This window comes from Taurulus bubalis (genome assembly GCF_910589615.1).
Source record: "Taurulus bubalis genome assembly, chromosome: 7".
Lineage (NCBI taxonomy): Eukaryota > Metazoa > Chordata > Actinopteri > Perciformes > Cottidae > Taurulus > Taurulus bubalis.
The window spans coordinates 12,435,094-12,675,589 of NC_136595.1; the positions used below are offsets into that span (position 1 = coordinate 12,435,094).

General features: G+C 41.1%; 4 protein-coding genes across 4 annotated transcripts; all 4 read left to right on the forward strand.

Moving 5' to 3' along the window:
• Window positions 1–8,060: 8,060 nt before the first annotated feature.
• On the forward strand, window positions 8,061–18,942 carry efcab7 (EF-hand calcium binding domain 7; the record flags this gene model as incomplete). The annotated part of the gene is made up of 13 exons (XM_079221360.1): window positions 8,061–8,190; window positions 8,713–8,924; window positions 9,186–9,272; window positions 9,727–9,973; window positions 12,319–12,440; window positions 14,840–14,981; window positions 15,561–15,670; window positions 15,961–16,127; window positions 16,423–16,556; window positions 16,674–16,822; window positions 17,098–17,307; window positions 17,982–18,089; window positions 18,325–18,942. 13 exons carry the CDS (start codon window positions 8,061–8,063, stop codon window positions 18,403–18,405), a joined length of 1,899 nt encoding a protein of 632 aa, XP_079077486.1. The 3' UTR covers window positions 18,406–18,942.
• A 3,147-nt stretch (window positions 18,943–22,089) lies between these two features.
• pgm1 (phosphoglucomutase 1) lies at window positions 22,090–29,868 on the forward strand. The gene is made up of 11 exons (XM_079220584.1): window positions 22,090–22,353; window positions 24,128–24,290; window positions 24,491–24,634; window positions 24,932–25,057; window positions 25,296–25,486; window positions 26,136–26,290; window positions 26,421–26,536; window positions 26,645–26,780; window positions 27,282–27,465; window positions 27,675–27,809; window positions 29,168–29,868. The coding sequence occupies exons 1-11, from the start codon at window positions 22,108–22,110 to the stop codon at window positions 29,255–29,257; spliced, it is 1,686 nt and encodes a 561-aa protein (XP_079076710.1). The 5' UTR covers window positions 22,090–22,107; the 3' UTR covers window positions 29,258–29,868.
• A 7,242-nt stretch (window positions 29,869–37,110) lies between these two features.
• On the forward strand, window positions 37,111–143,495 carry ror1 (receptor tyrosine kinase-like orphan receptor 1; the record flags this gene model as incomplete). Its single annotated transcript, XM_079221279.1, has 12 exons — window positions 37,111–37,216; window positions 110,090–110,152; window positions 115,427–115,717; window positions 116,002–116,035; window positions 133,234–133,361; window positions 135,791–136,108; window positions 137,110–137,355; window positions 137,814–138,028; window positions 141,027–141,206; window positions 141,861–142,088; window positions 142,261–142,625; window positions 142,793–143,495. The coding sequence occupies 12 exons, from the start codon at window positions 37,111–37,113 to the stop codon at window positions 143,493–143,495; spliced, it is 2,877 nt and encodes a 958-aa protein (XP_079077405.1).
• Window positions 143,496–166,393: 22,898 nt separating this feature from the next.
• Window positions 166,394–237,047, forward strand: cachd1 (cache domain containing 1; the record flags this gene model as incomplete). The annotated part of the gene is made up of 27 exons (XM_079221196.1): window positions 166,394–166,642; window positions 195,954–196,016; window positions 200,287–200,435; window positions 207,119–207,225; window positions 212,427–212,553; window positions 213,623–213,767; window positions 213,908–214,124; window positions 214,276–214,425; window positions 217,593–217,877; window positions 218,246–218,395; window positions 220,433–220,556; window positions 220,681–220,798; window positions 222,269–222,437; window positions 222,571–222,713; window positions 223,507–223,688; window positions 224,428–224,538; window positions 225,538–225,660; window positions 226,360–226,459; window positions 226,586–226,702; window positions 227,217–227,377; window positions 227,675–227,761; window positions 228,432–228,548; window positions 228,838–228,989; window positions 230,042–230,203; window positions 231,570–231,647; window positions 231,820–231,921; window positions 236,797–237,047. 27 exons carry the CDS (start codon window positions 166,394–166,396, stop codon window positions 237,045–237,047), a joined length of 3,939 nt encoding a protein of 1,312 aa, XP_079077322.1.
• Window positions 237,048–240,496: the final 3,449 nt, after the last annotated feature.

The window sequence follows — 240,496 nt, forward strand, 5'->3', positions numbered from 1 at the left end:
GTTGCTTTTAGGTCGACACGGGCAGTGAGAGGCCTCGGCCTTCCCAGGCACTGCCAAATAAAGAGACTACTGTCTTGTGCAAGACAGTTCCTCCCCCCCCACACCTTTACTTTTCAAAGGTGTTAAACCGCACAGGTGGGAAGGATTGCATAGTTTTAGCCATAAAGGGGATGAGGGTTGCCATCTGAAAGAACATTATTTGCACAGCGTTGCAGCATTGTGGTTAATGTAGAATCAACATTTGTCAGCTGCCATGCTGAGGCTCCGGTGGGTAGACGGGGTCTGGCATGTCAGAGGATTCGCTCCCACCGTTTCAGACACTTCTCTCGCAGATGAATGACGGCTTCCCAGGCATCTCAGCCTCGCAACTGACAGCACAGATTCCTCATTCATTTCCTGCCTTATCTCCGCGGGATCATACGCAAAAGCGGTGAAGAGCAATTCCATTAGCTGTCAACAGCTGAAATGCCTTGCTAACAAAAACCTGGGGAATATGGGAGAGGAAAACATGATTGTAACCCCACTGGCACTCAGTGATATTACACGCACACACACACACGCACGCACGCACACACGCACACACGCACACACACACACACACACACACACACACACACACACACACACACACACACACACACACACACACACACACCAGTCCCTGTCAAGACTGAATGTTCATAGAGATGAGAGTAAACACGAGGCATATTGTTCCATATGCCAAGATGTATGGAAATGTATTTTATGTCAGTCTTTAAACTCAAATTTGTAATTCATTTCAAGTTTAAAAAAAAAATTAGAGTTGAAGGTTATTATTAACTCAGTCCATAATGGATTTTAGAAACAAATTTTTTTCATAGGAAGAAGGAGAAAACCTAAAGTCAAGCATTGATAGATAAGAGATAAGACAAGGTGTTTATTAAATAGCTGGCATTTCTTTTTTAAATTATCTATGTGATACTTACACAAGTGGCAGGAAAATCCCGAAAAGCAGCTGCTCCTTCAACCCTCAGCTATATTTGGTTATGAAACAAACCATGTATTTGCTTGCTCTGTTAATATTTCAAAGAAACATGGAAGTATATTTTTTGCACCCAAAGATGAAATGCAATGACATTCACTAAATCAGAAATCATGCCTGGAAAGATTGCATACTCTGCAACCCACGTAGTCGATCGAAGGCCAGCGGCTTCACTTGGACCAAAACCGTCTAATATACAACTCCCCCCTTTAATTGTAGCCCTGTGTTCAATCAGAAAGCATAAAACCCCCGGTGGGTAGGTGGCATCTGTCCGTGAGGCCTGCCAGGATTGATGTGCCGGAGTCTGGGAGCCGCCTGGGCCGGTGGCCCACAACCTGCGACACGGCCCCATCACTTTTATGACTTCTTAAGGAATCTTCTTTTTAATACAGCCCATTACTGCCGACATACAAATCTTCCCCAACGTGGCCCGATCTGTGGCCTGATCAATTTTTACACTGCTCAGCCGCCCCATTTCTCCTCATTTTGTCATATCAAAATTCATATTATATTGGATTTTCTTATGGGAAAACTGCAATAAAAATATGTTAGCACCCTGAAGATGTGCACAAGTCAGGACTTGGCTATTATTAAAAAGCTTTGGAGAAAATAAAATTTGTTTCTGCAGTAAGCAGAACTGTTTAAATGTTATTTATTTTTATGTTCCTAAGAAAATATATTGTGAAGTGCAGAATTGATTCAGAACATAACCATGTCTCGATACGGGTCGGAGAGGCTGAATTTATGAATCCTTTGCACAACTCCTTTAATTGAATTTTCCAAATCTCTCACCACACACAAATAATCAATACCCACTGCTGAGGGAAACTTGCCTCAGAATTATTAGGGCCTTTCTTTTTCAATTTTGTAGTTATCAGCACATACAGGCGCTGCGGGGATTTGTAATGCCGCGACTATACCTGGAGGATTTATGCTCGCCCCGAGCCTGATTGCTCACCAAGAGTGACTTCTTTAGAATGCTTACTGAAACTTTTGTTAACCTTAAAGGACGGTCGTAAGCGCTTCTTAACACTGCGCTCTCACTCTGAGGGAAGAAGAAGGCTAGTTTAAACTACTGTATCACAGCGTAAGATGGAAAAGGGGATGACAAGGCAGGGGGAGGGGGGGAGAAAAAAAGGGTAGCAGGATTGGAGGATTGACCTTCAAGGTTTAAATGTCCTAGTGGATTTACTCAGCTGCCTCGGCAGGGTGGAGGTGCTGTGGGGGAAAGGCTTGGCACCTAAGAGAGGGGAGAGCCTGAACATGCAGAAAGGGCTCTTCCTGGTGGGTAATGGCTGCCATGGAACATTTGTTTTTACCACTGAGTTCAGACAATATATAAGGATCCAACGTGTGCAGTGTTTACGGTAAGACTATGTAATGAAAGATGAAATAACACATGTTTCTGTAATAAAACACACACTCACTACACACAGGGGCTTGTCTAGTATGACCAGCAGCCTGTTGGCAAACTTTAGACAGATGTTGCCATGTAACTGACACGATGGAGTCAGTTGGCTGACCTAAGGACTCTTGTCATCTTGTGCTACTGTTACACAGTGTTTTATCATTCACCGTTTCACTATTATACAAGTCTGTATATTTGCCATAGTCATGTGCCACTAATGTCTGCACGTTGGCCTCATCAGTCCAGATGTCCCAGAGTAAAAAGGGGACAACTAGCAACATCTTTTTTTCGAATAAAGATTTGTAAATGTTTCTTAAATTAACTGTTACGTCAAAGTCTCTTAGCTTTTAGTTTCTTTTAACTTGTCTTGTTCTGTGTTTTCTGTCTGTAACTATGTGTTTTTTATGCTGCTGCCTGTCTTGGCCAGGTCTCCCTCGAAAAAGAGATTCTTAATCTCAATGGGACTCTCCTGCTTAAATAAAGGTTTAAATAAAAATTTAAAAAAATTAAAATTGTGGTCTTTATTTGAAGGGAGACAAGGTCCTGCAAACCAGTGCAGTCTTTACATCTTTTTAAATGCCATGATCTAAGCCAATGCAATATCTGCCTGGCTCAAGGAATGGTCAATTTAAATCACACTGTAGTCTCTAAAACATGCGTCAATGTAGCTCTGGAAAGGCGTCAGGGTGATAGATAGAGTTGTGCTCCAACACAAAATGCATGCAAGTATATGGATTCCATCGATGTCAAGATAAGAGAACAAGCAGCACATAATATTCTTCTGTCCTCATCAAGCACTTCCCAAAGAGCCCCTTACACATCCCTCCCTTGTATTCAGCACATGGACCTAAAGCCCAAAGGCCAGAGCAGTGAATCTAAACAAACATTTTACACTGGAGCAGGATCATGCTTCAAGATACGATCAACATCATCTGTCTGGATTTCACGCTCCCAGAGGATATAGGCCAGCACTCTTCAGCAAATTTGAATAACAGTTTGTTTACTTAAAATGTGTGTCTCAATGCACATAGAGGGCCAATTCTCTCCCACATCTATCTGCCCTGACATTGTGAAGTCTGTTGTTGGAAGGAGGCTGATGCAAAACTGATAAATTTCATAGATCCACCATGTGACAAAAATGTGACATTCCTGGGGTGTGGATCCACAATGCATCATGTATGTTCAGCTCCCTCACTGGAACTAATTAAAATAATTTCTGACAACCTTATCGGAAAACAAGCTCGCCTCTGGACAATAGCCCCTATTCATTTTCCACAAGTCACCATTGTATGATTGGATCACAAGAATTGCTCTGCTGCAGGCATAATATGTGCCTAAAATAATCAAATTAATTCAATCCGTAGAAAATCCACTCATTGACTTGTTTGTGTAACCATAACAAAATGTTGTTTTTCTGCAAAGGTCGCGGAGCACACGATTGTCCACACAACAAACAGGCATTCATTGATGCTGTTAACATTAAATAGCAAAGAAGATGCAGGGGGAAGAAAATCAAATAGTGAGGGTTTAGCAGATGGGGATGTCCTTGGGAATGAAACAGCCTCGTGACTACATTTGCTTTCCTGCTTATCTTGAAATCAACCAAACAATTGGGAACAAAATGTTTTCGATATTATCAACCCATAGCACTACTTAGCACGTGGCCGTAAAGCCTTTCAGTGAAGAGTGTGATAGAATTCCAGTAATGTGAAGTAGGCGTGTTTACCTTGATGATGTAGAAGCGTAATAGCACATAAATATTAAACAATAAAAGAGTGTTTACTCTAACAATGTTAGGTATATTACCAGATTCATTACCTTGACTGTGATGCTCGGGGTGTTCATCTTCTTTCAAAGATGACTCTGCTATGGGTGCTGAAAAGACACAAATGCCAACACAAACATTTTAAAAGTGTGAACAAATAGAGAGCCGCACGCAAAATGCATGCTTTCTATTTGATCCCGTAAATGAATGCAAACAGAACATAAATCACAACTAGTTTCATGCGTCTTTACATCCAGTTGAGTGAGTAAAAAATGCAGCAAATATCTCATTCAAGCTCAGTTTTTAAACATTGTACTAACTCAGCTCTCTGTGTCTCTTCAGCTCAGTCTTCAAATCAGTAGACGATCCAGTGAAGAAACGTCCTTGTTCACTGCTGCCATCTGCTGCCTAATTAAAAATACAGGCTCAGTGATAAAAGGAAAACCACACAACCCCCAAGCATTACAGAGAGGAGATGGTGGGGAAAGGAAAAGGATAGCTGGAAATGAATGAGCAAATAATAAAAAAAACACAGCTGTATTCTGAAAGGAAAAGCCATGTCAGAAGTGAATATTCAGTATGTAATAAAAACCATAATTTCTCAATCTGGAGATATGATGGAGACAGAGACATTTCCGCCTATTGTAAAGATTTAAGACCAAAGAAAAAGTCTTACTCATGAATATTTCCTCCAGCTCTTTCCTGGCCTTGATGAATATCTCCACTGACTGCTCCAGTTTGGATCACAGGGAGTACAACACAGAAGAGAGTGTTGTTACATTGGCACAATGAGTCAGAATTATTTGTATTATGATTCTGACAGTGTGATCGATTAAATAAATAAGTGGCTGTAATATTACAAAACTAAAACATATCTCTAAAAAGACTACACACAATTACTAAGGTTGGAGCCTGAATGAGCCTAAAGGAGAAATAACCCAGGATTTACAAAACAATAAAAAACATTTCATGTATCCTGGATTTGGGCTACTTTGTTTTCATAGTGGTTATGATCTGAACAATTGTCTATAACTAGCATTGCATTGTTCATCTAAAATACTCTGTCATAAAGCAGGCATTTTCTTATTAGTTAATTACTGTATGTATCTCCATTTTTGTTGTGTTTTCTTGTATTCTTGTATTCCATTGGTGTGGAAGTGTATCTGTTTTTATTCTGCCTGTTTGGGGTTCCACTTTTTATCTAAAAAAACAATTAAACTTATTTAAAAATGTACAATAAATTACAACACTACTTTTCCCCAAATGACCCTAATATGACATAACCAAGTGAGTGTTATGAATGTACTGAAAATCAAGCTCATGTAACTTATTAGTGACAGCACTATAAAATTAAAAACTAATGCTTGTCTTGATGGATGGGCCAGACACCAACTGTCTGCCTTGAGTAAGGAAATGGTTCTTGTGTTAAGTGACTCTTATACAACTATTTTTAGTGCTATGTAAATCACTGATAATTTGGCCAGTGATGGATCTCCGTCATTCCGTGTCTCCTGTCATTAAATTCTGATATGTCACTATGACCATCAGGAAAGTGTGGCAATTGAAATATAGCAACTCGTAAAAGGAGTTCTCTGTAACCCTTTAACTCTATGCTCTACGTTGTATCTCAGTGTTTTGACAGTATAAAACAAGCCGCCTACAATATAACAAGCAGCCTACAATATAACTCATTGATGAAATAATGTTCTAACATATGGGAACTACAAATGCTTTAACTTGAGTACTTGCTTATCCTATTGATTAAGCACCACATTCCTAATAACACAATCTACAGTGGCAGAAATACAAGTTTCTGTTGCTTGGTGGACTATTTATTTATGGCTTTAATGAAAAGCAATTGTCCAAATAGTCAGAAAGAATGCCCTTTTCAGGAATGACAACAACCCCAGCGTTATAATCTAAAATGCAGAATACTCCCATTTCCAAAGGTGGACAGAGAATGGAGCGTGTGGATTTAGGTAATTTGCCTGGCAGCTGGCAATACAATCATTTTAACAGCAAAAGTTCACTAGAGGAAAACCACAGGACAATCAAATCTAATATGTTAAGTCAATCGTTATTTTTTTTTAAACACAAGCTGTGAAATTAAAGCACACAGAACCATGTTTAGAGTTTGAGATGTAAAGCATGCTTAAGTTAAGATATAATACAGCTGTTCATTTTAAGCCATCTGAACAGACTGGATAGACTATTTAGCATGAGACATAGCCCTGACAAGGACCAATATGTCAGTTCTGTTCTTAGCACACGTTTGCACTGGCATGAACATGGCCTAAATCAATTTGTCCTACTTCTATGCGGAGCTCATGCTTCTGCAGGTTTGGGACATCCTCTGTTACATGTGTAGAGCACGGTACACTGGTATGTCTGCAGGAGACCTGCGATGCCATTGTCAACACACCTGCTTGACACTTGCCATTTCAGTCGAAGGTCTTTAGTTTCATGCAGATCCTGGTATTTTGGAAGAGAGAGAAGACACAATTTGATTGAAACATGCTGTGGCAACTAACCTTTTAAACAAAGAAAGCTGAAAGGTTTCACTTTGAACTAAATACTATTTTTCACAGAAATGAGAAAGCAGTATAGCTACACGTGATCCGTAAATTGATTACATTGCCATTGTCGTCAAGTCAAATTTATTTACAAAGCCAATATTACATATCACAAATTTGGCTCAAGCAGCTTAAGCACACTTGGTTTATGGACCGATAAGTTACGTAAATGATGGGCATTGTTTATGTGCAGAGCTCTTCTCACTCTGTTAAAAAAAAAATCATATTAGGTGTCAATGAATTGCGTTATTTCATATGACCCGAAGCCATTCTTGGTTATTTGAATCTGAATCTGAACTGTACTTCAGTAGTTTTCCAATGTCAATAAAATTACCTCATAAAAGGACCTAATGTATCATACAATTACAATACCAAAGTCAAGGAATATTGTATGTGAACCTGCAGCAGCAACATTTAACATCATGCAGCAAGTTGCCCTTTTCTCGACCAATTTTGTTTCTCTTAGATATTTTCATGATAATACATGACGCTCACATCAACGACATCAATAACAGCAAAATACAGTCATGTTAATTTTATGAGACTATTGCAGTCAGAGGAAATTCAAAACAAAAGTATGAGACCACAACACTAATATGTAAAAACACACTATTCGGTATTCGTTTAGTAGTTAATACTGTGTATTGATTATTTTAGACTGTGATGTAAGTCTTTGTCAGAGGAGTCTCTATTGGTGCCACGCAGAAAGTCTTATTAGTTACAATTTATGCGACATGATAATAGAAAAAAGAGACACTTTTAAGGTTGTCTTTGCAGAGGTTTGCTTGTCACAAAGTTATGAATCTGGCGCCTGTGCTACACGCAAACAGTTAGAGTAAAACATACACGCTCTTATATATATTTCTGCATGTCACGGTAACGCAAAGACGACTCGGACAACGAAACAAACTGTCTGAGTCAAAAAAATAAAATCTTATATATAATCAAAAGACTGCGTTTATTCATTTAACCTCAAATGGTCTAGCAGGAACGGAAAACAATAGACGTTGTTTCTTCCGTGCTGTTTTTGGTGAACACCGAGGAGTTTTTTGTTTACCTAGCAACAGACGGCAAGGTAGCAACGGTGTTTTGGTGTCTCTGCTCACGCGAATCTGGCTCAATAAAATGCATTTCGCATGCTTTCAGACGATTGTTACAGTGGGATAAAAAAAGTAAAAATAATAGCAGTTAGCCGCCGTGTTTGGCTGTTGTCTGGTTGGATGCGCTGAAGAGGGCTAAATTAGCTCGCTGTCAATTAGCGACCGATAACCAAGTCGATCCCTCGTTACTAAGATGTCTTTGCAAGAGTCTCCTCGTCCTTCTGATGAAGAGGAGGCTTTCTACGTGCAGTGTAGAGCCGCGTACCTGGCTGTGTTCAAGTCTAGTTTGACAAATATTGCTTCGAAACAGCAGCTGTGTCGTGGTAAGCTCATGTTAAACTATTACGCTAGCTAACTAGCGTTAATAAATACAAATAGCTTGCTTGCTATACAACTGTTAGCATACAACGTGTATGTGCCAAGAAAACTTCATACCCGATAGATTTCATCCCCGTTCTTTCTATAACATATATGGTCCACATGTTAACATGCGAGAGATAATGATGTCATCTGAACTAGCATCGGCTGATGCCATCTCGTATTGATGCTCTAATTTCCAGCTTGTCTGTTCGCAAATATTGACTTAATTGTCATGTTCAAAAGGTTTTTAGAGTATATGTCCCCTTTACACTCTTATCCTGTATAGTTGTGATGAAGAGTGATGGCGTGCATATTAAGGGGTTACATTTTATAATACGAAAATCAACTCATTGTGGGAGATTTTACATGTTTTAATAATGTACACCCTAAGCACAGAACAAAACGGTCCTTGTGCTACAGTTGTTGGTTGTCATCCGCCATTGCTACGTGTAGTTTCAATGTTCTTTCCCATTTATCCTATTAAGCTCTACAGCAGGCTGGTAGAAATCCAACCCATGCAACTCTCAATAAATACTGGACCCCGAGAACATCCAAACTGAACTTTGATGACTTCTGTGAGATTCTTAAAAATGAGAAGAAAACTGAGGAAACTGAGCTAATGAGAGCCTTCAAAAAAATGGATTTGAACAGTGATGGCTTCGTCTCACACAGTGAACTGGAGAAGGCCCTTACTACTGTGAGTAACCTAAAACAGTTTGTGTATGAGATATCTGTAACAAATTGTCTGCTTATTTTTAAGATTCATCTTCTTTGGTTAAACTTGTTAATTTTGATTAAATAGAGTGACGCTGTACATCTAAAACACCAGGGGACCCACTAATGTTGTATTATAGATGTAGACTGCCGAAACATAAATTGATTAAAATCACTGATTGTCTCATGTCTTTTTTGTTGTTGTTGTGTTCTACTACTCAAAAAAATATGTTGGATCTTTTAGAGAGGCGAGAAAATGACCGCTGAAGAGGTGAATGCGATTTGGTCATTGGCTGACATCAACAAAGACGGCAAACTGGACTATGCAGAGGTAAATGAGTATGAAGTGACGTCTGATGCTATTATCACTTTGCTGTATGCCCCACACTTGTCAGGTTTACTTATGTGTCCAAGTCAATACAAGTGTATTTTAAATACACATTATCCTTCCTTGTATTGGTTATTTAAATGTCTCATCTGATTGATCAGTTTAAGATAATCAATGCACAACGTAGTCTCACAACAAAGCCTACAATACCAAGCAGCAAAAACTTTTTTTTTAAAGTTGAATTTAATTCACATAAACTACAGAAGAGTCAGTGATACGAAGTTAAATAGTGCAAAAGCAAACAACCCTATGACTCCCTATGATTTGCTCCAATATTCTCTTTATTTATTGCCATATGTTCACCTCCATCTAAGATGTAAGCATCTCTGACCCTCTCTCTTGCCTCACAACATCCTCATGTATCATGCTCTCACTGCTGGTTTTCTCTCACTGCCAGTTCTGCAGATTGCTTGTGTCTACAGTAGAACAGTGTCAGGTGGCTGCTTTGGAGAGGCTCGAGGCAAATGCCAAGCTGAAGAGACAGAACTTTGGCAGTCAGTCATACAGCCCTCCAAAGAGCTCAGTGTCATCAGCATCATCGTCATCAGCAGCAGCAGCAGCAGAAGCAGCAGCACAAGTGGCAGCGACTCTTCCTCAACCTCCAGAAACACCCCGGGCAGAATCAGACACTACACTCAAGAAAGGTAAAACATGTAGTGATAGAATAATCTATCTTAAAAGTGACTGCCGTAATTTTAGCAGTCAAGTAGGAAATATATCGGATTTTTTGAAAGTCTAAAGACATGAGTGATTTCACGGAAAAAAATGTTGACCCTTTTCTCTGTCATTTCTCTCCCTCAAAAGTACTCTTCTCCACACACAAAGCATAATCTTCTGACTATATATTATAGAATCCCCTTTCTGATCAAATATGAATAACAAACTTTAAAAAGAAAAAGAGTCAAAACAGAAAAGCAAAGATTATAACCGTCAATGACTTCTCGTAGTTACTCTGTCCCAGAATTTTCTGCACTGTACTGTTTGCATCACCAGTCACTATACTCTACTCACTGTCCAGCTATGGTGAAAATATATTGAGCAGTCTTTACTTTAATTATTTTAAATGCTAATATCTTATTTGTGTATACTCCAGAACATAATGACAATTTGTGCGGCACAACCTACAGGTACAAAGGAGCATCCATCGCCGACCACATCATGTATACTTCAGATTCCAATATATTGTTGCACACCCGTACACACTGCTTGCCCCAATACGCCTCGCCGATTACTTTTGATGAATAAATAATAGCTCTGTTATTGATCGATTTTTCACTCCCCTGTGACAAATCACCTCATTAGGACAGTCCATTCATCATAATAGCCGCACAATTAGGGCAGCTTGTTTGGAGGGAGGAGACTGTAAAGCGTTGTGATTTGGGTAATCACTTCTGCCATTAAGAGATTGACAAAAGCTCCATCTACGCTGATGAAAAATGCTGCCGTTCAACTATGGCTTTGGAGTTGGCGCTCTTGCCAAAAAATATGTTTTCATTGCTTAAACAAACAAGTACTGGCATCACGTCCAGCTTCAGCCTTCCGCAACCGTAGATGATGAATCAACAGAGTGTTTCTGGGCAAAAATACACCACCTTCAGCCGGTTTACGGTGGATGTAAAAATCCACTTTTTGCACTTTAGTGCCAGCATTCCGAGGAAAGAGAAGAACAGAGATCCTGGATGAGCGAGCCACGGACAGGCCCTCAGTGGGAAGATAGATGGGGTTGATTTAGGTGGTCAGTCCATGTTCATGTTATTGATTTGGAGGATTCCACCACTTCTCACTGGGGAGATGATGAGGGATTAGACGGTGGTCGAGAGGAGGGCCCAGTCGACCACCACTGCAAAAACAAATGAGCTCCCACATAGTTGTCGGGATTATCACATTATTGTGCCTCTCCCTCCTATTGATTTATACCTGCTACATTTTAACAAGGCTCCAACACAAGATGCAACGTGATTGCACATGTTCAATCGGTTATTCTTGAAGCTCAACACCAGTTTTGACTTCTCATTTGCGCCTAACTTTGTCAGTATATAGCAGTGCTACAATGAGAAGTATGTGTTAACTGTATGGGAGATGGGCCATTTTGGCTAATTGTTGCACACATAATTGATGAGATACAGACCAATTATCAGGCATCAGTTGTTGTGTGTCTATCATTTTTTGGCAAACAGTCAGACCGATTGATGAACTGTCATGGTGTTTCTCTGATAATTGGTCTGTTTTAGTTCAATTCTTGCAGTTTTCCACCACCAGTGCTTAAACAATACTGATTATAAACTCACACAGAAGCTTTTGTTTGGCCATGTTTCAGTGCATCTTTGTCCACATTCACACAACAGCTCCAATTTGATCCTTGAGATTAAAATACCCCCATCAATACAAAATTGATCCATCACAAATACCATGACAGTGGGTCTATTTATTTCTCCACTACGGTAATTTGCTTGTAACCCTATCACATTACTTCGCTTCTGGGTTTCCTGGGCTTGGAAACAATCAGACCCCTCATTAGTGAATTGATATTTTCTGGCTTCAATTAGAGTTAAGGGGAAAAAGTTGTGCAAGATAATGGATTTGAGAGGGTGCTGTTATGCCATTTGTGTTTTAAAAGGCCTCCATAATTAATTAAAAGGTAGTTGAGCTAGAGATCACACTTTCTCGGAACCCAAATGCAAAGTAACCATCTTTCGCTTGAACTTGGGAACGGACTTCTGTGAAGACGGATTACAGTGTCAATTATGTTGTGCACCTCATCTCTCTCTCTCTCAAGCGTGTGTTTACTGTTCGGAGAGAGGAGGGCTGTACTTCATTTGTCACTCAGTCAGTTGAGCGTTCTGTTGCAGCAACTTGATTTATTTATCATAACTTTGGATGGATTTTCAGCATATGTGCTTTTGTGTTCGCGAATAGCGATGTGAGTTTTTATGTTTGTGTGTGTGTGTGTGTGTGTGTGTGTGTGTGTGTGTGTGTGTGTGTGTGTCAGACAGCAGATCATCCTCCCGTCCTTCTTCTGCTCGCAGCAGACGCTCGTCACTGTCGAACTCAATCACGATGACATCCAGCAGCACTAAGGCCAGCAAAATATCAGAGCCTTCAGGCTTACAGGTAAACCCCCCACCCCGCCTCCCGTAGTCATAAAGACCCTAGAGCTGCAATTTATCTCATCTTCATTATCAATTCATCTGTCAATTATTTTCCATATTAATCTATGAAATTATATGTCAAGAATGTAGCTTGAGATTGTGTTTGTCAGTCACCCATGAAAGTCCATGTTTGAAGACTTTCTTATACTAAACAAAGTATTAACTGTAAAAGAGCTGTAAAGTCATAACTCAACTTTTAGTCCTAGTTTAGCTCCTGTCTACTATTGTTTATAAATGTCTTTTAATGACATTCAATGTAAGTTAATACAGTAATGTATAGTAATAACTCATCCATTTTATTGCCGTATATTCTTTTTATATTCTTATTTTATTTTTTATTTTGTATTGGTAGTAGGCATCAATTATACATTTACATATGTTTTTCAGACAATTAAATTAACATTGCATGTGCACATTTAGATCATGCTCATTTTAGTTATAATACTTTTTATATTCTATATGCAACATGCAAGCTATGTTATGAGTCTAAAAGATGAATTGTTTGTCCCATCACTGGCTAAACCTGGAAATATTGTAAGTATGTGGGCTCCAATGATACTCCGTGATAGCAAAGGACTTCGCATCCCCACTGCTCTCCCAGTGTCACTGGTACCCATTGTTTTTATGATGGGCGAATTTAGCCCGGGGTGGATAGATATACACTGTATTGATCCCACACTCTTTGTTTTCACACTTTTTGGCTTAACCTCATCTGGTTTGCTTTACAGCAAGAAAATTAAATAAATAAATAGAAATAACAGCCCTGGGCTCCATCTCTCAGGTCCAGGCACTGTGTTGAGATTGGAAAGGGCCAGACATCATCGTGGTTAAAGAATGTGTGTCCAGAGATTACCTCTGAGGGAAGTTCTGCCTGCTGTATTGGCTGCTATATTGTCATGGGCCGGAGGTGGTAATTGGGAGGTGGTGGATGGAGGGAGGTAGGCTGTGTTTTTGTAGTGGTGTGTATGTGCGTGTGCATGCATGCGTCTTGTGGGATGCAAATGTTGTTGTGATGAATACAAACATAACAAGTAAAGGATATTCTATCATTTCAGGATTTGTTTTTATGAATAGGTTACAGTTATATGTAACGGTTGCAGTTTAAATTTGTCTGTTTGTATGCGTGTGGCTGGTTTGGTATCCTTCGACCCTCTGTGCCGCAGTTAATCAGACCTGTGGCCGGAGATCGTGACAGCGCCTTTATTAGTCTGCAGGCTGACCCTCTCTCTGTGGGGGCATTAATTCTGATGTCTTTAAGCAGTTGATGGGTGCCCATGGCAGTTTACCTCATTTCATATTGTCCGGACAAGCCACTGAAGTGTTATGGTTTGATCTTTTATGCCTCTCACAGCCCAAGATAAATACTTTGAGAAAATGGCTTTTCTCTAAATGAGTGACGTGCTCCGTCTTTATGGTACTTTCTTTGTTTAACTTGATGATTTATTTGTCCACTAAAAGGATATATAGCCTATTCTAGACTTGCACAGCCCTCAGTGTCCTCTTACTGTGTATCCACACCAACTGTGTTTTCATTTAATGTGTCTCCAATGAGTGGACGAAAAACGTCCTTGTTTTTGATGTTCCAGTTCAATTTCAAAATATTACCTAATTTCAGTTGTGCTGTCATACAAAGGAACAACAGTATTGCAAAAGGAGAGAAATATAAGGATTCATAAATATTGCCTAAGTAGCCTCTTGGTAGTTCTGAATGGCCGCTGGCCCAAGATTGAAAAGGGTGTATTTATCAAAGTTAAATGGACTCCAATTTGCCATATCAGGTCCGAAAGGGAGATTTACTTCAGCCTTTTGCAGAAAACACAGTGTGACACTTCTGCCCTCCTCTGGAACAGCAGGAGTATAACAAGTGTTTACATGCTGTTGAGCTGACGCCAAACTGTGTAATAATGAATATGCCCCCTGAAGGTTGGAGTGGTGATTATCACAATGGCAGTTTCTGTTTATCAAGTGAGCAACCTCACTGTTATGATTGACTACTTAATTCACATTTTCATGCCGAAATATACTTTCCACGTCACAAGATCAATCCCCCTTTTAATAGAAACTGCAAATTAGCTTTGTTTTCTGTTGAATGAATAAATGCATTTTGTTGTCAAGCCGTGAAACAGTTTGTCTGGATTGTGTCAGGATCTAATGAGAGACCACACATAACAAAGTATATTAGGCTACACATAACATAATATACTGTTTATATGATGCATCAAATGGCTTGAAATAGCAAACAACTGGATCTAGGTTTGATAAAGCTCCAAGTATTATCTTTCTGCTTTATTAGCCAAACTACATCCATTTGTATGGATGTGTTGGGACTGTCGTTAAGCAGAAATGTTATCCATTTTCCAGGAGTGGCATCACAGTTATGTGAAGGGCTGTTTCTTCTTGGAGGATGATGGGAGTATCGGCTCTCTGCAGTACCAGCTCCACGTTCCCCAGACGACCAATGTCTACATAACCATCCAACCACTCAGCCTCAGCCACGGACCCGGTACTGGCACTGTCTTGTGTTACACATAAACAAAGATCATACAAACAGTTAAAATGGGATTACCCCATTGGTTATATGGTTGCTGCCCTGATTAGGGAAGTCCAAAATTAGGGTCAGCACAGCACCTCGAGAGCTAGTGGGAATTCAAGTATTCTGGATTTGGACCTCGGCCCCTCATATTCATTACTTGGAAGTCCCATATTATAATTTTTTGCTGGACAGCTTCCTGCAGCATGGATTCCCACCTGTCTTTGGCGGCAGGCACAATGTAGATGAACACGATGAGAAGATGCTTTTTGAGACCTTTTGGCATAAAAGAAATGGTTGTCCCATTACATTTTAGATTATTCACTTCAGTTTAGAAAATTAGAGCATGCAGATGGTGAATTGATGTAGGTTGTGGAAAGTTACTCCTGTATCTGCAATGGCATTCCCTAATTTTACATGGTTGTATATGGCACTTTTGTATTAAAAAATAGGTTTTGTTTTTTGTTTGTTTTGTCCACAAAGTGAACATCCTGTTATTTAATAATCTATACCGAAGCCTTGTATCTTGTGTTATCTTGTGTTATTTTTCAGACAAGCCTTCTTCATGGATGACAGTGGACACGGCTCTCTTTGCAATGGCAGCTGGTGAAACCAAAGAAGACTCAACTTTAGTGGGTTTCACTGAGTCAAAGGACAAAGAAGTATGTGTTGTTTATATTGAGAGATATACATATACTTAAACATGATCTCATATTCAATGTTAGATTGTTGTATCATCCCCGATGATGCTTAATAAGTTAGGTGTTTGTGTGTTGATAGAATAATACTTTCAAATTTTAACCCCGGATGGCTGAAAGTATGTGTTCATACACATATTCTACCAGGTAGCAGCATGTCTGGAACTATGAAGTTGAAACTTGATTGTCCTACATTCCAGGATGCACTCTGTGTTTTAACTTACTTTGCTGCTACTCCTCTTTTGTTCCCACAGAAATATGTTTGGAAAGGAGAATTGCATGCTGGGACTTATTACCTGCTTCCCTTCACTAGTGGATGCAAACTAAAGAAAAGGAGTAAAAAGAGCCCGTCTAATAAACCTGTAGAGCTCGTCTACAGGACTGACACCGGAGAACTAGACCTCACCAGAGAGCTCAGTGTGTGTGTGTGTGTGTGTGTGTGTGTGTGTGTGTGTGTGTGTGTGTGTGTGTGTGTGTGTGTGTGTGTGTGTGTGTGTGTGCGCACATCATGAAGTTTGTATGTATAAAGTAGTAATGTCAGCATAGAAAAAGACAGTCTGGTCTGTGATTTGAAACACTTAAGTCTGGACTGCTTTTCTTTCTCTGTTGCCACCACAGCAGTCTAACTGATGGATACAGTAGTGGAAAGATGGACAAGTGAATTAATTGATGCTGTCCATATGACGCGTCTCTGTGTTGCTCCCTCTGTGCCACAGGGAGGTGCTGTCTGACATCTTTGAGGTGATAGACCTGGACGGCAATGGTTTGCTCAGTCTGGAGGAGTACAATTTCTTTGAACTGAGGACCAGTGGAGAGAAATGTGACAAAGATTCCTGGGCTGTCTGCAAAGGTACTCATTCTCATTATGGCACTAATACACAGTGTTACATTTATGTGACTTTTATTTTTAATAATGTAAGTGGGAGAGGTCCATTATGTATCTCATCATTTTTGTTTGGGTGTGTAGAGAACTTTGATATGAGGAAAAACCAGCTGACACAGCAGGGCTTCATGGAGCTCAACCTGATGGAGGCCACAGAGAAAAATGGAGACCCTGCAGACTTGTGGGTCACCCTGGAAGCCATGGGCTTCAACCGCATGCTGGAGCTAGTAGATGTAAGTTTACACATCTGCTCTCCCTGAAAACACACGGCATGACATTTTATTTTATTTTATTTTTGATAAGAAAATACATTTTAACCTTCAATAAGCCATTCTGCACAACCAGCTACTGAATTGACTCTCAATTCCATGTTTCTTTCACTCTATTTCCATGACCTGAGCCTCAGAGTGCAAAAGCACTGGCTGTAATGTACACACATACAGAGAGAAACACGCCCATCCTACTAATTATTTTAATTAATTAACTCCTCTACCTTCCACTCTGTCAGGCTTGTCCATTCCAGATAGATGTACACTGTGAAGGCACTCAGCCATCCATCCAGCCACTCAGTATGGACTCAGGGCCCAAGCTTCAGAACCAGGCTCTCCAGAAGTCCATCACAGCCAGGACAGGGGCCAAAGCACTGAGAGGACAAGACAACGTCTTCATCTACACCTACCGTGGGGAACACAGGATCTCTTCCCTCATAGCCAACAAGGTAGACAACAAACCTTATGTGGGAGTGATGATCTGAAGAGTAATCTGGTTCAGTGTGATTTTCAAATTGCCATGTGTCCTGGTGGCCACTAGGGGGATAATAGTCCAACCTTGAATGAGAGAATGAGTGAAGACTGGAAGTGAATAAGCTATTTCATACATTTATGAGGTGCTAATTATCAAGGGGGGGGGAAACTAAAAAGAATGACATAAATAATAATGATTATTTACCTAATTCTAATCAGTGTTACTCAAAGTACAGATAATCAGGGTGTTTGTATATTGTATAAAAAGTAAGTTGTTTATATTAACAACACTTTCCAGGACACTGTTTGTGTGTAATTGCTATGCAGCTATCGTATTGATTCTCATAGCAACAGGAGCTACTCAGAAAGAATGACCGGATGATACAAAGGAACTACTTACGACTTTAGAGTGCTAGAGTAATTATATGTCTACAGCATGTGTCTGTTGAATGAGCTGTTGTAGCCGATATCTGCATGGTGACTTTGTGTTAAGAAAGCTGATTAGTGAAGTGACCAGTCAAGTCAAGTCAATTTTGTTTATGTAGCCCATAATCACGAATTGCTCATTTTCCTGAGCAGGCTTCACAATCTGTACTGCATTTTGACCCTCATTCGCTTTCAATGAGCCAATATACCGTTTGTGTTGCAGACCAACCAGAAAGTGACTGTCCATGTAAACAATGAGCAGAGCAGGAACTGCTGCAGCAGCAGAGGCATGAGCGTGTTCGCAGTCGAGGTACCAGCCAGGACTAAGATGGTACGAAGTGAAAGCCCTGTCTTGGTTTTTATTATTGCAATAAATGAACCGTGTAATCTCATCATAACAAGAACAAATCATGACTTTGAAAACGTTTCATTCTACAACATTCAAATGTGCAATAAGTGTTCATTCTGAATACGAAAATACTTTTGTAATCATTAACATGGTGATAACATGTAATGAAATTACTATATGGTGTTTTGGATACTAACGCAAATATCTTGTGTTCTAGGTGTGCCAACACATTCTGCCCATCAATGAGAGACAGGATTGGACCTACAACTGTGTAGAGACCATACTGCCCTGCACGTAAAGCTGCACTGTCATCACTCAACTACGCCAGTGATGTGCCCAGATAGAGATATGTAGGGTCCATAACACATAGAAAAGTGTCGTCGGACCAAATGTGTGTTGTAGGTCCAGAAAGAACACGGCTTGATCCTTTCAGCTTTTAGAAGCTCCACATTCAAAGCTTATCTGTGAGTTGTATAGAGCCTTGTATGTTGGACAACAGGAGCTGAGACCCTCTGGCTGCTTGTAGCCAGCAGCTTGATCAGGCCCGGCAGCAAGAACGCTGTTTCAGAAGCTCAGAGCCTCGAGGCATCAGAGGTGTGAACCATTGATGGCAGCTAAGGATGGTCACTCTAGTCATAAAGTGCAGCTGATAATGGTTTTTACTGCTTTTGTTCTGCCTTTGACATGCACAACAAAAAGCAGTAACAGTAACATATTGAAGAGGATTTCAAAATTCTGTTTACAAATATTAACACTTTAAATGTATGGAGTGCATAGATCAAGGACTAAATTGCCAACACCACATTTTAATTCATAATTCATCCTTTAAATTATGGCTATCGTCAATTGTCAGTTTTTTTTTTTTTTTTTAGAAACAACATTTCTAAATACGTTTACTATTGTCTGATGCTGTACTGTTACTATATTATGAAACATCAATATACATTTTGTTGTAGCCATTGCAATTGTTTTTAATATAGATTGCTATTTACCATACTTATTTATGTAAATGTTTGGCTTCTGCATCACCACACTCTTCAATCATGATGATTTTCACCTTTTTAGCTGCATACAGTCATGTAATATGGGCCAAAACAAACTCGCCAATATTTACTTTAATTTTGTTTCTATATATTTTACTTAACATTTGATCCCATTTGTCATGTAGATGTAAATATTATTAAAATATTCCTATCACAGATCATTCGCTGATATGTCTTTGGTTGCAACCCTTGATTATGCCGAACACCAACATTTTGTTTCAACAGGAAATACAAAAGAAATACAGGCAGATGCTCTGCAGATGACATTTCACTGTGTCCCTGTAATCAGGCAGGTTTACACTGTTTAGATGGCCGTCCCAGTAGATTTGTATCCATTGGAAACCTGGATTTCTTTCAGCTCTCCTCCAACACTGCAACATTTTTGGCTAACAGAAACAATGGTGGATTGAACATCTAGTTGGTATCGTTTTCTACAACGATGGCGGATAATCAGTGTTTCTTAGGCATGTAGGTGACACATATAATAGATGTTTTAATGGTATTACATGTGTGTGATATTTGAGGAAGAGCCCAGAGCTGGTCCTTACATGAAGTGACTGCACATTGACATATTATTGTTTAAATGCTGTTGAAACAATGTGAGATGTAATCTGGACATCTAAAGAAGCGTTTAACAAAATGTAGCCTGGTTGTAACCAGACATCTTTTGACCTGCTGATAACCAAATCAATTCTTCCTGAATGTTCTTTTTACATTTAAATGAAGGATTGTATCTTAGTTATTGTGATTGCAGTCTGTTTATATCTGCCTGTTACTGTGCAGACATTTGTCACCACTCTCCATATTCTTAATACAGTACGAGGCTGAGGGGATTTGGGTTGGCAATGAAATGCATTCTTTTGCATTGCGCTCAGGTCAAAACTTTATTTGCCCTTGGCCTTTAGTTGAGAGTAGTCTTGACCTCCTATTTATAACTCTTGGGCCGTTATTTGCCCTTTGACTTTCTCTTCTGAAACCGTAGAGCCAGCTACGTAAATGTCATATGGCATGTGAGATGTATTTAATGTCCTGAGCCCCTGTCTGCTCTTCCTTTCCCAACACAGAGGTCTAGTAACACTTCACTGCTCAGGACAGTCTGGGTTTAGGGGTTGTGAGTCAATTTGTCATTCTGCAATTAAAATTATTATTAATGTTTTTATATTCTTACTATTTCACTTTATATTTGTATTATTTCACTCTCTCTTCATGCTGTAATTTTGTTGCAGAACTTTTATTTCATTAAAATGTAATTTCCATGATGATTCCAAGATTAATGCCAATAAATCCACTGTGGCAAAACTAAAAACCAGGGAATTGGTCAACTGGCAATAAGATGTAGATTTAGCTATTGCTATAGATTGATAGAACTGAGAGTAAGTTGACTCTGCATATATGTTTGTATATACAGCTAGATATCTTGGTTAATAAACAACCTACACACACACACACACACACACACACACACACACACACACACACACACACACACACACACACACACACACACACACATTTTCATCATGGCAGGTCTGACGTTAAACTTTGTTCTGCTTATGATAATCAGACACACACTGATGCAACAGGCAAACAACAGTGGCCTTAAGTGGACTATTTCACAATATTCTCCATGTGTCATTCACCCTTTTACGCAAATATAGCATGGTATGCCAATATCTTTCTCTCTGAGTAAGGGTAGCTTTGTGATATTTAAATTGCATTATTAGAGAATTCATAATGTATTTACTTTCTATTCAGATGTTCAAGCGTGTGTCACATTTTGGACAACAAGCCATGCAGTCATTGCCCCTACTGTTCATGGGACTTGACCTTAAGGTTGCAAAATCCCACTCAAGCATGAATAAATGTGAAGCTTCATAGCTCCTTAACCAGGAAACTGCTGTTTTTTTTCATCTGCATTTCTATGTGGAGATTAAGACTACAATGTCACGTAGCATGGGAGGTTGCTCAGTAAGCTGTGAAAATGTTTCCACAATTTGAGTAATGCATTTGTGATTTTGAGGACATCAGTCACACTACACAGCAGTTTATAACACTGATACAATATTTTACAGCTGTGGAAAATTACTGTGGCAATTATTTGTATCTTCTGCTTGACCACTGCAAGCTGAAGGGTAGAAATAGATGTTGCATGTTACAAATGTATTTACCAAGAACGTACATGTATGCAATTGGCCATAGCAGTGTGTTGCGGGGATGAAGTTCTATCGAGGTTCAGCAAAAATGGTTTGCCTTGCCGCTACACTTTAGCCTATCTATGAGGATGTAAAAGAGTCTGTGATGTTGTGTGTGCATGAATGTATAAATGTGTAGATGCATGTGTGTATGTGTTTGCAGCTATTGTGAACGTTCACTTTCTTTCTATATATATATATATATATATATATATATATATATGCCCAGGGGGACGTCTCTGTGGATGGAGTAAAACACTGGCCTTAACACTGGCCATATATATATATATATATATATATATATATTTGCAGTAGGCCTATGTAGTGGCACCCCTGCAACGTTGACTGACTGGCCTTATTCAAATGAATGAGAGGGCTTCTCTACCGTCTCTCATAAATTATAGACCAAATAAATGGTTGAAAAAAATACATCTGAAGGTGGTAGGGTGTCATTCATTTTTGACCTTAGTAAACCTGGTTTCGGCCTTGAGCTCCATTAGTCCATTAGGTTACCACACTGCAAAATTATTATTTACGTTATATATCCATATAAAGCATGTGTGATGCACTACCCACACATTTATTAAAAAAACTACCACAAACTACAATTATCTGTGAAACATTCATGTTAGTTGAGAGAGCCTCTATACTTGCCCTTTAAATCGAGGAGGCGGGTCTTTGAAGTCGTGCACGCGCGGCTGCTACGCCGCAGTCCCAGTCCCATTTTCACCGGTCCAGATTGCGGATCACTGGTGGGGGTCAAACATGGTGAAAGTAACGACAGTGAAGACCAAGCCGTACACGGACCAGAAGCCGGGGACGAGCGGCCTGAGGAAGAGGGTGACGGTGTTTCAACAGAACCAGCACTATGCGGAGAACTTCATCCAGAGCACTCTCGCTGTCATCGAGCCCGCGGAGCGCCAGGCTGCCACCGTGGTGGTGGGAGGAGATGGCCGGTTCTTCATGAAAGAAGCCATTCAGTTGATCGTTCAGATCGCCGCCGCCAACGGGGTCAGTTACGTTAGCTGGCTACGTTAGCTGAGAAAACACCACGTTAACGTCGAGCTAGCTGACAGGTCTGTTCACGGTAGTCCTCAGTGACGTGTGCAATCAACGGTTACAACGACGTTAGTTGACCTCCTGTAACTTAGCGTTACTTAGATACACTGTTGTACTCTGGAGCTACCAAACTAACGGTTACGATAGTTTGATAGCTAACATAGCTAACGTTAGACAAATTACATTATTTGTTTGTGTTGCTCCGGGTTAAAATGTATTCAGCCAACTTTGAAGGGGTGCACTGTTAAAATGAATAAAAAGCTGGCCTTCAGTTAACGCTAACTAACAGGCGACAACTCTCAAGCTTCACTTCAATTCATTTGGCACGACAAGGACAACTGCTGGAGCACTGCTGCTATTCCTGTCACTAATGCCAGCCACTTGCTATTCTTTGACATTAAACTACTACTCATTCAGTCAGTGGACCATTCACGTTGTGTCAAACGGTGCCATTAACATCCGGGTATCTGAGTTTCCCTCCACTGTCTGCGATGAGCCTGCCGGCCCGCCTCCACTGAGGGCACCGAAACGTTGTGTGCCAAGAGGGGGCGTGGCATGCTACGTGCAGCCAGTCACGTTGCCCTGCAAATGTCTGGAGCATACGTGGGAAAACAGTACATTGCCTTTTTATTTAATATGTTAAGCATTTTACCATTGTAAGCCTGTATCCCAAGTATAGTACATATATCTGCAGGCATAAGGGAGTCTTGCCATGTTTGCACAGGACATTATGGTTGCTATCTGGGCTGAACCTGTGACCTTCTCTCTCAGGAGATCTCTTGTGCAGCTAGTGCAGACTGCAGAGCAAGGATTAGTAAATGCAGGGTTTGTCAGTGATGCCAGCAAGTTGAAGTTGCACAAAGTTTGATCTTTTTCCTTTTTTCTCCACAAGTGGTTGATGTTGAAATGAAGCAGTGGAGAAATGGGCATTGCCAAAGGTGCACAGACAGGGGCACTTGTGTTAATATGTTGACACAAAGCAAAGCGTTGTATGTTTTAAAAGGGAAGACCTGGAAGGAGATGGTGACACCATTTTAAAAATGGTTATCTACAAGATATACATATTCTATTATGTAACCTCTTGACATTTGTGCCATAACCTTTAGTAGTTTTGCACTTTAACCTAACTAATATAGGCCAATCAATCAATTGTATTTGTCACATGTATTCGCTATTTATGCTACAATACCAGTGAAATGTAATCCTGCTAGTTTCTTTTGTGTATTAAAAAGAGTTTTAAATAGAAAAGTAATAAATGTGTAGTTATTAGGCAGTGGCCCATTTAGGATCCATTTAGGATCATAGTGGCCTGAGGGTGCTGGCCTGCTGCATCCGGTACCTTCTTCTCAACCTCAACTGGGAGAAAAGCCTGTTAGCCGGGTGGTTTTGATCTTTAATAATTCTCCTGGCCTTATTATTGCAGCGCCTTGTATACATATCCTTTAGTCAGAGCCAAGTATTACTTAAATACTTTTCTACTTTGTGATTTTTGGGTTGGCACCTATTAAACTCTAAATACATGTGGGTTGAGCACACTAGTTCTTTTGTTTACCCTTGTATACGTGGCTGAAATCAAAGAATGGAACGAGAGAGTATCAGCTCACTGACGCTAAGTAATTTCATACTTTTAGCATCTAGCCAGCATTTTCCTGCACTTCTCTCCTTACCTTTGTGCACATGTTTGCATTTATTTATGCATCCCTGTGCATTGTTTTCCCTCCTGCAGATTGGTCATCTGGTGATCGGTCAGAATGGCATCATGTCTACCCCAGCAGTCTCCTGTGTGATCCGCAAGGTAAAGGCAGTGGGAGGCATTATCCTCACAGCCAGCCACAACCCCGGAGGCCCCAATGGAGACTTCGGCATTAAGTACAACATCTCCAGTGGAGGTGAGTGGAGACTGCATTGTGTGCATTCTAGTAAACTTCAGTTGTCACATGAGTTTACAGACCCAATAATGTGTTGCACTGCAATCAATGAGGAGAAATAAGCATGTTATTTTGTAGTGTTTTTTTGCCACAGCATCATCTGTATTTTCCACAGTATATCTTTCAGCTCATAATCTAACAGCCTTTGACTTTGTCCCCAGGACCTGCACCAGAGGGCGTCACAAACAAAATATTTGAGATCAGCAAAACCCTGCAGGAGTATCAGATCTGCCCAGAGCTGAAAGCAGATCTTTCCAAGATCGGAAAGCAGATCTTTGAAGTGGACACTTTCAAGCCCTTCACAGGTGTAGTGGCATAGATAGCAAAGTTCTGAGGTCACCTGAAAGATAATTGGTTTATTAACAGCGACCTGCAATGTTGTGAGAAATGTTGGTTTGGCTTGTTAACAGACCGCTTCTTCACTGTTAAACATGAGCTTGTCATCTGAAATAATGAATGAATGCAGTTGGTGACTTGTGAAATCCATCAAAAGTCCATTAAACTAGTTTGACCAGTTTGTGATGAAAATTAGCCGCCCAGCGTCTTTATCTTTACATCTGCTAACATTTTATTGTGCTCCGTTTCCTCTTTGTTTGTCTCAGTGGAGATTGTGGACTCTGTGGAGGCTTATGCTGAGATGCTAAGGGAAATCTTTAACTTTGCTGCACTGAAGGAGCTTCTCTCCGGAGCCAATCACATCAACGTCCGCCTGGATGCGATGCACGGAGGTAGGAAACAGCACAGCTTCAGACTTTTGTGAGACAAAATAGATTGCAAAGGCAAGTATTGCTCCTAAATATTTGACTGCAGAACCTGGGTAACTTAGGGGTTCCTTTCTACATATAGCAAAACTCAATAAACAGCTTATCACAGATAGTAAGTTATGTGATTTATTCTTTAGTACTCCATATACACTTTTAGCACAGTGTATTAGTCCCTTTTTAAAGATTCTCTCTCTTGTTCCAGTGGTTGGTCCTTATGTGAAGAAGATAGTCTGTGAAGAGCTGGGTTCTCCTGCCAACTCAGCAGTCAACTGTGTTCCCCAGGAGGACTTTGGGGGCCACCACCCTGACCCCAACTTGACCTACGCTGCCGACCTAGTCAACACCATGAAAGAAGGAGAATATGATTTTGGCGCGGCCTTTGATGGTGATGGTGTAAGTCAGGGAAGATTATTTTGCAGCAGTTTAATCATACAGTATATTGGGGAGAGGTGACGGCAGAGTTAGGAAATTGTTGAACTGGATTAAAATCTATGATGTCAGCTCACATAAAGTTAATATAATAAACTCTGATCTATTAAGTTTTTATTACATTTTTTTTCTTTTTAATAGACCATAGTTAATGGGCTGAGGTAAATAAACTTAATGAAAACAGTGAATGTTTCTATTTAGCTGTTTTTTTTATGTCTAGCTTCCCCCACTTGCACTTTTCTCATGTTTCATGAAAGGAACAGACTACATTTTAATATATAACAGGATTGCTAATAGAAGAAAAAAATGAAGGAATCCTGAAGCCATACCACGTAGTCAATTTGTCATCCTTCAACTATCTTCAGAAATCATAAAGACGCAATAAATATTTGTTGAAAATAAATTTACTTCATACTGTTTTGAGGAAAGTTTCACACTGTGTAGTCTGGTGTAAAACACCATCCATAGGGAAACCTCAGAAGGCTCTTCACTCAACTTTCCTTTTGCTAATTAACAACTATGTACTTCAGCTCAGGAAGAAACTACTTCATAAATGTCACAAATGTTGTCTGCTGTTTGTTTCTATTGACCCCTGTTTGTGTCCCTCTTTCAGGACCGTAACATGGTGCTGGGTAAACACGGCTTTTTCGTGAACCCCTCGGACTCTGTGGCTGTCATTGCTGCCAACATTACCACCATCCCATACTTCCAGAAGACTGGTGTCAAAGGACTGGCCCGCAGCATGCCCACCAGTGGAGCCTTGGACAAGTAATAACCCCACGACATAACAGCTAATCTAAAGTTTTCTTTATTTGATCAACTGAAAAAGTGCAGAACTCACATCAGTTACAGACAACTTTGTATTATGTGTTTTATTGTGTGTGCTAATCTGTTCCAGTGTGGCTAAAGCTCTGAAGATGCCTCTGTACGAGACTCCAACTGGCTGGAAATTCTTTGGTAATCTGATGGATGCTGGAAAACTTTCATTGTGTGGGGAGGAGAGCTTCGGCACAGGTGATTGAATGTCATATTTATGGGGCCAGAACTCCAGTAAATGAAAGCAGCACCCTCTTACTCACTCAATCTCTCATCCTCTCTTTTCTCCCTCTGCTAACCCACCAGGCTCAGATCATATCCGTGAGAAAGATGGCTTGTGGGCAGTGCTTGCATGGTTGTCAATTTTAGCTGCCAGGAAACAGAGTGTGGAAGAGATCATGAAGGACCACTGGCAGAAGTTTGGCAGGAACTTCTTCACCAGGTCAGAAATGATCCCTGGAGAGTGGTTTAGGAAATGTGAGCTTCAGTCCCAAATAGGAATATTTCACGTTTTAATTAAAAAAAAATTAATCAATCATTGTTGGTTCCGGGACTTTGTTTGGTTGAAAGGGTTATAATAACATACTGGGAGGATGCAGAGATATTGGTTGCTCAAATGATAGTCTGGCACTCTCTTGTGGTGAATATGAGAACGGCAGCATACAAAAGACCAGAGACGGTCAATTTATAGAAGTATTTTAAGACACTGTTTGTTTCATGTATTTCTGTGATTATTGTCACCAAATTATATTCCCCCACCTAAATTTTACAATTAAGGATAATCTTAAAAAAATAAAAACTTGCAGGGACCCTCACTCCTACCCCTTCAAAAAAAAAAAAGTCAAAGTGATTATTGTTTCACTTAAAATCACCAATTGTCTGATGCCAGTTAGACCCAAGATTATATTTTATATATATCAACATTGTCCAACTTCACATCCAGGTACGACTATGAGGAGGTGGACTCAGACGCTGCCAACAAGATGATTAAGGATCTGGAGACGGCAATGTTCGACCCATCCTTTGTAGGAAAGAAGTTCTCATCGGGAGATAAGACTTATGAGGTGGCTCTCTCTGACAACTTTGCCTACACAGACCCTGTGGACGGAAGTGTGTCCAAAAACCAGGTGAGAGACAGAGCGCAATAACATTTTATTCTGTGTTCGGACAGTTTTCCATCAATCTGCAGATGTAGTCCACTACATCAATGGAAGTCCGTAAGCAGTATGGAGCACTGTTATTGCACCCCATAATTCTACCTACATATGTTTTTCCAGTTGCTGTGCATGTTCATTAATCACAATCTCTCCCCTGTCTTTCTCCGTTTCTCTCTCAGGGTCTCAGGATTATCTTCTCTGATGGTTCTAGGATCATTTTCCGTCTCAGCGGTACGGGCAGCGCTGGAGCAACCATCAGGCTCTACATAGACAGCTATGAGAAGGACCCCCTGAAGATTTACCAAGATCCACAGGTCAGGACAATAAGGAATAATCCCAGCCAGCTAGATCCAGTGAGAGAGAGACTAGACAATGAAGTCATCAGATCGGAAAATAAACATTCATGGAAACAGCATAAGTTTTTTTTTTTTCTCTTGAGTAATTTTGTATCAGAGAATTCACAGAAAACGAAAAGAGGCAATGAGGATATTAATATAGTTTGACACCTCAGCTATGGCGGTCATAGGTTAACTCACATTGGCCCCAGAACCCTTCAGACGGGCCAAAATGATCTGTAAACTGCTGGACAGCCAGCTTGCTTTGGGTGGAGCTCACCAAAAACAAGTTCCAGAGCGTGTATTCAGCATGATGATGGAGGTGTTTGGCCAAGTCTTGAGTTATGGCACCTTATCAGGACCAGTCCTCAAGGGAAAAATAAACTGAGTTCCAACGAGACACCTCATTGAAGTCGTTTTGACTAGTGAGGACAGGGACGTGATGTAGAACAAGAAAGCAAGACCAACCCAAAAACAAGTGAGTGAAAGTTTGACGCGAGCCCTTTATCCTCTTCGGTGCTCACTCACCATGAACGAACAGATAAGCAGAAACATACTGCCTCAGAATCTTAGCTTGACAGATACATGGCCAGTGGGTTCGTGGTTCAGTTGGCTGACTTTGGGTAGGTGTGATTTACAAACCAACAGCGTTCACTTAAGATATGAGCAGGTTTTGAAGGAAAGAGGAAGCACTTCACAGCATTTCACATTTCTTCCAACAGCAGTTGTTTTGTGAATCCAGAATATTTCACTCTCTTGGTTTGGTGTGTGAAATATGGTCATTATAGTGTGTAACGTCATAAGGTTTAAGTCAGGGCTGCATGAGAGTGTGGTTGCTAGCACTGTCGCCTCGCAACGGGACCTGGGTTTGAATCCCAGGCTGCAAATCCCTTCTGTGTGGGGTTTGCATGTTCTCCCAGTGGCAGCGTGGGTTCTCTCCGGGTTCTCCAGGTCCCTCCCACAGTCTAAAGAAATGCAGCTTAGGTTAATTGATGACCCTAAATTGTCCGTAGATGTAAGCGTAAATCTTCTTAAATTTGTTATTTCTTGGCCAAGTGCAGTTACTTTGCAGTTTCTACTGTAAATGTGTCTGGTCAAGAAATTGTTTATTAGATGGGAATAAATATGTATGTGTTAATCAGTGAGTTTAGATGTGTTGTTGGTTGTGTTTGACAGAGTTTAAATAGTGATTTCTGCCGTTATCTAGTCGTTGTGTTAATTTTTATATATATATTTCATTAAGCGCATAAATGTCTGTGTGACAAAAAGCAGCACATTGAGTGGACTTTTTAATGCTAATTGTATGTTCTGTGTGGTTTTCTTGTCTCTTTGTGCAGGTGATGCTGGCTCCCCTGGTAGACATCGCCCTCAAGGTCTCTCAGCTCCAAGAGAAGACTGGACGCACTGCTCCCACTGTGATCACATGATTCCTCTGCCACACTGCCTCCACTCGCCCTCAGAAACAGGATACCTCCGCTCTCTCGTGGTGAAGCTGCCCCTGAATGCTGTCTTAGCTTCAGTTCCTGGTCCTCTTAGAAACAGAGCTGGACGAAAAAGTGAAACACGACATGCAGGTTGAACACATGAAAATACCTGAGGAGCTCTTGATTTATCTTCCACTGCCATCTAATGTTGGACTAGAATCTGTGTTAATATGCAGTTAACTTAAAATAAAGTAAAACATTGGCCTGAGACGTCAGGTAATGTATCTGCAAGGCAGTGAGGCATTGTAATAATGTGATTTTAAAAAATCAAAATTTTAAGATTCAAAGTGTGCCTCATGTAATTTCTGCAACCATGTAATTGTCCAGATCTGTTCCTGAACCATATCATTAAATGGAGAAACTGACCATAAATCATCAATTTGGGGCAACCTCACCCCACATCTCCCTGACCGACCGGGTGCCTTCCCCTCCCCCTGTTCTCCAAAACCGCTTCTCAACCTGAATCATGATCCATAGCTGAAGCCTTGAAAACTAACACATCCACCATGAATAAAATAACCTCACATAAAAGAAGTACTGTGCTGTGTGTTTGAAATCTTTTCTTTTTTTTCTAGTTGCCCTATTTTAATGTATTTAATTCATATGTGAATGTCTGTCATAGGTGCTCAAAAGTATTTATAGATCCTGAATCTTTCCTTCAAGAAACCAGCTGGTGCTTGACAAAGTGTCCGGGCCAGCTGTAATGGCCTAAGCAGACCTGGGCTTAGAAATGTGAGCATTCACAAGAGGGACTGAAACAAGAGTGTGTGGGGTGGTATTAATGATACTTTTTTTTTGTACGTGAAATTATTTTAGATAAACGCAAAGATCCTGTCCTGTGAGCCAAGTTGTAGGTCAAGCCTCCAGGAGAATACAGGGCTTTGAAAAAGTCAATGCCTCTCCAAAGACATTCCTGAGGCGAGCAGAGAAGCATCAAGTGATGAATTCTCTCCCTCCCTCACCAGTCTTCTTGTGTAATGAGATAGTCACTGTAATCCTGATTAACGATTAGAGTTATAAAGTGTCAGGAGGTTGGGGGATCTCACAGGCTATATCTAAAGACAAACATTCAAGAGATGAAATATATTTTGACTTCTTTTGAAATGCTTTGGAATGTATGTTTTTCACATGAAATAAGAGAATAATGTTTGGGACTTGTATTGAGGTACTTGATTGGTGTTAACTTTTTCCTCACATAACGCTCATATCTGGACAGAATATGGCTACAATTTAGTTAATAGTGAGGCTGGTGTCCATGCACACTTGGTGTTTCTCTCTGAACACGAAAGGCGAAATTGGCCTCAATCATAGATCGCACATTTTCCGCCAATTTCTGTCATGCGTGTCTGTCATTCATACTGACCAACACAATCAGCTCTACCTGTTTGCACTCCCCACCCCAAAACACATGGTACCTAGTAAAGTTTCTGAGCTGGAACTAATTGACCATTCAAGTTGTATTTTTTCACAGATATTTGAAAGGTTTGATGTATGACAAAGTTACATTACTGCTATTTAACTTTTCTCGTAATTTTTGACACAAGCTTTCAGACGCATTCAACAGCATTGTCGACCATGAAGAGCTAAATCCGAATAAATGTTTCCAATCTTTTATCTGTGTTTACATTAAGATTGAGGATAAGGCTTTTAAGGCCTGTTGCCGGCCTTCAAAGGCACAATCTGTGGCATTTGGGATGTATAACTGCCCCACAGTTCCTCTCTAGTCCCTCCGGAGTCACATTAACAGGGTGGAAACTTTTTCATGCTGCATTGTTCAGACGCTGTCAGGCTGACATAGTGCAATACATAATGTGTTCCTCTTGTTCGTCCCGTAATGGCTTACAGGCTGTATTTGGATTGGCTGTCATTACATCTGGTATTCACAATAAGGCTTACATTAAGCTGGCCTGGTCCACAGCTATTAGATGTCCAAATGGCTTTCTCTGGAGCTGGCACGGAGCCTTGTGTTTTTAGAACGGTGTGTTCGTTGCTCTCCTGCAAGACGGCAACGCGGTGGACAAAGACATCATTCTTAGAGTAGTCAAATAAGGACTCAGGAAAAGGCCGTGGCTATGCTTCTTGTGGTTCTTTCTGAAAGTCTGAAACGGTTTTAGAGATTGGAAAAGAGAAGCTTCTGTCTAAATTAAGTATGCTTCTTCCAAACTCAATTCCCATTTAATGTCATTGCTGGAGAACTTAAATGGCCATCAGGAGGAGGCCGATGAGTATCGCATAATTGGTCGAGAACGCCACACACAGCACTCATCTAGTCGCCAGATCACAAAAGTGTGTAACAACGGTGTTGTAAATGAACAATACAATTATCTTTAAACCGATTGCAATTGATCCCTAGAAGATTCACAGGTCTCTCGTATATTCTTACAAAAAGATGATTTCTCCCACCAACACGGTGCCTCAACATCTCTAAAGTGACAACAGAAATTTACACAATTGAGCAGAAGGAGATTTGTCATTATAGCCCTTAAAGCTAACATTACAAGCAATATAATTGTTTATTTGTGTACCTTTAAATAATCCATTATACTTTATAGTAGGCATAAGAGTGAACTGAAGAGAGAACAGTTGTTTCAATGACTTTACATCTGGTACTGCACCCTCTACTGATTAATCTGTTATCCATCAATATTGTAGGCTAAGGGCATTTAATAGGTGCATTTTATTTCATAAAATCCTGAAGCTAAAACTATTGTTTCACACAGATTATGTTAATATTGTGCTTTAGTATATTACTAAACAAAGTTACAAATTATCAAATTACTTTGAATCAATCAGACAGCCGGAGGACAACCACTCTGAGCAATTAACCTACTCTACTTTGATCAAATGTGTCCCATGTTGTTATCCTGCGGAGTTATACACCTATGTTTTCTTTATTAATCATTGATAAGTTCACCATACTTTTTAATCAACAGTGGGAGTAGTTAGTTAGTTTAACTAGCCCAACTCGTTCCTCTAACAACAAACCTAATTGCAATCCGACGTTGCTCTGCCTGCCACTAGCGCGCTCAACTCTATAAAAACATTCCTGGATGTACTGGTGGCTAAGGTCACGTTAACCAACTAAGAAGACATGTGGCGAAATACGACAACTTTAGGTTTACTGGAAGGCATATTCCTACTCTTTTGTGGTTGCCGACCACCTCGGATTTCCCCTTCACCACCACCAGCCAACACATTCTGGACCAGTTTGTCCTCTGAATGAACAGCCAACTCAAATTAAGAACACAAACAAGCTAACCACTCAGCACTTCACTATAGGAGGCTATTAGTAACTGTCATGTAAAGTTAACACAAATTACTGCACTTGAATTAGCAAGTACTCTTTAATGTCAATTTTCTCTTTTACCGCCCTGTCTAAATATTCCTTATGTGCTGCACTACACATACAAATAAAAGAGGGAGATGTAGCGCACAATCAAACCAGTGAATTGTGTATTGCATGTGTTCCTTGCAAGCCATTATTATTCTGCTGCCTGAAACTTCACATATGTTGAGGCCCCTGTAGAGAAGAATGGGAGAATATAAAGTTGCCTTAGCTTCCAAATGTCCAAACCTATTTTCTTGAAAAGGTTTCTGAAAGGTTTTGAAATAAATCTTAGGAAATTGGATGCTTTTGCAGTGTTCCATGTTTGTTCTGTAAAAACGTATCAGTAACATGTTGCCTACACAATTTCCCATTGTTTTAATGCATGGAGACGAGACTATTGACCTGGAACAGTTCCCCTTATCCTGCATTTGTTGTATATTAGCACTGGGGCAGTATGCTCAAAGAGACATCCTGTGGGAATAGAGTACAACAGGCATTTGAAAGGTAAGCCTGTATAGATGCAATATGTGGCACAGACTTAAACTCTGATTTTGACGGAGATGGTGGTTGGACAGGCGGATGCAAAGGATGCAGTGAGGCCAATGTTATCTGTCAGCCATTTAATGATGTCTTAACTGGGACGTAAAATGTCTTCAGTTATCTGCTGATTGAAGAATGCGCAAAATGCTTGCACATTTTCGGACGATGGCAAGGAAAATCTGATTGAAACCCAAATTATGAAAGTCATCTGAGGATGTTTATGAGACAAAGGGAAAGTTTTGGAGAAACATACAAAAAAAGAATACTGAGTAAATGTGGCAGAAAGGCCATCATCACCCTCATCCTTTCATTCTCTTTTATTGACTCAGACATTTTTGCCAACTTTGAAACAAAGGGCCTCCCTGTCCATGTGCTGTGGCCGCTGGAGAAAGCCTCAGGGATCGGCTCTTCAAAGAGGCCTTCAGAACCCTAATCCACTCCACCATGAAAGTTAAATGACTTTCACCATTCATGGTTGCAATTTTAATAATCATATCCTACTTTAGGCAAAATGAAGTTGATAGACATCAAGGAGGAAAAATAGGCCAATGTCAGAAATAATCTCGCTACTTGATCAGCCCAGTGGTGAGATCTTCCCCCTCCAACACCCCTTGCACTTCTCTGATGGTGTTTATTACAAAGAAAACCACCAAACACAGCTTTGTTTAAATTAATTTGGCTGCTTAAACAGGAAATGTAAAGGGCGCCGTAGTAAAAAAACACAGCTGACATGTGATGTACAATCACCTCACACGTTTCTCCAAACTGCAATCAGTCATGCCCAATTTCATATGATTTAACAGTTATTTAGAGTTTATTTAGAATTTGCTCTCCACATGATATCACTAGACCACAAAAGCCCTTTGTTGTGTTGATTGAAATGTTATGTGCAGTCGTATACATACCACATCTGCGCATGCAATCTCACACATTTTTGGTGTGACTCTTTCTTGCTGTGGTCCAAAAGAAGCTCAGATACCCGAGCAATAAGCACTCAAACCGCTAAATGTCTTTGAAGTTCTACACCGCAGTCTTCAGTCGTTACTTAAGAGTGCACAGTGTTAGGGCCATTTTACTCACAATTAAATTAAATTAAGAAGAAATGTATTCTTCAAAACGTTTTTTCAAAATCACAACCTCCGGCATGAAGGAATTGTTATGTCCAACCCTTTAAGTGAGACTGAAACCTCAATCATTATTAGCAAATGAACTGCAGTCTCTATTTACATGTTGAATATGCTTGAATTGACCGCAGCCCTGGTTTTGATCAGACCTTTGGCAGCTATCGAACTGCTGCTTTGCATCCCTCAACTCTTATAATCGCCATTTTCTTAAATTTCCTCAACCACTCAAGTAACAGTGGGCCAGGGACACTGCAAATATGTGTTCACGTAAATTATAGAGGAAAACAGTAATTCTTGGACCAACACAGAAGCCTGCTGACATTTATTTAGCAGGAAGTTTAAGGTTTTAATCCCCCACACCCAACACACACGAGGACACACCCGTATCCTATCTAATGGTTTGCAGGAACCTTGTTCAGTGTTATCTCTAAACTCCGGTTAGCGGCATCTCTCCAGGGATGACTGAGTATGCAGGGAGAGGAGGGGAAGGAAGGTTTTGATTAGGAGTCCTCAGTAGCGGGCATAGACCATGTCCGGGACCCCTGGGCCTGACAAGGAGCAGGGATAACAGAGGTGAAGCCCTGAAACCTGTGAGCAGCCCGCTACTCCCTCCCTCAGATCTTTATTTGAAAAATAATCCAGTCTAAGGCATTATTCATTCATGCTATCTCTGTTCTCTGTAACAGTTAAATCAAAACATACTCCAGAGAAGATGATAGTTCCCTCTAATGAGCAGGGGGGTAGGTCACAATATGGGAGAACCGGAGATGCTAAATTGCAACCATTCTTTTCCTGTGCCGGTATTAGTCTGTCAAAGTGCTCTGTGTGTGCAGACACACATGCAGAGACAAAGTATGTGTCAAAATCCAGAAGTGAGTGGAGTAAAATGAAACAAGGTGTGTAGTTATAGAGGAGAAGGTGAGTTGGGTTAATAATACTGTAAGGCTCTGGAATTAATAATTGTATAAAGGTGTGTGTGTGTGTGTGTGTGTGTGTGTGTTTGTGTGTGTGTTTGTGTGTGTGTGTGTGTGTGTGTGTGTGTGTGTGTATGTGTAGTTTGTCTGCAGACACTATTGTTCACAACAAAGAAACCTTATTCTCCTTTCTTTACATTCCCTCTTTCTTTTCCTTCATTGATCTGTCTCGTCGTACATGTGATGCTTGGATGGAAATTAAATGAAGTTCGCTGAGTTAAACATTTGGATATGGTTTTAATATGGCGGGTGTTTCGTCTAGTTATTATAAAACAGTTGGCCTACTTGTGATCATCTGATACGGTCCAAATGAATCATTTTCAGATAATCTAGGGCCATAAATTCATCTCCATTTAATTCCCATAACTTTGGTCTGTGTTTGAGTCAAATGAGAATGTGTGTCGTTGAAGACAGGCCTATGTTTATATCCTTGGGTCACAGGTAACAGAACAGTAGTACAACCCAATGACGCGGCACTGTTTCAATATTATTCAACAAACTAGATACGAGGTGGCAAAATGTACAATGATCCTTTATTGACAGTACATTCAAAAACGTGTAGTTTTATGACTGTAAATGATGAAGTAGATGCTTTACAATTATTGCAGAAGCTGAGCCTGGAAAGGAATAGTCTTGGAAATATCATGGGCGTAATAAAGTTCATGTATAAGGCCATGCTGAATTCACTATTCATGTTCCCAGATTTTTTTTATTGGAGAATATTTTCGTCCTTGTAAATACTGGACCTCGTAAATCATGTGTTCCAGAGGCGGCCCAAACAAAGTGGCTGCTCAGTGCCACTCAGCCAGCAGCAGACTGAGAAGCTTTCACTCAGTTACTTCATTCATTTCAGGCATTTAAAGATACATTCTCATATTTTGTTATAGTGTCAGTAGCATATCCTCAAATCCATCTTATACTAAAGTTAAACAAATATTTTTCACACTTTATTGTACATATGTATCATGCCTTTTGCAGTCACTTTATCGGGTTGTATTCCTTTTTTTCTTTGAGTCATTTAGTTGTCTTAATCTTTAGTTAATCATTAATATGAATAGTTGCAGATGCTACATTTACTTTTACATTTAACCAGAAAGAAAGTGATTACAAATGAATTATTGACCTGAGACACAGTAGTTGACAAAAAAATCTCACAATAACATTAATTCAGTTGCTGTTCTGAAGCTTTTAACTGTATCACAAGACATTCTCTGCAAATGGAGTTTTCCCAGTTGGAATTGTAGATTTCCATATTTCCATTTTTTCCCAGGACTTTTCCTCCATCTTGGCTCTGAAGTCAAGATTGAAAGTTCCTTCTTGACTTTGGAAACAGGACAGTACTTGACAAAGTCACCCGATTAGTATCTGTTCTGCAGCTTTGGGAAAAAAATAATCTTTCTTGTGGCCCCAAAAGGCTCTTGAGGTCCTGAGCACTTCCATGTCACGTCTCTTGCCTGCCGCTGCAACAGTTCCTGCTGTGAACACAGGGGGGCGACACGTGGCTAACCAGAGCCATGTGGCTCCTGTGGGCACTGGAAGTCATTCCAGTGAAGTTTGCAGGAAGGATTGCGCTCAGTTGAAGTGAGAGGCAGAGGAGGGGAAAGTGTGCTGGGCTCCAGCGAGGAGGACAGAGACAGAAACCAGGGGAGACGGAGACAACTTTTCATCCAGACTCACATTTTTTTTACAGGGGTTTAGTGCGCTTTGAATAAGCGGGCTGAAAACAAGAGCACAATTTATCAAGGCACTTTTTGAGTCGTGCATTATTTTTTGGGGGAAATTAAGTCTTGAGTGAACAGCGGACGAAGGTTTTAACACAGAGCCGGAGGAATGTATGCAACCCGGGCAGCGTCGAGCCAGCGTCTCTGGAGATGTCCAGCCTGCGCGCTGTGGATCGCCCTGCTGCTCCTCAGTGTCCTGGACCTGAGCGCGTCTGGTGAGTCTCAACACACTTTTTTTTTCTTTCTCCTCCTTCGCTCGGTAATCATTCCCGTCTTTCCCTCTGCTTCCCTGCTGGCCTCACTTAATCTGCGGTTCATCACAAGCACGCGTGAATTCAACGATGCAATATATCAACCGTGCCAAACTTTTAGTGGCGACTGTTTTGCATGTGCCTGTTTTTTGTGTGTGCATTATATTGACTTTATCGCACTTTAAACGCAGTTTAAGTCATCCGTCATTGTGTTCACGTCGGGTCGTATATTTTAAGGGAACTCTATTTGTCTTTCGCTGCTGAAATAATCTCATACATGTCCTCAAACTGTTTTATATAGCAGAGCTGTTTGCCATCATTCAGCCGCCCCTCTCATGTAAATGATCGTTGGTTTTTAGATTATCGTCCTATTGTCATTGAGAAGGGTCTGCACGGGGAAAGACTCCTCTCTATTGTCAGACAATAGGGGGTCTTAACTAGTCAGCTGGAGAGCTATTGTGCCACAATCCACCCCGTCAGTGCTTTAGGTCGATTTAAGGATAAGAGATGCATAACGTGTTAAGGGAAAACAATTATTAAGCATTTAGGTTTGATTGACTGCTGTTTCAGGCATTAGGGTGCATGGGCAGTGTTTCGAAACATAGGCAACTGTACTTCAATGTGTCTTTGAAAACACTAAAATACATAATTGTATGTGTCTGTCCCATGGGATTGAAAGCAAATAGTTAAATAATAATAATGTCTCCACTGCCTTTTACTGTGAGTGGTATTTACATCTTAGAGACAGGATGATGGCCTGATGGTATATGTAACTGGCTTTTGGTTGACTAATTTAAGTATGATTGAATTCTGTTCTAATTGTTTATGAAGCCGATTGTGGGAAGCACTTTAATATTTTCTGTTCTCTGGCTTTCGAGTGTATTGCGAGTATAAAACAATCCTCCCCTCCCTGATGGGGAGTGATGAATTATCTCCGGATGGTTTTTTGGGGGGGTTGTTTGGATTATCTCTGTCCTCCTTAAATGCCTTTGGCTTTTATTTACAATGGAGGTATATATAATATGCTACTTTGGGAGTAAAGCTTTCTGCTATGGCCCTTCTCTTGCCATCCTTTCCTCTCTATATCTTTTTTCCTCTCTTTCTTGCTCTGAGGCAGTAAGGAATGTTAATCCACATTACTTAACTGGATGAGTTAGCGATAACCTCCTCCAATGCAGTTTCACGATCGAATGGTGGCCCCTACTTTATATGTGAAAATGACTCAAAATCTACTCTGAAAATTACATTTCATATGCTAATACTGTTTTTCATGAAGCAAAACTGATTCACTTTTGCTCTCCCTCCCACTGCTTGAAACCAGAAAACTAGTGAAAAGCTTCAACCGCTGTCTCTCCAAGGTCATCTACAGCTGCACTGGGCAATGATTATGATACTGACTTTTTCTGTACATCTAAATAATTGTAGCTCCACACATGTTGTAGCCTTAATGGGTGTGGACAAGAAAACAATGACCATTGACTGCTTTGTTCTTCCATTGCATCCACAAACGTGACTTTCTATTTACCGCCAAGGAAAAGGCTCCAGGATATGTTAGTACATGATAACACTGGGAGACTTGTCTCTCCCTGGGCATGCTGTAATGGTATTGGTCGGAAAGGAGCAAAGCAACAGTTTGGTTCCACTGGACTTTTTGTGAAGAGAAGGGTGCAGTGCCATGTGATCAGTGCGTATACAAAAAGTCTGTATTGTAGAAGCAACTTAGCAAACATTACAAGGAGGAAACAGAAGGGTTGGCTGTCTGTCTTTATTTGCTGCTGTCTGTTATACTGGTCAGTCTACCAGCTTCCAGTCAGAGGTCAGAGGTCACTGGTCTGTCTCTGTGGTTCAAATGTCAGCATTTCCAGGAACAATTGAGACTTCCCCTGGTCACAGGAAGGGAATTTGTTGACATGGAATTTGTTGACATGACTTGACAAAGGATGTATAAACCAACAATATATTCATGTTATAGTTTTTGAGAAACCATATGTACTCTCAGCTGCTTGACATACCTGAAACTTACATCAACTGGCTCACAAAATGTAATCCAAATCACATCCATGCACTGCCATTCATTATCTTCGAAAAGTGCAACACTCTTTCTACATTTACATTTTTATTCTGATTTAATGTCAGTGATCATGTCGAGGCCGGACAATGTGAGTTTATGTGAACTTTAACCGGCCCTCAGATTCTTCCCTGGCCTGACCAGAAACAGCTTAAGCATCACTATCAACCCTGTAGGCGTTGTTCTAAACAACGCAGAACGTAGAACAGATCAGGAGATTTCATTCTTGTTCATTCATACTGCTTCACTTGCAAATCACACCCGTCCTCCTCTGAAAATCTTTCCCATGCATTTGCGCACAATAGGAAAAACTTAAAAACCCACATGAATGTTGATATTTTTTTAAATTTCCAGCATGAATCTATTCGTGCCAACTGGATTTATTCTTAATCATATAATCTGAAATTGAACCCAGGCTTTGCGGCATGGAAATCAGATTTCTTCCGAAAGCCGGGGACAATCGGATTACCGCAGTACAAGTAAAAGCACCTTTTGTTTAAACATAAAATAGGTGCAGCATTTTTTTTCAAAATACTCACTATCATTATATCTGACCGCCCCTGACCCTTTAGCTCCAAAGTAATAATCTGTGCCATGTTCATAAAAATAAATTGACGGCAATGTTTTACTACTATATAAACTGTGTATATGTTTCTGAACATGGGACATTCACCTCTAAACATAAAAGGTCCTGTGCAGGGCAGCGGCTATGTGAAATCTGTTTACAGTTGCATTTAGCCTTTTAATAACACTCAGGGAGGCCATAAATCATGTTGGCTGGAACTGCCTCAGTGCCGTTTTCAACGGGACACACTGTTGACACTAAAGGCACTTCACCCCTGGAAAAAACATCCTTGGTCCTGCAGACTGAGTGTATAGGAGCTTGTCCTACTCCTGCTACTGGGGTGTCTATCTGTACTGTCATATTTCTTCTGGTATTTTCCTCGACTCATATTTATGGTTTTACAGTTTACAAGCATCCTTGTAAAATGAATGTAAATCAGCCACTCCCTGTCGTGATTTATAGTCTGCACAGTGCTTTTCATCATTGCAATATTGCTGTAATTTCTCTTATAAATGTTGAGTTTATCAATACTTTATCCAGATGCTCTGGGACATGCTGGGCCCCATCGTGGTCTGAGTGGTACGTCTCTTTCAGATAGATGATTATTCTGTCTAAAACTCAACTCCCACTCTGCACAGTGCACACTACATTAACTCAGGCATCAAGTGGTGCGCATCCCTAAAAGCTTTTGGCAGACACAGAAGAATGTGGCAGGAACTCTATGTGTGAAACAGATGTATGGTCTTTTTTTGGCCAGTTCAACTCCATTTTGAGCGTGTGAAATGGGCGAAGTCGTGGACATTAACTTAATCAGGACATAGCCATAAATCATGCGCTCGGACTCTGTTTTATGTCACTGATTTAAAACATTGGTGTGTAAACTGAGTCGTGCACTGGCAATTACCTCCTTCCCACTCGTTATTAAGCACATGTGTTTGCCAAGGCTCCGTGTGCCTCAGTGTTGCCATAGGGCAAACTGTGTGGAGAATATTGTGCGCTAATTGTTTAACTGACGTACAGCCAGCGGGTGATTTGCTTTAAGTGATATAAAAAGCATCAGGATATCAAATTACTTGTTCAGTGCTTTTTTTGTGTGTAGATTTTCTCATCACTGTCTCATTGTGGTTGTTGTTTCCTAAGCAGGACTACCTCATTGATTAGTTTTACAAGATATGAAGTTTCCATATGATGTGTGATGCCAGTGACTGGTACAGTTTTTTCCCATTGAGCGGCCGGTTGGAATGTCCTGATAACATGACGTCAAGACTTGGTTGACAGAGGAATTTTGGAAGGAGCCTGATTTAGGTTTTCCATTTTTGTCTCTGTCTGCTCTCTGCAAAGCCAGCAAAATCCTTTCTGTGAATGATAAGAATTGTAAATGTCCCGCATTTGAGTAACTTTGGCAGAAAAAAGTTCTTATTTCCACAACTCGTACTCTGTGGAGCGTGCTTGTTTTTTTGTGGTAAGAGTCCCTCTGAGAGGCAGGATTCAATCAAAGGCTAAACACAGTTCACTTAGATCTTCTTTGGAGGCGTTTGATAAAGTTTCTGCCACTACAACCTGTAGCCAAGCGTGAAACCCTTTTTCCTGCAATTTACTGTCTGCACAGGAGGTCAGTGTGTCGGAGAGAGAAAAAACCTCTGCAGGGTTCAAGGAAATGCAGCGCCGTATTAACAAAAGGAACAGAAAACATTGGAACGGGTTTTAGCGCTGCAGTGGAGAAGCTAGTGTGTCGAGGACAGTGTGGCACCTCAATGATTTTAACAGAGGTGGAGTTAGGGAATACGCTGCAGAAAGGTAGCATTAAGGGTTGTCAAAAGTACATTAATAGACTAAAATATATATTTGCCCCTTTTCTGTATGTCAGACTACACATTATATAGCTTTCTATAGCTTCTATTCAATACTTTTTTATGTTGATGTCTATCGACTGCTGTCTGGAAGACAAATTACACCCGCCACGTAAAAATATGTCCTCTGCTGTACTTTGCACACGCAATACAATGAGTCCTTTACTGCACTTGTAAGGCAAGCTGTAAGTGCGAGAGTGTGCTGATGACAAAGTGACACTTTAATGAGTCTAATGGAATAAGCCACACATACTGCATATCAATTTCCCATATGGACTCTGCAAGGTTTAATGTTGAGGACTGTGGGGAATTGCCCTGGCTTAAAGAGCTCTAAATTTCATTGAGACCACTCTTCATTGCAGTTTTATCAAATTACTACTGCGCTAGCGTCCTCCGAGTGAGCTTAGTCTGGGATTAATATGTGGAGATCATGCTGCATTTAATTTAATAGGGGGTAGGATGAAACATGGCTTTTTAAACTCCCCTATATGTGTCAGAGTAAATCTTTTTAAACCTTGTTTGCATTGCATTAAGGACTTCAGAAACCCCCACTGCAAGCAGACGGGCAGATCTCCGTCCAGCCACAATTAGGTCTTTGTACAACACCATGCTCCTTCCAAGGTATTGAATCAAAAAACTTTCTCGGCCTCTGCGCCAAAGATATTATAACTAATTTTCCTCCCCAAAAAGTAGCTTTCCAATGGATAATATTTAACTTTATCAGCTTTATCCCCAAACTGTGTGTTGTTGTCACATTTCTAAGGAAGTCAGCTTTTTACTGGATGGTCATTTTTTACACAACATCTCCAAAGTAAGAACAAAGACATTAACTGTTGCCTGCACCTATTCTCCTGTACACTTTATAAATAACTTTAACGTCAATTAAAGGTCAGAAACACTAATCAAGTATGCGCCGTTCGTAGATTCAGATAATCGTGGTTCTTTAGAAAAGTTGTTTCTAAAATCCTTCCGTAAAGCACGTTTTCAGTACACAGACCTTCTGTCTCCCTGCAAGAGGATGAGAGAATAGTCAACCCCTCCGTCACCCCACCACCATCAGCATGACTTCAAAACTCCTTGGCACTCCTCTTATCTAACTGCCATGAGACAAATGTTGGCTTTCTCTCCTCGCTCACTCTCTTTCTAACTGTCTTGGCTTGGCCTTGGTATTCTGCCTTACACACACACACACACACACACACACACACACACACAGACACACACACTTTGTCCCCTTCCCGCTCTGTCTGTACAGTTCATTCTGGCCGTCGTGTGGCTCCTCCACTTGGCCCTTCTTGCCTGGCTGACTGACATGCTGCTCTTGGCTCCACTGTGTGTGTTTACTCAACAATAACTGGGAGCGGGGTGGCTCCACACCAGCCTAACGACTCACACAGACCTTTGGTAAGCAGTTTGCATCTTCGATTTAAGCAAAAGACTTCTTTTGTGATGTCGGCTGGTGCAGAAACACTTAAGTTCATTCAGTTATGTGCTGATTATGAGACGGATGTTTAGTCATAACTTGGCTTCCTCACTATCAGTCTTGATGTGTCGTTATGGCTCCACGTCGACTCTTTTGTCCATGTGGTACTGTGGTTACGCTGCGAAACCATTGGACCATCACCTCCACTGGGACATTTGTATAAACTTATCACTCTGCAGTTATTAATCCAACATCATCACATGCATTTCTTTCACAGCTGTGTGCTTCCAACATGATTCTTTGGAGCTCTATCATTCAAATCCTTCTTTTCTTTGTTTTTTCTGTCTTTCTTTGTTTTTTCATGCCTCTAACGTACACACAGAAATAATGAAAATAGCACATTTCTCTTGTAGTGCTGTGTAACGTGGAAAATACTTTGAATACAAACTTCAGTCTGCTTGTGGAATTATTAAACCAGAGATGTTTGGACTGCAGGAAATTGAATTTTACGGGGCATCTAATGATTTGTGTTCAGTTTGAATGAACTGAGCCCTGGTGTGTGTGTGTGTGTGTGTGTGTGTGTGTGTGTGTGTGTGTGTGTGTTTATATAGTGTTGGATTTGCTTTTCAAGACTCAGGATGGATTTGTGGTTCACCCTCTCATTTAGTCATTCGGAAGTTTTTATATTTGTGGAACATACAGAGAGAAGTGTGTTTGGCCGTTTTTGGTCTTTTATTGCTTTGGAATTACAATTGGTAGCAATAGAAACTATAATCCAGTTGTAGCCTGACATTGAGGAATTCTGTCTTTTGAAGATTAATTCATGTTTTAGTTCAAAGCTGCCAGTTTAACAAGTTTACTTTGGCCACCAAATGTATTTGGGGATCTTCTGAAGTAATAACAACAAGGGCCTTTTTCCCCTTCATCTTTTTTTAGTGAAAGATTCAATGTTGAGATGCTTCATGAGCACTTTTTGAACCTCCACACTGACCTATCATTTGATTTGATCTTATTTGATGAGATCCAAATATGTGTTCTAATGTACTGTATGTAGATGATGATGCTGTTTGATACTTCAGTGATCCAGCTGAGGGATATCTGTCTTTAACACTCAGTCAATCTATCTGTGTAAGTTTACATTTTTCTTCCCATTTAATTTCTCCATATATTTATTTACAATATCCTCAAAGCAAGAAAACCCCAAAGTTTTGCTTGTTATTCTTGCGTTAAGTGGTACTCCATAATAACCATAATTTTTTTTAAATAAGGGTATGATTTAATTTACAATTTGTTTCACTACATTATGCTTGTAAAGCTGACTAGGTGGTTACAACATGAACAAAAACAACTATAAGGGTATACAGGAATTTAAAGAAAACAAAAGCGGGAAAAAATGTGTATGTGAAAAACCTGTGTAGACAAAAGGCCAAAAATGGAAGGAACACAATGCATTTTGGGATTAAGTTGGTTTAGCGTTGACATGGTCTCAAACAGTGTCTTGAAATGCATCTGCATGAGTGGGGACATTGCCTTAGCGTGTTTGTTTAACCAAAGGATTTGTCGCATTGTTCTCTAAGCAAGCTCCCTATTAACCAGCAGCTCGTCTTTACCCGGCCACTTCATTCACACACAAAAGACTTACGAGGGTCGGCCGTGGACTGGTGGCTCCGTCCTGTTGTCCAGGGGCTCTCCCACTTTCACACAAGGCAGATAAGTACTGCCTTTAATCCTTTTGACAGAACTAGTCAGCGTAGAAGCAACTCTGCTGTAATTTGCCAGGCTGCCCGTTGAAAACAATGTCTATTTGAACGTCCAGCATGGTTGTAAATTGTGACTATAATGTTCAGGTAGAACAACTTTGACAGGAACCAGCAACCATAAATACAATAGTGACTTAGCACAAATAGAAAAGGCACAGAAGACCATGAGAAATTTGACTTAAATGGAAATTCCCTTTTCTATCCATTCTAATCCTGGTGACCACAGTAACCAAGGAATCTGGAGTTAGAGGTCTCACTGGCTGTAATTCTGAAGTACCGTGAGTTCAATGCCCCACTAGCAAACCACTGCTGGCTAAAGATCTGCCTAATGCAGCACCAACTGGGAAATCAATGTCCCTGAGTCGCATTAGACGTGGTCGCAGAGTGTGTCTTTAATCAGCCTCTGTGATAGGAAAAAGTTTCAATGATGAGGTCAGTCTCTTGGTGAAAGTTGGTACTAACGCAATTTGCATTTCTCAAAATTCTAGTTTAAGATGTATTTTAAAAATAATTGTGTTTTTTGTTTGATAGCTAACACTGATATAAGAGTCTTGACTCCCCGCGTTTCTCCCAAAGCTTTCTTCACAGTCTTGGGGAACATCCGTGACTCTACCCACACAGTCACTGCTAGCCTCTTAAATTCATTTTGGCCTGATGGCCTCACCATACGGCAGCTTCTTTAAGAGGCAAAGTTATTGACTTCTGTACAGTTTAGCTCTCCAGATTGTGGGTCTGTTTTAAAAGGAAATAAGTGAGTGAAAAGAACAGCAGGAAGGAAGAAAGCAGTCCTACGTTTTGCACTACTGACTGTCAGATGCGTTACCCAGAAGGTCGTAGAATCACTCAGGGACTCCTGTGTTTGATGTCGGAGCGACTGCTGGTTTCTGTGGTGAAATGGGCAGGAATGGTAATAAAATGGGATAGTTATAGGGCAGGAATCTGTCTTTGAGTGACTGTATCTTCTTCATCAGCCTCTTGTTCACTCAGAGACTTTAGCTCATGTAGGGGAACTCTTTATTTAACCCGGGGCAGGCAGAAAGGAATCTTGTCAACTGGGACGCTCCCGTCCAGGAATTCATACATTTATCCTGTGGGATGCAGAATGCCACTCCTGCCCTCCGCAGAATAAGAATTTAAAAAAATGATCATGAGTGTTTAGGGGAAAATTGAATTTCCCCGTTAAAGCAGCTCCCCTGTTTTTCATATTTCCACTTTAAACAGTTATTTAATTTCCCGATGGGTGTTTATCAAAGCTGACACAGACTTGGGAGCAAGTCAAGTTTAAGTTGACTTACTAGTGTGGTTGTGTCCTGCATGCCAACAGTCCTCTCACACTTCACTCTTGTTTCCCTGTCTCTCTACATATCTGTCTTCGCCCTGCTCCCCTCCTTCTCTCAGAAAGCATTGATTTCAGCAGGCCAGGAAATGAAACAGCATTGCACCGCGACTCCCAGCAGGAGAGCGGGACCAGGGCAGGGACAGAGGAAGAGGTTCATCAAGTGAAAAGAAGTCCAATACTGTTTTTTATAGAAAGGGACGAGAAGATTGACGGTGTGAGGATGTGAGTGAGGACTGGGATGGGCCCGGCTCAGCTGAGAGAAAGCTGAGAGGGCCATGAGCGATATTGAGACGAGAAAATATTTTCATAGAGGTGTTTGACTGACAGCAGGCTTAAATGAACTCTCAGCAACTCGTATCAATCAAAAAGATGAAACATTTTATGAAAACTTGACAGAAATAAACAGCCACCGAGAGACGAAGAAGAAAGGAAGCTCTCTCACTTGTTGAGGAGTTGCGATCCCTCTCTCTCTTTGGTAACTCCTGACCTTCATCCCCCTATCAGAAGTCAATGATCTTCTCCTCAGAGGGGCCTGTATAAGAGGCTTAGGCCCGCGTGATCCCGCTGCCTGTTTGCTTAACCTCTGCGTGGCTGCCTCCGCCATGCTAAGCTTTGCCCACAAGAGCTCAGTACCTCTCTGTCTCTCTCACTATTTGTTGCCGTTGTAGCAACTGGAACATGGGTTTAATAAACCCTGATTATGTACATTGTTAAACCCTTCATACTAAAATAGCCCTACTTTACATTACACGTTATGTTATATCATGTCAACACCAAATAGCAACACATGTATCATTATATTTGGAAATGTGGAGCAATGCTCGCAGGGTATGTTATTTTGTAACATCAGCATTTCACTGTCCCACAGTAATCTTTCATGGAACATAAAACCTGTCATGTCATTACAGCCATGATTGGAGTAAAGGGGAGATGGCACAGCTTCAGCATCTTTCCACGTGTAGCCACAGATCCGCTGCACTTAAATATAATATTTATTGAGCTTTTCATTGAGATGAACAACTGTTTATACTGTTGCATGCATCGTGCAATGATGTTTTGCAACAAGGCTGGGGCCCGTCCCTGTAGATGTAAAGGCCCCGCTGCAGTGAAATTGAAGGAAGAAGAAAAAAAAACTCCCCGCTCTGGGCATTGTGGCTTATTATTCTTGACATGCTCTGTTGAAGCGCTGATTTTAAATAGGCCGGTGCTGATAATTCGGAGCGAGACAGATCGCCGTGATTCATGACTGTTTGAGTGGGAGTTCAAACAATAGTGGAGTCGGTCCGAAGTTTCCCCTGCTGGTCCTGTTCAACAGTTTGGACTCCTGTCAGCTCGCATAAGGGACTTGCGGTAGAGTTTTTCAGGGTGAGGGTTTGACTGAGCTTTCCTTCTTTAACGCTGCATTTTGGACCTCACTGTCTTTATTTACTGGCTCCTCCTCTGTCTTCTCATCCTCGGAAACTTTGTCCAAAGAAGTGGGATTTTTATGAAAAGGCTTTGTATTCCACTTATTCTAGTTGTATCCTGGAGCATGTTCTGTTCTGGCTCTCTGTTATTGTTACTTCTTAAATTGTCTGTGTGTCCACGACCAGATAGCAGTGACCCATTGTCCCCCGCTGCCCTCGCTTTGTAACCCAGGCTGTGGTTAGTCCATTTACTCTTTAATTTAAAACTGATTTATACCATGTTTAATTTATATTGGTTAGATTTTGTGGTTCATACTGTTTGATTCAGCACTGCGGGAAATAAAGCTCATTCTGTAAAAAAAATTAAATGTATACATCCTGTTTGGAACACAAAACCAGTTCTATAAATTCCCTTTTTTAAAGGCTTTGGTTTCTTTTTTTGTGTGGCAGTTGTTCAGAACAGTTTTTTGTGCCCTTAAATGCAGAATGGGAGAAAAATGCTATGCTACCATTGTCCTATTTTTAGAAACTGCCTCCATGTTAGCTGTAGATGACCTGTGCGAGTATAATTGGCACAAATAACCCGTTGCTAATGAGTATACTGCATGCTTGTTAAATGTGTTTCGGAAGTCACACAAGCACTCTGCTGCTTGCTGACTGAGTTACATCACTCAGTGGTTTACACAAGGTGTAGTGAAGCCTCTTTACTTTTATTGTGAAAACCATGCATTTTTTTTATCACATCCCTGTGACTCGACGATCATAAAAATTAAAACATAAAAACAGTAGTTCAAATGGTTACGTAGCAGATAGCAGCCTTCATGTTTGGCCCTATTGTTTTTGCTTCCACAGTCATGCAGTCAGTGATTGGTGGTATGCATTTGCAAAAGTGCACACCCCATGTCCCAGTGTTGGTGGTCTTGGAAAGCCACCAAGATCACCCGGCAGCTCTGTAATGTGAAAGCAATTAGCAGCCAGCGGTTTTACGCAGTGCCGATATGTGTGTAATAACAAAAGGGAATGTAGGTCAGCGGTGAGCCAAAGGTACGCAGTGTGACCATGGCACTTCTTTGGGCAATTTGTCATGATTTCAAACATTGGAGAGGTTGTACATGTTTCTTATTTTAAGATAATTTAGTTCTAATTTAGCTTTTTCAGCAACACAACTGTGTGTCTTATTGGTCCATAGCAATAAGCAATAAAATCCAGAAAGAAATTAAATAGATCATGTTTCAAAATTATAAAGAATGTAACCGTGCGATTGATTTTTGGATTCTTGGTCTGGTTTATATCCCAATTCCTGACATAAATGGGTTTGTAGTGATTTTAAACCCAGCTTTATTTAGCTCCCTGCAGATCTCTTTGATGTCTTCACCCTCCGTTTACTTCCTCTGACATTCATTTTAATGAGACGGACATTCCCCTGATAGAAATCTGCCTCTGACTTATGCTGGAATACTGTAAATCAATTCACATTGGGTTAGACTGAGTTTCCTCTCGCTGTGTGATATTTTTGTGTGTTTTTTTTCTTGTGTGTGTGTGTGTTTACAGTGTGTGAGCAGGGTGCGTGCCCTCTGTCACATCTGGCAGCCTGTGGTTATTTCATGAACTGCTAAATGAGGGGAAAAATACTTCCAGCTGCCCTCAGGAGAACTCACCTGGTGTAGAGCTGTCTAAGTTCCTTGCTTTCTCTCTTAAACCTCTGTTTCCCCAAACTCCCTCTCTTCTACATTGTTATCCTACTGGTTTTACATTTTCCCCATCTCTCTTACAACCCCTATCAGAATATGCACGCCTTTTTTTTTTTTCAAACCAGGCTCAACCAAGCACAAGCATGAAAACATGCATATGACGTGGCCTGAAACATGACCATACTCTAAAATAAGATATTCTGTACTTGCGCCCTAGCATAACCTCAGCAGTCAGATTGAGACAAGACACAAAGGACAGTTTGGCAGGGCTACATACGTAGCGGGAGCGACCACAACCTGTTCACGTGGTAAAGTCATTTTCACCTCGGCCGCTGTGGGAAGAGGAGGCCAGGAGCAACATCCTCCCACCACTCGCCTCAAACCCCTAGCCAGCATATTTAGCTATCTGAAGGGAGCAGGGCTGGGAGGTTTCAACCCTGAGAGCTGAAAAACAGCTTTTTGTCTCAGGCGGCCTTCGAGACCTCCGCGCACCGTTTCTATCAGCAAATCATAAACTATACTGTACAACTAGAAACACAGGAGAGCAACACAAAACTAGTGGAAGTAAAGGGAGGCAAAAATCATCACGATGAAAGACTTAAACGCAAAGTAATCAAAGCAGAACTGTTGCCAGCTATAGCTCAAACACTAACAGTCATATAAATCTGTGCACTTTTTACATTGTAGAATACGATGACCTTGACTAATATGACATGTCGTCAGGGATTTGGTTGCATGTACATGATATTAGAGAGGGGGAGGCGGAACAAAAGAGAGGTTTACAAGTGGTTTTACCTATTTTGTTGAATTTAACATTTCAACATTATAAACTGTATAAAATAAGCATACCTGCTGCACAATTTATATTCTGATGCAAGATGCACAATCAGCTCTGCCAGCACTCCCCTCCCCCCTTAAAAAAAAAAAAAAAAAAGGCATGATACGTTATCGGTTTTCTGTCTTCTGCCTGGACCAAACCATTCAGCACTGACGTACAGAACTGGGAGCCTCCATCAGCAGCTATCTGCACCCTTCAGTCTCTCTGCCTGCTTGCTAAAAACAGCTTTCAGCCACAGTCTCGCCTCTCTCTTCTGGTCTATTCCCTGTGTTCAATCTACACAGTTTTCCCTGCTTACATGTCATATAGTTGCATTCCTTCCCTGCTCAACTCATTCGTCATTTGCTTCCTCATCCTCATCCTCTACCTACTCTTTCTTGCCCAGACAGGAAGAAAGCTACCGCAGCCGGGGAGTAATTTCAGGCACCATGTCTATCAAAGCATGGCTCACAACTGAGATTTAGTAGGCTTACCGCCTTATGCTCTTAACCCGTCATTTCAGGATTTCCAGGTTTCACACCAGTTGGGCATTGGATAAACAAGGAAACAGAGTTGCAGCTGACACACTGCAGCTACTGTTACGAGGAGACTTGTCAAACTGCTATCTCATTATCAGACCCAAATAAGACATCAATGATTTATTGGCTCCTTATTGAACTTACTTTACTGTTTGCAAAAAGTCAGTTTCCATCATTCTGGCAATATTTTTTGTTTTCAAGAGCACAGTAATGTTTGTGTAATGCAACAAAGAATCTTGAGTCCCGAGGCTGAGCTCACCAGTGTTTCTATTTCAACTCTACTATGGCAGGACAAAGCAGTTCCTTCCAGGTTTTTGGCTCAGCAGACCATCACAATTGAGGTTGTTATAGGTTGTTTGGCTTTATAACATATAACATGCCCAAAGCTTGACCCTCATAGCTGCTTTTGTCCAGATGTCCATTTACACAAAGGCCACACATTTGCTGTGGTCTTCTGCTCTGTATTATGTGGTTTGCCATTGCACCGCCTGTTGGGAGTTCAAATGTAATCGTATACAAGTAGCATAGATCATAAGTCATCAGGGGGCTGTACTGCAGTTAGTGAGGAAAGCCCCTGTTTAACCACAGAGCCCAAGTTCAAGAGCCTGCATTGGTGAACACCCACACCCTTCAAGTGTCCCTAAACAAGACAGTGAAAGCTTACTGGCCCTTGGAGAGCTCTTCATTAACTGACTGTGCACAAAGAGGGGGAAAATGAAAAGAAAAATGTCCCTACTGGGATCTATAAAGTAGCCCATGCAAATCGGTACACTTCCTCAGCATCTGACTTGGCCCAGTGGTCCCACCAGTGCCACTGGACCACCAAGCTTTCAGTTGGACCCGTCTTCTGACTAGCCTTCACAAACAAGAGCGGTTTAGGATCAATGGCTTTTGAACAGAAATCCTGAGAATAGTTCTTATTAACTTTGCACAACAATTCTTGTGGCAGTAGTATAGCTTTGACCTAAGTTTCACTGTAAAATTCAATTAACTTGTTCCCTCAGTTTGGCTTACAATTAGAAAGCTTTTGCAGGAAAGGTGAACTCTGGCAGGAGTCAAAAGGCCAAGAAACACAGGCAACTATTGTGTCATATAAACAAATTACCAAACACCAGTTGTTTCTTAAATGCTTGTCAGCGTGATGCTGTTTGGTGTGAGACTTTAATGAGCCCTCAGGTGACCATGTGGGCTCACTGATTCAGGGTTTGCAGCTAAAAAGAGCTATGATTTGACTTGACTTGGCATTTATGTTTCGAGCCGTTATTAAGCCATGTCCCCATGGCTGCTATTTTGGCTGTTTTTTTAAGAAGTGTTGTAGAGGAAGGAAGTGAGAGATTCACAGAACATTAAAAGCTGTTGGACCGCCAGTCAGGCAATGATGCGTTTTACCAGGGGAAGAGACTTACTGCATCTTTGCGTCTCTCATTCGAAAGCTGTTGAGTAAAAGACCTTTGGGAGAGCTACTGTATAACACTGTTGACGGCCAGTGAACCTTCCAGTGTGTGTTTTATGTGTGTGTCTAGCAGAGGCTCATGTACAGCACATCCAGCTGAAATAGGAACAGAAGCACAGGGATACGACTTGCAGGCCAGCTCTACAGATATAGGGCTAATGGTGGCGCTACCAGCCCTATCTTTAGTTACCATCCATGAATGGAAAGAAAAGAGAGGCCAGCAGAGGGTAAAAGGGGAGAAGCAGCCAGACAAGAAAGGGAACGAGGAGAAGAGGGAGAGATAGTTATTGGTGATCATTTAAACATTGTATTGTAACATCTGATCTGACTGAAGATGAAGTACACGAGGGAATAAGGGTTGATGAGAGGTAGTTAGTTGAAGAGGCGAAGAGAATAAGTGAGAGGAAAATAATGAGTGAGTGAAGGAGGGAGAAGGAGCAAACAAGAGGGTGAAAGGGAGAGGGGAGGGTAAGTGGGGAGGCGAAGGGCAAATCTTTTATGAGGCATAGAAAACGGGGTGAAAAGAGTCGAGAGGTGGAGTTAATGCCTGCGGTGGGTCTGAATAGGGGGACCCCATGTCCTCTTTAATGTCAAATGAATAACTCCTGACCTAACACAGCTCTTTAATTGGTATAACCAGCAGCACACACAATCTATCATCAATGTAAAGGTCTAAGAAGTCTGAGGTTAAGTGTCGGGGAATTTGTGGATCGTGTGTAAATGCAGGTGCACATTTTTGTTTATATCAGAAAGTACACAGTCTATGTCCATATGGACTAAAATAGCAGTAATTAGTCAATGTCTGGCTTGCTGCCTAACTAATTGGTTTTACAATTTACTGACTCGTACTGATATTTTCTACGCGTTTGTTAGGATTACATGAGGATATAGTTTGACACGATGTGGTACAGCATAGTATGTTGGCCATTTTTGACAATGTTTGAGCGTGTAAATACCCACTTGCAAATCCAGCAGAAAAGAGCAACTTGAACACCCCATTCAAATCTAAGTTTGCTCTGTTTCCAATTTATTTGACTCCGCTCTTGGTGACAGTCCATTGCACAGGTTGAGTTCACTAGCCCATCTGAGCTTCCGCCCATTGTGAGAGGAGGAAGACGAGCAGACCTACGCAAACCAATGAACCAAAAATGATGACCTGAAAGCTTCTTAGGTCTGTTCGGAGTTGGATGTGACTTCTCAGTAATAGCAATGATTTCACATTACAAGACGTCAATTGAATCCTAGTTAATATCGATAATAATGCTTACAGCAGCTTTAAGAACAGCTTTGCTAGCTGTGGCTAGTGAGGCCCCGGCTCAGGCTATAGGGGCTCAGCCATGTTTGGGAAAAGAAGAGGCATTGGGCCTGTGAGCTTGTAGGATACTCCGTGCATGAATGACGGGGCAGAAGGGGGGTGACAGGGTTGGAGGAGAGGAGATGGCTGAAAGAGGCAGCTCAAGCAGAAAGAGAGGGAGAGGGGTTAAGTGGAGGCAGGTGTTCCATGACAAACCTTACAACCCCCACCTCTCCCACCGACACTGGTCCACTGAGAGTACAGCTAACCGGCCTAAGAACAGACACTTGTTAGTCATTTCCCTCTTTCTCTGTTGCCTTTTTTTGTTCGCCTTTATCCCACCACCTTATCCCCTCTGATCTAATCTATCCCACCAAATTGCGCCCTTCCCTTTAATCCCAGGTTTCTTTTCACCGTCTCCGCTGTGTGCTTCCTCCATTGCTGCAGGACCACCTGGCTTTGTGGTTTGAAATCGTATATAAAACTTCTGTTGCTTTAAACAGATGGACAGCTTTCCCACTGCTCCACTCTGCCTGACCCAGCTGGCAAATTAATTTAGATTGGATTGACGTGAAAAACGTGTTCTCTCATCGTGTTCCAGAGGTTGTTAAACTTCAGCTCGGGACTAGTGCAGAATAGTACACAGATCCAGTTTTGATTGTTGGAAAAACAGGCAGCGGCTGATTGATGTTATTTTGTAATTTTGTAGAACAAAATGTAATCTGTCTGTGATTATACATTTTGCCCTTTTTAAAAGTAATGTAGTTAGCATCTTTTCCAATGGCTTTTATTTTTGGCACATTTGCATAGGTTAATATACTGAGTCTATTCAATGATTCTTGATGAAAATGCCCTTTTCTGTTGTTTTTTTATGAAATTATGTATATGTGCCATTGCTTCTTTTCATAAGTTAAACTGGTTGACTTAAATGGACTCTAAAAAGTTTTAGTTATTCTCCTTATCTTAAAGCATTTGTTTATATTAATTGTCTTGATTGGTCCATCCAGAACATTTTATTCATGCAGACTCAGTCATTTTTATAGCCTTTTAATATTATTGGATTGTGACACAATGACACAAAAATGAATCTGAGCATGGACTTTTAAATGCGTATGTTGAAGCTTATGGAATGAAACTATTTGAGTTTAGCATTGTTATTGTAAAGTGTCTCTGTGCAGATGAGTCAAAGGGATTATTAATAGCAGACACCATAGCTTTCATTTGACCCCTCTTCTTTGAATATGACTCACAGAGCCTTTATTGTGTGAATGATGTGTGTGCACGATGAGAACAACTGGAATGCTTGGAAGTTGTTGTGACTGACAAGTGTGTAACTTAAAGTGCGTGTCTGTCTGTGTGGACGGAGACAATCATGTTGTAGTCTTTGAGAAGCTGTTGGTTCTAGTCCCACAGTGACTGGTTCTTGTGTTCTTGAGCAACTTCAGACAGCTCTCAGCCTCCGTGAAACATCTGGAAGAAAGACGTGCGGCTGTTTCTTTGGTCTGAATGTCTGAATCACCGTTTATCACACACTCTCATACTTAGATCATCAAGCACCAGCAGCAACCCACACCCACAACAACTTCTGGTATGCTTTCACTGACAACTTCTTTTTGCTAAGATGAATGGATTTGAGAGTCCTTCTGTCTGTTCTGTTTCAGCTCTGCAGTACATTTGTCTTTCTCTCAGTGCCATTTAAGACAATGCACATGTATTTCAATACTATATGGTTTCTTTTTCCACATATTTTTCCAAACACACACATTGAGTAAATCATTTGTATAATGAATGAACAACTAGCTATCAGAGGCTCCAGTCCCTCCAGAAGAGAGCAGCACTGGTAGACACACAGGGATAAGAGGCAGACCTAGAATAACAACCATAACAAATTACAGCACTGGTCCTGATTAAAGACATACAAATAATGGAAAGTTGCACCATCTGCTGCTGGCACTTATTGTTGTTTTTGTATTATTGAATTCCAGTAAGTGGTTAAATGTCATTAGTAACAGCTGATCAGCTATTGATTAATGTTCCTTATTTTCTACCAGAAAGAAGTCTCAATTATCTTTATCTCTGTAATAAATCTAAACAATGAATCTGCTGTGGTTATAATATGAATCTTATTTAACCCTTTCTGCTCTGTATCAAAGAGGTCAGCTTTTGAGCTGCAGTCTTTTTTTCCACTACTCTTTTTTTGTCACACACAAGGCTAAATGTCTACCTACTTAAACTCAAATCAGACGGCGATAACAAGGTCGCCACTTCATGGCGGCCTCACTACCTTAACGGGTGTGCTGTGTGATACCTTATCGATATGTTATCTTCCACAGGAAGAGAGGCAGCATGCCAGACAGCAGTAGCTCCAGAAGAGTGGGAGCGGTAGAGAGGCTTCGTTAGTGTGCAATACAAAATAGTCAACGGTAATTCAGTTATTGTCCTTCTTGGTTGTAATTTGTTTTCTCTCTGGTGTCCTGAAGGTTATTACAGCACTAATTTGAGGTATTTTCCCCTCAAATGACATTCCTCTCTTTTAAAAACAGTTTGTTGTATTTCTCTGAGCAACTTGTTGTGTTCCTATTTTCAGGTTGTTTTTCAGCTTTTGATAAGAGCTGTCAAACCTAATTACGGGCCGAGCTGTCTACTAATGTCCAGGCCCTAAATCCACCCAAATTCCCTTAGGGTCAAGACCCCAATGTTTGACCAGATGCCAGAATGTTTAACTAAAGCTGGGCAATATATCAAAATAGTATATACCATAAAGTTTCATAAAATTACCCTCAACCTGTAGAGGTACGTGGAAACAAAGTGTAAAATTATAAGAGAGAAAAAGAGTGGCGGATGGAGACATAGAGACCAACAGTGACCCTTCGCCTACTAACATGTATTTGGGCATGTTTGTTGTTGGGAACTTGATAACAAGTTGGGGTGAAAAATGAGGCAGCATTTGGTCTTACATTCCCAACAAAGTGGAGACCCCATGAAGCAAACCGACTGAAATCAGAGAATGTGGTCATCTGTGGTGTATTTTTTAGGTGCGCTTGTGTGTGACCTTGCATGTAATTTCTGCATTACCAAGGTTATAGATTGCTTATTTCCGTACATGTATAAAAGCGGTTGTGTTTCATTTCTGTCCATTTTTGTAAATTCGACACTGTGGTCTTGTGGGTCAGTCAGTAAGCCATTAGAATAATGTTACCCAAAGCAGGGGAATAGCAAGAATAAGAAAGAGGGGGTGGAAGTTGATATGGAGTACAAGAGGGAGACACGAGAGCGAGAGCTTGCACCCGAGGTGAGTGTGATACAGAGCTGGAGCGAGAGAAAGGGACCAGGATGGCAGGTCGGTTATTGGATTGCTCCGGTCAGCTCCAGAAATGACTTTTCCATGACTCCAGGTATGTGATCACGGCTGAGCCCGGGGATATCCTCTGTTTATACTCAGGCAAAGACCCGCAGATTAGGCGGCCTGGTATTCACCTGATTAAAATGACCTTCTTGTGTAAACTAAGCTGGCGGGTTGAGAGCGTTGCACACATACACGGGACCTTTTGGGACCTCTACGATGTATGAACAATTCTGTCTGTGTAATTAACACACACACTCACACACTCTTGAGTGCTATGTGTGCTCATACAACGACAAGGATTAAAGAAGTATAGCCCTCCTCGAAGAATCAGTGGTACTAATAAAACTATTACCCACTCTATTATCAAACTCAAAGGGCTGGTGTACCTTTATGTGGAACACCGTTGCACCAGTTAGTGTGTGTGTGTGTGTGTGTGTGTGTGTGTGTGTGTGTGTGTGTGTGTAGGTGTGTGTGTGTGTGTGTGTGTGTGTGTGTGTGTGTGTGTGTGTGTGTGTGTGTGTGCAGACAGTTGTTAAGGCCAGGTGAAAGGACTAAGCAGAGAAAGGTCAAGGCCCAAAGCCAGTACACTCATTTGTTTGGGGTGCCCCATCAGTCATCTCTGTCTCCTTGTCATCTCTGCTTGCTCTCATGTTCCCGTTTGTCTTCATTATTCTTGAACACTCCCACCTAGCTGCAGTATATATGCCTCTTTTATCGTATCCATTCCTTTTCTCTCTCTCTTTTTCCCTGTTGTCCTCCTTAAGTCTGTTTTCATGTGATTAGGTCAAGTAGCGTGAATGCACAGATTCCAGCCTCGATTCGAACATGAAACTCAAACGCACCCTCTCAGTGCAACATGTGCCTCTCAGGTTTGTGTGTATTTGCATGCAGAAACGAGCTCCATCCTATGGTTGGTAAATCATTTCTGACAGCTGTCATATATTGTTATAATGCAGCCTCTTCCTTGAGAGCAGCTGTTTTTTATACCTGTGCTCTCCTTATCCCCTTTGCTGCTGTAAATCCTTGCTAGTCTGAAGTTCGCCAGCTGTTAACAGCTTGTACCATGATACAATCGCTGCATAGTGTATTAAATATACAGGCCAAATTGACCTAATGATCTTTGACTTTCATTAATCGGCAGAAGAAACTACTTTCAAAGACACTAGACTCAACAGTGCTTTCAAGCAACTAGTGTTTCCAATAGTTGAACAGTGTACAAGATGCAGTCTGCATTTACAATATAAGTCAAGGAAGGTGAACTAATGGTTGCAGTAGCTCCAGCATGCAAAAATCCTCTGGAAAATATCACCATGTTATGCATGTTAAAAACCAGATGCCCCTGAAAAATGGTTTTCTTGTTCACAAATCTGCCTCTGACTTACAGAGACCTTAAACAGTTTGGCTAAATCAGACGAGCCTTTTTCCAGTGAAAAAAGAAAACATTTGACAATTAGACGAGCAGCCAAACTGCAGAGAGCTTAATTGTGGGATGGAAATATGCAGCAATGAAATATTTTTCTCCCATTGATATGAATGCTTTTAATGGTGATCAGTGGTTATTTCTGAGGTTAGAGAGGGGGAATTCTTTGTGGATCACAAAAACTATTAAATTAGTTCAGTATTAAAATACTGATATTGATCTCTAAAAATAGGCTCAACTTTACCTGAACTGTTTGAGAGAAGCACAAGTTTGAAATGCTACATTTAGCTGATGGGTTTCAAAGGCCGACTGTGAGTTGTAAACTTGCAATAGAAGGAACTTGTAGCTGAAACTTTAATTCCAAGGTCAACACAACACTAAAATTGGACTAATAGGATTAGCACATGGCTGCAGTAGTATGCGGTCCTTCCCTGGTGGGGCACACTAGCATAGAGTACAGCTCCCCTCCATCTCTGACCGTGTATCAGTTATCTTACCCTCATACAAAACCTCACAACAGGTAGTCGACGGTGCAAAACTGACTCCAGATCAAAGTCTCTGCAAGGGCACCCCCAACCTCGAGTGTGAATTGAGCCCGGCTGCTGCTCTGTAGGCCGGACCCTTTGAAACTGCTGTCCACTTTGGGCAGTTTACATTTACCAAGCGCTTAGACCAACAAACCAACTCCTTATAAAATCAATATTCTTTAATTATTGTATTTAAATCAAAGATTTTCACACAAAAAACAAGTGGAGAAAAAAAAAACCTGTTGCCAGTGTATGGAACAGTTGGTTTTCTTGGTTGGACGCAGGACGCTGCAGAGGACACTGGGAGGAGTGGGAATGCCAAGACAAAGACTACCAGTAGAGAAGGAATGCTGGTGTCCTGCTGAGCTAATCCGAGCTGGAAGAAAGGAGAAAATGTGGAGAGCGAGGGAGAGAGGGAGGAGACGATAAGATGGCAAAAGAAGGTCCCAGGGTTTGGGCAGAAATAGAAAGAATTGCTTGAGAAAAAATACTCTTTCCATTCACAAGTTTCTATCTAACTTTCACCTGCATTCTCTCTATGGCTTTAGGGTGTTCTCTTTTTCGCTGGTGGTCCAACTGGTCTCTGTTCAGTTATCGAGGCATTTGGAGTTAATGAGACAGCTCCACTATTTGCGAGGTGAAGACCTTTTAGATCAGCTTTTCTCAGTATGTATGGCCCAGCGCTCACTTGTCTTTTTAGTCCCGAGGGGACTGAGTAATGCCATTTTCACCCTCAACTCAAGGGCCATTTATATTGAAACAAACGCCCACCTCAGACTGTTTTGTTTTATGACTAGATGGAGGATTTCAGATTAGATCAGACCTATTCAATACATTAAATCAATAGGAATTCCATGCATAATGTAGTAGATTGTGCTGAGAATCTTAAATGATGTCCATGTCTCAGAGGCATCTGTGACTTTTTCTGCACATGGGCACATACAGATTTTAAGAACCTGTGTGTGCAGACTGTTATGCTGCTGTGAGTGTCAGCGTGCATGAGCAGTTGTGTTTTCAATCCAAGCATGAGAAGAGACAGAGCGAGTCTGACCCTCTGGATTTAAAACAGATCTTCAAAGCATCCTTGTGAATGCTAGAGAGGGCTGCGGCATCAGATTGACCCCCAGATAGGAACCAGACCACTTGGAGCTAAGGCAACATGGACTTAACCAGACTTAAAAGGACTAGAAAACACATTTTTAAGGCACTGAACCTGTTGAAAAGGTCATTTGTATATAGGAAGCATGTCTCTTGCTCTGTGTGTTCCCTGTTTATTAATAGTTGATGTGTTGTCTGTTCAGGTTTGCACTAAAATATATATTAATTGATCAGCACCATCTTATAGATACAATCAAAGATAGCAATGTCATGATGTATCTACCCACTCCACTTCTAGGAGAAGCCAGCATGTTGCCTCGCTGGCTGAATCTGAACAATTTCCTGTCCAACTTCCTGCGCCAGGCCTCCTGGTTTCGTCCTGTCTGGTCCAAGCTTGAAGCAATTACAAGCGGCTCGGGGGAAATCACCTCCCTCCGCTGTACGCTCTGGCTCATTTTTCACAACACCGCCAACTCTTTTAAAGTGTTGACAGAGACATTAAACACGAAGGCCTCTGTCACTGACGAGAGGTTCTGGGGCGAAGGCGAGTTTGAAATTAGCTGAAAAGACGATTCTATTAAAGAGGAGAAGATGGATAAATTAAATTAAGGGGGAAGTGGCATTGAGCATGTAGCTGTTTGTCATTAACGCAATTAAAGGCATCTTTGACCTGCGTTTGAAGGGAAACACTGGACAATAAATGGTAATTTTGTGACAGGAAATGTTATTTTTAGTGTTTAGTGTTTGTCATCATCTAAAAATGTTTGAACAATTACTGACATGAACCTCAGTATTTATTATTTTGTTATAAGCTGTCAGCATGCTTTTTGGGAAAATCTTGACTGTATGTTTTGAAATGAACTACGTCCAGTCTATTCCTATAGAATGAATAATCCACTTAACTATCCACTGATTTATTGCACACTTTTGACTGCAAGTTGAGAAGTTTAAAAGGATAAACTGAGAGGGAAAAGTAGATGTGATTCATGGACAGTCGACTGTTTGTTGTGGTGACTGGTCCAGACGGATTTCCACAGCGGATGGAAACTGAAGACAGGATTTTAATGCTCCCGCCACTTTTCACTCCTCAAAAGCCATCTCACTCAAAACAGAGGTCAGCATTTCCTTCGCCCTGCTGTCTCTGCTTTTCTTCTTTCTCTTTTCTGGCTGTCTTTTTTAATCTCTGCTTTTCTTACCACTTCTTTCTCAACATTTTGGCTCAGGAAATTTGTCTTACTCAGATCCAGAAGGCCAGATGATTTAAAGCCTTTTCCCCGCGTTGGGCCAAAAGATTGTTTAATGTCTTGCTCTCGATTACCCGTAGGCAGGAAAAGGAGAGTGAATTTATCATTATTTCCAGGATTGGAAAAGAGAGTGCAGTTAGTTATTGGCAATATCACACTGTTTGGTTTAGCCTATTCTTTGAGTGTGAAGAGCCCCGGCTACAGCAGTGGAAGTTATGTTTTCAGAAAACTATGAATTTCTTGAAGAAGTAAGGAGGAAATGTAATATCAGGAGAGAAGGTGAAGCAACTATGAGCAAGAGGAGGGGGATTGTTAGAGGTTGGGAAAGGCTGGTGAGACACGGCTTTCATTAGAGGTCCCAGTGTGAACGGTCCTCCTCCAGTAGAGAAGTATTGTTCTGTTCTCTGCCCCCAGCTCACAGCTCCTGCCATGGGCAAGACTTGTCATGGAGACAGCCTCCTGTAGAGGAGGCTGGACAAGGGTTATCAAAGGACAAAGGAACCTTTTGGTGTGCTGACAGGCTTCGGTGCGTGCGTGCGTGCGTGCGTGCGTGTGTGTGTGTGTGTGTGTGTGTGTGTGTGTGTGTGTGTGTGTGTGTGTGTGTGTGTGTGTGTGTGTGTGTGTGTGTGTGTGTGTGTGTGTGTGTGTGTGTGTGTGTGTGTGTGTGTGTGTTTGGGTGGAGGAATCCTTCTCTTGCGTATTTTTACATGTTGGTTCACAGCAGTTGGGTCAATGTGAATAGAAGACTGTTGATGGATAGAAGGCTGATTAGCTCCCAGGAGACAGACATCCTGTGTGTGTGTGTGTGTGTGTGTGTGTGTGTGTGTGTGTGTGTGTGTGTGTGTGTGTGTGTGTGTCTGATCAGAGCCGTGATGTGATAAGGGTGACAGTAGGAAATGTTAGAGCAGACTTTGTTTATCCCATTCGCAGCCTGAATAAGCCGACTGATCCACCAAACAGCTACAACAAGTTAAATTGCCACGTCTGCAGTTCTGACATGTTTATTGTAAGATTTAGCTTTGTTTTCCTTTTACAGAGAACGCATGAGCAACTGTAGGCTGTCAATGTCAATTTTAATGTGTAGTAGTAAGAGAGGATTATGCTGAATAGAATATTCCTTTTTGAAGGACCAGCAAACCCAATATGGGACTTATTGGGATGCTTGGGCTTTCAAATGACCTTTTAGGATCCAGTAGTGTGTCATTAGTACACCTGACCCCTAACTGCACTGCAGTTTGCTCATCAGTTTGCTCAGTTTGCTCATCAAATAGAGGCATTTAGTTATGAATGTCCAGTAAATCCCAAAATATACCTTATTTTCAAGCCACATTGACCTAAAGATTATATAATCTATATCTCAGTTGATTTGACATTGGGTCACAATTTTGTCAAATCTGAGTTGAAATTTAGGTCCCCATAGCAGATATGTATGTATGTATGTGTATATATATATATATATATATATATATATATATATATATATATATATATATATATATATATATATATATATATATATATATATATATATGATCATATACAGGCTTCAGTCTTGAGGTTGGTTAATAAAACCAACAGGGAACATTCCTGGTTCACAGGTTTCTCCACACACACACACACACACACACACACACACACACACACACACACACACACACACACACACACACACACACACACACACACACACACACCTATCCCCTTATCTTTCACAGCATTGCAATTCCCAATTTCCATCTGCATCTAAATACTTGCTCATATGTGAATCTGTCTTCTCGCGGTCCGTGTCCCTCTGCTGTTTGGACCCCACTGCTCTGGAGATCTACGTCCAGTGGCCTGCCCCGGCCGAGCTCCGCTATATTCCAGGAAGGGAACTGACCTTTAGTAATCTCATTTGTTTTTAATTATATGAGAGCTGTGTTTTTTGTAATTGATTTGCGGGTTATGTAAACACTGAGAGCATTTATTTCCTGCCCGTGTGCAGCTCATTTTAGAGTCCACTCTTTGCCAGCTGCTGTGCGGTGTGGCGTGTGGAGTAAGTGTTTCTGTGTATTTATGTAAAGTTTATGGGATGTTTGGGAAAGAACATCAAAAACGGCAGAGATTACGTAACCAGACAATCTAGATTATTGGCAGATACTTGTCTTCGTATCACCTCACCGCTCCTTTGTTTTAACTCTTTCTCCTGATGTAGCATGTTGTAACAGTCAGCGTATTTCAAAATATTATATTTAACAGACTAAACCATTCCAGTGTCATTTTGGAAACATTTATAAACATAAAAGGTTTTTCCAACATAAGATAAGATCTTAGCTCATACAACTTCATGTGTTTCCCTTTTAGATAGCGTTTGTGATATTTATGGGAAGTGATATGATAATTATGGGTCAAACCCACGATTTCACTGTCACACTATGAGCCATAATCCACAAAGCCTTCATTTGCTGTGTTGCTGTTTGTTAGACTCTCTGTGCTTCAGACGGTGGACGCCTTCAGCACTGGATGCTGGGGCACCTTGATGGATTTGGTATGTTATTGGGGGAGACACGGGGTGCCCCTCCTGCCTTGGCCCGTGTGTGTGTGTGTGTGTGTGTGTGTGTGTGTGTGTGTGTGTGTGTGTGTGTGTGTGTGTGTGTGCACATGCACATGTTTTGAAGGCCATAAGTCACAGGTTTTCCCTGCTTTATTTCAGGCTCATTGCTGTGAAATGACGCCATTGGGTGTCTCCTCTAGAATTAACCTGCAGCTTTGAGGAAGTTTGATGCATTTAATCTGTTGCTTAATATTTTGTATATACATTAATTCACTTTCTTACAGTCACCAACAGGTTTTTTTCTTTCCGATTCAGAATAGGAAATCCATTTGGTTCAGCTCTCCAGACATTCTTTCACAACATTTTCCCTCAATGTGTGACACATTATTAAATCATATTTTATAAGTAATTGATTATGAATGTAAATTAAGAATGTTTAAGCAAATTACTGGAACCTGCTTGATGTAGATTAGATTGTGTCCTTTTCGGAATATAAGCATAATAAAAAATGTTGTTTATAAAACATGAAGGACCATAACACCTGCTGAAAATCTTTAAAGGCACTCAATACAAAATTCAGTGTATATCCTTTGCCGGCGACCCGCAGCGATTGTGCTAACATCAGCTAACAGTGTATGTGCAACAGGTTACTCCAATATGAATGCTTTGAATAACATAATAATAACAATAATAACCTTTAAGTTACCCAGACGTCTGAGGCCATCTGGCACTGAACTCACTGCTGTCTGATTGTCTGATTTCAAAGTCTCGTGAAGCTGTCTGTAGTTTTTCAACCAGTAGTTGCTGGATGTAACCTTCCTGATGACTTATAATGTGTCATTAAATCACTTCTCTTCAAAGCAGCTTCAAAAGCATGCTTATTTCGAGCAAGTGGGTGCATGAAACGTGCCATGCCTTAATACCCGCATGATGGATTACCCTCTGGGGTACCCACAATGCAATATGCTTTGGCGCTAAATCCGATGCCCTATTGGTTGCATTGACAGTGATTCTGATTAATCGTGGCGCTGAGATGTCGACATGGCCGCTGTTTGGCTCCTTACGCAGCTTTTTTTCAATGGTGGAATGAAAAAACAAATCAAAGCCAGCCACGAGTGTATTTGGAGGTTGCGGGTTTGGTTAAGAGTGCTGTATGTTTGCAGATGTTTAGTTCCAGGGTGAACGCCTGTCATGATGTGTGCTGAGCTTAAAGAAGAGATTAAATCTTTCCTGTAGTGCATTTAATGGATGTTGTTTTCCCAACCCTGAGGAATTAATATTGAGTCCTACGGAGATACATGATCATTTTTCTATATATAAACAAATGACACATCTAATGAACATCAGTTTTAGTAAGTATATATATATATATATATATATATATATATATATATATATATATATATATATATATATATATATATATATATATATATATATATATATATATATATATATATATATACCTCCAGTGACAGTACGATGCTCTAATATTATGATTGTCCTCAACACACGGTTCAGGTGTTTTTTCTGAGAGTGAATGAAACTAAAAGGACCACCCATCGTCTTCTAATAAACACACACTCTGTTTGTTTCAGCTACTGATACGGGACCATGCAAAGGATTTTCTCCTTTGGCACGATTACACGCACGCACGCACACGCACACACACACACACACACACACACACACACACACACACACACACACACACACTTCCACTGTGGCATTGCTTTAGACAAGCCTGCACGCTCTGATCAGGGAGGCAGTGTCCCATGTGTACAGAGCGACATATGCATTATATCTGTTCACACATACACTTTATGTGAGTTCCAAATACAACATCATATACTCAGACATTCACTCCCAAGTAAACATTTAGTTCTTCATTTTTTTTGTTTGATCAGCTGACTGCTGATGCTCAGTCACTGCCTGGCTCACCTACTGTTGGCAGACTAACTGCCAAATGCAGCATGACCCTACATGCAGACGTACGACATGTGGTTTGCAGTGTTCTGTTTTTTATCAGCTAAGCGTTCAACCATCAATACATTTAAAAAAAAAATATTATCATACATGAGAGAGATAAACCACAAATCCTTCCACTGAAGAATGTAAAACCACAGAATTATTGCCATTTTTCCTTTCAAAATGACTGAAACAATGTATTATCAAAAGTGCTTCCAAGTAAGTTAGATGACTAACCCATTCCAGCTCTAGTCTTGATTTTCTTTCAGCTGCAAATGTCTCCATTAATTTAAAGTGCTTTCACAAATTGTCTAAAAATTGTCTGATACTTCCAACACTACTTGTCAATTTGATGCCACAAGGGTTCACTAATGACCCTGTGATGTAGAGGGAGATGGGCAGGAGGAAGTTCTTTGCATTTTTATCTTCCTTAAAAACAGTCAAAACTGTACTTGATCCCTCACTGTCAGTGTTAAGAAATGCGCCAGAATAACCACAACTCCAGTGGAAAAAAGTCAAAACAACTTGTTCTTCTGTCCATAGAGCACTTTATTTAAAAACTGAAATGTTTAAAACCCCATACTGTACACTTCTTAATTAATCATTGATATCCCTCCGTGCTCACCGGCATTTTGTTCCGCTTTATTTCCTCCGTCTCCTCGTTTCCACGACAAAGGTCATCGCGATTTGTGTTTTCAGCAGTAAAAGAGTAGCTGTCATATCACGCTGAGGGGCAAAAACACAATACAAAAACATGTGGACTGTACGTGAAAGTCATAATACCTTATTGTGTTTGTTCTTGCCCTCATACTTCTCTCTTTCTCTTTCCCTCTCACCCACTTGCCCTCTTCTTCATCTTTGTTCCAGGGCCTTTTGAGTTTTTCAAAACAGGCATTATTGACATTGAAGCCCTAATCAAATGCAGGCATCTCTGGCTAACTGAAACCATGAAGGCCGGGGAGGCGAAAAAGATGAGGGTCTTAGCTTCAACATTAAAAGGCCCGAAACAATTTTCAACACAAGCGGGTCAAGTGTATTCCAAATCTGTCACTGTTTTCAATTGTAGAGGCATCATAGTTGTGTTTTAGAAGGAGGTTATTCTCTCCATTATGCAGCACAAATGTTGAGACCCGCAGGGAGGGAAATGACTGTCTAGACTAGAAAGGGCAGCAAAAGATATTCTTACACTTCACAATATTTAGTTGATTTTCAAGTATTTCACACATTGCTAAATGAAACATATGATCAAAAAGAAATCATTGACTTTGACTGCATGTTGTGACATTCTTGTCTTTTTTTTAAATGCCTTTGCCCCTTTTGAGGACTTGTTTAAAACGTTGGAATTGGAACTTTTTAAGCAGAATTCAACATCTCATAAATCCTCACATACTCTTTATGTGTTGGGTGAGATGGAGAGAGATTCGCCAAAACAAGTATGCTTTTCATATACAAACAGCATCATGTTTCCTTTTCCACTGTTCCTCCTACTGTTCTGGCATCACAGTGCAATTTAATTACATTACAACATTTGCCTTCGATGAACACAAATGTAATAGTGGGTGTTTTGCTTAAGTCTTGACACTGTGGAGATGCTCAATCCTGAAACATTTTTCAGAGGGTGGTAGACACACTGAACTGGAGATTCAATCAAGCTCTCTCCGTTTGGTTTGGTATCGTCTCAATGTTTATTGACATTGCTGTGCATGTTTTACACAGCACAGTGTACTGCTGCATACACACACACACACACATATACATATATATATATATATATATATACACACACACACACACACACACACACACTGCTGTTTTTGTTGGACTCAGGAGTCTGAGACCTGCAGTGTGTCACTGTGACCGCGGCGGGAGAGAGAGAGAGACCAGGTGCATTGTGTCCCTGTATGTGTGTGTGGGAGAACGAGAGAGATAGGCCTGACCTTGTGTATGTATGTGTGTGTGATGTCCCATATTCCCAGTCCTGTCTCGGCCAGAGAGCATACTCCCATACAGACCGGTCATTCTTCAACTCAATTATTGGCCAGAGTTGTAGAGAAAATACCAGCATTAATTTACTGTCACACTATTCTGTTTTATGTCACTCTTTCAACTTAGACACACACACACACACACACGCACGCACACGCACATGCGCACACGCACATGCGCACACAAATGGGTACTGCAGGACATTAGTCAGTGAATGTTTTTTGCGTTTCATCAGATTGAGTACGATGGAGAATAACCAATGGGAGGGAGGAATGTGATACAGGTCATAAGAGAGATTTGAAATCAGCATAGCATGAACACATCGGGGAGCTCAACTTAAACAAAGCCTCAACCTTTCCAGGAGAAAGCCACCTCACTCACATAAACCACACATGACCACATTTACAAGCCACTTGAATATTTTGACATTGCACTCTTCACTCGCAGTTGTTTTTAAGCAATCTGTTTTTTTTTTCACTTCTAAGATTATAGTTGCAACTGTACATAATGGAAGTGAATGTATGCTTTGGAAACCGCATGTACGCAAATTGCACGTGAAATACATTCCCAAACTGGGACAAAAAAAAAAAAAAACATGAGCCCCATCCAAAAATGCATTTTTTACTCTTGAGTGCTAGTGTGTTGGAGCTCTTCTGTGAGCTAAATGACAGGGTGGCAGCGCAGCATGACAGCAGGCCGCTTGATTGATGGGATGGTAATGAGAGGAGAGCAGGACTATCGCTGGGGAATGAACCTCTAATACCATGCTCACGTCAGACCAGCGCTTCAAGAGGCCACTCTTGCTTTTGGAAACTGTACAGCACAATGTACACCGCACAGCATACTCTATCTGGATAAATATACTTCTACAATGGACAAACTGTTGATGCCCTTTTCTGATTGTTGTGTATTGTGATCCATTATTAAACATGTACTGAAATAATTACCCAAATGAAGAGAATCAGAAGTTTTAAACTGTGAGACATTTTATGCAAAGGCAGCTACAGTAATATATTAGACAAATGTTTAGTGTTTGTTATGCATTCAACTTGTATCCATTGGCTACTAAACACAGGATTTAATATAACTATCTAAATAGTTTATGAAAAGTGACACGATTCATTACAGACTCTTGGATAAATGCATAATTCACAAAAAAATAATTATTGGTCACACAAGACTTTTTGGCTCATTCCAGCTGTTAGAAGGTTCTTTACTTATTAAAAAAAAGTTTATACCAATATCCTGAAGTTGTGTGTAGTTGCATGTTTGTTTTGTGTGAATCGAGTTAACACTGAGGTATCCTGGTGGCCTCTGACTCTGACCACGTAATTGCAACATATCCGGTTTGAGTCCTTCGTTGCATTTTATCCACACTATCGCTCCTCCTTTTTGTCAGTAAAGTAAAATAAAAGTTAACACCAAGGTACATAACTTGCACATCTGCATCTACAGTGTTTACTAAGAGATAGAAGAGTCCTAACTGAAACACACATTTTATCATAAAGAAAAGCAGGAATATTCTAAATACATGTGGCCACATTTGGTAATATGAATTAGTTAGCGCCTCAACCGATTCCCTCTCTGGGGATAGCGTCAGCTGTTGTTTCTGCAACTACAGAGAACCTCAGTTGCTTCGGGTCGCTTTCCTCACATGACAAATACAGAAATATGCTTTCATGGTTTTGGACTGAAAGAAAGAGACTAAGTGTCTCCTCTTGCACTCAGGCTGAGCATAATTAACAGCTCTCATATTAAAGGTTAAAAACTGTGTTCTTGCATGGTGAGAGCATAGCTTTGACTCCACAGTGCTAACCACATTTCAATAGAACTGCTTATTCTCCCTCTTATATATGTAAAAACACTGATTTTACCATACTTGGTGTGAGATTAACTTTGTTGTGTTTTTTTGAAGATGTAACTTGATAATGTGTTTTGAGTCTGATTTCAGTTTCTAAAGAATTGCAGTCTTATGAGTCACAGTGTGTCCGTCATCTCACCACCACAGTACTCAAAATCTGATGTTTACAGAAATTATCTGGATATTTCTTAGTCGTCAGCTCCAGTTCCATAGATACTCTGCTCCACTACACTGGACACATACCAATTCTTTTACCGTACGTACTTGTCCCATCTGTCTCATACTGTGTCTCTTATGGAACCACAGAGGCCCCTTGGTGGCCCAGTGGACCAGTTCATCTCTCCTCTCACCTTTCCAGTCCCCCAATAAATGGCATAAAAAGAACTTTGGCGACGGTTTCTGGAACCAGTTCCTCTTGTTGTACTCGTCAAAAATCGTAAAATGTAGAGCCGTGATCAGTTTTGTGTTTTTCGTGTGCAATGGAAAATAATACAGCTCCAAAATACAGTCTCAAAGGTCTTAATAGGTTCCACATCTCTGTTTTTATGGGAGCTGCTCTGCGCAGCACAGATCAACACAGATGTTGAACGTATAGAGAAGTCAATGGGAGTACGGGATGGCCGTCTGTGTGTTTTCATGGTGTTTGTGGTGGCGGCGCTGACAGGGGTGTCATCTGTCCTCCCGCCCCTCGGAGGCCTCCTGACTGGCGGTCACAAACGTGTTCGTTGTCCAACAGAAGCCCCATAAAGAGCACACAACTGCTATCTGTCAGCGAAAAGCTCCATTAACGGCGAATCCACATTGTTGGTGTGCAAAAAAAATGTAAGGATTGAAAAGATTACAAAATAATTGTGTGTTTTGAGTTATCGTTTCTGGATAAAATCATGGAAAGATAGAATGGAGTAGTGCAAAAAGGGAAAACATCAGCGTGCTGTGTTTTTTTTTTTTTAGGTAGGTCACGATAAAGCTATATCAATATTAGAGCCTTTTAATGAAGCGCATCCTGTACTTTTTAAAACGTAAGATATCAACCTTTACATCGATCAGATGCCTGCATTCATCTCCTGTGATGGATTTAAGGAACAGGACAGACTTGCATTGACAGACAGCTAAAGTAGGGGCCGGGCAAATGGAGGATATTTGTCTTCTCATTTTGTGGCCTGGACCTTGTATTTGCATGTCATTACTGGCCGTGCACTCCACAAAGTGTTCTTTCATGCTCCGTCTCTGCGCTGCACTGTTGCTTTCCTCCACTGCTACCTTCCTTTACACCTTGACTCCTAAAACCGCCAGGCCCAAAGGCAATTATCTTTTTAACATGGGAAGAGATTTCCGGACTTAAATCACTGGAGGCAAGTTATGAAATTTGATTTTTATCAAATATAGAAGGTTATTTTGAATCGGCACAAGAAGCAACTACTGCACAGGACTGATTGCTATGGTGTTGACGGATTCCGTTGTAGATGTCCTGTTTTTTTTGTCCTCTTCCACACATTTGATGTCCTTTTAGCTGACTCCTGTCTCCATCCTTCCTTCCCTCTGTTGACTCTGTATGTGACAGCTGTCATTAATGAATCTAAATCTGGCAGCAGGCGAGGCTTTCTCAGCAATGTTGGCGGGGAGTGTAAAAGAGTATCTAGTTAGCATGTCAGATTTAACGTGCTGAAAACAGGATGGCTTAGAAATAGGGCCAAAATGAAACTACACACACACCACAAACAACCACTTTGTGTGTGTGTGTGTGTGTGTGTGTGTGTGTGTGTGTGTGTGTGTGTGTGTGTGTGTGTGTGTGTGTGTGTGTGTGTGTGTGTGTGTGTGTGTGTGTGTGCTATCAGGCTTGCATGCTGACTTGCATCATGTGTGACCCACATTCCTCACTGGTTGGCTCATTCACAAACGTTGCCATTAAGTAGTCGGCATCGCTTCAGCACTTTATGATGCATACGGCTCAAACCGGCATCCGAAGAACTACGCGAGTATATTAAGATACCGGTGGGTTGTAATGTATTTGGCATCTGCTTCCAAGGTTTTGTCTGCTAAAGGCCCACCAATGGGACACCAAGCACACTTAGGGATTTTATAGAGTCCCATAACGTGAGACTATGAAGTCAGAAGCTGTGGTCGCCATGCATTACATTAACTATTCTCAGTGCTGGAATGGTACAACGGGAGGTATGTCTGCACTTTATCAGTGGTAATGAGGCAAGTGAGCCTCGAAGAAAAAAATATGGGAATAAGTAGCCTAGTTGTTCACCATGACGTCAGCAGGTTAATGGGGCCTCTGGGTGCTGAATGATGAGAGAAAAAATAAAAGCAGCATAATGATCCTTGAATTAAAAATGTTTTAAACTAAATAGTTGAATTTATATTGGTTTCCGAACAATTAAAAGTATAATTAATATCCTAATCCTTGATATTGAAAGTGGTAGTGAGGTTTAAAAAAAAATAATTCAAAATTGACCAGATATTGTTTTGAACAGCTGTTCCTACCTCTTTTTATAATTTGATTTCACAGTTGAATCTGATTATCAAATCTAAATCCCTTTGTTTTAAATTTGTTTTGTTGGATTTTGTTGGAAAACATAATATTTAATTACTAAAATAATAAACCCGGAGAGAGGTAAAATATTTGTCCTGCTAGATAAATGTAAAATGTCCATGCATAAATGTGTTGTTAAAGTCATGAAATACACAATAATGCTTTGTGTAATGCTTGGATACAGAGTTACACAACATGGTGATGTGCACAGGACCTCACATGAAACAGGAAGAAGAACAGTGTGGTGCAAAACAGGATGAAATAAAGTAATACACTTAAGAGGAATAAACAATGCATTCATTTAGTCTTTGTCTTGTCTTTGACTTTGTTTTTTTTATCGTCAGTATCTCATAACCTGCTTGACCCTACCAGGTCATGGGCCAGTAGTGCTCAGGGACTAATGAACTTTCATTCACCCACCTCAGGGTCAGGACAGCAGCCAATTAAAGTTCTCAACAAGTCAACTTGAGCTGATGCTGGCCAATTAGAGCGCCTCATACATACACAGCTGCACACATGGAACATTCCACAGGCAGGTGGCAAGAGGAGGACTGTGTGCCGGACGTGCCGTGTCCCGGTCAAGGCTAGCTGGGGTGGGTGGGAGTCACTGGGTGGGTGTGTTGGGGCTCAGCCGCCGTGTCTCAACCCCCATCAGCTACGATGTCCTAAGCTTTTTGCCTATGTCAGCAAAACTAGGAAGCTGTTTTAGAACCCACTGAGTGAAACACACCAAGCTAAAATGGGCACGTGTGTCCTGTGTGAGGTTGCTGGGGTAAAGCTGCAGAGCAACACTTTCTCGTTGTCTAAAGGGGCCTCCAGTATTTTCACAGTAACCTTTAGCATAATCCCAAACCAAACTTGTGGTTTGTCGGAGAGGCTCATCTGACTCTTGTAATGCTTCCACCTGTAAGTCTTATGTATTTTCTTGATGTGGGCTCTCTTGTGTTGTGTTTGCCATTTGTAATCGCAGTAATACAGATTCTAAGCTGCTGGCTGGATGGTTAGTTGAACTTCTGATTCGATGTCATCTGTGTTGAACTTTTTGTCAGTGACATGTTATAATAATACGAGTAACTTTAGGTCAGTAAGAGGTTCCAAATGTCGGTAATTTGATACACTTTGTCTGTCCAGTCTTACTGTGGCTCCAGTTGGGTGAAAGGAACAGAATCATCCCAAGAAGTTGTGATTTATAGACAACTTGTTTTTTCCCAACTCTGCCCATATTTAATCTTTGCAGATTTTCAAAATATTTTTAAAAAATGTGTGATTTAAAGGCTCACAATTTGTCTTTTTACAGTGGGACTGCCCTGAGCTCGTAGAGACATAACTTGCCATTATTTTAAGATTTGATTTATTGCTCTGCTGGAAAGTGAATTGTAACCGTTAAAAATGTCTTTATTGGAGCGGGGGAGGGGGGCTCAACCCTTTTTCCAAGTCCATATCTTTGAAAACTAAGCTCCTATAGGTGGGTATGGTGAATTGTAAATGTTTATTAAAGATTTGGGATTGTGTGAAGTGTGACGTAATGCAATGTAAAACTGAAGAAGTCAGTAGTAAGTTGAGCCAGCAGAGAAAATCCCAAAGAAAAGAAGCTCAGGTTGAATATTGAGCCATACTCAAAGAAAGATGTCTGGAAAAATAGACAGTGATTGTGGAATGAATTGAATGACAGGAAAGATAAATGAAGTGGAGCGTACTAAATCAACACACACACACACACACACGCACATTTTAGTACATCCAGGCCTGCGCTGTTATCCAAGAACTATCCATGACAGGCGGGCAGGTTTGAGTCAGGCACTCTACACCTCCTATGGCATCTTTTTACCTGCTTATCTGGATGTGATGTCAAATCACCATTCATCAACATGAACTTAAGACGGTGGCTGAACGCAGCCCACACATCATCTGCAGGGCGGAAGGGAATGGGGTGGATTATGGGTAATCAGTGCGACCCTCAAGACGGAGACATGAGGATGAGCGGGAAAGGAATGCAAGAGGGAGGGATGAAAGGAAAAAGAGAGGGAGAAAGGGGCTGTCAGGGATAATGGAGGAGCAGCATGTATCAGTCTCTGGATCTACACATGGGAAGGAGGGGCAGAGAGAGAGAGAGAGGGAGGGAGGAAAGGACGGAGAGATGGATTTAGGGGAGAGAGGGCGGTCACCTAATATGATGGGTGAGTGTCAACACAGAGGTCAGGAAGTATCCCAGTGAGGTTTTTCTCAGCCTTCGATCAAAATGAGTATAAAGGAAGCACTAATATGGCTTCTCGCAGGACAAAACAAAAGGAATGAGTGCAGACGAGAACAGTGAGAGATCGAGAGAGTGAGAGCACACAGACAAGATGATGATAGATCCAGTGGTTTGGGAGAAGAGAGACAGACGCACTGAGAGATAGCGTGGGGATGTGGATGAGTGAATGAGCGAGCAGAGGAGGGAGTTAGGCGGTGGGTGAGGGTGTGTTTTCCCAGACCTCTCGCCCGGTGTCCCCTCGGTTTGACCCTGTTTTATTGCTCTTTTACAACCTTTGCATATTGTAGCGGTCCAGATTCTCATCTCCAGGGCTCTGCTCCACTCGTCAACCCCAGCTCCAAAGCCTCAAGCAGGGTCAGCTGTGGTCCCCCTCCTCCTGATTCTCTTCTAATTCACAACAGATGAAATATAAACTGCCCACTTTTCCTCCATTGCTTTAAGCAAACGGCTGTCTGACAAACACGTTCTCACACAATCATTCATCAAGGATCTGGCCAGTAAACAACAATAAAAGGCAAGCAGGTGTTTCTCATGTTGTATGCCTTTTTATAAGATGATTGTTCAGGAAGAGCTTTTTGTATTTAAAAAACATGTTACCTCTTTTGTGCGGTTGGATTTACATACTCATCTATTATTCAAGATGTTTTTTGGGTCGCGCTGAAAAGCAACTAAGTTTATTTATCCAAGTCCAATTGTGAGGGAGAATATTGTACTTTTTAATCCACTGCAATTATTTGAGAGCGGTAGTTACTCTGCAGATATAAAATATGTGATCATCTCATACATTTTTACTTCACATTATAGAATTAGAATATAAAGTCAACATGAGCTCCATCATTAAAAGTCCTTCAGAAACACAAATCCCATTGTATAATGTATTTTATTATGACATATTACTTAGAAAGTTGTGCAAAATGAGTACTTTTATTTTTGTTCTACTTAATATGCGGATAATAAATCAACTTTTACTGGCATCAAATGTGAAATGCAGGATCGTTACAGTCCATGTGCACTGCAGAGTTACTTTAATCTAACAGCACTAGGAGTTCCTTTTTAAATACGTACCACTTTTCTACAATTAACAAACTACACATTTTGAGTGCATTTTGGGACAGTGCATCAGTATTCTCTGCTATAAACCAGGTTGAGTATATTATAATGTAGTTCCTCAGCCTTATCTCTGCACTCACTCACTCACTGGACATAATCTATAATCTTTTTTCCATAATGAAAACTCCTCAGCTCGCACTCGAAGAGTCGATGTATACACGCCTCTCAGAGTTTTCTTTCAAATGTCTTTAGGTGCATATATTGATAAATCTAGGTGCTCAAGGCCTAATTTGATCAAGCACAGTCAGCCGTGTGTGCGTGTGCGTGTGCGTGTGCGTGCGTGTGTGTGTGTGTGTGTGTGTGTGTGTCAGACTTCGAAAAGGCTCCACTCATATTTATCCCTGCCATTTTTCAGACTGTACGGAGAATTCCCACCGCTCTACTCTAACTTACAGCACACTCATTTTGGCCTCACAGAGTCTGCTATGGTCACTGATCCAGGAACAGTCACACTCCCAGGGGAGGATTACTACAGCACAGTTGCCTGAAACATACTCATTTCATTGCATACAAAGTTTCAAACATTGTCCAGATATAGGAGGGGGTTCTCTCTATGAAATCTTTGTGCACTGTACGGTATAAAAGGAAAAAGCTGCACCAAATAACCTCCACTGCTGATACTGTATATACTTTTCCCTCACAAGTATAACTTATCCCCAGCGACCTTCGTTGTGCAGAAACAAGTAAAGCCAGGCTGCTCTGCTCTGAGGTTTAACAAGGTGAAAAGTAGTGTGGAGGGAAAACTTTGTTCTCTCTAAAATTAGTCTCTGGAAAATGAGGAAAATGCATGTAGTAAATTACGCTAAAAAGGAGACGCCATCCTCTTATCCTGCCTTAAATCACAACAGCCGGCTGTGTGAGTAGATCCTCAGTCCTGCTCTGTGAGCTGCATGCAAGCTCTCTCTCTCTCTCTCTCTCTCTCTCTCTCTCGCTCTCTCTCCCTCTCTCTCTCTCTCTCTCTCTCAGAGGCAGAGTTGTACAAGCCTTTAAAGGATAGTGATGTTGAAGATTTAGGTTTACTTATTTCATTAGATTTGTGTAATTGGACTTTTTAGGAGACTAAAATCAGCTCACACTCCCTGCCCTGCCAAGTTAATGTTGTTATTTTCTGTATTTATCGTTCTCTTTGCTGCTCCCTCATAAGCAGTCAGCCACTATTCCACTCCGCGTCACGCTCACTCTCTATGTCTTTCCTTATCTCTTAACTTTCTGCCTCAATCTCCTCTACCCAGTGAACTGCTGCTGACCTCTGTGCTCGCGTCAGTGATTAATGTCTCCCTCCTGTACAACTCCTCATCCCATTCAGAAAAAAAGTCTTAATGGATCGCAGACTGAGTTTGCTCATCTCTGCTGATAGATATGAGAAGTTAAGAGGAATGTTACAGTTAGAATGCCGCAGTTAAAACCGTCCAACAATGGCGCTAACTCATTTGTTTGGTACCATTTACTACAAGTTTAACAGTAATGTAATTTAACCATATGATCAGATTTGATTAATGGAGGAGACCTAAGCAGAGAACCCTTTTTTCAGATTTTAATTCATGTGTCGCTCACCTCTGATTGGTGCACAGAAATCTGTGCGACCACTTTTTTTTTCTTCAAATTAGGCTTCTCTCACTGTCGAAAAGAGAAAAACACAAATACAGAAATCTCTAATGTGAAGTAACAAAAAACTGTTCTAACCTTGAACGAAATCATATGTGACTCCCGCTTTCATAGTAAAAAGCTTCTTGAGGAAACAGTACACACATGTGCAAGTACACACTTTACAGGTCCCAGTCTGCTTTTTCTCACTCTATGGTTGAAGTTAAAGAATACCAGAACACCTGTTGGCTATATTTCAGACATAGAGACACATACAGTAGACCACATAGCCAATGTGTAGACATAAACACAAATAAACACAGACACACAGATGGAGTATCAGTGTGTCTGCAATGATCCTGTTACCTCTCAACCTGAGACGGTAAAATACAGATTTAAGGAAGAGTCCCTCTCCAAAGACCAGAAATGCTCTGCATGGGATGAATACTTTTGATTATGTTAATTTCAACAAGGACCAGCGTATTCAAAATAAGTGCCCAGTATTTCGACTATCAGTGTTTTTGAGAACTGTTTAGTATACTACAGCTGATGTTGTAGGGCAGTATGTAAACTATCTAGCTAAAGTGTTGGGAGGTAAAGCTCCCTATTTTGTATTATTGTTCTTCAACTCTCGGTGGATGGACGAGATGCCTCCGGTCCCCACAGCAGACACTGAGAGCAGCACGTCTTTGACAATTTGTCCCCCTGACCCCAGCTAACCTGCAGTGGCAGACTTCACAGGGCTGCAGGGCTCCGCTCCCCTCCCCCTCAGACTCCAGGTCCCTGCTAGTGAAGGGGAGCTTGCTAGTTTTGTGACTTGCCAAATTTGTGAACAGACGCACTGAATACGGCCTCCAGTCCTGAGGCTAATGGATTGGCTGTTGTGTGGGAATGACTTGTCCTGATGGAGAAGACAAGAGATAAAGACTAAATGGATCGGGGCAGAATTGGAGGAAATGTGTGAGGCAGAGGGGTCACCTAAAAGGTGACAAGGCACAGGCAAATGAGAGTCTTTGCTGTTGTGTGAGGAATCAGTTAATATAGTATTTTAATGTTTATCCAGGTTTTAGAGCACTTTGAACTCTGGTAAGCCATAATGGCCATTTTTATTTTATTTTTTACATCTCTTACAATGTGATTTATCAATTAATCTGACACAAAATCAAGAATGATACAAGAAAATGCCATTACAGAATCAAACGCACCATGAGACTAAATGCAATTCATGTTAATGAGCACTTCATATCTACCGTTTGTTTAAACTGACTTGACTCGCTCTCTCATCAGGCCATGAACTGCATCTGCTTGTGTGCCAGAACAAAAAGCTACAGTTAACCGTCTTGGAAATGCATCTCAATGTAATAGTCGTGTCTGTCCGGCCAGGATATCCCTTGGTGTACGAGACTCCAAAAACCACTTAATCAGCTTATGGTCACAAGTGATTTAAATTGAGTATTTCTGCAGCTGCACAACTTGAAGTTGAACCAGAGGGTTTTACAGTGGAGAGTGAGTGTAAAGGGGTCTTACAGTGTAATGGAGGGAGCGCAGGACTGTGAAGGTGAACAAGACTTATTTGCTCTCAGAGGGGCGATAAATGGCTTGTCAAATCATACACACACTCTCACACACACACACACACACACACACACACACACTGTATCCACATACAGTAGGCACACAGGGACAAATGAACACTATTGCAAGCATGTGGACTCTCACGCACAACCACACTCGCCTGCGCCTCCATCCCTCACTCCCTCCATCTTTCTGTGTCTGTCACCACCAGAGGATTATACAGCGAGATACCTTACACCGCTGTTGCAAAAAAATGTAGCCTGGAAAAGCTCTACTCTAAAGCGAAAACACAACCATTCATCTCCCTCCATCTCTCCGTTCCCTCGTTGCTCGCTCGCTCACTCATTCTTTTTCACCTTCTTTTTGTGTCGCTACAGTTTTTCCCGTCTCAGGTTTTCTGTCGAGAGCCGCAGATGGAGTACTGCAGTGGGAAAAAAGCTATCCTTTTGTTTTGTGCTTACCTATTCAGTTACACGGGCGTGTGGGAATTCTGAAGTTTAAAATTAATGTAGTTTCACTGTGCTAATTATGACAATGGCAGGCTGTGGTTCAGTGATAACAGAGCACTGAAAATAAGCACATTAGGGCTCATATGTAACCGACTGAAAATTAATCCGGGTATTTTGTGCTGAAAGTGCTACAGCAGACTGCGGTGCTAAGTCTTTAATATAAGTCGTGGGTGAGAGCTAAACAGTAACTTCCCTTCATACCTTGCTCAAATTGTAATTTTCACTGTTACAAAGGTACATATTAGGTGAGAGGGCTGGTATAACTGTCTTGTAGAAACAGAAAAAATATGGAATCAAATTTGGAAAAAAAGACCAATAACTGGTTTCTTAAAGTTATAAGTATTTTACTACAGAAAGTAATCTGAATACTGCCATGTGTTACTACAGACACCAGAGCTGAGTGTCTTCTGTTTAAGCCGAGAGGGAACTTTTCCTTTCAACTTTCATCTGCAAAATCTAAAATCTCAAAAACCATAACTGAGTTCCTCGCCCAAGGCGTCTGAGGAGCTTCCAGTTTCCTTATGAGTTCTGTGACATGGTCTTCACTTTGCGCTCACTGAACTCTGTCTCTGTAAAACCTGGAAAGGAAGATTTGTATATTGCCTGCGTAATTTGTGAAATATGTCTCAAGGCTGTAAATCAAAGGTGTGTGTGTGGGTGGGTGTAAAATCATATCCGAGCCTCAGGTGCCATCTGAGAGGTGTAACAGACAAGTCTCTGCATATATCTCCCTCTGGCTTCCACGCAAACATAAGCCCCTTTTCCACTGGATAACAAAAACCTACTCACATCTGGCTTTTGTCTTCAGTGGGAAAGATTACAATCGGCATTTATTCCCGGGACAAACCCTGTTTCTTGCCTGTCACATCAAACGTGACACAACAGGAAAAATAATACAAAAAGGTCAGTGTAACGGCATGACCTTTTCGCAGTCTTATCGCTATCAATATTAAGCAGGTTTTCCCATGTTTAAAAAAACATGAATATACACGCTAATTTCAGTCTGAAACAAACACACTGTGTTCTTTTGCATCTCCCATTGGATGTCAGTCCTCTGTGATTGTGCAGACGCATACAGGACCGTGGCAAAGTGCGCTAGCTATTGAAAGTGTGAAAGATCACCTTCCTACATGTGTTTACTCAAAGCATCTTCTTGGTATCTAGTTTTTCTCTCATGTTGAAATGATAAATCAAGTAATCAATCATCAACAAAGAATGAATAGGGATGCTCTTTTTTTCTCCCAATATATGAGGCCAGGGATAACTGTGGCTCCAAAAATTGAGAACACGATACCGATCTGGTATGGGGTCCAAAAATCCTTTACCAAATAAAAATCCCTTAAAGGTGCAACCTTCAGCCTCGAAAATAAGACAATAAGCTAATCAGAGTTGCCACTTTGAGAAATCATAATACGATATATTATAGAATAATTGATTCAGTAAACTAAAACATCTTATTGATTCAATAATAAAAATAATCTGTTGCCGCTCAAGTTTCCTCTTTCAGTTCTTTAAAGGGACCCTTTTCCTCATCTCCCCTTTTCCTGGTTTCTTCTCTTTCTGACACACACACACACACACACACACACACACACACACACACACACACACACACAGAGAGAGAGAGGAATCCCAGGTATGCCGTGACCATGCCGGCCAGAGAAGAAGAGCTCTGTATGTGATTGAAGCCGTCCTGCTGCTCTGGGCTGTGATATGATGAGCAGATAGCAGCACTCCGAGATGAAAGCTTTGAAATGTCATTATCTCTCCTGCTTGTTCTTAGCCTGCGTGTCTTTGTTCCTGCTTTCCACATGGCATGTGATGAAAATTGTTGACTTAAATATAAAAGTAATGTTTTTTATGTATGTTTTAGTGTCCATTATTTTTCAGTATAACAATCATGATTAGCATTTTCTTTGTTGCACAAAACTGACCATTCTTTCTATTTGTTAATGCATTTGTGGCACTGTTTAAACATATATTATTACATAATATTTTCTCTTTCCAAAATAATACGCAAAACTGTTGTATTCTCAGGTATGTCAGGGTGTAGTGTAGATGGGAGTATAGTATTCCGCATGCAGTTCTTTTTCACTTATGTCATCTTTGTATACATTTCTGTCAATTATATTTTGTATGCAAAAAACTAAAGAGTAACCTCATCCACCTTTTTAAGTAGCTTTTTGTGTGGTGCAAATATAGTTTAACAACTCAAATATACGTTTTCTTTTCACGAGGTCTTTAAGTGAAACGATTGACCTCGGCTTTAAACCCGTGACCCAGACTGCAACAGGCTGACACGAGAGGCTCTACCGCGGTCGTTGGCCTTGGTCTTTTATGGAGTTGTTTAGATCTCAGACACATCCAACCAACTGCATTCATAACTAAACACTATGCACGTGTACTTTTAAAGGCATATTGAAACTGTCCAGTGAGGATTTTAAGAAGGTCCTCCTTCATCTGTTCTATTCTCATGTCATTCAGCAGCAATCTGTTGTGCTACTTTCTCTTTATTCTTCCCTTAACTGCTGCCTCCTCCTTTCACCACTTTCACTCTTCCCCCGCAGCCAACTCACATCCTCCTGCGTCTCCTCAACCCTCACAGGTTGGCTAGAGAGAGATCCGGCAACGATTAACCTTTAATGAATTGAACCTCATTGCTGCCTTCAAATGCTCGGAGGGCTTGTTTTTCTGCCGGCTTGCAACCAGATGCTTGCAGCAGTGAAGAAATGCCTCATTGCCCCATCTGTTTGCTAAAACCATGTCGAGCCAAATGATAGTGTAAGTGGCTCATGCTTGGACCTGAGAAAGGCTTTAATAGATCTGTCCATTATGTGTCCATGATTGCTGTTTTCTTTAAGCTCGTTTAAGGTGCTGGAAACTGGTAATATAATTGTGTTGACGTGGTATTTTGGCATCCATCAGGGCTTGTTAGTGGGGTTGTATCCTTTGTACTGGTACAGTGACTCAACAGTCGCTAATTGGATTTTTCACCATGTGTTTGTTCTTTGTGAGCTTTGGCTTGCGGACAAGTGAAATTAATTGTGTGGCAATGTTCAATATGAGGACATTGCATCTTTTTGTCATCTCAGTGTATCAACATATGGCAACTGTTCTTCGTTTTTTTCATGGTTTTGTGTGTGTGGGAGGGTTAGAGAGGGAGGAGGATATCAGCAAGGACCTGTGTCAACATACGTGGAGCTGGAGAACTACTCTCAAACCACACTAATTGTCTTTATTGAGATGAAAGGGATATGTTCAAGCCTCGTTTTATTGGTTTCCCTCGAATCTCTTTCAGACTTAAATACCTCTCAGGTATCATGCAAGGTATTGTTGGACGGGTCAAGCCGAAGATGCAATAGCTGCGATTAATGCGTTTAATGCGTTTCTTTCTCGATCTTTGCTCAGGATGATAAGACATCATTTGTTGCCCGCTGAAATTATGCACCTGTAGTTAGGTTCTTGTTAAATGGGGGAGTGGACAAGGAGAAACACTTAAATCCTATCTTATCTCTGTTTAGGATGCCATTTAGGATTTGTTCCCTAACTGCTTTTAGGTAAAACAAAGAGTTATCTTTGGCAAAAATGTCAAACTGAGATTTTGTTTTACCATTACTTAATTAGTTTCCCTTTAGTTGTATTGGGCTATTATTATAAATTCATATGCAGGGCTGCTTTATCAATTTGTTTTGTATTTTAAAGACATTTTCTTCTTCTATAGAATAGTATTTGTCTAAATACACTTTAGCAAAATCTTCATATAAAAAGACAAAAATACCATGATCGAGGAACGTAGCCATACCATCTACACCGACATGCAGAAATTCCTAAATGATTCTTCTGAAAACACTCACATTCAAGAGAGAAACTCAGAAAGAAGTAGAATAGCGACTGCAGAGCATGAGGTTGAATTTGTCTGAATGTAGCCTCAGTCTTTTTCATTGAGAAAAACTCAGTCTCAAGAGTCTCTCAATATGTCTGTTCTCTGGCTTTATTTCAGAGAAGTATCTCCCCTGTCAAAATGAGCAGAGGAACAGTCCTCTGTGGAAAACTCTCTTCCTCTCTGTCTTTCCTCCTTTTTCCTTCTTCTGTTTCTTTCTCTCCCTCCTCTCTATTTACCTCAGGTATGCCTAGTTTCTCTGGGTGTGTAATTTTCTGTTGCTATCTTCACTCCAGCTGAATGATTCACCTGAACCAAGTCTTGCTATGAACTCCCCTGCTTCCACCAGAGCATCATTCATCCATGCTCCACTAGGACGAAGAGGGGAAATGGGAGGAAACGAAGAGATGGAGGGCACCGTGTGGTGTGGCGAGCCAAAGCAAAAAACACGTATCATGTGTGTTTAGATTTCGCCTTTGACCCGTGTTGCAAGATAACCTCACTCTCCGACCTTTTCTGTTATTCTCTCATTACTCCTGTTGGACAAAACTGTCTGTGTACATTCTCATTTTTATTCTATGAAGTTGGGATTCATAGCTACTTTCAAGTGCAGAAGTCAATTCTTCTTCTTCCGGTATTTCCTTGAAAATTGTTTGTTAGAACATAATTTCTTCCTTGACATATGTAAAAGAAATGACAGGCCATGCAATGCAAGTTGTGCATGTCTTATGGTAAAGGAAGATTAAGCATTTTGGACTTCTCCTTTAGAAAAATACGTGTTTCAAACCAACATATAATCTCATTTTTCAAAGAAAGTAGTCCATGGAGAGACTTAATAGTTATATATCTCCTGTCAGAACTTGGCAAGCGGACATAGATGAGCATAACACACCCTGTCCAATCTCTCTCTCTCTCTCTCTCTCTCTCTCTCTCTCTCTCTCTCTCTCTCTCTCTCTCTCTCTCTCTCTCTCTCTCTCTCTCTCTCTCTCTCTTTCTCTCTCTGTGTGTGTGTAGAGAGACTTATCCCAAATCTGGGAGTAATTTAACAAAGTTCTAGGAACAGGAGCAGACCAGAAAAGATGGTAAACGCAGCATTGCTTAAAATGACCCACCTACTACACATATGATGTACGTAGTCGCACCTACACACACCTCTGCCACGTATATACAGTGCCACGCAGGCACTAACCCTATAGACAAACCCGTCACACTCCCAATTTGTCAACTACTGACACTTGGTTACATACCCTTTAGCGTCTGTATGCTACGCACCTGGCTGGGACTGTTGCTGTAGACTGCTGGTCCTCCAATCATCATTGTTGTTACCAGGTTTTTCCATAGTAATCAGAGATGACTGTGGTCTCCTAAATGAGGTGTGTGTAGGTATTTATTGCGTCCTCTCTCCGCTACGTTAATATCAGTGTGTATTAATGGAGTAAGATTGGGAGGAGTGTGGTGCCTGCGAAGCCTAATAGTTCTCTGGAAATAAACCCCCAAACACACACACACACACACACTGACATGCCCATCTGTCCGAGGTTGACCTATTAGGAGTGACCTTTCGACTGGTTGGATGCATGGATGCAGTCGGCTGTTTTATTAGAAGGTATCAGTGTCACGATCTCACACAAACAGCCCCGCAAGCAGCTATCGAATGTCCAGTTTCATGAAGACTTTGGACCTCGCTGTGTGCTCCGTCTTTCAGTCAGCTCCAGCCTGCCTTATTATGAAGCGCTGTTACCTCACTGCATTCAATAGTCCCTTTGTCTAGTGTGTGTGTGATAGAATGAAGCATTGTCATCAATACTGCAGTGTTTTGTGACCCTGAAGATACACAGTCTCTTCTTTACCTGTCTTAATGATATATGAGATAAATGTGATTTATAGTGAATGTGAAAACAGAGGAGTCATGTAACACTGATCATGTTTTGAAGTTGTGCGTTTGTGTTCTACTTTTTTTGGTCGAATTTGTTTTTCACAAGAAATCAACAGGTTTGTTAAACTAGAGCACATAGGATGTGCAACGGGGAAGTCCTTGACCTCCACCGCAGAGACTCTGGGTGTGCTGTACGTTCTGGGGCTGCAACTAACGACTACTTACATTATTGATAAGTCTGATATTTAATTTCTTACTGTTTTCGAATAATAGACTAATTGAGAAAATAACTTGCAGATTAATCTACATTAAATAAGATGGTATTGTTACTTGTATTCATGCAAAGTATCTGAATGCTTCCTCCATCAGTGTTTAATGCAAGCAGGAATCATTTGTGAGAATAATGCTGAGACTAAAGACCAGGTTGTCCTGAGACATCGAGTCAGTCCATCAACCGGGATGTTTGGAATCTGATGATTCATTAGCTGGATGTCAGCTTAACTTAATTACATCTGACTTGACGTCACAAAAGTGAGTTTGTAATCTTTGGGCTGCTGTCACCAGTCTGTGTGTATGTGCTGGCTAAGAAGGATTCCTGTTTTCTTCTATTATGGATTACCTTCTACCTCCCAGATGTGAAACACCATCTTGTTTTTGCAGATTTTTTCTGTCCAGAAGAAACAGAAAACCCTGATTAACAATTAATAATAATATGCTTTGCCAAGAAAAAGCTGGAAGAAGAATTTCAGACAGATAATAAAAGGGTGTGTAATTTCTCTTTTTCGTGTGTGTGTGTGTGTGTGTGTGTGTGTGTGTGTGTGCACTTTTATCCCCAAGACAGCGGCAGACGGTGAAAATGACAGAGGCTTTATTTGATGGCAGCTGGATACTGAGCCATTAGTAAGAAGACGGTTGTAAAACAAGCAGGAATGTTGCTGCTGGGTCCTGTGAGGTTTTCATCAGGGTGGGAGGTGTGATGACAGCAACAAGGGTTCCCCTAAAGGAAAACAGAGGGGGAAACTTGAAGAGCAGTGGAAACATGAGCAATGGCTGAATTGTTAGAACATTTGCAGAGCTTAGACATAACCGCTAAAGGGTGAATTTTGCAATGAAGATCATTGCATCGCCACGTTGTCAGTCACAGGTTTGAGTTGTTGAATGAGTGGGCCGCCCACATGTCCTTGATCTAAAGTCTTTAACTCGAGTCGAGATAAAGGAGTGGAGAGATGCAGCTTGCCCTGTAGTTTGTGAAGACAGTGAGATGAACAGAGATAGTGAAGATAAAAGAGGAATCCAGTGATACTTCTACTTTACTTATCAACAGCAGCAGCTTGGAGTGGTTAGGAAGAGCCCAAACAAGGCAATAAATAACTGTCAGACTCTTTGGTCACCCAAAAGTTCGCTGGAGATGTCTAGGCTTTGTAGGTTTAGAGACATTTTTTGAAAGAGGCTTATTGAAAGCACAAACAACACATGGAGGGTAATAGAGATGTCCAAAGTTAACTCTTGTAGAAGAGTTAAGTATCTTGTTAATGATGTCCGACCTGCCCTAACACACAACATGTATTTGCATGGACCAGAGCCTGGTGAAGGGATAAGGCTGCCAACCCCATAAAAGCTCATTTTAAATAATTCTGACTATTAATTAGAGAAAAGTGTACATTGATGTTGGATGAACTGAGATAACAAAGTCAAAGATTTGCACACACGTGCAACAAGCACACCCCGAAAAGTAGACGGGCGGCAGAACTTTGCCAAATTAGCCGCATGCCAACCAGAACAACTGCCCTGAGGGGAGGGGATGGGAGGGGAGTGGGGTGTGAGAGAGAGAGAGAGCATGCAGAGGGCGGAGGTAGAGTGAACTTTCCAGCTGTTACCGTATCATGTTTGACATCTGTGTCTTGTCCAAAGAGCCCTCAGATTCGCACACCACCAACAAAGAGACACACACACACACACACACACACACACACACACACACACACACACACACACACACACACACACACACACACATACACACACACACATGTTTTATTGGCCCCAAATTGCCTGAAGGCTTTTTTTTTTACTAAAGTGGTTCTTATCGCATACACACACAAAGGTAGTCATACACAACTACATGCAGTCCTGTGCACACACTCCATCTGTTCTACACACACACACACACACACACACACACACACACACACACACACATTGATCCATAATGTTCCTCCTTAGGAGCATGAAATTACAGGTTAGTCCTCTGAGTCAGCATCTTTTAAAACTGAATATCATCAACACACCTGAGAACAATTTTCTACACACGTCTGGATACAAATGGCCTTCTTTTTTTCTCACACACCTGTAAACACAGCAAATCACGCTGCCAAACCCCAAATGGGCTCACACACACCCTCCCTTAAATACCACACAACTCGCCACTCACAAAATATACTTACCTTGACACGCCTCCCAAAAGACCCACACACACGCAGCTACAAGCAGCAGCACACTCAGCTCAGGGATGCCTGCTTATTGTCAAAGCGTGTCCCGTTTGTAGATAAGGGCAGATCATGTGAAGCTTTGGAGATGAGTTCAATCTTCAGGTGCGCGCCCTTTCCACATATTCAGCTGTTGTTCTGAACACAAGCTTGCTTGTTGACATCTTTGCCACCAAACACCCTTTTGCAGAAGTGTAAAAAACGACACATGCTTTTACACAGTGCTGCTTTTTGATCATTTCTGCTCAGGAATGGATGTTCTCCACCTTTTGATAGCATCATAGCCCGAGCAGGGCCGTGTGCTGGACGACAAGGTGGGCGCCTGGGGCCTCGCTCCTGCCCCGTTTACTCACCTGTTTCCCAGCTCTGCCACAGCAGCTTGTAAATGTCACGGCAAGTGTGAAAATTAAAGAGATGCATGCTGCTTTTTATTAGCTCTCTTTTGGGTCTCTTTCCTCCCTTCCTCGCTTCTGTCTCTCCTTTGCTTTCTCCGTCTCCCACTGTGCACATGAAAGTTCTTTGTGACACATCGTTTGGTTTGATTGGTCATTACAACCCTCTCTTTGCTCTGTCCTTGTTTCTCTCTTTTACCTTCTCTCACCACTCCTCTGGCCTCCCCAGATATAGTTTACAGTTTAGAGACCTCTCTGTCACAATTCTCTGATCTCATTTTCAACGGGCCATTAAACCAAGATGATTCACTCTACAGTACAAAACCTGAGGGGAAAACTGACCTTTGGGCTAGCTGCTATAAATGATGTGAGAGCTCTCATCAAAGGGCTTCACAAAGTTAGATTTTACCCCAGAGATCGAGAGAGATACAGATGGCCAACGTAATGGTCAGCCAGGAAAATACAGTCATGAATACGAATATACAATCGCTCTCAGATGACACACACTGTCAACCACCATTCATAAATCATCGTAGGAATGACCAGCCGTCTCAGTTATTCCTTATTATTTGCAGTTATTCCAGGGCACAGCATTTCCGAAGGCCTCCCGAAGGGATAATGACAATGTTGGTAACGTGCGTAAACCCTGCAATCGGATCTGGCTTCATACTGCCCGGCATTGCCAGGCTGTGTCTCTGAGTAGACGGATGGAGAGCAATGCCAAATCTGTTAGACAGCGGCCTGAAAGACGGTTCTTTTCCACAAGCCAGACTGGCGATTACGTCTCTGCTTTTTATAGCAGTTCTACCAGTGACACATTCTCAATCATTACAACCACTCAGCAGGGGCTCAAGTGTAAAGTAGCCTCTAGTGCGGTGGCATCTGAGCTCATGTGTATGGTGTTTTTATTTTTTTTACGTGTTTTACTGTTGAACTCCAGTAGGTGCTGCGCAAGCCTGGTTTCACTTAGCGCTTTAGTTGCGTCAATAAGAGTGCTGCTAGTTCAGTTTATCGTTCAAGTTTGAATCTGTCCTATGGATCCCTAACTTGCTTCCTATGAATACCTATTGTAGAAATAATATAGACCCGACGGTGACTATTTAGGCTTATAGTGGAAGCCAGGCTGTTGTCAGCTGTAAACGTTTAGGAGATCTCTCTTTATGGGACTGGACTGAGAACTGGGATAGTCGTTGTTGGACACACCAGTCAGAGCTTGTTGTTGTCGCACCTCTACATGAAGCAAAATGGAAAATAAGAACGCTCTTAATGTTGCAAAAGAACGTTATGATGTTTACACTCGCATATAGCAATGAATACAGTTTATTTTCACATAAAATAAAATACATACACAGACCCAGACAAATGTGCATGAATTATAATGTGTCTGCCTGCAACACCAAAAAATATCCAGGGCACCATCTGAGGGGGCAAAAGGGTAGACCATTCCTTTGAGCGACATTAACAGCCTACAATATGCTCTACGGGCCCATACTCTGGTGTTTGGACTATTTTTACAGCCTAACTAACTGTGTTTGCCCACCACAATTCCATATTACCTAACATTATATAGGAAGCCGACGCATTTTTTAGGACCTCGTAGCATCTGGCTGTGGCAAAGATACATAAATAGTGAGATCAGGGCTTAGCTTTTAAATTGTCCAGGTCTTCTAATGTTACTGGATGAAGAGTTACGGGCAGGTGAAGGATTGGGTGTACATTACAGCAGCGCTCTCATTATGTGCAGTTTCTACTGCTGACAATACTGTACATACAGAAAGAGGCTGTGCCGTATTACTTGAACACTGGTTCTTTTCTCTGACTTTATGGACTTGGTTTTGCTGTTTTTGCCTGTTCTGTCTTAGTCTTAGCAACTATAAAATATTAACTTCACTGTCTCCTGCCTTTTTATATATTTGCATTCCATATTTATCTTCACTTTGTCCAATATTATTTATGTTGTCAAGGAGCCCTTAAAGAAAATAAAGCTTCCATGAGTATTGCTGAGAACGTGTAGAGTAGGGATAAGAGCTGATACTTCAGTACCAAGTTTATGCAAAAATGTGTGTTAAACGATGAAGTCGTTGGACTTGGTGAAGACACATACTCTGTTTACTTTCTTTCTTCTTTTTTTAAAATAAAACTTGATTTGCTTTGCTCTTAGTTTTGACTTGATGACAATGATCTAGAGTACAATCTCAGAAGCACACCCAGACATGCCACTGCTTAGCTGTCTGTTGGTCGTTTAAAAGCTTGTTTTCTGATTCATTGAGATGCATCGAAAATTGTTGTGCATTTAAATCATGAGGCCAGTAAAGAGTCATACCTCTAGTCTTGATTTGTTTTGGTGACTGTAGGTACAGGAGGAGCAGGTGTAGGTCCTAGAGGGATGGATGTTTTGGTCTTAGCCCTTCAGCAAATGTCACTGAGAAAAGATTGCATTATTAAGTAGAGAATTAATGTAGGATTATAGGATTAATTTAACGCTGATTCTTGATGTGGAATGATGGCCATCACTGTCATAGGTTCAATACAGCTTTGCGGTCAAGCACACCAAATTCAATAAATGCAGCAGTGGAGGTTAATGTTGACTTTGTCAGAACAAAGGGTCAGCTTGCAAGGCCATGGCTGACTACTTTCTAATTACATTGGATAAACTCCTCAAAGACAAGTTTATTTTATTGGCCACACCCTCATTTTGCACAGGAGGGTTAATGGTTTGAGTCCAACATTGTTTGTGTTACGGCTAGTGTTCTCAAGCGGCCTAGTCTGGCTCCTGGGTGGGTACGGTGTCTGAGATTTCAGAGATTCTGAGGTGGTTAACATTGCAGTGCGTTTTTCCAAGACTGAAGACTCAAACAAATAGAAGGCCTAGGAAGATCAGGGCAAACAAGGAGTTCAGTGCCCATTTATAAGCCCTCCTGAAAATCCCTTATCCCAACAGTTGGGCATGCCAGATTCTTCTATTTTGGGCCGGTGAAAAGCAGTTAGGTTCGTCTGCCTTGAACTTTTTTATTGGCAGGGAAACTTCTCTTGTTTCTACTAGTAGTTAGTTAATGAAGTAGATAGTAATTTTATCTATTCATAAATACTTAGAAGATAATGGGCAATGGCGGTCATATGATGCGATGATACTTGTTAATCCTTGTTGTTGATTAATTTTACTTTCTTAATGCAAGCTAATGGAAAGAAAAAGCTAAATAATTATTGACAAAGGTATTACTGTTGGAGGCTAGGGAATTGTACAAGAGAGAAGATGTAACTTTAACTTTCCAAGCTGTCACGTCTTTTTATGTATCGAAATGCAACATTTTAGAAACCTAAATCTCCTTCCAACCGATCCTGGAAAAAAGTATCACTATCCCCCAGGCAGTTTAAGAAAATCTGAAATGATTGCATGAGTCTATGGAGCAGAGCTAGAGAGGTGTTGAGCCCTGGTTGGAGCTGGCCGATGCTATGATTGGCCAGTCTGCAGTCGAGGAGCAGGACTTAAAAAAAGGTTCAATTTTGAATTAGTATTGCTCAGCATACACATTGAAAAGAAAATCAAAGATGAAGTATGAACTGAATTGCAGAAGGATTGTCTTGGATTAGTGTTGTGCTGCAAGGCCAAAAGAACAACACAGAGCTGGATTTGGCAGCGCAGATAGCCATCAAGGATAATGAAAAGTAATAAAGTATGTGTGTGCAATGGAAAGCTCCGGCTGAATGTTTTAGATGTTTTGTGTCTACGTGCGTGGAAGAGATGAAATTAATTTCGGAGACTCAGCTGTTGTGTTGAATCTTTCTCACTATTCAGATCTATGTCTTTTATGTTGGACTGCCGTCATAAAATACAATTTTGCTTCTCTAGAAATTCAAGTAACGATTGGCACAAGTGCCGAGTGAAATGTCCAATATAATGAAGGAATAATCATTAAAAAAAGGAGAGGAGACTCTAAGTGGATTATTGCACTGAGAGGGGAGGAAGCACAGCAGACATACAAATCAAATATTACATCAAAGGTGTTTGGGGAATCCTGTAAGAGAATATTGGCTTTCAAGTGCAGTATTTCAAACTCATTTTACAGTGCAGGAGTACTTGGTTGTATTTACTCTTTCCTTTAAAAAGAAATATATACATTACCGGTACATCTACATCTGTGCTTTAGTTTAGTTTGCCTGTGGGAGTTGACTCAATCAACTAAACTGTTAGGGTTTAGGTACTGTTCATAACCCTTCATTTGCGATATTTCAAGCCAAATTAATTCACTTCAGAAATGACATTACTTACTTCATCATTCTGTCATGGTGAAGGAAGACATCTAAAACAAAGGAAACTTGGCAAGTAGATATGCTGAAAGAAGTTGCATTACTTTAAGATTAGAACAATACGTGTATTTGTAAGTGACGAAATAAACTTAAAGTTTGAAAAATGGAACTGATAAACTATGCTTATTATTTTTGCAGTTATCATTGGAATAGATTTGAGTGGAGCAAGCCAAGCCAGAATATAAATCAGGAGTTACGAGTTGTAGAAGACCAGAGAGGGATGAGATCTCCTAGGGTGAACTGTATTTATAGTCCGCTGTGTCTAATCCCTGCAGAGGGTCTGTTATTAGGTTTAATGCACACAAGTTTATTTTTTGAAGAGTTGAATTTCAGGGTTGTGCAACATTTTCACCTGTTGATTATATTAAAAGAGGACAGTGTTGGGATAAGGTGAGTCAGTGCAAGATACAACATGTGGAGAAGTTTCGTGGTCAAGGTGGTGGATGTGTGATCTCACCAGTTGCCCAAGGGGATGGAGTATCTTAAAAGCTCCTCATCAAAAATCGTTTTGGCCTGAGACCACTGTTGTATCAATAAATAAAGCTGATCTCGCTCCTGTTTCTCTCAATTTGTCGTCTTTTTTTTCCATATTGTCTCTATTCATAATCTTTGCCTTGTTTGGTGTGTTATATTCTTGCCCTGGTTGTCTTCTCAGACCTCCCCATCTGTTGAACAGCTTGAAAGAGATGGAGGGCATCAAAGGCTATGGCCCCTAGTGGCCTCCTCCTCTCATCCACGTGCTCTGTGCTCCCCTTCCTCTGTGTCTTTCAGTCTACACTGGTGCAGCTTTGTTGTTCCTCCCCTCATGTGTGAGTGATTAAATGACAAGGCCAAGGGAAAACACAAGCTTTGTATTTTAGGAAGCGCGCACATTCACAATTCCAGTTTTCATTCCAATGGGACTCTGGAGAACCTTCCTGCTATCTGCTAACACCATCCGGGTCACTACTTTTCTTTTGCTCTTCTTGTCTACAATTTTCTTTTTTCTTCTCTCCTTTCACTTTTTTTCTCTCCTCCTCTCTAGCTGAGATCAGAATCAGAACCATTTATTCGCCAGGTATGTTTACACAAACGAGGATTTTTTCTTGGCGGAAGGTGCATAACATTAGATCACCATCTACCTAATTTCTCTCCTCTCTTCTCGACAGCGGAGATGATACAAAGGTCTATTGTGGTCTCATAGTCTGAGTGACTGCTCATTTTCTCCTCTCCTGCCCAGCTGTCTTGCCTCACTGTCACTCTGGTTCTAATGAAAGGTTAGATGGTCATGGATGGTACAGTTGCAGCCATTGTGCCTTTACAGGCAACGGTTATGTCGGCTGTTTTGTCCTTGCAGTAAACTTGACAAATATTGAATTCTCAGTCCAGCTGGACAGCTTAAAGGTTGTTAATGTTGGGGCTTCATGAGGCCCACCAACTAAATGAAGAGTTGAATGCTCTTGATTGACACAGAATGTTACTCTGGTGACACCGGTGAGAATCCATGTTCTTATCTCTCTATTTTAAGCCAAATTAGATTGAAAACCCCTTGCAGACACTTGGAAAATGTATGTGTTTACAAGCATGGAATCTTTTTGTGTGTGTGTTTGGATGCAACAAGACCAGCAAATATTTGATTAGAGAATGAAGTGCAGGAATTGAACAAGACTTGGAGTCTTCAGCCCGTCTAGTCATACTAAATGCTAACCTTAGCATTCTAATTTTCTCACAATGACAATGCAAGCACACTGATGTTTAGAAGGTAAAAGGTCAAGCTGCTTTGGTTCAGCGGGTCTGCATGCTAACGTTTGTTAATTAACATTGAATACAAAGTATGGCTGATGGGGATGTCATTCATTTTGCAGGTTTTTGGTCATTAACAAAATTTGCCATGATAATGTCGCTAAATGGAAAGATAAAGGATCATCAGAATTTGTATGCGCCTTTCCAATTTGACCGAAAACCTCAAATGTGAACCTCATGGTGATGCTGGAGGAAAAGTCAGGGAATCCCCAAAGTCATTATACATTGTGGGAGGATCATGAATGTTTGTACAACATTTTATGCAAATTATTTTAGTTGATGTAAAGACATTTCTTTGGATAAGAGACATTGACCTGCTGGTGGTGAGAGAGGAAAAGTCAGGACTTTAAGTCTGCAGGAACGGTCCAAAGTGGTGGGCCAACAAACAGACAACACTAGTCACGCTGCTTAGCGAGTCAAATATTTTAAATATCAGCTTTTCAGGAACAGCCTTTGGTTTGTAGGCCATGGGATTGTGGAATGTATTACTTTTTGAGAAGCATGAAATCCTACAATATATTTAATACAATCATCACAGAACTCTAAGGAGGTTTTCATCATGGAACAGTGATAATATGCCTTGGAACAGACCACCACGTGCACAGACCATCCCACTTACCAGACCCCAGGCATCCCACACCAATAGAGTGCCAGCATGAAATAGCAATTCCTACCAAAAACAATCAAAGTAAATCACGTGTGGATGATATAGTCCCTCTGGCATGGCTGTGTATTGACTGGAGAGTAATGAAAGAATGTAATCACATCACACTCCAGTCAAACAAAGGAGGAGTAATAAGGCCTTATGAGAGCAGGAAAACTGAGCCTGCAAGTGATTTAAATCAGCGGGCTGACAATACAATGTGGTGTCTTGGTTTTTGTATGTTTGTGTTCATCATGTGTTGGCTCGTATAGTGTGTGAATGCAGATGTTTGCAGTGCAAGTAGGGGCAGTAAAGGATCTGTTAGCTAAATATATTTGTGTGTTTATTTCTGTCTTTACATGCCCTCAATCACTGTATTATATGATTCCTGAGACCTGGTGGGGTTGTTGTGTGAGAGCACAGACATGCAAAATATATACATATAACTCGTAGAGCTATCTTAATTTGAAATTAGAGTCAACTTTAAAGTTTTGAGAGGCACTATTGTATTTTTTTCTTTCAATACTATGTAGGTTATGGTTTATCGTGTGCGTCTTACGTGAGAGCAGGTTTGTGTGCTCGTAAAGGAGCTTAAGATCATGTCAACTGTTTATCTAGTGTAGGTGCTACAGAGTTAAACCAGGGGCTGAGATTCTAACACGGCCTCTGTAAATGTAACATTTTCTAGTCCTTTGTTGGAAGAACATGTTTCCGGTGTTTTTAATTGATTAAGTTGGAGAAAAGGATAACTTGATTTGGCACTGATTGCAGCTTCGTTGAGATTCACCAACCTCACTTAGTTCTTATGGACCCTGTGGCTGCCAATGTAAAGTTTATGAATGTTGGCTCTCAATGTAGATTTCTCGTCTCATGCCAACAATCAATCATCAATTCAACCTTCAGCCTAACTCAATACACTATGTCAAAGCAAAACCCACTCTTACAAAGCCGTCAATAACAATAATGATCTTTATACAACTTAATAACACACCAACAAGCTACCATAGTCCTGAATTATAGCAAAGTTATCATTTTAGCAGCCATCATAATGCTTTCTTCTTCTTGGAATTGTTTGAGACTTTGAGAATTACTATCCCGTTATCAAGGAGGAACTCAGTGCTTTCATCAACTACTGTTTATTACAATGTATTAAAACAAATTTTATTTTCTCACGAGTTACGTAACAAAAACAGTCAACTTTAATAGATGACTGAGTAAGGTAACAAGTCACTTTCCGACATGGCTTTAGGATTTAATCATACCTTTGCTATTTCACACAAGCCAAAAGTCAACATGTTGAGCAGTCCACGTAAGAGCACACACAATGTATATTGGATGCGTATGAACAGAGTCAACTTTTCAGACGTTGTTTTTTTTGTTGGGTTCTCACAGAGTGGGGCTGTAAATGTCCTGAGCACCAGTCAGATTCCCCAGTCATTTCTCTGCTTAGCTTTGTGTGCTCAGCTCATCAGGAGGACGTCTTTCCTTTTCGTTAATGACCCTTGACCCTGACCAATGTCTGGCTGGAGACACTGAGGGGTACTTACAGAAAGTGAAGCATGATACAGCTTATTTCATAGACCTTACATTTTGTCCAAAAATTTAATTTATATCAATAACATTTTATATAAACATTGTTGGTGTTTTTTTTATTTGGGTTTGCAATGGCATATGTAACATCTCAAATTAATTGCCAGTTGCAGAAAAAGTCTTTGAAATGTTAAATTCCAAGTAAGTGGTCTAAACTGTCAAAGGGGACTTATTCATAGAAACAGCAGGAAGAGTTGAATTCCTCCATATTTTTCAATAAAACCCTCCAGTAACACCACCATTACGTTCCCATTGTGAGAGACTTATGAAGGCCTTGTGTGTATCACAATGTGTTGAGGCACTTCATCATTATATCAAGGCCATTCCATACAAAGTGATGACAGGTGCACATCAAGTAATAGTGGTTAGATCCAGCTGTACTTCAGGTTCATGCAGGTTTTTGCGAAGCAATACATTGACTCTCACCATTCCTCTAAAAAAATGTTTGTCTCCACCACCTCCTTTTGTCAGGAAACTGGATTTTCCTCCACAGTACAGTATGAAACTGAGGTACTTTTTATGAAAGCGAGGAAATGCCTCCCCTCGGCTGTCACTTGTTGAGGAAAATCAACACACTTTACTGTGTCTTCACAGCGGAAACTCTGAGTTAGAAAGGAATTGCAGGCATCACCCTTTTAAAATCAGCGAATTACCCAGTGTGTTGGAGTCTGGTGATCATCAGCGGTGGCTGCTCAGTTCAAAGTCTTCATTCCATATTATAATAGGCAGACACATGGAGCTAACAGATCCCATCCACCAGATGTGGAGTCCGACACACTCCAGTGTCTGTCTGCAGCTTGCAGCTATACAACATATATGTGTATATATATATATATATATATATATATATATATATATATATATATATATATATATATATACATACATACATACATACATACATACATACATACATACATACATACATACACATACACATACACACATACATACACACACACTCACACACACACACACACACACACTCAGTCACTCACACACACACACACACTGACAGGCAACATAGAAACCACAGAATTAATAGTACATATCTCTACTTCATCGGAAAGCGCTTAGTTGCTCATCTTTCTCTGTCTCTACTTCTAACTACTTCTAAATCTCTCGAACCTAATATCCAAAGCCTGGGTTCAGTTTATCCCCTAAATGGTTTCCTCCACCTTAGACATCAGTGTCACGCCTTTCGTAAAACAGCCAAGAAACCTTTGAAATCAGTCTAACGTGGCAGGACCGTGTGCGTCATTAGACTCCGACTGTATCATCAAAGACTTGGACAGAACTGTGAAAATTCCTTTACATTTGTCTTGCGCTCATGATAAATAGTTTTGCAGCAGTTGCTTTGATCCAAACTATTTTTGTGTCCACTCTTGTCTCTATGGACCTCAAGTGAGTGGACTTTCACTAGCCTAGCAGCCTATTTCTCATCCCCTGTTTCTCTCTGCCATTTGAAGAGGAGGGAGGATTGTTTATGTTAGCATGAACCAGACCTGGGCCCGTCGTGGCTTTATTGCTTTGAAACGCATCCGGGACACAGCACAATGTGTACAGAAGATATAGTGTACTGTATGCTGGGAGGACACACTTGGGGGAATTTCTGCAAAGGTAATGAAGTAAAAGTATTCATGGGGTGGGTTTCTCTGGCACCGAGAACAGAAGAAAAGGGACGAGGCAGGGAAGAGAAAAGGACAGACGATACTGAAATTTGATGAAAAGTTCTGATCCACCAAATGAACCGCCACGATAACATCAGGGCCCAGCGATATTACTGTAAACATGTTCCATATGCTCCGACTGTCTCCACCTCTGTCTCCTTCTTTTCTCCTCTCGGCCTGTCTCGCCCCATCTCTTTTGATTTCCTTCCTTTCTCCTTTTTCTCACCCTCTCCCCCCCTTCTCTCCTTGTTGTTTTATTGAGGAATGCTCCGCTGAGGAGAGCATTTGATCTTACTGCTGCTTTGACCTAAAGATGGAGGGAGGGAGGGAGGAGGAGTTTAAGGCTGCATGTGTCCCCAATTACGCCGGTGAAATGGCAGCGTAATTCACTGCTTCACTTAGCGACTGGTAGATGGGAAAGAGACGCCTAATCAAGGCCATAGTACCCCAACCTGCTGCCAATTCTAACACATAGACACTGCACATGCATGGCTCCAGCTCACACACACACGCACACAGAGACATGCACACAGTCCTACTCATGACAAGAGCCTTCACACAGCTCACCACATTTGAAAGCTTATACTGCATGAATTCTGTCGCCCCACCCTTTCTCTTTGACTTCGCTACACAGCAGTCTCATAAAGATGGTAAATAATGGTCTAGAAAACTAGTCACTGGCGCTCGTGAGTGGAGCTAAAACTTGACATATTTCCTCACAGATATCAAACTCAGTTTACTGTTGCCTGTACATCCATGGCAACAATACAAACAGGAAAGGATAGCACCCAATGCAGCGTAACTTATCCTGGTGCAAGTGTAAACAGCTTCACGCTAAATGAATACTGGGCCCAGGTGGAGCCCGCATCTGACTCACAGACTCCATGGCGACATTGCTCTTCCAGTTTGCATTTGTAGTGCTTCATGACTAAATGTATTTATCCTAAAAAGAATTAAGGAAAAGAAAATCAGGACTGACTAAATCCATTGAGTTATCTTTTTTGGTGATATTTTGTTGTTGATACAATGTATGGCACGCCAAAGAACTTCGCTCTAAGTCTTTATGAAAGGGGTAAAGACAGTCTCGGGTTCAAAGGTCTGGCACAGTAAGGAGCAGAAATAACATATGAAGGTGCATAGCAGGCGGTGGGATCCTGCACTCAGAGGGATCTAACAGATTTCATCTCTGAGATTCTGAACAGGAAATGAGGTAATACAATAGAGATATTTGTGCCTGAAGTAGTCCTCTCACACCTCTTTCTTCTCTGCGCCACCATCTGCCTATCCTCCTTTCCATCGTCTGGGGTGGAGGTGGATCAGTTATGAAGTGTGTGTTTGAGAGAACGGGTTTACGGGAGGTGAGGTGAGACTCTGTTTGCAGAAGCAAGCTGGGATGCTTTACAAGGCGTGCTCAGTCAGCCCCCACACCAGTCGTCTGGTGAAATGAGATGGAAATTACAACAAGCTTTGGAAATGTGAGAGGAACTGTGATCGTCTTTGTCTCTTGTGGAAGATTTTGTCTCTCTCTTGCTCTTTTCTATATTTTGCCCACTTTAATAAGATCCAGGCTTTCTAAATCCCTCAGTCATTTTTTTTTAAGTTCTCCATGTCAAATCCACAAAGAAGACTTTGGGTGGAAGTGTTTTCATAATCAGCACACAGTTGCAGCCAATAGAAAACTACTTCAAGTAGAGTGAGATCATGGTTATTTGTTTTGAACTGCCTCTGTAAGGCCTTATGCGTCATTATAGATATTTCTTGGTGCAAATTACAAATGATGAGACTTTAAATATAGCATATAGCTATATTTATAGCTATAGCTATATTTAAAGTCTCATCATTTACCATTTACCATCATTTACCAAAACAATATTATTTACACTGTGGGTTTTAGTAGAAAACTGTAAAATGGATGTATACATAATTTACTAATTCATTTTTGTTACATTTTAAACACAATGTATCTCCTTTTCTGCCTCACAGAAGGCCAGGAAAGTTAAACCAAGCGATCCCCACATATCTTAGGAACATGAAACCAACCATGATTTACCAACATTTGAACCCCTTTTTTTCATCACACATTATTCTTCTCCTCCTCACACACTGATGATTCCCAACATACAGTTTAAAAATCTTACATTCTGTTTCCTTTTTTGATCATCTGTATGACTCATCCTCTCCTTTTCTATTTTGTTTTTCTTTTACGTATTTTGCCTTTTTTTCCCCCAAACTGTGGCAGATCCAGAGCAGGTGTGTCCCCCCCCTTTCCTCCTCCAGACATTAGAGATGATGATCAGGGAGTCTTTCTCGACAGCACACACACACATTATTTGGTCCATCTGGTTCTTCACTTACTTTGGCAGATGGGTAAATTTCATTATATGAGAATCCCGTTTGACAAATTATTCTCATTAAAGAAGCCCTTCGGGCCCCCAAATAACCTAAATCTTTCCTCATGTCCAACAAGCTGTATTCTTTTTCCATTTAGTACTACTTATTTATGTTTAATTTACCATTTTAGTGTCATCACCCTAATAAATATGTTCGCACTGAAATATCCAAGCCAGACTTTAAAAGTTACATTCTGTCGAAATATAAATGAAGATTTAGTTGCAAGAGCAAGACTCCCACTCTTGTCAAAATTACAGTGTTTCCACTTTTCCCAAGCACATTTTGTACTAATTATATTTGAGGAAGGAAGTGGAAATATATTGTCTTTGCTTTTCCTCCGTTTGTCATAATTGTTGTATACTGTACCTGTTACTATCCAACTGTACACAATTGAAATGATTAAGACAGTCTTGACTTTCACATTTGGATGCAGGTACTGTGCTAAAACAGTGACTGCACTCTAAACTGAAGTCACAGCATTGCTGCAACATTACAACGCCACTCTTTCTTCAAGAGACCTACATTTCACGACGGAGTGAAACCAACATGGCAGATAAAAAACTTTTACTTCAAGCTACTGTTGGCTGGCAGGTTATTCTTGGATGGATTTGATCTTATATTTACCTCACAGTGGTGAGACTGGCTTTTTCTTGTTAGCCCTCATGTCATAGTTTCAATGAATACCGTTAACTTGTTACATTTATTGACCAGTGTTTTTTTCAGCACATTTTGAAATGTATGTGAAATCTATATTTTGTGGTATTGTGTGTTGAAATGCTCCCGTCCAGTTCCCTGGCTGTAGAAACGTTTTTCTTCAGTAGCGGAAAGTGTTTTGTGGAGTTAGTTGTCTCTGGCTTGTTTTCAGCTCTCTCTTTGGGGACACAACGCTCTCACTTCTCTCTTCCTACCACTCGGCTCTCTCCCGTCCTGTCCTTCTCTCTCTTCCTCCTCCTCTTCTTCAATCCTCCTGTCTTCCTCATTAGCTGGCTGCCTTTTCCTCTAAACAAGTAGAGGAATGCTGGTGCTTATTTTCTTAACCTGGGACGAGGAGAAGTTCCCCTTCGAGCGTTGGTGAGATTGACAGGGAAGCGTGCTGGAACGCCTCAGAGGTTCTCTGCTTGCCTCAGAGTCTCGCTGTTGGCAGCCCAGATCTCCAATATAGAGCTGGAAACCCAACGAATAAGAATAACACAGGAAGTTTTTACTGGAATTTATTTTTCTTGTCATGGCGTTTCTTTCTGACTTTCATCTCTTCTTGTCTTCGTCTCTTCAGTATATTTCCCTCTCTCTTATTTGTCCCACTAATTGTTCTCTCTATTTCAATTCTTCCATCTTTCCCACTAACTTTCTCTTTGGCCTTGAGTCAGATTTCTTGTGGCTGAGTCTGTCCGACAGCGTAAGTCACTGAGCGCTGACTAAGCGTCATGACTTGATGGAGACACAATGTCTCACACCCAGTTTCCCAGAAGCATCCCAAAATTACTCAGCACAGTTTATCTGTGCAGTCTGAAGCCAGTAATCCTGTGTTACACATCAGGTCAATCAGTTCAGTGAGCACAGCGGTAGTAAAGCAAACCACTATGGTTATATGAATGGAGTTGAGTACGGCATTGCAATATTTTCATTCTTGTGTGTGAATTCATTCATGGTTTAGAGTCAATCATGACTGCAGCCGGATGGAAGACATTCTGGCTTATTATGTTTTCCAAATGACACCATAACTGTGCTTGATTTAAATCAAATTAATTTAGCATCAGATGTTCACGCTCTGTGTTGCATTAATAGTGTCTGGTCTAAATATTCTCATCAATTTAATCTGGCCGGCCAACACTTTTCAGCCATTAGATGTCCTGCAGACAAGGCGAGAGTCAGCCTTCCTAGTGAGGAAATACCAACAGACCTTAAGAAAAACGGTTTCGGATTGAAGCCCAGCTCCACTGTAGTCACATGATGTCTAAATCCAAGTCACGTTTGAAAGCCAGCAGCATTATCCTAGTATCCGCAGATTCCATCTGCTGGGGCCTCTCCTTTTGAATTTGTCATCCTCAAAGAATCTAGGAATGTCGGCAGGGAGCTTATGGAGTGTGTGCGTGTCCCTGACTGCACCTGAACACACACACATACATACATACACACACACACACACACACACACACACACACACACACACACACACACACACACAGGTTTCTGTCCAACTCACAAGCACAGGCAGACGTGCAACATGGCATGCGTCCTATTCACACCATTCACACTGTTGGCACACATGATACACTGTTTATAGAAAAGTCCCGTTCAAAAAGCCCAGCGAGATGACTGTATTAATGTCACCAACACACAGACAGCCTGACTGACTTTGGCTTTAGCTCTTAAATCTTGCATTCCACACCTGACCCCATGACACAAAGAGACCTCAAGGTGCACCGTATTCTCATCATTAAATGCTATGTTAATTTCTGCACAGCACATCCACTGCAGTAAAGAGACACACACACACACACACATGCAGGTGTGATGACTCTATTCACATTCCACAGACAGATGAACAGACAGACAGCGACTTCTGCAGATAACGTCAAGGTCTCAAGGCTCAGTCTATCTGCCTGGAAGCGATCAGGTTTTACAGTAAGCTGAGCGCTTCCACACATACACACACTTGTACTGGACCTGTCAGGTGAAAGCGGATGAGCTGCACAGTAGGTGGTAACATGCTTGTGCACATTTCTCACTTGTCTGCTTACATCTCTAGTAACAGGAGCCGAGGGGGGCCTCACCCAAAACGGGCTAACCAGGCGTCACATCAGTGTGGTTTCCATTGCAGAGCCTCACAGGGACAGCGGGGGCTTGTGCATCAGCCTGTTGGACCTCAGAGGCCACATGCAGTTCTGTAGGGGACACACAGGGCAAGGCCGTGCTTCTGCAGAGCCATACGCACAGCAGGAAGTTACTCCACTGGCACAGTTTCTGTCATGATGAAATGGACAAATGTGTAAGGTGGACTGTAACTTAATATAAACAGGGATTCTTAACACATAGCAAGCAATGAAGATGTGTGAAATTGCCTTCACTCTACATAAATCCAAACAAACCCAATAGACTTAAGTTCTTTCCCAAGCTCCAGCCCTCTGTGCCAAGTTTACATTCTGTGTGTTTGCGTGGGTTTCCTTGGCACTCTCAGCTTTCCTCCCATATTTCAAAGACATGCAAGTACAGTAATCTGTTGGAGTTAAATTTACCAATGAATATAAATGTGGGAGTGGATCTGACCATGAAAACACTAGCAGTCATCAATGTCAGCTAAACCTCGTCCATATGGCTGAAATTAATATCACACTTATTAGGAATATTTCCAGTTTTTTTCTGATAGATGTAAATCTAGATATGGCAAATGTATGCACATTCAACTCATACAATTACCAAGCTAATGTTTAGTTAAATCAACTTTGTCTCACTATTAGCCTCTCCATCAGACAAAACTACACATAAGATAAAATAAGATTTAGTAATTCAGTTTTTAATCACAATTTGCTTTTACTCATTACTTAAAAAGATACAATCACTTTAACATGATATGCTTTTACTGAACTGTCATAGAAAGTAAATGAAGGATAGTATTGACTTATGGCTTGGTGTCAGTTTTTTTAGATCCTAAGGTATAAAGGTTACATTTTAATGTAACCTTTGGCCGTGGGAGCGAGAGAAGCTACTCTAGGGTTTCAGCGCACATAGTGGGAGCCCCCTGCCCTCGGTTTATGTTGCATGTGGTTAGACAGAACGGTGGTGGAGACTGGGAGCTGACATTAAACTACTGGTTTAGATTAAACCTCAAGGACAAGAACATCCCTATTGATGCCTCTATGTTTATATTTATTTTGCATCAGAGTTCAGTCCGTTGCAGACGAGCATCCCAAAAGGACGTCACCGGGCTGTCCACTCATGCGGGCTCACCACCATGGACTGAGGAATGCTGGGTAGTGACAGTTGTCCGTGTGAGTCTGACGCTGTGAGATAATTTTCAGTGAAGTGGCAAGCTGCTGTTTAAAGGAACCTGCTCAGCACTTGTTGGTCTGTGTCAGCTTTATTCTTGGTGTGCTCAAGTTTCCTCTGCATCAGCTCTGCAGCAGTTTAAAAGCCTCTGAAGTGGTCGGGAGTTCAGATTTAATGTTCGAAAGGTCCATGCTACGATTCGTCTACATTTCATTCAAAAAAATTTAAAAATAAAGATGCATTTTTACCAAGCTCAGTATGGAGAACTCTTTTAAAATTCTAGCGTCTCTGAACAGTGAAAGTATGTACCAGTCAGCTTGGTCAAGCTCCATAATGTTTAATAACTATTTAAAAAACAGTCACGTTTTACCCAGAGGACGAGTGTTCCCTCTAACATTTATTAAGAATGTTGTGGTCAAGCCAAACTATAATTCCAAATGCTATGCAGCTTTCCATAACATGTAGTATAAGTTTCATAAAATGCCCCCCGCCCCCCTGCTCAGCTCTGTGATTTTTGGAGTGATTTTTAATTATGCTTTTTTTCATGTTGGAGCAAATCTCTGTTGCAACTTGAGCTCTTTCTTTGTCTTGTTGTCTATTGTGCTGATCCAAAAAGGGCCTTGACACATAGCCTCTCTCTCTCTCTCTCTCTCTCTCTCTCTCTCTCTCTCTCTCTCTCTCTCTCTCTCTCTCTCTCTCTCTCTCTCTCTCTCTCTCTCTTTCTCTCTCTCTCTCTCACCCCTTCTGTGGTCTTATAAGGTCACAGAGCAGAACATTCTGAGGCGATGCAGGATTGTGTGTGTACGTGGTTGTGTGTGTGTTAGTAGTTCCTGTGTTCTTTGGTCCATGATGTCCTCAGGTGAACACTCAGTCCCTGAACTGGGAATGCTTTTATTCCTCTATATGCTCCAGTTGAGCCTGGGAACAAACACCTGCACACACAGATGGAGGTGGAGCTATACAACAGACACACACACACACATACATACATGCACAAATCATTCCCTTTTTACGACATAGTTCACTCTATTTACCAAAAATCAATTTTACCAAAATCTCCATTTAGTGCTTATTAGGAAATAGTGACTGAGTTTCTGATAATTATGCTTTGTCTTGTCCCCTCTGTCTTTCTTTAAATGATAATTTTAGGTTATAATTTACTACTTAGTTAGTACTTGGGTTTATAACAATTTTTGAGGGAGTTTCAGTATTATTCATATTTATAATATAGACATTGAACTTCCCAAGTTGGGAACACATGGATAACCTTAAAAAGAAGCCAGACTTGGCAGGAAACACAATAATTTAAACAATCAGACATATTTCAAATAGTTGGAAGAGAAAACAAAGGCGGCAGTAAAGATAATTCCCAAACTATTAACCGTATCTGGTACATCCATCAAAGTTTATAGAAGGACCGTTTTTTTATCTACTTTACTTGGTGTAGTTTCGTAGGCTCAAAATGTATTTACGGGTGCCTGGTAAGTTGGCTGAACGTTGCCCCAGCAGACTTTGTTTTATTGCCCGTTGCCAGACCTCAGCAGTTACTTTGGCAAGTACAATGTTATCAAATTTAGAAATTACCAAAACTAGAAAAACAAGACCTAATAGAGAAAGTTTTGAAGGTTTTACTTAATAAACCTGGACCACTAGAATTACAATGTTCCTAGTTAACTTCTGTATCCTCCTTCCCTGTGACTATCAATCAGTCTCTGGACGCTGATGCCCCTTATGACCAGTATAACAGTGTTTTTTCCCCTCTGACACAATTAATAAAATCCAACCAACACAAGCTGATTTTAAGAGCGCCTTCACTCTGTTTAGATTTTTCTGCACAGTCACATTTTCCAAGTCTCATTCCCTCCATTAATCTTCATTAGACTGCAGTCTTGACGACAGAGATTTTAGGGAAATTTTGAAAGACGAGCAGAAAGTTACATGTAACTTTCTGCTCGTCTTTCAAAATCTCGTTCTTGATGCATGCAACAATGGGACATTAGCTGCTTATCTGACTGTTCTGATTGCCTGTCACTGCATAGTTGGGTATACAAAAAGACTAGATGTTCACTTGAAGACGCACATAAAGTACTTCCCTTTTGGGAAGCACAAAGGAGGGAAGTGAGATGAGACGGGGGTAGGGGAAAATTTAAGCAAAATAAGGAGGATTAAGGAGGATTTTCTTGTAAAAGCACCTAAGACTTCCTGGATGGAAAGAGATATCTGATGAAGACATATTGGATGAGGAAATTATTATTCCTGAATTTTCCTCATCTACACATATCTATCTTTCACCTCTTTAAAACATAAATATCACATGACTATATGTGAAAATGGTGGGTTTGCTGTTCTTCCAGATAACCCTGAAGTTAGGTCAGTTTTCCAGCTAATATGGATGGAAGAGGAACTTGGGAGAGGCCCTAATTACTGAGCGGGAGAGCTCATACATCAGTCTCACTCACCACACCAACCACTCTGGCTCCAAGCACAGCCCCTCAGACCATATAACAGCATATTAGTTGCTATGCATAACCACTCAAATTGAACATTTCTGATTTGGTTCAACTTCAACCTCTGATACTCTCTCGTTCTCACTGCATCCTTTACTTTTTTTCAGACCTCTCACTGATTCCCATTCCCATGAGTTCCACACTAATTCCCATATGCTGCTGTCACACCAAATTATTAGAGCTTTCTAGGGGTGAAGCTTATGTCCCTGCATGATTTTTATCATCAAGCCAAATACAGCTGGATGAGGATCAGAGGCTGCTCTCATGGAACTTTGTGTGCGAAGATTTGATGTCTGGGCTTCCCAAAGGCACCTTCATGTTAACCAGTTACTGTATGTTTTGCCACTACGGTTGCAAATGAAAGCAGAGGTTCCAAAACGTTCAGTTGTATGAAATATGCAATGCCAGCCAAGAGGGGAAATGTATATTATATTACAGGTTGTCAAACATCCAGAATATCCATCCTGGATACATATCACTACTGACATGCTATGGAAATATGTGCACAGCTCTATGATCCAGGTTATATTGCTTTTCTTTGGAAATTACTGTAAATTTGGGGTTTTAACAGTTGAGATGATCGTCGTTTTAATAAAAACCAATGGGCAGAGATGATATCAGGGCACTAATAAATCTGGGAAGCTGACTTTTGGCAGCTAAAATGGAAATAATGTGAAATGGTAGACAAGCAGCTAAAAGGTAGCATGCCTGTTGGCTGGAGAGACGGCACGAAATGGGCCTCGACCAATGCTGAAAAATTCTCTGAGAAATGGGATGAAATTGGGAATTGAGGAGGTGCTCTAGGTGTGAATTACATTATGAAGTGAGGGTAGGTTATCAACAGCCAATTGCAACAAAACAATTTAGTTCACAAAAGTCTGACACAAAATCCTCGAATTGGTACAGCTGGCCCGGTTAAATAAAAAATAATGCTCTAGGATTAGTCTTTGTCCAGGCTATAAACCCAAAGCAACATATGCTATCTTGATCACAGTTTACATACAGGTCTAATGGCGTTTTAGTTTAGTTAAGCTATAATTAAGCCTATTTACATCACCCTTCAGACTGAATTATTTAGCCTACCTACTAACGCAGAAGCATAGTTATTTGTAATAGTCCCTCGGACTATTGAAACAAATCTGATAAAAAGGTGTCAAAACAACTTGGATTGACTGCAAGGTATATGCCCTGAATGTTCAATACATTAATTGAATATGAATGTATTGCTTTATTATTATTATTATTAGGAGAGCCACAACTACAAGATCTAACCTGACACAGGCTATGTGAAGGTGCCTATTTTTAGGCCCTCATTAACAAATTGGCCTTGCACAATTGCTTCCCTCTGTTACTGAGAAACATTAAAAAGCTAATCTCTAAATTACTCTGTAGTTCATCTCAGATATTCCAGATGATTGTCTCAATGAAAGAGAACTAGCAGATGTGACCTAAATAGTAAAGCAATAAAGTGGAGGAGAGAAATTGAAGTAAAATGAGGGAATGACCTCTAGTCTAGTTAGACAATTATCTTATCTGGACTGGTAATATAAATGAAAATCATACGTGACACTGGAAAAAAAATTCTAAGAGTAGACCTACCCAAGATTATAGTAACTGGCTTTGAAAATACCATAATTCTTTCAATCCCCTAAAAATATGCCTACTCCAGGCTGTTTTATAAACGTCCTCATGGTACTCACTTCCCTCCTCCTTCCCCTTCCCTTGTATTGCCGTGTCCAGCCCCTCTATTGAACTCTCACCTGGCTGCACTTGGCTAGCTTTGTGTTAGTGAATCCAGTGAGCTGCAACGTCCCTTCTCCTCTGTCCTTTGTATACCACAGAGCGCTGTGTCTTTAAGCCCATCAGCCCAGAACACAGCGAGAATTTAGACCCACCTTGGGGCCAAGACTCGTCGTAATAGTAACAGTCATTTTAGGAGCCTCGAGGAACAAACCAGTCATTTTTGGTCTCATAACCCAACTCAGGAGCATTTGAAACAACATCGCTAGCAGATAATATTAGTTATTACTTGAAAAAAACAGATAATGAACACACACCTATCTTTATTGTAGATCAACCTTCCAGTGTTGCTCCATATCTGTAACAATCTTGACCCTCGTAAAGCCGCCCGCCTGCTGGTGTGAGCCTGCAGGCCAAGTTTTCAGACTCCCTCGCTAACAGGTGCAGAGGCCCAAAGAGCTGCTCATTAACACAGCTCATTTCACAAGCACCACCACACAGTCATTACCATCCTGACGCAGCACGTGTGAAACAACACATTATCACCCAATTAGCATGACCCCGTGTTGGGCGCCTGGTCCCGTTTGACTGCAGACTTTCTCCCCGATTGTCACCCTGCATGCCACACACGTGACAATAATGGTTTCAAGTTGTAAAGTCACAAATAAACTGTTTTATTGGTTTCCTTTTAAAAGTGTTGCTGAAACAAATGCAAGTACAGCATGTGTAGTGAAGCACATGTATGCATTTGAGTGTGTACAGTTGAGTCAGTGCACATGCTTGCATTTAAGCATGTGTTTGAGCCATTTGCTCATTCGCCATGTTAAACTATCCCAGCCTGCACCAGTCCAACAATAGCTTTCACACACACACACACACACACACACACACACACACACACACACACACACACACACACACACACACACACACACACACACACACACAGTGTGTAAAGCAGAACTCTTAACTGTGGGATAACATATGTGTTTTTGTTAGTTGTCTGATGTCCAAAGATAAAACCATTTCAGGTCCCATCCAAGTCAGTCCTGCATGTTTAAGTCCTGCAGTTTTTTTTTATTTGACAGGAATCACCTTGTGACCCGTGGCAGTGCACACTGAAGCCCATTTTCTGTCTCCTCTCTCCTTTAATGAAAAGCAGAGGCCCGCTCTGTCGTCAGCTGGTAATAATGCAGCATTAGGTCCACATGGCTCGCTGATAGGCTCCCTGTTATACATTTAAACCTTTGATCTACACCAGCGAATGTACCATGCTATCACCTGATTTGAGATGGAAAACTCTTCAAGCATTGTGTGTTTGTAACGGTTTGCTGTGTTTGACATGGCTTCACTTTTTGCAATTGTTTTATTTCATAAATAATATAATTTGAGCCAGATGTTCGATACTTATCTTAACTTTGTTTGAGACTATAGCCAGCTCTTGTCTTATATTTAGGTGCAGCCCATTGGTACAGAAGATCATGGCGAGAGCAGTTTGTTTGTTGTTGTAGTTGCGTTTCAGAGGATATTTGCAAGTTGAGTTATTCTCAACTTCCCCACTTTGTGCGATTGGGGCGATTTCTGATTATTTAAACAGTGATAGATGATGGCAGCATGTTTTTTATGGTTCAATTCACATTTGTTTCAGTCTGTATTTGTGATGGCTAATGGGTGCTGAAGCTCACAGCTTGTCATTTTTTCACTTACCCTTCCACATTGTATTTATTAACAATTGCATGGTTCATGATCCATAGCAATTGAGAGTGGTGGTAACGCCCAACAGCCAGAAACATGCTAATAGTCTCCACCATTTCCTCTGTTTACAGGGTCTGAGTTTCCCCAAGACCCCAGTGTGATAGCTACCACTTCATGGAACAGCTCTCGTGATGGTAAAGGCACACATGAACACACACAAACACAAAACAGGGCGTGATTTTCACTTCTTTCAGGCCAAACTGTAATAGCTGTGAACACATCTGTTACATGCAATACAGGATGTAGGAAAACTGATGAAACAAAGGTACACAAGCATCCACATTTCATTTGGGCATATACAGGCAGTATGTGGTGAGTTCATGTGAAGTAAAAACCTAGAAGTGTTTGTCGATGTGCTGCAGGAGCAGACCACAGGAAAATATTTGTCAAGCCGTGATCGCAGAATTTTCACAAGCTACTTGTAGTTTGGTAGCTAGTTAGTTATGTAGGAGCATAACATCCCCATTCTTAATCCTACCTCCTCAAGCCGAGTCATCAAAAACCCCCAGACCTTGACCCTCAATGGGGTTGCTGTATCGTTAGTGTTAAGAATGCAGCAGAAAAAGCAGCAGCAGCAACAATCTCTAATCATTGCTTCTTCATAACTTTTCATTCCTGTGGTTTGTCATTTGCTGCTGACTTTACTTGAAATTCTGATTTAGTGTCCCCAACACTGATGTGCTTAATTACATACATATTTGAGGATGAACACATCCAACGCTTGGAAGGAACACACGACGCATGTGTGCCATAATGCACGCACAATTTATTAAAATAATAAAAATCTTAATCTGTGTGCGTGCAAGAGAGAGCAGCAATGTGTTCAAGATCTCCAGGAGTTTCACAGTTCAACAATAGCTTTTACTTTTGACAAGCTGGTGGGATGCAATGTGGCCGCTTGGTTCTCCCGCATATACTTTGTCAGCTTATTCCTTCCCATCCTCGATCAATAACGAGTCTTGCCAGTATAATATGATTATTTAGTTTGTGATGGGGATGATCACAACTCCTGGAGCTGCCCAGGTTTCTAATAGCAGATCCTGATGGAGGAAGCTTTTACAACTGCTGTTCTCCTGGCAGCACTGCCGGAACCACTGAGTTGGATCCATAAAATGATCTGCCCAGAGTTATCAGTCAAATCTCGCCCCCTCTCCTCAGTTTTCCCCGGGCTTGGAAATCCGACATCTGCCTATTCTCCCACAAAGATACCCTGTATTGAAAGGTCCTCCACATGAGACTTTATTGAACATGACTTTTATTTTTTTCTCTCCTCTGGTTTGTTTAATTTATCTCTTGCAAAGCTGAGTCGCCCACAACATCCGTCCCACAGCACATTCTGTATACACAAAAACAGACATTGTTAAACACACAGGCAAGAACGAAGACAGTAGTTTCTGGACATGAGTTAGCAGTTTAGTCAAGATAATGATTATGGTGACCAATCAAGGATGTTTAAAAAGTCATAAATACAATGAGGAATGGTTCCAAACAAATCCTAGAGACAGCTTTATTTTTCCACAACAATGTGATAAAAACCTACAAAGGCTGCATGTGTGTGTGCGCGCACACCCACGTGTGTGTGTGTGTGTGTGTGTGTGTGTGTGTGTGTGTGTGTGTGTGTGTGTGTGTGTGCGCGCACCCACATGTTCAGTGTATCTCTGTGTGTGTCAATTTGAGCCCAGTCCCATGACTAACATCTGTTTCTTATCTGATGGATGGATGGATGGTGATTGCGCCACTTGTTTTGTCTGCAGGCTGGGAATGGTTTTGATTGACCAAGCAGACAGCATTCAGGTAGCGTGGCTCTATCAGTGTGCATCAGTAGCAGGATGCTATCGTCCTGAGAAGACTCTCATTACTGGGTTGAAATCAGGGGTGACGATAGTTTACTGAACTCATTCTCCCTGGAGCATTCTTTCATTCTTCCTTTCTCTTTCATTGTTTCTTTTTATCCATTTTGCTTCCTTTACTTCCTTTCCTCTCCCTCCTTCTCCGTTGGAGAGTGACCCGACTTTAATGAAATTCACCTTTTAGTCATTGCTGGCTACAGCCCCGGCTCCTCAGTGCATCTACTCGCTATGTTTAGTTAGCTGTGCAGCCACTCGGGTTTCTGTGACTGTCTTGCTGAGAGCAACCTGCCTGACACAGCTTTACTGCGTGTGCTTGTATATATTCAAATACAGAAATACAATGTGGCTGTTGAGATGAAAAGGTATTGTATAACTTGTCCAGTTTGGAACATGTAGAGTTTGTGCGTTGCGGTTGTGTGGGTGTGCGTGTGTTTACGTTTGTGTGAGTGTTTGATTGTACAAAACCGTGGCATGCTGATGAAAGGGCACCATTTAGTCGCCTGCCACATTAAAGGGACAGTCCGCAGCAATGGCTTGAGTTTCACAATACTCCTGATGCCAAATACCACAACACTCACCACGAGACAATTACACACAAAGCAGCGTTGTTACACAGACACTGGCAGGTCACCGTTGTCCTCTTCACCTCTCTTTTCATCATCTCCTCTTGTCTCTGCTTTTCCTTTTTTCTGCTCCCCACTACAACAGCAGGCACACAGCTCCAACCACCATTATCTTTTTCATCAATTCAACTAATGAGATGAAGTGAATCCGTTTGTGTGACCTCCCCACCTTTGGCAAAACATGCGTCCTTAAAGAGTGGAGCTGTTCTCATTTAATATATGAAATACTTTTAGTTTTTTATATAGTCAGAGTCAACAGGCACATTAAATTAGTGAGGTGTTGCGTCAGCATATAGGCCAAACTCATAACAGTGTACGTACAGATTCCTAGCCGACCCCACAGGATTTTGTGTTGACAGTTGAGAAGTCAAATCAAAATGAAAACACACTCCCACACACGGAAGTAAGCATGCAACACACACACGCACACACGCGCACACACACACACACACACACACACACACACACACACACACACACACACACACACACGATGATATGATGCAAAAGCAGCGATGAATATAAATGTAAGGTACTGTAAATGCAAGAGCCTACTCAAAGACATACTTATTGAATAATACAGAGAGAGAGATGATGGCCATAGATTGAAATTCAAATTTTAGCCTTTCACATTTCGAGCCACAGGGCATTAAAGAAGGCTGAACCCACCCACACAACAGTAAAAAGACACATTATACCAAAAGTATGATTATCAACTCCTAATACAGGTTGCAAATCTCCTTAAAATGGTTCGAGAAATTCACCCAACTATTAGATTTGGTAAACCCCTTTTAGAAACCAGTCAGAGGTCTAAAAACAACACAATAGATTACATTTTAATGAGAAAATATTGTTACGGTACTTAAATAAACTGGCATAATGCTCGATACAGAGAGAACTTCCATCTCACTACTTGTACGGTTGCCTCATAACATTTACAGTCATTTCAAATTAAACTTGACAGATTTGATTGTAAGTTGATTGTACATTTTATTCGAGCTGTTGCATTCCTTTCTGTCAGAGCAAGCTTCTTAATTTATAATATATCAGAGTTTGGCCTGGCTCTCATTCAGCTACAGTACGAGCCATTACATTTTGTTATCAGATTTTGCCATGATAATCTATTTACAAGGTTAGTTAAAGAAAACAGAGGACACGGGGGTCTGTGTCAGTGCATTGAATGTTGTTTAGTGGTGTGTGTAATACTAAATAGATTTTAGACTTTGCTTAGTTTTGTTCTGACTGCAGTGCTGTAATATGGACAGACAGGGCTGTACAAATAAGGGAGAATGTTGTGTGCAGAATGTAGAGAAAGAAGGACAGAAAAAGAGTGAGTGAGAAGGGAGTCTCCTCATATTGTCACACACTTGCTAGTACCACATTGCTGTGTTAAGCCTGGGGTTTTAAGGAGGACTGTGTGTGTGTGTGTGTGTGTGTGTGTGTGTGTGTGTGTGTGTGTGTGTGTGTATTGAGGCTTGACACACACACACACACACAGTCACACACAGAGGCTGTATGCCAAGACAAATGTGCCCCCTTCTCTTTTTCACAAACACGTCGTAGGCACTCACTTTACACACCTCATGACAATATGTCAGCTGCAGGCGTCAGATGAGCTGCACATTCAACCTCAAGGGTTGCTATGGCGACTGAGAGTACAAAGTAAGGGCACCAGCATGCACAAATCAAAGTTCTTGTCAGATGGTTGAACTACGTCTGAACCCCCGTCTACACCTCTCCAGAATTTGAATAAATAGTTTTCTCCTGACCAGAACTATTACATACTGATGTTGTAATTATCTTTGGGTTATATAAACATGTTTTTCCTGCTGACTTGCAGTCTTTTTTCTGTCGTATAACTATTCTGAATAGACCTTAATAATCAACAGAGAATAAAGAGATATTAGGAGGGAGCCCCTTTGGAATCGACAGCATTGCCCTTGTAGGGAAAACCCTAGTTGGGAAGCATGGGCAGAGTAAAGGTTTAAATGTGTGGGCGACCTTGTATATGTAAGTGTGTGTCCCTTTTTTACTCCTCATGCTCTCTATTCACACAAATAGAAGTTTGTCTGAAGAGTATTTGAGATTCCCCTGTATGGGGTTTTCCTCCTTTGTTTGTTTTGGCCAGTTTGCGTAACCAAAAGCATTTCTGCATACCTAAAATGGGGTTTTGGGAATGAAGGAACTTTCCAGAAGTTTTTCATGACATTAACACCAATGTTTTTCCTGCACATTAAGCCTCTTAGGTGGCCCTTAAGATTGTTTTTGTCTGACCACCTTGTGTGTGTGTGTGTGTGTGTGTGTGTGTGTGTGTGTGTGTGTGTGTTTGCATCTCCGTGTCTATCCAAGTCCAATCTTGCATACTGTTGCACCACACACACACTTTCTCACTCACTACTCCTAACCGGCCCCCGACCGGTGAGGTGATCACGCCTCGATTAAAATGAGATGAAGCTGTTGTGTGAGACGTGCAAGTGAAAAACCCGCCTGATACACGCGCAGTCTAGACGGGGTGCGTTAGCCAATTGTGGGTTGTACTTATTCAACAACGCACCTGGTTGATCTGTGCACCTTTCTAGTTTATTCTTTTGTGTGATTTTTTTACCCACAGGTGATGTTGCCTCATACGCTCATACACAAGCCGGGGAAAACCCTCTGGCATCATTCAGCCATCATGAAAAGTGAGATTAGGTGTCAACGCAGTTGCAACCACAAACTACAACCAGGCTTTGAATATATGTTTTCTGAAAACACAGAATTGCTCTTCCACTATTGCTACTTTAAACAGTAGCATGTTTTTAGATCGTGTTGACCTCTGATAAAGTGCATTGTACTGTTTGATTTATGTCTTACCTCTTGGCCAATGTTTACCGTCTCCTTTTGTTCTCCTTTGTATTCATTCCTTTCATGTCTCCCATGCCTCTGTGTCTTCCAGGGTCATCCTTCATACGTCTTGAAGCTCCCATGAACAACATCACCACCTCTCTGGGCCACACTGCCGAGCTTTTTTGCCGTGTGTCCGGCAACCCGCCGCCAAATGTGCGCTGGCTGAAGAACGATGCCCCGGTGGTGCAAGAGCCACGACGGATCTCATACCGATCCATGACTTATGGATCACGCCTCCGCATTCGCAACCTGGACACTACGGACACAGGCTACTTCCAGTGCATGGCCAGCAACACCCAAGGCACTGTGTCCACCACAGGCGTGCTCTTCGTCAAATTCGGTAAGAGGAATTAGAGTGGTAGTATCTGCTGAGCATCTAAAACCCTTCTGGCATGTCGATGTCGCAATAAAGTGGCTTCATAACGAGTGTTTTATAAACTTTTCGTGACAAACAAACAAAAAGACATTTTTTCCGACTCATCTTTTCCTACTAGAGATCTGGCTCCATTCAGCAACACTCGTCTCCACTGATTCTTGCCTGTCGCTGGCAGCTTATGCCGAGAAAATCTGGGAGCAATATTGTTTATCCTGTTGTAAAAGAAATCCCCTTGTCTTCTTTTCCAGATCCACTCCCTACACTTCTGGCAGGAAGGCCAACGTAAGTTTCTATTCCTCTATTCATTTTTCTCTCTGTCAGTCTATATGTGCTGTGAGTCCCAGAATGTAATGCAGAGGACCGTTTCACAAATATGTTTTGTGTCGGAGTGCAAATGGTGGCAGCGTCACTTTTCACATTCTTGTCACTTTCAGGTAGATTTGTGAGACCTATAGAGCTCTTGAAGGTTCATGCATGGGATTTGTTATCCATACTGATAATCATATATGTGCGGCTGTTTCAAATGTGTCTATAATAGAAACCCATTTAATTATAGAGAATCAAAGGTCATGACTTGATAGATAGACGAAAGAGAAAGTTAGGTAAATGGATTGAAAAGCGTCCAAAAACATTCACACTGTGTGTAGATAGATAGATAGATAGATAGATAGATAGATAGATAGATAGATATACTTTATTCATCCTCATGGGGAAATTTGTTTGTAGCAGCAGCAAGCAAAGTTACAGAGTAAACATAAAAATATTAAGTATGAAAAATACTGAATATATATATATATATATATATATATATATATATATATATATATATATATATATATATATACATATACAATAAATAGCAAAGCAGAACATATTCAATTTAAGAAAATTAAATAATAAAGAAAATACAACTGGAAAATTCTGGAAAATACTTGTTCTCATAGTAATTAATGGCTTGTTTGCATAGAGACACCCTAAAAAGTATTCTGCAGCATATTCATTGGTAGTCACTCATTATAACAAGGTTTGATCTCTAATTTTCCTTTTTATTCAACCATCACAGCTCACATGGTTCACATTTAAATATGAACTGTGTACACTCAGCCACTAGGGGCCTCAAGACTGTGGGCCGTGGGGGGACGGGAACGGGACTGTTCACCAATCACAAAGATGTTGACATCTATCCTCTTAGCATTGGAGAAATTGGGTTAATGTACTTTCAGCCAACTCTAATCAGAAAACATGACGTAATGCAAAATTATAACAAATTCAAAACCTGTGCATTCATTTAATTTCAGCGAGCTGTAATGAAGTTGTTATAATTAAGAGTGAATGTTCGGTGTCCACCAGCAAGCTAAGTGGATTAACTAAAGTATCGTATTGAGAGTAGCAAATAAATCCAGATGATACAAAGCGTCTTAAGAAAGTAACCATGAATACATCAATAGCAGTACTGCTGCCCAAATCAAAATTCAGTTTGACGTCGCCCCAGTGTGGTGGGATATAACTCAGAAAGAACCTTCTCAGTGTGTGTGTGTGTGTCTCTCGCAGGATCAAAGGAGTTAGGCTGAATCCCAGTGACATGATGGCAAGCTTGTTGCCATGTTCCATGTGGCGTTCTGTGAATCTGCTGGCACATCATGGACATCAGACACTTACTAAATCAATTCACACACTTTGAGCATGTCCGAGGGCTCCGTTTCAAACATCTGTTCCTACCATTCTTTTGTTTACATGTTTTTGATGCTTTTTTCTCCCTGTGCGACTAAATTGCCGCTTGTTTCATAGATGAGACAGTTGGCTCACGCTGGAATCACAATGCAATTATCTCAAGGGAGTAACCAATAAAAAGGAAAAATCAAACAAGCTGGGCTCAAAGAAAAATCACTAACATATTGGAAATAAACTAAGAAGCAAAAATAAACGCTGATTAGGAAATAGAAGGATGTGAAATAAAGTTTGTGTGCTTTCGTAAAGTACATGCACACAAATATTTGTTTGTGTGAGGATTTGTGTCTTCAGGAATTAAAACAAAGGTTTTCTGGTTTTGCTTCATGATCATTGAGGCTTTAAACGTGTATTTATGTTTTCAAAGGCTTAACCAGTGATGTAGTTACCTATTTTTATAAAAGTATTTTATTTCTTTAGTTGGACTTAGTAACATGAAAATCGCCACGATGACTATACTTATATATATACTTATGAATATATACATTTCTGTGCAAGGCAGACGCTTTGTCCGATCTTCCAGCTGATTAAATCCTGCAGAAGCTTCTTGCCTCATTTTCAGTTTGGCTTTAATCTAATCATTCGAAAGATTCAAACTCATCGAGGCGCAGATTTAACGCAGCAGACACAAAATTCCACTTTGCAAGTTGGTTAAGTTTGCCATTTTGTGAAAGGAAAGTGTGACAGTCAACCGAAGACCAGCATGCAATCTATAGTATCATTACATTTGTTACAGACTTCATTTAAACAAGGGCCTCCTTTGACAGCGGCGGAGCTGCTGCTGCGGTGGGCTGATCGTCACTGCTGCTCATCATTAGTGCCACGGCCAACTTATTAGCTGTAAAGTAGGGCGGCAGGCTGTCAAGGAGACAGGGTCACCTAATGATGACATGTGATGACCCGCAACCGCTTACCTCATACCGCAGCTGTTCAAACGTCAAAACTTCTGCTCCTTGACTGCAAGTTTTCGGAGAGACATCTGGTCCAGAAGCTTGTCAGTTCAAGTGACATATAATCTACAGCAGGGGTATTCAATTACAATTCAGCGAGGTCCAGTGAGAGAGAACTTTCTCATTCTAAGGTCGTGAATATGTATGTATGTCTGTATGTAGTCAACAAATGACTGTCGAATGAAATAAAGAAAGCTCAATTCAAAGATATCTAAACATTATTTGTCTTCAAATTCAAAATTGAACTGGATGAATTATAAATAATTCATACTCTAATAATAAATCGTAGTGGCACTTCACATTGCCGCTTTTAATAATCACCACGGTCTTTGAAAATATGACACACACTGGTTTTGAACTGGTTGGTGGAATAATAAACCTATAAAAGTCTGTCTATTCTTAGTTAATGCTCTGGTTTAACTGTCCACGTTTCTCTTTCTGGAGCATGCCATATGAAATAACTTCTCTGACTCACATACTTCTCCGCCTTTTGGGTCTCTCTCCCCGTCTCCCCCATGTGAGTAAATATCTCACTGAATAACTCTTAATTATCTATCATAGAGACAACAGTGTCTGGTCTACCTATTAGTGACCCCTGATCTACAGTTTTGTTGTACCTCCACTCTCTGCCATCATTTTTGTATTCAAGAGAGAGATTCGGTGACTTCCATTTTCTTGGGAGAAATTAGCCACAAATATTACTCACAAAAAGAATAAAGTGTACTCAACTAATCCTTCAAACTTTTTGCACAAACATAAAAAAAAAGACCTGTGACTCACTGAAAACGGGTCCGCGATGGTGATCATGCCTTTCGGTCTGTGCTCTGATTTCCATCCCCTCTCTGCTGGACTCAAGAAAAATGTACACTTTGTGATTTCATGAGGGGTTAAAGCTATTCCTTGTGAAGTCTCACAGCAGTCACATCTCAAGTTCTCATTTCTGGGACTTAAGTCTGACTCAAAGTCTGATTTGAGCGTCTCGCATCTGCATTTATAATCCTAAAATCCATCAGTGTGCCACCAGTTATCTCCAAATAGAGAGATCACTGCATCTCCTCTGTGCACATGCTCTGCCTCTTTATTCCCCTCCCTCCATATTTCCCCTTCCCTTCCTCTCCTCCCATGAGATATTTTAATAGAGCCAGCATAAACATAGGGTGAGGGGAAAAAGTCTCGCCTGCCAAAATTAGACCCCCAACTTTGTCCGTTTCTTTCTCTCTTTGTACGCTGCCACACTTCCTTCGTTTGCAGAAGAAGAAAAAAAGATGGAGACGGCGGGAGTGTGAAGGGAGTGAAAGAAAAACAGTGTTAGCAGAGTAGGGGGAGGATGGTACCATTAAAAGTCAGGGGTTGCATGTTGTTCTTTGATTCCCGGGTTCTGGGGGGGTTCAGATCAGAGGCGGTTAATAACTCTTTACTGAATCTTATGCAAACTGTGAATACTCACAGACAGAGCAGGTCAAACTGTCTATGAAACAATGACTCACTTCATCATCTGTCTTTTCTTTCTTATTAAATTAATCAATAGGATTCATTTAGATCTCCATCAAGCACATGTTAGGCAGGCAGGACTGCATTTTAAATGACTTATTAGTTCTTCCAGGTATTTCTTATTTTCAGTCTGCAAAAATAATCATAAATAATAAAGCAGGTTTAAGCAATATTTTCATAATAACAATGGATAAAATGTGATGTGAATTGCAATGACACAGTAAAGAGCTAAATATTGACCCCAAATGTTAGGTGTTTGCCTCGTAAAACGCAATCAAAGTTGCGTGATTGTGAATGTAAATGCCTCCAAATTTGAAATTGAAATTTCAGTTGAAAAATATTACATTTTCTTACAGGAGCATTTAACAGTTACCTTCAGGAGTTGGTAGAGACCAGAAGCGCACACACACACACACATACAGGGAGAGTGAATATTGGACTTGTAAGTGAAAATGAGCAACATTAACTTAAAAGGTAATTTTATATAATTGTTGTGTTTATATTTTCAAAATACAGCTAATTTTATATTTCTAAAAAACGTTCTGGATACAGCAGAGATAAACACACTTCATGCAATGCTGCTGCTGATCTCAGTCTATCTGTGTTTATAATAGAGGGGTTTTCTCCCTGTTTGAAAAGATTAATACTGCTCCACCGTGGCTGTCCAGGCTGTTTTGAATTCCTCAAAACTTTCCCCACCGCTTTTCGCTCAGCACTGGTAAAAAAAAACACACAAAAAAGCAATTACAAAAATAGCTTTTTTTCTTTTCTGTTTTTGCTCTTTTCCCTCCACCGAGCCTCTCTGCTCTCTCCTCCGTCCACATGTACCGGAGAATAAAGAGGACAGGTTTAACAAAGAACAGATTCTCCCTGTTCAGTGTTTTTCTGGCTTCTTTTTGATGTTTGCTCATCTTTAATCTGCCTGTCATGTCACCTACCCACCAAGATGTGCTCTTCTTCTCTTCATTATTGGGTTAGGGTTAACCCTAACCCTAACTATAATACAGTGTCACACACACACACACACACACACACACACAGTAACTTTTCTTGCAACTTGTGCATCTGTGTGGTTGTGCGTCGGCTCTGTAATTAGCCATCTGTCAGCACACTGGATTGAATTGACCTCAGAGCTGACGTGACAGGGACCGTGAGGCCCGTACTGCCGTCCGCCCACCGGCAATCCAATTATACAGTGGAAGCATCAAAGAGTCAGAAACCGAGGAGTAATTTGACTTTGTATCGACAGAACTCTAGCATGCGTGGCTCACCTACAGCGGCGCATGGGTTGATTGACAAATTAGTTTGAGGAAGTAGTTTGTGTAATGTGTAATGACTTGAAGATGTCACACTCTGTTGATCTTGAAGCTTGCTCAGGCTTGTTCAAAGGTATTAGCCGCTAAAATATGTATAATCACACTAGATTTATTGATACCCTGAAACCTATTTTCTCTTCTCTCTTCTGCTTTACAGCAGCTGTTGTGAAAGGCTTGTACTTACCATGCCTGTGTGATTGGCATCTGATTTATTAAGACATCAGGTAATTACACAAACAGTGCTTGTGAAGGCCCTCGAGGTGTGTTCAGTGAGTGTAGGAGGATGAAAGGATGCCGTCAAGGAGTTTTATCGAGGAAACATCCAAAACCCTCCTTAATGAAGCAACAACATGTCAAAGCATTTACTTAAGCTGCAATCAGGCTCTTAATTGAGATAATTACTAGATCTAGACAAATGGGTAAACCGACATCTGACTGGGTGGTGTAAATACAAGATGATTTATCAATATAGTGTCACAGTGCATTAGCTGCACAGTGAACATCAGGTTTAAGTTTAAAGAGCACACAGGCTCAACTCTCTGTCTGAACCTGCGCCTTTACCTTTCATCCACTGAAAATAGAATTTTTTTAATCATCTGCTTTTAAAAAAAATTACAATTTTTCACACTGTTGTAAGTTGCAAGTACCTTAATACAGCCACAAGACTTCCTCGAGTACAACAAATTAGCTGTTTTCCAGACGGGTACATTTTGTTACTCTTGAATATAGCCCGTCAAGCTGATCCCGTGAAACTGCAGTAACGTGTTGGTGTGTCCTCACTGTCGGTGCAGAATCTCAAATGAGGCACACATGTTTAATGTGGTGCAGAATGTCCTGCTGAGGGACACTTTAGTTGGAGACAAATGCAAGTTTAAAAGCAGGTCCACCCCTTAAAAACCAGTCTCTCCGTTCACTCACAGTGTGTGTTGTTTTTGGTCACAATGGGCTCTCAACTCAGACGGAGAACTTGTGTGCGCAGTGTTGAGAAACTTTGGATTTTGGTTTCACTTCTCCTCACCTCAGTGCCAGTGTAAACAGTGCTGTGGTTCTCAGACGCTGGCCAGGATTGATGAGGATTTGCTCCACACCACAAGCATCGCACCTATTCAGACTGAGGGGATGACAGGCCCACTCAATTTTTGGATGCTCTTCTCCTCTGTCACATACTGATCTACTTTAGCACCACATCAGACCAACGCAGGAGGGTTGCTAAATCTATTTCTATTGGGGATTGACTTTAGGACTCTGGATGGTTTTCAGACCTGCCAACAACGGGCTGTGCACCAGCGGAGCTTTCTCAACACATAGTTTAACCAAGAGCTATTGCAGTATTCCCAAATTCCTAATTAGTCCTGTTAACTACAAAACCTGGAAGATGGATTTAACTTCATTGGCAAAAGGTAAAAAGTGCATTCTGTCAGTGTTTTACATTCACTTATACACAAGTAAAAACAAAGAGAGCCTACTGAGACTTTCTTCACCTCTGTCCTCTGTTCCTTTGCACATCCGGAGTAGACTGGGGCTTTCTTTTTCTTGTTCTGTCTCAAAAGGCTTTTCCCCACACTCAGTCACACACATGCACACTTGCAGTTCTCCATAAAACACATAGTCAAAGAACTGCACACGCAGTTACTCTTACAAACCCTATCTCTCACACGTGTTTAGTTAAGCCCTCGGTGGGTCTTAATTGCCGTCTTGTTGTGGATTCTTTTTAGCGCAGTGCTGATTGATTGGGGATCAGAGCCGTAATATGGCTCATCGGGGACGGGCCCTTTGACATTGCCTGGTCCCAGGGCACCAGCGCTGTTTGAAACCAGAGCTCCCACCGCAGCCCCATCAACAAGCCTGGATGCCGCTCTGCTAAATGCTGCCCAGGTCAGGGGGCTCCACGCACATACAGGCAGACACATGAACGCACACACACGTGGGGACTGACATGATGTGTAGCCGGCGCTTTAACCATTAAAGCAATTTACATTATTAGGCGTTAGTCAGGGCGTAAGTCTGCCTTTACACACTTTACCGCACACCACGAGTTTCATGCACAACTCATTATGAACAAGGCTCTCACACTCAGCTCGGACAGGGCCCACTTCCTGTTTCCTGTTGCCCAGAATCCCCTGTGTCTGTCTGTTGGTGATCCTGTTGGCAGGTCTGGTCAAGGTCAAGTCTGGTATGTGTGTGTGTGTGTGTGTGTGTGTGTGTGTGTGTGTGTGTGTGTGTGTGTGTGTGTGCGTGTACACGTGTGTGTGTGTGTGTGTGTGTGTGTGTGTGTGTGTCACGGTTTCTCCCAGAGGGTTACAAGGCCTAGAAGGGGTTTGTGGGGTTTCCCTGAACTTTGCCCTCTACCTCCCATGAACACACATATGCACACACTCCTGCAAAGAAAAGAAAAAAACACGTGTGGAGACAAGTATGCAGAGAAAGTGCTCTTTCTTCGGCCTCAGTGGTGGTGTTGGAGTGTGTGAGAGAAACAGAGGGAGGCACAGTGTACCTTGAGTATTTCTTGGTATAAATAGAGACTTTTGTTTGCAGTTTGGACTTTTATCCTGCGAGCCTGAGCCAGGGGATATTTAACAAGTTGTAGAGCTTAACAGGATCAATGCAGTTTGATGTTTAGTTAATAAAGGAAGCCCTTTCAGTTGAAGTCAGTATATCAATCAGTGTTGCCTACTTATTTCATGCGTACAGTATCACTAGAGGACTTTTTGGGTTGTGATGAAGCAGCGCTGTAAAATTGAGCTCCAACCTCTTCTTTGGAGAAAAATTCTACCAGAAACACATTGATATTATCATATAGACACACACAGCAACGTAAAGATTAATACAATAGAAACAATACTTTAAGTTGAACTTGAGTTTCATCATCAAGACTATGACAGATTGAGAGTGTAATCATGAAATCTTACTTTACAACCTATTTATACTCTATGTAGGCTACCATCGTGCCCATTTCAAATGCAATAGTAACAGACAAACCTACACTGTACTAGTTCAGTTTAGTCTGTATGGAGACATCCTAAAGTGCCTTACAATGTTATTAATGTCAACACATCCTGAACTACGTTGCTCGTCATTTCCCCATTTGACAAAGTTATTATCATTTGTGGAATAAAGCCAAAGTAGTTTTACAATGGCCTGAAAGTGAACTGTGTGGACGGGGAGAGGTTCAGTATAAACAATTTCATGCTGCCAGAAGTCGTTGACAGTAAAATATCTTGTAAAAGGGAGCAGATTTCATTAAGAAATTCTAGATGTCTGTATTACATCCTATGTTCTGCTCACAGATATGTTTTTGTAAAGATTACATCATTTTCTTCCAAAATATCAGTTGTCAGTGTAACCTGAATTGGTCCCTTAAGACTGGCGTATGGGTGGGCTCTCCTGGTTGGCCAGCCAGAGGACAGATCTAATGATGGACACAGAGGTGGTGTCAATGATAGACATGACTATATTTTGTTTTAACTTTCCCTCCATTTTACAGGATAATATACTTTTAGCTTCAATCTATATTGCCAAGTTACACATTTTATCACAAGAAACCTCAAAAAGGTGTTTTTCTCAGCTAAAGGTTCATCTTCAAACAAACCCTTCAGTAAAATATAATGATGACGGGCTATTTTTTTATTTTCTATCATTGTCTTCCCTCCTCTGCATTTCTTTTCCTTTCCCTCTCAAACAATTTGCAATATTTACATTTTTTTTAAACTCTGAGACGACTCTTGGCAGGAGACTCGTATAAACACAGAGGAGCGGATATCACATAAACACATATACGTGGAGCATGTTGTAAATATGGGTGACAGAGTGTATGTCAGGCCCTTATGGCAACTGAATGATGTGCTGGTTAGTCCCCTTTGTTTTTAAGAGTGCAGGAGCCTGTAAATTATCTTTTATTGGAAGATCCGGAGCCATACCTTCTCTACTGTTTTGGAAAAGCAGAAATAGTGTGTTCCACTTCTCATGAAGTGTTTTGATTTACCTTTTCTGTTGTGCCCACATTCCTCGAGCTTCATCAAGCAATATCCCTACTTATTTTCCCCAGTATGCCTCAATGTCAGATGTGGGTTTTATGTGTAGGCAGAGAGGGCAATAATTGTAGTCATACATATAGCAGAGGAACCAGTTTTCCAGTCAAGGAAAACCCGATGTAGCCGAGTGTGTAAGCCATCAGTGTCATCAGTAAGTCCTGCAGCTGCATTGCATTCTGGTGTGATGATGCTGATGTCAATGGATGAATTCATGACTGCAGAGAAAGCAACCTCAAACCTCATATTTTACACTGATGATTTTATACAACTGAAAATGTATCAATTAGAGAAAGACTGATTTGACAGATTTATGTTAATATCCTTTCATCCGACTTCAGCCCTATTTTTTGTAAAGAAAGATTATTTATGATCTCCATTGTGTTTTCCTTACCCACAATACATGCCTTTAGTGACTCTTAATCGCTCTCATCAAGGATTATTCCTCAGGAGGCCACGCTTGTGTTCAAACGTGTATATTCTTGCTCCTTAAGCACCGTCAGTAGCCAGTCAGCCAAAACATGTGTCCTCCTGTCTTTTCAAGTGTCTGCCTTTGTGTGTTCAGATTGGGATCTGTGATCTAGGCGGCAATAAGTCGTAAATCATGCAGGAAAGTGTATGTGTGTGGGTGCGTGTGTGTGTGTGTATGTGTGTGGAAGGGGTGTTCATGCTTTTTATATCACAGAAGTAGCTTTGCTCTTGGCTATCACCTTGCCATGTTCTTTCTTCGGTGCTTTCTGTGCTTTTCCTGTTATTATTATTTCCACACAGACGTTTCAAGGCAGCCTGGAGTCAAATCAAGGAATGCTAATAAGAAAAAAGCAATTTTTACAGCCAAAAGAAAAAAGGAATACCAGCACAAAGTTGCTGCTCCAGGCCGAAATGTTTTCATAAGAATGAGCTGTTATATATTTGTATGACTCCTTTGTCAACGCTAAAAATAAAGAGCCTTCTTCATATTGTAGTGGAACTTCCTGTTTGAAGCATGACGGCCTTGATAAACAAGTAGTTTGGTCTTCATGCTGTCGTGGGGGTAACGATGTTTCACGCACACATACTACATCAGTCGAACTTAATGCCTAGAGCTCCCAACTATTTACAGTCCTCATTCTCCTTCTTTTCCTCAATTATCTCTCAATCTCTCTGTCTGACTTAATTTGTCTCTCCCTCCTCTCTCTGCCATATTTTTACTTTCCCTTTATTGTTTCTTCATGTTTTACCAGACCCTAGCTGGCTGTCTATGTTATTTGTTCTCCTGGATCTCTCAAGCGTCACTTATTAGTCAAACAAAATCTTCCCACCCTCCTCCTCTAATTCACCTCTCTAGTAATGGATTGCACTGCGTAACCTCTGTGCTCCATTTGTTTGTGTGTGTATGTGTCTGTCTAAACACCACTGGGTTTATGTTAGGCTTTGGGAGACATACTGCCCTCCTATCCTGCTAATTGACAGGCTGATTGACACTCCTCGAACCCTCCCCCTACTTGGACTTCTGATACTGCGGAGTCCTCAGAGGAAGTGATGTCACCAAGCCAGGAGCGTTGTGAGGAGTGACGGGATTGATGCCGGGTCCTTCCCTGCATGTCAGATCACCATGTATGTGTCAACCCTGTAATTAACACTCTTTAGTATCATCTGCAGTGGTGAAAGACTGGGCCTTACAACAAATACTTTAGCAGAGTGCAGCACCAGTATCTACTGTATAGCTGGGAGGCATTCTGTCAATTTTCATTCAGTGAAATGTTAAAATGCCGTTAATAGATGTTGACTTTCTACCTCAAATCCAAAGTATTTAATCCAAATGGACTTTTATAAAAGTTTTAGCATTTACTGTTTGAACAAACGAGCGTCTGCTGCATCGTTTCTTGTAATATTCTTCAGACTGACTGGGAATTGATAACAATTGATCTCGATCTTGTTTGAAAGAGCTGCATATTAAGCATGAGCAGAGATGGCGGCCATGACTGCAAGCGACTGCTGTCATGGTGACTGCATGTGAAAACGCCTCTGGCGTCAATTATGTGCAGGTGTACGTTCTTTGCAGAATGCTTTGTAACGTGAACGGCGTATTTGTGCTGTTTATGAATTGGATGCCACCTTGATAACTTTCCATAGAAGCACAATCCGGCCTCATAGTGTTACCAAGAGTTGAGTGTTTTAGCAACTGCTCTTCGTGTTTTCATCGCCTCACTGGTACCTAAAGCATTAAGTCCACACCAATGCATTTTCTTAAACACAGGTTTTCACTCTGAGTGTCCACTAAAGACTGTGTTGAGACCAACAATAACACTGTCTCTTCATTCTTTTTAAAGAGGTCACTGCACGGGTCCCCGGGCTCTGGCAAAAAACAACACAGTGACATTTGTTATTAATTATCTAAAAGACCAAATGACATGCATTGTAATCACGTTTTATCTAATAATATCCAGATATTATTTTTATAATTGTTATAGACATATAACTTAAACTGGATACTTTTGCATCATCAGAAGCTTAAGCAAAATGCACACACCAGTGCAAGCACACCAACAAAGACAAAAAGCGTCAAACACAGGAAGTCAGACTTGAGCCTAAAATAAGAGGAAAACTAACAAGACTACGTATAATCAATGCTATACTGAGGAAAACATAGATTTAAAATGAGAAGAACAACCTACCAACTCAAATTCATCTCCTATGTCTCTTCTTTCCTCCTTCCTCTTTCACTATACGCTCTGAATCTTTTCGTCCTCCTCGCTGACAGAAGCCTCTATTGTTGCAGTCAGTGAGCAGTAGTAACACGAGGACCCATGAGGGCTCGTTCTTTCTCCATTGTATCCTAATGCAGCCACTAGTTGCCCTCCCTCGCTGTTCTTTCCCAGTGTGGTCACGGGCCGCTGGCAGCCATGGACCCCAGTCAACCTCAGCCTCTGGTGGCCATTTTGGCTCCCTGTCAGTGAGAGATCGTTACACACTGCAACCACACATGCCTTCTACAAATCTCCTATAATAATTGAGTTACCGTGTCTATAAGCAGACACCAGTATAAGGAGTCCAACATATCAATCACCACCCGACAGTTATTGTTGGCTGTGGCAAGATGTCAGTATATATTTCACCAGCATTGCACGGATAAAACTAAGAAAACATTTGCAACATCCTATATTCATGTTTTGCTGAGTACAAATTCTGGTAACTTTTTGTGATTGTGAATAGATCTGTGGCAGACTCACTTATAGGGAGGAAATGCCATCTTTTGAGGACTGCATTGTTTTCTCTCTTTCATCATCTCATGTGCATCCGCTGTAGATCCACAAGTATCTTTTATTTGTTGTTGGACACCTTCCCTTTAATTACACACACATCACATCCATCTAACACCTGACACATGTTAACAGGCAAATCAGTGTAGCATCTCTGTGAGTCATTGAGCGCAAGGAAGTATTGACTGCCAAATAATAAAGAAATGCCCTAAAATACATTGAAATAAAACTACAAATCTGACTCTAAAGAACTATACCAGTGGTTTTGCACTTTTCAATCAATGCACTGCACATCACAGGATCTTTACATCACATCTATAAGATGGAAACTCTCATTTTCATCTGTTTGCCCCTGGCCGGATGTTAATAAGAACTGAAATCTAAAAACTGAAACTGAAAACTGAACTAAAACAGCATTATTGTGACATTAATGAATATACAACATAATAAGTATCATGCAGAAAATGGCACAGCCACACATCTTTAGTTAAGGAGGTAAAACACTATCTGTTTACAACCACCCTTCCTGATTAATAGTGCCCTCAAATCCACAAATTCTCTCCAAGCTCATCGCCGTTTCAAAGGTCACCACAGTTCATATCTGAGTATGTTTAAAATCACATACAGCATAAGCTGAGGGGCATCCCTAATCAGCCTCCAACAGCTGCAAGCAGCTCATCTCCTCTTCACTCAGCACCCACAGCAGCTCCAGCAAACCAAACCCTGAAATCTAAAATGTCATCAGGATCCGCCCCTTGCCTCCTCACCCTCGAATCCCTTCCTTTCTATTTCCCCTCCAACAAAGAGCATTGAGTTTCACATCCCCTTAACCCCAAATCTCAACACAAACCCGTCACAACCAGCCCACAGCTTCTTGATGAGAAATACCCAAGTTTACATGCAAAAGGCCTGCAAATGTGTTGCATCATCAAAACATAAAGCACATCAGTGTAGACCCATCAATTAAGTTAGTCAAGGTGTTTTTGAAGGTACTTTTCAAGATGTTTGAAGTCTTCTTTTCTTTCATGCCAAATGTAACTTATTTTTGAGGATGATTAAGCATCGAGGAGACTCTGAATGAATCATCTATTTTGTGGGTTTAACATTCAACCTCCTAAACATTCCCTCAAAACTCTCCCTTTCCTGTCAATGATACATTTGTAAACAGTCCTCGGCCCTTAGCGCTCCTCTATGAGGACCAGTGTTTGTGTGTTTACGTGTCTCTGTTTGTGTCCATACAGTAAAAAACTGTTTCGGTTGAGCTAGATCTATCTTCAAATGTTCACTTCTCCTTGTTGCAGTCAAAGCACACAATAGTCCGCTTCATCCTGTCATCAGTGGCTGTTTTCTCAGTTTAACATCTCTTCCTCCTTTGTGCCCATGGATTTTAGTATAATGATGAAGTCTATTAAGACAATGTACAAACTTGTGTTTGTTCTTTGTAATGTGTGTTCTTTTTTTCACTGTGGGTTTTCTAAAGAACATCTAAAGAAATACTTGCATGTGTATATATATTGCCAATTTAACATTTGCTGGCGATGTTTGTTTTTTATATCATCACTTTTTTATGATCCTTGGATAAATGTGAACCTTTTTAATATTTTAATCAACACCCACATGAGTCAAAGGAACTTATTTTATAGATATTCTATAAATTGGCAGTTGCCTCCCTTTTTGTTCTTACTTTCTTTGAAGTAATCAAATCAGAAAAATTGGAGTTTAAACTTTTTTTCTGCTGACTCACTTGCTCACATCTCTCTATCATAAAAAAAACAGCTGGCATTGAGAGGGTCTCCAGCACTGGAGCTCCATTTGGTCTCGTACTGTCCAGGCACCACCCAGGTGTGAATGTATGCAACCATGAATCAGGGCGGTGCTGGAAAAATAGCATGACAGTTCAGCAAGCGCTTCCCTGAATAAATAATGAGGTTGGCAAAAATGTAATTGGACAATGAATCAACGTCCTCAATACCTTGTTTAGTTTCTGTGGTGAGGTTCGTCTTTCTGTTTGGATCTGGATTATATATCGAGTCTCGGAGGGGAAAAGCCTCTCCTTGTAATTAACTATTATAAAACATTACACAGAGGGCCCGTGGCGTTGGTGTGTAAAATAAAAGGCCTGAACAGCCATCCACTGTTTACACAAATAGCAACCACAGTTGGCTCTCCCGGCCTGGGATAGCTTACACACACAAACACAGAGAAACGAATGGAGACACAAAAACAAAACTCTGGAAAGATTTTCATGAAAAACCTCAGATGTCTCACGGCGATTAGGTTATTGTAGATGTGGCTTCCCTACCCTTTTCTCTCTTTAGACATCACTCATTTCTGCTGCACTGGACAGGATACAGACATTTTAATAGGCCTTTCAGGCATGGCTTTCAATTCAAGTCAACTCAAGTAAAAGAAATTAAAATATAGAAAGCAGCGATTTAGAATTTGGGCTGAGCTGGTTTCGGTTGAGGCTGTTCGGACTGTCCAGAGTTGTAATTTGCCGGCGGGGATTTGGCTGCATTGTGGCGGATCGTCTGCTCTCCCTTGTCATTTACTTGTCTGTGTGTGGCTTGATGTTAGTGTGGATGTGTGTGTCCACCATCCTCTGTGACGCACAACTAAACTAACCTCTCGGACACACTCCAGCCCTCACTTTAGTGTGTGTGTGTGTGTGTGTGTGTGAGTGTGTGAGTGTGTGAGTGCGTGCGTGCGTGCGTGCGTGCGTGCGTGCGTGCGCCTGATGCTGTAGGCAGCCTTTTCATATTCCGGTTCATTACATTCAAAACGGTTGCACCTCAATCAATCATCAACTCCTCAAATCCTTCAACCAGTTTTCACAGTGGCAGCATTTTTGTTGCAAGAGTCTCCTCTTACAGCTTTATTGCCAGACATGATTTTCACCTAAGGAGATGAAGCTCTTTGCCAAAGGAAAATATCTGAAGATGCAGCAGTTTGTGGCTTGATGAAGGGGTGCTAAACCGTCTGCAGGCGCACCGCAAAATGAACTCATTATTACCGATTTCCACATTTTAGTTGGAAATTACAGACTCCGAGGATAAACCTGTATTAAGTTGTAAATGTGATGTTACCAAATCCCCATGGAAGTGTATGTGTGTGTGTGTGTGTGTGTGTGTGTGTGTGTGTGTGTGTGTGTGTCCGTGTGTGTGTGTGTGTCCACGTCTGGAAAGCCATTTAGATCTGTGCAGATGGGGGTAGAGGGAGAGAGCTGACCTTGACCCTTCAGTCACTTAACACCCCTCAGAGAGAGGGAACCTAATGACCCTGTACACCAAACCTACACACCCATGGCAATACGTGTGTGCGTGCAGCATTGTCGCCTTGTTTTAAGCTGCAACTTTAAAGCTTTTCAGTGTTGTTTTAAAGTGTGTGTTGTAATTAGAACAATTCACATCCTGTTACTTAGGTTGTAAAGTACCTGACTCTCATCAACAAGGGCGGCAGACACGGTTGGATGATGATGAAGCGTTAAGCCTCAAGACGCTCTAAATTACGGTTAAACACAAAGTGAAATGGACCAGTGTTTTCATAAAGTGGGATCAGAACATTAGTGTTTTAATGACGCAAGACAGTCGAGTATTTTTTCAATTAACTTGAAGCAGTGAAACTAAGTTGTAGCTCATGGCAGTAATATTTAGAACACATCTTTCCAAGTTCCGTTTTTTGTCTGTTTTTTGTTCTGAAGACAGCATCTACCCACTTGATATTTTAAAGTAATACGTTTGTTCTAAAGATTGACAGTCCGGTCAGTAACAAAGTGATTCTGTCCATCATTACTCGAGCAGGAGTGTCTGGATATGTACTTTCAATCAGTCAATAGCTGCGCTCTGGTTCTTTTCTGCTTGGTTTGTGTGTGGATGCAGAGTGCATCACACACTCCCCTATATCTTATGGTTACGCCTGGTCTTTAAGTCCCCATATGGCACAATTTAAAGCACATGACACTGTGATCTCACATTGAGCGAATCGCTTGCTAGTCAGCATGTGGTTTGTGTGTGTGTGCGTGCGTGCGTGTGTATGTGTGTGCACACGCGTGATCATGTGCGTTTGCATGCACACTTATGAGTGAGTGTATAAAATGGGAGCGGTGAGAGATCGAGGGCAAAACAAGTAAGAGGGAGTGAGATAAATAGATTTAAAAAGAAGACAAATATGAAGAGACAAATCAAGAGTCGCCAAAGGAAGTTAAAGTTGTAAATACATAGCCATCAACCCCTTTCTCTTTCTCTCCACATGTGTTTCAGATTAGGGCTCATGATGACATATCTCTGCCATAAACAGAAATAAAGTGAAACAGACAAACATTAATTCCTAATGCGGTTTACATCTGTGCTGTGAATTGGGGTGTGAGTGTGTGTGTGTGTGTGTCAGTGTGTGTCAGTGTGTGTGTGTGTGTCAGTGTGTGTGTGTTTTTCAGATCTCTGCCTTTGACTTGAATATGATTTATCTTTAGCCAAGCAAAGGGAAACCTCTTTCTTGGTTTAGGTCCGGCAGCAAGAATCAGCCTTCTCCATCCACTTAAGTGCAACTAGTTGGTTTTGTGTAAGATTTAAACTTAGACTCCCCTCTAGTGGAATGTATTTGTATTACAACATGGCTGGGCACATGTGACTTTCTGCTGAAATTCTCTTGCATACTGTATGTATTTTAACAGTTGAGATTTCTGTAAGCAATCTTTTAAATGACCCACAGTCTTTCTGAATGTCTTAGGGATGATTTTGATGAAGAAGGATTCTGCCAGCCGTACAGAGGTATAGCCTGCGCCCGCTTCATCGGTAACCGCAGCATCTTCGTCGACTCGTTTCAGATGCAGGGCGAGATCGAGACCCAGATCACAGGTGAGAAGCACATGCCTCGTAAAAGTGGGTTTTACCCCATGAATTGCACACAAAAAAAGCAGTAGATGGCATTCATTTATAACTACATTTTCTTCTCCACCCCAATTTTTTTTGTCAGGTTTTTGTGCAATTTCAAACTAGTTTCACTCAAATGCTCACAGCTTTTTGTGATGACTAAGACTTCACTTTAGAGCAAGGGTGTCAAACTCATTTTCAGCATCATGGTCGTCCTCAAAGGGCCGGTTGTAACTGTAACACTGTATAAATTTAACTACTCCCGAACATAATGTTAAATAACTGTCTTTGTATTAGATGATTGTTTATTCAAGTGTAAAAATATTGTACATGCATTTATATAAATGTAAAAATATATGTAAGCAAATTTCTCGACAGAAATCCATTTAATTTAGGGTTAAGAAACCCATATTACTAAATTATAATAAATATACAACTGTAAAAGATCAAACTTAAAACAGAAGAAAAAAACAAAGACAAAGATCAAACGTTGTTATTATATTAACTTTCTTCAAAGCTTTTTTGTCACAGTTGAGAAGGACATAACTGGTCCAACAAATAATTGTGAGCAAATAAGAACATGCATGTGGTCTGGGGCAGTGGTTCAACTGGTCTGGGGCACTGGTTCAACTGGTCTGGGGCAGTGGTTCTGAACTGGTCTGGCTGCAGAACCCACCTTGACCTCTTAATGACAAGCTGAGATCCAATGGGAGGAACATTTTCAACTTCTCAAATTAATTTAATGATATGGTGCAGAATATCATATTAAGGCTCAGTGTTTTCATGCACAAACATGAAATAAAAAAGGTTGGGAATAAAGCGAACTATCACAAATAGTCCAACGTGTAAACTCACGCAAGTGTGAAAAAAAAAACTTTCAAAATAAAAGCCCATGCAAAGGTCCGCGATTCACTGAAAACGGGTCCGCGAAGCCGTCGCGGCCTTGAGTTTGACACCAGTGCTTTAGAGCAATACATCCAGTTACAAAGATGCATCTACATTAAATGCTGCTAAATCAGCAACACCTTCCAATGTTTTTAAGGACAAACTGTTATGATGTTGGTTTGTTTGGTGTCCTGTCTTATTGTGAAGTCTTTGTCTTGTGCGTCCTCTGTGTTTCTGCACTTCCTGTCCTTGTGATCGTCCGTGATTGTCTGTCTGCCCTGTTCCCTGATTATGCATTCCTTTCACCTGTGCTACCCTCAGTGTTTCCACCTGTTCCTCGTTACCCTCCTCTTGTATTTAAAGCCTGTTTGTCTTCTGTCCCCTGGTCGGATTGTACTGGTCCCCGCCCGTTTCGAAGCCTGTCCTAAGTTTTGTTTATTGGAATAAATTTACTTTCAAATGTTGCTTGTGTGTTTGGGTCCTCTCCTTACCCCACACATGAGGAAAAGATGCCTGCTTTCATCCAGTGAGATCAGATGTTCAACCATCATTTAGCAATTCTGTCTTGATAGCCAACCCTTAATTAAATATGTCTTCAGCAACTAGGGCTGATAGAGCACCATTGTAAAGCTGCCTTCTCCGCATACACTGAATCACATGAAACCTTCTGCAAATTATGTCTGTTTTAGTAGGTGAACATCAATTAATAATAATAATGAATACTGTATTCTGTAGGAGGGACACTGGACGTCACTTAAGGAGTTTAAAGGACACATACCGTTTCATACTGTGTTTTTGTTCAGTGTGTTAGTGTGCACGCGTCCTCAGAGGTCAGTTTAATCTGCATGTTATGGATTACATCTGTGAAGCTGTCAGTGTCTTCCCTTGAACAGTTTAGGGACAAAGAGGTCCTGAACTCCGACTTTGATTTGAAACATCAAGGACGAGTAATAATTAAGATTTATTATGCCACAGGGTCGTAATGATCCCACAGTCGGACGGTAAATCATACCTTTCATACATTCGGGAGCTATTCACCATCTTGAATTGAATATCACTTTCACTGATCTTCATTTTTGCAAAGCAACATGTGCTTTAGGAGCGTTTGTTTGGATAACTGCCAACTTCAGTTATCCACTTTTTAATCGCTTGTCTTCTCCTCTACCCCCTACAAAGCCGCTTTACTGATAATCACAACCACAGAAAAGCATGTGTTGGCAATAACCGTACAGTATAACTATAAATCATACATGTACAGCTGCCGCTTTCATTGTCAGTCTCCCTCTTTGATCCTTCCTGTGTTTAGATGCTCAGGAGTTAGCAGCAATGTGAGCACAGGAATGCTTTTAAACTTCTCATCCTTTTTGTGTCTTTTTATCGATTATAAGAAAGAATCAACCGAGGAATATAGAAAAAATACATTTGTATTGGCTCTCTGCTTCTTAGCTTATAGATGAATTATGACACCAGACTGTGTTATTTAAAATAAATCTCTATTCTACAACTACTTTTGTCTCCCTTCTGTACAGCGGCATTCACCATGATCGGGACATCCAACCATCTTTCTGATCGTTGCTCCCAGTTCGCCATCCCTTCTCTCTGCCACTTTGCCTTCCCGACATGCGACCGAAGCTCCGGAACCGACAAACCTCGGGACCTGTGTAAGGACGAGTGTGAGATCCTGGAGAACGACTTGTGCAAGACAGAGTACATCATCGCCCGCTCCAACCAGCTCATCCTGAAGAGACTGAAGCTGCCTAACTGTGAGGACCTGGCGGCCTTTGAGAGCCCGGAGGCAGCCAACTGTCTGAGGATCGGCATCCCCATGGCCGAGCCCATAAACAAGAGTAAGACACCTTCACCTGCTGGTTGCATGGCTTCCTTTATTCTTTTTATATGAGGAGAGGCATCCTAGTGTTTTGTAACTGCTCACAGGAACTGTTTTGAAAACTTATCGGTAAGGGGCTGCAACCAATGATTATTTTCATTATTGATTAATTTGCAGATAACGGTTTTGAGTATGTGATCATCATGTAGTCTGTAAAATGTTGAAACATCCATCAAAACTTCTCAGTTTGTCCAACTATTCAAAACCAAAATATATAAAAAAATATTATCATCTCTGATTAAGAAAAGCAGCAAATATGTATGTTTAATAAACGTGAATCTAGTCAAACGTCAGAGTTGCAAAAAGACGTTGTCATAATGTTGAAACGTTGGAAAGAAAAATAGAGGAGACTAATAATTCCCTTTAACAGATTATCTATAATCAAGCAAGTTTAATTTAATAGTTTCATCTTTAAATGTTGATTTTGACAGTTGACCTCAAATGGTTGTGAAAAATGGTTGGTTGCAATGTAATGTAGAAGTATTTTGTTGTAAAAATATGCCACATAAAAACAAAAACTGTTTGACTAGTAATCAGCTTTATATTAGTGTCGAGGATATGGTCTCTAACATGAAAGTGTGTGCGTGTTCATAAAAATAGTGACTAAAGGAAAGACATTTCAGGCTGGCTGGCTTGCAGGGGGCTGATTGGCACTTGACAAGCACAGGTCCCAGACCAGCCAGTCCAAATGGAGTCAAACACATTCTTATTAAAGTCTTGTTTGTTTGTGGTCGATGAAAAAAACGACACAAATCTCAAAGTAGTTGTCTTAAAAGTTCAAAGTAGGCCAACGTGTGTGGGCTTTAGTCAGTCCACCAGCAGCTCGTCAGTGAAACACTTAGTACTCCTGTGAGCTGATTGATGAGCCCGCTCCACCACCTGCCCTTCAAAAGAAAGAAGAAAAGTGATGATGCCCAAACACGAACATCTAATGCACGACCACGCCTTTCCCTCCTTTAGATCACAAATGTTACAACAACAGCGGGACAGACTACAGAGGGACCGTCAGCATGACCAAGTCGGGCCATCAGTGTCAGCCGTGGAACTCTCAGTATCCTCACAGCCACACCTACCTGGCCATCCGCTACCCGGAGCTGAACGGAGGACACTCGTACTGCCGCAACCCTGGGAACAAACTGGAGGCCCCCTGGTGCTTCACGCTGCACGAGGGGGTCCGCATGGAGCTCTGTGACATACCCGTCTGTGGTATGAGACTATGTCTATACTAATGACATACATTGTGTGTAATTGCTGTATTTGTAACACATTTACAGATATTTTCTTACTGTTTTTATCCTTGATATCCAAGTGTCCCATGAAGCAAAATCTCTTGCTGTTTTTATGAATTTCCAAAGTGTATCTTGGCAGTATTTGGCAGTATACATCAGGAAATGTTCAAGACTTTTATTGTATGTAGTAAAACTGTTTTTCTTTATTCTTCTCACTTTCTTATTTCTTCTTTGGTCTTTTTACATTGGCTTTTGGCTCTAATTGGATACATGTAATAATTATTTTTGCAATGAATCGTTGTAATTGTTAGGTCTATACAAATCAGAAAATTTAAATCTAAAGCCCAAGACAACCTAGATCAGCTCAATTATGCCTCAGTCATACAATAAGCTGTACATCTGATATGATTCCTCTCTCTCTTTCCATCCCTGTAGACCATAAAGACAAGTCTGGCGGCAGCAACATGGAGATCTTGTACATCCTGGTTCCCAGTGTGGCGATCCCGTTAGCCATCGCCTTGCTCTTCTTTTTTATCTGCGTATGCCGCAACAACCAGAAGTCCCCGACTCCTCCTGCCCCTCGCCAGCCCAAACCGGTCCGGGGACAAAACGTTGAGATGTCCATGCTCACAACTGCTTACAAGCCAAAGGTAGAGCAGCACAGGACACTGTGTGGTGCAGGGCTTTACGTCTCCATTTTGCTGATGTGCTCTCACCTCTACGCCCATGTTTACACACCACAAGGGGAAAATTAGACAAAACTAAACATAAAGACAACCAAAAATAGAATGAGGATTTGATACAGAAAAAATGTCATAAACATCTCAAATATATTATGGCATTTAGTTCCCATGAGTGAATGAGGATTGCTAAAATAAATTGAGCAGCTCTGTTTTGAACTCCTTTTCACTTTGATATATTAGAGAAAAAATAACCTTTTTACTTCACAATCAGCAGGTGAAATCAGCAAACCTTTATATTTTGAATAAATGTGGTTGGTTCACTTTGCTTTTATTTTCATCAACCTCTTTATTTCAGCAACATAGTGCTGATCAAAAGCCCAACGTTTTAAGGGGACTAAACAAGAATGCTGGTTTGCAAACCACTTATTTATACATTACTCACTACACACAACTGAACATTCTAGTTTGTTTTCACACCACAAAAAGGTTTGGTTTGAGTTTGATTGACAGCTTTCACACCAGCCTAAACTAACCAAACTAAATGCAACAGTTTGAGTGAACGAGAACTACGTGTGCAAACACTCGAGACTCATTGGGAGTGTCGGAGTCTCATATTTTGCACTGCGCATAAGGCCACTGAGAAGTTAGTCCTCCATCTCGCTGTCACTTTTCTGCAACATCCGCTGAACATATCAGTAGTTTAACCTTGAGTCTTCTCATCTTCCTCATCTCACATATCCATCAGCATTCCCAGCAGCAGACACACTTACTCTACTGGGTGAATACAGGCCGGTGCTCTTTTGCTGTGTTTGTCTTTTGAAGTCATGAGAGCAGACTGATGAAGGAGTCAAAACACTGGCACAGCTCATCTGTGTGTCAACTGAGATATGTCTCAGCATGCTGGGGTTAGAGAGTGTGTGTGTGTGTGTGTGTGTGTGCGCGTGTGTGTGCGTGTGTGTGTGCGTGTGCGTGTGCGTGTGTGATGTCTCAGGCAGAGCTTCAGATCTCAATAATCAGAGCTCTGCAGGTCCAGGAATGTTCAGCTGCAGCTCTTTTCCTCTGTTTATTTCTCTCTCTCTCACTGTCTCTTTTCTTTTTCCACATCTCTCCCTCTCACTTAATCCATCTCTCTTTGTTGCTCTTCTTCTGTCTCTCCCTCCATCCCTTTACCTCTTTTTCACCCTTCACTCTCTCCTTCATCCCCTCCCTCTGTCACAGAACCTCTTTGTAATGTAGATCATCGAGCCCCTGCTCTGCCAGCCAACACATAGCTCACATTAGGATCTGTATCGTATTTCTTTCAAGGTTGCACACTCAGTCATATCATGTCTGTTTATCTTTTTCCACATCATTTTTTTGTGGTGGTGAGGTCGGTGGGGAGTGGGGGGAGGGGTTATCTAGACAGTGTGTCTGTTTGTGTAAATGCCCATGCTCAAGGTAATGTGTATACTATTACCATCTATAGCTGTAGAAAGAACCGCAAAATGTCACAGACGCGTCATTAATATGAAGATTATTTAACTTTTTATGCAATGAAGCAAGTGTTTTCCTCTCCTCAATCTCTTCTCGCTGTGTTTAGGTGACGGCCATGTATCTGCAAAAAGTCAAGGTTACGGGAGATCAAAGAAAGTTTTTGACAACCATGCAGTTATGGAATTATACAATGAATTTTAAATGGTCCTCATAGACAACAAGGGCCTGAAATATGGTCCTCACATATCAGATTGCATAGCCATCCATTTTAAGATTTCAAAAGAAAAAGCTTTTAAAGAGGCGCAGTTCTTACCTCCAGTTCTTTTCCACTAATCTGGCAGCCCAGTACTCAACCTACAAAATGATTTGGGTAAATGAGGATTTGCATTTGATTTCTATCTTTTTTAAACTTTTTTGATGAGTGTTGAAGCCTCAAATTATACAGTATCATTGCCAAGACTGTCTCTCATCCCTACCTTTCTTATCTACAACTTTGTCTTGGGTTAGGCAACAGGCTTTGCTGCCGGGTCAACCAGGGGCCATTGCCCGTGACAATCCCTTTCGACACACATAAACACACACACACACACACACACACACACACACACAAACACACACTTACACACAGAAACCTGCGGTGGTGTGAGGAGGATCTGAGGGTTTTGGTGTGGGAGGAAAGAACGAGTGAAACAAGCCCGTAACTAAAAACATCTGTGCTTCTCATAACATCAGCAAGCTCACACACACACACACACACACACACCACCCCCCTTAGAGCTCATACAGGACTGTGTTTCGCTCTCCTGCTCACTGAGGAATTTCATTATTCATCTCATAGTTCCTGGAGTCTGAAAATATCTGCCAACCTTGCCTCACCTGTTATCTTTTAGTACAGCTACACACACACACACACACACACACACACACACACACACCTATACTCTATGAACATTCATTACTATGGTTTTATATCATTGAAGAGGACCCGCTTTTTAGGTAGATATGAAGAGGTCATTCTAAATATAAACACAACAATTCTTAGTTTGTTTACCTCCAGTCTGCAGTTTGCCGTCCCACTCGCAGAGACGGACAATCGTTTCTTTTATTTCTGCAGCTGATTCTACAGTTTTACTGGCAGAATAATATATTGCCTAGTCTTTCTAAAAGCTTCTATCCTGTCAGTTAAATGCCGAATTTCACAATGTTCCCGCATTGTTCACCAAAGGCTTAAAGAGTCATTAGGAGCTGATGTCATGGATTCAGTATGATTACGACAATTACCAACTCTCTGGGCTATACTTTTATATTTTATGTTATATTAGGCAGTTCGCCTGCATCGATTTAGCAGCAGCAATGTAAACCTCATGTCAACATTTCCCTTTTCCTTTCAAGGATAATGGTGAGGATAGAGTACAAGGAAAACAATGATCTAATTATTTTCTGTCGATCTCACTTCTTCCTTTTTTTCTTTCCGGCCTTCTTCTCTCTGCAGAGTAAGGCCAAGGAGCTTCCCCTGTCTGCTGTGCGTTTCATGGAGGAGCTCGGAGAGTGCTCTTTAGGGAAGATCTACAAGGGCCACCTGTATCTGCCGGGAATGGACCAGGCACATCTCGTGGCCATAAAGACCCTGAAGGATATCTCCAATGTCCAACTGTGGGCTGAGTTCCAGCAGGTAAAGAGTAGATGATTCCCTCCAAAGCTTAAAAAAAGCTCAAACGTTTATAAATATATATTATTGGTAGGGCACAGTTGCAAAAATCAACAAAGTGTAACGTCTATAGAACCTGTAAGGCTGAATAGTAAGTCATTTTAAAGACATGCTTCTAACTGGTAATTGTGTGTGGATGTGGGACTAAAATACTCTACAGTGTTATAATACAAGGGACTACTTTCCCATTGAAAACATCTCTCTTCCCACAAGACTTGAAGCATGACTTGTTATGTTCCACAAAATGTAAAAGGGGTGGGCGATGGCAGACTGTATACAGCTAAAAATCTCTCTTTTTTGCACTTGAAATAGTTCCAGAAATAAACTGTGGGACTGTCCAGATACATTTAGATTTAAAATAGGATTTAAACAGATGACTTAACATAAGAGACTGAGACCTGAGACTGAGACCTGAACTGCCATCCTTCAAAGTGATACACCAAAACTTCTTTTGAGTTTGAAACACTCAACACTCACGGCCACTTTTCAAGGCCTCAATAAGTAGACTTAGTTAAGCTGGAGTGTCACTTTCGGGTGTCAGGCTCTGATGAGCATATACAAAGTATGTCCTTACTTTAAGCTTGAAGTTCACCGATGTCTTTTGTGTTTCAAACACAGGAGACCGCCGTGCTGACCGAGCTACAGCACCCAAATGTGGTGTGCCTGCTGGGTGTGGTGATCCAGGAGCAGCCGGTCTGTATGCTGTTTGAGTTTTTGCCCCTTGGCGACCTCCACGAGTTCCTGATCATGCGTTCACCACACTCTGACGTTGGCTGCAGCAGTGATGAGGACGGTACTGTGAAATCCATCCTGGATCATGGAGACTTCCTGCACATGTCACTACAGGTGGGAAAGTCTTATTTTTACATTGCAGCAGAGATTCATGGATTGATTGATTAATTGATTGAGTTAAAAGAGTGTTGTTATCTCTCTGCTGTGCCGTTTCTGGTTCCACCTTACATACTTTACAGCTACTTCCTCCTAAATGATAGTTTTCTTTCTGACTAATCAAACCTAGGTGGCGGCTGGAATGGAGTACTTGGCCAGCCACTTTTACAGCCACAAAGACCTTGCAGCTCGGAACATTTTAGTAGGTGAACAGCTCCACATCAAGATCTCAGACCTTGGTCTCTCCAGAGCAATCTACTCCTCAGACTACTACTGCCTTCAGCCCAAAACTCTGCTGCCCATCCGCTGGATGCCCCCAGAGGCCATCGCTTACGGCAAGTTCAGCTCCGACTCGGACATCTGGTCGTTCGGAGTTGTGCTGTGGGAGATCTTCAGCTACGGTCTGCAGCCCTATTACGGCTTCTCCAACCAGGAAGTGATGGAGATGGTGAGAAAGAGGCAGCTACTGCCCTGCCCCGAGGACTGTCCACCAAGGTATGTTCAAGTTAATATTGCTGATCAGCAATATTAAAGATGACATAAATGGTGCAACTGGTGGTACAAAGCTCACACACGTCACTGTATCTTCACCTTGTTAAGTTAAGACAATCAGGGAAATTCGTACAATTGCTCGATAACTAACTAACTGTGTTGTCTCTCAGGTTTTATGGTCTGATGACTGAATGCTGGCAGGAGGGACCAACACGTCGGACGCGTTTCAAGGACATCCACCTCCGGCTGCGAGCCTGGGAGGGGCTGTCATCCCACGCCAGCTCCAGCACGCCCTCTGGTGGTGGAGGCAACGCCACCACCCAGACCACCTCGCTGAGCGCCAGCCCCGTGAGCAACCTCAGCAACCCCCGCTACGCTGCTGCCGCCGCGGCTGCAGGGTACCTCTACCCGGCCCAGGCTATTCCCTCTCCGGGCCAGATGGCCCCTATTCAAGCCTGGGCCCCCATGGCTGTGACACAAACCCACCAGCGCTTTATCCCCGTCAACGGATACCCTATCCCACCAGGATACGCAGCCTTTCCGGCCCACTTCCCTGCCCCGGCCCCACCGACCAGAGTCATCCAGCATCACCTGCCACCTCCCAAAAGCCGCTCACCCAGCAGCGCCAGCGGCTCCACCAGCACGGGTCACGTCAGCGGAGTGCCTTCCACCACGGGCTCCAACCATGACGCCAACACGCCGCTGCTCTCCCACTGCATCATGCCGGGGAACAGCGGAGGGCAGGTTCAGCTGTACGGACAAGTTTGCCAGAAGGGAATGGGACAACTGGACCACGCATCACAAAAGGCGCTGCTCGCCACGGAGTCTGACGTACTAATGTACAACGATTCGATCATCACCGCAGACCTGTAGGTAGACGGAGAGATACTCACATTCTTTCTGCTCGGGGCCCACATTTGAGAAGTTTAGCCTCTAACACAGGGACCCAGTCTAACGGTTCTACTCCAGTCACATGGAGACCCAACAGAAACTGGCCTGAACGCACATTTGAGTGTGCAAGAAACACTGCCGCGGCTACACAAGTATATCCACAGCTGTCTGACTTTTTAATGCCTTATTGTTTAAAGCATGTGTACTTTCCACCAAGGTTTTGAATATGTTGTGTTATTATTTTAACCTCTGTGTAAATACGGTACATACGTCATGAAAGAATGAGTGAAATACAAAGATATATATTCAAGAACAAGAACCTTTTTTATTAAGGAATAGATTTTAAAAGTGAAAAAGTCCATCCTACTTCCTAAGAAATGGTTTGTGTCACAGTCGGACAAAACGTTCCTGTGTGAACAACTGAGTTACCGGACTGTTTCATGCAGGATGTGAAGGAAACACTGACACCGTGATCTTTAGGTGCCTTTCAGCGGTGGTGCGACTTGCTTGTTACTTGGCGTATGAGAACAAAAATGTGTGCTGTGCGTTTGCTTGTACAGTAAAATAAACTACATTTAGTAAGTGATAAACCAAGCAAACAAAAATGGGAACAGCAATGAGAACAAACGAGAAATTGAGCAGCTTTTGATGAGAAGACCAACACCGAACTGCTCAAATATACCAGTATACAAGGCGTACTGGCGGCCTTTTGGGTTCCACGTATTGCAGACAGGTAACGACTATGTGACGGCTGGACTTCCAACTATAACAGATACAGGCGATAAGTTGGCTAGCGTACTCGTCCAGGCATTATCACACAAAATCCTTTTGGAAATGAGACCTGAATGTTTTTTGTGCAACCTCAATTAGACTATCTGCAACATGGACTATCTGCAACATGGACGCAGGCCTCTTTGCCTTTTTCAAATTTCAGTACACAGCTTCCAAGGCCGAGAAACAAGGAAGCGGGGAGTCCTTCAGATTGGAAAATAAAACATGGCAGACATGGCATCTAACTTCAAAAGCTGACTGCAGAGGATCCCCTACAGATCTACAAATGAAACCACATATCCTCCACAGCTGAACTGGACCCGTCTCAGGGCACACACACTGCACTCACCACGCAGGGCTGGGGTACTGTCACTCATGTAAAGCTACAATTTCACCCTCAGAAAAGAACATTTTGTAATTGTAAATTGGGTATGGAGTAAAAAAAGAAAACTATGGGAGAGTTTTTCCAGTATTTGAATTTTGAAGGAATTGTATTCACAGGGCTTTCTTTATGTCTTTGTCCTTTCCTTTCCTGTTTTTCAGCATCTGTGTTGTGCAGAAATCACCTTTCAAGGCATGGAGGAGTGAAAGTCCTCAAAGCAGGGAGGGTTAAAACACATGAGGCTCAATATAGATAATGTTGCCATTCCAAAAACCAGCCTCATGTACATAAACAAAAACGATTGATGCTTACATTCATGGCCTCTTTGTGCCTGAACAGAAGAACGTCTGACCTTAAAAAGTATTATTTTCATTGGGTTCAGACTGCAACATCGCGTACAGAGACATTTATTTATGTTGATTTCATTTGGTTCTATATTGGTAAATGATCCATAAACAACTGTACTTGATCCCAACAAGGGTAAGTGCAACTTTTAAAAGAAAAAGATAAAGATGATTATTAATTTTCAGTCCTATAATCACACAATGGATGCCCCAGCTGTTTCATATTTGTTGATGGTTTATTAGAAACAAAGTAAAGTAAATATGACTCTTTTGTTATAAGAAAATCACAGAACCCACTGCAGTAACATATCAGTCTGTGTCTTAGTTACCTTCAGTACCTGCTGTGTAGTAGACAATCATTGGTGTTGAATGGTTGTAAAAGCGTCCCAGACTGTACATGTTGCACTTTTTATCACTCTATCAATCGGATGTATTAACTAACCAAACACACATCTAGTATGGCACAAGTGTACGCTGATAGCATCTCTCTGATGAGCCGAGCATGAAGCGGACTTGAGATGGCTTGTTGCCTGTAGAGCATTTTTCTAATGGTAACGTTTTTGAGTTGACATTTGTGGAATATAGATAGACAAGACTGTTCATTATTTAGTTAATGTCCCCTTAAACACTTACTACCTGATTTCACTACAACAAAAGCAGCTGCTCCAATTCCCTGCAGAATAAAATGATCATAAACCAGAATATTATGAGACTGATAATTTATTCAAACCAACTATGATCAACAGAAGCACGTGTTGTTCCCTTTTGTCAAATCCAGTACAAGATTATTTGACTAATTTTAAGTTAATTTTCTCTTTCATTTTGTATTTCATTTCTGTCTTTTGTCTCTCTAGCTTTTTTGTTCCTCTGAAGCAAATCAAGCTACCTTGACATCTGAGTTTGTACACTTGACCTCCATCCAGCATATAAGGATTCATGTGTACTAACATAGCCGTGCAAAACCACTTGTACACAAGACTGTGAATCTTTATCAAGTCTAGGTATTTTTGTATTTGGCAAAACAAAACAAAAAACATTGTTGTGCCTTTTTATTCAAGTCCGTTAAAAAAAGTAAATGTATAATTCAATAACAGTTTATACCTATTAAGAAGGTTTACATGATTATCCTTTTGACCAAGAGAGGCCTTGTCTTTGTATTTTGTCTGAACATTTTTGCACAGATGTTTTGTATTGCAAACCCATTTATTAAATGATGTTGTTTGGTTTACCTTGGAGTCAACGAGAACATTCATTTGTTGTATGTGTTTTCAAGTAAGTGTTGGCTTGGTAAACACAATAATAATGGTGGTATGAATCCACCAGGAGTCACTAAAGCACCATTTCTGTGGATTGTCTTTTATTTATGTGCCTTATAACTGCAGTAACTATTGGTGACCAGGTGGTGGTGCCACTCAGCTGTTTGATTCATGTTGGTTTGAGCCTCATAACAGCTGGAAATAATATTAGTCCAGCTAGAATTAGCCAAAAGATGGAAACATTATTTTTGTAGAAGTCTGTGTGTCACCGTGTGTGTGTTTACTCTCATTTCTTGCTCAAACTCTCATTTTTCACATCGAAGGAGCCAAACAGCTTAAAGTGCATCAGCGTGGCTGTGATTATGTACAGTATGCCAACACATTTCATTGCTGTGCATAAATATTTGTGCACAGGGTCCTCTTGTAATTAAGGTTTATTCATAAAAGCAAAACTGCATGTCTAAATCACCACACAAAACATGTTAAACATTCCTTTATTATAATTACAATTAAAGTAATTTGATTTTTGCTTACCTAAATTACAAAATATATATATTTTTTAAACTCCATAATTATTATTAAGTAAATTAACTCATCACTACTGAAAAAATATGGAGCTCTTTCATGGTGCGAGGCGTGAGCCTTCAAGACATCTGGGTGAGAACCTATGATTTTAGAGGTCGAGCTTATGCATAAACAGCTGTTTAACAACTTTTGAATGACTAACCTTTATTAGGGTTCCAATTCATTATTTTGTTGAAAATTTAACATAAAAAACAAAACAGTCTAAATTCCAAAAGAGTCCAGAATCCAAAAATATGAGTTTCTCAATGTTGTAGACCTCAAAAGCACCATTTGTTTTGATTTCTCTCATTTAGCTTTAAAAAATAATAATGAACCAAATTATTAATCAGTTATCAGAATTGTTGTTGATCAACTAATCAATTCATTGACAAAACGTTCAAGGCCGTATTTCAAGGTATTCAGGACCTGATTGATATCAGCAGAGACTCATTTAAATGCATTATGAAGCCACACTAAACCTATTTATAACTTGGGTATATGTAAAAAAAAAAAAAAAAAAAGACTTATTTTCAATTAGATTCAGCCAAATTCATCCATATCCATCATATTCTAAACCTCAATGTTCCTTTGCTTTTTTCTTAATTGTTTTAAACTCACTGCCTTCTTCTCTGGAGCTCCTGAAAAAGCTGGTGAGCAAACCTTCAGGCAAAGCCCCACCTGCTGGCAGCAGGAAGAAGTGTGTGGAAAAAGTTATTTAGAAATTAATATAATTCTGGATTAATGCGTGACATAAAATATCCTAGGTTTCTGCTTTTAATTATGAATTGTGTTCAGTTTTATACAGCACCGAGTGTGTTGTTGGAAGAAAAACTAACCAGGGGATATTGTTATAACCATGTGTTCGAGGCGATGGTTATGTGCTCCCTAGTCGGATTATCACCTCTCCTGATCTGTGTGAGAAAATATGTCAAACTGTAGAATTGTATTAGTTTATTTTCTGCCTTTGCATCTATTTGTTGTTGCTCCATCATTTCTTCCACCTGTCGCCACAAATGTAGTTTAGTTCAGGGGTTCCTGATCTAGATGTTGCGACGTTGTTTATAGACTTTTAACATGTATTATTTTTCTTAAATCTTTGCTGTTTTGTGAAATATTAGATATTTGTACATATATGATTCTCAAACTGTTGTTTAAATGTTTTCTGTGGAAACCTTCTGATACTTACCACAGGGAAATATGAATTACCTTGAAGGAAAAGCTTAATTTAACCTAATAAAGTATTCTCTTTTTTTTGTCATTTAGTATTCAAGTCCTTCATGTAAAATTACAGACATATATCAACATATACTAAATCCCAACCGAGATGGTGCCCCCTTGAAAGGGTCATGACATAAATCTGAGGGGTCATGAGTTGATAAAATGGGTAAGAAAGAAGGAAAAAAGTGGAAATCACTAATGGTGCTGCTAAGAGTCACAATTCGAAATGAGAGGGAACCACTGGTTTAATCTTTAGTAATGCATTTTATTAGATAAATTATTATGTAAAATACATACTTGCATAGTAGTTCACAATTGTATGCCGGACATAAAAGGTTGAGTAAAAAGTAACAATGTTTCCCTCTGAAATGTAGAAGGTACAAGTATACAGTAAAGGGCAAAATACTCAACTCAAGTACCCCATAATTGTGCAAGTGGAGTAAATATTCTAGTTATATTTCACTACTACAGACCAGTCTCCCACTCTGATTGATGCAGTGGGGATGGGTGTGTCCCATCCCGATGCTAAAATAGGGGGTAATATACTGCGACCAGACCGTGTAACTGAGGACGACCACTCCCAAGTCAGTAGATCCCCGAGGGCACTCTCTTTTAGAGGAGCCTCATTACGCCTCTTAGGTTCAGGGAGTAATGGGCTGTAATGGGCTTTGAAAGCAAAGCAGAGGCCAAAGAAGAGAACAAGTGTGCATTTTGGCTTTAAGAGAGAGGGATGGATGGATAAAGGGTGGAAGGAGATGGCTGCAGGTAAAGTGCATTGAATGGCTGGTGGGGATTGTGCGTGGTTTAACAGTACAGCATAAAGCAGAGGGATCACTGGGGCTTTACTGTGAGGTCCTTCTGGACACAATTTGTAAACAGTGAGTTAGGGGAGAGTGATCTGGCTTCATCTGGGCTCACTGAGGGTCAGGAGGAGAGTGGAAGGAAGGGAAATCAAAGTCAGACTGGGGATTTCACTCAATTTATGCAAAATAGTGTTTTTGTTGCTAGAAATAGTATGAGAGTACCTGTCACCAGGTTTCACGAAACTATTTGAGAGTCAATATACGTGATTGAATGTAGGAGAACATTATCAATTAATTGATTAGTAGTTCAACAGTTCAAAATAAATGATTAATTTCAGTCATTTATCAATGAAAAGTAATGCTTGAATATAAGGAAAGAATAGCTACATCTTAACGCAAGTAACTATTCATTCAGTCGGTATTTATTATTAAAATCCTAGAAAATACAGATGCATTATCAACAAAATATACTTCAAGTTAATGTGAGGAACTTTTGACTGGTTGTAAAACAATCTAAATGTAATACTGTTGCCTCTATATGACCTACGTAAGTAAACAAGAGTATCAGCGAGACGATTATTTATTAATCAAAACCTCGGCTGGTTGTTCTTAATACTCATCGGTTCCAGCAGGTGGGATTACATGCACAATCAGATCAAATCATGAAAGTTCACCAGACTCTGGAAGCGACCCGTCACAGACGGACCCAGATCTGGAATCGCTGCCGTCTGGGATCTGAGTCAGGGCTCCAGCAGGAGGTGGGCGGCTTCTCCTTAGGCCAGGACATGTAAATGAGAGTTTCCTAAAGGGATTCTGGTGCAATGTAAACACTGACGCTTGTGTCCACATGGACAACCAACATCAACACAAATTGAAAGTTCCTTGTAGTAGTCAAAGTCAAAGTCAAAGTCAGTTTTATTGTCAACTTTGTGCAATGTGCAAACATGCAGAAAATCGAAAGTATGTTTCTCTTCTGTCCAACATATAGAGAATTGTGCAATAGTGATAATAATAATAATAATAAAGTGCAAAAAACTGTTTAAAAGTAAAAAAAAAAACATATAACATATAGACAACATAAATTAGGAACTATTAAGACTGAAGGGCTATAAATAAATGACTGTGACTCCTTAGCAGCATCCAAGGAGTCACCGATGATCCTTCCAGCTGCATTCACTATGCGCTGCAGGGCTTTCCTGTTGTAGTCTGTGCAGCTTCCGCCCCACACAGTGATGCAGTTGGTCAGGATGCTCTCGATGGTGCCCCGGTAAAAGGTGCACATGATGGATGGGGGGCTTCCTGCTTTCCTCAGCTTGCGGAGGAAGTAGAGGCGCCTCTGGGCTTTCTTTGCCAGCGATGTCGTGTTGGCTGTCCACGAGAGGTCCTCACTGATGTCCACCCCCAGGAATTTGAGTGTGGCCTTTCCGGAAGTCAACAACAATCTCCTTGGTCTTGCTGCTGTTTAGCAGGAGGTTGTTGTCTCCGCACCACGTGGTCAGAAGGTTGACCCCCTTCCTGTAGAGGGTCTCGTCATCCTTGGTGATGAGACCTATCAGTGTTGTGTCGTCTGCGAATTTGACCATGTGGTTGGTGCTGTAGCTGGTTCTGCAGTCGTGAGTCAGCAATGTGAAGAGCAGAGGACTGAGCACACAGCCCTGAGGGGCCCCTGTACTCAGTGTGTAGCTTTAAAGTATCAAAGTTAAATGACTTTTTCTGCAGAATAATGGCCCCTGTGAGCAATATATTATGATATATGACGTTATTACATTTTTACTAATGCATCATGTTACACACACGGTTTCCTTTTATAGTGGAGCTATTGTCATGCTATATGTTTTAATGCTATATGCTGCTATATGTACTTGTGGCATTGTACTGATATGATTTTCATCTGTTTTTTATGTAAACTATTAAACTCAAAAGTAACAAATAAATTAATTGCAGCTGTCTTATTGATGTTGTGGAGTAGAAGTATAAAAAAGCATAGAAGTATCTTCAGGTCAGTAACGATGCAGAAAACTGGATGATGGAGCACTCCTGGTTGCTGACTGAGAGGAAGGGATACAGATATATGTTGAGGGGAGGGAGAGGCAGCGAGCAAGATACAGTTTCACCGTCCTCTCACTCTGTCATGGCGGCACTGGAAACCTCCAACAAGCCCCTGATTGTTGGGGAACATGAGCTGTTTTTGTTGAGGGGCTGACAAGCGCTTGACCTCTGCTGTCCATGCTGCCACATACTGACCTTGAAGAGAGGAAGTGAAGTGAAGCCTTTGAACGCCGTCAAGTGAACTATCACTGCCTTGTTTAAGTTCCCCCGGGGGGCTTGACACAGCTGGAATAGGTCATCTGGCCTATAGAGTCGTCTTCCAGGTTCATGCAAATAGTTTTCTCCAGAGGAACTTATTTAGATCTTTTGATTTATATGAATAAAAAATAACTTGAAACTGAGAAATAGTGACTGTTGACATCAAGGATGGTTTGAGAAGCTTTTTAAATTCACTTTGACACACATGTGTGTACTCTCAACCCATGCTTTAAAGAATAGAAACTATGACATAGAAAATTATCACCAAAATGTTCAGGTCGCAAAGGCTATCTCACAGAAACGGACCAAAAATGTGGGTTGGTTACATTGGTCTGCAGCCACACTAGCACAGCACTGGTTAAAATGCGTACAATGACAATGATAACATGCGGATGTTTAGCAGATTTTAGCACATTCACCATCTTATTGTAGATGCTACATTTGCTAAGCGCCGTTACGTCCCCTTTTCAGTCCAGGGGGGAACACAAACACATGAAAAAAAAAAAACCCACGTGGTTGTGGGTAACAAAAAAACAAAAGGTTCTCCATGAAGTGGGAGAGGTTGGCACAGTTGTGGTCAAACAAATAACAATTAAGACAACAAAACTACCTCTGGAAAAGAAAGAAACAAAATGGTTTCACATGCTTCTCTAAACAATGTTCTACCAAATACAGAGGGAGCACCGACCAATAACCTAATGTTTCTAGACACAAAGTACCTACGTGACTGCACAAATGTACAGGGTTCCCCAAACTTACCTACTGTCCTCAACCTCCCACCACAAACCTTCACGCTTCGCAACCTCAGTGTCAGTGTGTACATGGATATAGAACCAAAAACCGGGAATTTGGGTATAAACCTTAACCTAAGTACTTAAAATCTCAATTTTGACCTGATGTCCCGAGAGGAAAAGTCAGCGGACCACCAAAGTCAACAGGGTTCAGCCTCTGAGGACTGTGATAACTGTACAAAATGTCATGGCAGTCCATCAAACACTTGTTGAGATATTTCAGTCTTGACCAAAGTGGTGGGCAGAAAGGAGGACATTGCTCCTTGCGTTGTCTAAAAAACAATCACACAAAGCTGCAAACATAATATTCAATCCCTGACTTCCTGTCAGTAACATCATCTGCTGAAGTACTGGTAGTAGTACAGGTGCTGTGAAACTCACTCTTCAGGCTGAACAAATTCAGCTGTTTTAAACATCAACAGCCCTTTTCATTGTCGGTCTGCTACTTGAATGCCGCAAAGTTGGAAAGACGGGAAGAAAACAATAAAAGATGGATCCACATTCCTTCTCTCCATTCATGCATCACAGGACTTGGATCACATGACCCCTTCAGAAAAATGGCCAATGTTCTGTGACAAAATTAGCCACTTCAGCTTAACATGAAAATGTTGTGAGAACAGTGTTGATGTGGCAAGCAAATAAGATTGTTGTTGTAATCTCACTTCAACAAAGTGTTGGTCAACAGAAACCATTTTCCAGTCAGTCAAAAAAACTTGAGGATCTGTTTCCAACTTAAAAACTGGAGTGGACCTTACTGAGATTTAAACCTCTGTTAGTTGTTAAGAGATAGATATCTTGAGAGATGGTGCATTTCGTAAAGTGTGTGTGTTATGCACAGAGAGGTAATGTATAAATAGTTCTGGTATTTAGAACATAAATAGCCCACAGCTAGTACCATACCTATGAATGGCGCATGTGCACAAAGAAGGATGTGTACCTATATTTCTCCACAAGATATATATATATATATATAAACAGCATGTTTTATTTTAAGTAAATATATTTATATACTGTCCCTTCAATTAAGAGGATATTGCTATGCAGTTCAGCCCTGAATGATAAATGTAGCGTGGTCTGGATAAATCATCTCCTAAAAATACAGATACAATTATAGTCAAGATCTTGATCACTTAAACCTGCAATATAATAATCAGTTATGGAGCAGCATTATCATTAATTTGGAGTCATGCTTCTGGCCATGAGTCTAGTATTCACTCACTTTTAGTTCTGTTTTGGTTTCAACTCCTGAGTGAAATGTATGACTTAAATGCGCCATGTTTACCCTTCAGTTGCTTACTGGGTCTGTTTCCTCTTCGGCACTGAGCATGTCGTGTACACATGTTTTTTTCTGAGCTTTTTGTTGAAAACAGCTGCCTGCTTCCACCCAAAACAACTGAGAGTTATGAGAGAGAACCAAAACCGTAAAGTTGTGGGCCGGACAGCGAAACAATGAGCTGAGGCCATGAAATGCAATCTGAAACCAACTACAAAGTATTTTTGAGGAGGTTTACTTGATATAGCTCTGGGTTGTGATCATCTACTTTGAACTGCCTTTTTATTGCACAGATATAATGATCATAAATAGTTACAGAAGATTCGAATTTTGCACTGGAGTTTTCTAAACTCCTAAACACAATGTCTTCTGCAGGCGAGTTTGTTCATCAGAATTCAACATGAGAAGATTTAAATAGACCGTTAACTCTAAATGATACCATAACTTTCCAAGGACTCTCTGAGACTACTATCCCATGTGCTGTCAATGGGATTTCTACCTGCTGGGATCAAAAAGATGAGCGCTAGACTGTTCTCCCACAGAAGGCAAAAGTCATGGATTCAGCTCAACCGACTTTGACTCCCGGACATTTGTTGCACAGCCAAAGGTGGCAAAAACACACACCTACGACATTACACCTGGAAAACAGATTTGAAACAATAATAACTCCATGAGACAGACCTGGGGATTGGCTCTGGATCAATTTGGACATGAGAGTATTACAGTAGAGCAAAGAGGAAAAAACTCCCCATTGTGGGAGACGCCATTCCAGATGCTATGGTCCATGACCGTGGCATTATAAGAGAAAATTGATCAATTGATAAATGAACTGTGAGGTCTAAAGTAGGATTCAATTCAGCCATTTAACTGTCTGGACAAACTACACACAACATTTGTTATTAGTGGACCATTGCAAGCGGTCAACAGGTTCAGTAGACTCAACTGAATACTTGGCTCCTGCGGCCTGAAAGGGATCAACTATGTTCATAACTTGAATCTGTTCTGGGGGTGCACGCATCTTTTCAGGGCAGATGGCCTCCACTCAAGCAGACATGGAGTTAAAGTACTCACGTTAAGGTTCAGCCTGGGACATCCATAGACCAGGCGGATGCACCCTGATAGCTTCAGCACCACAGAGACAAAACATCATGTCAACAACCAGCTCATGGATCAGTCTCCATATTTCACCTTCCTTCCTTTCATATGGATTTTATGTTTATATTATTATATATGCAGCAGATCTTATTGAGTCAACCCCTCCCTAGTGCAGTTTTATGAACAGGCTTTAGAAAGGAGGTGCATTTCGTTTGATAATTATTTCCAATGCAAGTGTATGTGTTCGAGAAAATTAGCTCCTTATTGGAATGTTGCACTTCAGTTGAATTCAAGCTGTAAATATTGTGCGTCATTCATTCAGGCTTTCCCTTACACACGGTACACCTGCCCCACTTGTGTCTCAGTCAATGATCTTGAGGATGATTTGAGTCCTAAAAATAATCATGTTAATGATGCTATTTCCCCCCACTATTAAGAAAAGGCACCATGGAGGAATGCCACGCTGGTAAAAGATCTAAATAGTGTTGAAAAGCTGAACACAGACAGTGAAAAACAAATATATTACAAGAGTATTAGCGCTTTGTGTCCACTAAATCATGCAATGATTTTGCCTCCTTCACTGACAATTCAGAAAAATGAGACGGTCAGTTTCCTACATAGGTATTCTGTATTGTCCTTGCATCCACCTAAACTTAATTAAATTAGCTCAGAAATATCACTGTGTATATGCAACATGCTTTAGTTGTTTGAAATGAATCTGCTCCTTTACCCTTCTCCTTTTCTTCCTCCCCCTCCTTTTCTTCCTCCCCCTGTTCACTCTCCCCTCTCCTCTCAATCTCTTACCCTGCACTCCTTCCTCTTTTCTCCTCCCATCTCTTGCCACTCCACGCAAACTCTATATCTAATAATCCATCCATGCTGTGGAATCTGTGTTGTGCTGGAATGGACGTCTAATGCTTTCCATCTGCGTGTGTCGGTGGTGGGGCTCCAAGGGCAAGGCCTGCTGCTCTTTATTCACTTCCCCCTCTCCACTTCAACTCCTTTCCAACAAAACCCCCGAGTCTGGTTCCACTCAGCCTTAAAGTCTAAGATCTCTCTCCATGCTGGGGCCCCTCCTGGCCTGAGGCAGCAGGGGGAGGTCGGTCAGGTCCCGGGATCCTGGAGATTCTGGGTCACTCTCAAATGTCAATTAATCATATACATAAAATGTCCTGGTCCACTTCACTTACAAAACAAAGCATATTCTTCATAGACAAAACTAAACTAAAATTATCTGCAGATTAGATATTAAAGACACATTACTTCCATACACATAAGTTCATGTGTGGACAAGTTTCTCTAGTGGCATTGTGTCCTGGAGATATATGTAATTTATCAGGTAAAAATGTCAACCATTCTCTGTTTTCGCCTTCCAAATATGACATTTTGCTGCTTTTCTCAACGTAAATTAAATATTTCTAAGTAAAATAAATCACTCCTGGTCTTGGGCAACTTTAAAATGTCAATGGGTATTTTTCTGACATTTTATAGACTAAACAATCAAGCAATCTGACAAAAAGAAAATAACAATAAACAGAAAAGAAAACAAATTGAAAAAAATATATAGGCATTGAGCAATGTACAACATGCAGTGTTATACATTGCTCAATGCTTTTTTTGTTGATGTACATTGCTCAATGTTTTGTTTTTTTTACTTTACCAAATTATTTCTCATTTTCTTTTGTTTTAAATTAAGACTTTGTTAATCTGCATGTCTTGTACAATAAATGAGGATGAGACCACCCAGTGAGAATACGCATGGACTATGCCAGTGATGAAAGAAAGACTTAATTGTATAGTGGATGGCCTAAACTCTACATGACATTTTACAGTACAATACATCTTGTCATGGTGGAGGAATCCACCAGTGCCATCAAAGGATATATCCACCCGAAGGCTGAATGCTGCCTCATGATCCTCTTCGGAACCTTTAATCAGAGTTTGTGAACATGAAGTGAACTTATCTGAGACGAGGGAAACAAAACAGAGTCAGCGATGATGATTACATATCAGAGCTGGACTCCAACAACAGCGTTTGTTTTGATTCCCAAATAAAAAATATTGCATGGGAATTCTTGTTTAGGGTGGAATTCTGCAGTAACTCTGTGGTAACAGAAGTCATCCATTTTAGCAAATTAATTTAAGAATGCTTTGAGGGAGGTTTGGCTTTGTGTAGCTGGCAGTGAGACATCCATACAGTGCTGTGCTCTGAGAAATGCTTTTATCACCCCTCTCTTACGCTGTGAGCGATGCAATACTGCAGTCTCAACAAAACTGCCTTTGTGGAAAAGTCCTGATTTGGATTAAAGGCGGTGAGTGTGTTGTGCACATTAGGCTCAAGGTCTCTTTCAACTCCTCTGTGCAGAATCGCTGTCGAGATCAGATGTGTGATTATGATCGCTCTCCCGTTTCCTGGTGATAAAGGTGTGGATGGATGTCTTTTGCAGTATTCAAAGAGACTGCAATGTCCTGTGTTAGTTTGACATTTTGGGAAATGCTTATTCGGTTTCTTGCCAAGAGTCAGATGAGAAGATCACAACAAGTCACGTGTCTGTGCAGTAAATATGAGAAGCTGCAGTTAGCCGATAGTTAGCGTAGCTTTGCAGAAAGACTGGAAAAGGGGAGAAAACACTTGCCTGTCTGTTTAATCCGTATAAAAAGTTGTGTTTTTCTCTAAATTAAAATAAACTAATCGACTGCTGGCTGTAGCTGCATATTTATTTAGCAGACAACAGGCTAATATGCATCTGAAGTATGCACTTTCTAAAATTAGAACAAAAATAGGTTGATTAGCCTGCATCAAAGCCCAAATAATGAATTTGATAAAGGACTAGTTTTGGAAATATGCCTATACCTGTTTCTTGCCAAGAGTTAGATGAGAAGATCAATAGACACACACACACACACATCGCTAGCAAGAGAGAGAGATACTGAATGAAGTTCAGATTAGGATAGACACGTTCCGCTGGTAGATACATGACCTTGTGCGTGTGTCTTTCTGCCTCTGTTGTAAATTACCAGTTGATGGCCTAACTTTATGACTTTGCTTCTGTCAACACTGGCTGTAAAGCTGAAGGCTGGATTCCACGGCATGCCCGACTTCGCTTCTGACGCCATTGGCTGTAAAGCTGAAGGCTGGTTTTAATGGGAGGCAGAGAGAGCTGAGCTCTTGGGGAGATATGCTTAATATAAGACAGTATGACGTAATTAAGAGGGAATTAGGTTTTAGTCTGCAATACATTGCACCACTGAGCAACTTTCATTGGAATGAACGGGATCCCGCCTCCAATGCCGTTTCAAGTTGTCTTCATACAGCCAATAGAGAGCAAGCTGTTTTACATGTGTATAAGGGAGATTCAGCATCTATAACTGCTCAATGGACTCTTGAATGATGGAGGCATCACATTTTGATACAAAGTAGCCTTATTTATCTATTACAAATAGCAACGTATCCAGCATCTCCATCTATATCACTGAATTAATTAATTCATGTAAAATACAAGGAGTTATATATATATATATATATATATATATATATATATATATATATATATATATATATATATATATATATAGTAATTTGTACAGCCTGCCATCTGATAAATTGTTTCATAAATAATAATGGGGATTCCTACTAGAAGTGAGCCGTGAGTGGCGTGGGAGCGTTCTGTCATTAATTGCACACTCTTTGGTAAATGTCTCTGTCTGTCAGCAAAACAGTGGGATATTTGGGTGATTGAAACAGTTCTCTAGACAGATTATGCTTCCCTAACGTTGCCTAAAATGGACTTAAAGTATCTGTCAGACACACATGTTTTGACCAGCCAGCGTGAATCAATACATTTAATCAAATAGAAGTGTATCTGTTTCTTGAGAAGTAGAAAAAACACTTCTGAAAAACCTTTCGATGAGGATTGTCCATTAGTGCATCTCCTAAAATGTTGAACTATTCATTTAAACTACCAAATTCATTATGGGCTTCTTTCGTGGGCTATTCTATCTAATCCATCCTTTATTACTGTCACGGTTGGGTGGTAGAGCAAAGACTCAGAAGCAGAGGAAGACACTGGAGTCGAGGTGAGGCCAAGGGAAGGTCTTTTACTGGGGAAAAAGGTCATACACAGGGGTCAGTCCAGAAAGGCAAACAAAGGCAAAGCTCAAAAACCAAGGATGAGGCAAAGTCACAAACCAAGAGCACACTGACACTGGATACTATTGCTGAACAAGGGACAAAGACAATCTGGGGAGTATATATATGAGGCGTATATATATGAGGTGTATGGAACGATAAATCAGAAGACAAACACATGGAAAGCAGGTGAAGGGGATGACCAATCAGGAAACCCTGGAGAGACCCACACATGGGAGGCAGGGGCGTGGCTGAGAGCAGGTGAAGGGGATGAACAATCAGGAGACACACACATGGAATTAACAGGGTGTTACAATTACCGTAAGCTTCAGATGTATACATATTAGGACTGACACCAAATTACTCTCAAAATAAAACTGGGCCTCATTTAAATGTGTAGGATTGACGCTAGACTTTGTAAATCACAGATGTGTGGGTGTAGAGTTAAGTGGACCCGTATAGCACTTTTCTAGTCTTCCGTCTACTTTAGCGTTACATGACATCATTCACACACTGATGAGAGGAGTTACCACGCAAGGTGCCACATCAGAATTATCAACCATTCACACACCGTAGGCGCAGCTACAGGAGCAATTTGGGGTTAAGTGTCTTGCTCAAGGACACATGGGCTAGCGAAGCCGGGGATCGAACCACAGATCTTCTGATTGAAGGACGACCCTGCTCACCACTGAGCCACAGTCGCCCAAAGTTGTGTGTGGACATAACGCACACAATAATGGACATAACAAACTGGAGCAGATTAATATTGTATCTTTACCTGTGTGAAACCATGATGACACAACATGTTTCAGTGCTCCTCACTTCTTTTCTTCACCTCCCCCATCTCCCTCTTCCTGTCCCCCTCCCCCTCTGCTCCTTTCATCTCCTCTCTCCCCTCCTTCTCTTTTGATATCTCTTTTTAAAAGGTCTGTGTCTGTACATGCAGGCAATAAACACACACACACACACACACACACACACACACACACACACACACACACACACACACACACACACAAATGCACACATATTGAAACACATGAAACAACATTTCTCATTATTGATCCCGACCAGCATGCAGCTTTATAATCACACAGTTTGTTTATGTGTGTGTTGCCACACACACACACACACACACACACACACACACACACACACACACACACACACACACACGTAGACCTGTATACCTATCTCCTTTAGGTTTTTCCACACACATCTTTCATAGACATTCACACTGATTCATATTTCTTTCGGTCTCACACACACACACACACACACACATGTCAAACACAGCGCTGCACAAAGCCACAGCCTCCGTCTTGAATAGAGCCAGAAATAGCTCTGGGTTTGACTTGGAATCGGCTTAAGTCTTCAAAGAGAATTTTTTGATGTTGCAAAGGGAATGAAAGAGTGAGCGGAGGGAGGGGGCAGAATGAAAACTGAGGAGAGAGCAGAGCAGATCTGGTTCTTCTATCCAGCTGTAGAAAGGGGGGGGGGGCAAACACTTCAAAGATTCATGTTGCCATGGTAACTGGTGCTTGCTGTAAAGACCCACCACCCCTGCTCCAACACACTATACATGTAGCAAATAAATTGATAGCAGCAGAGTAGTGTGTGCGCTGGGTGCAGACTTACTAGTACTTTTATGTTTTCCAATCTCCCTTCTCTTGCTCTCCATATCCAGGAGAGATCCTATTGATGTGCGTGCTGATGGGCACTACGGCAGCTAATTAAAACCCAATAGGGTTAGCAGCTTATGCCTCAGATTCCCTGTGTGCAATGATTGGTTTAGTTTTATCTGGCAGCTTCTTCAAGTTTTTCTGAATTAATGTTTTGAAGTTTGCGCCCTCTCATTATGCTCTCACTTCATAGCTGTAGTGGGTCTAAACACCAGTTGTAATCAGATCCTTCACCCAGTCTGTCTTTTCCTTTTTATAGTGATGTGCAGACAGTGTTGCTATTCTTTTCTTTTTTTTTAAGCACAAGCTAAACATTTTCACCTTTTCATAGACAAACAACAAGAGACAGAAGTTGTATGGACAAGTTACATTTACTTTTAATTTATTTGACTTGCTTGGATACAATTGTTCTCACCTTTTTTTTCTTCAAATTTATAGATGTTTGTCGGCCACACTGAAATATCTTTAATGTAGTATTGGATCCATTTCCAGTGATATTTGGTATTATTTTATTATTATTTGGTACTATTTTATAGATAGTTATCAATAGCCTATACTCATATTTTGTCATATTTGTTCATAACAGTTCCATGTTTATTTTGAACTATATACTCTATGTTCAGCTTTATTGTCCTTGTGCGTCTATTTCTATCTTGTTCTTGTAACTATATAACTTAATTTGCAACATTAAAACCGGTGTCAAATTCCTTGTACGTGCCAATAATACTGATTCTGATGTTAATAACCATGAGAATAAACTTAATGTTAAGTAGATAAAAGGGCCTAAATGTCCATGTCACATCCCTGTTCATATATCATACAAAAGCAATTGTTGTTGTTGTTGTTGTTAATGTTATAATAAAGGCAAATGGTTATAATGCTGTAAAGGTCACAAACAATGTACAGCTGTGTCTCCGTGCCCGTCTGTGACCCCAAAAATATGACCTCTTGGAATCCATTTCTGTCTGTTTTGTTCTTGTTCTTCAGCCTCTGTCCTCGTTTCATGGCCGTGTGATCACAGGGTTCTGTCATGCCTTAAGAAGAACTGGGTAGTTCTGGCTAGCAGATGGATGGATGCCCAAAGACTAAAGCTGAAGCTCTGATGCTGCCAGTAAGTTCAAGTCGGTTGGGAACTGGCACTAGGAGGCTGTTTACGTCTTAAATTATTTCTGTTTTTACCACGGGGTTATAACCGAGGAGCCATGGTCATCAGGGGAGAAAATGCAGGTTTTTCAGTCAGGATCCCTCCTCTACACTTTTAGGATGTTGGACATAATTGGTGTTTGGAGCCCTTGAAAGCTTAAGGCGTAATGATAGTCGTCCATTATTTAACTTTTTATTCTCCTTTCTTCGTCTCTGATTAGAGAGAGGATAAATGATGATCATCCTCAACGTGATGATGCTGTCTAAACGGGAGGGAAGTGTTCAGAGCAGATGTACCCAAAACGTTTCCTTCGAGTGGTTTTAAGCTGACCCAGGACCAGCTGGACAGAGAAAGATGGTAAAGAGCAGCGGTAAGGATACTCGTGCAATATCAAAACCAAAGTCAATCAATCAGGTCAGTCAACTTTACAATAATTGAGCAAAGCAGGTTGCTTTTAATGTTACCAAACATCTTTTATGCCTTAAACAAACTGCACTTTTATGTTATGTTATATTGCAACAAGGCGTGACTTGTATTATTACTGTGTTTTAACATACACGTGTAGTCCACATGCAGTAAGAAAAGACCACAGCATCAAGATCTAAAGAGCAAGAATGGGTATGGGTCACGTAACACGGGTATGGCACAAGCCATTTTGGTTTGTTTGCCTGCCCTAAATGTAAAGTAGGGACTGGTATAAATTATACTGCTTTCTATGTGAGCATCTTCTTCTTCCTTCAACATTAGGGACGTCTATATACAACACATTTACAATATAAATGAGAATAAACCATGTAACAGAACACAAAAGCAAAATCATGCAACCATAAAGAGATTCCTCTCTCTCTGCATGTATTCTTGAGAGTGACTCCTCCAGTGGATATTCTGTGTGGCTCTGGTGTATCGGTGTTCATTTCTACCTTCTACCAAGGCCTTTACATAACAAAGTATAGTGTGCTACAGCACACCTACTTTGTTATGTAAAGGCCTTGTTTTCCCAAAAGGAGTGTTGCTGTTAAAGCCTAACAAACCTCTATGTGTCACTGTCAGCCCCTGTGTTTACTGATTTCTGCTGTAGGGAAATTGTCACGCTCACTTAGTTGCATTTGGCTGTGGCTTTATTTATACAGCAGGAGAAACTCCGGTTGCAGCATTGCCGGCATGTCACACACAGCGACACCTCCCCGAACAGAACAGTGTTCTTATATTAGAAGATGTTAAACCTGACTGAATCTGGCTTCAAATTTAATCTCGACTTCCACAGGTAACAAGGAATATTAGATCCTGAGCCAAAAATGTCCTGTTCTTGTGTATTCAAAATGTCTCTCTCACTCAGAGCTGCCTTTGAAGCCAGATGTGAAACACCAGTCTTCCTGTCTTGCTTTGAACAGGACCTCCCTGCATCTCACCCCAAAATCTCATTTAATATATTCACAAATCGTGAATTCTGGACTAATCAGCCTCACTTTCTCCTCTTTATCTTCCCAAACCAGGTGGCTTTGTGGGTCTGTGCAGTAATTAAAATAATGCAAATGGGGTAATCCTGCAAAACAAATCCTTCTGTCTCTGTTAATGAAGACCCCTACCTGCTTTCTTGTGTTAAGAGAAATTTAGCTCTGAATAAACCAGCAGCGCTCTCTCCACAGAGACATGCCAGTCAGACAGCCAGTCAGGATTGGTAATTTCACAGAAAGACGTGTTGCTTTGGCTGAGCTGCAGACTGAATATGATCCAAGTGGGAAGAAACTGGTGCCATACATTTTACGGCTTTACAAGCCAACAATCTCTAAGAAATTGATTTGGACATAACATAACACACGTTAAAGTGTTCTTGGTAGGGTGCAGAAATAATATTACTAATATGAATATCTTGAGAAGTTGTTGTTGTTTTTATTATGTGGAAAATTAAAGATCTGCTCTACTGACCAAGTCTTTAACAAACAGTCCCTTGTCTTAATTGAAATCTAGAACGTAGAAGGGCCAGATGTTGAGTCTTTTTCTGACCCCTTTCTCTGAACACCTGTGGTAGCACCACACACACACACACACACACACACACACACACACACACACACACACACACACACACACACACACACACACACACACAGACCCTTCTTATACACATTCTATGATAGAGACGAATGCACAAATAACAGGTGTGGAGCAGAGAGAGTTCAGCAGGTTTTTTAAATCCTCCAAACTCGACACCAGCGCTTTGATGAGGTCGGCTCTGCCTCTGTGGCTCAGAGACATTGACCATATCATTTAAAAAAGTTGTGGCATCTAGTTTTCCCTTTTGATTTATTTTAGTCTGCTTCAAATTATGTTAATTCATAGTCTTTCTGTTTGTACAAGGATCTTTATATATTTTCTCCTGTGCAAATATTGCAACTGATTCAGGAAATGAACTCCTGTCAAAAGCAGTCACCATTTGTATACTTACAAATAGAGAATGGTTTGCTAATAAACTACAGTTTTGCCTGTTAAAACTTAGAATTGAAGGTGAAACAACACAATAAAACAGGGATTTTCTAGGGAACTGATAATGCTTGTGGTGCACGCACTATACAGCTGATACCCTTGTGTTTGTAAGTGTGTAAAAGAATCTGACGACCATGCAAACATCTGATGGCGGCTGGAGCTAAAGGCGCAGACAGACGACCCATTGAGGAGCCGAGCAAAGTCTGGAGGCAGGAGCTCTTTTCCTGCTGCAAATCTCTGGTTGTCAAAGCATTAAAAGCTAAATTGTCCACTGCATCAATTACGTGTATATTTCACTGCCATCCATACATATTAATTGAATCTTGAGGTGACAGTTGTAATAAAAAGTAAAACAAAATCTTGGTTAAAGAAAGAGGTGATTAGTAGTTCATACTGAAATAGGACCAGTGTTAGCCATGATATTAATATCAAAATGATCCACATCATCTACACTTTTAGTCTAGTATATTCAGTAAAATTACTCATTCCACTGAAATATTTAGCTTGAATGCAGCCCATGTAACAATGGGATAATGTTAGACACCTCTACTAAAAATATATGTCTCCATTTGACTGACGATGTTTCAGTGGAACGATCACAGTGGTCTGACAGCTCTATCCTCACTGTGATCAAGACCGTGACTGAACATGTTTGACTGACTGACTAAAACATAGACATTATATATTTATAATGTGTCGACTCACCAGCAAGTGACGCATCATAAAGACATGAAAACACAGTTGATGCTAAAAGGACTTACAGCTTTACTGGTGTTGCAGCTCAAACTTGGGCCTCAAACTAAACTATACTCTGTAACCCTTTGTGTAACACAGGTGAGTAGTTACAGCGCTTCACAGGTACATCAGTGGTAAACATTGGAAAGATTTCTTCAAAAGCCTCCATGACGCATGTTGTGGATTTGATGAGTTTATGGATTAAAAACTGGAAAGACTCAACTGTCAAATCTAGTGTAAATTACATAAAGCAATCAATACAACGCCACCTGAGGCCAAAGGAAGTTATGTTTTCATCCCATTGCATATGTCAGTCTACACAGGCTGTCTCTAAAAGATAGCGATGGTAAAGAATAACTTATGTGTATTTTTGGGAAATGGTATAAAACATTTGTTTGCGAACAAATAGCCTTGAAACTGATATTTTGTGCCTGGATGCAACATTGGTTAACAATACAATCTCCCAAAAGAGGTCAGCTGTTGGATGGGTTGGAGTGCTGTTCAACTTTAGTGCCTCGTATCATTTGCCTTGACCACAAGATTCTTGAACAGATTCAAAATGTATTTTGCAGTCAGAAATCAAAATGGGAATTGCCCAGATACAGGAGCCTGTGCTCTTCCTCAAAGCGGCTCAGCTAAAGTGAAATTGAAGCTGCAACAAAAATAAGAACTGGATTCTTACAGGAGTGGAGTCTCTGCTGGTTGCTTCAGTGTTGCTTTCACTCATGTTCATCCAAATGCTGTCATTAAATTACCCACAATCCACATAAGATGTGATAGGCTATCACATATGTCACCTGTTGATTAGTGTAATGCCTAAAAGCAGAGGATCTCTCTTTGTGTCTGGAGTTTTACCTCAAGTACACTATTGTGTCTTTTCGTGGTCTGTGTTGTTCTATACAACTGGGTTTAAAGACCCACATACTAGCAGTGTTTCATGCAGAAAAGATCTAAAAATGATCCTGTAGCCTCATCAAAACTAAAGACGGTTGGCTTTATCTAGTAACCACTTCAAGAGAAGAAAGAAAGGAAAGAAACCTTATAAAAGTCACTAAAAATAAAAAAGATGTTGGTTTTTTAGCAACCTGCAGGGAGATACTTTCACTTGGAATGTATTTTATTGGCCAATTGCAGCAGTTTTGACCCACCTCTGCTGAGGTTTTACCCCTTTTCCTCATTCAAGGCTATTTTGTAGAGGTTTTTCCCAGGATAGTAAAATTTACTTGACTTTTAAGCCAGGAATTAAGTAAATAATCAAGAATTTGTCACCACCATTTTATTCATCCTGGCAGTGTGAAAGGCTCTGGCGCTGCATGTTCACCTCCGTGATTGGAAATACAATTTACAACTATGATAGAAATGTGAACATATTGAAATATTTGCACACCTTTCTTTTTGTTGCCGGGCTCAAAAATAGTTTGGAAGTTTACTTATTGGGAGGATCATTCGGCGCCGGGCGTTTTTACCGGTGTTTTTTTTCCCCATCAGCATGAAGGCACCACGAAGCCCTGATCCATTGATCCACAGATCCAGGCGCCGCTAGGACTCTTGTGTTTCCACGCCTCCCACTTTCACCCCCATTGTGGAGAATCTCCGGCTCACACACACTTTGCCAGACTTCCAGGAGTTGGAGCGACTGGCCGAAGACGGAACACCGACTACGGTAAAAGAAAAAAGGAAACCCGTGAACTCTTCTTTCACGCATGGATCTACTTTCCTCTCTTGAGGGATTTCAAGGAGCTGCAATGGTTACCGTTGCCGCAGATTTTGGAGACGTGAACCGGAGAGAAAGGGCACACGTCCTCTCCGCTGCGAAGTTGTAAAAGTAGTTTCCCTTGAAGTTTTTCTTCCGCCACCAGCTCAGACTCCGCGTTTCTCCTAGTCTGCAGACTCACAGCCATCATGGCGAGGCGGACGGGGGAGAAACCTCTGGGTTTGTCGCCGAAAACGCGCGCTGCTATCTGGGATAAACACCTTCGGTTTCACGGGGGATTGTTGTTTTTTTCTTGGAGCTTCGCTCTAATCTGCTCGACTCTTTTTTGTGGATATTGTGGAGCCGAGACGGAGTTTTCCATCCTGGAGGAAGCGCAAGTCCTGGCCGACCAGATGAAGAAGCTGTCGTCCCACGAGCTGGGAGTCTTAACTATGCAGGTAAACGTGGAGGACAAATGTGTGTTTTACTCGCTTGTGTCTGGGTAACGTTACTACGATGAGATGTGTTCAGGGCCACTTGAGCCAAACCGACGCACAAAACACTACAATAATGAAACCTTTGCAGAGAGCGAAACTTTGTTGACTGAAATGTTACAGTGTTACGAAACAATAAGCTCTTTGGTCGCAGCGCAACAACAGGCGCTTTGAAGACGGGACGCTTTTATCTGGGACGTGAACCCGCTGGAGGTTTGATGTTCTAGTTGCCTGTGTTTCAGTCTTATTATTCTATAACTTGCTTAAAAAATACGAATTCAACATAGATCACAATTCGCTTTGTGTGTGTTTGCACATGTCTGTCGAAAAGGTGCATACACACTGCCATGAAGCAGCTTCTCATTGTGGATTGGCTCTCATCCAACAACATTGTCCCTATGAAGATGCACACATGCAAATGTGCAGATAAATAAGCTGGTTATTATTCAACATGCCTTCAAGTGTGTCTGGGAATCTCGGCTATGTAGGTCTCCTGAACATCAAATAGAATGAATACATCTATTTTGATATAAACTGTCTGCAGCACAGACCCAGTCATAAAATCTGCTTTTTTTTTAGCTCTTATGCAAATGCAAAACAATACAAAAAAATGTTTAGCATATAACCCGGATAGAAACACACTGTCACCATCATGCTTCCGATTATATTTAGAAACTGGTGAAAAAAAAGCACATCACAAGTTCCCAGTGCTCCAGATGAATAAAGCAGCAAATAGAAGATGCTGTAGCCTTGTATTAAAGCTGGCAATCATCAAAAATAGTTGTAGATTAATTTTGTCATTGACTAATTGATACATTGTTGCAGTTATTTTTGTATTTTATTAGAAGTGAGGTGGTTTGTGCTTTTAAGTATTTTTTCCCCTTTTTTTCTCTTTTTTTTTTTTTAACCATTGGGCACATCACACCCATTTTTCTAGCTATTAGTAACCACACAATGTTTAGTGATATTGGATTTATAAGCCTCGATTAGTCAGAGCTGAACTAATCGGGTGATTCAACAAGTTTTGCAAATATGCCAACATTTTACAGTTTCTAGTTTATGAAAAATGTGAATATTTCCTGGTATTATTTAATGACAATAAATCAAGTATATTTAAATTTTGGAGCAATTTGAATTACGATTAGTCTATAAATCATTTAGTTGGTTTCCAGAAAATCAATTGACAACTGTTTGGAAAAGTTCTTCTATTTAAATTTTCTGGCATGTGATAGCAATAACAATCAACCAGGATGATTATCAGCAGATGAATCACTCATGAAAACAACTGTTTGCTGCAGCCCTGATTTATTTCAGACATACTATGCAATCACAACGAAAACACTACTTCATCATGTCCGTGCGTGCAGACCGGCGTTGAGTCACCAAATGGCAGGGGTGCAGGGTGCAGTGCCCGCTGCAGCAGGGTGTGAGGGGGGTGTTTAGCACTTCAGAGGCGGTGGAGCTCACAGGCCCTGAACACAGTCGAGGCAGCGGGGGGGCCCTGCCCCCAAATGGTGTTTCATCTTCTCTGCTTCCACACTGAGCTGCCTTCATCTCGGCTCTGGGAGTCTGCTTTGAGGGCTTCCTCTGATCCCCCTGGATCCGCCTTTGTCACCGTTCATCCTTCTCCAAGCTCCAGTTCGATTCTCATCCCCGTTCTTTCCATCATTTTCTCTGCCTTTTGTCTCTTCTTCTGCTCTGTATTATTCTTGTTTTCTGCTCTCGCTGGTTCTCACAGACAAATGAATCAGCCGTTAGTCTTTATTTCTCATGTCAGAGTAAAATAGTTCTCTCGGCTGCAAAGATGCAATTAATGCAAAATAGTTTTCTCTCTGTTTTTAAAGACTCATTCAGATTTCTTATAGGCCGTTCCGATTATTTATTAAAACATGTATTATTTGTGATTTCTCCCTCCGCCCTGTATCGTGAGAAAAAGCTTTGAGACGGTCATGTTTTGTACAAGCTGTGAAAATCTGACTTGGCGTGAAGCTAACGCAAGTTTGAGTGAAGCGTTGCATTTAATGGATTTGTCAGGGCACTTTTCCTCAAATGTAGGAGACGTGCATCCAGCAATAACAGTCCACATCCGCCTGTGAAAACAGCTGCAGAAATCTGCCGGCCATGCTGTCTGTGTGGACACCTGCTCAGATGTGGCCTGACTCGCTGTCTGCAGGTGTGTCCATTGAACTCGATTTCAATATATCTTTCTGTCTCTTTGGCATTTTGTTTGCATTTCGGCCGGTGCAGTGAAGGAGGCAGTGATTTCCTAAACTGGGTTTGTATCCAATAGGCACCATTGACTTTAATGCAAATTCAGATTTCTAGAGTCACAGCTGAAATTCATTATCTCTTCAAAGCCTTTTTTTGGACACAAAGACACCAACACGCAAAAGTTCACGCTGTACTATTTTGAGAAGATCTGATGGTTTTGTTATCGAGCGAGCGTGCCGGCAGCTCTGCTTAAAATGTAATTCTACCTCTCTCTGCTCCACCCCTCATTCTCTGGCAGATGTGTAATTTGAGGCAGTCGGTGTCAGTGCATCTGAGTCACCGGGTCAACCTTGTTCAATCTGTCATTGAGTTATTCAATCATCACAGGACACACAGGTGTTGACGCTCTTCTTTTTTTTTTAAAGGATCTTTTATCTATTTATGTTGTCACATTTATTATTTTCATGGAATTCTGCTACAATCTAGTAGTTCATTGATTTAATGAATTTTTTTTTAATAATGAATTCAGTTGATTTCTATCGGGATTTATTGCAACTACAAACTGTAAAGAATGCTGCAACTTGCTGCTATCCTTGTCGGTGATTAATCTATATCTATAATATTATTGATTATTTTATCATTAGTTTACACAGTATCAGTATATGAGATGTATTTCATTTCCCCCAGACATTTGTTTATGAGCTGTCTTCATTAGTGTGGCCTCTAGTACCGTTTGTGTTTTTCATTAAATCTCCATAATTTTCCTATAATTTACATATTTTATTATCATTGTACTTCATGTCTTATTTATTAGAGATGCACCGATACTGATATCGGATATTGGCCAGACGTTGACTCAATTAAGTGGATTGGGTATCGGGGACAATAAGCTGATCTGCTATTGGATACCTGTTATTTTAATGAACAGCAATTCAGTACATGTATATCTATGTATTTATTTCTTCTATATTTTTTTCTCCAAAGTCAGTTCTGATATTGCCTTACACATAGAATAATGACCCCAGTCTCTTCCACACAGTGAGGCACACAGCCTGTTAATTAAACACTGGTATCAGAACTTTACTTTATCGGCCGATACCCAAAGCCCAGGTATTGCTATCGGGACTGAAAAAGCTGGATCAGTGCACCCCTATTCTTTGAAACATCCTTTGTGTGGCTTGTGTCAAGTTGTTTCTAATGCACACACACTTTTTTTTCTTCTATATTTGATTTATTGCAGCCTGGCTTTGTCTTTTATTGTATAACTTAGATAGTTAAGAATATTCTTCCACATTAGTAATTTATTTCATATATCAGAATGATTTCTGCCACGCAACTTGTTCATTGTGAGAATAGACAATCTTCTCTGTTATATGTAATTTTTGGGGGTCGTTAAAGCCAGAGGATTTTACACAGCAATTTGGACTTGTATCTAAATATTCAATTTAATCCCCTTTTGCATGTTATTAAACTGCAGGCCTGGTGCTGCTCGCCTGCTAGAGCCAGAACCAGAGTACATGTTTCCAGTCACAGCCACACACGCATGATCACTGACCGACGTGCCATTCATAGATTGCTGCTAATGCTGAAGCCAAAAAGAGATCACTCGTCGCTGTGTGAAAAGTCCAGCTCCCTTGCTTTTTACAGAGAGGGTATTTACGCCCTGTCGGCTGATTGTTTACAAAGGAAATTTCACTGTGTTAGTTTTAAGGGCCTTAATCCTCAGAAGGGAGGTTTGTTATTGAGGTTGGCTCGTCCAGCATCCTCGGCCCCCTAATTGAATATTGATAGTAATTTAAGGGGAATGGGGGTTTGTGCAGGAAAAGAGAAAATTGGGGCAGCTCTGGCCCTGTCATTAGGCTCTGATTTTTATGGGTTGGGTTTGGTCCAAAGGCAACATCAGTCGAGCGTCTATCACAGAACCCAAATTGCTGCTGTTTCTGCCTGGACCAGACTTTTGATTGGGCCTATTTTAACATGTCTAGATGTCTTCCACCTGCCTTGTTATTTAAATCCTATTTCGCTGCTTTTCCTTTTTGTCTGTCTCTCGACATGCGTATGTTGTGTTTCTTCTCTTTGCCTCACTTCATAATGAATCACTTGCAGAGACTAGGAGGCAGACAGGGAGTAGGAGGAGGAGGAGGAGGAGGGTGAGAGGATATAGAGCAGGACATCAGAATTCCTGCAAGGTTCTCTGCAGCACAGCTTCAAAGCCTTCTTCCGTCTTACTGCATTGCCTGCATGGCTGTATCCTCAAGTCAAGGTTACTACGAGCCTCACAGGCCTTCTGCTACATGTTGGAATATTACGCTCTCATTCACGCTCTCTTTTCACGTTTCAAGTTGTGTGAACTGCTCTTATTTCAGCCTGACATGCACTCAATGTACGATGTGTAGATGTTGACCTCATGTACATTTTAATACAAAGTTATACATGTGCTCTTCCTTTGTAGAATAGTATATATACAATATGGCATTTTCCTTCACATAACACTCATCCGAAGAGATAGATACATCTCTAAGCACATTCCTGCACTCGTCTTGTTGAGGATGGATAATGGGGCCCACACCTCAAGGCACAAGGGTACATAACATAACCAACTACTCCGTCAGTTAGTCCAAAGTTGCAAACGGGTGACAACGTCCTGCCAATATAGTGTGACATGAACCTGCTTTCTCTTTACTGGCCAGCAGGGGGCGACTCCTCCAGTTGCAAAAATAAGACTAGTTGTATAGAAGTCTATGAGAAAATGACTCTACTTCTCAGCTGCTTTATTTCCTCAGTAAACATGAGTTTATGGTCTCAATCGCTAATTTGAAGGTTCAAGTTTCAAGTCTTCTTCAATACAGCATGATGTTCATTTATCAAATTATTGTCCCATTTAGAATCAAATAGCGTCATTACGTCACTCCTCCGCATTCCAAAAACCATCACTTCCATTCATTGGTTGGAAAAAGCCAAGATGGCGACGGCCAAATCACCGAACTTGAGACTTCAAAGTGACTGTCCACAAACCAATGGGTGACGTCACGATGACTACGTCCACTTCTTATATATAGTCTATGGTGGCAAATCACTTTGGGGTGAGAAGTTCTCTTGTCAACTAGCATAATATTGTTGTAGGTTACTGAACTAAATGTTTGGTCAGGTACCTGTATTTCACAGCATCACTCAAGACCCTGGTGTCCATTCTATACCACTAACCATTCAATCCAAGTTTTGTATCATTCTACATGGATGTTTTGCTTCACTGTTCACAAAGGTGGCTGCTGCTATGTTGGTTTAATACTGGTGCTGATAAATAGGGAGAATTTTTCAATCAATTTGCTCGCAAGTAAAACCTCCATAAAGGTGTTAATTGATTTATTTTATTTTTCTGACCACTTTTGTGTCCAGGAAATAATGTGTGGGTGGAAAACCTAAACATCTCCTTAAGCATGTACTGGAGGGTTCCTATTGATTTAATAGCCTTCTGTTCATATTTTCACGTCAAAGACGAGCATGGTGAGGTGGTTTATTCTTTAACCACCAACCTCTCATATTGTCTCCCCACATTAATTATCTGTCCAGTTTTCAAAGTTGTAGGGATAGCTCACTGCTTCTGTTTCTCTTTCCTCCTTTCTCTTGTGTGACATGTGCAGGTTGTCTGAGCTCCAGCAGCTTTGCATTAGTCAGCCTTGCATTGCTTTGCAAAGGCACAACTCCTTTTTAGTCCAACCATAAATCATGAAGTGCCTCAGCGGTTTATGAGCCATTCGAGGCTGTGCAGAACTATCTGCACCTCCTTGCTCTTTTCCATTTTAACTGGTGCTTTTTCCAAACTATTATTGCAGGGAGCATTTTTTTTTTACACTTGCTTTCACTCAGTTATTGGGTTCTTGGCTGCTGATGCATGAATACTTCAAACTTTTCATTTTTATTCAAGCTGAATTGAAAATAAACATGGTGACTGATTTGATAACCTCCAGGGTATACATGTCCTCCTTTCCAAGCAAAACCTTTCTATAATTCAAAAGTTAAATAGAAATTAAAGAATTGCGTTTCTTGAGACTGTTTTTCATGGAGACACGGTGCTTTGCGAACAGCTGCAAAGTCCCATAGCGACATCTGCTATGTTTTTAAACTTAGAATGACTTTTGATATCAGTCTTCAAAATTCTTGGCCTGTCCAAAACCGGGGAAACATCCCAGTTCTGTCGACTGTTACCTTTATCATCCCATCATGCAGGGGAGAACAGAGCAAAGGGCCACGTTTTCATTAAATGTGGAGCTGTTGTATGTTTTGGCCTGAGTCCAGTCATTGAGAGGCTCCGGCGCCCCTCATATCCAACTGCTCTGCTCCACAATATCTCTATCCCCCAACTGAACACACATCAGACACGGTGAGGTCCCCAGACTTGTTTGACAAGACTGGGAATTAAATGCTGCTCTTGCATGGAAACCATGTCACATCTGGATTTCAGAAAAGTAACCGTATATCCTATATTGTGCTGCTGGGATGACATGTTTTTCGGCCAACCGCTGAAGTCAGCATCACACTGGTTCCCTTGACATGAATCCAATGTGATGTTTAATTTTTTTGGGATTAATGCAGAAAATAAGCCCTGTGGCAAACACGAGTTTATGATACTGACATGTTTTGTTCAGCAAGATCATCTTCACAAATGAACACCACTGTAATGACTTTTTTTAAGCATGAATGTCATCAGCAGAAATACAATGCACTCGTCAGGCTATTAACAAACTACACAGTTCATGGCTGTATGGGATAACCGATATTTTGTGTATTTGCATAACAATGACAGTCTTGTATGTGGTGCAGGTATTGGGCCACTGCCAAATCCCAGGTAAGCAACAGTAACAAAGCTCAGGAGGCCTTTCAGCGGTGTGTATGGAGTCCCACAGCAGGTATCCTCAAAGTTTAGAGGGAATGTCGTATTTTTCACATTTCTGAAGGCAATCCGATTCATGGATCACCCACAATGTGTGAGCAATATCCTTGCGTGGTTTAAATTAATGTAAAAAGGGGGGACATTTAGTTTTAAATTGGATCATCAAAGCTATATAGATCTTACCCTACAAAACAAACCCTGCTGCAGGAACATTGTTGTTCCTCTATGTATGTTTGTCTGTCAGGTCACGTGTCTGACGCTTGCATTCGTACTGGTGAGCTTTTCCCTCTATTTTAATGGCCTCTTCATTCACAATAGTCCACCCACAAATTATACTGGGAATTTTAATTGTTAACAGTTGCCAAATGACCTCCGTAGAGACCTGAACAGTCCTTATGTATTGTTTGGCTTCATCTTCATTTGAATCTACCTGCAGCCCATTTCCATTTTCTAACTTGACTGTGCTAGAAGGCTGCTGGAAGATATGATAACACATTTTTTCATGTGTTCTTCAGATCTTTTCACAAGACGGCTCCCATTTGTTTCTATCCAATATCCCTTTTATTTTTTTCCTGTGTAAGTACAGCCTCGTGCACCGTCTATTTGGCTCCCGCTGGACTGCGGTCGAGACAGAGAATAAAACCGATGTTCTTCCCCTTCTGCACCAGCTGTTGTGGTTTAAATCTGTCTGTACTGTCGTGGCCAGATCATTTATCTGACCACTTTTTGATCCGTTTCCCACATTTCTCTGTTGAAGAAGGCCTCTCTCTCTTTTTGGCCTTGACTGAAATTGGTTATGCAGTGATTTTCAGCCTTTGCCTTTTTGTCTCTGTCTTTGCTTACTCTAAATCTTTCCTGACTTGCCTTTTTGTCTTGACCTCCTCTACAATGCTGAGCTCCTGTTAAGAATCTAGACTGAACATTTCCGTGATTGCTATGAAAATGCAATGTAGTTCAACATGTTCAGATTAAGGACATTTTCTTCCAGCTGCAAACATCCTGTCGTTAAGAGTTTAACTTTAGCCTGAGATTAGATTACATTTAGCTGATGCTTTTATCCAAAGCAACTTTCATTTAGCTCTATACACCGTAGACACAGCAACGGGGAGCAATTTAGGGTTAAGTGTCTTGCTCAAGGACACATCGACGTGGACTAGCGGAGCCGGGGCTCGAACTACCGATCCTCTGATTGAAAGATGGGCATGCTAACCACTGAGCCACAGTCAGAATATAAATGTCAGATTGTCATGCAGGTATACAAAATGCGTGTCTGTGTGTTGTATCATTCTCATATATAGAGACAAAAGTGTTAGTTAATTAGCTGACTCAATTGGAAACTATTTTAAATGCCCTCCAGTTTTAGTTTCTCAAATATAAGAATTTTATGCTTTAAATGTTTTTAAATAATTGTAAACTTAATAAATGTCGGCGAAACAAAATTAATTTAAAATATGTTACCATAGTCCATTAAAACTTAGTTGGCTACTATCATTTGAGACCAATTTTAGAATGATATTATATGATTTTTTTTTTTCACGACAGAGTAAATGATTAACCAATTGAGAAAATAATAGTTTGTTTCATAATTGGTACTTGAATGTAACTCCTGGCAACTTTACTCTAAGGCCACAAAGGCAAGTTTTTGATTCCCACAATGTATTTATGATAAAAGTCTTGTCTGCTTGCTCCCTCTACATCTCTAAACATGCAACTAATTATTATTGATGAATCCGAAGTTACAGTATTTTTATAGATATTCCCTTGATGACATAAAAAAGAGAAACGGATCAAATCCTCACCACCAATATTTGGCATTTCAGTACCATGAAGAAGTTGAAACGATTAATCGCTTATCAAAACGGTTGTAGATTAATTTTCTGTCTGCTGATTAATCAAACTAATCCTTTCAGCTCTAATTTTCTATGTATTGAAATGAGCCCTGTGCACCAACCCTCCAGGTTTTCAGTGAAAGTAGCTAACTCTGTCCTTTGCTTATTAAAGAGGAGAACTAATTAACTGGCTGTCTAATCAGCTCATTCTCCCCTCTCTCGCTCTTTCTCTCCCATTCACTATCACCCCTTCAGCGTTGTCTTTACACACACATACACACACACACACACACACACACACACACACACACACACACACACACACACACCGATGACAAATGCACTCAATGAAAGAGTGAAAAGGATCTTTATTGGTGATCCAGGCTTTGTGTTTTGTCCAGATTCCTGCCAGTGTTACTTTGTTAGCTCCAACAGGGTGACCTGCCAGTGTGAGCAAAGGGACCCAAGGCCACCCTTTAGCAAGTCAGTCCCTTCACCCGCCACAATGGGCAACACTCAAAATGAACTCTCCCTGAAAGAGGGAAAGGAAAGGGGCGGCGGCTTGTGGGGAAGGCAAGGGGGCAGCGAGCAAAATACCAGACTGGAAGGCCAAGCATAGTAGAGGGACCAGTTCCCTCACTCAGAAAACATGCATTTGTAAGGCCCCCAACACACACACACACACACACACACACACACACACACACACACACACACACACACACACACACACACACACACTCCTGGAGAAGGGGCTTTGCATTCTCAATGAGGAGAAAGTTGGAGCTCATGCTGTGGAGAAGCAGATCAGACTGCTTTTCATGCCTCTTTTCTCTCCTTCTCTGTTTATGCTTCTCTCTCAGGGCTCTATGTTGCATACATAAACTGGCAGTAAACCCAAACTGCACAGTTGTTGAGAAGCAATGTTTCCAAAAAGTGTAAAAAATTTCCATCTACGTTTTTATGCCTGTTTGCAGTATTTTTGTATTTGCATCGGTTCTTAGCCGCGAAGATCTGACTGTCGAGTTGTTTTGGTATGCTTCGGGTTCTTCCTTGAGGCAGAAGGCTGTTAAGAGTGTCAGGGAAGACTGTGAGAGCAGAAATAGCAGGTATCTCGTATTATGATGTTATATACAGACACCCAAAATGCACACTGTTACAGCGGTTTGTATCTTTGTCTCTGATTGTGAGGAATTACATGCCGCCTCTCAGACTCTGGGGTCACAAGGTTGTCGAGGTCAGCTCATTTGGTCTGACTTCTCTCCTCACGGCCCTTCATAAACCTAATGACAACAGCAAGTTAAAGGTGCAGTCGGTAATGATTAACACAACATATCTAGCCACTATTGATGTCAGTTCAATGGATGCTGAGATTTAAAGTTTTATGTTATTTTGGTGCTTCAAATTAAAGGCAGAGGGAGCTTTGAACTCTGGAAGCTTGAACACGGATGTAGAGTTGGTGTAATTGATAAATAGACAAGCAACTTACTGTGTAGCTAACATTAGTCATACAGAGCTAGAAGAACATAGGTACACTACATCAACACAAATGCATTTCTGTTTTAAAATGATCTTTGTACATTTGAGGGTTCTCGCACCGTTTTAGAGCTAATCTCTATCAACGCAAACACGCCTGAAAATGCATATCACATGACCATTTACGTACACTGCATGCGTGCACATGCCGGTGTACGTTCTGTGGTTCACATCCTTTTAAAACGGAAATAACCGTATGATATAGTATTATAGGAAGATAGATTAACACACCATCATCATCCTTTCTTTTGGATTCCCGTTTAGCCTTGAGGTCTCAGCAGTCAGAAAGAAGAAGAAAAACTAGGAACTGTAGTGCAGACTGCATTTTGTCAATCTTCTCATCTTCTCTGCTCCATAATCCCATCTCTCGGTGTAATTGTGTCTGCCAGTGGTAGAATGTGAAACTGTCCTGTGCCTTTTGTCTCCTGCTGGTTCACAGCCTTTGAAGATAAGTCAGGAAGTGACCTTATCTAATGAGTTGGAGTTTGGACATTCTGCCTCTGTCTCCGTAAGACGAGGCTGGCTCGGAAGATGAAAAGAGATGCAGCGGCCTTTTCATTCTCGCAGAGGAAAAGGCGAGAGGGATAAATGTGATACAGCTTGCTAATTGGGAGGCAGACAGGAGTGTCGGGGTGTTGAGTGTGAGAGGGGAAAAAAATGGATAGATGGCTTCAGACACTTTTTAGTGTTCCAAACACATGTAAACACCTCAAGTCACACTCTTACACTATCTCTCTCTCTAACTATACACACACATTTCTCACATAAACAGACTCTGCATGTATGGAGCGGCTGCAGCTGTGTTTGGCTATCAGTGTCTCTGAGCTCGGTAATGTTTCTGCCACACGAGTTGCTTATTTGATCTGGACTGACTCAAGTAATGCAAGACGAGTATTAGGAGAGGTTTCGGTGGTTAACACGTTTCCCCTGCTGGCATGTCAATAACACCCCGGGTTTCCTGCCTATGACGACGAACGTGTTTGCATTCAGTCTTTAGTTTACTCCGGTGTCCGATATGATTTTTGAGTTCTTGCATGCTCGGGGAGTGGCCTTGCCCATTGTCCTGAACTACAATAAGCTACCTGCCCAGGACCTTAGTTTGGATTGTGGTGTTATATTGGGGATTTTACAGGATTCTGAGCATTTATATGGCACCAAACAACTATGGCCACCCAGTCTAAAAAGTCTGGACACACCATTGACCAGCAAACTCGCCCCAGCTTCATGTGTGTAAGACTGCAGCAATTCAGGACATTTCCTCCTCACTGGAAAGTCAGCCCAGCCGATTAGTGATCTCATTTCAGAGAAACATGGAAACAGAGTCCTTTTAGGTTTTTAAACGTATTCAGCTCAGTGCCCAAATGATAACCATAATGCCTCACGACGGGTCCCAGTCTCATAAAAACGTAGTGCTCTTGTTGCACGGGGACCATCTTGAAATAATCATGCAGCGTGTTTTACATGTTGCCCTCAGTGTTCTCATTATTTTTCTCTCTGGCCGTCTCGCACTGTGTGCAGGTTCTCTTCGTCATGATTTTACTGCTATGTTACAGAAAACGATTGGCTAGTTAAATAGGCAGATAGGACTGTATGGTCAATGTGTTTATTACTGTGTTGGTTTACACACTTGTTGGTGCTTGTATCCCACATCCATTTATTGTCAGGTTTTCAGGGGAAAAATCTCCAGCACCAAGGAAATGATGTATTTCAGCCAGCAGCGTCAATTTTACCCTCCTGTCCAAAAGTAGCTCCACTGACTCTGTGTATGTGTTTGTGTACCCACTGCCCACTGAAATCAGCCCTGGTGGTCCAGTTGAGAGGTCTAATAGTCAGTCAGTGGTATTGCAAGCAGGTCTCCTTGACTATTTAGACAATTGTGTGTGTCTTTCTTCAACAGAAGCCCAGTTGACTCTTTCTACAACTCTCCTATCCTTCCAAACTTCTGTCTCTCAGGTGCATCTTTTTCTTTTTTCCCAGAATGCATGCTCACTGCCAGGGTTGGCTGCCTGGTGCCATGCCAGCTTTTCTCAGTCTGTCTCGCCCTGGTGTTGGCACCGTCAGCCAGCCGGGGCTGCTGCTGGCATCTCTTGGCAGCTGAACAGGAGACAAGGGGTTAGCCTTAAAATCACATGCCGGGGCTGAAGGTTTCTGCCGCCGTAGTTTGGTTCAGGGTAAAAAAACAATACCGGATAAATGGGGGCGCTTTATGGCAGTATTGGGAAGTCTCTGTGTAAAAAGTGCTAAAGTGCAAACTGTAACATGTCAACAATCTATTTAGTTTGTTCAGTTCAGAAGAAAATAGGACTCAATAAAACTATAGATACCTTATATATAAATAGAAACGCTGTCATTTCACTCACCCTTGGAATGTGAATACATGAATATTGTCTGTTTTAATGAGGCCCCAAACCTGGGTTTTGATTGACCAGAGTAGCAGGGATGCCAAATGGAAGAGAGGAGCTGTCGTTAAAAACAGAAACACTGCGCTCCCTTTCCTCATACTCACAGCAGCAAAGCCTCTCATGATTTACATACCAGAAACGTGTGAGTGTCCTTGGGGAACTCTCTCGCTCGCTCTCTCTGTCTGTCTGTCTTTCTTTCTTGAAAGCTCTCACACTTGAGCTTCTGCACACAGCAATGATCGGCTCATGAATCTGAATAGGAGAGGTTTCCGATGTTTAGACGGCACAGGGAGGAAACCTGATGCATATTCAGCTGACGTGAGCTCAGCTTGACATGTTTGTGAAACACGGACGCTGTGTTTGGTTTGCTTGAGTGTTAATGAATGTAAATGAGATATTTACTCTATATATTTTTGTATAATTTAGATTTGTGAATATGAATGTAATGCCTGAGATGTGAGTCCTAGTACAAACACTTTAAATGCATTGTACATTAAGGCCCTTTAAAAAAAAAAAAAAAGTATATACAGTATAATTTTAAAAAAGCTGCTTCAGTGCTGAGGGATCTCATACGGATAGTATGTGGAAGACCCTTCACTTAATGATGGAGGAAGAATGACACTTATTACCAGTCATTGACATTAAGGGTGCATTCTGTTTCTATAAATTTGATGTGTGCAAGTAGTGTAATGCACCCCAAAAGTATTCTGACCTTGTAAATCATGCTTCTTTAAATTTTGCAGTGCATTGGCTCCAGTTTGTTTTTACTCAGCCGGTCCAGGAGGTGGTATTTTTTCCCCTAGGCTAGTAGGAGAGGAGCACTTGTTTGTAGTAGCTCTTGCTGCCAGTTGTGTCCACTCACATGGCTCCACCCGCCCTCTGGGGATGTATTTTACCGTAAGTCTCTTCGTAGTGCAACAACATAAACAGAAGCAGAATGTGCCTATATTCCTATAAATATTTGTAAGTGGGCTTGTGCATAACACATGACAGCCATGTACTAATGAAGAAGAATAAAGAAGTAAAGTCATATAACTGTAATGAAGGCGGATACATTAAACATAACATATCGTACAGACTTCATGTGGAGCTAACTGTTGTGACATTAGCAAGCAATTCTCGGAAAAACAAGAACGGCTCCTTAAATTTAACATAGATGTTAGCTAGCTTGTTAGCTGCGAGCTACTTATGCTAGATTCACAATGTATCTAGATAAATGTATCTTATATTTATAGTGATCAGGACCTTTTTTTATTTTTTATAACTAGTCTAGCTTCAGTGATTTTATATGTTTTGTTCTCTCATAGCTACCACAGCTGGAAGTGTAGGAAGCTTGTTTTTTAACATAATTCTTTAGAACCAGGCCTTTATTTGAGACCGGATAGTAACAAACACTTGAAAATGAAAATATATATATATTCAACTTTTTTTGTCGTTCATTTGCAATTATATTTGATCATATATTTGTAAGAAGCCATGATTTATTTTCATTTTGATGATTTTATTTGTCTGTTCCCGTTTGCTGTGTTAATTCATTGTTTCTGGTGTTTGCTGTCAATGCAAGCTCAAGAGTGCAATAGTTTTTACATTAGATTGTAATTCCTCTCCTTGCATGAATATATTTCATTGTGAAGTATAGTTGAGACCTCGTGTTGTCTTCGGGTCAAAATGACCCATCAACACACATGCATATACAGGGTCATTTTGACCCGAAGACAACACAAGGGTAAATTAATGTATCAACAAGAAGAGAGCTGTTGAAAAGAAAGGAGACAAAGAACAATAGTGAGTAACCACGCAGCACGGCATGTTTTTTTTTATTACTCCCATCAGTCGGATAGTTCAATGTAGGAATACACTATATTTGTTTGAAATTTTAAGTTGTGTGCGTGTGTGTGCGCCTCCCATACGTAGCCAGTGTGGAAACAATTTGGTCCACATGAATTAAGTCTCAGACTAAATAATTGCACTGTAGGTTGTGTAGCAGAAAACCTGTTTTTTTTCTCTCTCCACATCTTGTTGTTTTGAGTTTCTAGTCAGATCTGTAACAGGTGCACATTTCTAAACTTGTCTTTGTTTGCATTTATTTTCTCCCCCCACTGTCGTCCTTCCTCCTTGTCTTTGATCTCTCAAGAGACCATCACTTCAACCCCCCAAAACATCTCCGAACCTGTTTATTAGATCTTATTTCATCAGGTCATTATGGAAAGCGGTCAGTCATCAACAGTGCTATTTCTCTCCTGGCAGGATCTTCTGTTTTCCTACTGGCATCAATATCCTCTTTCCCTTTTTGTTCTTGATTCACTCTCCCAATGAAACTGTTCAACTCTTCATTCTCTAGATGTGCAGTACATTTACTTTTTTGAGGTACTGCACTTATAGATATACTTAACTGCATGTAATTGATAACTTTAATTACTTTGAAGATTTTGATTAATAACACAAAATATACATTTTTGTATGAGTACTTTTACTTTCAGTTAGCTCACGTGTATTTTGATACTACTGAAGTAAGATTTTCAAGGCGGTATTGCTACTTTGATTTAGGTAAAAAGATCCGAGTGCTTCTTCCACCACTCTCTGAAGCACTTCTGCTGATCGTCAGCTTCTGTTCCAAATTATGTTAGTTAGTTACTCAACTGCATCAGCACGATAGCGCAGGGGAAAAAAAGGAGGGATATATATATATATATATATATATATATATATATATATATATATATATATATATATATATATATATATATATATAAAATGCGTGTATTTTATGTGTGTACTTTGGCAATGTGGTATCCTGCCGCTAGTCAGGGTCACAACTCATAAACTGTCCTCTTTTTGTGTGTGTGTGTGTGCGCAGAGCATTGGCTTTGTAGACTGGTTAGACATGACAAAGTTTTTCAGTGTGTCATGTTGTATGAACTGTGTTCTGTGCCATGGGGTGCATGACTCATCGTTGTAAATGTGTACATTTTACATGAGTCTTTATGACTATAAATGCGCTTGTATATGTATTCCTGTTATTTAGCCAGACGTGGGCTGATGTTTTCCTTCCTCACCACAGCTCCCAGGTTGCCTCCTTCGGCCAGCTGAGTAGCCAACACAAATCCTGCATCCAGTTAATCATCTCGTGTCATAAAGATTAATGCTATGCTGTACTGTGTTACGCTTTGGTGCGCTTTACTCTACTGAGAGTATTGCACAGAACTCAAGGTCTCTGGATTACCCTGATGAAGTAGAACTTAAAAAGTATCTTCATGGCTACTACTACTACTACTACTACAACTACTACAACAACACAATCTGCATTTTCACAAACTCACTAGTACACTACTTACTATGCTGTAAACTAGCCAAACAGAAAACTCTATGTCAAATGTGACTCATGCCTGATATTGTTTAATAATATTGTCTTGTGGTGAAACAGGAAGGGACGCCTGACATTTTTTAAACAATTCTCTGTGCTTATGCTCAGCCTAACTGAAGACACTTCTGCTCATCTTCTTTCAAGAAAGCAAAAGTAAAGCCACAGTGATGAAGTGTATTTTTCTTCTCAGAATATTTAAAAAATGTGAGGCACTCAAAGTGTATTAAAATGTGAGGAAAATGGATTGCAAAAATAGTGTAGTCTCCGGCCGAAATCTCCTTTTAAATAAATGATGAGATGAATCACTGAAATCAAGAGGTATCGGTTTGGTAGCGGCAAGACATTCTACCAAAATGGTTATGCTCAGGATGCTACATCATCCCGTTCATGGTAAACAGTTGCCAGTTTATTAGGTAAACGTATCTAAAACTACTGCAACGTGCAACTACAACAGTCATGTGATGGTTCCGACCTTCATAAAGGTTTTAATGTTCAGTGTTTGTTCTGTCTGTTGATTCAGTTATATGGGTATATAGGCAGCTACAGTTATAGTGTTGTTGAATTACTCTGAATGGTTTCCTATATCTATTTAAAACCATTCAGATCAACAAGGGTAGGCTAAATATCAAAAACACCACTGTGTATAATGCAACGGTGTTCCCCACAAACTGCAGCCTACAAAGTGTCCACACAGTTGAAACAACCTTTGAGCATTATGACCTTCATGAAAGGAGAATGCATTGCAGCACTGCTGTATTAGACTGCAGTCATTTTTAGCTCGTTGTTGCTAACGGACTAAGACTAACTAGCTTTCACCCACAGACCATGACGATGAACCTGCGCCAACCCACATTTGACCCATTTCTTCCAAACTGCTGTACAAGGTTAGCTCCAGGTTACTGGTGTGAACACAAGTTTCAGAGTGACCAGGCTGAACTAGTTTGTCTCTGCAAAGGCAAACATCGGTGTAGTATGTAGCGTAAGCCTCTCTGCGGAGCGACGCATGCCTCTCTTAATCAGTGCGTGTTACTGCCCTAAGAATACATGGAGTAGAACAAAGCGCCCCGTCTGTAGAGACCTTATAACAGTGGCCAGACATGGTTGCACATGGGGCTCAGAAACCTGAGAAGTGGACCACCCCGGGAACATTTTTTTCCCTCTCTGTCCTTTGCCCTTTCCCATCTTTATCTCTTCGACCCATCTCACCGATCTGTTCCTCTTTAATGGCAGTTTTTTTAAGTAAAGTAAAAGCCTAACCGATGAGTCCACAGCACAGGAATGTGAAGATAATCCAGGATAGTTTGTGCAGACAGTGCAGGCGCCCCCTCTGAACATCCTTTCACTTGGCTGAGAGCGGGCCTCTTTTGGCAGGAAGCGTATATCAAAGTTTTGAATTTATTGAAGCTGGGTGACGAACCCCCCCCCCTTTTTTTTTTTTACTGTGTGTCTCCGTTCCTCTTTCTCTGCCTTTTTCTTTGACCCGTGGCTGACAGTTTATCAGTCTCGGTCTTTCACACACACCTTTTTCTGATCCTTTTGACATCTCTAAGGGGTCAGTCTGAAGTGTTGGCCCTGACAGGGTCTCAATGACCGTGTGACTGCAGGGACTTGTGGGGCCAGAGGCTGCTGGCAGGCTGGCATTGGGCCCTGAGGTGGCTGAAGCCTAGTCCAGAGGTTAAAGGTTTGCTTCAGTCATGTCGTTTGTCATCTTAGTTGAATCTGTTGGTTCTGAAATATTTTATGTTGTGATAAACTCGGGCCAACACAGAAATACAGAGTGGACATGATCTGAGCATGTTTTGAAAATAATTTTCCCTCCCATAAATCTGTCATTAGAAGTTTTAAGTGTCAGACGCTGAAGCAACATGTCGGTAAGATTATCCACAGTAAACATGCACGTGACCCCACTATAGGTCTCAAGTGAAGTAAAGGAATGCATAGTACACATTTGCTGACCAAGATTCACAGCAGAGCCTCTTTTTTTAGCTCAAACTCCTTAACCCCAGATCCACACAGTCATTTACGAGCATTCTTGTCATGAAGTTGGTCATGAAATGAGCGCAGTACTTGGATCTCAACTAAATTACCTTAGTCCCCAGCTATTCACAAGGTTCCCTCATCAATTGGTTCATGGCTGCACAGACAGTTTAACTCCCAACATCTTTCAGTTCAGACACCGTCATGTAGGAACCGTTTTGATATGGAGAAACATTTAAAGCCCCTATAAAAACGCAGCGTTTTCTCATTATCTTGCATTCCTGTGTCGAGCTTATTTGACCGCAGTGTGTGTGTGAGGTTCTGCTTTCGTCCTCTTTCACTAGATTTTATCCGCCAAATGGAGGTGCTCAGGTATGCAGCTTTGATCCGTCTTTGGAAAGTTTTCACATTGGCTCCACTTTAACAGCACGTTGTTATTCCCATAATGCACTGCTGGCCTGGAGCCACTGAACTACATACTTAATATGTTGCTGCTTTCATATATATATTCTTTGTTTGCATATTTATTTATATATATATATATATATATATATATATTCTTTGTTTACCTATTTTTTAAAATAAATATGAAAGCAGCAAAAACATGCAGCTTTTCAAGACTCAACTGCTTTCATATATACGTGTGTGTGTGTGTGTATATATATATATATATATATATATATATATATATATATATATATATATATATATATATGTATATGAAAACAGTTGAGTCTTGAAAAGCTGCATGTTTTATTTATATATATATTTTGTAATTATATTATACAGAGTTCCGAATGAAAACTGTCAAATCTGCATGTTTTGAGTGCTGATTATAGGATGTAACGCTAGATTAAAGCCTATTTTTTGCTGCTTAAAAAAAAATAGAAATTCCACCATCAAGTGTGTTTCATGAAGTTTTAGTTTTCTAATTAGTCAAGTATGATTAGTTCATGGTTGCTGTGGCCTGCGGCCTTGTTTTAATGACTCAACTGCTTTAGCATCAAAGGGCCTTGTGTAGGGGAAACTAAGGTAATGGCCTGCACACAAAGTCTCTTACCACATGCACTCTGAGGCACAAACACCACGTAGTTTGAGCTAAGAGGGGAAAGCTGGATCATCAGACAAAGCTGTCGCAGTGTTATCACTACTTATTTTCGAGCATTGCGTTTTTGCCATAGAACTTCAACCAATTTTGGTTCCATTCACATAGTTTTATGGGCATTTTGCATGAGAAAAGCTGTATTGAAATGTCAAAATTCAATACATCTTTTGCGTAAAACAGCCGTTGCGCTCCACTTAGCGTTTACATTTGTTGGAAAAGGTTAATGCACTGAATGGTAGATGAAAATGTTTTTGCCAAATAATACATTCTGGCTGGATGAGCATTTAAGTCACGTGAGCTGACTGTCTTACTGGATATTCATATAACATGCAAATACTTATCGCCATGAAACATAGTCAATACCAGCTGATCAAAACTTGCCCAATTGAAAGAAATTCATAAAGCCATCTCTTTATTTTTCTCATCGATGGTTAGATGGCCAAGCTGACTCTTTTGGTTTTCGGTTTGCAACCTCTACTTCTTTTACTGGTGGATTACAGCCACACGTAAAGCCCAGTTTTTAACGCCAACTTCAGACAAAACTACGTTGTAGCCGAGTTTATTTGGATAGTTCATTACGATCCTTTGTCCTGCAGGACGGCTAAATGGAGTAACACTCGACATACTCAAAGTAAGTTTTATTTCACAAAAAGGTAAAGTGTCTGCAGCGTGCGTCCTCTCTAATCATTCTAGATTTACTTACTTATTTCAACACCAAATGTACGTCTAGTAGTTGGCTGCAAAACGCTGTTTGGTTGCATCAACTAAATGAATTGAAGTGGATGTGGGATCCATGCCAGTAGTCATGACCATTTCTGCTTCTCTTAGATTTTACTCTTTGTTGCTAACTGCCAAATTAAGGCTGAAATACTGTGAGATATTCCAGTTGTTCAGTTATAGCTTATAAACAAGAGGCGTTGGTTGTTACCAAATCCCGGCTCTGCTATCTCTGTTCTCTTTTCTGTTCCTCTCTGACCCCGCCCCTCCTCACTCTTCCGCTCCTCCTCCCTCCCATTTTTCTCTCACATGTGGAAAGCATTATATCCTGTCTGGTGGAGAGGGAGAGCAAACATCCCAGGCTGAGACCGAGAGCCTCTCGGGTAGGTGTAGGGTGGGGTGTATCTGCCTGGTGGTGACTCTCTCTCTTGGCCCCGATGCTGTTTGGACAAAAGGGGGTCTTGTTATTTCAGAACCTCAGCACCCGATAGCTGACGGGCTTCACCCTCCCACTGCATTGGAATGGACGAGACCCCGGTTGAATCGGGCAGAGGGAGATTAAGTCCAGTTAGAGGTCTTTGTACTCTAGTAGGTTTCTCATGAATAATATCTCTGGCATCTGTAAATGTACGTTTGAAAAACACTTGTCTCTCTTTCTCCCTCTTTTAGGAGTTGGTAACATTGGTCGAGCTATGACATGTTTCCTGTCCTTCATGTCAAAACTTTGATGTGTTTTTAGATGGAGGACTGTTTTGTTGAACCATTTTTTTAGTCATTCACGTTAGGGGTTTCATCCTTGTCGGCTCAATAAATATGACTTACAAAAATATCAAAAGTATTTCATTTGAGAAAAATATGTGGAACCAAGTACCCAAAAAATGAAACTCACATCTACACAAAGTAGAGCTGACAAGTGTTGGTGAACATTTGAAAGTCTTACATTTGCTGCTTTTCTTAGTCTTACATTATAGTTGACCATATATTTTGGGGGTTTTGAACTGTTCATTTTGAACAGAAAAAATGACAATTGATGACTCTTAGCATGTTGTGGTGGACATTATCTATGGTTTATTTACATTTGGGTTTTACACAATAAAGGAATATTTCCCAAAACATTTATGTAAATTTGCCAATGCAGGTCTTTCCTGGTGGCCTTTTCTGGCAGCACTATGCATGTACTGAAGATAATGATCGATTTATTGTTGTTCTAGGTTAAATACATACTGTTACTGCTCTTCTTTAACATTGCATGCCTCATCAAGAGGGCTGATGACCGACTAATAGAATGAGTGACCCTGGTGGAAAAGTCTTTGAAAACATCTTTTTATATATAAGCCATACACATGGAAAAGTCATCATATGTGATATTTGTCCACGGCCCTGGATTTAAATGTTGAAACGGATCCCAGTTTAAACTTTATGTACTAAAGCTGGATACCATAACCACACCCCTGGTGCTTGGATCAGGACCCACTAATCTGCAATTTTTGGGGGATTTTTTTGGGGGGCAATTCACAGATCTGACAGTACTTTCCTCAAAGTGCCCATTGATCACATTGAAATCAGTATTTCAAATTATTACTGCATATTATCTGATTGCTTACGGGAGATCCAATTATAATGTCTTTCTCTGTGACTGAAAGTAGAATAATAGTAGTATGAACGTGGGGGATTCACAATAGACGTCAGGCCTGAAAGTGCATCAGTGTGTCTGTGAAGCAGTGCAGCCTGGGATTTAGACTATGCCTTTAAAAATAACTGTTTTATCCATCACAGCTTTAAGTGACATTGCTATGACAATCACGTTTTTATGGGGATGTAAAAGCTCGGAATAATTTCTGCATGTGGCTGCAGTCCTTTTCATTTTTCACATGCACATGAACATCCACAGACACGCACTCAAATACACGTATAGAAGATTGAAAATGGAGCACGGTGAAGCTAACCATGGTGCTCAAAGCCTTTGACAAGCAGGCTGCACACATACATGCGGTGTGTGGGCCGGGGCTTTGGCGCCGTTGCCCCAGGTTCTCCGTTAGTTAGACTCAAGCAAATTAAATTGACCCCCAGCAGCTTCTAAATGCAGCAGCGAGCAGTTGGCAGACACTGACGGCCAGTCATTTAATTAGCAAACCTCTCCACTGGGTTGGAATAGAGATGCACTTAATTAACAAGGGTTTGGTTTCTCTACGGTCATTATAGTGGCATTTACAGATCCACATGTCTCCTCCTGCTCAACCCCTCCTCTTTTTTTTAAAAATGGTGCCATGGTCACAATATTGATGAGTTCAGATTCATTCCATACTCACTAAAGCAGGATTTGCCTGTCATATGTTGTGCTTGTTTGAATTCACAAAAACTTATTGATTCCCTTTATTTTCCCTAAAATCTTTAGTCAAATATTTTGAAGATATGTCAAAATACTTTTTCTAAAAAGAGTTATTGCCAATCATCCTACCCAAGCTAACAAACCTTCTTTGTGTCTGATCACTGATTCATGTGAGCAACAAAGAGTCACAAGAAAGGCCTTCTCTGTGAGGCCTTACTTACTGGTGCTGGATTGACTCTCATCTCTTGGCACCAGGTAATGTCACCATGTGTCAAACAACTTAAAACAACTTATTCAATAGGTTTAGTTTTGAGAAACTGGAACCAGCATTATTTGATTAATCTTTGTGGGCCACTTGGTTTCATTTAGGCATTTAGAAAGTCTGATCATCATCCCTTTTCACAAACTGTAACCACACAATAGTCTCATCTATATGTTCCACTAATTAAGAGAAAGTCCCCGACCGTGCTTTAATCACCTTAACGTCCTTCTGGTGTGACTGAGAGAAACAATGTTTAAGCTTGTGAACGGATTCACCAGAACGTTGAATATGTTATCTGTCTTCGAACTGAGCTGTGGCTGTGTTGTGCATAGTTATAATTGATAGGAAACTCAGTGAATCCTTTTTTTTAAAAGCATTTCTAGCTGATTCACCAGGTTCATCCCCTTAGAAAAGAAATGAATGAATACGAATGCGCTTTTCTTCTGTTGTTCTACTGTGTCATGGAGCTGTAAACTGCAGGTGCAATTATTTCAGACTTTTGTTGTTGTATTGTAAAAATGCAGAAACTGTGCTCTCTCTTTCTCTCTCTCTCTCTCTCTCTCTCAACCTCGTTTTAACACTCCCAGGTGCCTGTTTCCTGACTCTGTGTTCAGGAAAAAAAAATCGAGATGGGAGGGCGAGGTTGGGAACGGAGACATGGCAAAGGGTCTAGGAAAAACATTACACACATGCACATCAGAGACGAAGCTCTGATGCTGCATCCCCGGCTCCAGCTCTTTGTAGTGCAATGAGCGGAGAGTTGGCTGGGGGCAGAGGGGGAGGGGTGGCGGGAGAGAGGAAAAGCCAAGAGGGGATAAAGCATTGAATGAAGGAGGGAGGCTGAGCTGTATGCCAGCAGCATGGAGGAAGCAGCAGTTACTCTCCCTTGGGCTTCAGGCTTTTATCTGTCAGTTGTATGGAAACCAATCTCCCAGGCTCTACAGCTCCAAAACATCTATACTGCAGCCTAGTGTGTGCATGTGACGTGTGTGAGACGTTCACAGACATTTCCTACAACAAGCAGCCTGTAGTGACAGATAAGCAGTCGATGAGCTCCACATACTTGCACCAGGCCTGTGCTTAGCCCACATTCACGGTCTGGCTCATAGTCACTTGGATTTGTATGACAAGACTTGACTGTTAGTTTGCTTTCTTACGTGATCGAGGGCAGGTTCGTTCCCTAAGACAAAGTGCTTCATCGAAAGAGAAGGCTAGCTGGCAGTGGGTTGTGTGGGCTTACCGCCAGTCGGCAACAGCACTTATATCTACCATGGAGACCTCGAGACGAGCGACCAGCCCATGGCGGGGACAGTAGATGGCTCTTTTGCAAGTGTTTGCTGTTAAACGAAAAAACTGAGCTGGAGGCAATATGCGCTAAGTTCTCAGGGCAAAAGCTAACAATGGCTACGATGTCTGGGTCGGTCTCGCTCATGGCAAAATCCCCCCACGGACGCTGCTACCCAGAAGCCTTATCACACCTGAGCCCCTGGGTTAATTGATGAGCCCTGCCCACTACGAGCCATTAAAGAGCATACAGCTCAACCTCAGACTTTATACGCACATGCGCACACACAAGCACGCATACAGATTTGCCCATGCTCCCATTTTGCCCTCTAGTGTGTTCACAAATAAACCGTGGCCCCGCTGATCAACAAGCCCAAAGGCCTTTTTTGTGTGTTCATGCCATCCAGTCAAATTCTCAATTAGCTTAGCTTGCGACTTCACTCTGGCCTTTGAAGGTTTGTTTCCAGTGTAGTTGTCTCCCACTTCCTCTCTTCCTCTTTCCTGCCTTCTTTTATTCCTTTACTTCCCTACTCTTGCCTTCATCTCCCCCAGTCTGCCCCATTTTCCTCTTCAGTTCTTTTTTTTCTTCTTTTTACCCTCGGTTCTTTTAGCCTGCATCTCATCTTTGTGCCCGTTTCTCCATGTGTTTCTCCTGAAAACAAACACAAATAACTCAAAGTCTTCGGGCTGGTATTGTCAGTCGTCTGTCTGGATTGTATTCTCTGCCCCACGAAGAGCAGAAGAGTCTCTTTTTAAATGCAAAGAGCCTCTTGGGGTAGTTTGTAGCATCCCCAAGTGAGCTGGACGAAGGAGCTGAAGGGGCAGGCCCAATTAAAGGGATGCCATATACAAGGAGGGTTCCCATGGTTGAGCTGCTGTAACAGGGTGCAAAAAGGAGCCAAGAAAGAGGAACAAAATGATAAAGAGGAGTTTGGTTTTTGTGTGGGACTCAACAAATCAACGTGGCAATCTAAAAGCATTTACTATAGCAGCAACGGTTTCTTGCCATGTGTAAATCTGCTCGAAATTGAAGCTCCTCCTTTCCTATAATTGAAGGAGAAGCAGGTTAAGTTATGTCTGGATAAAGCTGGGAGAGTTTGAATGCTAAGTCAGTTTTTTCTTTTAGAAAAAAGAATTAGACTCTCAGCGGCCCGCAGTTAGAGCTTCCACTGAGGTTTAGTCATTCATGTGAACCACTCGGCTGTGGTCAGGATTAACCTCAAGGTGGATGGATTTAAAAACTGGCCTTAATGCCCTGTGATCAATGGACTTTGAGGAGTTTTAGTGCATTTCTTGTGAGCTTAGTGTTGAGAAACCTGCCTATTTGGATCCAGTTAAATGTTTTATTTTAACGGGGCCCTGCATAGTTTTCCTTTTAAACAAACAAAAGTTATGTTTACGTTTGATGTTACTCCCTAAAATGCATTGTGTGTATCCTTGAGGTCTAACAAACATGCTCAGTGTATATCCTTCCTCATAAAAAACATTTACAAAGCTGATTTTTATTTATTTTAAATCCACCAGTGTGTACATCCACGTTTACAAGCTTGCATTCTTCTCTCCTGCATTTGTTGGTGCATTGCAGCGCTTCTTGGCTCGTGTGACACCGTTGGTAGGACTGCATTGCTTCCCTTTGACTTGGCATTGGACAAAAAGCTGTCAAGAGATATACGGACTTGTTTGTTACTTTGATTCATTGGTCATCCAAATGGATTGCTGTATGTGCACGCGACATGCTGTTGCTACACAATTATCTTCTTCCACAGCTTGATTAATGAGGCAACTGGTTCATAATGATGTTTTAAGATGGAGCGCCTTCAGGAAAATATGGTTGTTCCCAACTGTCTTTTTGGGTAAAGGGATGGAGAATGTGTTTGTGTGCGTGTCTTATATTATCAACTATCTATCATTCTAATGCTAGTCTGAAATGTATTTTGTAGGTACATTTTTTTAGAAGAAATTAACACAACGATGAGCTTGACACATTTCTACCAGTGTGCTGGACATCCACTGGATAATTTAAGTGTTGGATTTTGCCTCATCTTCATCTTGTATTTGTTCCATACTGCCAGCTCTACCCGTAGGAGGTAAGCAGTAAGGGAAGCCAGGGTGCACCCCAGACACCGTGCAGTTGTCTGTGTGCGCCTTTCTACTGGTGTGAATGTGTCTGTGTACATTGCAGTGTTTGATTATGGGTCAGGGGAGGCCACAGGCTCACGGTGGCCCAGGCAGCCTCAGGCCTCTCAGGTTTCAGAGCTGAGCATTCCTCCCCGGCTGCTCCATAGCTGTGAAAACCGCAAAGCAGCTCTAACAACAAACACTCGAGGCACTGGGGGAAAGACGGCTAACCCGTGGCTAATCAACAACAGGAGTTCTCTCTCTCTTCGGGATTTGTTCTCGATTTTTCAGAATCGCTGCCTTCATGGAAACAAAGAGTTTCTCCAACCAGTTCCTATCTCTCGTCCCATTTTACTTCTCTTTTGTTAGTCTAGAGTTTTGAGGGCACATGACTCCTGCTAAGTAGTGGCAGCTCTGTTTGTGTGTGTGTGTGTTTGTCCGTGTTTATTTGACAGTTCTCCGTCTTTGCACCTTTGTGCCTACTAAGAAGGGTATGGGACGGTAGACTGTCTGGGCTTGATGTGGCACGTTTTAGGTAACTCGGTAGTGAAGGTGTGTGTGTGTGTGTGTGTGTGTGCGTGTGTGTGTGTGCGTGTGTGTGTGTGTGTGTGTGTGATGATAGCATAATGAAACCGTTTGTATAGCACGTCTTTGTTGGTCTCATGCTTCTGTAAAATGGAATATGCTCAAAAATCGACCACTGATACCATTTAGACATTCAGGATCAAAAGTGAGTACTTTGTTAAAGTTCTGTTGACAACAGATTGATCATTAGCACTGTGCTTGTTTTTAGGCCACTTGACAGGGATTTTGAGAAATTACATTACCTGAATGGTGTAATTATGGCCCATGAAGAGGGTATTGAAAGGAGATCTTGCAGTTAGGGGCGTTTGTTTATCTGCATCTTTGCATCTGTGTGCTTTTTTGATCTGCAACTTTTTTGATGGTACATTTTAATACTCAAATTTAAGAACAGTTTCTGATTGCTGCTGTTCCTAATCTTACATTATAGTAACCTAATAATCGGTTTTGTTATTTTGCTGCTGGTCGGACAAAAGTCTCCAATGTTTTGGAGACCGAAAGATGAATCTAGAAATAACAATAATCCTTAGTTACAAGACTACTTTCAATATGGTGCTATTGAGTAAGGTGGACGTAAAATGCTATATTTTTTTAATGCGTCTTGGTTTAAGTCCTCTGTTTTGAAGGCTGTAATATTGTAAAGGAACTTATCAAACTTCCTTTTAACAGTGTGACACCTATAACACTTTGTTTTGCAGTGCTTTGTAGATGAGTGTTGGTAGTGTAGCCATGGATAGGTAATAACAGTATAGTGAATCAGCTCCAGTTTAGTTGGATGTAGTGCATTCTGGGTAATCGGTGTCCTCTGGAATGTGTCTAACAAAAGGTGTGGACAGGCAGCAGGAAATCGCTGCAGTGAGGAACCAGGTGATTTAAGGCTTTGTGTGCAGCACCTGCCAACCTGTTGCCTCAGCACAAACATTAGTTTTACTCTGTTTGTAGCTGCTGCACAGCACTGCTGCCTGTGTTTGGAAAGTGTGAGAGGAAGAAAGAAAAAGAGCGCATGTGTGTTATTCGGGCAGCTCTTAAAATGTGTCTCTGGAGCTCTCTTAGCGTGCATTAAGGCTGAGGTCACACCAGGACTCTTTTTTTTCTTCCATGCCTTAATGTAGCATTCTGCTTCCTATTCACCTAACAATATAAATCAGGGACTATTAAAATGTTTCAGTCTGGAAGTTGGATGGGGAAATTCAACATCACCTTGTGTTTTGGGGCTAATGAAAACCTTCATTTAGTGTTATGGCTGACCTCCAGATTCAGACAGGTGACGCATTTTCCTCCCCGGTCTAAACTGGTGTAAATGGCATTACGGCCCGGGTCGATGAGTTGGTTGCTTTGGCAGATAACCAGGTTTATCGTTCTCTCTGCACCAGTAGTAAAGTGGCTCCAGATGCACCTGTCTGAGCGGATAAATCCATCAGTCCTAATGTCTCCGTACCAGTCAAGACAGTGATTGTCAGTGAAGTTACTTTGGGTGTTCTCATTAATTACCTGTAGTCGCATAACATTTTGTAAGGGGCTATCATAACACTACACTATCCACAATACTGGCGACCTGTAAATGCGTCACCAAGCAATCATTGACTTTATTTCCGTAGTTATATAGGTATGTAGGTATGTAGCTATGTATACCTACCTGTGCTTGACAAATCAAAATTACATTGCCATTAGAAATTACCATCAAGCCCAGCAGTACAATTAGATGACATTTTTAAACTCTGGATGTTCCCTATATTATTAGACAAATGCTGCTAGTTTAGTAAAACTAGGATTTTTTTTTTTTTTAAGGTATTCAGTCCCTCATGCTGACAAACGTGTTCGCTTCAGTGCAGTTGCCTTCGTCTTACTGCAGCGTTGTGCACAGAACTCTTGGCTTACAAGTCAAAGGCCACTTGTGCAAACAAGAATGACACCTTCACTTCCGTAACTTGTCAAAATAGCTTTTATCTGTGCCAAATCGCATAATGCTGGCAGAAATTGATCAAGTGTGATGGGCAAAGCGTTGATTTACATGGCAATGCCATTACAGGTTGAAAGGGCCATATTTGTTCCTAAGGTTTTGTTACAGGCAGGACAGAATATTAAACTTAACGTTTATTTGATGCTTTATTTGATGAATTTAAATGTTTTTTTAAGTTAATCAGATGCATCAATGTATTTAATATGATTACTTGACACAAATGGCTGTAAAATAACTTCACAGAAAAGCCTAAAAAAATTGGAATAATACTGATATAATAGAGTACAGAATACAGAGCTCCAGTAGCAGCTTCACTATAGCTGGTAGGTTTAATCAGCATCAACGGCATGCAACCACAAAAAGGTCCTGGTTGGACTGGATTCTTTGTAAATGTGAGGAAGTACAGTCATGGCTCTGAAACATCAAGAGGCATGAATGCTTGATCTCTCTGGTAAACTTGTGACAATAATGCAATAGTTTGTCAAGCCTTACAGGGAAGAAACTTTTGTATCGACACTTTTCGTAGATGTAATCACAGAGTGATGATAACAAAAGGGCTCTGCTCAGCAACACCTGGCCCAAAAATCTATTTCTATGAAGGAACTTTGCCAATACTCTTCCTCGGGGGATGGTTTTCAGTTATTGGATCCGAATTCTCTGCATCCCCCTGATCCTAACGTCACTGTATCTGCTTCTTTCTCCCAACAGACGATTTTCAACTCGTTTTCATACAATGAGAAAACATCAAACGGAGAGACGGAAGTGCAGCAGGTGAGTAACTGTGTGTGTGTGTGTGTGTGTGTGTGTGTGTGTGTGTGTGTGTGTGTGTGTGTGTGTGTGTGTGTGTGTGTGTGTGTGTGTGTGTATCTTTTTAGTGCATGCATGTACCATGGATGGTGTCTGTCTCTGGTCTTGTGTAGTGTTCAATTCAGCAGCAACAAACGGACACACTCGCAGTCACACATACACTCGCCATCAGAGGAATAAGGTGGTTTATTAAAATTCTGCGGCTGCTGTCTCATTGGCTTTGAAGTCCTCGGTCTGTTTTTCCGCTTGTCTGTGAGCTGTTTCTCTCTCTCTCTCGCGCTCTCTCTCTGCTCACAATATGAGTGCACAGCTGCAGTCAGACAGAATATGAAGGCTTGACAGAGAGGGGCATCTCTTTGATGACCTTAAATCCACAAGTCAAAATGTACGCAAGCCATTTTGGACCTCGATTTGAGAAACCTTGCTCAGAATTTCTAGTGTCCGATGTCAAGTTAAACATTATTGCGTGCTTGTTTCCACTCATGCGTCGGGGATCTTGGAAGAGGGACGGTAAACAACACCAGACTGGCAAACAGCCACCAGCAAGAACAGACAGGTGGATGTTTGTTTGTGTCTCTCCTGCGTCCTTGCTTCTGTGTGTGCGTCACCGTATCCATCTGTGTCAAGGCATGTGTGTGATATATTTAATATCTCTCACCTTGCACAGCTGTTTACTATTCCAGAGGTAGCTCCAAATTGGCCTTGACGCAGACATCTGTCCCTCTCTGATGACAAGAGCCCTCGCTCTCCCTTGCTCTGTGGTTGAGTCTCTGTTCCTGTCTCGTGTGTCGTTTGACTCGCTGACATGTCGCTGTCCCAGTTCACGGTTGTGGTATGCTGGTCTCCCAGTCACAACAAACTCAAATACTGAGCGAGCAGAATAACACGGTATACACCGACTAATAAGTATTAATTATGTAGAAATACACTGCTACCTTGGCCAGATCGATTCAGTGAAAGAGATCAATTATTATATTAAACTAATATTTAAAATATATTTTCCCCATGAGTTCTAAACGTTGAGATGACGTTCTCTGACTAAGGCTTGTGGGCCAATAGCTTTGTGAAGTGGATGCTTTGGAAGTGTTTCTTTGAGAAGTACTTCACTTATCCATATTCATATAGGATTGGTGCTTTAGTTCCTCAAACCACAGAAAAGGAAATGTTGAAGCCCGCTCTGTCTTCAGTCCGGCTGACAGCGCAGCTTGGAAAAGGTTCTTGGTCCCCCAAGAATTTTAGACACACTTGATGCTGGAAACGCACCCAGTTCAAGTAATTCTATTCACACATGTACCCACATTACTACTCCGATACTAGTTCAGGATATAATTCTTTGTGTGTGAAGGAGTGTTACGGCTGTCACCGCTCAGGTAGATGAAGCCTTCACAAGGTGACATTTAAATGAAATGGTAGGAAAAGAACAACCAGAAATGGTTCCATTCAAGTGAGAAATGAGATTTGGATTATATCGCCTGATTTTCATGTCTACTCTGCTGACATGTAGTGTTCACCATTCTATCTGTTTACTGAATGTATTCCTGCTTTGCGGATATACGTTATAGGCATGGCTACTTCTGTGCCCTATAAAAGTAAATTTAAACAAACGAGCCACTGCATCAGCCTGGTATCAAATAAATAGTCTGTGGTGTGTTGCTGTAATAATTAATTAATGCTGTATGCCACATTTGATGTTTATTGCACAAAATAACACTGCGTGGCAAAACTGGTAAATTCATCTCATATTAGTATCATTAAGATTTTATGGTGGTATTTCTTACATTGTAAACTGAAACTGAGCTTTTTTTCATTTCAGTATTAAAAAACATGACTTTACTTTATTCAATCATGCTGAAAAATCCCATTCAGTGGAGGAAACAAAGTCAGCAGTATGAAAGTCTAACAAAACTTTCTGACAGCTAACATGCACTCATTCAATCACAAAATATGTTAATCGAGGTAGAAGCGAGACGTGCTGTTAAGTTTCCGCTGTGCTGTTTCTTCGTTGTGCAGACTCCGACCAGTGTCCTTGTTCTACTCATCAGAGTAAGTCCTGGTCTTGCCATGAACACCACCACCAGTAACTGTGGTTGATGGCCGGCCAACAAACCTCAAAACTCTCAATCTAGATGTCGGGGTGGACCCGTTCCACTCACTCCAGTTCTGTGGCAGAACCAACCCCTTCGGGTGCTGTAAACCCTAAAAGCTGGTTGGATGGGTCGGAGAGAGGAGCCCTGTGCTTTGGAAAGTGTGGTTAATCTGCAGAGCACAGGTTTGCTTTGGCTGCCATGAGGCAGACGGTAACTTCAGCTTTAACTCGCACGGCTCGAAGTTTCTGGTTACTCTTAAGTCGAGTCATACTTTCTCTCTCTCCCCTCCCAGCTATGGAAACACTCCTCAGCTGAACACTGGCCCAGTTTCCCCCTTTTAACACAAAGTTCACTGCAGCTAATTGCTGTGTGTGTGTGTGTGTGTGTGTGTGTGTGTGTGTGTGTGTGTGTGTGTGTGTGTGTGTGTGTGTGTGTGTGTGTGTGTGTGTGTGTGTGTGTGTGTGTGTGTGTGTGTTGGTGGACCAGGAGTAATTGCGGGCTGTGCCTCAGGCCCCTGTTAAACCCCTAATAGGAATAGCGGCCGGCTGATTAGGTGTACAAGCGGTCAGTGGGTCGCGGTACATTTCCTTGTTCCTGGCTTGAATCGCAGCCCTTTTGCAGGCACTGGTAATTATGGGATGTGAACAAAGGGGCTCCAGTTACTGTGAAAATAAGCCTTTCTCTGTATTCAACAAGGCTGAGAAGGTAACTTACAATGGCTTCGGAAAGTATTCAGACCACTGCCATTTTTATTGGGCCCAACAGCAGCCCTGGTATTGTTTTGTGTTCACCTTGTGTAATGGCAAAGACGTTTACTGTAGCAGGACCTGCCACAGAAGCGTCTTTGAGAAGTTTCCCAGGTGTTTATAAGTCTGTCTGTCTTGTCTTTGGACTTTGATGAAGTAACAAAACATTACAGGTGTGTAGTTGAGATCAAAATGAAGGCTGAGGTGGAAGTTGGGTGTGGTCTGTGCAAGGCCGCTGGAAGTAGAGGATTCGGAAGTAAGGAAAGGACCGGTTTACGCCCCTTATCCAATATGGCCTCTTCACTGGTGTCATCCCATCGCAAGATGATCTTTAGTTTAGTTTAGAATTGATTGTTTCCATCATTGCACACGTATATCTTGATGTGACGTTTTTTAAATGAAACACAAATCTTGATGAAGAAACTTAATTTACACAGGTGCATCCCTTTTCCCCTCCGAGTTCTCTAAAGTTGATTCCCTCTTGAGTCATTTTCAATTAATGGGTCATAATTCATGCAGCTCACAGCTCATAAAAGGGCAGCATTTGCAGTCTGTACACATGTTTATGTAAAAGTCTATCGTAACACTTCTAACCAGAGGAACATGGATATACATGTAACCATGGAAAAAATTTGGCGGTGAGGTTTGTAGCGTCAAAGTTCTGCAACCTGAAGACAGAGACGGCACTGTGTGCTTTACCTGCAACGATGTATAATTCTAGCATTACCTTTAGATCCATCACGTCATTATTGACGAAAGAGGGCTACATTTAGAGGTTAGCTATTAGTATTCAAAAGACAGAAAAGAAAGCAGAGTTCACTGTGAAACTTTATTCAGAAAAAAAATCAGCAACACGATGGAGAGGAAATGAAATTGCAGTAAAGAAAATAAATAAGGATTTTGGAAAAAATATATAAACCTTGTGACCAAACAAAAAATAAGATGCATTAAGACGAAAGACAGAAACATCTTATGTGTAATAAGAGGAGAGCTGGTTTAGGTCAATTTCTTTATTCCGCTGCAATTATATCCATGATACTTTCACCATGAAAATAAACGAAGCGAGTAAATGCACCAACACGCATGCATTTTCTGGTTCTTACTGTAACAGCAATATTTAAATATCACAAATGCAACTCTTAAAGTCTTAAAGAATAATGTATTTTGGAATGCACATTCTGCTGTTAGCTGTCCTTATTTTCTATATCCTAAAAAGAGGATACCAATTTTTCAAAACGGTTGCCAGTGGTAACCTGGAAGCTATTACTGTCGAGCACTGGACGTGTATTTAATACAAACATAAAACAACACAAATGTATAAGGTCAAATTGAATTCAAGCAAGATGTAAATATGAGTTGAAGGTGTCTCCACTAACTGTCTCTCTGTTTTCCTTTGTGCAGTTGGCCAAAAAGATCCGTGAAAAGTTTAACCGCTACCTGGACGTGGTGAACCGGAACAAGCAGGTGGTGGAGGCCTCGTACACCGCCCACCTCACCTCTCCGCTCACTGCAATACAGGACTGCTGCTCCATACCTGCATCTATGATGGAGTGAGTAACTTTATTTCACACACACACACACACACACACACACACACACACACACACACACACACACACACACACACACACACACACACACTCCTTTGCAGGAGGTTCATGCTCTGTCTGTAAAGCTGTCTCCCACTGTTAACACCTGTACTCTGCTCTCTATACATTGCATTAAGTTAAACCACACACACACACACACACACACCCGCACGCACATGCACACAAATCCCCATTTCTCCCTTGTCAAATGTTGTGACCATCTTGGCTCACATCCGAGCCCCGGTTGCGGGGCTAGCAGGCTAAGTATGTTTTCTAGATGTCCCTCTCCCCAGCAATGTTTTCCGGCTCTTCATTGTGAAAAGAATGCCCACATGACAGAAAACTATTTTTATGAAATTCAGTGTGAGACTGAATATTTCAGATTGAAGTCCTCACTGACAGAGTTTCAAATTGCCCCAGCCTACCATTGTAGACCCAGCTTTTCAGCCAATCACCAACTCCAGCAGGCGAAAACACAGTTCAAAGCTGAGAGCTGCCTTCAGTTCTAATCTACAGAGCAGCAGCTGTCTCTACCCATCTCTCTCTCTCTCTCTCTCTCTCTCTCTCTCTCTCTCTCTCTCTCTCTCTCTCTCTCTCTTTCTCTCTCTCTCTCTCTCTCTCTCTCTCTTTATCAGCCGATGTAACCAGTATTTCTCTCTGAAGTTTTTGCGAGGCTGCAAGGTCACCTGTCTTTTCTTCATTCGTGCAGAGAGGAGGCTGCCTGGCTCAGGGCCAGTGACCACCTGTAGCCGAATCATGCACACGACACACTGTACATGCATTCAACAGTTGTTCACATGCAGACATGTTTTATTTATGTCCAGACATGTGTGCTCTAAATCCAGGTCTAAAATAATCAAGGAATCATGGAAAAAAAAAATATAAGATTGTGTAGGAAGGATGAGATGGTGCAGGGGGAAGCACACGGGTGGTGGTGATGGAGAGAGGGAGGGATGGACATACCAAACTGAAGCTGAGTCTGACAGATCCCTGAACTTCAAAGGATCTTCTTCGGGGGAGGAAAAAGGCACATAGCTCTCCTGCTTTTATTTTTTAGGTTCATGTTGGATCGTGAGAATACTTTAGCTTTCTCTTTCTGAGCCCTCTGCATCAAGAAGCAGCTGAGGAGCCGAGCACCTATCAGGTTAGGTCAGGCTATGATATACTCCTCCTGTATGTCTCAAGCTTATGGGAACTGTAGTTTTTTAATGCTAAACCAAATCTTTGTTCTTAAAATAATTAGTTAAGCCATACTAATAATTTTAGAATCTGATTCTGTGAATATGTTGGCTGGTACTTTGTTTGTCCACTAGAGAGAATTGACAAGTTTATCTTCACCTTCATGTTCAACTAGAATGTCCAGTTGTGTACATGTCCTGATCATCATCAAAGATGTTTATGTGAGTTATGTTTTTATGAAGAAATTAATATTGCTTGTTGATTTCTGAAACTCTCAAATACAGCTATTGGTATTAGCCTAAACAATATCCAGCTGTAATGATTTACACAGTTAAACAACAGTTAAAACTCAAGCACTATTCAGCTTTGTTCAAACTATTACATTTTTTAAAAAAAATGTGGACACACGTTTATGGCCCAGCGGTTAAGGTGTCTACCATGCCGCAACAGCTACATCCCTTGCATCTAATCAAGGATTTTTTTATTGCATCTCTTTACGAAGCGTCTTATTTATGAATAAAGGCATAAAATGCTGAAGAAAGAAAGTGGACAGTAAACAAACTGATATAATGTTCCTGGTTGAACAGCATCTATGACTTTAGCTCTCAGTACTCCACTTCACAGTGTTCTTCATTAGTTTCAGGCATCAGCTGCTTCTGGGGGTCTCCGTCAGGTCAGCCAGTTTAGAGAGGGGGATCAGGTGGTTCACAGGGTGTCTGTGTCTTTTTGCCGTCAAGCTAGCAGGCTATCGTTTCACAGGCAGGCCACCGAGGGCAGTGCTTAGCACCCAGTGGTATGCTTTAATCACCGCTCGGCCTCAACAACAGGCTGGACCTAAAAATAGACAATGTATGTGACTCGTGGAGTTGGTGTGTGTGTGTGTGTGTGTGTGTGTGTGTGTGTGTGTGTGTGTGTGTGTATCTGTGGTTATATTTTTAACATGCAATCTCCAGGTGCTCATTTAAACAGTTCCACTGCTATGCAGTTGTTAAAGTGAGAAGTGTGCTTGGGAGCAGCCCAGATGGCATTTTATGGTCTCATTTCACCAGCGGTTCCTGAGGAGATAAGCTGCAAATGTACTGCGTCAGGAAAATGATATTCATATAATCCTGAGGAGTTCTTGTGAGATGCAAAGTGCCTCACCACAAGAGAAGAAGATAAAGGTTGAGGGAAACCCAACACAACTTGGCATGGTGTCCGTAAAGGCGGCTGGGCTATTCAATCTGCATCAGTGTTTGACCGGCAGCCTGTTGAACCTCAATCCAAAGGTGTTACACATGACTGTGTGTAATGAGGGGATGGTGCTGTTAGGTGGAAAGGGAAGGCACCAAAGTTATTACAATTTATCCTGAGGAATACATGAATGTTTCTTTCAAGATTCACGGCGATCAAGTCTACGTCCATCACCATCATCAAGTTGTTTGGTTCCATCTATCCTAACTTGGATATCTAGTTGTTTTTGCTTTACACTAAACAATTTCAGAAGACTTTAAACTTTATGCGTTGTGTAAACGGGTCTCTTTATATCACAAAACAGATCTATGATCCGTAATATTCAATCTATTAATTGCAGGTTTTTCAAGTGTTCTACATATAGCATGGGTCTGGGTTGCTAAGCAGAACACCATATCACATAATATCATATAATGTGGGATGATATTGCAGAATGTCCAATACCTTCACTCATAAATGAAACTTATAGATTAAGGACAGCATGGTGCTAATACAGAGCTCGTGTTTCTGAAGAGGAATTCTCACCATCTGAGCTATTTGGCAGATTTACAGTCCAGATCAAGAGTATATCTGGCACCAGGGAGCAGCTACTCAAGAGTTTGAGTTTCAGATCAATCTGATCTTCTGGTTGCTCAGTCAGCACGATGGAGATGATGATACCTGTGTTTGTACATTAGAGAAGACGATGGCAGAACCCCAGGCAGGTTGAGAGGGAGTTTGTTAAGTGACTTTAACAGGTGTACATATTTTTTTCCTCATGCCTCTGTGAATATCAATCTATCCTTTGTTCCTCTGTCCTTGCCCACCCTTACACTTTACATTTATGTATTCGGCAGCCAGAAGCTCTCCTAGCATTCCTTACTTATTTTGTTTTGTGGTACATTCACGATGCCTAAAAACCTCTTAGTTCAAGGATCATCCTCGGGACAGCCAGCGCTGCGGGACCCACTGTCGGAGGCCCCTGGGCTCTGGTCCCGTTGGCCCAGTCTGTAATCCGCCTTTTGTCAAACCCCAACTCCAATCCTAGTTGATCCTCCCTTATGCAGCAGTGTGAGGGTCTAAAGCAAGGAGGGCATCAGATTCAGCTCGGCATATACAATCCCTGTGCAGATATTTCAACAACATAGCAACAATAATTCCTTTAGTGAAGTTATCTTTGCCATTATTGTGGCATTTATTTATTATTTATCTGCAGTATTTTTCCCACGTTAAAAATTTTCGGCACCAAGTTATTCGTTGATTTATTTAGAGCAGTAGACTCTAATGCATTCATGACAGTTGCTTTGCAATAACATATTCAAGACATGTAGTTTGTTTCAGATTGCATGACTTTGAAAGGTGTTGCTAATATTTTCTCCACTCCCATTACACGCATGAGGCAGGCCAAAAATATTAGAAACAACAACAAAAAAAAGATTACAGGATTAAAATCCACTGCAGCTTTTTCCTCCCTTCTTGTGAAAGAAGCTGCTGGGTTTTCAAAATGCACTCTATACATTGATGTCACAATGAAATCTGTTTGGATAGAGCTTTCTTTAAGCACTCATCATTCTCCAGCTAGCATGTTGCCTGCTTCCCCGCTGCCATTCACTGAGGGATTGCAAACGCATTAGAAAGAGTATCACTCGCACAACGGCAAGCCTCTTCAAGGTAATTGTACACATTAGGTTATTTGAATGCCATGTGATTGCCTCCTCTGTGGATCTATATGGTTCTTGCAGCAGGGTACATCTTAATATAATGGATTTTATGGCAAGTCACTGCTGAACCTGGCAGGTGCTGCCTAATTTAGAGGAGTCTGCCTGTTTCACTCTGTGCTATGACACACTAGGCTTTGTGTCTTTTCTCCAGTGCAAAGATTTGTTTTCAAAACTGAAGACTTTTTGCATTGTATTTTAGTTTAATTCTGTATTAACAGAAAAGAAAATGTGTTTCAGACTAAATTTCTGGAAACATCAATACATCGTAGTTTGAATCTTTCTTAAGGACACTCACTGGCCCATTACTGGTGCTTTCTATCTGTTGAATTGTCCTAAGGATCTCTTCTAATTGCTGCATAGCGAACAGCCCCTTGTGGGTGGTATGGTAATCAAGCAAGCATTCCAACAATACATTATTAATATGTATATTCAATGGAATAAATTCCTTAAAGCACCGCACATTCAGTTTGGACCTTACATAGACTTATATTCTTTATATTGTGTAAATCAAATTAAGCGTGTGCTGTTGTTTGGGCTTGTGTCTGTCCAGCCTGATTGCAAAACAGATTTTTCTTGCCCTCATTAAAATGTTTGATCACAGTCGAAACCCTCCTCCCCTCATTGCTCTCGCTCTCTCGCTCCCTCGCTCTTCCTTGTTCTCATATGCGTTTTTGATGTGGAATTCAAAGTGGCTGCAAATGTATTTTTTATCTGGCACACATTTATGCTGAGCGTCTTGCCCACCGTTTCTATGCAAAGTGAGTTGAAGGAGAATAGTAATGACTTTGGCCTTTTGGGACTCTAAATGAGTGAAGTTCAAACGCAGCCTGTACATCACAGCACCTGCCAGTCAAACCGGGCCAGGGCCAGGTCTGCAAGCACAGGGAGCCAAAGTGTGTGTGTGTGTGTGTGTGTGTGTGTGTGTGTGTGTGTGTGTGTGTGCGTGTGCGCGTGCGTGCGTGTTTATGTGGGCACATGTGTGTCTGTACGTTGCCGAGCCAGGAAGGGGGGGAGTTAGTTGGAAGGATGAAAGCGCCGGGCTTGGTGCAGTGCAGAGCAGGCTGCTCCTCTGCATACCTCCCCTTTTAACTCTTAACTAAGCTCTTAACTCTAGATACGAGCTCTAGAAACCAGGCTTCACCATCAACACACTCACTCACTCACTCACTCACTGCAGAGAAAATAAAAATACCCTGCACACCGTGCTGTTGCTTATCACCAAAACAAATGAAAGATGTTCGTAGAAAAGCCATGTGTTAAAAGACATGCTGATGGTAACTCTCTCTTCTTCTTCTTCTTCTTTTTTTTACACCTCTTAAACACATTTGGGTGTGTGAGCTCGAGGACAACGCTGCACTGGGACACATCTTTTACACATCAACAGAGCTTGTGTAGCATGATATTTTGAAACATAATAAACATTTGTTCATTACGAGCTCATTCTGATTACAGAACAACACTTCCAATCCCCTTCGTGTCAGAGGTTTGCTGTTAACTGCTGTCAGAGGCGTGGCTTCAGTTTGATTAGTGCATGAGAGAAGGAGCATATTTAAAAAAAAACATTGCTGTTTTAGGCCAAATTAAATTAATAATCACACCAAGGACACAGATGTGTGTTTTCGTTTTGGTGTGTGATTTCTTTTTTTAGGTGACTCCCCAAAAGAATAGGCTGTGCAACAGATGTAATATGTTAACAAACGGGTATACGATGTGATGCAGGATTTGTGATACATTTGTGTTCATAACCAAATTTGTCTGATAATGAAATCATTTTTGATTTAGTATATGTATTATATATATTTAGTATATTTCAATATGTATTTGCTACATATTATAAAAAAGATCTTTGTATAAGGAGACTTTCTCTATTGTTGGGCACAGTGATGCACACATTTATAAAAGAGTGAAGTGTCTCGTCTCCAGCTGACCTGAAGTTTCCCCTTGACGCCCAAACTGATTTCCAAGGAGTTTGAAACGACAGAGACTGATAATACAAGTTTGAGGATCAGTGACGGATGAGCCGAGTCATCAAATTATCCAGGCAGCCCTTTCTACAATCACATTCAGATGTATTCAGGGAACTCTGCATTGACTTAGTTGGGAGAAAAGCAGAATTTAAGTACTTTTCCATGGGAAATATTATTCACGAGCCAATTAGTCCTGATTTAATGTGAGGTCTGGGCAACAGACCTGGGCAATCGCCCCTGCTCGTTTCATCTGAGCTGAATTGTATTGCTGGCAATTCAGCTCAGATGAAACGAGTAGGGGCGATTGGATTCAACAGATGTTTCATGTTGCTTTAACTTCATGGTTTCACATCGATTTTATTTACTGTTGGTCGAAAGCATGTAGATCTATAACATGAGCATGACTATAAAGTCAGAAGTATTGGCAAACCTGTGAGTTTGGTTTTATTGGAAGTTAAGCTGTGGAGTAGTAAATCTGTTAGTGCTGAGAGAAAATGCAGAGCTGCTCCACCAACAAATGAGTCTACACACATTTCTCAAATTTTGCCTGTTTGTGTGTTTTTAGGTTTGATGGAAACTTCAATACCAATGTCTCCAAGACCATCTTCTGTGACAGACTTTCCCCCAACGTCAACAGCCGAGCTTTCAACCCGGGACGGGACCTCAACTCAGGTTTGAGACACACGCACACACACCAAATAAAAGGAGAATTTGCTAGCATACACACTGACCAGGTTTAACGAATGAAACGTGGAAACACAAAGCTTAAACCATTCAAACTTAAGACTTAATTTGTTTCTGCTGTGGACTCCAAGCCAGATGTTGAATAATTTAACAGCAATTGCCATATGAACCAGATTTTAATTAAGAAGTTGGATAATCTTTTCTGTTCTCCTTGTCTTCTGAAATGTTAAAAGGAGAGGACATTGATCTGAGATGAAAATAATTAGCTCCTGCATGTTGTAAGATTTTACAGTCCGTCCTGTGCGCACTCACTCACACTTCCTTCTTCTTCTGTTTTTCCTCTGGTTTGACTTTAAATGATTTTTACAGCCTGAGATCAAATTCACTTTGTTTGACTTTGAACTCTGCGATTGTATTCAGGTAGTGTAGGTTTTTACTATACTGTTGTTACCGGGCTTTGTCAATTCTTTGTTTCATGCCTCCTTTTACCTCAAATGGAAATGGCATCAGTTGCAGCGCAGCGCGTTCAGGTCTGTCTTTGTGATACCTGGATGTAACCTCAACAGCGTCCTCACAAGTCGAGAGCGATTCAAAACAGTTTAATGGTGTTCTCATTGCTCCCACTATACGTTTATTGAGGCTCCAGATTGCATGTGCACATTGCAGAATATCAGCATGCAAAACTCGCATGTGTCTGCACCACATATGTCAGTCTGCCTTTTGATTAGGAGGAAAATGGACCAACTTTACTAACAACCAGGCAAAGGCCAACTTTCCCTTGCGTGTGTTTTTCTGTTCTGATGCCATCACTTGGGTAGCGGTACGTTCCTGCTGCTTCCACAGAAGACATATCCAGCTGTATTGCATGCATCCATCACACATATGGGCCGGAATATTGAACTCACTTTCTTTGTGTCTTTCAGTCCAGCACACATTCCCTCCAGGAATCTGTAATTGTATGATTGTAATAATTCAAGCCATCTCTGTAAGATCTGTAAGACCCATCTCTGTAAGATTAAATCCCCCAAATATCTCTACAAAAGTTGTATTAATAAAATATTTTACCAATAACTGCAATTTCAGCTTAAAAATGAACCATTTCATAACCGTATTTATCAGTCAAATGAAAATCCAGCTTCACACTCCACAAACACCTTTCCTTTTAACCACATAGGTGGTTCTACAGTTACCTTTTTTTCTACAGTTACCATTTTAGAATAAATTCAGGGATAAAAAAAACATTACACAAGAATACTCAATTACATGGCTTTCTTACTTACCGCAGTATATTGTAAAATAACAGCAAATTGTTGAAAGTGTAATTTTGGGCGTAATTGGAGAAACTGCTGAGAGGCGTCCGTATCCTTCTTGTGCTTGTTGGACCATCAAACAGCCGCTGAAAACCTCCACCCACCTCACACTTTACAGATGTCAGAAACTGGGTGGCTACATCAGAATACTTGTAACTTTGTAAATCTGAAAGTGTGTGCCAGTACCCCCATTTGTACGGTTAATTGCATCTCTCCATGATTCCAAATTTTTCATCCCACCTTTTTCATCCCGTGTTGCCTCCAAACACGTCGAGGCATCTGTTCCGACCAACATGGTCGGAACAGATGCCTCGACGTGTTTGGAGGACACCTAGTTTATGTGAATCATTGCACCTCCATGACACGCTGGGTAGTGCACTTGCCGTTCTCTTCGTCCCTTTTTACAGGAAGCTTCCAACATCATTTGTTCTTCTTCTGTTCTTCATTTGTTTTACTGCCCCCACCCCACCCATTTTTTTTCCAGACACCCCAGTCTGCTTCTCTCTCTGCCAACCATTCATAATGACGGCCATTCATAACACGTCACCATCGGCTGGGTGTTATTTTCCTTGCAAGCCAGTCACGACGAGTTCAAGTTACCCCTCTCCTCTCCCTGTCCCTCACACTCAGCCCTCCTTGACCCCCACGTTCCCAGCGCATTCATTCTCTCCCATTTGTCTCAGCCCAGTCTAAACAAGCAGCTACAGAAGGGGAGAGTGGGAGAGAGAGAGAGGGAGAGAGAGAGGGAGAGAGAGAGGGAGAGGGAGAGAGAGAAAAGGGAGCTGATTGAAATAGAGTAATTGTATCAAGAGTGCATTGTATTCGTTCCATCTTCTCTCATCTTCAATTTTACTGTTTTTTTTTTCAAGGGGAGGAAGGGGAGCTAGGAGAGAGACAGTGGATGTGGGAGGCATCACTAGTGATAGCAGCAGGTGGGATTGAAAAGACAAGTGGATGACTGGTGGCAAAGTGCAGTGTGATTAGAGGACTAGTTTGATCCATCTTCTTTCTTCCAGTTTTTCCCCTTTCATCCATTTTTCCCTTTTTGCAATCTTCCTTCTTTCCTGCGCAATTTGATCCATTTTGGTGCATTTGAACCTTTCCAACACCTCTGACTTCAAATTAGATTCCCCCTCAACACACTGTCCCATTGATTTGCACTGCAAGGCCTTGACAGAACTCAAGCTAATAGAAGTATCGTGCTCACGTTGTGCAAGTCGTACAGGGCCTCATTTTTATTTAGAAAACTCAAGTGATGAGTACAAATGTAGCACCACAAGGGCATGCAGATGCTCACAATAATCTAGGTATAATCCATTTGTTTTTTTCTTTGTTTATCAACCACGCTAACGCCGCGAGAGTAAGGACGACCACTGTCGTTCACACTAGAATATTTATACTACAGATTGCCGTGAAATTGTTTACACTAATGCACGGCCCCCACAGGACACTTTCCGTATTGCGCCACCAGCCGGTCAAGGTTTTCCCTTTTTTATTTTGTGAAATATCTCCACATACACATTTGGAACAGACATCTACGGTTCCCGGGCGATAGATCTTTCTGATTTCCTGAGCCTGTAGTGGGGTTCATACTGATATTGAGTAAAATATCTGGACTCTACTGGATGGATTTCCATGACATTCATGTTCCCCTCAGGGTGGACAGTAACAACTTTAATGCTCCCTTCATTTGACTTGTAGCGCCATTGTCGGGTCAACATTTTAGTTTGTCCAATGCTTAGTTTGGCTCAAATCATAGATAAAATGGAAATGGATAACACATTTATGCTGTAATGTGTTGTAAGTAAGATATTTATCAAATGGCTTGACTCATTGTTAATAAAGGTTATTAATAACCTACGTTTAAATGAAAAGAGTGAGAGATACCAAATACAAGTGGCACTTTGAGTAGTCTTAACGTTGTAGTACATATCCCAAATGTCAGTTGGGTCGTGTTTCTTGGCTTGTCCATCTGTTTCTGAGAAGATCCAAACACTGATGGCAGAGTGGAGCACTGTAGCCTGACAGATGTATACACAGCCCTTCTTCCACTGTCAACACAACTGAGTGTTTCCTGTTTATATGAGCCTCCGAGATGGATGGAGTGACTGGGCAGGGATGATGTATGATGGGCGACAGTGGGGCACAAGAGTGTACTCTCACAAATGTAGTTCCTTTGCCAAGTCAAAATTCAGAGGTGCATTTTGATGCTGTTTATAATGTTTGACAGTTGGCCAGGTTCACAGTTGTTCTAAAATGTTTATATTTGTCCCCCATACCATAGAATATTAAATTGTCTTTGGCTCGTAATATTGCTGGGAGTTTGGAAAAATTTGAAACAGGTCCTCGTTAGCAGGTGATTAATTCAATGTGATCACAAGCCAAAGTCCACATTTTGAGACTATTTAGATCCAGCTGTTAGGCATGAATGGTGGTTAGCATGTCTGGCAAAGACCAGAGACTTAATTAACAAGGTATTGAAATTCTACCCTTCTGGGAAACCTCCACCCGAATAATAACAAATAGTCAGCTAAATGGCAAAATAGTTGGTGAATGTGCACAGCTGCTGATGACCTGCAAAAACAATAATGAATATTTATTAGTCATAAGAAATTAGATGTTGTACAGTAATACTTGGCTAAACTAAACACACTTTGTCTTATAAAAATATTATTTTGGACTGAATGTTGATGATTAATTTGTAGCCAGAAACGAGTAGTAGCCTTGTGTGGGATGTAAGCAAAGACATAAAACAATGAAGTGTTTCAAAATGTGATTTGTTTCATAGTCCTTAATCTAGAGTTCTTGACAAGATCCGACTAGCTCCCTTAATCTATATTCATAGGATTAGTTCATTTGGTATGCTGCTAGAGAAGTTTTTTTAAAGAAATTAATTGATTTAACAGCGGCATTACTGTGTTATGTAACTTCTAATGAAGCCTACTGATGGCCAAGCTCTGTTTCCTCCCTCTGTGTCTCTGTTTTCGCCCAGTTTCTATTTGTGTCCCGCTAACTCCCTCCTCCCCCCGTCTCTTTGTGAAAGGCTGTTTTGTGTTTCAGTGAGCTAAAGGAAGTTGCTGGCTTTGTGAGTTTAAAATAAGCTTGTTTAAGATGAGCTAGGCCTGGACAGATCACCACACAATGCATGCTGGTTAGTTAAACATATGCAACTATAACCTCCAAGATCGAGGCAGTTGCTCTGCAGGGCAGGGCATGATGGGAAATGGTTGGCCCTGATCTAAGAGCTGATTGGCTTAGATATTGGATCAACAACATAATGGTCTGTTACTACTAATGTATATAGAGTAGCCCAAATGTCTGACTTGGATTGGCTAGTACTCGTTGCCCCTGTTGGTTGGGTTTGTGAGATTTAGGCCTGAGGAGTGAGGAGTGAGATTCGTTAGGGTTGAAGTAAGAATATCATTGTAGCCAATCAGAGGCAGAGTAGGGTGGGTCATGCTTTCACCATCATAGGAAATACAGTTGCCTGCGTCGTCAGTTTGGGGCGAATAAACACAAACGTCCTGTGGTCAAATTCGCCTTGCTTTCTTACACCTCGAGCATTCTACATAATACTGGGATTAAGATAAAATCATGAGATTGGTTACTCTCGGACTCACACAGGAATCACAGTTAACCTCTGAACTTGAGAGGTCTCCATCCTTAAAGACGTTGTGACATTAAAGGATAAATCTAAATGAAGAGAAACTCTCAAAAGTACTGAATTCCTTACTTACTCATGTGTTTCACTTTCCTTCCTCACATCCTGCCTTTGCAACTTTGTTCTTCCTTCCTTCCTTGAGCTCTCTCCTCCCTGTTTCTCACTCCCATGTCCCCTTTGTCCTTTTTGTTAACATGTTTGCTGTTCCTTCTCTACAGTGTTGGCAGACAACCTGAAGTCCAACCCGGGGATAAAGTGGCAGTACTTCAGCTCAGAGGAGGGCATCTTCACAGTCTTTCCTGCACACAAGTTCCAGTGCAAGGGAATTTACGAGCACCGCAGCAGGTATTAAGACCAACTTCTCCTTTTTGTTTAACTTTTTTATTATTAAGCTCAAAGTTATTGCCAAACTCGGAATTTGTAAACAGACATCACTCATTTGGCAAAGTATCAGAGCAGGCTGATGTCAATACCATATCAACTTGTTCCTGCCCTCACCCACCTCTCCTCCTCCTCCTCCTCCTCCTCCTCCTCACCCTTCCTCTCAGTCAGTTGCTGTGCGGTGGCCCAGAGGGCATTTTGATGGCATGCCGCCCTCGCACACCCTGACCACACATGCCCTTGGCAGGAATGTCGCTCTGTACCAATAAAGCCTGCTGGAATCTCACACCTCCAGTGTTGTGGTTTTCCTTGTGGCCACGGCTCAAAGACGTTTCTATTCTCTCTCTCTCTCTCTCTCTCTCTCTCTCTCTCTCTCTCTCTCTCTCTCTCTCTCTCTCTCTCTCTCTCTCTCCTTTCATTTCTATATTCTTTTGTCTCTTTCTTGCTTTCTGGTGCTTTTTTTTGCATTGGCTCTAGCTTCTTTTTCTTTTTAAAGTAATGTCTTTTTGAATTTTTTTCTGGCTGTTCAAATCAGTGAGCTGGCACACAGTCATGAGAGCAATGACGTTGCTTGGCATGCTTCAAGTTTGAATGAGGCTTTGTGAGTACATCACTCCCCTTCTTCAGCCTGTGTTGGTGTGTCCTTGTCCAGCAGACCACACACACAGGCGCTGACCACCCTAATCGCTGCACCCCATCAAGCTGATCCTATACCTATCTTAATATGTGTACAAAATATTAAAGATATACCTCAAAATAATAGATGTAGACCTACTTTTATACCTACAGCAGGGCAACAGTGAGCACAAAGTCAGCTTTTTGTCACCCTATAGCCGAACGTTAACTAAGTTACTATAGTTTTTCATGTCACTATGGTCCTGCTTTACTCAGTTCACAGAAAACTACATCACGTGTGTCCGTAGTTAAATCTGTTTATTTTCTAATTTTTGTTATCATAGTACAAATGCTTGCATATTATGTGTTGTATGCACATGTGTCTGATCTGGACATGCATTTGTGTGTGCTCCTCTAGGCCGGTGTATGTGTCTGCAGTGCGACCCCAGTCTAAACACATCGTGGTGATGGTGGACCACGGAGCGTCTGTAACTGACACCCAGCTTCAGATTGCCAGGGACTCGGCGCTGGTCATCCTCAATGCCGTCGATGAGCATGACAAGGTTAGTGCAAGGGATTTGGAGCTCCTCTTCTTCACCTGGCTTTATTATGAAGAATGTGTAGTTCAACACAAGTTTAGAGAGTATCAAATATGGTAAAATGCATTTGAAAATAAAGAAATCTCATCATCACTCCTCTCCAGATCTCCATTTTGTCAGTGGCAGAGGTGGTGCGCTCCTGTTCTCTGGACCAGTGCTATAAGAGCCTGCTCTCTCCGGCCACCAGCGAGACCAAGAGGAAGATGAGCACCTTCATCTCCAACATCAAGGCATCGGACGCAGCCACACAGCACGCAGCAGGCTTCCAGAAGGCCTTCCAGTTGCTCCGGAACACCAGCAGTGTCTGCAAACCGAGTGCCAGTAAGTACTTGTGCTGCATAGTTAGATTGTGTCTGTGTGTCGCATCAGAGATCAATTCCAGCTATTGTTTTTCAACGTAATCAACTTACCCGTCTACTTTATGTGATGTAACTTAACATGAGTGTTGATTTTTGTTTCTGTGTTCTACCAGCCACGGACATGGTGATCATCTACCTGTCGTCCGGCATCACGTCTCGAGAGTCGTCGGAGCAGGAGAAGAGAGCGACGCTCAGCGTGGTCAGAGAGGAGAATCGACACCTCAACAACTCGGTCATGATCCTCACCTACGCTCTGATGAACGGTAGGTCACATTTATTTACATTTACATTAAAGCTGAGCATGATCACAACAAGCAAATAACTTGCTGATTTCCCTGAACAATAATTGGTTAACCCCAAATATTATGCTGCAAATGGAACTTTTAAAATACCATCATTACCATTTTTTTTTATATAAAAATATAACAACCTTAATCAATTCCAAGATTAAAAAAAATAAAATCCAAAGGGGCTTTACTTGTACTTAAACTAAGTTTTCAAGTGTCTGCAGTGTAAAATAAAAACAAATTAACTTGTTAGGCTATCTCACATATTTAAAAAAATCACATCTTCAAGAAATGAAGCACAAATGAGTTGCTAAACACAGTTTTGAAAAAGTGATAGTCTCATATTCTCCACATTCTTTTAGATGTATTTTATTTGTTCTTGCTTTGCACATATCCGCTCTCCTGGGAGATGTTTCTGTACATTAGATATCCTTACTCTATGTTCTTGGGTACAGTGTGTTCAAGAGAAGAATGAAGGTTAGAGAGGTGCTCAGAAACCTCAAAGGCTTGTTCTTGCGTGTGTGTGTGTGTGTGTGTGTGTGTGTGTGTGTGTGTGTGTGTGTGTGTGTGTGTGTGTGCGCTTCCATTTCCTCTTTTATTGTGCTCGCCCGTCCATCTGCCTCCTCTAATTCCCGCCTCCCTCTACAACACACACACACACACACACACACACACACACACACACACACACACACACACACACACACACACACACACACCTCTGTTGTGCATGCATTAGTCCACCATTAATACAAATGCATCTGAGAATGATAATTAGGTACATCTAAGAGAGGAGAGAGTGAGACTTCAAAGGGCGTGCTGCTCACTGTGTGAGCTGACAGAGGACCTTGGCTGTTTAAAGAGCTCCATGATGAAAAGGATGCAGAAATCTATCGTCCTCTGAGTTTATTAGCAATGCATATCCAAAAAAAACATTTGTTTTGTTGCTGACGCTGTTGCACACAGCTGAAAAGGCCCACTGTGGGGGGGTTGTCTTATTCCTTGCATCCCCTGCCAAATGTGAAGTGATGATTGTTAAGGAGATCAGCAGTCCCTTGGCAGTATAAGCCACAGTGTGTGTGTGTGTGTGTGTGTGTGTGTGTGTGTGTGTGTGTGTGTGTGTGTGTGTGTGTGTGTGTGTGTGTGTGTGTGTGTGTGTGTGTGTGTGTTCATGGGATGCCCACCTACCTCACCAAATTTTCCCTCAGGGATTAATAAAGTATACATTCATTCATTCAAAACTGTGTATGGTGACCTAAATAACCTGCTGAATGAACTGCTAGCTTGAGTATGATTTCTACCCTACATGTTGATTATTACCTGCAAAATACTCATTGTGTTTTGCATATTGCTAGATTTATTTTCTTTATAAAAAAGGTGGTTTGTCAGAAAATACAGAATGTGATTTTAAATCTCTCTTGCAATTTCCCAAAGCACAAATGAATGTCTTTATATTGTTTAAATGACAAACTGACAATAGAAGATATTAAGTTTAAAATCACATTCTTGCATTTGAGAAGCTTGAACATCAAATGACAATTCATCTTTTGTTAATCAGCTTTTGACATGGTTTATTTCAGTCAACTATTCGACTAAATGTTTCTGCACAAGTTGCGGCTTTGTAGATTTTATCTGATTAGGGCCCCACTTTTTGCAGTTCAGGCTATTTTCATATTGACGGGATAAAAATAAAAAATATAACAAAGAAGAACTTTTAAATATTGTTACACAAACGTCTTTTATCTCCCCTGCATCTTAGCTAAGTAGTGTTCTCGCAGGTTGAGTAAGTGGTTGATGACGGACTGATACCTCGAGCACTGATGACAGGCTGTTGTAAAGGGTGATGAGAAAAGATGGAGTGCAGACAGGCCATGCAAGGGTCAACACAATTACAACAGAAGTAGCCTGTAATAGGCCAATAATTATGTTTTTTCTGTCAAATCATATATTTTCTTGTGACCTAGTGAACCGGGGGGTTCCCCGCCTACAAAATGCAGGTTACAACAATATCGACAAAAATGTTTCTTTTGCATACTGTCCTTTGTTTGGCCTGAAAGATACATCTGCTGTATTTTAGTGAGAATCAATAATTTGCTTCAAGAAAATCTCACAGGGGTCTCTTTAGATAGTTTTTCATATTAAACAATGATTTTGGTATGAAGGATCATTATAGCTATCCTAGAAAGAAGTGTGGAAAGGGATTTTCACTCACAAATTAAAGTGAACAGAAACCTGTCTTGTCAGCAAAGGTTCTCTTTTGTGTTGGTTTGACATTGCCACCCATGACGACATTGCCCCCCTCAGTCACCCAGCGTGATGATCAGCAGAGCCTCGGCATCAAAAGGGGATTCTGTGTTAATCCAGTCAATGATTGGATACTGGCAGACATTATGTGCTCTCTCCTTCCCAATAGGTTGTGGGATGCCAAATGTTCCAGGTGACAGCTGTAGGGGCTAGCCATGGTTATCCATCCTCTAAATGACCTTATGAGGCTTGGAAAGATTGCATGCGAGGTGTGCATTAGCGACTCGGCTGCATATCTTCTTTAAAGCGATGAGGGATTTATTCATGTCATGGGCTCTGAGCTTCACAGACGACAATTGATACTTGGCAAAGGCACAAGATTGAACAAATAGAGCTTATAGAGATCATGACGCAGGTTCACAAGTCGGGGACTGCATATATGAAATATCTCTGCTGCTGAATCCACATTGCAATGTGTAGTGCTTTGATTAATGATCATGTTCAATGCAAGTCTCTTTCTGCTTAAACATGTGAACTACATGAGGTTATTTGTTCTCTAAATACATCTAATTTCAAAGATTTTTGATGCATTCAGCCGATGTTTAGTGTGGCATCAGTGTGATTTCTCTTTTCCTGGTCCTTGAATGTTTTTTTTATTTTTTAATATCTCGAGTGGAACACAGAAAACAATGGGTTGCCTTTTTTATGGTAGGGATTTGAGTCTTGCACTCTTTAGTGAAGAGTTTTTACTTCCTTTCAACCACTCCCTCCTCTTTTCATTTCCACTATTGACATGTTCAGTAGACTGTCAGTTATGGATCTGTTCTTGTTATCCCTGTTTGAACAAATCTCCCTCCTTATCCTATACTCATGCTCTATCCCATTCCCTCCTCCTTCAGAGGGAGTAACGGGCCTGAAGGAGCTGGCCTTCTTGAGGGATCTCGCAGAGCAGAATTCGGTTAAGTACGGCGTCGACCGAATGTCTGGCCGAGACCGCTCCTCTGTGATGTCCTCATCTGGATCAGCAGGAGCTTCCATGATGCCGGTGGTGAAGGGAAGCATGATGGTACTAAACCAGCTGAGCAACCTGGAGACCACAGTGGGCCGCTTCTACATCAACCTGCCCAATCGCATGATCGACTTGGCCCGCTTCAGCCTGCCCTACACTGACCCGATGGGAGATGGTGAGTGATTAGGACAGATAGCCTGCACAAATTGAATGGCATTTAAGGGGCCAAATAGCAAAATCGTTCATCATGAAGTTCAGATCAATTGAATAATATTTATCTGAAAGAACATCATTTAAGTCAGTCAGATGTAAAGATTCTCACGACTCTCATCTCTGTAAGCAAAACACAAGCAAGCAGACAATTAGCGAAACTTAGCATAACGTCTGGAAACAGGGAGCAGCTAGGCTCTGTCCAAAGAGACGCACACATCTCAAGCTCTCTCGTCTAGAGAGCTAAATTACGAAAAGCACACTGACCTCAAAAGACTCAATGTAACGTGAGGTGTTGTATGATCTTTACTGAGATTCTTCTTCTTTCTCCAGGGTTTATTATTACCGTGAGCCGGCCGTGTTATTTTGGTAACCTTCTACTGGGCGTGGTCGGGGTGGATGTGAACCTGGCGTACATCTTGGAGGATGTCACCTACTACCAAGACTCACTGGCCTCATACACCTTCCTCATTGACAACAAAGGTCAGTCGATTGGAGACGGGCGAGGCAATACATTTACCGCAGTGCAGGGAATTATGCTTTTTCTGACTAGGGAATTATGCCTTTTCTGACAAACGCAGCAGAACAGATCATTCACAGATTACGTGTCGCTTAGATTTCTAAATCAGTAATAAAAGGAAAAACGTTTCCTCTACAGGTACAACAGACTGACGTGACTACAAAACATGTATCTGCGTATTCAAGGCATCAATCATTATTAGTCTGAGAGAAACACCCCAAATGATTGGAAAAGAGTGTATTTTGGTGTTTTCGTTTCACATACAAATAGAATTACACATGATTTTGTCTGTTTGAACTTCCTCCGCAGCCGTTAATTATCCCTTGTTAGACCTAACTGTCATCTTCCTGGTAGCACTGGCACTTTTTGGCGTTTCCTTCTCTTGAGCTGCGCCTCAGTGCGTTGGCACAGCGCAGGGCGGCAGTGCTCATGTCCGGTCTTGGTGTGTTTTGGCCTCAGCTGAGGGGGTCTTGACCAAACCACTGGTGCTGCACAGCAGGTGAGTTGTGCTCTGTGGGCCCAGAGAGCAGGGACATTAATGGACAGGGTTTTGCCCCATGGCACGGTAGCTACAGATCGGTTCCCCTTATGTGTACTGAGTAGTGTAACTCTTGGTGACATTGTCCTCCTGCAAAGCTAATAGTGATGAAATGTAGGTGTAACTGAAATGAAATAAATTTGTGAAGCGAGAAGATTTTGCTTGGAGCTCTACCCATTTTTTTTATGTAACTGTGAGACTCCGCTTATATCATACCTTTTCAAAGTTCCATCCCTTAATAAGCTGAAATAAAACTGAATATTAACTTGACTTACAAGTTGAGTAGGGAGGGCAGGCATATCTAACATGACGGGCATCAAACGCCACAATAACCAGACTTGATTTGTGTATGGTTTTGGGGCACCGGGAGGCAGCTGTCAAGCTACTAGGAAGTAAGAAGAAGGGAATATATAAAAAAACAAGATGAGGTTGAAAGGAAAAGTTGCATTGAGCTGGGTGGAGCTCAGAAGATGGAGCAGTGAAGGGCGTGTACAAGAGAGGGGAAATATTAAGGAGAGAGGTGAGGTATAGTGGAGCAAATAATAAAACATGGGCAGACTAACTGACATTTACTCACCTGAATGGTTTAGATAAGTGGTGGACTTTTAAACGTAATCCTTCCAAGTGATTTTTTGCAGCTGTGTGAGTTTCGCTCCTCTGCTGCGCTGTTCAATGAGTTTCTTTTCTCCCCCTAAAATGTTTATTGTAATACATTTGCCATCAAATTATAGCTTATTACTGCACCATGATTGTTAGCAGCAACTCTATTAACATTGATGAATGAGTCCCATTAAAGTTATTAGCTGGCATTCAAATCGTCTGCGAGCAATTAGTGTCGGTAAATACAATTAGGTAAATATACGGCTGACACAGGCTTTCCGTCATGGAACAAAAAATAACAGGTGAGTGTTTTTTTGGGACAGGCTCCAAACATAAACATATCAATGCATCTGGTGTGAAAAAAAGAGAAATTCTTGGTTGCAATACATCATTATATTATTCATGACAAAAACAAGGTTTTCATGGTCTTTCTGATATTTCTATCTTAAAATGACTTAATGCACCGAGCAGCATCTTTTTTGATATATCTGCAGGTACTACGAGCAGCAATACACACCTATGGTGTCACCTGGAATCGACCCTTTTCACATAATTTCTTGGTGCAATCAGTGACTGTAAATTTAAAACTTTGCTTTGAATTGAGCTGAATAGAATCTTTGATAAAAAGACTGATTTTTTTAATTTCCGTGTATGGAATAATGTTAAATAGTATTAATGGCACGAGTAATTGTGCAATATGATTAGTTTGACAGTGACAACCGATTCCCTGCTGGTCCATAATATTTGTTTTAATATTTTTTACAGATCCAGTTTTTCAGATTTCATTTTTTTGTATGTTGCGGTTTTTCTTAGTCTGTACAAACGTGCATTAATTCCGTTGGTAACTTGTTTGATTTTCCAGGTTACACCCTGATGCATCCATCACTGACACGGCCCTACTTGATGACGGAGCCTCCCCTCCACACTGACATTATCCACTATGAGAATATCCCAGGGTTCCCTGTTGTCCGGCAGAACATCCTCAGGTAAGAGGATGGGGAACGCGTGAATAATAATAAAAAAACTTTTAAAACCAGAATTCCTCCGCCTATTGATACATGCGTAGCATATGTGTGTGCATTTTGTGTTTAATGCTGTGTATTTTTGCAGCCTCCCTCTGGGCAGTCAGGTCATTTCGGTCCCAGTCAACTCGTCTCTGTCCTGGCACACCAACAGACTGCGGGACAACAGCAAAGACGCGTACAACGTCAGCTATGCCTGGAAACTCGTAGGTGTCCGTGAAGTCCAGATGGAGACGAAGTGTCTGATACATGTTTACTACTTTACTCCCACAAATAAGCAAACTGGCATACACTTAAATGTTATGTAAATTAGGAAGCCTTGCATACACGTCCTTATATAGCACAAGTAGCATCATAGTTCTGAAGTTTTACAATTAAAAATAGAACTACAAAGAGGAATTAAACAAATAATGTTTAAAATAAAAAAGAATGCAGATTTTTATTTATTTTTTATCTGAGTAAATGTGAGCAATATAATCATTTATTTGAAGCAGAATCAGCACTCGGCAGAGACAAATTATGATCTTTGGCTCTGGGCAAGTGAACCATTGTTGTGTTGGTACAATAACTATCTCATATACTTTCTCTCTATGGCATCCATCTCTGTCTACAGCTCTTTAGCATTACTGTACCGCTGTCTAAAGCAGTATCGAGATGTATGCTCCCAGCTGCCTTAAAATAGTCGGTGTAATAAAAAAGAAGTGCTTCCACACCCAGAAACCGTCTCTCCTTCGAATCTGCTTTTCCTCTCCGGCCCAGAGGTGTTGTGATTTAGGAACAAATGGCATAGAACAGCAATAACATAAGCAGCAATACATAAGCCATTTTTCTTTTTGCATTTTCTTTTTTTAATGCTTTTGACATTTAGTTTTTTATCACACAGCCACTTAAGTTCAAACACATCACCTTTTGCCAGTTTTATAGCTGTCTCTTGTTTTTTCTAAATGAACTTTACAGAGCCAGAAATATGGTAAACATTCCCTGAAAGAAAACTCGGTCTGTTGTTTCCCACGCCATTCTGTCATTTTGTGGAACAAACAATATCTTTATGAGTACACCATGTTTTTTAAAAGAGCAGCTATGTAGATTGTCACCTATTTCATTATCAGAAGCTTCTGGGTCTTTCTGAAAAGGGTTTACTGTTTGTTTGACAGTTTGCATAATTTAACAACACAGTCTCAGAATTTGGCACCAGACGAGCCTGTTATGGTTAGTTCAGAATTAGCGGGGTGAAAACCAGACGTTAAGCCAAACATATTTATCTTTTTAATAAAAGACACATGCAACCCATAAAATGCTGTCTGTGAAGGCTGACTCTGGACACTGAAAAAGAGAGCCGATATGGGGAGTGTGTGTCATATCATAGCATCTTTGGCTTTGTACAAAGTATGGAGGAGTAGAGTGTATAAATTACATCACCTGCCAGTATTTTAATAATAAGCTCACACTAGTCACGAAAGATGAAAGTGTTGTGCATTAGTTGTGCATTAGCCTGCTAAAAAAGGTGTAATAGGTAACTCCTACTTTTGATATCCGCATAGCTGTATATGTATATCTATACATCTTTGCATTCTACTGCATTGTCTGTCTGGATCTTTTCATGTGACATGTTGACAGTAACAAACATATTGAGTATCATCAGGCTTCATCCTCCACTCCTGTCTTTTATTTTCCAGGTTCAGGACACGTCGTTCATCCTGTGCATCGTGTATGTGCAGCCGGAGATCCCGGTGAAGCATCTGAAGAACCTGAACACGGTCCCCAGCTCCAAGCTACTCTACCATCGGTTAGACCTGCTGGGTCAGCCGAGCTCCTGCCTGCACTTCAAACAGCTCGCCACAGTTGGTGAGAGAAAAGCCCTAATATATAATAACTTTGAGTAATAGATGAGAACTTTATTATGTATATATAGTCAGCTCTAAATCCTCCATAAGCATGTCTCACTGTGCCCATTTCCACTTTTCTGTCTCTTTCCCAGAGTCCCCCACAGTGATGTTGGCAGCTGGTAGTTTCTCCTCTCCCTACGAGCACCTCAGCCAGCCAGAAACAAAGCGCATGGTGGAGCACTACACCGCCTACCTGAGTGATAACACCAGGCTCATAGCCAACCCGGGCCTCAAGGTAAACACACAGGGTCAACGTTGTTTACCTGACAGCCACATGGCACATAGCCAACAGTCAGGTGACAGGCATGTACAGACATGTTCATATTCGTCAGTACAAACACACATTTAATGGGTCCGAAGATAGTTTTTGAAGTATTTTTCTAATGTATCAGTCTTACAATATTTAGCAAACAACTTTTCTGGTTGCTTACAACTAAAATTCACACATTTTAAATGAAGCTCTGCATCTTTAAGAAGGGGGACATGTCCCCACGTGGTTTGGCAGCCTGTGTGCATTCCTGTCCTGGGGTGGGAGAGGGGGGGAAGGGGGTAGAGTTTGAACTCTAAGCCCAAGTCCCAGCTCTGATTCCCAGGCTAGTTTTAAAGGCCCCCTCCGGTGACCTCATCACCCCTTTCAGACTTAGAAGCCTCTCTGAAAATGGTACTGAGATGTGATTTTTCAGGGCTTTAGGGCAAATCGAGTCCTATTTATTCCTAAATACTGGTATTCTGAGCCTTACTATATGTGATGTGTTGATTATACTTTCAGGAAATTGTAAATATGCATCACCATCTTGAGCTGCAATATAGTAGAATGATGTCAAGTGTAGTTGTTATTTGGCAAGAATATTTGTTTCTATCTTTGTGGGTTGGCTGGTTTAAAGTTTTAGCCAACTTCAAAATCAGGCAAAGCCCAGATTTACTTTTCTCCTACTTACTCAACTTTTTTTCTCCTCTCAATGTTTACCTCATCTATCTTTCCCTCTACCCTTTCACCCTTACCTTCCCTCCTCTCTCTCTCTCTCTAGTCCTCTGTCAGGAACGAGGTTATGGCGACCAGTCACGTCACGGATGAGTGGATGACACTAATGGAAATGAGTAGCCTCAACTGCTACATTGTGCGCCGTTACATAGCAACGCCCAGTGGGGTGCTTCGGATTTACCCTGGATCACTGATGGACAAAGCCTTCGACCCGACCCGCAGACAATGGTGAGGCTTACTTTGGAAGTGTGTGGGTGTTGGTGGGGGAGGGAGTTACAGGGAATGAGTATGTGTGGAAACTGCCGGCACATGTTTGTGCTTCAAATGGTAACCAGCCATTACTGAGTATAATTGTTTGCCATATACTGTGTGTGTATGTGTGTGTATATATATATAAAGATTATATTCATAGTCTTTCATTATAGTTCAACCAAGTGTAATGTGTTCTGCATTACAAATGACAACCGTTGCAGATTAACAATGTATACAGAGAGTAATCAACATTATCGCTTACGGAAACAGGTTTTGCATACGTATGTAAATAATTAATCATAATAATTCAATGTAAACCTTTTTCAAGCTTTAAGTTATTCTAACAGCTTGTCATATTGATACATTAATCTTATTTTAACCAGATCAGAAAAGTTTGACTTCTTGCTTTAATCAGACTAAGAACAAGATGTTCTGTCATTCAGTGAGTCCTAACAATCAAAGTAAAATAAATTGAGAATAGTTCTGATCATAAACAAATTAGGACAGTATAACAGTTAGTTTTGTATGTATTCAAGACCAAAACATATGCACCAGCATTTCTCTGCATTCCTCACAAAAAGTACGGCTCACATTCTCCAGTTTCCTTAAGTCTTCACTTGTTAGATAAAACCTGTAAAGGCATCATAAAAGGCAACTTCTTGACTATGTTAGCCAGGAAACATTAACTTTATGAACTAACCCTTGTGTTGTGTAGGTACCAGCATGCGGTGGCTAACCCGGGCCTCGTCACCTTCACTGGTCCGTACCTGGATGTGGGCGGGGCGGGTTACGTTGTCACCATCAGCCACACCATCCATGCCTCCAGGTAAGAAGAGGAAGGTGTATTTTTACCACAGTAATCCCCAAAAAAGAAAGTCCAACATGTTTTCCAGAACAAGCATCTGCTTAACAAAATTACTAATTTAGTGTGAGACTAATCATCAGCTACTAGTCATCATGCTGGCAAACTTGAGATAGATATTGCCGTGTAGCGTTACAATACTTAGTCAGTTCACCGACTATAAGATTTACACAGTTCAGTGGTTTTATCAGTAATGTAAAACAGAAGATGATGGATGGATGGATATATACTTTATTCATGCCCAATGGAACATTTTGTAGAAGAGAGATTGGATAACCTTTTAAACTATTATTTGCAATAAGTTGCTAAAACTAAAAAGGTGATGATGTGTCTGCCGTTTTTCTAACAAAACTTGTTTTTGCAGGTTTGAGCATTTCTTTAAATTTGTGTACAAGTTTTGTACAAAATAATCATCCTTGTGTATTAGATATAGCTCATCAACAGATTCACTGAGTCAAGACATCATTGTGGGCTGTGAGGCTCTCAGCAGAGCACACTGTCTCTGAAGAGAGGAGAGCTTTTGAAATGTGTTTATGTTTCGAGTTCGGCGTGCTTTAAACGCAATTTAGCATCCCCACACGCCGCTTGGCTCGGCACAACAGGAACTGTTTACCATGGTCTATGCTAATGAACACGTAAACATTCAGTCTCAAAATGTGTGATAAATCAGGATTAGTGTGTTGATGCTCAGTGAGCATAACATAACGCTATTTGTAGTTTGCATAAACACAGATTTAAAAAGAGGGCGTGTGAGTAATGTATTTTGTGTTTCGTGTTTGTTTTTTTGAGCGGTGTGGGTAAACATTTATGTTATCATAACGGTCTGTAGAGTAACTGACCGTTACTCCTCTCAGCATACAGCTTAACGCACAATCATAGCAAATCATTTAAAAATCTATGATTCTTTCCTGCTTTTCACACCCTGTCCTCTTCTTCTCTGCCTCTTCCTCGCTCTCTCTATAGCTCTCTGATGGCCCCTGGATATGCATTTGCAGTGATGGGCATAGACTTCACCCTACGCTACTTCTATAAGGTCCTCCTGGACCTGCTGCCCATCTGCAACCAGGACAAGGGCAACAAGATCAGGTAGGAAGAGGATGGATCGTTGGCTGGCTTGCTTTATCTTTTCACTTCTTGCATTTCTTCTTTCTTTTTTGATATTTCCTCCATTTGCGATGTCCCTTGAATTTCTTTGGAGGGTGGCTAAACGTCTGTTTTACCAAGCCAGAATTAAACTTGCAGAGAGGAGAAGAAAGGGATGGAGGGAGGAAGAGATAAGCTGATTATCATGGCATTCCTGCTAGAGATGTGGCATTGCTGCTGTCTCAGTCCTACATACTTTCTCCTGCTTTCATGTCTCCCTTTTTGTTTTGTTTTCCCTTCATCCTTTTTCCTCCACCCCCTCCTGTCTCCCCTCCCCCCCTCTCTCTCTCTCTCTCTCTCTCTCTCTCTCTCTCTCTCTCTCTCTCTCTCTCTCTCTCTCTCTCTCTCTCTCTCTCTCTCTCTCTCTCCACTTCCTTCATGCTCTCTCTGTTGGTGTTCAGGAGCCATATAAAACAGGATTAGCTCAAAGGGGGTGTGGGGCAGAGAGTCTCAGTATTTGGCAGAATGTTTGGGGAATGGGGGGGAAGTAGAATGGAGCAGTATTCTGCATGTAGAGTTAAGCACTGGGGGGAAAGAGGGGTTTAAAACCTAGTGGCCAATGAAAGAGTACTTGTATTACTAACGCAAGTAACGCAAGTCTATATGTGTGTGTGTGTGTGTGTGTGTGTGTGTACATTGTAGATGCTTCATAATGGAGGACAGAGGGTACCTGGTCGCTCACCCGACTCTCATTGACCCCAAAGGTCACGCCCCTGCAGAGCAACAGCACATCACACACAAGGTAAAGGACCAGGGACTAATGTAAACATGTAAAAAAAAATACTAATTAATAGTCACAATTAGCTTCCTTCTCTTTTCATGTTTATTTCCTTTCTCTTTGGGTCCTCCCATCTTTTTCTAATGACAGGAGCCGCTGGTTGCTAACGACATCCTGAACCATCCCAACTTTGTCAAGAAAAACCTGTGTAACAGCTTCAGTGACCGCACCGTGCAGCGCTTCTACAAGTTCAACACCAGCATCATGGTGAGTCAGGACAACACAAGACAACCGGCTCTATGAATGACTGCACGAGACAGTTACTGCACTAGCAGACACAGACACAGCCTTCCTCATCAGTATGTGATCATGTGGTAGTATAACACTGCCACCCTGTGGTGATCATTGGTGTTGCAACCTTGACAATTTCCCGTATACTATAATTTTCTTAAAAATGCAGTGTGTTTTTGTGTAGTTTAAGATCTTATTATTCCAATTTAAGCTCTACAGCTTTATCGTTATTGTACATATTGTAGATGATCAAGGAGCATATTGAGTACAATTTCACAAATTCAAACTAAGTTTGTCTAAATACCTCATGTCCCTTACTACTATTTCTACTGTTCAGTTTTAATGTTCTGTTTTTTTTTCTATTTCAATTTCGTTATGGGTAATTGTGAGCAGGCCTGACCATTTTCTTTCTTTCATTTCTTCTGAGTGGGAAATTAGATAATATACAAAATTCTTCAAAAAATTATTTATTGTCCTGTCTTTCTCACAGGGGGACCTAACCAACCTGGTCCATGGTAGCCACTGCTCCAAGTACCGTCTGACCCGAATCCCCGGCACCAACGCCTTCGCTGGTATTGTCAACGAGACGTGTGACTCTCTGGCGTTCTGCGCCTGCAGCACCGTGGACCGGCTCTGTCTCAACTGCCACAGGTCTCACCTTCTCACTCACACTCATCAGGGACTTACTGTTTACCTCTCAGGCATTTAGCAGTGTTGCTTACATACAGTGATACTAAATTAATGAGAAATAGATTTGATGTTTTGCATGTTTGTTATCTCAAAACAAACCTGAGTTTAGTGAAGATCAAGATCTGATGGTATAATGCTGCAGCGGCAATACATTACATATGTGGATGTGTAAAAATAGCTGTGACTTGACCTCAAAAAACAAAAACAAATTAAGTGTAACTTTCATACTGAACATGTGGCTGTTGTTTTGTTCTTCAGAATGGAGCAGAATGAATGCGAGTGCCCTTGTGAGTGTCCCCTGGAGGTCAATGAGTGTACCGGCAACCTCACCAATGCTGAAAACAGGTCAGTGCCAAACATGTCTGAGCCTCAGTACATACATGTGTTACAGTATGTGATACCTCTCAGATATGAAATAACTTTTATGAACTTGCTGCAGAAAATTTGTATTTTCTACTAATCATTCAGTGTCGCATGTAACATTTGCCAAATAAATGTTTTCAGTCCTTGCACACATTTATATATGTGCTCTTGCAAACATTGGGGGACTAGTTTTTCTCTCTCTCGTGGGGTGTTAGTGAGAAACAGAAAGGAGAGAGAGGAAAAGGCACATCAGTGGAAAAGGAAAAGGCACATCCACACACACCCCCACTCCCACACCTCCTTTCAGCAGCTTCTGACAGCGTGTCAATGTTTCAAATGCCAATTCCTCTTTTATTTCAGGGAGACATACAATTTAAAAAAAATTCGCTGTCAGATTTGTGCTTTGTGTCGAGCAGCATTGACGTTTGTCCTTTTTAAAGCTGCTTTGTTTAAATCGACACCCTGAAGACTGCGAGGGCTCATGCTGTGATTTCTTTGTGTGTCAAATTTACTGTAGAGCATCTGCTTTCCTGTGTAATCATGTTCCATTCTAGGATTTGGATTGATAGTGTATTTTGACAAAGAATATATAGCATACCTGCATCATTTGTTTATGTTTGTCTCATGTGCTTTATGATTGTGTGTTGTGCAGGAACCCCAGCTGTGAGGTGCATCAGGAGCCAGTCAGTCTGAATGTGATTGATCCCAGTCTGCATGAAACGCTGCCCCAGTGCATCAACACTCGCTGCAGCCAGAGATACACCAGCAGGTACACACTATACGACACATGTGTGCGGAACATTTTAACAGTTATAATTAATAAACCAATGCATGTATGACGTATGTACCAACACACTTTTTCACAGCCATATAGCACCAGACACATACAACAGAGACTATGTCCCTTTGTAATGGACTCAAATCTTTAATTGTAGGTTTTTGTTCTTATTACATTAATAATAAACTGCTGAAATTATCTCTTTAGTCTGGGAAAGATTATTTACCACATGGTCCCTTCTCTAAAAACATTCTTCTAAGTGTTTCTATCTCTATTTCAGTGACTGTTTCGGCGTGCTGGACTGTGAGTGGTGCATGGTGGACAGTGATGCTAAAACTCATCTCGACAAGCCGTACTGTGCCCTTCAGAAGGAATGTTTCGGCGGCATTGTCGGCGCCAAGAGTCCATATGCGGATGGCATGGGACTCCTAGGTGAGTGAAATGTGGATGTGAATGCTCACTCAAAAGAAATGTATCAACTAAAACCTTTCTTTTTTCAGTTAAGGTGCAAAGTGGCTGAGTCCTGCAGTTATGATATATTGGTCCTAAATGTACTGTGGTGCAGGCGCTCCAAGTAAACTGGGCTACAAATATGTGTTCATGCCATTGTCGGCTGTAAAGATCAAAATTATTCTTCTGCTTAGTCTCACCCATCGCTGCCTGCCATTATGAATCCTAATCCATTGTATTCAGGGTGATACCTACTCACCATCGCTTTTACTGGAGCAGGGTTGTCTCTCACGTCACTTTTTCATAATAAAAAAGTGTATTTTTCAAATAAAAAAAAATACATTTTGTGTCACTGCATTCGAGGGAACATTAGCAGGCTAACAGTGGCCAAACATTTGTCCCTCAATGATGATGTGTTGTGATTGGCATGGTGATAGTCATAGATCATTTTAAGTTGACATTTTTTATTAATGGGAATTAATTCTCAAGCACATTTATATATAAATTGACTAGCATTGCAAATGACCAGATAGATATATATTTTGTATTGAATCTAACCATTTAGCAGTACATCCGTGACCCACTAGATGGCGCTCTGAGTCCCACCAGTGGTTGAGAATAGCTGTTGTAAAGAAAGTCCAGTGAAAGAAACAAAATCAAAAAAGCAGTAATCGCATTATTTCCAGGGTCCTTGTGACAGCAGAAATGTTGCTTCTTTAGGTCACGGATAATACTCCATATTTCAGATTGACTGAAAATGTTCTGTTGGCTGGTTATTTTCCCTTGGTTCTTTTATCAGTTGTTTCAAAAGGAGAATTGGCTGTCTGTCTGCTGTTGAATATTTTTCCTGTGGCATTTCACACTGATGAATGAGTAGAAAATGTCTCAGCATGAGTAAGGATCAGAGCCAGAGCTGTTTGATTTTGGCTTGTTGTGTTTTCACTTCTCCAGCCTTCAGAAATCCTTTGTAATTCATTTAACCAACCTTCTGCCTATCCTTTACTCTCCTTTCTTTTTCTCTCTTTCTTCAGCAGATGAGGAGGTGGCATCTTTGAACATGATCAAGAGCGCCCCTGTGGGTCCAGTCGCTGGGGGCATTATGGGATGCATCATGGTGTTGGTCTTGGCTGTGTATGCGTACAGACACCAGATCCATAGGCGTTCGCACCAGCACATGTCCCCACTGGCAGCACAGGGTAAGACTGATACCAAATACATGCATGCAGTTAAAATGATGGGTCAATCAAACTGGGACATATTGCATTCATATTTGTCTAATACATTACCGTGGACAAAATAAACCTGCAGCTTAATTTTCTGCCTTTTTGGAGTGGATTTTCTGTATCTTATACTTCCACTGGTTGCCTTGCGGTCCTCCAGAAACTACATGAGCAGTAATGGAAACAGTGTGGCACTGTAGGGTTGTTTGTATTAAGCTTAACATTTCTTTTTCTTTTTTTTTACTTACCGGCATTTCTTTAAATACCAAAGGAAGAAAAAAAGTTTGAAAGCAGCCTGATTAACAAGCAGTGCTGCTGGAACTAAACAGCTGACATTAGCATCACGCAGCAGCAGCAGCTGCCGCAGCATGATTTGGGTGATTACTCAGTGTTATTGAATTGAAATCAAACAAAATTACAATCTCATTAAAACTCTTGAGTCCAAGTCTAAAAGTTTGGTGAAGAACTTTGGATAGATGGTGGAGAGTGAGTATAGCTGCATAATCACAGGGCATTAGGCTGAGGAATCGGCTCATAGTCGCAATTTTGAGTGTGTGCTGGGCATGTTCAGCTTATTCTGCAGCAGCTTGTACCAACAACACACACACCTTGCACGGCATGTCATGAGATCACGTAAAAATCGCGAGACCATCTAGCCCACAAAAGGGTCGGTAACAAGCCATCTTGCGGGTCAGATCCTGCCTTCATATGTAGAATCTGTAGGCAACAGCAACACATTTGGCATGCAACCGTTCTGGTCTCTGTTTTTAGGTCGAGCAGTATCGACCAATCAGGTTCGAGCAAGCATTGGCTGAAATGCAATCTCCAGAAACCACCAGCTTGTCTGTTTATTTAGATTTTATTGGTTTAAAATTAGCTTGTAAACTGGCTTCTTGAGAAACAATCTGGTCACACACGTCATCTTTAAACTCCAACTCCAGTCTCACATCTCTTAATAATCAGACTGTAAACAACGAGCAGCGCAAATAAAAGGAAGTCTTGGCCCGGGCTTCACTGGGTAAATGTAGCCCCTCCCCCCCAGAGGCTTATCCGTCGTCAGACTGACAGCCAATGGGTTCCAAGATCGTTTAAAGCACCTTGCCATGCAGCATGTGTACACACACTCACCAACTGAGCCCCCTTGAACACAAACTCGCATATAAAAACAAGCCTTCCTTCTGGCTAATATCTTCACGTACACGACATTCTCACCATACAGATATCAACTCAATCGAAAAACTAACTGGAGAAAGAAACCCTGTTCAAATATAATTCATACTTGTAACACTTCAATATATCTAGTTTTCTTATTCTCTTCCCCTTTACCTCCATGTTGCTCCAGAAATGTCAGTGAGAATGTCCAACCTGGATAATGAAAGAGATGAGAGGGATGAAGACAGCCATGAGGATAGAGGAATTAGTAAGTATTGTTTGATACCCCATTAATATATATGGTATATTACACATGATACAGAACATTGTAATAGTCTATAAGATTAAATAAATGCAGTATTTGTTTTTATCTGACAGTGCAGGTATTTCTTTACTAAACGGGGCCTTTGTTTTGACCTGCGTGTTCTCTTCACTTTCAGTCAGTAATACTCGATTCATCGCTGCAGTGATCGAGCGGCACACTCACACACCTGAACGGAGACGGAGGTACTGGGGTCGATCTGGGACGGAGAGCGACCACGGTAGGACAAATAATTGATCTTTCACCACATACGCATAGATACATAACGGAGGTGGAGAAGTTTACTGAAAAAGCACAAGTGTTTGTTCTGTATTATGTCATACATTACATCAGGGTTAACGCATAGAGGAACGAAGTGGGCTGAATCTGAAATGCCAGAAATTCTCTGTCAAAGCAGAACTATTTATATAATTTGTGTTTCTCAATAGTGGTTTCATGGCTCTCTATAGGTTGAAAACTGCTGTGACTCATGAGATTATGAAATGCTTTCTAACCTGGCTGAATATACTTTAAAATACTGATTGGTCAAACTGAGGTCACCAAGAAGTAGATATTAAGTGACAATTTAGTAAAAACAAGAAGCTCCAACAATATCTTAGGCCATTGTTTTGTAGAAAATCCCTTAAGGTATATTAATTACTGATTAGTTTGATACAGCTTTGACTACCTTTCAACCCTCTAGAGGTCAGATGTGATCATGTTCAGCTCTCTATGGAGGTTATTCTTGCAGCTGACCAATATTTTCGTCATTGTCATCTCAATCTTACACAACAGATGTTGCAGTTAAAAATAATCACGTCTCTGGAGAAGGAATTATTCATTTGTTACAAAACTGACCCATCCTGCACAATTTCTGCTGAAATGTTGCCTATAGATTAGGCAGCATAGATATAACATAAATGTATCTGCGAATTCAAAACGATAATGTCAATACCACTACGTGGGCTCACCTGAAGACAGCAGTTCTGCAACAAGAAGAGGAGACTAATCCCTCCATCAGGGAGCTTTCTGAACACCTCTAGCTGTGGAGGTGACCCTGGGCAGAGAGTGTACATCTCCCACCTGGTGTGGGAATGCCTCAGGATCCCTAAGAAAGAGGTGGAAGATGTGGGAAGAGTCTCGGTTACCTTCCTTAACCTTCTGCCACAGTGACTCAGGCCCTGACAGACGAGACAGAACATGACATACAGTTGATTTTCTCATTCATAAATGTAGTGACTGTGTCAAAAATCACATTTGGGTTTTAGGTATCATCTTTTATCAAATGATTGTTACAGCACGGTCTTAAATCCTGAGTTAGCTCTCATTTCTTTGGCGGTGGTTGAGAGCTCCTGGCTTGTTCTTTTCATTACATCACAGCTCAGAACCTTGTTTCCTCTCGTCTTCCGGGAGAGTTGCTCATGTTTCACTGTAAGTCTGATACTTTGTGAGCGTGGATGGACAGTTTTCACCCACATGGGCTCTTAACACCTACATATGGCATCACTCCACTTCCTGGCAGTGAGTGTCTCTAATACTTGTTGCATAACTGATGATGACAAGGAGGAAAATGAAGAGAGAGTGGGCTCAACTGAAACAAAGACGTGTAAGAGCTTGTCGGCTGCATGTTACAATATGGATGTTCGACCAGAGAGCGTTGAGCGATGTGACGGGGAAAACGATTTTTAAATCCATTAACAAGATGAGCTCATCTTTAGTGACTTTAGTTGTGTTCTCTGTATTTCACCTCTACTGCATCACATATATATATTTTCTAATTTAGCCTAATCTTAAATATACAAAAAATATTTAATATAACAAAATCTTTTGAAGGAATGTTTTGAGGAAGAGATGATAAATAAATGTGTTTAACCCGGAACCTCGTTCATGAAGGACGTCTGAATTCTCTTTCACATGTTGTACGAGAAGCAAACACAGTGATTCATACGTGCTGATAGAAAGAGCCACATCACATGTTGCGTAACTGAGACTGGGAAAGAAAAGGAAAAGAAAATGGAGGACAAGTGGAGAGATGTATAGATGCAAAAATGATGAAAGAGGGGAAACGAGTGAAATGAAAGGGCAAGAGGACGGGGACGGAAGAAGAGTTTGAAATGATGGAAAGAGGGGGTGTTGATCCGTTAGGGATTAGAAAAACTTCATTATTACCAAGTAGATGTGTTAAAGTGGCTGCTCCTCTCTGCTTGGGCAAAGGTGCCCTCCTACCACAATGCACTCACTCATATTGCTGAAGGGTATGATAAAACACACACACACACGCACGCTCCATGCAGACCTCTGAAAGATCAGAGCATTAAATCTGTTAACTACGTGACGCACACATACGGAGTGCTGTTTGGCAGAGCTGCAATATTAGCACACAGGCAATGGCTAGAACTACCCGTTTAATATTTAATAGCTTCCTGTTCATATTGCATGCATACAGATAATCACCTGCTTTAATCCGCATGCCCTAACATTATAGCGTTTATTTTTTATACTTGCAACTGCAATGTACAGTGTATTTAGAGTGAAGGAGAGGCTGACGGTTTTTTGTGTGAACATGAGGAACATAGTAATATCCATTGATAAAATAACAAAAAATGTAATGTTTAGGAGTGACATGCTTCTAGACCCAAGGGTCGATAAAAATAAATGGAGAAATAATATTGAATTTATATTTAATAGGACACGTTTTGAATGATTCCTGGATTGGGGCTATATTAGAGATTCTTACGATACGATGCACATTGTGTAGACAAGTTAAAGCAGTAGTTCCCACTCACATTGTGGGAGTAAGATGTGGTGATAACTCTCATGCTGGATGCTAAAGCCGGTCAGCTTAGTTTAGCTAGTTACTGCCCCTGGCCAATAAATGCAGTCCTTCACACAAACCCCATAAAACCACAAATTATACTTACAAATTAGATATAACTTGTTAATGATGTTTAACCTTTGGACAGAGTCTTGCTAACTGTTTCCCACCTGTTTCCAGTCTTTATGCTAAGATAACTAGCTGCTGACGCTAGCATACTCAATGTACTCTATGCACAATCATCAGAGTAGTATTGATATAGATGTCTCGGCCAGAAAGTGAATAAGTGTGTTTGAAAATGTTCAAACTGTTCCTTTAAATACCTGCAAACGAGTTAATGTGTCATTCAGTTTGTCACTCAATCTTTTAACAACTCAGGATAATTTTTCCGGATTTAGACTTAAAAAACTAAAACACCGTTGTAGATAAACCTGTCCCCCCACATCTCTTGACTTTAAGGGGGATTTGCTGCAGCAGCAGTACGCCTTCCTGAAACTGGCTCTTGCAGTTTGGAAATGAGGGATAAACTGGGCTCAAGTTTGTATCTTCCAAGTCTGGAACTTCTTTGAAGTCTCCATCCCTGCCTTTCCTTTAAACCCTCCTTTCCTCTCTCCTTCTCTCCGCCCCTCTCCTTGTCACCTCCTCTGTTCATTATTCTGTTTCTCCTTTTTTTTGTCAGCTTTCTTTCTTTCATTTGGTATCAAAGCCCAGCTAATCTTCAGAGAATCCAGAAGGGAAACTCCTGAGCAATCTTCTAGTACAGTGGTTCTCAAATGGGGGTACTAGAGATTGACAAATATATATATATTAAAAATTAGCATAAATTACAAAATCCTTTAAAAAATGTTATTTAATAAATATTCAATAATACAAGTGTAAGCGCTGTGTATATCATTGTTTTTTTCAACCAAAAATGCTTTGCGCTGGTTCTGTCCTTGTTCAGCATTTGCTTGATGATCATCCAAAAGCCCTGAGAAGAATGTTCATTCGATTTGTTTACTCAATGTTTAACTGGATAGAAAAGGTTGTTGGGAGATACATTTGACTCAAGGCCACACGCACACACACACACACACACACACACACCCCTCAGCCCACCGCCTTCTCCCGATACATACCTCAGACATTGGAGACCCCGCTGACACACACACAAGCTCTCAAATCATTTGGTTCACTGTCTCTGGAGGTTTAATGTTCCAAAATTGCAGTAATTTTTCTATAAATATGACAGATTGATGTTCCCGTCGTGCAGCATGTTACCGGTGTCACTTCAGATCCTGAAAAAGACGACACTAAAGGAATTAAGGAAAATGGTTTTATTTCCAGATCAACTCTCAAATATTCTTTATAGTCGGACCGTGTGTTTCAGATGGATTTCATGGCCCTGAAGGGGATGAAACCCACTCGACAGATGAAGGGTTATTATGACGCATATGAGTTCAAGTGAAGAAACAACTAATAAAATCAAGAGCCTGCAAGCTTTTTTTATGAAAATAAGATGCTGGAGGAGCACATGACTAGTATGTGACGACTAAAATTGCGTTTTAGTATGATCTGTTTACTTGTTTTCTGACCCAGTAATCCCCTTTTTCTCTCTGACAACAGTCCCGCCCTCCCACTGCTCCACTTACCAATGAATCGCAACTGCCATGTTGGCTTGTGTTTCTATCTCCTCGGGTTAAACGTATGTGCGCAATGTGTTTAGAAAGCGTCATAAATATGTATGCATCTTTTTTTTCTCAAATTGTATGAGGAGGCTGAGAACAAGGAGCAAAGATGCCCTGTGGGGATATTTAGTTGTCAATGCGCCATCAAAGAGCTTGTTCTGCTTTCAGAGACATTGTGCGTTTCCGTGTATTCACATGACTGTTTCTGTTGAAAGTCTGTGACTGGAGGGCGACGTTTGTTGAGTCGTTTCTTTTATGGGGTCTTCCCATTTCTTCTCAATGTTCAACAGCTATTCTTACATATGTACAGTAACTGTGAAGTACTTTATATCTGCTTTAACCCTCTGCTTTTTACTAGGGTTTTTGTTTCGAGACAGATTTTGATCTTTAAATCAAATATTAGATTTATTTTTTTCACTCAAGGCTTCAAAATTGACCCACCAATTACATAGTTTCAAGTTGTAAAGTTGAGTGTGGTACACCGTTGTAGTCTGTTTTTTAATGACATGCAGGGAGCTCCAAATTAAACAATGACATTGTACAACATCAGTTTGAGTAATTTAAGATAAACTTGTCACAAAGCAATAGAGATTCTCCTCTTAACAGGGCTCTTTTTATGTTTCATTATCTCCAGGCTACAGCACCATGAGTCCGCAGGAGGACAGCGAGAATCCACCCGGAAACAACGACCCGCTCTCGGCCGGAGTCGACGTCGGTAACCACGATGACGACCTCGACCTAGACACGCCTCCTCAGACGGCGGCGTTGCTCAGCCACAAGTTTCACCCCTACCGGCACACGCATACACACCACCACCCACTGCACATGCACACGCACCACCTGCAGGCCGCGGTCACCGTGCACAGCGTGGATGCAGAGTGCTGATCTCCAGCGCTGCGTTGGCCCTCCTGCCAGGGACGGAACTTGTTTTTATTACAAACTATTTTTAAAAACATTTGTGCTTGAATAGATGGCACATAGTAGGTACTGTCAGGGTGGACGGAGGGAGAGAAACGCTGGGGTCTCTGCCATCAATTGATGATTAATATGGGTATTAGCCTCATGGTCTCATTGTGCCAACATCTCCATTTCAACCCTTTTTTTTCCACAACCCAGTCTAACATCTGGCAAGTGTACTCAAGTTTACACACACTCAAAATGACAAGACCTGGGCCAGTAAAAAAATATCCAAGTGAGATTTTTATTGTTGGTTTTTCTGAAGGATTTTGGCGTAAGAGCGCACAAAAACTTAGTTTGAGCCCATTATTTGAGAAGAGGACACAACTGGAACCTAAAACTCTGAAATTCAGAAGAGGGGTCTTCTTTTCTAAGTGGAAGGCCATTGAAAATACCAGAGGATAATCACATTAACATGGACATCTGGATGCTGATTGGACCCCTTTTGCCTCAGGCCTGTGGTCCAGCATCCCCACGAGGCCCCCCTGTGGTGAGGGGCCGGAGGGGAACAGAGCCTCCTTATTTGTTAAAATGTCTCGGATGAAGAGTAAAAATATTGCATTTTTTACACAGACCAGGATCTAATGTGGGATTCTATTCCAGCTTTATTCTCAGCTCTGCAGATAGAAACTCCCCAGTTTGTTCTCTGGGAGATATTTGGACATTTGTGAAATTGTTTTAATGATTCACATAAATACAGGAAGAAACACTTAAGAGGAAAAGATTATTTTTCTACTATTTATTAAAGAGGAAGATTTTCGATGAAAGATTAGTAAGCAGCTGCAGCGAACAAAAACAAGAACGTAGTCGGGACAAGTGAAACGTAACAACCCAATCTGTAAACAATGCATCACATTTAAAGCTCTTTATTTTTATTTCCCTAAATATCTGTAACTGGTTTTGTTTATTTTGAATTTTAAGTATATCAGACGGTCCAAAAATGTTACATATTTTAAGCTTTTATTTTTCCACCATATTGAGGGACTGCATAATCATCAGAAGCCCATTCGGATTTTATTTCCATTTCTCTTTTCACCAGAAGTTTATTCTGAGATATATCTCTCCTCCAGGATATCATACTATGTACCATATAGTCTGTTTAAAAAGTGTCTTCTTCAAGCTGGAAATATTTTGCCGGTGATTATCGGTAAAAAAAACAAATACATGAGCCTTGAAGCACATCCTGTCCATCAGAAAAGTTAGGAGTAATTGGTCTTGGATCTATTTTTCTTTCTGCATTTACCGCTCTGAATCGCTGAGGTCTTTGTGTAATTGTAAGGTAAGACTTGCTGCGCTGCAGATCCTCATTCTGGACATGTCCTCTGTGTCAGGAGGCAGAACTCGCTATGGTCCCTGGCCTTTGTGAGCCTCCTGGGGATGGAGGAGTGACGAGTGAAACAAACACCAACACAACATTCCTGGCTTTAGTTGCTGCTGGAGATTTGGTGTGTGAGGATAATTGGGGATCCTCACAACGGTCCTGAGAGATTCACAGAGACTCTAGTGCTGTCCCTTCTAACTGCCCGAGTAGAAAAACCAGTATAGGAAGCTCCCGGTATACCAGAACTTCCCCCCCCCTGAGGCCAAGCTGATGCTGCATGTAGGTTACGGTTGTGTGCTGGATTTGGTGGAAAGCAAGTGGAATTTCCGATGATGCTCAAGATGGAGTCACCTTCTCCTCAATAAGACTGAAAGAGGGAGAAATGCTGCTGTTGTTGTTCAGAGGTTACACCCATATGTCAGCTCCTCTGTGGTTAACCACTCAAAATGTATTTTCTACATCTGTGTGTGAGTGAGAGAGAGAGAGAGAGAGAGAGAGAGTGTGAATGGTTATCTACCTGGAATATTTTCATTGAATGCATTATTGTATTTTTTTCAAAATAGCATTAGAGAATTATAGTTATTATGATTGATAAATCCACTTATTTTTATTCTGATGAAAAGTCACTTGACCCGATCTGTGCTTCGTGGGTTTGATTGTTCAACTGGTCAAAACGATGTCAGTGTGACATCCATTCATTGTCTTTTGTTTTTCAGAGATTAATTATGAAGTGTAAATACACAATCACAAATGGCTATTACTGTCCTGTACACTCCTTTTTTTTTAAGTTGGTAATACATGATTTATGCTTCAAATGATGCTCAGCTATTTGGGTTTGATATGTTCAATTGTCTGTTCATGGTGTCTCACTATATATTTGATGCCTTGGATGTTTTTTAGATTTATTTTTCTTTTAGGTCCATATTGGATGGAAGTCAGTTCTTGGAAAAATGTATACACACACTTTTTATGTTTGAGTTACTTCTAGTTTTTTAAGTTTTTATCATGTGTCTTCGAAATGTTAAAGAAAGCTCATCTCTCATTGAACTTATTTAGATTTGAAAAATAAACGGTACTACATCTTTTCCCGGAGTAATGACCAAATAACCCCTGTAGTGGACGCAGGATTACAGTCGGCTGCTGTGAGCTGTGCTGTGGTGGAACTGCTACTTAAGACTGTCAGCCACATTCATTCAGTCATTTGAGTGTGTTTGTCACTTTAATTGAACATTTGAACACCCAATGTTGTCGCATTAAACTTTAAAAAAAATGAAGTGATGAATAATTTGATCTCGGATGTGTAGTGGGTTGAGTATTAGACTCAAGACTTAACTTACAGAAAGGTTGAACATCACGTTTATGCCATGAGACCATTTACTGTTGGAGGTTTGACCATATAAACATGTATTTACTCCAGTCGACTTCACATTGTACATCATTTCGGTTCAGTTGGACATCGAAGCAGCCTTGTCGCGTTTCTGGGCATATATTTGGATAAGTGTGTCGATTTTGGGGCAAATTCCTTTTCACTAAATTGAGTTTGTTTTTAAAAAACTTGTTTTTTTTCTTTTCTGGAGAACAGTACTTACCAGCTGTTGTAAACATGTGTGTCTGTATGTGTGCGTAGGACACTCGCAGTAATGAATGTACTGAAGGAACATGTACATTAACCCCCCTCATGTATCATATAAAGTTATCAAATTGAAATTTATTGCAATGTGAATGTGATAAAGTCCATTTTACACTTAAATGATCTGCCTTTTTTCCTTTTTTTTATTGCAAGCTGTGGCTGCACGGCTCACTGGGAATTCAAATTCAAAAGTATTCTGCACCTCAGGGCCTTGTTCTTCAAATGGGGCTCAACTAATTCAGGTTCATTCATAAGCTAGCTAGTTAACGTTAGTTATGCAATCTCGTCAGTTAGCCTACAGCTTTTGGGATAAGAAAAGCTGCTGGTTGTAGGTGGAAATGAGTTTTGTTGAGATCAACATTTATCTATTTTATTTTAGAAATCTCTTGTCGTTTGATCTTTTGTTGTTCAAATATGATTAACGTT

Bases quoted from the DNA above. Each gene is read 5' to 3' on its own strand.
- pgm1 (XM_079220584.1), top strand. From the start codon at position 22,108: ATGGTGAAAGTAACGACAGTGAAGACCAAGCCGTACACGGACCAGAAG. The intron at 25,058-25,295 runs GTAGGAAACAGC...CTCTTGTTCCAG, and splicing joins CCTGGATGCGATGCACGGAG to TGGTTGGTCCTTATGTGAAG. The intron at 26,537-26,644 runs GTGATTGAATGT...CTAACCCACCAG, and splicing joins GGAGGAGAGCTTCGGCACAG to GCTCAGATCATATCCGTGAG.